Consider the following 288,358-nt stretch of genomic DNA (forward strand, 5'->3'; position numbering starts at 1 on the left):
ATTTCATTTCTTCTTATTGCTAGGTAGTGTTCCATTGTATTGAAAGACCACATTTTATTTGTCTATTCACCAGCTGATGGACATTTGGGTTGTTTCCAATTTTTTGCTATTATGAATAAGGCTGCTATGAATATTCGCATGAAAGTCATCTTTTTAAGCAAGAAACTCATTACTAAACAGGGCGGTGAATAAAATGCGTAGAAGAAGAACGATTATATACATTTTGTGTATTGGGGAGAAAAATTAGGACAAACAATCTGGAGATGCCTAAAGGGAAGGCTTCTGAGTCCTGGGTTCAATATGTATACCCAAGAACCGAGGGGGCTCTTGGAACGACATTCTTGCAGAAACACAGAAGAAATACGGGGAAATAATTCAAGATTTGCTTTGACGGATTAGAAGGAATTAAATATAGTTCTTAAAGAATCTCTTCTTCTTGGGTCAGTACAATATGTAGCAGATGTAGATTTTGGTAACACATCTGAGGTTGTGGGTCCCATTATAATCCCTCCTCATCGTGAAGACAGTAGCAAAGGAGCCCTTTTAAAAGTTAAAGATAAGCTATGGAGGCAGATGCATCTGGGTCCAAATACAGGCTCTGTCAACATATACAAGGACTTGGCTGGTCAACTTGCTCATCAGTATGCTGAGAGGCAATGGCACCTACCTTACACGGCTGTCGTGAGGACTCACTAGTGTGGTATATGCAAAGCACTTAGCATAGGGCCTGGCACACAGTGAGTTCTGATTCTATTTTTATAGGATTGGATCGTGCCCTAGATACCCAGAAACAGTGACATTGACCTCTGTTGATTCCTGAGACCCTCTTACATTTTTTCATTGGATGTTACTGGCTCGAGATCCTGGCAAACAGAGGTAGAAATTTCCTTCCAAGGTGATTTCCTTCCACAGTTTGTGGAAGTGGAACCTCATAAAAAAATATACTGCTTATCACCCAGAATGCCATAGGCTGGTAGGAAGATTTAGTGCAAATTTGAAGGGAGCAGTTAGGACTTCGGGGGGGATAGCCATCGGAACAATTAGCATGATAACTTAGCACTCATTTTGCATATAAAAACGTTGCCTAGGACTCTAGAGTTTTCCCTATTTATGGAAGACAGTCAGAGGTCCTTGGGTTTAATCAAAATTTAATACCCTGTGAGGGGAAACATGAAGAATACAAATTATCAATAATAGGCAATATATCAAATGCAGTAACTGCTAGCTTTAAACAGTCCTTCCTGTTGTCCCTCTCCTTGTCAGCCTGTGCACCTGATTTGTAGTCAGGAAAACATGGCCAGAACCATATTAAGTCTCTGGGAAAACAAAGGAATGAAATACATATCCTGACGCAGGAAAATACATCAAAAACTCAACAAAACCACAATCTTTAAAGTGACAAAACAACATATTCAGAAGTATTTAAATCAGGAAATTTTCCCCCAAGAAAAGTTGGAAGCTCTTATTTTATTTGGGGCCGGGCAGATGAGTCTTCCATGAGCGGTACCCACCTTCATACTCACCCAAGTGATACATTTAAGAGTTGGAAGTGACTGAGTTCCAGAAATCTTACTGTTGAGGAAAGCCAGAATCTGAGGAGCAAAAGACTCCTCAGACTGCAGTTTGCAAGACTGCACTTTGTCAGGCGAAGAAAGAAATTCAAATGTGTTCAGAGTGCTATTGGTATTCTTAGGGGAAAACCAGATGGGATTGACTTGGTGAGAGATACTGTAAGCATAGGAAATAGCGTCCTGTTAGATGTTCTGGTGCATTCATTGACTTATTGGCTCTGATTTTTGTGGCCTTGTAGCCACACCTCTTGCCCTGTGACTTTACAGTTGCTCCCACTAGAAGTGTGGGTGTTGTTTGAGCATGTGACTTGCTGTGGCCAATGGAATGTGGGCAAAGTGACCACGTGCCAGTTCCAGGTTAATCCTTAGTAGGCATTTGTGTTTTCAGTTGTGCTTTCGTCATGTGCTTCTGCCATTGTCACGAGAGGAAAATGGCCAACCCAGTGGTCTGTGGAGGAGGACAGATCCACGAAGCAGATGTGGATGTATGCTCAACCTAGACCAGCCCACCCTCAGCCAGCCCACAGGTGCGCAAACAAGAGTAAGTGTTCGCTGTTTAAAGCTCCTGGATTCTGAAGCTGTCGTGCAGCATTATTGTGACAATAGGTTACTGATATAGATGACTATTTTATAGGTTTAGTTGAAAGAGAGACTGAGAAAACATTCATCTACAGACTGTCAGATCTTCATCTTCACAACTACTCTTGTAAGGATAACAAAAAGTTAAATTTTCTACAGAAACCTGAACACGTCCTATATCTAAAATTGATGGACCATTTGAGAACAAACAAAACAATTTCTGTGTAGATTTATATAGGATGGGGATTGGGGAAGAAGTGCGCTCATATTTTTTTTAGATAATTAATTCTACTTCATGCAGCCCACTCTGAAGGGAGCTTCTTATCTTTTCACACCCTCCCTCTCCAGAGAAATGGGGATAAGAACCCTGGTCAGTTTCCTGTTTTTCCACTGGAAGTCCTCTCTTTATGAATCTAGCTGGATTTTGTGCAGCATGAATTCTTATTTGTCAGCCTTGTAGAAGAACCCTGGCGTACCCCCAAGAGCTGTCAGAGGCTTTGGCTTAATGTGAAATGGGAGAGGGTGTCGGAGCCATACGGGCAGCCCAGGAAATCCCCAATTTAGCTGATTGGACACAGAAATTGAGACAAAGCTTGGGGCCAGGTCTAGCTTGGAGCTTCAAACATTCCTAATTGCTTGTGAGGCCAGCATTATGCTATCCCATATGTCTTAACACTCCATCTTGGATAAATGGTGGGTGTAGGGCTCAGAGTCCAGGCTGGCGTTCTGGAAGCCAGGGTTGGGTATGAGGTTCGGGTTGGCTGGTGGACAGCAGAGGAATTAGTAAGGACCAATCCTAAGCACCTATGCAAAAGGACTGGACAGAAAGGCGCTAAAACAAATGGGAGGCAATATTGTCAGAACAAGAGTGCAATGGACAGCAGGGAGGACCAGAGCCTGAAGAGATGCTCGGGACCCTTCTGCAAGGCTGGAGGGGTTTTGGTAAGTTCTGCTAGCTTTGCCCAGCTAGGGCTCCAAGCTAGTTTGGAGCCAAGCTCAATGAGAATCAGAAGAGAGAAGCTGCCTGGTCTCAGCCTGCCAATCATGAGTAGCAACGAGAGCCCATCTCAGTTCACACTGGCTTTCTTACTCAAATTCTTATTCTGTTTGAACAAGATGAGTTATGAAGAAAGAAATGGAAAAAAAAATTACCTAGTTCCAGCTTTTTAGCTGCTTTCAACTTGCTAGATAAATTTCTTTCTTCCACTCCCAACCAGGAATTTTTGTGCTTCAAAATGCCTGAGCTCAGGCTTCTCTGGTGGCCCAGTGGTTGAGAATCTGCCTGCTAATGCAGGGGACACGGGTTCGATCCCTTGTCTGGGAGGATCCCACATGCTGCGGAGCAACTGGGCCCGTGAGCCACAATTACTGAGCCTGCGGAAAAAAAATGCCTGAGCTCCTTACATATAACTCTATTTACGCCACTTCCCACCTCTGTGGGAATAACAGCTTTCTGGCTCAATAAAGGGGATTAAGTCCATGGCTCGCCAAGAGTTGAAGATGGAAGCTAAAAAGGAGGTGGGCCACAATCCCTATAGAAAGAGCTATATCTTCCCTTGAGAGGAAAGACATGGGTGGCCAGTCTACATGGGATGGTGACCTACCATGTATTGGGGTGTCTAACCATCCTGGTTTGCTTTGGACTGAGGGGTTTCCTGGGACCCAGGACTTCCAGCACTAATACTGGGGCAGTCATTGGATTTATGCACTAGAAGGTGACAGAACTTTCAAAGGGTCAACCTATGGGTACAAAGGGACTGAATACCTGGTAATGAGGCTGTGTAGGTTCTACATTGCTGAGTAACAAGCTGTATTAGTTTTCTATTGCTACGTAACAAGATTACCACAAATTTAGCAGCTTAAAGCAACACACATTTATTACCTCACAATTTCTTTGGGTCAGCAGTCTGGGTACGGCTCAGCTGGTCCTCTGCTCACGGTAGTACAAGGCTGTAATCAAGGTGTCAGCCGGGCTGTATTTTTACATGGAGGTTTGAATGGGGAAAAGCCTGCTTCCAAATTCATCCAGGTTGTGGCAGAATTCATTGCCTTGCATCTATAGGAATCATGATGACTTGCTTTTTTAAAGCCAACAGAGAAAGAGTCTCTGGCCTCGAGAGGACTCAGTCCCTCTCTTAAGGACTTTCACTTAATTAAGTCAGGGTCACCCAGGATAACCTCCCTTTTGATTAACTCAAAATCAACTGACCTTAATTACATCTGCAAAATCCCCTCCCCTTTGCCATATTCTACTGGCTAGAAGCAAGTCGAGGGTCCCCTCCACACACAAGGTGGGGGGATTATGCAGGATATAAATGCCGGAGATTGGAATCAGAGGGCCATCTGATAAACCACCTGCCGTATAGACCATCTCAAAAAATAGTGGCTTTAATAGAAACAGTTTTTAAATTTAATTTCCTCATGAATAATCTAGGGGTCAGGAATTTGGGCTGGGTTCAGTCGGGCAGTTCTGTTGGTCGCACCTGAGGTCACTCACGTGACTGCAGACAACTGGCAGGTTGACTGGGAGTACACGAGTCTAGGAGGTGTCGTCTGGGACAGCTTGACTTGGTTCCAGGTAGTCTCACCCTCCAGCAGAATGACCTGCACTTCTTCACATGGTGGTCCCACAGTAGCAAGAGAGCATGAGCCCCAGGGTGCAAGCGCTCTTCAAGCTTACATCATGTTCCAATGGCCAAAGCAAGTCATATGGCAAAAGCTTGAGTCAACATGGGAGGGAACTCAAGGGCATAGATACAGGGAGATGTGATTCATTAGGGGTCATTACTGTAACAATCCACTGCCATGGCATTGGGAGACACATCAAAAATTCTCTTGCCCAGGTTTGGAAGAAAGGCCAATAGTCACCCATCTCTAGTGGAACAGAAAGGCTGTAAAATGCACATAACATTAGTGGCTACAGAGTCCTTAAGACTAAGGGCCTGTCCCCAAGTTTTCTGGACTGTCTGAGCTTCTTGAGTTTCTTAAGTGACCTTAGATGCAGGGAGGGAATCTTCTTACTAATGACTAATATAGGACCTCTCAGCACATTGGCGAGTCAAGATTTGGAAATGGTTTTAGTTTGATTTAGAAAAATAAAACACAAGAAGGCTGAGCAGTAACTTTATGCCAGTTATGTATTTTTACTGGGATCTCAGAATCTGAATTCATAACACCTTGTTGTTCACATCTTCACATCATCGCCACCCCTGGAAAAGCCCACTTTAGCCTATTCCTCAATAATAGGTTAGAGGAAAACATATTTTTAAAATCAATGTCGTGTATAACCTTAAGTCAATTTGTCCTTTCATGTACATTAGATTCTATGGTCGTGGGTATTGGTAGCCTCCCATGATTGGAGGTTTGTGAGAGCTATAGGTCTCCTTTACAACATTCCTACTGGGTAGTATGTTTCAGCTAAAGGAATGTCAGATGGGATTCTCCCACACATAGAAGCATGTGTTAGCAAACAGGCACATAAGAAGTCATGCCTGTTCTTTAAGCTCAGAAAAAAGACCATGGGCTCTTGCATGGTTGATGGCTCCAATGTTCTGACAGTAAGATTTTACTCTTTGTAGCCTGAAGCACACCAGGACAGGGCTTAACCTGGCTAAGATGTCAGCCTGCAAAATGTCTGGAGTCTCATGGAAAAGAAACTGCTACCTGTCTAGTGTTTCCTGATGTGGCCCCAACCAGGTATCCATCTCTTGTTCTTGGACATGCCCTTCCATACATGTAAGCTGAATATATGAATAAGTAAATTCCTCTGTAAAGTCAACACAGGCTCAATTATGTGTGAGTATGTATATGACACATAGGGAGCTTATACCATATGCAATGTTCCTTTTCTAAAGATCTAGTAAGAATCTTAAGTAAATGTGACTTAGAAAAGCATCTCTGTTGAGGGACCAGTTTATTCCTTGTTAAAGAACATTGTCTAGTATACAGATTTATTTCTGTGAGTCTCATGATATCCTTGGCCCAGGCTAATCTGCCTGGGATGTTGTATCTTTGTATCAGGGCCCTTATTAATCATAGACTTTGTATCTCCAGATAGTTCAGGTTTTTTTTTTTTTGATATCTTAAATTTATTTATTTATTATTTGGTTGTGCCAGGTCTTAGTTGTGGCAGGCAGGCTCCTTAGTCGTGGCACATGAGCTCCTTAGTTGTGGCACGCAAACTCTTAGTTGTGGCATGCATGTGGGATCTAGTTCCCTGACCTGGGATCGAACCCAGGCCCCCGGCACTGGGAGCATGGAGTCGACCAATGAGCCACCAGGGAAGTCCCTCAAGTTTTCTTTAGATAGTGTTTTTATAATTTGATTCTAGAGTGGTTTTACTTTCTCCAATCTACTCTGTAAAAGTTACTGCTGTTAAACCACTTGTTACTCCAAAAATGCATTCTCTCTCCTATAAGTACTCTTTGAATATTTTCTTTCTCTGACCATCACTATTCCATGTTTGCTGGCTGTTGTCTCTTCCACTGTCATGCTAATTTTGGTAAAGCTCAGATCAGAATTCTGACATAAAGAGTTATTTCTTTAGGTATCAGGCTGAAAAAATAATTTCTCAAACATGAAACAATTCCAGTAAGAGCTCAAGGGTGTAACTATATCGCTACATCACACCCATATCACATAGGCTTCATGGGCATTGAAAGTTTCTGCTCTTGGGAGAATAGAGATGACTTTGCTGAGAGTAACAGACATAGCTCAGGGTTTACTATCTTGAAGCTTGATACTAAAATATTTTTTTAAGGTCAGGTTAATGGCACTTATTTTCAAAATGTTTACTTTCTTCTTCAAAGCAACATGATATTTCAGAGCAAAGTTTAAAGCAGAACAACTTCTAGGGACAAAATAGATTATGCTAATTAACTGTTATAACCTCCTATGAGCTAAATATTTGCTTTTATATAGACCTAATTCTCTTTGTTTCTCTTCTAGTCTCTGGATACTCAGATGTCCTTCACAGCTGTAGGCTCATATGCTTCACTCTATGTTTTGGTCACTTTTAAGGTAGGATTGCCAAATAAAAGACAGAATTACCAGTTAAATTTGAATTTCATATAAACAAGGTATAATTTTTTAGTGTAAGTATGTCCATACTTGAGAATAAATATGCATGAGAAATACTTATTCTAAAGAAGTATTCATTGTTAAATTTAACCAAAGAAGTACAAAACTGAAGCTCTGAAAACTACAACCCTGCTGAAAGAAATTAAAGATCATCTAAATAAACAGATTTAGAAGTCCCTTGTTCATGGATCGAAGACATAATATTGTTAAGATGGCAATACTCTCCAAATTGATCGATAGATTCAGTGCAATCTGTATCAGAATACCAGCTGGTTCTTTGCAAGAAATTGACAAGCTGATACTAAAATCCGTATGGAAACATAAGGGACCCTGAATAGCCAATACAATCTTGGAAAACCAGAACAAATTGGAGAACGCACACTTCGCAATTTCAAAACTTACTACAAAGCAACCGTAATCAAGACTGTGGTATTGGCATAAGGATAGACATATATTAACAAAATAAAATTGAAAGTCCATAAATAGACCCATGTATCTACGGTAACTAATTTTCAACATGGGTGTGAAAACCATTCAATGGGGAAAGAATAGTCTTTTCAATAAATGCTGCTGAAACAACAGGATAGTCACATACAAAAGAATGAAGCTGAACTCTTACTTCATACCATATACAAAAATTAACTCTAAATTGATCAAAGACCTAAATGTAAAAGTCAAAATCATAAAACTCTTAGAAAAAACATCAGGGTAAATCTTTGTGACCTTGGATTTAGCAATAGATTCTAAGATATGTCACCAAAACACAAGCAACAAAAGATAAATTGGACTTCATCAAAATTAAATGTTCTGGGGGCGGAGTCAAGATGGCATACTAGGAGGATGTGGAATTCGCGTCTCCTCACAACTAGGGCACCTACCAGGCACTGGTGGGGGACCACGGACACCTAAGGGGACGGGAGGAACCCCCAGCGACCAGGTAGGACGTGGGGCATGGGGGGAGTGAACGGGGAGGAGAACTGGAGGCGGGACGGGACTGGTGCCCCTGAGGGGCGGCTGGGGGAGGGGAAGGAGTAGTAGTAGCAGGATACAAAATTAATGCACAGAAATCTCTTGCATTCCTATACACTAATGATGAAAAATCTGAAAGAGAAATTAAGGAAACACTCCCATTTACCATTGCAACAAAAAGAATAAAATACCTATGAATAAACCTACCTAAGGAGACAAAAGACCTGTATGTAGAAAACTATAAGACACTGATGAAAGAAATTAAAGATGATACAAACAGATGGAAAGACATACTATGTTCTTGGATTGGAAGAATCAACATTGTGAAAATGACTATACTACCCAAAGCAATCTACAGATTCAGTGCAATCCTTATCAAATTGCCAATGGCATTTTTCACAGAACTAGAACAAAAAATTTCAAAATTTATATGGAAACACAAAAGACCCCGAATAGCCAAAGCAATCTTGAGAAAGAAAAACGGAACTGGAGGAATCAGGCTCCCAGACTTCAGACTGTACTACAAAGCTACAGTAATCAAGACAGTATGGTACTGACACAAAAACAGAAATATAGATCAGTGGAACAGGATAGATAGCCCAGAGATAAACCCACGCAGATATGGTCACCTTTTCTTTGATAAAGGAGGCAAGAGTGTACAGTGGAGAAAAGACAGCCTCTCCAATAATTGATGCTGGGAAAACTGGACAGCTACATGTTAAAGGATGAAATTAGAACACTTCCTAACACCATACACAAAAAAATAAACTCAAAATGGATTAAAGACCTAAATGTAAGGCCAGACACTATAAAACTCTTAGAGGAAAACATAGGCAGAACACTCTATGACATAAATCACAGCAAGATCTTTTTTTGACCCACCTCCTAGAGAAATGGAAATAAAACAAAAATAAACAAATGGGACCTAATGAAACTTAAAAGCTTTTGCACAGAAAAGGAAACCATAAACAAGACGAAAAGACAACCCTCAGAATGGGAGAAAATATTTGCAAACAAAGCAACTGACAAAGGATTAATTGCCAAAATATACAAGCAGCTCATGCAGCTCAATATCAAAAAAACAAACAACCCAATCCAAAAATGGGCAGAAGACCTAAACAGACATTTCTCCAAAGAAGATATACAGATTGCCAACAAACACATGAAAAGATGCTCAACATCACTAATCATTAGAGAAATGCAAATCAGAACTACAATGAGGTAACACCTCACATCAGTCAGAATGGCCATCATCAAAAAATCTACAAACAATAAATGCTGGAGAGGGTGTGAAGAAAAGGGAACCCTCTTGCACTGTTGGTGTGAATGTACATTGATACAGCCACTATGGAGAACAGTATGGAGGTTCCTTAAAAAACTAAAAATAGGGCTTCCCTGGTGGCACAGTGGTTGAGAATCTGCCTGCCAATGCAGGGGACATGGGTTCAAGCCCTGGTCTGGGAAGATCCCACATGCCGTGGAGCAACTAGCTCCGTGAGCCACAATTACTGAGCCTGCGCGTCTGGAGCCTGTGCTCTGCAGCAAGAGAGGCCGCAATAGTGAGAGGCCCGCGCACCGCGATGAGGAGTGGCCCCCACTTGCCGCAACTAGAGAAAGCCCTCGCACAGAAACGAGGACCCAACACAGCCATAAATAAATAAAAATTTAAAAAAAAAAAAAAAAAAAAAACTAAAAATAGAACTACCATATGACCCAGCTATCCCAATACTGGGCATATACCCTGAGAAAAGCATAATTCAAAAGGAGTCATGTACCATAATGTTCATTGCAGCACTATTTACAATAGCCAGGACATGGAAGCAACCTAAGTGTCCATCAACAGATGAATGGATAAAGAAGATGTGGCAGATATATACAATGGAATATTACTCAGTCATAAAAAGAAATAAAATTGAATTATTTGTAGTGAGGTGGATGGACCTAGAGACTGTCATACAGAGTGAAGTAAGTCAGAAAAAGGAATACAAATACCGTATGCTAACACATATATATGGAATCTAAAAAAAAATGGTTATGATGAAACTAGGGACAGGACAGGAGTAAAGACACAGACATAGAGAATGGACTTGAGGACACAGGGAGGGGGAAGGGTAAGTTGGGATGAAGTGAGAAAGTAGCATTGACATATATACACTTCCAAATGTAAAATAGCTAGTGGGAAGCAGCTGCATGGCACAGGGAGATCAGCTTGGTGCTTTGTGACCACCTACAGAGGTGGGATAAGGAGGGGGGGAGGGAGATGCAAGAGGGAGGGGTTATGGGGATATACGTATATGTATAGCTGATTCACTTTGTTATACAGCAGAAACTAACACAACACTGTGAAGCAATTATACTCCAATAAAGATGTTAAAAAAAAGAAAGTTCTGTACTACAAAGGACACTGTGAAGAAAATGAAAAGACAAGCCACAGAATAAGAGAAAATACTTGCAAATGATATATCTAACAAGAACTTCTGTATAAAATATGTAACGAGTTCTTATAACTCAGTAACAAAAAGACAAACCAATAAAAAATGGGCAAAGGATCTGAGTAGACATTTCTCCAAAGAAGATATGCAAATGGCCAAAGAGCATGTGAAAATATTCTTTACATCATTAGCCATCAGAACAATGTAAATGAAAACTCCAATGAGATGCTACTTCATACCCACTAGGATGACTATAATAAAAATATCAGATAATAACAAATGTTGGTGAGGATATTGAACCCTCATACATAGTGATGGGAATGTGAAACGGTGCAGCAACTTTGAAAAACAGCCTGGAAGTTCCCCCAAAAGTGAAAGAGTTACCATATGACCCAGCAATTTCACTTCTAGGTATGAACCTAAGAGAAATGAAAACATATGTCCACATCAAAACTTCTAGACAGATGTTTATAGTAGCCTTATTAATAATAACTAAAAGATGTAAACAACCCAAATGTCCCTCAACTGATGAATGGATGAACAAAATTTGGTATTTCCATCCAAAGGAATATTATTCAGCCATAAAAATGAATTAAGTTCTGATACATGCTACAACATAAGGAACCTTGAAAACATTATGCTAAAAAGGGTCAGTTATAAAAATCACATATTATATGATTCCCTTTATATGAAATATCCAGAAAAGGCACATCTATCGATATAGAAAATAAACTAGCGGTGCCTACGAGTGAGGTGGGGGTGGGCATGTTTGAGAGGTGATAGCTGAAAGATACAGGTTTTTGTTTGAGGTGATGGATGTATTCTAAAACTGACCATGATGATATGCCTTAATTTATTTTTTAACATCTTTATTGGAGTATAATTGCTTTACAATGGTGTGTTAGTTTCTGCTTTATAACAAAGTGAATCAGCTATATATATATACATATATCCCCATATATCCTCTCTCTTGTGTCTCCCTCCCACCCTCCCTATCTCACCCCTCTAGGTGGTCACAAAGCACCAAGCTGATCTCCCTGTGCTATGTGGCTGCTTCCCACTAGCTATATTTCATCACTCTCTACCTGTCATCAATCAATCCTTTAGTCATTCCCACTCAAACAACCTAGATGAGATTTTTCATGTTTTTTACTGTTAACTAAGGTGATCTCATTGTCCAGCTGGGTAGCTCTTCTAACACCTTGACCTCTCAGTATCTAGACCTCTATTCCAATGCTTGTGAAATTCATGTTCACTCCACCTTAGTCACCCCTACTATGACTCATAGATATGGCCTGAGTGATTTTCAGTTGTTTAAACTAAAAAGAAAAAAAGGGTCAAGAATCAAAATAATCATTAAGATTTTTGGAAATGGAATGGAGAAGGTCAGGAAAGGTCAATGAAGCATTTTATCCTGGGCTGCAGTTAATGTTATTAGTAGCCTGATAGCGTGGGAGGGTGAGAGGAAGCACAGAACAGGTATGGGCTGCTTCAGCTGGCTCATTCCCTCAAACTTGTGGGGAGGTGGGGCTTAACTCAGTCAGCTCTAAACACCTTGGGCTGGGGAGAGAGTCTGTTCCTTTCTCTCTACCCATTATTTAGATCTAATCCAGATCACTTAATCTCTCAGTTCTCTGCTCCATAAAATGTGAAAAAATAACAGCTGCTCTGATCTGCCATGAGCAACTATTCTGAGATCCTACTTTGAAATGTTTGAAGCTCTTTGGAGAAGGATGGACCTTTTAGTGGTCTTATATGGCCCTCTTGAAGGCTTACCTGGTCAATATAACTGGCATGCTCTGATGAAGAAAGGCCCTGAAGCGGTGAATGAAACAGCAGCAGTCAATGGAGACAATACCCACACATACACCCCATGTCATCTGAGGGTCAAATTTTTTCCTGGCCCTGACTCCTTGCTATCAAGTACAGGAGATACATTTATCAGAAAAAATTTAGGTTACTTGAGTCTGGTGCATGCTCTCTGGAATTTCCAAGCCCAAAGCACTCATCCTGAAGTAATCCTGAATGTATTTCTGGTCCTAGGTACCTGTTTTATATTTATACAGCCCTTTACAAGTTTCAGGCCACTTTCACTGATTGCCTTATGTATTCTTTACTACAAGTCCTACCTTCAACAGTAAAATTGGAAGCCTGGCCTATGATGGATGTTCAATTGTTATTATCTGTCTTTTATTCCTCTAAATTTCTATCCCTAACTGTACAAATAAATCTCCAGAGAGATGACGCAAGGCAAAAAAAAATTGATTGGTCTTGTTTGATGTTTACTGGTTTGGGTGCCATTGGGGAAGGGGATAAACTGGTGGTCCCTTGGCTTGTGTCTGTCTCAGGTTAGACACAGGTTGAGCACCCACTGGGGATTTTTGCAAGCACAGCAAGCTAATGTACATCTTCTAAGTAGCAGAGTTATCACACAAATAATCTCCACCAGAGACGGGTGTCCCATAGGAGGCTGTTAATGGTCCATAACTTGCTTATCATAGCACAGGAATGAAGGGCCAAAAATTACAATAAATTGAAGTAGTTTGCTTCTGTGCTGAGGCTCTCAATCATGGTAACCATATAAACTCAGATACCGTTCAATAATTTATTTCTCTGGTCTATGTGATGGGAAAACTCTCAAGGCTGAGAGACTTCGTTTTCCCCTCAGACTCTCAATGCTCATCTGTATTGCACTTTGGATGGTAATAGCTGCATTTGTGCCGAACAGTATTTTTTCTTCAATAAATAAAAAATGGCAGGGATAAATTTCTCTCTTTCTATTTTTGCTAATGAAACATGAACATTTGGTTCCCCATTGTATTGCTGTTATCCATGATCCATAATCTTTTATTTCATGTGTATCCATGTCTTCATGTGTGAAAAACTCGAGGGTCATAGACTAGCAGAAACAGAGAGAATATTTAACATTTAAACGTTTCATGCAGTATAATGTCAGAGTTGTTATAATAGCCATTTTCTGTTTTCAACAAACATTGCATTTGTTATAGCTCTCTCTGACCTATAAAAGCATCAGAGAGGATGCTTCTCCCTCCTATACCTCTTTTGACTTCTATAAAAGGTTAGATATCTTACTAATATACATGTTATTTGCAAATACATTTTAAAAACTTGTATCAGGTGAAACAGATCCTACTACTTACAGCAATAGAAAGAAGAGTTGAGGTTGGCTTAAGTGAACAAAATAATACCATGGCTTATTTGAGATTCAGAATCCTGAATATCATGGGCTCCTTTTTCGGGTGTTGTAAATCAAGCGGGGGCCACTCTTCATCGCGGTGCGCGGGCCTCTCAATATCGCGGCCTCTCTTGTTGCGGAGCCCAGGCTCCGGATGCGCAGGCTCAGTAATTGTGGCTCACGGGCCTAGTTGCTCCGCGGCATGTGGGATCTTCCCAGACCAGGGCTCGAACCCGTGTCCCCTGCATTGGCAGGCAGATTCTCAACCACTGCGCCCCCAGGGAAGCCCTATGGTTTTCCTTTTTATGAACGGCATTTGACAACCATTTGACGATTCTTATAATAGAACCCAGTGTGAATATGAACACAAAAGTCTTTGGGATTCTTGCAAATGCAGGAAAGTAATGTACATTTTCTAGGTAGCAGAGTTACCACACAAATAATCAACTCATGAAAAGAACAGAGCAAAACGAAATATCTACCTGGGAGAACAAGAAGTCTGAAAAAAAAGTATAATGGCCAATGTCTGTGGTAGGGAGCTTCCATGATGACCCCAATGATCCCCACCTCCTGGTATGTGTGCTGTGTATATAGATGGTTCCTGACTTATTTATGATGGTTTGACTTGAAATTTTTTGACTTTACGATGGTGTGAAGGGATAAACATTTGGTAGAAACCGTACTTCGAATTTCAAATTTTGATCTTTTCCCAGGCTAGGAATATGCAGTATGATACTCTCTGGTGATGCTGGGTAGTGGTGGCATGCCCATAATTCCCAGTCTGCCCTGTGAGCACGAAGGTAAACAACTGGTACAATTATAACCATCGTGTACCCATACAACCATACAAAAGTTTTTCACTTTTGGTACAGTATTCAATAAATTACATGAGATATTCAACACTTTATTATAAAATGCTCTGTGTTAGTTGATTTTGCCCAACTATAGGCTAATGTAAGTGTTCTGAGCACATTTAAGGAAAGCTAGGCTAAGCTATGATGTTTGGTAGGTGAGATGTATTAAATACATTTTCAACTTAACAATATTTTCAACTTACAATGGGTTGATCGGGGCATAACCCCATCGTAAGTCGAAAAGATCTGTAGTCTTCATCCACACTGAATAGGGCTGACTCGTGTAAGCAATAGGATAGTGGTGTAATGATGGTTTGTGACTTCCAAGGCGAGGTCATAAGAGACATGTTTTTGGGACTTAGGGAAGCAGCCTAAGTGTCCATTGACAGACGAATGGATAAAGATGTGGCACATATATACAATGGAATATTACTCAGTCATGAAAAGGAACAAAACTGAGTTATTTGTAGTGAGGTGGATGGACCCAGAGACTGTCATACAGAGTGAAGTAAGTCAAAAAGAGAAAAACAAATACCATATGCTATGCATATATATGGAATTTTATATGCATAGCATATATGCTATGCATATATATGGAATTTTAAAAAGCGGTACTGATGAACCTAGTGGCAGGGCAGGAATAAAGACACAGACGTAGAGAACGGACTTGAAGGCATAGGGGGAAGGGGAAGCTGGGATGAAGTGAGAGAGTGGCATGGACATATATACACTACCAAATGTAAAATAGATAGCTAGTGGGAAGCAGCTGCATAGCACGGGGAGATCAGCTCGGTGCTTTGTGACCACCTAGAGGAGTGGGATAGGGAGGGTGGGAGGGAGACGCAAGAGGGAGGGGATATGGGGATACATGTATATGTATAGCTGATTCACTTTGTTGTACAGCAGAAACTAACACAACATTGTAAAGCATTTATACTCCAATAAAAATGTAAAAAAAACACAAAAAGCAAATTATATGCTTCTAGAATAAGAATTACTACATCATGAAAAAGAAATATCACAGGCCCATTCTAGGGGGTGTTGTTGCCGCCCCATCACACAGGCTGTCCACCCACCTCTGAGCTCAACTGTAGCTGCAGAGGGCGGTTCCCCAAGATGCAGCTTTGCCCCTGATGGGCTTCTCTCTGTCTCTCCACCGGCTCTCTCAGACCCACAGCAGCTTGCTGAGTCCTTGTGTAGGGAAGTTCCAGAAGTGCTGGGGATTTGACTCCCCCAGGGCCAATATTTAGCCAAAGAGAAATGGAAATTTGTGGATAAAGATACTTTATTGCTGAAAAGAAGGGTGGCAAACTGGGAGTGATTCAGCTGGATAGTTAAGGAGGGGTGGGTCCATAAAGAGCTTATAAAACCTTATGAGGACTTTACCCTGAAAACAAAAGCTCTTAAAGGGATTTAAGCTAGAAGAGACATGATCAGATCGGCGCTTAAAAATTATCTCTAATTGTAGTGAATGGATTTGGGAGGGACCAGACCTGACAGTGAGACTAGTTGATCCAGATGAGGTGATGGTGAACAAGGTCAAGTAGGAAGTAGCATTAGGAGGAGAAATAAGTGACAGGACCTGGGAGACATTTAGTTGTGGAACTAGCAGACTTGGTGGCTGATTGGAAGTGGGGGAGGTGAGAGAAAGGGAGGAATCGAGGATGATGATTATTTCTCCAATTTGGAGAGTATTTGGTGCATAGTGGGGCTGTTCTCTAATATGGGGAAAAAACGAAGGAGCATTGGGGGAGCATTTGAGAGTGCTGGTGATGGCTGCCATTCTGGACAGGATGTATTGTTGACTTTGAGGCGCATGTGGGAAAAGCAAGTAGAGGTATCTATTGCTCAGACATCTAATGTGTCTGGAGCTTAGGAGAGAGACCTGGGCTGCAGGTGAGCACAGAGATGGCAGTGAAGCCATGGGAGTCGATGGGATCACCTGAGCATTGAGTAGAATGAGAAGAACAAGCCAGATCTTGAAGAAGTGAAATGGAGAGCCCACCAACGATTCTACAAATGTAAGCAGCCACCTGGAAGACAAAGAAAGCTTCAGAGATGCCTAGCTGAGATAAAGGCTCAGGGTGACCTTGTTGAAAAAGCCAGTGGGGTACAAAAATAGGCAAAACTAATCTGTTTCAAGACCTGGGGAAAGTGATCACCTTTCAGGGAATAGGGAGTGACTGGTGGAGGAGGTGGCAAAAGGGGACTTCTGTCTCTTTCTCTCTCTGGGTGCTGCTGAGATGTGTGCATGAAGTTTGTAAGAAGACTGGGGGCAGCAGGGGACGCTGGGGCTCTGACATCTGCTCCAAAGGCACAGGTTACCATCTCGAGCTCAGACCTACAGTGCGCTGGCTGTAAAAACCCCATGCGCAGAATGAGGAATCTCCTTTCCAAGTAGACGGACGCGGCCAATTGCACACTTTTAATTTTTTAATTAATGAATATTTACATTAAAAAAAGCAGTTAAGGGACTTGGCATCAAAAGCATTGACTGTGAGGCAGAGAATGGATACACGTATCATTTCCAAGGCTTCCCAGAAGGAAAATCCAGGGAGACTGAGTTTCTTGAGTTCACAATTGTCATTCTGAATACGAATCGTTAGGCCTATCTGTCCTCATTTAACACTTTAGTTACAAACATTATCAACCACGCTTCCATATGAGTGCTCAGCTGGGAGAAGATTGCTTTAGTTGACAAAAACTCTTTCAGAACAAAAAAACGTGATTTTTCATTCCTGAAAGGACTTGACCTTGTTAGAATAAATCTATTGTAGAATGCTGGGCTCTGGGATATGGAGAATTGAAAACCTTGCTTATGGAAGAGATTAGAACTCACCCAAATCTGTTTGGTTGAGGCACCGTAATTGGACATCCTTTGCTCTCTCTAGAGGAAGGATCAGTAAACGTTTCTTAAGGACGGCAAGTATTCTCAGATTTGCAGCTCATTTGGTCGTGAGGCATGTAAACAAATGGACATGGCTACATTCAAATAAAACTTTATTTACAAAAACAGGAGGCCCAGCCTCAGTTTGCCAAAGCCTGCCATAAGGGTGAGGCTAGGGCCTGAGCTCTGTCCAGAATATCTGAATATTCTGAATGGATGGATGTTCACCAGCAAGTATCTGGTTTTTGCATCAGAGACATGTGCTCCAACTGCAATACTTTGGTATGAATTTTTAGAACGGTTGAGGAGAATATCAGTACCTTTGACTCAGACAATCTTATGTGAAGAATCCAAGTGGAATATACATTAGGAGAGCATGATGTTACATTTCCAAGTGCTGAGCAGAGCTAGTAGAACATTCACTTCGGTGCATTTATCTAGAATAAAGCAAACAATTATAGCTGCTAGGGAATAGGAAAGAGTAATTAAGTCTGCCTTTTGGTTGGATTGCAATCCCAGTCTCTGATTTTAAAACTTAAAAGTTTAAAATGATTGGTGTGACAGATTTCCATTTATCTTACATAGATTACTTTTTGTTTTTAAGTTAAAATTTAATAGTGGTACAAAGGAAAAAAGAAAATAACCTATAATAAATTAAGCCAAAGAATTTTTGTTTCCTCTAATGAATCCTTCCACTCTGCAGTCAAAGCCAATAATATATCACATGTGAATTAAATGCCACTAGGAATCATATTGTGGCATCTGCCTCCCCCTAAACATAATGCGAATCCATCGATTCTTCACCTGCAACTTTTGGATAGAGGGCGATGAATTCCTTTTCCAGTGAATTTCTAGATTCAAGAATTTCTCAAGGCCTATGCCTGGTAAAACCCATTTTAAACCTCCAAGTTGCCAGTAGTAATTGACTTCAGAGGATCTTCTAAGGAAATAAAATTGTATTCCTAAGCACACTGAAAATCCTTTAGCGTTTGCTCGCTTTTCATACATGGGAGAATTGAGAGGGATGAGAAGACATGAAGGGCCCTCTTTAGCCCCTCTCCAGAGGGTGACCGGCATCTGAAAATGCTCAAGTGCCACATCAGATCAGAGATGCTAAAAGGAACCACCACCTCTGTTAAAAAATGACAATATTTTGTCAATCACTTAAAAGTGTGAGTTAAACTGAAGATTTATTTTAGATGCCTAATGTTGTTTTTTCCCAGAACTTTTTCTTGTCCTCTAAAATGGTTTCCATAATATGGAAGGGCTCTGGTTGGGGAAAGAGGTTAAAGGAATAAGGAATGAGGAGGGGCAGAAAGACGTGCAGGATCTCCATGATGTATATAAAATCTGTCCTGCCTGTCGTCTTATATCTGCAAAAAGACTTCCTGGCTTACTGCCTTCACCTGGAAGACTGTTAATTCACGATATGTTACAATTTCCCAAGTTATTACATAAGAGATTAACTGCTTCTGGTTTTGACTACCTAGAGACAAAATTTTCTTCCAAACATGCTATTAAAATATAACCAATATTTTGTTTTACAATATGTCACTCAGTTATCTAATGACCAGCTCTCTGTGATGCATTACAGCTGAGAATGAAGGCCATCCCACTGGAGGGTGAGTCCCTGAGTGGACACTTGCTCCAGAGCAAATGCCTGAACCCGACATGCTGTGTTTAGTATCCTCCAACCACTAAGCTTGGCCAATCTGAATAGCTTTAAAAGGCCATGGCCACCTTCTACCCTTCACTTCTTATAATCATAGAATTTTTCCTTCTAGAAAGCAAAAATTATTACAGAGATTATCAGAGTGTCAGGTACAGCACTTATAGGCATTTCAAAAGATTAGAGTCAATTTAAAATGCTGAACAGATTCAAAATAGCTTTTCAAGGCTGAATCTCTTGCATTTTAATGTTTATATCAGACATTGCGATGTTAAAGATAAATTATCTGAACTTCTATTAGGTAGTAATGGCGCCAGAGAATGACGGGTAATTAGGCCATATGGTATATCCTGTGTCCACGGCCCGTGCAATTTTTGCAGAATGCTGCACTATGTAAACTGCTACTGCAAAGCAGGCAATTATGGCACTGTATTTCCCATAAAATCCACCCAAATAAATCTTGCAGCCCCTCTCTTTGCAGATGAGCATCTTGCCTTTAAGAGGATGCAGTAGAAAAGAAACTCGCTAACAGTTTCTTTAGCAACAGCAGGAAGATTTCTTGTCTGAGACTCCATACGTTTTTCATTTCATTAGCTGTCTCCTCCACCTCCTTTATTCATCCGACAAACACGTACTGAGCACCTCCTATGAGCCAGGCACCGTTTCAGGCTTGGGGGATACACTAAGAACAAAACACAGGAAAGTCCCTGCCCCATGGAGCTTACATTCTAGTAGGGGGAGACAGACAAGCACATAAATACATAATATCACAGGGTTCAAAATAGCTTAGAGACATCCTGTCTGAAATCTCTTTACTGCATCTCCTCTTTTTGGGGCTGTGATGAGTGAAAGGAGAGGCCAGTAATGGACCAATGATGTCACTGGTCCTAATGGGTAAACTTCAGTGAGTCCTTCAACTAACCTGGGTCTCAGTTTCCTCAGCTATAAAATGGGCAGAGGTTGGATTAAGTGCTTTTTTCTTTAAGAGAAAGGGTCCTTTCAAGAGCCAGTTTGTTGACTGTTCTACATTTTTTAAAAATTTAAAAAGAAAACATGAAAATTCCTTAGGTATTCCACATACACTCAACATTTTAAATGCCAATCTAAACTTCATAAATAGCAAATGTCTTATTTACAACTGCTATAGAATGAAGTTATTTTACTATCTTCAGCCACCATAAAAGCATATTCATTTCCATTGTTGGTTACATAGTTCCACCTCATTTGTAAAACCCTCCTGGGTATGACACTGTCTCTCTCCTACTAACCTAGTTCACAGACTTTGTGCTCCTGTTTAACCTTTTCCACTGGACTATCAGTTCTAGGAAAATAGGGATTGGGTCCTTACTCCTTTGGATGAGAGTCTGTCCAGGTAATCCATAGAGGTGTAATCATTGCACCTACACCATGTTTTATGGCCTCAGGCCCGTTGGGAACCCACATTAGTTCTTTAGGTTGTAAGAATAATTCTGCTTAATAAAATCAGAGCTATGGGTGGGGGCCTCCCTGGTGGCGCAGTGGTTGAGAGTCTGCCTGCCGATGCAGGGGACGCGGGTTCGTACCCCGGTCCGGGAAGATCCCACATGCTGCGGAGTGGCTGGGCCCGTGAGCCATGGCCGCTGAGCCTGCGCGTCCAGAGCCTGTGCTCCGCAACGGGAGAGGCCACAACAGTGAGAGGCCCGCGTAGCGCAAAAAAAAAAAAAAAAAAAATTAGAGCTATGGGGTACCAAAGGGTATGTACACTAACATCCAAAGAGGAGAAATGGGTTTCCAGAACAATTCACAGACTAGGATAATGTGAATTAAAAAATAATCCTAACCTCTTTGGAACCCTGGTGGAATGTTAATGTATATTTAATAACGCAAGTGAAATTGTATGCATTTTGCAAACAATTTTTCTTAAAGAATGTAACACAGCTGGCGAGCTGAATGTCAAATAAGGCTCATACTCATTAACTTGGCATGAGTTATGAAGCCCGTGATTCTCTTGAAAGACAAGTTGTATTCATTGGTTTGACTTTGAAATGTAGAAACTCAAATTTCAATCAATCCAGCAGCTAAGGATGACAGGAAATTTTACAGGACTATAAGAAATCTTCTTTTCTTATCTGGATCAGATTCCCACCAAAACATTGAAGACTGCTGAAGGCTGCATGCTGTGTCTTTGAGTTTTATTGGTTGCTGTGTAATCAAATATCCTACACGTTTTCAAATCTGATAGGGTGGGCCCTATCAAAAGGACACATCTTGTCAATGCCTTTGGAGGCAAAGTGAAATCTCTGCCTTAATAACCGAATTTAATTCCTTCCTGTTGATCTGTGGTGTCAACATACATGCTGTCAACATTGTCAGAAGTGCCTAACGTGGGCTGCTGTGTAGACTAAGGTCTGTCCTGTCCTTTCAGTCACTGGAAAGGAATAAGGACCACATCCTTGGTTGGGTGCACACGACTACTCCGGGGCCAGAAGGGCAGGGGCAGGAGCAACCCATGTAACCTTAAATAACCTTGAAGCAGCATCACATCTTCTAGCAACAGACAATACCTCAAACAGAGCCTGTATGGACTACGAGAGGAAGGCAGGTCCAGCAGACATCAATTGCATACGTGAGGGTCAGAGAAAAATAAGGAGGTTCAGACAACTTTTGGCAAAGTAGATCACAGTGACAGGTAAATTCTTGTTAGCAAAGAAAATGCAGTTTGGTATACATCATGGAATTTTAGTATGTGTTTAAGCTGTTGGGTATATGCTACCTAAGAATACAGTCCTTTTTTCACAGGGACAGGCAGGAGGAATTATAAAGCCCTGCTGATTTACACTGTCCTTCTATCAGTATGACTACAGCCCTTCCCAGCCAACCCAAAGGGTCCAAGGGTTGGACACAAGAGTGCACTGGGTCCGGCTATGGCTGTTAGGTCTCCAGAAGGTCACTGTGTGACATGTACTCTTCAGGGTGGAAGTCTTTGAGTTGCAAACAAGTATGACTCTTAAGTCCAAACCTCGGTGGGCACCATGGCTTCTTTGGTTCCAACAGAAGGCAGTAGGTTTTCTTCAGACAGGAAATAAAAGGGGAATTGTACCAAGAACCCACGGATCTTTTTCAGTTCTTCCTCAGCTCTAATGGGATCTTCCTTTGCTAAGATGGGCTTGCTTATAAAGTCTCTCAGCTGAATTAAATTGTGTACTTCATCATTGGGAAGGCACCGGAACACCTGATTAAATAGGAAACTGAGTGATAGGTTTGAAGGAAAGCGTATCCCCTTTACTGAAAATACTCATTCCGACGGACAAAACGTTTGTTTTATGAAACACATATTAATTAGTTTTATGTTACAGCGCAGACCTGATTGAAGGGTTGCTTCTTTTATTTGCTACAAAGAGAGTGCTAGATTTGCTTCCATCAAAACAACAACAACAACAACACAGATCCTATATCTGATCTACATAAGTGACTGACCTCAGGATAAGGTCAAGATAGTGGTAAGGAGTTTCATGGGTGATACCTTACTTTTTGGATAATAATCACCACTGAATTTCACTGGAGGCTCTGGTCTAAGAGGAAAATTGTGTATTATATTTTCTCTAACTTTTTAATTTTGAAAAATGTTCTTATCTGTACCTGTACTTAAAGTTATCAATTGTGCATGTATATTGCTAACTGAAAATAAGTCTCACACATCATAACACTTCACACCTCAATATTTCAGCATGTATTTCTTAAGAATAAGGACATGTGCCTATACAACCACAGTACAATTCTCACACCTCAGAAAATCAATTCTATGTTATTTAAGATATGGTCCATTTTCAGATTTATCTGATTATTCCCAAAATGTCTTCTATAGCTGTTATTCCTCCCAATCCAGGATCCAAACTAGGCTGTGCCCTGCATTTTAAAAATTACATTTGAAAAGACTCCATGCACACAACCTATTTGATCATGGCCTTGAGGCCTCAGTATGAAATAAGGCTATGTAGATAGTTGTCATGTTTCATTAGAAATGATGAATTTTCTGTGCTGAGGTGACTCTGGAAGTCAGAAGAAGAATGCACTCTCACCCAGTTTATAATAGATGGTCAGTGGAACTCAGCTTGAATATTTTCTATGATGGAATGCTGGCTACTTCATGATGTAACCTGTTTCAGTGTCGCGTGACTCAACTCTTGTACACTCTATCATCATCAGAAGATGCATTTAGCCTCCCTAACAAATGAAGCTGGTTTTAAAACACCTTTCCAAAATTAGAGCTGTCCAAAGGAGGAAGTTTTGTCATTATTAATAAGCTTCATCATTAGGATGGACACCATTTACTCTATGTACTATGTGCTAAATACATTTAATAGACTGTTCTTTATCCTCACGACCACCTAGTGAATGTTCCTCCCAATTTATAGGACAGGAAAGAAAGGAAGGCTCAGAACATCAAATTACTATACACATAGTTATATCACCAGCAACTGTGTGAGCTGGGCTGAACCCAAGTCTGACTCATTTTTTGATCCCATCTGCCTCTTTTCTCTTTGTCACTAGACGTGTATAAAGGCTGGGTGCTAAGGATGCTTATGATGGGATTCTAGAATCTGCGACCAGAATGCCACTAAAGTCTCTTCTAAAAATAATCCATGGCTCTTTTTGACTCTGTTTGTTTAATGTCTACCAAGAAGTATTTTATTACACCTTGGAGGTGTATTGGTTTTTTACACTCATTAAGAATACTCTGTGCCAATAATGTACAGAAATAATTATGTGCTTTTGTGACGTGATTCAATTAAAAAAGGAGCAGGACATGTGAGTCTCACCTTGTCATAAATTGTAGCATTTCGAGCTGCCGTTGAAACCCACACCTCCTTGAAGAATTTGTCACTCACTGGATCCTGAATGTCTTCACTAGGGCCAGAAAGATAGCCGAGGACAACCCTGAAATACAAGTGTCCTCCAAAATGAGTAAATGAAACAAAGCAGTTTGCTGCAGGCACCGTTTCTAATGGTACAGCAATTCAGACACTCAACCACAGAAGTCCTCTTTTTTTAAGGAAATCAAAGGAAGCCATTAAGACTAAGTGTGTGTCTGTGTGTCTATATATAAAAAAGCCCAGCTGCAAAACAAAACAAAACAAAACAAAACAGGAAAGCCTAAGTTGTGATGATGTTTGAGACAGAGAAACACCTTCATTTTGCTCTAAGAGAGTTCTTGTAATTTGGCCTAAGAGGGCGAGAACCTTGGAAGACAGAATTAGTATTCAAAGCATGTGCCTTTCATCGTGCTGAGCCTTTCCAAAAACGATCTCAGTAAATCCTCAACAGCCTTATGAAGAAGCAGCTATTAAAAAAAAAAAAAAGGAAAAGAATAGTAAAAACAAAAGAAGCAAGTATTATTATTTTCCTTTAACTGAAAAGGGAACAAAGGGGACATCCCTGGTGGCACAGTGGTTAAGACTCTGAGCTTCCAATGCAGGGGGCCCAGGTTTGATCCCTGGTCCGGGAACTAGATCCCATATGCATGCTGCAACTAAGAGTCCACATGCCACAACTAAGGAGTCCACGAGCCGCAACTAAGGAGCCCACCTGCTGCAACAAGACCCAGTGCAACCAAATGAATAAATAAATAAATAGATCAACCGGTTAAAAAGAAAAAGAAAAGGGAACTAAGACACAGAGAGGTCAAGTAACTCTTTCAAGGTCATACAGCTAGCAAATTGTATATGTGGGACTCCAACCAGGACCACCTGACTCCCAAACCTGTCCTCTTAACCAAGACTTGACTTTCCTTCCTCCCTCCCCACGCCTTCCTCCCTTCCTCCCTTCCTTCCTTCCTTCTTCCCTCCCTTGGGCCAAGAACTATGCTGAACTCTAGGGTACAGAAATGAATATGAAAGACACGGAGCCTCTCTGGGTGCAGTTATACTTGGTGGGTGAGATCAACAATGACTAGAGAATCACCCTCAAAAGGAATTAATTAAAATGTGGTAAATACCAGGTGTGCTTTAAGAGTGTGAGATGGGAGTAGTCGGGGAGGCTTTTCCCTCCCCTACCTGTTTGCCTAACATTACCTACCATCTTTCAGGATTCAGTACAAGGTCACCTCTATAAAAGTTTTTACGGCTCCCTTTCTCCCTTCTCCCATTTCTCCCCGTCAATCCTGAGAGATCTGAACTTTCTTCCTTTGTCGCCCTCACTGTGCTTCATCTGTGCTTCGTTTTTATCAGAGCACCTGCAATACTTCATGCACTTTTTGCTTTTAATAGGCCCATCTCCCACTTCTAGCATGTAAATTCTTTAAGAGAACATGACCTGGCTATTCTCATATCCCCAGAGTACCTGGCATAAAAGAAGCCATACAGTAGATTGTTTGAATTGATCAAATATAAACAGAGGACTAGAAATAATAAGAAATTCTCAAGCAAAGCAAGACAAGTTTTAGAGGTCATATGTGAAAATTATAAAAGTGCTGGTACCTACATAAAGCCTGAATGTTAAAAAGCACTGCCATCTTAATCCTGGAAGGTAGATGGTACAGGATTCCCATTTTGCAAATGGGAAACAAAAGGTTGGAGGCATTCTATTAATAGAGCTAGAATTGAAACTGAGTCCAAAGCTCTTTGCTCACATGCCTGGTAGGTTCAAGGAATACCAAAAAGGCTTGTGCTACATTGGAAATAAAAGTGAGGAGAATTCCCTGGTGGCACAGTGGTTAAGAATCCGCCTGCCAATGCAGGGGACACGGGTTCCATCCCTGGTCTGCAAAGATCCTACATGCCGCGGAACAACTAAGCCCGTGCGCCACAAATACTGAGCCTGCTCTCTAGAGCCTGTGAGCCACGACTACTGAGCCTGTGTGCCGCAACTACCGAAGCCCGCACGCCTAGAGCCAGCGCTCTGCAACAAGAGAAGCCACTGCAATGAGGAGCCTGTGCACCACAACGGAGAGTAGCCCCTGCTCGTTGCAACTAGAGAAAGCCTGCACACAGCAGCCAAGACCCAATGCAGCCAAAAATAACTAACTAAATTTATTTAAAGAAAGAAAGAAAGAAAAGTGGGGAAATGGGTCTCAGAAGGACTTTGGCTTTTACATTGCATGAAAGTGGGACATACTGCTGACACTGGAGCAAGGAGTGACAGGATCTGACTTAAATATTAACAAATGGCTGCTGGATTGAGAATAGACCGTGCAGGGCAAGGATTGAAACAGGGAGGTCAGTTAGGAGTCACTGCAGTGATCTCGGTGGGAGATGATGGTGGCTCGGGTGGTGGAGAGGAAGGTGGAGAGATCAGATTTCACTGATCCAGTGGACACAGGGTGTGAGAAAAAGTGAGGCATCAGGATGACTAAAAGAGCTTTGCCTTGAGCAAACAGAAGACTGTAGTTGCCATTAGCTGAGATGGGGAATTCTGTGGGTAGAGCCAGTTAGTGGGAGAAGACCAGGAATTCAGTTTTGAACCTGTTGGGACATCTATTAAATATACAAGTGGTGATGCTAAGTAGGCAGCTGGATAAAAGAATCTGGAGTTTGGGAGAGAAGGTCTGGCTGGAGATACACACTTGAGAATTGTCCACATATGTATACTCATAAAGCCATGTGACTTTAACTGACTTTACCAAAGTAGTGAGTATAGAGAGAGAAGAGGACCAGTGCACCTCAACAGTAGGGGAGAGAAGGAGCAGCCAGTGAGGCTGCAGAGAAGCCAGAGGATGGGTATCCTGGAGCCACATGGAGTCAAATTCAGATGAGAATTGACCATTGGATTTAACAGGGTGGAGGTCATAATATTGTTACCCTCTTTGTATTTAAACGTGTAGATTTACATCATCGTTTTTAATGGCTGCAGAATTTCCCATTATGTGAAATTTTATTTAACCAGCTATTTTATTATGACCTTTTGGGTTGTTTCCAGTTTTCCATTATTATAAACAATGCTATAATGAACATAATTTATTCATCATATATAATACTTTGTGAACTTCTATGATTATTTCACTAGGAGAAATTTAAGAATTAAAATCCTGGATCAAACAATTTGCAAAGGGCTTCCCTGGTGGTGCAGTGGTTGAGAGTCCGCCTGCCGATGCAGGGGACATGGGTTCGTGCCCCGGTCCGGGAAGATACCACATGCCACGGAGCGGCTGGGCCCGTGAGCCATGGCCGCTGAGCCTGCGCGTCCGAAGCCTGTGCTCCGCAAGGAGAGAGGCCACAACAGTGAGAGGTCCGCGTACCGCAAAAAAAAAAAAAAAAAAAAAAACAATTTGCAAAATCTACTTCAAGAAAGGCTGTTCCAACATACATGCTATTAACCATGTGTGTTCTCCCCAGTCAACTCCAATATTATCAACTCCTGAAAAGGCTCAGCCAGGCTTATAGGGATAAAAAGGCATCACATTTTAGTTTTAGTCTTCACTTTTTCTACTATATAAAAATTTTCTAAAATAAATGGATCTGGCATCTGGGCTCACTAGGATTCCTAGAGTTTTATAACCTCAAAATTCTATTTCCACTTCAAATAATGTCTCCCTCAGACTATATAGGAATAACTTTCAAAAAGGTTCTAAAGGATGATGTTTGCACCTAGATGCTGCCGTTCCTTAAGAACCAAAGCAAAATTTAACCATGCCAAATTTGAAGGACAGTGCAAGTTATAACAATAAGTCAATTACAGTAATGCCTTTGATTTGGGTGGCATCTAACCAACTGAAAACAGAGCTGAAAGAGTATTTCTATGACTTTGCTTTTAAATGAGAACAGGAGGTGAGGCAATGTGTCTATCAAGTTATCAGTTAAGAGCCTGTGTAGAGAAAAAAGTATTTAAATAAGTCTATAACAGACAGTGTTCAGTAATAAATTATTTTCCCTGTCAGATTTTTTTTTTTTTTTTTTTGCGGTACGCGGACCTCTCAGTGTTGTGGCCTCTCCCGTTGTGGAGCACAGGCTCTGGACGCGCAGGCTCAGAGGCCATGGCTCACGGGCCCAGCCGCTCTGCGGCATGTGGGAATCCTCCCGGACCGGGGCACGAACCCGTGTCGCCTGAATCGGTAGGCGGACTCTCAACCACTGCGCCACCAGGGAAGCCCCCCTGTCAGCTTTTTAATTATAAAAATGTATACAGTAAAAATAATACAAAGTACTCTAGATGTTCTTTAGAGGAGTAAGGTTTCAGAGAAAACAAATTTGATTTTATGTTGACGTGAATAATGTCAATTATTTAATGTTTAATTGTTTATGCATCAGTGGGATAGTAGGAAAACTGCAGAAAATTGTTTCTGTTCTTTCCATTCCTCATGTCTATCACTGTAAATGATTCTGAGCTCTACTTGTGTGGATAATGGTTTCTGTTGAGTGATGGTTACATCTGTAAAGTTTGGATAATTTTCTAGGACTTAATGAACTGTTTGGCATGCAGTTGTGACATTTAGTGCAGTACCCTGCTGGTTGATTCTATTTAGAATTGATTTCACATCGAAATGTGCCTCTCTATTTCTATTCAAAAATACCCCAGATGGAAAATGGATTGAAGTTGCATTTTTTTAAGGGAGAAAATGGTTCTGCTCTAGGTCACATTTATCTTTGAGAATATTTCCTAATAAAAAGAGCTAAAATCAACACAAGGTTTTCATGGTGCTTTTTAATGTATTATCTGTGTCTGCCATTGTGGCAAAGTGAAAATGCTTGTTCAAGAACTGCCTCTTCAAGACAGTTTGAAAATTGCCAGGAAAAATAAAGCATCTTGGAATAAACTTAGCATGAAATGCATAGGATCAGCATAAAACCAAAAGAACAACAACAAAAAACTTCAATGACCACTGAAGAACAACTTCTGCTTCCAATAATGAAAACCCTAGAGCTTTACTGAAGAACAAAAAAATGTGCATAACTTGAAGTCCACACCTTGTTCCTCAATAGGATGGCTCAATATTATAAAGACATCAACTCTTTTTTATATTAATCTATAAATATACTGTAGTCCTGATCAAAAAACTAGTGAGAGAACTTGAATAAACAATTTTAAAGTTCGTGTGGAAGAATGAATAAGAGTAGCCAAGATTATTCTGGAAAAGAATACTAATTTGGGGAAGTGGTATGGTAGAAGTAGTATTAAAGTGCACACCTACGATAATTAAACTGGTACCATAATGGCATGCAAGTCAACAGACTTTCAACAGGAAGTAGCAGAGAGTACAGATAGGTCAGGATATGCGGCAATTCGGTGCACCATCAAGAGGCACTACAGGTCAGAGAGGCAATGAGTACTGCAGTCATGCAGTTCTGGATCAGTTGGTTTGCCTGGGAAAAAGAGTTAGAGTCCCTACCTCATTTCTTACATTAAAATAAATTGCAGGTGTTGGCTTCCCTGGTGGCGCAGTGGTTAAGAATCTGCCTGCCAATGCAGGGCACATGGGTTCGAGCCCTGGTCCGAGAAGATCCCACATACCGTGGAGCCCATGTGCCACAACTACTGAGCCTGTGCTCTAGAGCCCGCAAGCCACAACTACTGAAGCCCACGTGCCTAGAGCCCGTGCTCTGCAACAAGAGAAGCCACCGCAATGAGAAGCCCACGCACTGCAACGAAGAGTGGCCCCGCTCGCTGCAACTAGAGATAGCCCATGCGCAGCAACGAAGACCCAGCACAGCCAAAATAAATAAATAGATAAATTTATTAAAATTTTTTAAAAAATAAATTGCAGATGTTAAATGTAAAAGTGATATCAAATGAGCACTAGAAGAAAATATAAGTAAATATTTTATCTTGGGGAAGCTATTCTAAGCATATTTTTAAAAAGGGGGGAAAAGAAAAAAACTGATAGATTTCATTAATAAGAATTGACGTTTCGGGCTTCCCTGGTGGGGCAGTGGTTGAGAGTCTGCCTGCCGATGCAAGGGACACGGGTTCGTGCCCCGGTCCGGGAAGATCCCACATGCCGCGGAGCGGCTAGTGCCGTGAGCCATGGTCACTGAGCCTGCGCGTCCAGAGCCTGTGCTCTGCAACGGGAGAGGCCACAACAGTGAGAGGCCCGCGTGCCGCAAAAAAAAAAAAAAAAAAAAAAGAATTGATGGTTCCCCCAAATACTCTAAATATGATTAAAAGGCAATTGGCAAATCAGCTTTGCAACAAATGGGAGAAAGAAATTAGGCTCTTATGTACTTAAATTACTGATAAATCATTAAAAGAAAGTGAAACATTCCAACAAAATGGGCAAAGGACGTAAATAGTCTAGACAATTTGCAAAAGAACAATTACAAATGGCTAATGGATACATTTTTAAACCCTCAAATTGCAAATTAAAATAATGAAATTCCATTTGAAACTCAACAAATCGGCAAAGATAATAATAGAACTCAGAGGGCAAAGGAAATTGCACACTTCCTTTGGCTAGAAATCCTATAGATAGAATTTAGTTAAGGAAACAACTAAGAAGGTAAACAAGATACTATCTACAACCATACCCACTTTTTTATATCAGCGAAAAATCTGCCCATCAATGAGGTTTTGGTTAAAGGAATTATGGCAGGCTCAAACAATGTAATACAATGCAGCCATTAAATGTTATAGAAGAACGCAATGATATGGAAAAGTGTGTGTAACATTATTTAAATAATAAAGGACTTTGTAGAACTGCAAGATCCTAATTATGTATAAAAAAAGAAGTACAGTAGTGAATATTTATATATAGAAAAAAGTGGAATGATATACATCAAATGTTAAAATTGTTAGCACTGGGTGGTGGGATTACAGATAAATATAATTTCCTTATTGCTTTTCTGTTTGCCAAATTTTCTACAATGAAAAATATGTTGTAATCAGAACCCTCTCCCTCTATAATTATTATACATTTAGAAAGTTATAAAGGAGGCTACGCCTTTAAAGAGAATACTTAAGTTCTCATGGAACTGAAAAGGTGTGACATTTATTTCTAGCTTACAGGAGGAAATATTTGTTTCCTTATATGAGCTGCAGTAGGCAATCAATGGGTTGATTAAAAGTGGGCTGCTAATCTTAAACTCTCCCCTGCTAAACAAAACAAGTTAACATTAGAAGTCAATTAAAATATCAATGGTCTAAAAAAAACAAAACCAAAAACCTTACTGACAAAACAATTAGTAACAAAGGCGATAAATACAGCAATAAAAACTGTGAGAAGGTCTGACAGTCAAATTTTGAGGGATGGATTTGCTGAGCTCCTGGGGCAGAGGGAGCAGAAAGAACGTCTCCGGAACTGAAGCTTGGTCCTCAAAAGTCAGAGTCTGGAGTGAGGTAGGAGGTAAGGGCCGCCAGCATTTGCAGGAGGGAAGTGCTGGTTTTGTGCCCATTTGCAAGTGAGCCAGTTTTCAGAAGCGACCATTAACACTGGAAGGGTTAAAACAACAGCACCACAACAGTATCTGTGCAGTGCCTTTCATCAAATAGCTTAAAATATCACCCTTAATCGGGGACACTTGGCTCTATCTCACCATAGAGGCCACACTAAAATCCCATCCTGGCCAATATAGTTCTAGAATCTTATAATTGTGGACTTCCTGCAAATGCCTACAGGTGGGAGAGTGGACAGGGTGTGTTCCACAGACAGTGGGGAGCTTAATGTGTCTTCAGTGGGCTGGGGGAGAGGGACAGGAGATAGATAAGAAGCCATTTGAAAAAAAAAGATAAGAAGGCATTGAGGATTGGTTGAATAGCGGAGTGACAGGACCTGAGTTAGGTTCTCGAAGGATCACTCTGACAACTGAGACTGGACTACAGGGGCTGGGATGGGGCCAGTTATAGCCCCGCCCAGGAAAGTTCTCAGTAACACTTAACTGAATGAAGCACTTATTTAGGGATACACACCCCCTACTACTTAGCCCAGTGCTCTCTCTGTTGGACCACAGGTTTGTTTAAAATTCACATCTTCTTGCAGAAGATCAGGAATCTTCCATGTCTGGAGTCATCTTAAATCTGAGAAATGAAGTTTCCACATTTACTTTAACACCAGTAGTCACTAGCTTTCTCCTTTAGTAATTTTTATCATATCCTTGTATCGCTGGAATGATTTCAATTTCTAAAAATGGACTCACTATAAAATACTTAAATAGACACTAGATGGTTTGACCTGGTCCTAAATCAATTAATAGATTTAAAATGCTAGTTTTCTCCATTACACATAAAAATAATAAAAGCTGTTCAAACAGGAAATTTTTATGCCCCACACAGAGCCATTTTGTATACGACTGGTGTGGTTCACGCTGTTTTGGACAAAGAAGAACCTGGAGATGGCATGTGTGCTAAGGGCCAGAGGCTAGGCTGGGTTCCATTGCCCACTGCAGTGGGATTATGTGAGGGAGACCCAGCTTCCGAGACCCACCGAAAGCACTGCAGCCGAAGTCCTAGGGCGAAGTGGCCAGCTTGGTACTCTTTTCCATCCATTACTGAAGGAACCGTCTCCGTGTCCTGCACAATGACAGCCATTTCACTGTCCCGTTTTCCCAGCATGCTTCGGTCGTTTATGTTGGCAGAGCCTATAAAGAGAAACAGTGAAACTGAACCATTTTCTTATTCCGGCAGACACTCATTTGCCCTCCAGACTCAATTCTTCCTTGCTAAAAAACCCCTAATTTTGTTCAGGTATCAAGAGATGCTGTGCTCTAGGAAGGCAGGGTGCTCCCTAACCCAGGGGTAAATCTTGATCAGTCTAAGGCCAGTCATGGTCATTTCATTGTTTTTTGCCAGTGATTGGCTTAGAAATGGGCACTTGTCATGACTCTAGTCAATGCAACGTAAGGCAAATCTGCCAGGGGCTTCTGAGAAAGTTTTTCTCTTTCTTATAAATAGACAGAAGAAGAAGATGGTGTCACTGCCAGTCTTTGGATACTCTGGCTTGAAGGGCTGCATGAGGACATGATTGTGGGAGCTGCTGCAGCCACTTTGTAACCAAGGGACAAACAGACAAGTTGAACATGGCAGAGCAGAAAGAAGACTCTGGGTCTTTAAGTCACTGAGCTGGCCAACCCTAGAACCTTCTTATTTTCTGTTATGTGAAGTAATACATTTCCCTTATTGTTTCACATACTTCTAGCTGAATTTTCTATCTTGTGGCTCAAAGGATTCTAACTGATATAGTCATTAAGCACACAAAGAAACAAGAACACTTACCAGCTCAGTGCAGTAAGGTTTCATGCTTAAGAATCACACTCTGTAGACTTTAACTCATGGTCACATAATCATAAATGTCAGAACACAAGAGGACCTTCACAAGCAATATAGTTCACTCCCAAATACAGATTATCATTAGTGGCTTTGGGTTTTCATTCTCTTGCCTCACTTGTGTGGCATGCCAACAGCTTCTGTATCAACTTCCCTCCATTCTATTTTTAAATCCAAACGAGCTGAGAATGCTGACTTTCACATGTGAAGGGCAAGTATTTGAATATTAGTTCAACCTGCACTTCCTGAGCTCCTCTGCTGTGTATTCAAAAACCTTGCAACATTTTCTGCATTTATCATTGTGGATCCACAGGTTTTTTTTTTTCTTTCCGGTACACGGGCCTCTCACTGTTGTGGCCTCTCCCGTTGCGGAGCACAGGCTCCGGACGCGCAGGCTCAGCGGCCGTGGCTCACGGGCCCAGCCACTCCGCAGCATGTGGGATCTTCCCGGACCGGGGCACGAACCCGTGTCCCCCGCATCGGCAGGCGGACTCTCAACCACTGCGCCACCAGGGAAGCCCCAGGATCCACACTTTTGAATCCTTGAGGTGTCCTACAAACTAAAAAAGGGGCCTGACTCTTTTTTCTTCTTGGTCCTCTTGCCCTAGTCCCACACTCCACTGCTTCTGCAGACAGGGTGCGGAAGAGTTAGGTTGAACACAAGCTCGGGCTACTGTCTGTGATGGGGACCATCAGGGTGTAAGGTGTTAGCAGTGCTACCCAGAGCCCAGACGGTGGGATGTTGGACATGAGAGGAAGCTGGCTCCTCCTGAAGCATCTATACCGCCATTTGCTACAATATGGTCACATAGTTAATACACAACTCTATGATAACTGTGGATGGGAACGGTGTCCCATAGGGACTCTGGGTGACAGAAAGGATGGAGCACCTCACAGAAAGTTGGGAGCACCATTAGAGCGCTGTAAGGTGGGCCCCACCTTTGAAACACTTTGTTTTGTTAGCAACAAAACAACCTTTATACATACACTTACATTTTAATTACACTATAAAATTTGTAGCCATGTCTTTGGGCTTAACATGGGGCCCAGCATTAATCTGGGCAAAGTCATTTAATCTCTCTCAGCTTTAATTTGATCTTTTATAAATCGAGATAATAATACAGGCCTTGTAGGGTTGTTGTAAAAATTAAGTAAGACCATGTGAAAGCACTTACTGATCTATAAACTGTCCCACAAATGCTAATTATTACTGGCATTATTATCAGATACTCGTTACCTTGAGAATATCTGCACTAGAGAACATTACCATAGGAAGGGAAGACTTGCTGGCATGTAGCGTTTGTATCAAAGAAGCCTCCTCTCTGGGTGAATCACCTGTCAGGGGCAAGGAATAAGGACTCCATAGTGCTGCTTTGGGACATCACTACCACAGGGCCCCAGCAGAGGCCACTCTTGGGCTGGGGCTGCCAAATTGGGAGGACACAGCTGCTCTTCACCGTCAGGGAGACTGGGGATGTGAGCCCCCTGGAAAGCCACACACACACACACACACACACACACACACACACACTTTCACACCAGTCCTCTCAGACTCCTTCCCATCACCAGGGGAGGAATGCATTCCTGGCATTCTGAGCTGGAATTTTTAGAGGGTGTGGTTCTTGTACTTCCAGGGCCCATCTGGAGTTTCTCAGAGCACTGACTCTCAACCACACTGGATAAGTGAGTTGGCTACTACTTAATAGGAATGTGAAGAAAGGGAAGAGAAAATTTCAGGTGTGAATTTAATAAATGAGATACCAAAAATGAGATATTGATGGATGTAAATGTTACCCTCCCTTCTTGTTGTTAAACATTCCCATATTCTGAAAATCAAATTCAGAACAGCAGGTATAGTATTAACCCATTTCTATAGAACATACTAGGAAGAAGAGAGGGCAAGTGACCTCTAGAAAGATGCACACTGAAGGGTAAGAGTGATGAGTACCTTCCGGCAAAGAGAGGGAGACAATAAGGGGAACTTTGACCTTTTACTCTCTATGAGTCCTTAGAGTTTCAATTGTTTACAAGAAATATGCTCTGTTTTCATGTACTATGTTTTATGGTAACTGCAATCCCTTGGTTTATTAGGACATTGCCTTGATAATTTTTGGAAAATGACCTTTTCTAAGTTTGCTCTTAGGAACTTTTTAAACAGTATGTAATATAGCAAAATAGAAAACAGTATATGAAAACGTAAGTCCAACTTAGGTAATAATTTTAGAAAATCATTGAATTTATCACCCAAGCTGAAAAATAGAACATTACCACATCCCAGAAGCCCTCAGCTGTCTTCCCATTAAAGACCTTCCCTTCCTAAGAGAGAATCTGTATAGAATTTTGTGTTCATCATGCTCTGATGATGTTTTCCTAAACAAAAAAAGTTTACTTTTAGCTTATTTTTAATTTGTATAAGTGGAATCATATAGAAGATAAACTTTGGAGATTTGCTTCTTTCATTCAAAATCATGTCTTTGGGATTTATCTATGCATAATTGTAATGCATTATTTTCCTTGAATGAACACCCCCAAACATTTTATTTTATTTTTTTATTTTAATTTTTTCCTCACTCCTGGGCAGCCTAAATAGCACAGGTGGGAACCCAGGTGGAAGCATATCCCGCCCCCCCCCCCCCCTTTATCACCTAACCTAACACAATGATAAAGAAAAGAGGACAAGAACAAAGTACCCTATGAGGTGAGGAATGCAAGATAAGCAGTCTGGCAGAGGCTAAAAATCCCCTTTTTACATGGGCTGCTTGCAATCTTGGAATCTCAGTTACCTTCACCACCCAGTGCCTATTTCAGCCTTACTCACCTTTCAGGTCTCAGTTTAGACATCACTTCCCACCTCTCCTCTCTCCCTGTCTCCCTCTCCCTCCCTCCACCCCATTTCTCCCTCCCCCCTCCCTCTCCTTCTCTCTCTCTATATGTATATATACATATATACTTAGAGAGAGAGAGAAACAGTATATATTCTCATAGCGCCTCATTTGTCTGTAGCTTACCTGATTTTCCCCACTAGATGGTAAACTCCCAAAAGGGAGAAGTCATTCACTCTTGGGGTTTAAAACACAGAGGGGACGTGTTTAACATGTTTTATTATTAGTGGATGCCTTTAGATGGGGCTTGCCTCTCATGTGCCATAGTTCCCCCAGCCCCGCCCCCGACTGCATCTTTTTGTCATAAGAATGGATCATTCGTTGACCTGCCTGACCCCCCCAGCCCCTCACCTCCTGCATCCCAGACCAGAGTAGGCCCTCAATAAGCATTTATCAGAGGGATGATTTTTTTCTTTTCAGGTTGGGTAAAGCACAGAACAAGATGGGAGTCAGTATTTCTTTAACGACCCCTGCCCCTCACTAGCCATGGCCCTCAAGACTAGACTGTCTTTACCTGCAGGAGTCCCCATGCCAAAAGCTCAGCCTCTCTGTACACCTGTGCCAAACTGAATTCAAGAGACAGAGTTTTGGGCGAAGTAGAAAAGGATAGCTTTCCTGCTTTGTCAGGCAAAGGGGAACACAGCGGGATCCTGCCTTGAAAACCTGTGTCCCACCCAAACTTAATTTTTCATTCTACTGTTGATGGATGTTTGGGTCGTTTCCAGAGTTTTGCTATAATACACAATTATGTTCTGCATAGTTGTGTATGTTTCCTGGTGTACACATGTGGGAGTTTACCTGGGCTCTGTATGCAAGAGTGGAGTACCTGGTGTTCCTCAGTGTCGTCAATACTTGGATTGTCCATTTTTTTTTGGTGGTACGCGGGCCTCTCACTGCTGTGGCTTCTCCTGCTGCGGAGCACAGGCTCTGGACGCGCAGGCTCGGCGGCCATGGCTCATGGGCCCAGTCGCTCTGCAGCATGTGGGATCCTCCCGGACCGGGGCACGAACCCGTGTCCCCTGCACCGGCAGGTGGACTCTCAACCACTGCGCCACCAGGGAAGCCCATGGATTGCCCAATTTAAAATTTTTGCCAATTGGTATTTTGAAAACCTGTTCTTTGTCTCATTATTATATTAATGAGGATGAACATGTTTCATATACTTATGGGCTTCAGGTATGTCCTCTTTGGGGACATTCCTATACAGTTCCTTTGCCCATCTTTCTTCGGATACTGTCTTTCCTTATTGATTTAAGGAGTTCTTCATATGTTTTGAATATTAACTGTATTGCAAATACCTTTTTTCAGTTTGTGGTTTATCTTTTTATTCTATTTATAGCATCTTTTAATGAATAAAGTTCTGAATTTTAATATAGTTGGATTTATCTGTCATTTCCTTTGTGGTTTTACTTTTTTAAAATGTCCTGTTTGAGAAATTGTGAATTCTTCTGTGGTAGGCAGAATAATGGCTCCCAAAGATGACTATGTCCTAATTCCCAAAGCCTGTGAATATGTTATATTACATGGCAAAGGGGAATTAAGGCTGCAGGTGGAGGTGGAATTAAGGGTGCTAATCAGCTGACCTTAAAAATAAGGGGATTATCCTGGATTATTCAGGTGGGCCCAGGATAATCACAAGAGTCTTTAAAAGTAAAGGGGATTCAGAGAGAGATGCGCTTACAGAAGAATGGGTTGACACTTTGAGAACTTTCAGAGAGATCTAACATTGCTGCCTTCAAAGATGGAAGAAGGGAGGCATGAACCAAGGAATGTGGGCAGCCCGGAGAAGCTGGAAAAGGCAGGGAAATGGATTCATCTTTAGAGCCTCCAGAAGGGAACACAGCCCTGCTGATACCCTGATTTTAGCCCAGTGAGACCCATGTTGAACTTCTAACCTATAGAATGGTTAGATAATACATTTGTGCTGATTTGAACCAGTAAGTTTGTGGTCATTTGTTACAGCAGTAATAGACAACTAACACACAAACTCTACCCTGTTCTAGCTTACTTGTTTTAAAGGAAAACTGATTCTTCAATTGAGCGTCAGTGGGCTACTCAGTACTTTCTACCCACTTGTGTTCCCTGTGCCTCCAGTTTGGGAGTTCTCAGCTTGACTCCACAGCGGCATCACCTAGGAAGCTTTCAAAAGATATTGGTGCCAAAACAAAAACAAAAAAACCTTGATGCCTGGGTCTCAAACCAGACCAATGAGTCAGAATTTCTGGAAGTAGGAACCAGGCATTAATATTTTCCCCTAATACCACTCCATCCCTTCACCTATCAATTAATCCCTCTTCGGCTGGGGAGGGGGGGGAATCTATTTGAAAGTAAATTGCAGACATGAATAATCTTCCCCCTAAATGATAGTTTCATTTACCTGAACTGAAACTCATCTGTGTTCAAAATTGTTCTGTGGTGACAGTGAAAACATTTTAGGGGCTGATTGACTGAGTGGAGACAGGAAGACACCTGTCAGAGTGATGGAAATATTCTGTATCTTGTTCTGGGTGGTGGTTACATGAATGTAAACATATGTGAATATTCATTAAGCTGTACACTTATGCAATTTACTATATATAATAGCTTAATTAAAAAAGGATAGTCCACCAAAAAAAAGCCAACAGGCAAACCTAATGCAGCCAGGGTTGAGACCCACGGGACTCACTCTTTACTGGGGTGGCCTTTCAACTACAGACTCTCAACAGCTGCTCTCAAGCCTGCCCCTTAAGTACTGATATCCATTCTCTCTCCATAGTTTCCCACATACCCACCTTCGCTGACAGTCTCTGGACCTTCTCGCACCAGGTCATCAATATCCATCCCGATGTTTCTGGTGTTTAGTGGAAAGAATACCTGCCTCCCCTGTAGCCCATGAGCTGTGTAGGGCAGTGGCACTGTGTGATCATGTTTTGTATCTCCCTATTGTGTTGTGCAATGGATTAGTGAATACTAAAAAACATCATTTCACTTAGTCAACAGGATAGACTTAAATTCTATTTAAGGATAGCCTTGTTTTGTTTAGGAAAGCAAATAAATGTTAGTTCTGTTAAGTGCCAGTAAGATGAATTAGAAAATTGGACTTGGTCACAGATTTTGGGACCAACAGGGCCACCGGGGGTAAGAGATAATTAAAGGTACACACAAAAGAGATCCCAATGTGAGAAACCAAGTATTTCCTTGTGAGGAAAAAAAATGAGGATAAACCATTAGTCATTTTTCTTACGTCAATTATTCAATAATTCTGGCATAAGTCTGCCATGTTAGAAAATCTAATCACAGGTTACTTTAATTCCTTGTAAGCTCTCAACTACTTGCTTAACACCTGTAAAATACTGTCAACCTAACTTCTCAAGTTCCTCTTTGAGAACTTTAAACATTGTTCTCTGTCTGTGTTATGAAAACAGGCCAGATATCTGAGAGCAGCAATAACAAGCCTGCTTCTCCTAGAGTTTCCACTGAGATACAAAGAACAAAAGTACCTGTGGATTTTCCACGGGGGAAATGTGTTCTGCCCTTGGGGAAGGAGAAAAAGAAGTGCAGCCTCTAAAGACTAACAAGTGAGACCTCGTCATACGCCCAAGGCCACATCTTCAGTTTCAAGAAAGTCGGTAAGAACGATGTGCAAAATGGATCAGTTATTGCTAGCCTAAAGAAACTGTAGCCTTTGAGGGGTCAGAGAACTTTCCAGAAAATAAGTCAACTAAAAACCTCTACAAATCTGTAACTGTTAGCTCAGATACTGAAAACTACCTTGCATTTATACTTGATGGAAAGTAAAGCAGGCTGAAGGTCAAAATGACCTTTAAAAGGAAAATATTTACATCTCTCAATTTTTACTTCAAGAGTTCTGAAATCTTGCTGAAGAGATCAACTGAATTTTATCTGGCTTTATTTGTTTTTTCATTTCAGCAAAATCAATATTTTTCCTTTCCTTACTGTCATTGCCAAATTTAATATAAAAATATCCTGAGATTGGCTTCTGAAAAGCAAGACCAGAATAGCTTGTGGGAAATGAGAGAAAACTTGTATATTGGGGGAAGTAAGGGAGGAAATAAATCCTTAAAGAGCTTTGATCCCTATTGAGCAAGAACTTGAAGACACAAGATATTTTTCTTAAATGCCCGATAAGTATTAAAAGAATGTCTGGGGCTTCCCTGGTGGCGCGGTGGTTGAAAGTCCGCCTGCCGATGCAGGGCACACGGGTTCGTGCCCCGGTCCGGGAAGATCCCACGTGCCGCGGAGCGGCTGGGCCCGTGAGCCATGGCCGCTGAGGCTGCGCGTCTGGAGCCTGTGCTCCGCAATGGGAGAGGCCACAGCAGTGAGAGGCCCGCGTACCGCAAAAAAAAAAAAAGAATGTCTGTGTGTGTACACATATACATATATATGTATCACCACACTGTGGTCTATATATTTTATGGCTTCTGAACTACTTTTTCTTTTCAAATCATCTTCCAGACAAGACAGTCTCATTACTCCTAGGTATGAAAATTTTTTTTCTTTTCTCAGTGGAGGATAGACCTGGAAAAGGCATATTTACTGCCAAAATTTTTCGAAACACCCCATGACACTTAATTTCTTAAAGAATAGTTAAGTGTCTTATTATAGCTGAGAAACTACATTTTATTTAAAATGGATGAGTGGAATTCCCAATAGTGGGACACAGCATATCTCTAAGTAACATCCCCCCACCCTTGTCAATTAATTTATCCGGCTGGTTATTTATACTCTATTTCTCCTCCTGGCCTTTCAGTGTTTGTGTAACATGATATTAGAAGGCAAACCAATTCAATGATGGGAAAATGAAGCTTGTATTCTTGTATTCAGGTGTATACAAGAATGAAGCTGCAAACCCACCCCTCTGGTCAAGATCTAATCTGGGTAGAATGTACAACCAGTAACTCTCCCGAATCTGTCAGTGGGGCGAGGACTGCAGGAACAGACTGCAGACCTTAGTCTAGGACTACATCATATCATTACTACACAATGTCCACCTCACCCCCGCCCCCAACAAAGCTGGTCTGCTCTGCACTCTGATTAATAACGTCCAAAACATTGACTCCGGGGAAAAAATGGTAAGCACAGAGGCAGCAATATTTTAATATCCTTCCGATCCTAACTCTCGCAAAACTTCAGATCTGTGGTAATGCTTAGGTGGGTGTGATGCGTGCACGTACAAATTACCACGACGTACTCATTTGTGACACATTTCCCTCCCCACATCTCCTCCTTCCAAGCCCAGAAATCTAGGTACTTGGCTTCAAAATAAAAATAAGGAAATAATAAAGAATTAATGAGCGCAGGCTGATTATTGCACTGCTGGGTTAAATTGCTGTCTCTGGACTCTGTAATTTACACGATGGCCATTTGATTGTTCTGTGCCTCTGTTACTTCATAGATAAAAGCAGGGATTAGACAGGACATAAGCAAAAAAGATTGCTTCAGAAATGTTTTAGATAACTGTGTGACTGTCCCTTTCAACTGCAAAGGAAGCTTTAGAGGAATAAAAAGAAAGATTGTTGCATGAGGTAAGTCAACTAACAAGGAATACAATTAGAGACCAAGTACTTACCAATAATAACAGTGTTGTCATCAGCAATTAGCAACTTGCTGTGGACATAGACAAGCTCAGTGACTAGGTTTCCTTCAAGCTCTGCGTGTGTTCTAAGACCACAGAAGGATATGTAATTTATCCACTGATTGCCGACTGTAAATTAAATAAGAAATCACTAAAATTAATATGACCAAGCTCAATAATGGCACGTTAAATTTTACTGTCTTTCAAAACAAATATACCATATAATAGGTTAAGAATAGATTGTAAAATATATGTGTGTATGTGTGTGTGTATAATTTCAGAATACATCTAGGATCTATATTTGCTTTCTGAAGAGTTTTATATTGTTAATATGAATGGAGATGCAATTTTAAAATATCATACTGAAGTGATTTCTAGAATTCCTTATGTCGAGGTAGTCCAAAGATAAATTCAAATATGAACATTTTATTTTAATGATTTGGTGAGCAACTACTGAAGAGTGAAAAAGTATAGCTGCAGTAGATAACCCAAGACTTCAGTGTGACATTTGCCTCTGTCTTGGTTGACACCTGCCGCTGTTTAAACCAGATGCAAGATGTGAGCCCAAACTACCTGATGTACACATACTTTGCAGCATATCCAGCGCAAAGCAACAGATAAATTTTGCACACTTTGGGTAAGTAAGAGTGTTGGCAATTAAATGACACTCCTCCTTCTAAATCACTAAAATTAGGAAAGAATCCTAAGTACATTTGAGTTCGGAGAATTTTCTTCAGAGCAAGCAGTACTAGGTTTGTACTTTAAAATGTTGTCCTCTCATCACGTGAGGGTCATTTATGTGATAAGAAGAAATGCATTCCATATCAAACCAACCCATATTCATTACCCTGGCATGAGTGTTAGTCATGAGATTTTATGGTCCCTCTCCCACATAGCAATCGCCCTGGATAAGCAAAGTCTGATACTAAGAATAAATGGAGTGGAATCAAACCATCTTAGATTCTTATAGAAAGAGAACAAAAATTTTTAAAAGAATCTGAAGCATACTAATAGAACCAATGGTAGTTCATGTTTCATTTACTGAAGTTTCCATGTATCACTGATGCTTTCTATTTTACTGCTGACGTTAGTGTATCTATTAAATTTAGGTATACTGGAAAGAAGTCTGTTCATAGGTAATATACAGAGGTTCCTCCAATTACAAATAAACCTTCCCATATTTTATATTAACACAAAGTATAAAGTCTGTATAATTAAAACAGTGTAGAACTGGTACCTAAATAGACAGCCAAACCACTGAATGGAATAGGAAGTCCAGAAACAGACCCAAGTAGGTATGGAAATTTTGCATATGATAAAGGCTGCATCTCTAGGAAAAGGGCTTTTTACATAAAGGACTAGAATTTTTAAATGAAAGGTGCTAGTACAACTGCACAGTTATTTGAAAAAGATAAAAATTATATACATTTCTCCCAGCAATCATAAGAACTCCAAATAAATCAGAGATGAAAATGTAAGCATATGAAACCATACAAGTGTTAGAAGAAAACAGGGTGAATTCCTGGTAACCTGAGTGCAGGGAAGGCTTATAAGTATCTAGAGCCAATAAAAGATCAATAATGTTGGCTAAATTAAAAAAAACATATTTGCATGACACAAAACACGAGCAAAGACAAATGACAAACAGGAAGAACATATTTGCAGTATACATTACAGACAAAGAACTGATTCTGAACATATAAAGAACTCAAAAACTGAAGGGAGAAAAAGATCAAAGTCTTGACAGAAAAATAGGCAAAAGACATGAACAGACAATTCACACACACGAAAAGATACATTTGAAAAGACATACATTCTCACTCATAATAACAGAAATGCAAATTAAAACCACAGTGAGAAACCGTTTTTTAACCTATGAGATTGGGCAAAAAAAAAAGTAAGATAACACATTCTATTGATGAGACTGGGTTGAAGCAAGCTCTCTCTTACACTGGTGGTAAGAATGCAAATTGGTACAAACTTGGAGGGTAATTGGCAATATCTAACAAAACCACCTATGTGTTTACCTACTGACCTAGCATTCCCACTCTAGAAACTTATCCTAAATATACACTTCCAACAAATAAGAACATATATGCACAAAGTTATCAACTGCATAATTGTAATTGAAAAATATTGAAAACAACCTAAATGTTCATACAGAGGAGAATGATTGAATCAACTATGGCAAATCTATACATGGGAGACTATGCAGAGCTAAAAAGGAATGAAAATCGCTATGGACTGATACGGAGTGATTTCCAGGATGTAGTGTTAAATGAAAAAACAAATGCACAAGAAAATATGTGGTATGCTATTCTTATGAAAGAGATTGGGAGAAATAAGAAAATATACATGTATCTGCCCATTTGTACAAAAAGAAACACAGCAAGAATAACTTAGAAACTGACAAAATTGGTTACCAATAGAGGATGAGTGGAATAGGGTGGAAAAGATGGATGGGGAAGAAACTGAAAGGAAGTATAGCGGAGTGGCACTTGTCTAAGCATGCCTTTTGTATAGTTCTGACTATTGGAAGTCTGTTACACACACTTAATCAAGAAAGACAGAGAAAAAAAGAAAAGCCTAAAATGAAATACAAATTAAAGCAATGAACCTAACTGTATTTCAAGTTAATAACATAATCCAAGTAAATTTTCAACCCTAGTTTTTGAGCATATACTCTTAGGCTAAAGACAAAAAGAACTGTAAACAAATATTGAATTCTAGTGAGATTTATTTTTCATAGTAGTATGGGCTACAGATTTTTGTGTATTCTAAGATTGAGGAAGTATATATATCAGAGATAACAGAAGGAATCCTGTGGCATGGGACTGGAATTATAAGTATCAGTATGGAGATAGATAGATAATAGGTAGATAGATGGATAGGTAGATAGATAGACAGATAGATAGACATATAATAGATAATGTGTATACAAAAGGCCTAAAGCAGTAATATCCCAGTAGTAATGATCATATCTAGCACCCAGAATTTGGTTTCTAAATGCCAATTTCCACTAAAAGAACCTAGGTTTCTTGGAGAAATGGTTGACTGCAGGGCTAGTTCTGGGAATATACAAGATGGGTCTGGAACTCTTGTGCCAGTAAGAAAAAAAGGCTGATGGGAACATGTCCAAAGCACATAGGAGCAAGCTTAAAAAGGCCCTCACTGGTCAAATCTGTGCAAGCTGATCATCAAAATTATTACCCACTGAATAACATAAGAATCCATAGGTCCACACATGAATAAATGCTTAAGTGGGGAAGAAGGGAAAACTTTCTTATAGTAGAATTGCAACTAAGAAATTTAGAAGAAAGTAATAAATATAGAAGAAGCAATGGAACTAAAAAAATCAACATTTAGAAATATAGTAATAATAACTGAATCATAGTGTAATAATGGATCCAGGAAGAATCATTAATATATGCTAAAACCAGTGGGTGAATGTTTGATAAGAAGCAGAATATTTACTATATAGACTCAAAGTGTTTTCCCACGAAATATTTAATTACAAAGGGAAAAATGGTAATTTTACAGCGGAGAAACCTGGCAGATCTCACCTTCCCTAAATGATCAAAGTTAATATAACCAGTAATTGGGTAAATCAACACCATGTTCCTCCTGACATGGTATATGAAGGGCACATCACTTCTGTGATATTCCTGCTGAAAACGCATAACCTGAATCTAATCACAAGGAAACAATGGATATACCGAAACGGAGGGCTATTCTACAAAATATAACTGTACTCTTCAAACATACCAAGGTCATGAAAGTCCCCCCATTCTCCAAAAAAAAAAAAGATTGAGGGATTATTTCAGATTACAGGAAAATAAAGATACCTACAACACATGTTGCTGACTGAAGCCTGGGACACACACAAAAAAACCATTTCCCCCCCTTTTGCTATAAAGGACCTTAATTAGTAAGACAATTGGAAAAATTTCAATAAGGTCTGCAAACAAGATAATAGTATTATATCAATGTTAATTTCATTAATTTCTATATTGAACTATAGCTGCTTTAAAAATGTCCTGCTTTTTCACAGAAACACACATTTATTTAGGAGTAAATGAGCATCATGGTTGCAACTTATTGTCAAACGGTTCAGAGGGAAAAAACCCATCCACCTGTCTGTCTGTCTATCTGTCTATCTACCTATCTGGAAAGAATGATAAAGCAAAGAAGGCAAATTTATTAACATTTGCGAAATCAGGATGAAGGGTACATGGCAGTTCTGGAAATTCTTCCGTAAGTTTGAAATTATTTAAAAATATTTTTTAAAGATTAACGATACTGACTGGCTGTTAGCAGCCTGAAAAGCTTAAGACATAATAACTTGTAATTTCCTAAGGCACAGATTTGTGCCATTCCACAGCAGGTCTGGAGAGTCTCAGCAACACTCCAACTAGTGGGCGAGCCTCACAGCCCACAGTCCATACATACTCCTTCATCCTTGCTACAAAATAACTTTTTCTTTTAAGGATTTTTTGTTTTGTTTTGTTTTGTTTTAGATTTAATTTTATTTATTTTTGGCTGCGTTGGGTCTTCACTGCGGTGCGTGGGCTTCTCATTGGGGTGGTTTCTCTTGTTGTGGAGCACGGGCTCTAGGTATGTGGGTGTCAGCAGTTGTGGCGCCCAGGCTCAGTAGTTGTGGCTCGCGGGCTCTAGAGCTCAGGCTCAGTAGTTGTGGCACACAGGTTTAGTTGCTCCGCAGCATGTGGGATCTTCCCGGACCAGGGATCAAACCCGCATCCCCTGCACTGGCAGGCGGATTTCTGTCCACTGCACCAGCAGGGAAGTCCCCAAAATAGCTCTTGTGAAGTGGTAAAAAATCTTTATTTCTTTATGAAAAATACCTTTAAGAAGAAAGCTAAGGGTGAGTGCCAGTCACAGGGACCAGAAGAAAAACAAAGGTTCCAAGCCAGAAAGCAGACATTTTGATGAATTAACGTGTGGCCTGTCAAATGAGGTGAATGGATCCACCACACACTCTAGTGAGAAGAAGACAAATCAAATTGAGAAATTACTTTGGCCAGTACAGTCGTCCCTCAGTACCCGCGGGGTACTGCTTCCAGGACCCCCAAGGATAACAAAATCTGCCCTACTCAAGTCCATTATATAAAATGGTATAGCATTTGTGTATGATCTACACACATCCTCCCGTACACTTTAAATCATCTCTCGATTACTTATAATACCTAATACCATGTAAATGCTATGCAAATAGTTGCTTGCACATGGCAAATTCAAGTTTTGCCTTTTGGAACTTTCTGGGTTTTTTTTTTTTTTCCTTTTTAAATATTTTCTATCTGTGGTTGGTTGAATGTGTGGATGGGGAACCTGCAGATACAGAGGTCTGACTGTACTTTATTCTGTGAAGGAAACTGGCTCAACGAGTAACAGGTACAAAGTTGGTGATGTTAACTTGTGGTGTGAGGATATACTCAAACAGTGCCTTCTGAGGAAAATATAAGAAAGCCAGGAGCATGACAGGTATTAATAAGAAGCAACAGATAGAAAAGAATCATGAGGGGTTCCAACTTACATGTTATGGAGGTATGTGAGAATCTGGAGATTTATCTGGGCTCCTAGGACATATCTGTTGTGAACGTTGGTGCATATATATCGATAGCTCGAAAGATGAGAAGTCTGATACAATAGACTCTATGTTTATAAGGACACTTTGTGAAAGGACTTGAAGAGTTGTTACAGGCTTTTGCTGCTTAAACAAGCACTTCCTATATGTACGTTTCTAATCCTGATTGAATACCTCTAGACCTTGTGTTAAATTAAACGAAATTGACTGCTAAAATGCCATAATTCACAACAATTATAAAAATAGTAAAGAAATGCTTTAAATTAAACACTAAATCCCTGAAGATTAGTGTATCAGAAAATCATACACTAATTGCAGCTGGTTTTCTTTTCAGGAATTTTAACATATTCGTAGCAGCAGTTTTGTTATTTCTAAAAACTACAGCTCTCTATCCAATTAGAGATTAGTTAGTTCATGTATTTAAAACCCACTATACATTTACAAAAACAAAACCAATAATACAACATTGTACCTCAAAAAGGGGCATTATGTAATTAATCTGTTCTTCCATGTTCAATGAACATTTTCCCCACTGAGATGTGTGATTTTGACTTGTTCCCAGGGTACTTGGAACTCTTTTCATAAGAGGGCTTAACATTGAAATGACTTATGTTAAAATCCAATTTTTCCCCAGAAGAGGCAGAGGCAGGAAAAGGGTCCAGAGCCAAAGAAAATGCTTTATAATAAGTTCAGGACACTTTTATGGTTGAGAAACTAAATAATAGGCGTGTTCTGACTTCTTATTCTCCTATAACCTCACCTTTGCATTTTTACTAGCCACTGTTGTTACCGAATGGCTTTCCTGATTTTGTTTTTAATCAATATATCTTTTAGAACCTTACTCATTCAATATCAGTTTAATTTTCAACTGTTAGAAAATAGAGATAGGGTAATACTCTGGTAAATCTATGTCCTGGATAAAATTAGATACACCTTTTGAAAGTATTTATTATTTTTTTAAAAAATTTATTTATTTTCCTTAATTTTTTAGCTGCATTGGCTCTTAGTTGCGGCACATGGAATCTTTGTTGAGGCATGCAGGATCTTTTCGTTAAGGCGCGGTCTCTTCGTTGCAGCGCTTGGGCTTCTCTCTAGTTGTGGCATGTGGGTTTTCTCTCTCTAGTTGTGGTGCACGAGTTCCAGAAGACGTTGGGCTCTGTAGTTTGTGGCACGCGGGCTCTCTCTTTGAGGCGCGTGAGCTCAATAGTTGTGGCGTGTGGGCTTAGTTGCCCTGCGGCATGTGAGATCTTAGTTCCCAGACTAGGGATCGAACCGGTGTCCCCTGCATTGGAAGGTGGACTCTTTACCACTGGACCACAAGGTAAGTCCCTGAAATTATTTATTATTGGTGATGTACATGTCTTATGTCCAAAGTTCTTTCTAAGATTTTTTAGATTGAGGAGACCATTAGTGAAAAATTATTGAATACCACACACCAATAGATAAGTTTAAAATTATGTAGTCCTAAAAGCTTAATTCATTTTTTTTAAACTTCCAAGTCATTTAAAAATCCATATGCCATAAAATTCACCTCTTTAAAGTATTCAATTCAGTGTTTTTTTTAAAGTATATTCACAAAGCTGTACAATCATCACCACTATCCAATTTTAAGATATTTTAATTACTCCGAAAAGAAATGTCATACCCATTAGAAGTCACTCCCCATTCCACTCTCTCCCCAGACCCTGGCAATGACTAATCTATTGTCCTGCCTCCAGGGATTTGCCTATTAAAAACATTGAATAAAAATGGAATTATACAATATGTGGCCTTTTGTGTCTTGCTTCTTTTCACATAGCATAATATTTTCAAGGTTCATCCACGTTGTAACATGGATCAGTACATTCCTTTTTAGATTTAAATAATATTCCACTGTATGGATATACACATTTTGTTTCTTCATTCACCCATTAATGGATACTTGAGTTGTTTACACCTTTTGGCTATAGTGAATAATGCTGCCAGAAATATTCATGTGCAAGTTTTTGTGTGAACATATGTTCTCAGTTCTCTTGGGTATATTCTATGGAGAATTGCTGAGTCATATGGTAACTCTATGTTTAACTTTTAGGGAATTACCAAACTGCTTTCCAAAGAACCCACACCATTTTGAATGACCAGCAGCAACATATGAGGGTTCCAATATCTTCATATTCTCATCATTATCTTTGTTATGTTTTAAATTATAGCCATCTTAGTGGATATGAAGTTGTATCTTGTGACTTTTATTTGAATTTCCCTAATGATTAATTATGTTGAGCATCTTTTTATAAGCTTATTAGCCATTTGTGTATCTTCTTTGGAGAAATGTCTCTTTAGATCTTTGGCCCATTTTTAAATTGGATTATTTTTTTACTGTTGACTTGTAAATGTTCTTTTGTATATTCAGGATATGAATCCCTTACCAGAGATATGATTTGCAAACATTTTCTCCCATTCTGTCATTTTTTTCTAGTTCCTTGATAGTATCCATCGGAGCACAAAAGCTTTTATGTCTGATGAAATCCAATTTATCCATTTTTATATTTTTGTTATAAACCCAAGAAACGTGTGCTTAATCCAAGGTCATAATGCTTTGTGCCCATGTTTTCTTCTAAGAGTTTTATAGTTTCAGTTTTTACATTTTAGGTCTTGATCCATTTTGACTTATTTTTTGTATGTGGTGTGAGGTAGAGGTCCATCTTCATTGTTTTGCATGTGAATATACAGTTGTTCCATCATCATTTGCTGAAAAGAATATTCTTCCTCCATTGAATTGTCCTGGAACCCTTGTTGAAATTCAAGTGACCATAATCGTAAGAGTTTATTTCTGGATTCTCAGTTCTATTCCTGTGATCTATATGTCTATCCTTACATCAGCACCACACTGGTTTTATTCCTGTAGGTTTATAGTAAGTTCTGAAATTGGGAGCATGAGTCCTCCAATTTGTTCTTTTTCAAGATTATTTTGGCTGTTCTAAATGCCCTATTCATTTTTCTGCATTCTTTTTTCTTTCTGGTCCTCTGATTGGATAATCTCAATTGACCTATCTTCAAGTTTGTTGATTCATCTGCCTACTCCAATCTGCTACTGAGTCTTCCAATGCACATTTCATTTCAGTTGTTATACTTTTCAACTACAGAATTCGTATTTGGTTCTTTTTATGTAAAAAAATTAATAAAAATATTAAATTTAAAAATTCTATTTTTTTATACTATTTGGGGAGAGATTGTTTTTAGACTTCTCTTTAGTCTTTAGACTTGTTGCTTTTAGTTTTTTGAACATAGTTAAACTAGCCATTTTAAAGTCTTTTAAACTGTCAGATAGGTGAAATTAGGACAATTCTCTGAGAATTGTTGGGGGATGGGAGCTTCAAACCCATTTGGCTCCTTCCAGTGGCTGCTAGGCTGTTGGTTTTCTTTCACAGCGATGGGGAGTTGGTTTTCAAGGCCACTGTGAAATGAGGAGAGGGGGATGGGCATATGGCAAATTAAAAAGCTTGCTGCTTTTACCAAGATACTGCTGTCTTTTTTTTTTTTTTTTTTTGCGGTACGTGGGCCTCTCACTGTTGTGGCCTCTCCCGTTGCGGAGCACAGGCTCCGGACGCGCAGGCTCAGTGGCCATGGCTCACGGGCCCAGCCGCTCCGCGGCATGTGGGATCTTCCCGGACCGGGGCACGAACCCGTGTCCCCTGCATCGGCAGGCAGACTCTCAACCACTGCGCCACCAGGGAAGCTCTCTGCTGTCTTTCTTGAATGAACAGATTGTTACATGCCCTTGGTTAATTTCCAGAGTGCTGAAAAAGTTGATTTTTGACAATTTTTGTTAGTGTTTTTGTTGCTTTTATGTAGGAGTGGATTTGGGGGGATCCTTACTATACCATTCCTGCTAATGTCCTAATTCTTTATTTTTGAGGAAAGATATACATACATGGAAGGCCTAATTTTTTTCTCCCCACATTCTGATACATCACCCAGGGCACCACGTTTAGGAGGCTCCCAGTGTAAAATAAAAATTTCAAAAACCTCAGTTGAGGTGTATAGCATATGTGAACGCCATACCACATAGCATCATATGATTGCGGGGGCTCCTGACTTTCCAGACCTTCGTGTGGCAGCCCCATCCTCCTGTTGAGCTGGGTTGAAACTCTTAGGATTATCTGACCCTTCCCTTACTCTTCTGCTCCCACATCCCCTCAAATGCTCCTTCACAGTTTTATCCATACATAACCTTTCTATCCATTCCCAAGGCACCATTTTCTCTCACCTGCCATCAGTCAGTGACCTTTGATATAAAGACCACTTTGATGAGTTCAATCAGTGATCAGAGGCATCCAACACCATACCTTGTCTTTTTCTGGATAAAAATCTAGTCTTTTTAATGTGACCTACAAATTTTCACAATCTTAATCCAATATGAACTAGAGGTCAGACAATTTGGGTTCTTTCTTCAGCTTAGTTCTTGTGGAATTTTCTGTACCTACTGTTCAGGGTATAAAAGATGATTGAGTACCTACTATGTGCTAAACTTAGAGTCAGTTCACAGAGATATAGGTAAGTAAACCCACAGTTACAATGTACTGTAGCTAAGAACTATGTGGAAGGATCAATTAAGATATCTGAGAAAGTGCCTTTGAAAATGTGAAGAATTTCAGGAGTAAAAGGTATTACTGTGGGTTTTTTTCTTATTTACTTACCTCCAGTATAATACCCTCCAAGATTTAGTCAAGTGTTATGGTGTTAAAATGGTTATATAATTAGTTTTCCTCCCTAAATACGACAGTGTGTGAGAACCCTGGGACTTCTACATCTGTAGGAGGCCACGTATATACATGCTGACTGTGTCCTCATCTTTAAAGCAGGGATGACACCTTCCTGCTTACTTCCCAGGACCGTGGCGAAGGATCGCAGGAGAAGATACATGTGGGGTCATTCTGAAGTGCCTTACAAATCCCACTTCTTATCAAAACAATTATTATAAATAAATAAAAATAAATTATAAAAAATTGTAAACATACTCTCATTTTTATCACCTATGCAGCTCATGCTGTGATGTCTTCATCTGAACATCTGTTTGGACAGTTTAATGACAATAAGTAATTTATTTCTGTTAAGCATTTTGTGGGCTACCTTTTGTGAAGAGTCCTATAACCACACTGTGAAAACATTAATAATCACTGATATGTCACCAAAAACAACCATGGAGGAAAAGAAAAGCAGTTACTTACGCTCTGCTTTTAATTGTCCAAGGATGGAATTTTCTCCTCTGCACATGGTTCTGAACATATGTAAAGGAAAGAAATAATTATAGAGGTTTCAAAGGTTTCAATTTCAATATCTGTGGGGTAGAGTCCTAATCCAAGTAAAAATAGAGCAAGTGCTTTTATGAGAAGATGCTACATAGATTTTTTAAAAGCCAAAAAAACATATGAATGTCACTTCTGTAATGTTATTGATGGGACAAGTTATTTTGAAGTGCGTAAATGGAAAAGTTATAAAATTGATCTTAGAGTTCAGAAAGAGATGCTATTTTTAAAAGATGGGTTATGAATGAGCTTTCCCACTTAGAAAATGTGGTGACTGCAAAGATAAACTTAGAATGCCACAACAGATAAGAATACTTACAGAATCATATTACTTTCAGAGGTGAAAAGGGCAAACTTAGCAGAGTAATTCTGGAATTAAGGAAACTATTATACCTGAGCTGTCTCTGTAAAGTCAGAAAACCCCTTAAAAGTGAAAAATATAGTCTCAAAGAGCTGCCTCTACTAATGATTTTGCTTCTCAAGACTCCGATAATAGTCGATGAATTATAAAGACCGACAAGACAAAAAATTCTATGTTCCATCTACTTTGCTCTGTGAAAGTAATTATAAGTACAGTTATGCCTGGGAAATGCTGATATTATTAAAGATGATGCCAGAAAATAGAGATTTTTTTGCATAATAAAAGGTTATAGTTTTGGTTGCTGAACAAAAGCGAAGCATGTTATTTCATTCAGTTGGTTCACACCCAAGAAAATAGTTACAGAAAATAATTACAATCGATAATCTTCCAAAAATAATGTTAGCATGGCAAATGAAGTGGATAAAATCCAATTAAACATTATTGCCTTAAATACTTAAAACATTAAGTGCCTTAAATACTTGAAAAGCTTTGTTTGCCATGTTATAAATCAGATAATATTAGAAATGGGCAAATCTTCAATCCAAGTGTATAGACCAAAGCACAGTTAAAGTTTTCTCATACTGTAATGAGGCAAAATTACCCCAGATGAAACAAAACGCCTTACGTGAAACCCTGGCAGACAGAAAGATACAAGCTTAAAAAGTCGGAAAGAAGCAAGAGGATTAAAAAAAAAAAGATTTCCACCACAGTGGTGCGCTCAAACTGTGCCTGGAGGACCTTGGATCTTGAGGAGGTGCCTCTAGGGAGGGGGACTCAAGCAAGAGGGCGTCTAAGTCCCCGGCCCCAATTTGACCAAGGCCCTGAACCCTTATCTGCTTTACACACTGGGGGTTTGGGGCAAGACTTCATTTGTCCCTCCCCCACAAAAGAATTTGATTAGAAAGGTGGGAAACTACAGGTGGTTCTGACGAACAGGGGATATTAAAAGAAAATATCCAGGCGCTAGTCCTTGCTTTGACTTATTAAGTGTGATTCTGAGTAGGGCTCTTTTGTGCTTCAGGTCACAGAGCTTATAATTGGGAGCTGGATTCATGCCAGGCCTGTCCATTGACCTCTTCTCAGCTAAGCGACCCAAAAAGAACGTCAGGGGGGCCTTTCCATCACTTTCTACAGCACCTCTCTACACCCGCCCACCAGCTAGCACCTCTCAACCCCCCCTCATAATCTTCCACTGGCCAAGTCTGAAGTCTCATGTGCCTTTTTGCGTGAATATGGAAACTCTGCTTTTTAGAATATTGAGAACAGGACTTACCACGTTCCCTAAAATTTTAACAAAGTGATGGTAGGGAAAACAATTAAAATTCCAGGAGACAGGAAAGGACCTTCACGCTTCACTTACTGGCAGAGACTATTATTACCAACCTTGTTGAAGGATTGCTGCCTAGAAAAATCATAAACCAATATGTGCAGATCATACCATTTTAAGCATTTAATTTTTTTCATCTACTTACTGCAAAGAATATGGAAAGCTCAAAACGATTTGGTGGCTTAAAGATAATTTTAAAATGATCTTTAAAAATTAATTATGTATAAAGGACGTCATATCTGTATCTATATAAAGTCCTTGTCTTCATTTATAATATATTAATATATATTAAAAGAACAAAAATATTAGTCTTTTTTATATTCATATATATTGTGTGTATATATACACCTCATAAATGGAGACAAGCACTCTATATATGTGATAGGCAATGAGTATAAAAGAGACACTAATATTTTAGTTCTTTTATATGTGTCATGTGTCCTAGGCCTACCACTTATGATTTTAGGCTCTATTTGAATTTTATCAACTAGTAAACAGGCCAAGATTCAAAAGTAAAATAAAGCAAAGTGTCCATCTGTTCAATGCTCCACTGAATAGATGAGGAGAAACATTTCCATTGCTTTCGCCAGCTTACATGCATAACTGATTGAAAGCTGTAAACAGAGGATTTTAGAACTTTGGCACCTGTAGTTGAAGTGCATTATTGCCTGTAGAGCATTTCCTCCACCGGTTGAAATGTCTCCTTCAAAACCTGGCAGAAGTGGTATCACAACATAAACCCGGTATCTCTGGCTTTCCCTGCAAAAGTCAGATGGAAAGAGTTGCACATACACACAGAAAAAGACACAGTAACAGTTAAAAATGACAGTCAAGCAGTTCACATGGTTTTGGAGATTGAGTGAATGGCTTCCTACAATACATTCTCTCACGTTCCAGGCTTTGGCAGGGAAGGGGATGCTGTTGGATTAAAGGCCAGAAACTGTTACCCAGGCTAACCATTCATAACAACCTGAAAAGTAAGCTGAACTTGGCAGTAAAGCGGGAATTGTACCCACTATCTCTCTATAGCACAATCCTTCCTAGGACAAAATTCACTGTAAAAAAGCCTTGCTTGGATCCCATGGGAGGTGGAGGAGTTATAATAAAGTTTCGAAAAAGACGTTATCCTAACTGTATTATGTATAACAAGTTATACATAATAACAGTACCGAGCAGTACCGAGCTCAGAGTCCAGCAAACAGTAGGCATTCAGTTAGTAACTACTGAGTAAATGAGCTCCCACAGCCTAAATCTCAGGGGCAAAAAAAGATATTGAACCCAGTATATTTACCAATGCAGAAATCCACATTGTTTAGAAACTCTGATTCATCTCTGAAAACTCTGCTTCAGATGCAAAATGTTACCCTGGGCCTGTCAAGAATTTTGAATGACTGATGTTGAGTTTTAAATCTCCTGTAGACGTAACACAATATTTCTTGGTCTGCTGTCCCAACTGATTAACAACAGCTTTTGAAAGAAAAGAAACAGAAGCAGAAGGTGTGGCTCCTAACTTTGATCTGCATTCAGAAAGTCAGAAATTTGGAGAATTATGTTCAAATAGGTATCGCCTCTTTGGAGGCTAGACTGTTAATATCCTTATCCCTAGAAAACACTCAGGAAGAAGAGAAAGTCTGGAGATGACTGTGGTATCCCTTATGGTCAGAATCTCGCCAGTTTATGTGAGAAGTCTGCATTCACACGAAGATGCTCCTACGGGTTAATTTTCAAATCGGAACCTACTTAAACTTTTCATAATACTTAATTTCTAAGGTGCATTGTCTTCTAAACAGCTACATTTTTCTTTCAGGTGAATATTATTACTACTCTCAGAGGGATGAGATTTCATTCCTGAGGTCTCTGATGCCAACATACTGTACATATCAGGGCACGGGGAAAGTGCAGTTTGAGACAGAGGCCACGGCCAACAGAACGGAGTCTGGAGGCCTATGAGCTTTAACCGCAGTGCTGAGAAATGAGGAATCTGAACCAGGGTGTTGTAATGGCATGGATTAATCGCTAGATGGCAAACACAGTTTGAGTTGGAAAAAAAACATTTTAAAAAAATACATAAATGGTTAAAGTTCTCTGTCAAATAAGGGTACGAAGCTCACATTCCTAGATAGTAAACAGGATAGTGGGAAGAACAGAAAGAATGCCTAAGCTATTTCCTCACAGCCGGTATTTAAAAGTCCAAACGAATTTTACAGTTGAAAATTGACATCATCTGGCTTCAACTGCCTTTACAGAATCACCTTTGGTCTGGTCCTCCCAGGCCCACACTCCAGTGACTGGACACCACTGCCCTGCGCTCAGAGGTGCACCCCCAGTAAGGCAGGTTAGTCAACCTAACTCATCTGCCCCCTGAGCCTGGATGCCCTTCTCTGCCTCGCAGAGAGGAGCTGATAACCAGCTCCTTCCATCAAGCCATCCTGGATGTGCCAGTGAAAATTGGTTTGCTCCTGCCTCCGCACTCCCGCTACACATGGTTGGGACGCCTACTCAGCATCTTTTTTGCTTTACACAACAGTGACAGGTACCTCCGCTAGGCTAGGCTATGTGATAAGCCCTTTTGAACATGCGTCCACATATCTTTCTGTTTTGGGCGGTGCCCAACAGAGGACCTTTGCACTCAGTATGCACTTGGTACTATTTGCTTTGGGAGGATGGGGTCAGGTTGGAAGAATGTTTGTTTCTGGGAAGCCTCTGGTAGACAAGAGGTTAAACAGGATGTTTTTCTTTAAATTAGATTACATCTTATTTGAATTTTTTTTACTGTGGTAAAATATATGAAACATAAAATTTACCATTTTCACCATTTTTAAGCGTACTGTTCAGTGTTAACAATTACCTTCACATGTTGTGAACCATCATGATCTCTATTTCCAAAACGTTTTCATGAGCCCAAACAAACTGTGATAATTAAGCAGTAACTTCCCATTTCCCCTCCCTGCAACCTCTGGTAACCTCGAATCTACTTTCTGTCTCTAGGAATTTGCCTGGTCTAGATATTTCAGCTAAGTGGAATCAAACAATATTTGTCTTTTTGCGGCTGACTTATTTCACTTAACATAATATCCTTAAGATTCATCCATGGTGTAGGATGGGTCAGAATCTCCTTCCTTCCTATGGCTGAATAATATTCTGTTATATATATAGACCACATTTGGTTTACCCAGTCATCTGTTGGTGGACACTTGCAATGTTTCCACTTTTAGCTATTGTGAATAATGCTGCAGTGGGCACGGGCATATAGTATCTGAGTCCCTGTTTTCAGTTATTTTGGGTATATACCCAGGAATGGTGTTGCTGGGTCATACAGTTATTCTATGTTTAGCTTTTTCAGGAACCACCAAAAAAAATTACATTTTCAAATGGATAATATATGTTCTCAGTGCAAACCTTCAGAGGTGGAAGACTATATGATGAAAAAACTTCTTTTTCACTCCTTTGTCCCCAGCCTTTGTTTCCCCTCCCTAAGGGCAATTTGTATTACCTTTCATGTTCTTTCAGAAGTAGTCTATGAATTTATAAGCATATATATGTATTCTCTCCTTCTACACAAATGTTAGAATACTGTAAACACTTTAATGAATGTTATTTTTTTTTTTTTGTAATTTATCAGTGCATCCTGGAAATTCTTTGATAACTGTACTTAGAGAGGTGCCCATTTTTTAATTAATAGCGACAGTATTCCAAATCCATGCCATAATATTTTAACCAGTTCTCTATTGCTGGGCATTCAACTGTTTCTAATTTTTTGCTACCCCAAAATGCCTATTTTGCTATGTGTGCCAACCCACATAAGTCATCTCTCACATTTATTAGAAGCAGTATTGCTGGTCTTGAACACCAAGTGTTTGTAATTCTGTTTGGAAAAGATGGTTACCTTTTGCCCATGTGTTTTATAAAAGCAAAAATGACTTCAAAATGTAGACATTGGGAAATGTTCTATAAAAATCTTGTATCTTTAGATAAAGCATATTTGCAAATTTAGTTTGTAGAAATCAGAATATTCACATTTTCTTGTTCTTGGTTAGCTCTATATCAAAATCCTTGCTTTTTTATTTTTTAAAAAATTTTTTTATTTTTTGCAGTACGCGGGCCTCTCACTGTTGTGGCCTCTCCCATTGCGGAGCACAGGCTCTGAATGCGCAGGCTCAGCGGCCATGGCTCACGGGCCCAGCCGCTCCACGGCATGTGGGATTTTCCCGGACCGGGGCATGAACCCGTGCCCCCTGCATCGGCAGGTGGAGTCTCAACCACTGCGCCACCAGGGAAGCCCTATTTTTATTTTTTTAATACAATGCAGTTCTTGAATTTCCTAAATGATGAAATTTTTAAACTGTGTTCAGCAAATTAGCATAAATGACTTAGATTTTCACTGCTATAGAAAAAAAAAAGGGCTCTGGAATTTCAAACCATAAAGTTGTAGCTAAGTTTAAGCCAATGAAGAGAAAATTCTATGTGCTAACCTGTCCAGTCTCCTTCCTTGATCCGGTCCCCAGAAAATAACAGTTCTTGGCCACCGAGGATTCTAACCTCTTCCAAAACACTGCATCCTCACAATGCTGAGGTGGTGCAAATGACAGCAGTCAGCATAGGGCAAGAACCTGAGCCCCTAATGTGCAGAATTATTTATGATCTTAAAAGCAAGAGAAGAGCTAGTGGGCACCAGGCCATCATGCAGGCAACTGCTCCATCCACTTTAGTTCAGAACAATTTTATAAAATTGCATGCTCAGGCTTTTTGTTAAAATAAGTTTTTCTTTCAAAATCCACTAATTCTTACAGCGGTGTTACGTATAATAGATAAAAATTGGAAATGTTCAATAATGGGGGGATGATTAACTAAATTATGTTATAGTCACTCAATGGATGTAACTTCTTACTAAAATGACCACTATGACTTACTAGCAAAGTACTTCTGGTAGTGTGTTAAAATGGCCCTAATGCAAAGTTACAATTACAAGACAATTATAGATGTGGCAGGCTGATACTATGAAATATTAAATAATTTTTCCCCTTAAATATGTTAAATTCCCCCTCTCTGTGACTGGAGATATGAAGCAGGCGTTGCTCCTAGGACGGCGCTCTCACTGAGGAACCAGGGCACAAAGATGTCAGCTTCTTAGATTTGGGGAACTGAGGAGAGATCCTTTGAGCTGAGATGGGAGTATAGAGAAATAAGAGGAACTCCCCTGGTGGTCCGGTGGTTAAGAATCCGCGCTTCCACTGCAGCGGGCATGGGTTCGATCCCTGGTCAGGGAACTAAGATCCCACAGGCTGCGCAGCGTGCCCCAAAAAATAAATTAAAAAAAAAAGAAGAAGAAGAAATAAGAGTCAGACTCAGTGCAGGGACCCTCTACTGCCAGCAGTAGAGAAGGGACAGAAAGGCAGGTTTTAAAGGAGAAGGCTGAGGACCCCAGGTTACAGGAAGCAGATGCCAGAACAGGCTTGACAGATCGACACTGAGCGCTAGAAGCCCCTTCCCAAAGATCCAGGGCCCCTTAGCGTCTATACCAAGGGTGGGGGAGGGGAGGAAAGACCAGGGAGCACCCAGACGGACTGAATACAGAGCAGAAATGAGAAACCACTGGATTTGGCCACATTTATCAGGAAGTGACTAAACTAAATTTCCTTCTATTGTGTGGAAAAGGGACTTGAGACAGAAATCCAAGTGAGTTACAGGAAAAGGAAATAAATTACAACTCAGAAAATATGTCTGCATATTAATATGGACCAAAAAGAAAACAGGAAAACAAAAAGTAAATTGTTTAGGTGATGAGAATGTGGGATCTTTAATATTTTCAATTTTTGTGATTTGCTGAACTGCTGCTTTGTCCCTTTAAAAACAAGTCCTAGGGGCTTCCCTGGTGGCACAGTGGTTGAGAGTCCGCCTGCCGATGCAGGGGACATGGGTTCGTGCCCCGGTACGGGAGGATCCCACGTGCCGCGGAGCGGCTGGGCCCATGAGCCACGGCAGCTGAGCCTGCGCGTCCAGAGCCTGTGCTCCGCAACGGGAGAGGCCACAACAGTGAGAGGCTCGCGTACCGCAAAAAAACGAAAAACAACAAACAAGTCCTAGTTCACCAACATAAGTGGGTCTTAGCAGTGGTTTTCCTCTAACTTCCCACCTTGTTCTCTCCAGAAGAACCCCTCCTCCTTCACCTCCTCCTTCCCCAGCATGGTGGGTAGTCAGGGGTCTTCTGCTCAGAGTGGGGTCTCAGGATCTATAAGAAGGCCCCAAAGGAGCTCATTGTGTTTCTCCAGTGACAAGATGCTTTATTTTTTGAGAATTTGAGATTTATAGATCATGTTTCATTGCCATAAACTTCAGGAGCTGGTATAAATCTTCTCGTTGTAGATTTTGCAGCAGTGAACGCTGCCAGAAGTAAGAAGAATTGTGGTTGGGGATTAGTGGTTGGTTTTTTTTTTTGTGGAGAGAATTTTATTCTATAGTGGTATCAGTTATGGGAGAATTGGATCTGTATCTTCTCAGTGGTTTGGGACACAGCCCATTTTATTTTGTGTTTGGCAAATCTTTTAAAAGCAGTAAACTTTTCTGGGCTTCAGTTTTCTCATCTGTAAAGGAAGGAGTTGGTGAAAATCATTGTTGGCCCACTAGAAATGCTGGTTCTATTTAGCACTGACTTTGCATATCATACGTGAGATTTTTATAGATTATGACCTTACATATTGTGTGAGCACACAAAAACACACACACATAATTTTTTTCATTGGTTATCTATTGAAAACGGCAAGCTTTTAAATGGAAGAATGTTCAGGGTCAGCCCAGCATGTGTGACTTAGACTTCACTCTGGACTTGATAACCTTTGGCAGGCATGTCCCTCAGTGTCCCTTAAATAAGATTCTACAGAACCTCTTATTAAACTGTTCCCACAATAGCCCAGCCGTTTTCATTTTCGTTTTTAAAAGAGTCTCTCCCTTCCTTCATCTCTCTGCCAGGGTACATGCTCAGGCTCAAAATGATTTGTGGCCTCGGACCAGTACTAATCTTTACTCTCTCTATCTGCTGAGATTATCATTTATATAATTTTTGGAATCAAATAAAAGCAATTAAATGATCTAAATCAAAAGTTCTCCTGCCATGATCTGTCATCTCTGCCCTAATGTAACCTCTTCTCCATGAATTTCATAGAGCTTGGGAGATTATCCCACAAGATAAAATGTGAAACCAGCCATTGGCATACTTAATTTTCATATTTTTCTTCTTTTATTATAACTGCAGCTTAAATTTCATTAAGACAGTGATCCTGAAATATACCCAACATGTCCTTTCAACTTGGTACACAAGTTATAGGATGTGGTAATTACAGGATGTAGATTTTTCTTTAAACCTAAGAAATTTTTTTTTTTTTTGCGGTATGCGGGCCTCTCACTGTTGTGGCCTCTCCCGTTGCGGAGCACAGGCTCTGGACGCGCAGGCTCAGCTGCCGTGGCTCACGGGCCCAGCCGCTCCGCGGCATGTGGGCTCCTCCCGGACTGGGGCACAAACCCGTGTCCCCTGCATCGGCAGGCGGACTCTCAACCACTGCACCACCAGGGAAGCCCTAAACCTAAGAAATTTTTATCAAGCAATTACTTTAAAAAAAGAAAATATTTATTTGATTTAAAAAAATTTTTAAATAAAGTACCTCTTCTAGATTTCTTGCAGGCTTAACATTAGAACATTTCTACTTCCCTTGAAATGAGGGAAGCTTTGTAGCTGAGCTACAAAGGTAGCACAAGGTAAAGAGCACAAGTTTAAGTCCTGAAGATGTGGTCTGAGTCACAGTTCTACTCATCAATAGCTGCATGATGTGGGCAAGTTACCATAACTGCACTTGGCCTCAGCTGCCTCATCTGTAGAATGGAAATCATTATGCATCCACTTCATAAGGCTGATGTGAGAATTAAATGAAGGCATGCATAAAAAGCACCTTGGATGTGGAATGCCTCAAAAACGATTTGATAACATTATTAATCAATTAACAACCAGTGATTTCAATTGGAAAGCTTCAAAGAATCATCAACAGTACCTAAAATTAAAACAAAGCAAAGCAAAACTGAACACACATTATGTTTCAGAATACATTTTATTTTATATTTTGGGGGAAGATGTAATCCAATCAAAAATGGGGAATCCAGAAATGGATTCCCATGAGGAGTCGGCTACAGCTTTCTGGCAGGACACCTCTAGACAGTGTTTTAATCGTGTGCCTCTACTTGGCACAGGACGAGAAGTGCCAGCAATAGGGAACCAAAGCAAGTTGCCCTTATCCAGCAATAGTCATCTAACAATTTACAATGAGGCACATTAAACACCTCTTTAATTAAAACATTTGTTTCTAACATAAATATTAATTTCTAAATAGTTGATTTGATATTGTGGTTCTTTGTCCCTGCTAGAATTTACCATGAGCTAGCATATTTCCAGATGATGAATTTCCTGGACATAACATAATTTCTTACGTGAACTGGTGCTTTACGGTTTTCAAATTGCTTTCACATCTATTCATATGAGATAGGTAGGGCAGATATTATTATTCTCTTTGTTGGTGAAAAAACAGAGTGACAGAAAGGCAGAAATGATAGATTCAAAAGGTCACATACCTGTAGACACAGAGTTGGGAAGAACTCAGATCTCCAGACATCTGGTTCCCAATTAATTTCAGATTCCCCAGAGGAGGTCCCTCATACCATCACGCATGCGCAAACTGCAAGCACTACCTGGCACTGTTCTACGGTCATAGGAAGCATGAAGAGTTTGAGCGATTTTCAAAACTGTGTATTTTCCAAGGCAGTGGAATGGTGTGTTTTCCAGTGCAGTTTAATATTAAAATACAGAAGCATTAAATCAACTGCCTAATTTCATTGCATGTGTCAAGCCTGTGGTGATAACAGTGCAAAATGCACTCTCTCCCTCCAAACTTTTTAGCAGGGCAGCAAAATTATGCATGTCAAGTTTCCATAAGCAAAAATGGTTTCACCCTCAGAAACCGTACAATCATGGCACACAGTGTTTTAAAATGTTTTCTACTTGGACCATCTGGTTACACTCTACATTTTGGCTTATTCAAACATGGTATAAGGCAGTCAATTCTAGACTGTGGATTATGATTTCTTCACCCTGATCTCTAGTCCTATTTGAGTTGTCAAAGATAGGCTTCCAGTGGGTTGGGGGCTGGGCTCAACTCGAAGACAGTTCTACTTTTTTAGAGCAGACCTTTTGTTTTCTGCAGAGATTCCCACAGTTATTTTTAGTTCAGCTTGGGGTGAACAGTGTTCTGAGGCTCTAGGTCATCAATCAGATCATGGAGGCTTGGCCTGTTTCTGTAAAGAATTATGGATGCTGGAGAGGGTGTGGAGAAAAGGGAAGCCTCCTACACTGCCAGTGAGAATGTAAATTGGTGCAGCCACTATGGAGAACAGTATGGAGGTGCCTTAAAAAACTAAAAATAGAGCTACCATATGATCCAGCAATCCCACTCCTGGGCATATACCCTGAGAAAACCATAATTCAAAAAGATACATGTACCCCAATGTTCACTGCAGCACTATTTACAATAGCCAGGAAGCAACCTAAATGTCCATTGATGGAAGAATGGATAAAGAAGATGTGGTACATATATACAATGGAATATTACTCAGCCATAAAAAAGAATGAAATAATGCCATTTGCAGCAACATGGATGGACCTCGAGATTGGCATACTGAGTAAAGTAAGTCAAAGACAATATCTTACGATATTGCTTATGTGTGGAATCTAAAAAAATGGTACAAAAGAACCTATTTGCAAAATAGAAATAGAGTCACAGATGTAGAAAACAAACTTATGATTACCAAGGGGCAAAGTGGGGGAAAGATAAAGTGGGAAACTGGGATTGACATATACACACTACTATATACAAAATAGATAACTAATAAGAACCTACTGTACAGCACAGGGAACTCTACTCAGTACTCTGTAATGACCTATATGGGAACAGAATCTAAAAAAGAGTGGATATATGTATATGTATAACTGACTCACTTTGCTGTGCAGCAGGAACTAACACAACACTGTAAATCAGTTATACTCCAATAAAATTTAATTTAAAAAAATTACAGCTGCTGAGAAAGAATGAGGAGAAAGTGAGGGAAGCAGAGAACTCACTTTAGGGAACTGAGGTGGGACCAGATTCCAGCACTGGCATAAAAGTAAAGGCTCAGCCCAGTCGAGAGAAGTTGGCAATTTAAAGACGCCAATCTCTCTAGGGTAGGAGGGTCCTGGAAGAGTCTGTGTTCCTTGGTCAGGCTGGCCGAATGCTGACTGTCATTTCCCTCCATCTGCTTTGTGCTCTATTCTATTCTTTTTCCAACAGCCAAAGTTATACTTGTTGCTAGGCACATGACTCTGGCAGGGAAGTTCTGAGTTTCAGAAGAGTAGAGAGCAGAAGAGTGAAAGGAAGAGAGAGGGGTAAGCTTGAGGATGGCACACGACAGCCCTCAGTGAGAAGAAGGGGAGCCACTGTAGGCAGCCTGCAAGATGAGCTTTTTAATTCTACCTTTACCTTTTTCCTAAGAATACAAGCTCACAGATTTGAAATTATTCAATGAAAATATATTTTACAGTTTGGAATTAACACAGGAGATAAACGATAATGTGGAGATACAGAGGAGGGGGAAAATGTAAAATAGGTTTCCAGGATATGTGTGTGTATCCACTAAGTTTGAATGTGTAATATACATACCACTTTAAAATGTGACTATCAAAGCAAGTGAGATTATTGAGAGATCAAAGCTAAATGACACACAGTTAATTTGAAATTTGACGAACTCATTTCCCAGTTTTGACAAAGTGAGCTTGAAATTGCCACCCTTTAAGGTGCTCTGTGAACTTCTAAGCATGAGATAAAATCTGCAACAGATGCTACCTTACCATGCTCTCTTACTGTGGATCCCAAGGTCACTGGGAAATGTTCAATCAGAAAATATCTTAACATTCCTTCCAGCCTTAAAGTGCTATGATTTTAGAAGAAGTCCAGATACTAAAAGACAAATTAATATGCTAAAGAAAAATATTCGTTCAGGCTCCTGAACACTTAAAAACAAATCTTACAGATACTTACTAAACCACGTACTAATAAGTCAATAACTGGAATGAGTGAAGTTGAGATTCATCCTACTCTCCTAATCAGCTGTCAAAGTTCCAAAATTCATGATTCACTGCTCAGCCCAATGAGCTCATTTGTCAATTTAATGTATTTTTGTGACATTTCAATTTCATGAAAAAATTATTTTTCTTTTTTGTCAAATGTGCTTTATAAAGGGGACGCTCCTACATCAATAAAATGCAAGAGTTGTCAGAAATATAATGCAATTTTGTAAATGAGACATAAATTGACCCAGAAAATTGGGAGACTGGAGACTGGAAAGGATGCAAGGAATCTCTGTGTGTACATATGTGTTTAACTGGAAACAAGACTGCTTTTAAGTCATCTCAGAAACAGTCCTTGGTGACTTTCTTAAAAAAAGCATATGAGAAGGCAAAGAATAAAGGTCACTTGTAAAAACACAGACCACCATTCATATTTATGGCCATATATGCTGTTCTAGATGAGTACTATATAATCCTGGCAGTGCCTGTGGAATATTATAAAATACAGGTACTTGGGCCCTCCTCCAGAAAATTCTGATCCAGCAAGCCTGGAGTTGAGTCCAGCCCTCTGTGTGTTTGTAAAGTGGTGATTTTGATGCATGGGAAGGGGTGAGAAACACTGTACAGCCCGCAGGATGGGTGAGTATTGTGCCTTGCTGCCCAAAGGCCCTCACTGTGGGATCAAGACAGCCATTCCCCCAGCTGCTGAGAGAGCTGGCCACTGGCTACTCACTCACAGTGAAGCCTTTCTCCAGGAACTGCCCTCCAGAGGCCAAAGGGGCCTGCCTCACCCAAGGCCATGCCCATTTCCTGAAGTCAGCCTACATCCAAAGACCAGTCAATGGGAGGAGGAGATTATAAAGGCCCAACCTACTTGCTTCAATTTGGGGCAACCCTGAAGTGGTCTCTAATCCTAACTGTCAATGCATTGGAGTTACATGGTGTGGGAGGCATTGGGTCCGAAGTCCAAAGACTTGGCTTCAAAGCTGTTTTTGCCTTTTGCTGTTAGTGGCCCAGACAAGTCACACTAACTCTTTCAACTCAGTTTAACTTTAAAAATGGGGACAAAAAAAAAAAAAGATGCATATTGTAATCCCCAGACCAACCACTAAAAAATGCAGAGGTATCTCGCTTAAATGCTGATAAAGGAATTAAGCAGAAAAAAATAAAAATGTACAGAAACAACAATAATAATAAGAACAAAACTATATGATCTACTTTCAAGAGTAGTTGTGAAAATTCAGTAAGAGTCTGTAGATATAAACTGTGAATCATATAAAGTGCTGGTAGTTGTTGTTATAAAATGTTCTTAGTCTAAAACTCCCCACATATTTTGTGAAAAAAAGATATTAAAGTACCACAGGACACTGGAAGTCAAAATATGTTTTAAGCCCCAAATGCTTATGTACTTAACATTCTCCACTGCATATGTTCAATGAATTAAGATAATAAAATGTAATGATTTTGTTTGTTTGTTTATTTTGCTGTTTTTACACAGAGCTAAAATCAGCCATAAAAAGAAATAGTCCCAGGTGTCAAGACAATTCATTAGGGACAGAATAGACTTTTCAACAAATGGTGCTGGAACAACTGTATATTCACATGCAAAAGAATGAAGTTGGACCTCTACCTCACACCACATACAAAAAGTAACTAAAAATGAATCAAGACCTAAATGTAAGAGCTAAAACTATAACATTCTTAGAAGAGAACAGGCATAAATCTTCATGACTTTGGATCAGGCAGTGGTTTCTCTGCTATGAAACCAAAGCACAGCAATAAAGGAAAAAAAAAAGATAAATGGAACTTTATCAGAATTTAAAACTTCTGAGTTTCAAAGGACACTACCAAGAAAGTAAAAAAGAAAACAGACTGAATGGGAGCAAATATTTGCAAATCATAAATCTGATATGACTTGTATCCAGAATACCTAAAGAACTCTTACAACTCAGTAATAAAAAGACAACCTAGGGCCTCCCTGGTGGCGCGGTGGTTGAGAGTCCGCCTGCCGATGCAGGGGACACGGGTTCGTGCCCCGGTCCGGGAAGATCCCCCATGCCGCGGAGCGGCTGGGCCCGTGAGCCATGGCCGCTGAGCCTGCGCGTCCAGAGCCTGTGCTCCGCAACAGGAGAGGCCACAACAGTGAGAGGCCCGCGTACCGCAAAAATAATAAAAATAAAAAAAGACAACCTAATTAAACAATGGACAATGATAATACATGAATGTCCAATAAACAAAAAAATACTCAACATTATTAGTCATTAGGGAAATTCAAATCAAAACCACATGAGATACCATTTCACACCTACTAGGATCGCTATAATCAAAAAGAGAGATAATAATAAGTTATTAGTGATGATACAGAGAAATTGGAACCCTCATACACTATGGGAATGTAAAATGGTGTTGCCACTTTTGAAAACATTCTGACAGTTTCTCAAACTGTTAAACATAGAGTTACCATATGATCCAGTAATTCCAACCCTAGAGTAATGAAAACATGTCTCACATAAAAACTAGTACAGAATGTTTATAGCATCTTTATTCATAATAGCCAAAAAGTAGAAACAACCCAAATATATACCAACTGATGAATGGATAAATCCATTTATATGAAGTATATCCAGATAATGAAATATTACCTGACAATAAAAATAAATGAAATACTGGTACATTCTATAACATTAAGCTAAGTGAAAGAAGCAAGTCACAAAAGATCACATATTGTATGATTTCATTTATATGAAACGACCAGACCAGGCAAATCTACAGAGAAAGAAAGTAGATTAGTGGTTGCCAGGGGCTAAGAATAGGGGGAATGGGTAGTGACTGCTAATAAGTGTGCAGTTCCTTTCTGGGGTGATGAAAACGTTCTAAAATTGATTCAGCGATGGTTGCACACAACTCTGTGAATATACTACAAATGACTAAATTGTCCACTTTGGGTGGATTGTATGGTATGTGAATTATATCTTAATAGAAGTGTTATTAAAGAAAATAATCCCATGAGCTGAAAAAATACGACAGAAGGTAAAAAGAATTTAAATATAACCCATGGAAAAACGTTATGACTATTTTGCTTTGAGTTTTAAGTGAACACAGCTCACTGTCTGCCTTTAAATAAATCAAATCACAAATCTAATGCGTGGGAAAGAGACTGGCCAGGAAAAAATGACTGTGCTCTGGAAGCATTCAGAGCCCCTCAAAAATGGACTCAAAAATTTTTAGCAACTGACTCAGATTTAAGGAATCAGTAACCTACTGGTAGTTGAACCAAAGTCATGCCTGTTAGAAAAAGACAGTATTTTAAAAATGGGCTTTCAAAAGTCATTTTAGCAGTAAATGCAAGAACATCTGCAGTAACAACTCCTACCAAAATGGCAAAAACTTTACCTGTGAGCTTTCAGTATCCTCTGAGCAATGGCATCGCCAACCTTGTTGAACACAACTTTGTCATCAGCGCAGCTTATGAAAAACTGGTTCTACACAAAATAAATGAGATTTATAACAAGTTTTTCTTATCTTAGTAGCATGCATATAAGGAAAATGTGGTATATAACAAAAAACTACTTTGATATTGTTTTTAAAAATGTTTCACCTAGCAGACATGTTCTGATTCCTAAAATCACCTCGGGAAAGTAAATGACACTGGGAATAAAAGAAGTCTCATGTCACTCTGGGTCTCATGCATTTCTAAGCAATATTACCTATATCATCTTAGTAAAGTGGAAAGCTAAATTATTATTTAACCATGCAAATTCCTTGTAAGCTACATTCTTAGAATGGTAGGAACATTTTGAACTTAATAGAGAAATCAGGTTTTTCAGATTCACATATTGTATAAATGCTTCTGATTAAAAATTCCATATTGGTAAACATTCTATCTCATGCTAAGTTTATTTCTGAACAGGGTAGATGGCAGAATTCTGGCCTAATTTTCTCCACTATTTCCTAGTATCTGCCTTGATCTTATCTCATTTGTTTAGGTCTCTTATTATTCCCGAACTTCTATTTTAAGTAGTTACAAATCTCTTTTGTAAGTATGTTGCATTATACAAATAAACCAATAAGATGGAAAGAGAAATATTTTTATTTTTTTTCTTTAAGTACTTCTGCTTATAGATTCATGCAACATTCTTTAAAACTGTTACTTAGGAACCAGGGTACAACATTATTATTATAATGGTATGGAAGATTCAGCTGCTACATTATGGATTGTTGAAAGTTAGGTACAAATATTATGAGTATCACATGCTCTGTTTACTATACAAATAGTTATAACACACCTGTAACTTATAAGTATAATCATCACAGAGTAATCTTTGCTGATCATCTTAGGTAAAGTGATATATAGGCAATGACTCGAAATAGGATTATCATCCTTTTGCCACATTATCATTTTTACTATTGTACACGCTTTTAAACTTAAGTGCATAAAGCTGTAAACAGCTTCCAGAAGACAAACTTTGAGGAAGACAAGAACTCATTTGAGAATATGTTTCCCTTTAGGGCATCAAACAATCAAAATCTCAGTGGCAACCAAACCGTGTTTGTTCTGAATTCATATCACAGAGAAGCTTAGCATTCCTCAGCAGCTGTAGCACAGACTCACATCCTTCACTTCTCCTTTTTTGGAGGGAGCAGGGTGAATGCCAACTGCTTACCTCGGCTACAGGCATTTCAACCAAGTTTCTGTCCACAGCCATGTGTGTTAATGTGGCATTCCTGACCTCATTTAGTACTGTGGTAGCGTTACAAAGAAAGGCTGATTTAATACTACTAAAAAGAGACAAAGCAAAAGGATGCTGGGTAACAGATGAACCAGCCATTAACATCTTACATTATTATGGTATAATTGTTGAAATTAATAACACTAATAGTATTAGTTTTATTAAACTCTAGACTTCGTTCAGAATTCACTAATTTTTCCACTAATGTCCTTTTTCTGTTGCATGATCCCATCCAGGATACCACATTGCATTTAGTCTGCTAATAGTTTTAATCAGCCTTCTCTTTCTCCAGGCCTGTAAAATAAATTAAGCTCCAATTCTTTCCCACTTTCCTTTAATTAATTGTCACTTCATGGAAGGGGATAGGGCCAGGACTCAAGGGGAAGGAAAGTAGGGCTAGAATGGTTTTCTCCAGTGACCCCATCTCTCTCCATATATATTTTTAAATTCAGTGGGAAAGAAAATACTAAAATAAAGAAGAGAGATGTGCTCTGAGTTATCTTTCCATTGTCACGGCTTTTTATTTTTTAAGGATTTTCCAAGTGCTCTGAACTAGCTCCAGATCTACTTTGAAGCACAATTAAGGTTCCCAAACTAAATCCAGTACCCACGGGTTTTCTCCTAGTCTTTACACACAAACTCTGAGAACTGAAAAAGCTTTATAATGAATGGCAGTTGACACAGAATTGAAGAAGTTGGTACTTGCCCTCGCTATTCTTACATCTCCCTTTTCCATGTTCCTTTTCCTGCCCTCTCCCCACTCCAACATCCCCAAACCAGAGGCATCCAGTGGTCTCTAGGTTAACAGCTTACCCCTGCGTGTGCTCTCCTGAAGCGGCACATGCCTCACATTTACACCTTCCAACTCAAGCCAAATCAAAACCTACGTCTCCACGGTGTGATATTTCTGGCTGATAATATTACGAATTGATACATTTTAATAATAAGGATTTGGGGGATTCCTGTTAGAGTCCCGAGTTAATTAAAATGCAAAGCGAATGTCAGGTATGCTGGGGGAATCAAAATTCAGGTGACCTCTTCACATCTCAACATACACTTATTAATGTAGCAGGTCCTGGGTTCGGGGACCCTGCAGTCTCTGTGGTATTTACAGGAAGGCAGGTTGTCATACCAATTGACACGAGCAAGACTTACTTCTATATAGATATAGTGTTTGCTGTTCTCTATCACATAGACGTAAGCAGCATGGATGGACTCTTCATGGTACTTTATACCAGCAGACCAGTCAGCAGCAGAACGGAGCAACTATAAGGCAGCAATCAGAAATGAGCGAACATGAGACAATGGAGGTGACACCAGAGGTATTAATAAATGAAGCCCATCTTTTTCTTCCAAACAACTAATTGATTACAGTGGCTTGTGTGTCATGTGTGGGCCAAGGCAGAGTAGGTAGGTAGGGAACTGGTCCTTAAACATCATCCATAATGAAGGGGCCCAGCTGGAAATTAAATCCTGAATATATATTCTTCCCCCCAGGATTATTTTCATTCAAGACTGGAAACCAGGAGGTGTGGTTTCTACAAAGAGCGTTTCAGAAGGACCTCTTTTGGTGGCTATGAGTAGGGTGACCATCTGTACTCTTTTTCTGTTATAGCCCCACAATCACACGAGAATGCCTCATGTATTAATAACACCACTTTTACTCTCAGAAGTGTCCCGGTTTGAATCATATGATAGATACAGTCACCCTAGCTCTGACTTGACAATGTGATTACTCTTTTTCCCTCAAGTAGATACTGTTCAGAACAATACATTCTAAAAGACAAATAGATTCATTTAGACATTTAATCTTGATTCTGGCTTTAATTAGCTGTCTGATCTTTGGTGTGTCACTTCAACTCTCAACTTTCTCATTCATACCACCTCCCTCTATTCAGACACTCACCTGCTTCCTCCTGGATTACAACAAGAGCATCCAGCTCAGACACCTGAATATACGTTAAATACACAGATGCGCAGTGGGACTGCCTAGGTTCAAAGTTTAGCTCAACCACCTGGTGGCTTTGATCTTGGTCAAGTTTCTCAATCTCTTTGTGCCTCAGATTTCTGTTCTATAAAACTGAGTATCCACTTTATAGGGTTGTAGAGAGGATTAAATTAATTACTGTGCAGTGAGCTGAAGAAGACCAAGCACCTAGTAAGTGGTACATAAGTGTTTGCTGTTATTAATGAGAACTTAGAGGATGTATTTGAGCTGTGGTGGATCATGCCATAGACGCTTCAGAGTAGACTGCAGTCCGGCCAGGCTACAGTCTGGCCACATGGAAGGCTTTTTCAACACTAAGAATCCATTGGTTGTAATTTTTTTTCAGCACTCTAACTAGGGTTCCAGTATAATGTTAGTCATATAGTAGGTGGTCAATAAATGCTTATTACTTGACTTTCCTTAAGCAATAGAGTTTCATCACAGAAGAATCACTATAAAAATATATTCACTAATCCTGGTTTGAAATATATATTGAAACTGTTCCTCATGAGGTCAACTGAAATTGAAAATAAAAGAATAGCCCATACTTAGAAATTCATAAAGTGATCTAATACATAATCAGTTTTATATCTGTTATATATAAAAGGTCTGGTAAAATTCTTGCTTTAATCAATAACTTTAAAAATTGTACATATAAGGCTACTGAAATTCAAACCTGATACTTGCTAAAACTGATTGTGCCATCCTCAAAATGTTATTTCTTTATTCATTATGAGGTATTTATTACAATATAGTTCCCTCAAAGCATTTTATTTAATTTTATCAGATGCATCTGTAAAATGAAATTGGAAAACTTAACTGTGAATAAGAATAGTCAAATATCTCAGAAGAAAAATTTAGGTAAATATAATGCACCCTTGGAAAATAGCTTGATTCACATAATCTTCAAGGAACTGCATTATTGTTCATCAGCAGAAATAACAAAGGTTGAACGAATAGAGGTTTCCATTCTTTGTCCACCCAAATTTATATTGAATTTTGTTGCTAAGGAGCATAGCCCTAAAATGCAGGCAACCTTGAGAAGATTCTTTTGCCACCCATCCTGATCCAATTCTATATTACTCTGGAAACAGTGTATAAAACTGCAGAGTATACTGGAATGATAGGAACTCTTGAGATATGCACTATTGCTCTGCACTTACTAGCTTTTTCACCTTGAACAAGTCATTTTAACATCACGGAGGCTCAGTTTCCTCCTCTGAACACTTGAGACTGCTCTCTCTGTCTCTGTCTCTCTCTCACACACACATCTGCCCACCCACACACTCCCACATAGAGCTGTTGTAAAGAAAAAAAAATGGCATAACAAACACAAAGCACTATGTTACACAGCACATAGTAGATATTTGATATATGGTTGATCTACTGCTCTAAAAAGCTATGAGCAAAGTTTATATACCACCTTGGCGGTAATGTCCTAGTCTTGCCCTCAAATCCCAAAACCTTATACTTTCTTTCCTTTCACACTCTCAAAAATTTGCTGCTTCAAAGGCTTAATAAGCTCATTTGCATAATACATAAATCAGGAGTGTCAAGCAAGTTTCAACTCAAAGGTCAAGACTAACTGATTCCAAGTCTTCCTGAACAGCTATGTTGAAGAATGGATTCTTGGGACTAGACACACTGGGGAAGAAATCTAAGGTTGAAGGCCAATGGTGGCCATGAAGGGAAAGCAGGAAGGTCACATATCTGCCGTCTTTCTTGTGAAGGATAATGGTAAAAGTTTTCCTTTCTAAAGGCAGTTGAATGTTTATATTAAGTACACTTGTAAGCCAAAAGAAGACCATTTTGGCATCCGCCTGTGGGAAAGCATAAGCAAAGTAGAGGGGAGCCCCCCGAGGCCTATAAAACCATAGAAGTGGGGGGTTGCCTACATCCTAAGGGGGCTCAGCATTACCTGTCTTATTGTCTGGATCCAAATCTACATCATTTTCTCAAAATGAAAAGTCATTTAACTTTAAAAAGTCATCATTTTTGGTTAAACTTGAACATGTCTTTCAAGTAATACAGAAAAAAATTACTTGGAATTATGATGCATTTACTAGGATTCTGATTAGTTAAAATCTGTTTATCACCACAAGATAAATTGAAAATATGAATTTCTCTTTTACCCCTGAACCAGGGACCAACTCCACTGCTTTAAATGCTTGATGTTCTAGGAAATCTGTAAACTAATCTACTGAGTCAAAGACATCTTGATTGACTTACTTTTGTTTCAAATTTAAGATTTACTCATTTCTTTTTCTTAACTGACCTAACTTGTCTTGCATTTCTGTTTCAATCCAATGTAACTGAGACGAGCCTCAAACTCCTCCTTACACACACAGAAATGTGGCTTATCTTACTGGCCCAAGTAGATTGAGAATCAAATCTAACCCACGCTTTTCAAACCTCAAGTTTGAAAACACAATTTTAAAGTATATTTATGCCCTTTATAAAGGGCATATTTCTGATTTTATGTTTTCGCCTCAAGATTGTAACTAAAACCAGTCATTTTCCTTTGTACTGTGTCCTATTTTTTGACTTCTTAAAAGATAACCTTCTCTTTATCTACAAGCTCTAATCCCCTTACATACAGTGGGCCCAAGCTGAATATGTGGCTTAAAATACAGAAATCTCTTCCTGAAGGAAAACTTTCAAAACTTTCTTAGTATTTGTCCCAAGTTCCCGTTCTCTTACTGCAACGCTTTTACTCCCTACAAATTCAGTACATATCTTAATTCTTTTCTGTTTCTCTGAGCTCCCAAGTCAATCATGGAACAAAAGCACTATTTTTTTTGTCTCTCATGTAGAAGTTGGCCTCCATGTTGCAGCTCACAAGTGGCATGGGCTGGGGAGAGAAAAGAAGTGCTCAAATTATTGGGCCTCATTCTTCCAGTCTGTATTGAGAAGCACTGCAGGCAAGGAGAAGCAGAAATGGACTTTGTTCAAGAATCTGCCTCAGATTACCAAGCTCTTTCTTCCATATTTTTCTTTTTTTGGCTGTGCCACGTGGCTTGTGGGATCTCAGTTCCCCTGACCAGGGATCGAACATAGGCCCCCTGCTGTGGAAGCGCAGACTCTTAACCGCTGGACCACCAGGGAATTCCAAGCTCTTCCTTCTAAGAACCATTTTTCTACAGCTGAGCGTCATCCATTCACATCACAGTGTGTCATTATTCGAATAGGATGTTCCTTTGGCCTGAGCAATAGTGAAAAGTTAAACTTGAGGCTGAAGGAAAAGAAGAGAATATGCTTTTTGAAGAATAAGACTTAAGGGGAGAGAAGTCCTAGGAAAAAAATGCAGATTTGAGGGCTCTTTGGAGCCAGAAAACAAAAGGAGAGTTGGGGCTGGATTGGGCTGGATTTGGGTCTGCGGCAACAGAGGATAATATCAAAAGGCAAGCATGACATGCAGCTTTGCCTTGCTGGGGCCCTTGGTGGTTACAACCATCCTGGGACTTACTGGAAACAGTCTCTCTGCTGAGCAGTTATGACCTCAGCCTCTGGAAGCAGGCTGCTTAGAATCCAGTCTCATCCCGTCCAACACTCACTGTGTAATAACCTCTCAAAGTCTTAGTTTCCTCATCTGTAAAATATGGGGTCAAAGAGAACCGTAATTTATAGACTGGTGAATATTAAATGAGATACTCCATAAAAAACTTAGTGCAATGCTGGGCACTGAGTGAACACTCCCTGTTCACGTGGCTTCAGCCAGTCAAGACCCACAGCAAGATGCCTTACTGTACGAAGCCCTGGTCCATAAACAGAAAGCAGCTTCTATGTTAAGGAACTTCCTTAGAAATAAATCAAGTGGCTTTCTTTCACCCTTCCCTACCTACTTTGTTCTATCACTATACAAAACGCTTTGCTGTCCTTTGAAATCTACATTGATTCCTACATTGACATCCTTTGGAGTGTCTTTTGGACACTTTCCCCAAGTGTAGGAACAAATTTTTCCACTAGTATAATTTGAATGTCATTTACATTTGCCTTTATATATTTTTCTTTTCTTTTAATAGACAAAGAGATTGAAGACATGACTCCACTGGAATTACTTCCTTCAGTTCGGTAGAACTTCTTGGCAATGACCGTCTAAGAAATGACTTTTCTGCTATAAGCTGCCCAATTTAATAAAAAGGATTGTTCCACGTATCGATTCCGTGTTAACGCTAATTTGGCATCAAGAACTTTCTTTTACCTTAATAGAAATGTCAGATGTCCTCTGTCTTGGTCATTTATCGTAAGTGGCAACAAAAGCATTCAGGAACATAGTTTGTTCTTTTTAGGGAGAAAACAAGTTCTTTTATAAACTCTGTGCCTAAGCAGTTTCAGAATCATCTTTCTTCCAACCCCCTCCCCACGCCTGTCTCCTGCTATGCCTTCTCTGAGTGTTCTTGCCAGGCTTCTGAGAATACCCAGCACTGAGGGGAAACACCCAAGATTATTTTAAAGTGTCAGTGGAAGTTGCTGAAGTCAGCTGTCAGGTCTGGATGACATTTTTAGAAGCAGAAATTCATGTTGGTGAGGACAGGTCTCCATTCTGGCTGCTGTAGCTCTAGTCTCCTTGGCCGGCCCTGTCGGCCATAGCTTCTGTGACAGCTATGCACGTAGCTGGTGTGGAATCACCAGTAGTACATGCCTAAGGGTGATCAGGCCCAGTGCTTTTGTATTAAAAAATTAAATAACTGGGTTCCCTTCTGCAGATGAAAGAACAACATGAATTTTTTTTCTTTAAATCTTTTGTTTTTTTGGCTGCATTGGGTCTTCGTTGCTGCACGCGGACTTTCTCTAGTTGCGGCGAGCAGGGGCTACTCTTTGTTGCGGTGCGCAGGCTTCTCATTGCAGTGGCTTCTCTTGTTGTGCAGCACGGGCTCTAGGCACACGGATTTCAGTAGTTGTGGCTCACAGGCTCAGTAGTTGTGGCTCGCGGGCTCTAGAGCGCAGGCTCAGTAGTTGTGGCGCACGGGCTTAGTTGCTCCATGGCATGTGGGATGTTCCCAGATCAGGGCTCGAACCTGTGTCCTCTGCATTGGCAGGCAGATTCTTAACCACTACGCCACCAGGGAAGCCCAAGAACAACATGAATTTTATCTAGTATTTACTTTATTGTGTCCAATGCTCTTTCTCTCTCCATTTCAATATATATGGTATAAATAGTATAAAGATTTTTGTATCCAGAACTAGCCTGTGACCCATCCAGAGAAATGTCAGCTTCTTTGTTGCAAACTTTTGAAAACACTAGGGAATACCTGAAGGTTGCAGCTAATATTGATAGAATTCAAACTAGTATACTCTTCTAGGTGATTTGCATGGATTAATTTATTTAACTATCACCACAACCCTATGAGACAGGTACTATTGTGTTTCCTGTTTTAAAGATGAAGGAAACACATTCAGAGAGGTGAAATAATTTTCCCAAGGTTATACAGCTCGTATGTAGTGAGACAGGAATTTTTTTTTTGCGGTACACGGGCCTCTCACTGTTGTGGCCTCTCCCGTTGCGGAGCACAGGCTCTGGACGTGCAGGCTCAGCGGCCATGGCTCATGGGCCTAGCCGCTCCATGCATGTGGGATCTTCCCGGACCAGGGCACGAACCTGTGTTCCCTGCATCGGCAGGCGGACTCTCAACCACAGCGCCACCACGGAAGCCCAGAGACAGGAATTTGAATACAGTCTGCCCCTTCCCCTGGCTACATTACATCGCTCCTTTCCAGTTAATTAAGCCTGTGGTCTCTAAGTTATGTTATGAACAATAAACTATGTTAAAAACTATGTTAAAATCAATGTTAAAAAGACTAAGAAGACTTTTATTACGTTTTATTAAATTTCTCAACCAAGAGTATTTAACAGTCATTTGGCTATTGCCACACTGTAACTGAGAAAGTGAAAGACTTGAAAATACGACTATAAACTTTTTAAATCTTAAGTAGCCTCCTGCACAGCCAGGTCCCTATCTCCCTGATGTCTTCTGGATTCTCTGGAAAACCAGGGATTGGACTAGATTATTGCTTTTACCCGCTAAGCACTATACATTCATAACTTGACAACAACAATGCCTAGAACAAGGTGAATAATGTTTAGAGCCAGTAAGTAATGTGAAGTGAAACAATACTGTGGTCAGAATTTTACAGAAAAGGAGAAATGGAGCAGAGTAATTTCTTTACTTTTCTTCAGCGTCTGGTCATCTCAGATTTTCCTGTCTTCAAAAAGATGCACTGCCTGGTGGTGCCCCCTGTTTTCACAACTGGGGTTATTTTGGCAGTTCTGCAAAACATCTACTGGCAACCAGTAGGTGCTTTGTGAGGTCTAAAACTTTTTAAACTATGGGGGAGTCTTCTTTAAGAAAAAGAATACTAATTTATAAACACAAAATTAGTGTATTCTAGAATTACTATAGCAGTCTCTTTACTTGTCTCCTGTGTTCATTCTCCTTCTAGTCTTATAAGTTTTGCACATGTATAAACTTTAGGTCCCAAAGTGTGTTTGTTTGGAAAAACGGAAATAGGTGACACATTGAGAGATCCTACATCAATTAAGCTTGGGAAATGCTCATAGAATATTCAGTCTTAGTAATTTCATTATGCACACTGACATAACGAAGGCACTAAGAAATCCTATATTTTAAAAATCTGCAAAAACTTATCTGTCCATGGAAACCGTTTTTTGTGGAATAGCTATTAGCATTTCACAGACAAAACCCAATTAGGGAAACTCTGATCTAGATTAATCTTCATAAAACATTCATGTATCATGCTTCCTCTCAGATGACAAAAAAACATTCCAAAGTTCACTAATGCCTCCAGGATCAGGTCGAAATGAACCAGGCCAGCACTTCAGGGCAACCCCAATCTGGCCTTATGCTGTCTGAACCTCATCTACTACCTCTTCAAGAGCAAATGGTTTGCTGCAGTGGGTTTTACCATCTTCTGAGCAGCAGACTTATTCCTTAAAGGGGGTACCCAGCTCTGTCCCTCTCATTTGCCAACCTCTCATGGCATGCTGGTCCATACTCTCAAGACTGGCATTTGGTCCTAGACCACACCTTGCGTTGTTAACTGAATTCTTTAACATCACATCTTCCTCTCCCCCATCTAACTCCTTTTCCAGAGGCAGAGAACTCCTTTTGTCTGTCTCCTCAGTATCCAGGTGTGCACTGATGATTTGACTGTGCAAACAGATGGCACTTAGTAGACATAAACTGACTGAATAAATGAACTAATGAGTCTTGGTAAACTTCGTTTCAAATCAATTGGCTTTGTAGAGTGCAGGCAGCCTGGGCATGTCAGGGATGAACATGTGAGCATGTTGAGAAGTCACTGATCTAGCACCATTTCTACCACAACATCCACTAATAGGGAGAAGGTGAACCAAGGGAGGCGTTTTGTAGGGCGGATATGCGGAGCATCTATCTGCCTCATCAGGGTGGCAGGAAGAGATTACATAAACCAGGGCTTTACCAAAAAACATTAGAAGATGTCTGTATATGCAACACTGGGATAAACCATCTTTTGCTAATCATAAAAATACACAATTCTCAGAAATAACTTTTCAACAGATGCTTAATTAGCATCGGCTAACTTGGATAAGTTGATCACTGAGTCAATTTTAATGCCATCTCAAATATTAAATTAAATTCTCTTATTTTCTTAATATCAAGGCTCCTATTTTATCTTACAGCACAGGTTATTTTTCCCTCTAAGTAGAATAAAATTAAACAGGTTCATAAAATATTCATTAACTTACATATGAATGCATATCTATCTGTGCCTCTAAGTTTAAATTAGTTATCTCCTTTAGCCTGGGATGACGAAGTATTTGCTGTAGGTAATTCTCTTAAGTGATTTATCTTTTTGATTGTTCTATTATTTGATCTACGGTCTGAAATGTCTTTTTATTTCTTAGATACACACACCTCTCCTTGCACGTAGTACAAAGTAACTGATTCAGGCGTTTCATTTATATAATCATATTCACCAGAATCCATATCCAAATTAAATGAATCCATAATAGTGATGTCAGCAGCAGACTACTGGATCTTCACTTAAGAAATACTTTTAGCACAATAAGTTTAGTTAACATCCATCACTTCACATACTTACAAATTTTTTTTCTTGTGATGAGAACTTTTAAGATCTACTCCCTTAGCAACGTTCAAATATACAACACAGTACTGTTAACCACAGTCACCATGCTCTACATTACATCCCAGGACTTATTAAGAGTAAAATGGGAAGCTGTACCTTTTGACCCCTGTCACCCATTTCTGCACCCCTTCCATCCCACCCTTTGCCTTTGAAAAACACCAATCTGTTCTGTACTTAAACAATACATTTGACGCCGACAGTGATGACTTTGAACAAAAGGCAATGCAATCCTAGTTCTGTCCCTGCATGATCTCAAGACACTTGAGCTGGAGTTGGTACAGGGAGCAGATTGGGTAACTGTGGACTAGACTAGGATTTCAAGCTCCACCTCTGTTGATAACCAGCTCGATGACCCTGGGCAAGTCTCAAAGTTTCACTGGGTCTTAATTTTCTTATTTGTAATTTGAGAATGTTGTACTGGATGTGGTTAAATTTTGTTACTTTAATAAGCAAATTTCTCATTCTTTTAAAAGTGTCTCTAAAAGGCATTTGGTTAATTAGGAACTCAAATTAGATTGAACTATAACTAGCTTCCTAGATGCTAAGTTTCAGCCATATTCCTGGTGCTTCACTGGTATCAGCTCCAGGTTTACTGGGTATCATGTTGCTAGAGTCACTTCAGAAGGAATTACAGGACAAGCCTCTTCTTGAGTGGCCTTTTCTAAAGATATGCATTTATTGTACCTATATGAGAGTTTTAACAAGAGGATAAATTGAGTACATTTAAAATAGAAAATACAATACTAAGTTTTAAAAGGTCTATTTAGATTTGCTTTGGAGTTGTCCTTATTGTTGAAGCCAATAGGCATTTAGTCCCGTAAGAGTGACTCTACCCAGTAGTACTTCATGAAAAGAAAAGCCAGACTTACCTGTACATTAGCATGGACAGACCCAGGCACTTGGTGTTTCAACTCATGGGCTGTTGTTTGAGATTTTGGAAGCAGAAAAGGATATGAAAGGGACCGATATTTTGGTTTCATAATCTAAAATAAAGAAAAATCAGGTAAAAAAGATTCAAATGAAAAAACAGTTCCAGTCTTCCTTACTTTGTGATTATAAAAAAAAATTCAGGTTCATTTGAAAAAGAAAAAGGGAAAGAAATATTAACAATGGGTGTTTCTAGGTGAAGAGGCAATAGATTATTTATTTTTGTTTTCTGTCTATTTCCCAGGGACAGAAAACTCCCTTTTTCCTTCTTTTACCTTTTCAAGTGAGCATTATTGCTTTGTATTTTTAAAGAAAACTTAAATACAACCTGGAGTTATAGAAGTACACAATTGCAAAAATGGTATTATTTTATAAACTGATTTTTTTACTACATTGTAGATATCTTGCAACAGCAGTAAAGCACTATATATCATTTAAAAATAATTTCATAGTAAAATGGCATGGAACAATCATAATTTGTTTAACGATTTCTATCAATGAGGATGTCAGCTGTTTCTCATTTTATATGAATTATTAGATGCAATGTCAAGATAAATGACTTATTGAGTAATTTCTTTAGCTTAAATACCTGAAATAGATTTTGAGTCAAAGGTTACATACCTTTAAAAAGTTTTCTGCAGTTGTACCAATTTATCCTCCCAGGAGCAAGGTATAAGACCATCATAGATCCCAAACCCAATTGTAGGTAACTGCAGCGTTTTTATCTTTGTCAGTCCAATAAGTTAAAAATATTATCCTTTTATTTATTCATTCATTTGCCTCTAAATTCTTGTTAAAAATATTTCCACTATTTCTAAGAGCTCCCACTAACTGTCTATAATGTTATTTAAATGAAAATAAGGGGACACTTTAAGTTGTTAATAAAACTAAATCTTTTTCCAAATTGTAGGGACAAAAATGCCTATAAAACCATTTTATTTATTTTATTTATTAAGATTCTATAAATAAAATGGAATCTTAATAACACCTAGACGATAGGTACTTAACTTAGGAATGTTAGGTCAAATTCTTACAAGTAATGAAGACATCATACTAAAGAAGACACAGACTGGAGAAAAGAAAAATGTCTCCATTTTCTCATACTACTCACTTTGCTCAGAACCGCCTCTCAGAAGGCTGTACCAATATGGGCCCAGGGCAGTGCCAGGATTGGAAGGCCTTGCAAGCTCCAGCTCTCTTACCTGAACGAGGCTCCCATCCCCCTACAGTAGGCCGACAGCCCTCCACGTGACTATCAGCCCCGGCCAGGTGCTTAAACGACACGGAGTGTCCCAAGTGTTCAAAGGGTTAAACCATAGGCTGTGATAGCAGCATCATCCCTCCACCCTCTGAATTGTCTGTGGTGTGAAAGTTCAGGAACATTTTCTTTTTCTTTTGCTCTTGCTCAGAGACCCAGGCACTCTGACAACCGGGCACCCAAGAGTGGATGGGTAGCACAGCTGCGGCTACCACAGCCCCTTCTCGCCTCCTTTTCCTGGCCTGTCTCTCTTCATGTGGACTGAATCATGATAAGACCACCTATGTACCTTCGTGAAGTTCCAGCGCTGGATGAAGTGACGGGCCACGTCGCGAGCCGCCTTCCCGTGGACTACAGAGGCGATGTCGTGCCATGGCATCCGGGGGGTGGAGTGCCTGTCAATGAAATCTGCCCGGGTGCACCAGGCAAGGTCCTCGCTAACTTCTGTGCCCAGAGGCACACAAGCCATCTGACCCCATCTCTGACCCTGACCACGATACATATAAGAAAATGTGGTAATGCCCACCGTGTGTATATTACTTGGCTTGGATAGAACAATACCTTTATAGCCAAGAGAAACATAGATCTCACAGTGAGGAACACAGTCTCCTACGCACCTCTCCCAAATATGTTTCCACTTCACTTATTAGATAATCACTAGGCAAGGCAGATGTGAGTTGGTACAAATTATTTAAAGCTGTGTACTTGACATTACATTTTTCTTTTTTATCCTGTTGAAATAATGTTAAGCTACGTTCTTATTTCCTGTTAGATATACAAGCACAGTGATAATCTGAAATGTGTTGTTTTAATGCTGGAAGATGAAGATGATATGCAGAAAAAAGGAGATGATCAAAGGAAGGGAACCATCTCCTGGAGAATTAGAGACTATTACCCCCTTAAAATATGCCTATATGGAAGCTGGAGATTTCCAACAAGTAAGCTCTATTTCATTTTCTTTTCTTACTATAAGGAAAAGCCCTTAAGTACATGACTGAATCATAGCTTCCAGTGTTTTACCAAATATTCAAAACAAAACAAAACAAAAGATGCACATGCATACTTGTTGAGATGCTGACAAGGAAAAGACAAAATATAAGCAGCCACCCACTACCATGGTACTTACCTGCAAAAGGTTTATCAAGTTGAACCCAATCTTTGAAGACAAAATTGCAGTAGTCCTTTCCATGCCAGAATCTGGTTTCCCCATGTAGCTCTCCCACACCTGTCTGCAAACTTTGGATGGAGCCCGTGTCTGTAAATGCAGCAAGACTCTCACTCAGAGACTGGTTCAGGCGGACCCCAGAGAGGGAGGCTCATCTCTTATTTATTAAACACCTAAAGACTTCTTAACTTTTCTTCTTAAGCCTCATAACTAGGACAGCATGTGTTCATAAGGCTGTGGACTGAAAAGGTTTTAAAACCCTCATGAATTTACTATTAGTGGGTAGTTGGGACTACAATCAGGTTCATCATTTGGCAGTGAAATTTAATATTCTTATTCTCACCATCTACCAGATCACTGGAGGAATGGATCACAGGGTTAACTGTGAATAAAGAACTTGCTAGGAGAGCCTATGAGAGAGCAGTAAAGTCAGGTCAGGTGGAGGAACATGAGATGCAGAGGCCATAAAGAAGTCATGTCCTTCTTTTTCCTCAACCAAAATGGTGCACATCTAATGTATCATTCTTGTCTTTTGCATCTCAAAATGCAAGAACCTCAAATTTGCAGACAGCCTGTGTTCCAGCCCTGGAACTGACTAGCTAAGTGACACTGAGCTTCATCTTTTTGGGTCAGAAATCCTTTATGTGTGAAAGGAAACATTTGGCCCAGATGACATCTAAGATCTTTTGGGCTTTAACATTCTATTTTTCTAAAATTATAAATGACATCCATAAGTAGTGTAACAATAGACAGAAGCTCATGACCACACAGGCGCAAAAGCAGCAATCCACTGCAATATTTCACAAAGAACTTTGTCGGCAACATTTTACTTAAGGGTAAATATGTTGACTTAAATAGTTTGTATGTTTATGGAATATGCTGATCACAAAGACAACTAAGCAGGAAAACCAGCAAAACTACAAATCACAAAATGCAGCGCTTGGCACAAAAGAGACACTTAACAGATAGACACTGGATGCAAAAATGCTTGTTGAATGAATAAATGGTACCGTGTGCAGGAGCCAGTAAGAGTACCGGACTGGTCTCCCTACCAACATACTGCCCCAGAGCTGTCCTTCTAAAAATGCAGACTCCGTGCTTAAAAGCCTTCTAGGATGACCTACTGCCTAGAGGGGGTCAAATCCTAAGGGTTTAGTATGCACAGAGAGCTCTTCTCAAGCTGTTGACAATCTCTCTTTCTGGTCCTTGTTTTCCTCACACAGCCCAGACCCCAGGCACACCGTACTTCTCACTGCTTTTGACAGGCCTGGTTCATCATGCAGCTGGTACATTATTCCTTCTGCCTAGAAGGTTCTTCCCTCCCTCTTGGTCTGAACTCCTCATCCTCCTTCAAGAGCCACATTAGCTGTCATCTGTCCTAGAGACACCTCCCAGATCCCAGCAGGGAGAGGCAGTCCCTAGCACTGCTGTAGAACCATTAACAGTTGCACACCTCAGGGCCTCTGACTCTGTGACCCAATTGTGTAAGGATGCTCCTCCCTGCTCCCCACTCACTCATCTATGAACTTTGGGGCGGGGAGTATGTCTCCTCAGTGCCTGGTATAGCTACTGGCAGTCAGTAGGCAATCAGTAAGTATTTGCAGAGCAAAAGTTTTTAAACAATCACCACACATACTGCTAGTATTCTATCTCAGACTGAATAATTAACCTCCAAACGGTATTGGAATTTTCTGTAAAAGGAAAATGTCTTAAAATGTTAACAATGAACAAAACTCAATAATGTTAAAAATAAAATTCTGTTGATTTCTCCCAGTGATTTATATTCCTGCTCTCTAAGACTGAAAGGCCAAAGTACTGGTAGGTCTATTTGCTCACCTGTAGGCTCTTTATAGTAAGCATGGCACTTTGTTTATTAAAAAAACAGGAAAAGAAAAAAAAAATAAAAAAAAATAAAAAAAAACAGGAAAAGAAAAAAAGGAGACAGAGAACGAGATAAATAGTGGGTCAATTCTGAAATATATATATATATATATATATTATATATAAAATTTGTTTTCATCAATTGAGAAACTCCAGGCTAAATCTTTATATGTATACACATATACTTGTTTAAAAATCTCACCTAATAATCAGTTTTGATAAGAAAAACAAAGCAAATTCTCAGTCTCAGATAATGATCTTGGTGCTAATTGAATTCAACCTGCTCACAGTTCAAATTTGGTTTTGGTTTTAGTCATGGCCAAAACTAGTCCAAATAAATCAGGGTCCTCCTCAGAACAAATGAAATAATATTAAGGCTAAACAGAACAAAATACTCCTACTTACTGCGATTACTGCTCAGAATTGCATGAACACGTACGAGCAGGAAGGGAGGACTTTTTACATCAGCAATGCCGACCTGAGGTGGTTCTTATTAGTCTATATCTGGCTCCAGTTGATTTCATAATCGCATCTGCCTTGTCTTTTGGCACCGGTTTTTCATGCCAGTTTACTGTAAGCCTCATCCATCGGTGGCCCAGACTCTGGCTGCTGAAGTTCATGAAGAACTTTTTTTTTTTTTTGTGGCATGCAGGCCTCTCACTGTTGTGGCCTCTCCCGTTGCGGAGCACAGGCTCCGGACGTGCAGGCTCAGCGGCCATGGATCACGGGCCCAGCCACTCCATGGCAGGTGGGATCATCCCAGACCGGGGCACGAACCCGTGTCCCCTGCATCGGCAGGCAGACTCTCAACCACTGCGCCACCAGGGAAGAGGGTATCTTCCTGCCCCTCATCCGGTGTCTTCTGACTTTGCCACATCCTCCTGTTTTTTCTCTCGTCTCTTGGCTTCCAAGGCTGCACTCCTCTACCATTACTCCGACTCACCCTTCTTGATCTTCTTTCCTAGCTCCTCCCTCACAAGGTTTTCCCCAGCTTTCCCCTAAATGTACCCCTGTAGCCCTGGCTTCTCACTGGGGCTCTAGATCTACAGCCACGTCCAATGCCTCACTTGACCTCATCTACCTAGTTGTCCCACCAAACTATAAACTCATGTGTAACACTAGAATCACCATCATTCCTACAAAATCAAGTCTTCCCTTGAGATTTCTGCTTTCTGTTCATGGTTTCTCAAGCAAAACCTCAGAATCACCTCTGGCTCCCCTCTTTTCTTCACTGTCTTCTCCACCCACCTCCCCATCACCACTTCTCAAATCCTACTGAAATTTGCGGATTCTTTCTTCTGAAAAAAGATTCTCTTATTCACTGGAACAAGCTAGTCAGACTCCCCATGTCTCTAGTATGACCTTCGTAAAATACCACCCTTATTCCCCTACCCTTCCCCTCCACCCCCCACCCCCTCCAAATTCCACCTTCCCAGGGATTCTCCAGCATTTAAGGAATGAGGGTCAATGACCCAGCCTGACTTTCAAGACTCTCCAGATATTGGTACAATTATATCCCACCAGCCCAATCCATACAAATTAACTACCTATCAACAGCAATTCCAAAACCCCAAAGCTCTGAAAATCCAAATGTTTCTTCACAGCTCATTGGTTAGCAAAACCTGACGTGAACTTGAGGTTATTATCTTTATTTATCCCACTTGATGTTGCACGAATGTAAATGATTTGCTTATAGGGTATTTCCTGGACTTTGCCAGGAGTGTAACATAATATAGAGTATAGGTATTGTATTACCTTTCTAAAATCCAGAATCTTCTAATTTCTTTTTTTTAATTGAGGTAACATTGGTTTATAACATTATGTAAGTTTCATGTGTATGACCTTATATTTCTACTTCTATATACACTACAGCATGCTCCCCACCAAAAATTTATTCTCCATCCATCACCATACAGTTGATCCCCTTTACCCATTTCACCTCCCTCAATCCCTTCCCTTTTGGTAACCACTACTCTGTTCTCTGTATCTCCATAATTATTTCTGTTTAGTTTGCTTGTTTATTTTGTTTCTGTGTTTGTTTCCTTGTCTTTTACATTCCACATATCAGTGAAATCACATAGTATTTGTCTTTCTCCATCGGACTTATTTCACTTAATATAATAATCTCAAGGTCCATTTATGTTGTTGAAAATGGCAAGATTTCATCTTGTTTTATGGCTAAGCAGTATTCTATTGTATATATTTACCACATCTTTACCTATTCATTCACTGATGGGCACTTAGGTTGTTTCCATATCTTGGCTATTGTAAATAATGCTGCAATGAACATAAAGGTGTATATATCTTTTTGAATTAGGTTTTTATTTTTGTATTTTTTAGGTAAATACCCAGAAATGGGATAGCTGGATCATACAGTAGTTCTATTCTTAATTTTTTGAGGAATCTCCATACTGCTTTCCAAAGTGGCTGCACCAATTTACCTTCCCATCAACAGTGCATGAAAGTTCCCTTTTCTCCTCATGGTCGCCAACATTTTTTATTTTTTCCCTTTTCGATAACAGGCATTCTAACAGGTGTGAAGTGATATGTCATTCTGGTTTTGGTTTGCATTTCCCTAACGATTAGTGATGTTGACTATATTTTCGTGTGTCTGTTGTTCATCTGTATGTCTTCTTTGGAAAAATGTCTCTTTAGCTTTTCTACCCATTTTTAGTTGGATTGTTTTTGAGTTATACTAATTCTTTATATATTTTGGATATTATTTGCTTATTGTATATATCATTTACAAATATCGTCTCCCATTCAGTAGGTTGTCTTTTCATTTTGCTGTTGGTTTCCCCCTTTGTTGTTGGCATTTCTCATATGTGTGTTAAGATATAACATCTACCTGGAGTGCCTGTTTCTCTCCCTTCTTAGTCTCTACCTACTGAATTTCTGCCTATATTCACAGCCAGTTCTGAAACAGGTCCCCAGTGAGTTATATACATATATTTTTCAATCTCTTGGTTCTTGAAACTTGTTGGATTTTGGCATTGTGGATCAGGTTTACACTTGTGGAGAAGGCTTCGCTGACAACTCTTGCCAGAGGATATTTCCCCCTGATGAATTACTAAGGCACTAGGTTAGTAATACCATCACTTACCTATTAGACAATAAGCTCTTTGAGAGTGAAAATAAGTGTTATACATTCTACACCACTGAAAACAGAGTTTAGAAATGACTTAACCTACTCTTCATTACCCCTTATAATTAGATATCTGAGTTTGAAACACTTGTCTCAACTAAATGGCAAGAATTATTTTCCCCATCAGCCATATATTAAATCTTGCTTAAAAGGAAAAGATTAGCAAACAATTACTGAATATAAGAAGAATAAAATTCAACTCTTTTGGGCTTCCCTGGTGGCGCAGTGGTTGAGAGTCCGCCTGCCGATGCAGGGGACACGGGTTCGTGCCCTGGTCCGGGAAGATCCCACATGCCATGGAGCAGCTGGGCCTGTGAGCCATGGCCGCTGAGCCTGCGCGTCCGGAGCCTGTGCTCCGCAATGGGAGAGGCCACAACAGTGAGAGGCCCACGTACCGAAAAAAAAAAAAAAAAATTCAACCCTTTAAAAATAACTGTATCAAGGAAACGTGCTTGAAATTCTCCCTCTTGCAACATAATTTTAAGAGAAAAAAAATCTTGAAGATGGCTGAGTGATTTTGAATTAAAATATATACTATAGAAATCTACCATAGTTACTAATCACGTTTAAGATGAGCTGATTTTAGTGCAGTTTTTTTCTACTTAAAAACCCACAGTGATCTTGCGTGTACACTCTGTGTGCAGGAAGAAGACCCAATGCAGCCGAAAATAAAAATAAATAAATAAATAAATTTATAAAAAGAAAACACAGACCATAAAAAAAAAAAAAAAGTATGGAAAACAAAGGAAACCATGATGAAGCATAAAAAACAAAACAAAAACAAAAAACAACCCGGGCTTCGCTAGGAGCCCCGTTCAGCCATGGCCTTTTCCATTCAAGTGAAACATTGCAGAGAAGCTGATCCAGTTCATATCTTCAGGAAAGGAAGTTATTAACTCAAGTAAACATTCAGTTTCAAATTTATAATGAAGAGTCACTCTGTGCTTAATTTGGGTTTCAAGTCCTATAAGACAATATACGTTTAGGTCATTACATGATTTAAATGTAGAGATGTGCTCTTTAAACTTCCTTCATTATTAATAGTAGAACTTCCCTTTTTTTTTCCCAATACAAATTCACATGGCAGTCCAATATATAAAATAATATATGTGGGATTTTTCTGGTTGACACAGGTACCAATAGAGGTAGGAGGGTCCGGGGCCTTCAGGTACCAATAGAGGTAGGAGGGTCCGGGGCCCTCAGTATAATCCTCAGAGCCCCCCTGAGAAACACCAGGATGCAAGGAATAGACTTTGCAAAGCACTGCGCCAGAAGGACTCAACTATCCTTTGGCTTTCCTATTTAAGTAAATTAACTTTTTTCCTATTAAAAAATTAAATTTGTAACTTAATGTAGTTAATGGAAAGAGTCCTCTCCATCCCCCACATCCCATATGCAGTGCATCAGCAAATGCTGTCAGCTCCACCTCAAGATGTATTCAGTACCTGCCTGGTCACTACTTGCCACCCCTGTCTGCTCTGAGGAAAACGTTTGTAAAAATGCAAATCAGACCTTGTCTGGCCTTTGCTCAAGAAAGACCATCTGATGGCTTCCTTTTTCACTCAACGTATAAACCAAAATTCTATAATCTACCCAACCCTCTCCGACTTTGCTCCTATCATTCTCCCCTAGCCCACCTGACTTCAGCCACTCCTGGAACATACCAATCCCCTCCTGCCTCATAGTCTGCACTTGCTACTCCTCCTGGCTGGACTCCCTCCCCACAGACATTATCTTATCCTGATTCTTCTCTCCCTTTTGATCTTTCTCGAAAACTCACTTCATTGGAAAAGCATTCTCTGACCCCCTCCCCACATAAAATAGTAACTCCTCCCCTCTGCCCTTCCCCCCTTCCCCTGCTGTACTGTTTTCCATGATAATTCTTACCGCCTGACACGTTGTGTTTGATGATCTATTTGTATATACAATTCCCATCCTTACTCTCCTACTAGTTAACAGAATTTTGTCTGTGTTGTTCATTCCATCCCTAGTATCTAGAACAGTGATTGACATAGGAGCTCAGTAAGTACTTATTTAAAGAACAAATGAGTCATATACATTTATTTTTGTATCCCCACTTACAGTTTTTTTTTTTTTTTCTTTTGCGGTACGTGGGCCTCTCACGGTTGTGGCCTCTCCCGTTGCGGAGCACAGGCTCCAGACGCGCAGGCTCAGCGGCCATGGCCCACGGGCCCAGCCGCTCCGCGGCATGTGGGATCTTCCCGGACCGGGGCACGAACCCGCGTCCCCCGCATCGGCAGGCGGACTCTCAACCACTGCGCCACCAGGGAAGCCCTACAGATTTTAATGATTGTGCAATTCCATCAAGGGAATGAACTGCTCATTATGTTCTCAACCATCCTCCATCCTCTACTCTTGGATTTTAGGTTGTTTACTTTCTCTCTTCTCTCTCTCAATAAAAAACACTGCATTGGACGTGTATCCAGTTTATTAGGGAGAGGATTTCCATCAACACCTGAAAACCACCCACATTGCTGTCCCTAGTTCTCCACTATGGTGATCACCCCCTCAGCCTACCATCAGCCTGAATTACTTAACGTAGTCTGCACCCAGCTTGCATCTTCTTTTCCACTTGCCCCCAATCCTGTTATCAGCAACGCTAGCATTCAGTCCCCTTGACTTCATGTTTCACAACTTCATTCCTCCATCTCATCATCAGTCCTAACGCAGCAAAGCCACACTCTGGAATTACAAAGCAATACCTGGACCTGTTTGCAACCTTTTATCTTTAATGTCTGCCCCGGCATGCACCCCTGACCTGGCTCTCTGGACTCCCCAGTGCCCTGTCTCAGGGCTAGGACGCTCTACGGAGCGCAGGAATTACTGTGAGCTATCACTGAATCCACACAGGCATCAAGGACTAGCTGTATGTTAAATAAAGAAAATGTCTCCCCACATATGCTCTTCTCCATATTTTAGTATATATCAATGTTGTTTACGTATTTTATATCAATGTGATTTAAGACGAACAAATGTACTTAACAGTCACATGGGAGCTTTAGTTCACTATATACGGTTAATCAGTTTAAAAGTTGCAGGGTCTCCAGACTACAGAATGCTGGAACCACTGCTCAAGGTCCAGCTTAACGTTCAGGGTCATCAGCTCTTGACAGCCACAAGTGACTCACAGCCAGCCATGCTAGCTGGGCTCTATCTCAGCCATCTCCTAAATAGTACACAGAACTGTGGCCTTAAGAATTTAGCCAAAAGGTCCTGATGTAGTCATCTGCATATCTGCTAAATCACAAGTCTGAAGCATGACTTCTGGGAGACTGATAAACTAGAACTTCTCTGGGCACATCACTTATCATCTCCTAACCCTGCCTGGTTCGTCTGTAAAAAGGAGATAACACTGTTATTACCAAGCCCCACAAGCGCTCGGGGCAGTGAGCGGCAGAGCCTGCACACAGTAAACGCTAGCTCACAATTTTACTATGGTTGTTATTTATTATGATGATCACTTGTTACTAAATCTGATCCATTGCCAAGTTCCTCTTCATTCCACCATATTTTAGGCCCTGATTAATTTATTCGAGAACCTAGTTCTTAGAGAAACTTATCAGATTATCAATTCTAAAAGTATACGTGGGGTGAAAACTGTGAGAATGGAAAGCCAATCCAGAGACACAGTCACTCTGCTCATGCAGCAAAAGCTGAAGCCTACAGAGATTGTGGCGCTTCACACATCACTTACCAATGTTAGGTCTAGTGAGCCCCTGCTCAGACTCACCGGAAGAGCGAAAGAGTTTCAAGTGGGGCTTTAGACCATGGATTAAATTCTGACGACTCCTACAGTGATTACAATCACCTGGAGAAAGTTGAGAGTTCTTTCTTTACAAAGAGATATAGATATAGATATAAATATACCAAGTTTTCTAAACTCAGAAGCAGCTGCAATCATTTTAAAAACAAGGCGAGGCTATAAAATCAGTCACAAATTCTGTGCAACAGAAAACTGTAGAGCTTTAAGACAAATCTTAAAGAATGGTAAATTTATAAGATGTAGAAAATCTGATGTTTGAGGATAAAAGCTGGGTGTATTTCTGGATAGAAAGAGACATGAAATCTCTTATATGAAAAGTTTATAAAGTACACCTAATACTTTTCTTTTTCCTTTATAACGGCGTTATTTCAGAAATGCTTAGTCATTCTACAACCATTAGAAGCATGAATTGTGGCTGTAATGACTAGTGATGTGAATAAAACAATAAATCTGTTCTAAAATGGGTCGAACAGAGCCGTGAAATGGCATGAGACTGAATAGGATGATATAATGACTTCTCAGCATTGTTCACTTTACTCCATTATAGAAGGACAAGTTCTGCAAACAGGTATATACAGTGTCTGGCTATGGAGGAACAGAGCATTGTTGAGATAAATTCCAGTGCAGATGATGACTTACTGGAGGCGCTGTCAATGCTGCTGATGCTGTCCGTGTTGCGTAGGTGGTGTCTGTGCAGCTGCCTGTAGAGGCTGAATTTGGAAAACTTTCTGGGCTTTCCTATTCCTTTCAGTTTTGAATCTGCATCATCAACAGTCTTCAGGACGGGCAGATTTTTGTTAGATTCGTTTTCATCTTTGAGGCATAAGGATTCCATAGACTCTGTTGTTTCAGCCTGAGAAAATTATTTAAAAAACAAGAAAAAGAAAGAGAAGAAAAGAAACTGCATAAGATAAGCTGCACTGTGGCCTTTGAATTCCAGTTTAAAGTTTACACATGATGGAGGCTCCCTAAGAGACACACAATAATATGTGTGAGGTCAGCCACAGGGCAGTGGGCGATTCTTGTGAGCTGTTTAAATACTTCCAAAGGGATACCAGGAAGTCCATTATAGTTCCTCTTTCACTGGGCCAGAAATTTCATGCCAATTAACCTTTTGGTTTCAAATACAATTACATGAGTTATACTCACTGTTGAGCTACTGAACTTCTTCCTCTGATAAATATTAAGTAAGCGATGCTTTTTCTGTCAGTTATTTTCCCCGTTACCTTTTCACTAAATCTCTGTTTTCCCAGAAAAGTCACCAACATGTACAGCAGTAAAATAAGATGGAGCCCGTCAAACTTTTTAATAAGCATACTGATATTTGGCAACCATTCGAGTTGAAGTAACAAGTTACAAATACAGGCATTTAGAGATTTTGGCAGCTCTTGATTTGGCAGCTCTTGATTTGATACTTTGAGAAGTTATTAACCTCCTGCTTTCAAATAGAATTCCCTAAATGACTCCAGACTGACCTATCCTATTTTTGTATGTTTGTAAGAAGGAAGATTTCAAAAACCTTGGCAGCTAATTGTAATAAGGTTGCTTATTTAACTTAAAGTCCAATTTTGCCGCACATTTTTGTTTATGAACTTTTTTCCCAAATAGGAACTAAATCTTGAATTTAAATGGAAAGCAAAGGAACTGACTATGAGATAGCAAATGCTCTATCAGATCTGTTTTCTCTTCTTACAAGAGAAGAAACTGAGATTAACAGATGCATAGTTACAGACTCACTAAGTGGTATTTGAAACCAGGTCTGTGTTGGACTCAATGTTCTTTACCTCTCCAGGGATATGCCACCTCTCATTCAATCCATCAGTCAACCAATCACACTATTAATACACACTTATACAAACTGTGTCCCTTATATGCAGGTCCATAAAGGTGAAATTTACTAACTGTGAGGGAAACCAGAGAAGGTCCCCCGATGACGCGCTTCACGCTGCCCACGTCCGTGAGTCTGTGTTCATTGTCATCCCACCTTCCATAGGCCAGGTCAATCCCACCCACAAAGGCAACCGACTGGTCGATGATGATGAGTTTCTCGTGATGAGCCCACAGATATACACTGGATGACACATGATCTGGGTGCCTCATCACCTTGAGAGGAAAAAAAAACACACACGTAATATGCTTTCTAAAATGTCTTTCATATTATAATAAAATAGGTCTGTTTACTCCCCTGAACAACATTTCCTACAATTCAAATGCTAAAATGTGCTATCTATACATCAAAGAAAATCCCCAAACTTCTAATTTTATCCTCAGTATTTAGCAGAGTATTTATTTATTTTATCCTCAGTGTTTACCCCTGGATACTTTTCAAAACTCCCCTGACCACCCTGGACCCCTCACATATGGGGGAAGCTGCCCTTTAGCTTGAAATTTGGCCACATATTTCAATAAAAGTCAGTTCAATGGAATAGCAGATTCCCTTTTCCCCCTAAAGGGTTATGTTATATGTTATATAGAAAACACAGAAACGTTTTAGCCTACACCTATCTCTGACAAAATTTTTTAATGCGTATATTGATATTTGGGCAGTTATCACGTTGAACTAGTAATCATACTGATATAGGGATACAGATGCTTTGGCAGCTCTTGACTTTAAAGGTAATTTAAGAAGTTATTAACCTCCCGGTTTCAAACGGAATTCTCTCTTAAATAACCCCAGACTGACCTCCTTTTGTATGTCTTTAAGTAGAAATATTCCAAAAACTTTGGACGCAACTTTATTTTTTAGTAACATGTTTTTATTGTGGTAAAATACACATAACATAAAATTTACCATATTAACCTTTTTAAGTGTACAGTTCAGTGGTATTAAGCATGTTCATATAGTGCAACCATCACCACTATCCATCACCAGAACTTTTTAGTTTGCAAAACTGGAACTCCGTACCTATTAAACAGAAACTCCTTGTTCCCTCCTCCTCACAAAATCTGGCAACTACCATCTACTTTCTGTCTCTATGAATTTGACCACTCTAGGTATCTCATGTAAATGGAATCACACAATATCTGTCTTTATGTCTGGCTTATTTTACTTAGAATAATGTCTTCAAGGTTCATCCATGTTTTAACACATGTCAGAATTTCCTTCCTTTTTAAGACTGAAAAATATTCCATTGTATGTATATACCAATCCATTATCGAGAGTGTGATATTAAAGTGTCCAACTGTTATTATAGAACTGCTTTATTTCACCCTTCAATTCTTTCAATGTTTGCTTTATATATTTTGATGGTCAGTATTAGGTATGTAAATGTTTATAATTATTACATTTTCTTGCTGCATTGAACCTTTTATTAATATATAATGTCCTTTATCTATTGTAAACTTTATTGATTTAAAGTCTATTTTGTCCAATATTAGTATAGCCACTCCTGCTCTCTTTTGGTTATTATTTACATGGAATATCTTTTTTTAATCAAGTGAAATATATAATCATTATATACTTTAAGCCTGCTGAAGATTAATTCATTGTCTTGATGTAGCTCAGTGACTGGGCAACAATATTTACTGATAGGCTTCAGGTCTTTGGTAAAATATCAAAAGGCGTTTTTCAAATTGCTTATCATGTTTATTCACTTTACTAGTACTGTATACAAAGTGCTTTTAAGGAGAGCACTCTAAATCCTAAAGGAGTTCTCTTTGTTGCTATCAGTGTTCAAGGGATATCCCAGGGAGATCACATTTAAGAGGTTGCAGGATAACCTTAATGAGGAGTATAGAAACTTGACAGGGCTCTTAAAACAACTCTAGGAAGAATGTTCTTGGCTAAATTATCAGGGTAAGAGAAGCAGAAATGAGAACTCTGCTGACTCCATCAAGATCAGAAGCATAAGAAAGTATAATTATTTTATTTCTGAGAAGTTCACAATATTATTGATTCAAAATATACATTAGGGAATTCTAAAGATTACCACTGCTCAAAGTAAAATGTATCTGAAAAACTACAGAATAATAAAGGAGGAACATTGTTAAGCAAGATGACCTGAATACCTTTATGTTGGGGTGTAGATGCATCAAAGTCCTCTTGCTGTATTCACTATTGATTCCAAGAGCAAGTTCCACCTCTTTGTAGAGCATAATGAAGATACGCACCCCCTGTTGCTGTCACAAGAGAAAAACACAAGGAGGAGTAAGAATTTCTGGAGGTAGGTTATGATTTTCTTTTTCTTCTTCATTTCTGGGGCATTGTACTTTTTAAAAATTTTTTCTATAGACAAGTATAATAAAATATTTAATGAAAAGTGCAATACAAGAAGGTGAAACATAAGTGTATATTAAGACACAAATATAAAAAATAAAAATTTATCTCCCTTCCGTTCTATGACTTGTCATACTGAGACAGTCAGTATTTGACTAATTATAGCCAGAAAGTTGAAATTGCAACTTGAAATACTAAAAGTATCTGATAGTCTTACAACTTTGAACATCTCACAACACTTGACCTTGAGGAAAGTTTTGACCTGATTCATGTTACAGGATTAGGATCTTCTGTTTGTCTTTATTATACCACAAAGAACTGAAATAACAGTGTTTTTAAAACTCTGATGCAATAAATTATGCTAAACATGCCTTAAATGTTTCTAGGGGTATTTTCATAGAGTTTTTCTTTATTAAAAATTATTTCAGTGGCAAAAACATGTCTCAGGCTTCAGAGGTGAATGTATTGGTTCATACTCTTAACCCATAATTAAATCATTAATGTCTATTTCACCACTGAAATGACTTCTTCAGAAGTCAGCTTCTCTAACATTCAAAAATCCCCGAGTTTTAGCAGCAGCACAGAAATTAACATTGATCCATCCTAAGACCTTGGACCTAAAAGAAAGTAGACAAGGCCGTTGTGAAGGTCAAATTAAATCAAAATTGCCTCATAAACTTTAATATGCTATACAAATAATATTTATTCTTAATATTAACCATCAAAGAAATGCCCGACAGCTAGTAGTATAGAAAAGTACTAGTAATTTCTCTCCTAGCTTTGGGCGGTGACAAGGTTTTAGCTTATGATAAATTGCCTGACACCTGAATGTCCTCCCCCATCCCTGTCTGCTTACACAGTTCCGCCACCAACATACAGTTCCTCCAGGAAACCCTATCTTATTTACCCTCACTTCTTATATCACTTTTTTACTTTTTAGGTTTGCATCCTCAGTGTTGCTGTGCAGTTTGCAACATTTTAATTTGCATTTACTGTACCCAGCAGCTCTGAAAGCATCCTGCAACATATTACGTGCATATTGAGTACTGTAGCTACACCTAGGCATTTAATATCCTACAGATTTAAGGCAAGAAGTTTTCCATAATCCTTTCTAGAGTATTTGAGATGCAGGCATATCTAATAAACTAGAGTGAATAATTCAGTTACACTTTAAATGTAATCCATGGTAATTAGGTATTGTTCATAATGGACATTTGAGTCACAAATTTAAGAAGCCTTACTGGTTGAACACATCTAATTTATAACAACTGGATATTTTTACAATGCTATAAAAATGTGAAATAACATAAGAGTTAATATTTTTAGGCTGCAAGATGTAAAATCTTGGAGTAAATCAAACATATATACAGTTCCCCAATGTTGCTCTGCCAATAAAAAGCATATTTTGGCCCCTAAATCCTTATAATAACACATCACTTCAAAATACTAACTGTATCTTACTTGGTGTTAGTAGTATCTGAAAAGTGTGCATATTTTTGAAGGGATACACTAGATTTACATTCTGGGCTACATTAAAGAAATCTGAGTACTAAGAGAAGACCCATTCTTGCTCTGAAAAAAAACAGGATTAAAAATACATATGTCGGGGGCTTCCCTGGTGGCACAGTGCTTGAGAGTCCGCCTGCCGATACAGGGGACCCGGGTTCGTGCCCCAGTCTGGGAAGATCCCACATGCCGTGGAGCGCCTGGGCCCATGAGCCATGGCCACTGAGCCTGCGCGTCCGAAGCCTGTGCTCCACAACGGGAGAGGCCACAGCAGTGAAAGGCCTGCGTACCGCAAAAAAAAAAAAAAAAAAAAACATATGTCATTTTATTTCTCTGGTTAACAGCTGACTTTTGGAACTTGCTTGTTATTTATTGTATTATGCAACTATTGTTGTAATCAAGTACATAAGTACAGACTTGAGTAAAGAAATAAGGAAGTGAAAGTGCAGGCAGGAAGCGAACAGATTAATTTCCAACGATCTGGTCAGTGAGCACTCTAAATGAAAACTAGAACGTTATTTTATTTTTCTCCTCTACTATTCAGATTTACTTTGCTATTTGAATATTTTAGGATTCAGCACTGAATAGCAGTTTAAAAAAACAGCCTCCCATTGAATGACATAATATAAAGTTTAAGACCCCCAATTTCAACCTAAAGAACGTTACACCTGACATCTTTCATCACAGTTCATTTGTTTTAAATGGATGAAATTCTGCTTCTCAGGCTTATGAGATTATTACCCATGAAGTACAGTAATTGAAAATTAGGAACTGGCCTGAATCTTACAATTTTCCATTTATCTGCATAACTAATGGATTTTTTAAATAACAGAGATTTTTAATGCTAATGGATTATAGCATTATCCTCCATCTATTAATACCTGACATTTTCTTCTATACTGTGTCTTTTCACATTGAAATAAATAACTCTGTAGGAAATAGGATAGAGACTTTTAAGTCATTTTAGCTTAAATAGAAATGACTAATAAGGAAGTAATTAAATATAAAAAGTTCATTTTTCTGTAGTCTGGTTTACAATTATTTACCTATGTCCATGCCCACAATAAACAGTTAATTAGTGACAAGATTCCTGTGATAATAAAGCAATAAATTCCTCTTCTTTTGGTCAAGGCATTACAACACTGCCATAAACTCTAAACTATAAAGGGCAAAGCAAAATACTTCCTTTGGGAATGAAGGCATTTGTTGGGCCATAATAGTGCAGACTTATACAAAATATGGGAACTATTTGTGCAAAATGAAAGCCCAATTACAAAAAAAAGGACTGATGTTAATTCTGTAATTTCAAAAATACACTTTTGAAGTATCCAGTGTTTTACCAATGCCTTTTAGTGACCCCAGGGGAAATTACTTTTTGCTCAGAAGAAAAGTATTAATAGGGGAAGTAGGAAAACAAATAGCCTGGACTTGACTGTGCTTCTTACGTTTCTATGCCATGTTTCTTATCTCTGCTGCAGTCAACTAACCCAAGGATTCCACAGAATAAACTTTATGACACCTGAGTTTAAAAAGATAAAAGTTCTATACTCTTTTCTAATTAGTTTTTAAGCAAGTAGAACAGATATAATACTATTAACAGTAGGAATTTTTAGGTGCTTTACACATACAAATGCATGTGAAGAAAATGAAAAATAAACATCTTTTATAGTTGAAATCAAGAGACTTTGCTTCTGAGCCAGCTTTTTTCTCTGATTGTTCAAGCACTGTGGTCAAATATTTTCTAAATGTAGCTAAGTTTGTCCATTGCCTAAAGATAGCTTAGCTAACACATCTCCAGGATCATCACTTGTCAAGAGCTTCCCCAGTGGAGGGGGGGATGGGAGGTGGAGGAGGTGTGCGATATTTTAGGAACATGCAAAGTAAAGGATAAAAAAAAAATCGTATCCTCACCATTTAAATGCAAGCAGCACTGGGATGTAAGAGCACATGTGCTCATGCGCCTTTTTTTAAAACCAGTTTTGTTCAAAGCACAGTCCTTAAGGTTGAAGATCCCTTCCCTCCTTCCCTGCCATGCCCTTCTAGCCCACCATTTTGGTAAGATTCCCTTTGATTTTTCTCTGCAGTGATGTGATTATTCATCTCGTTTGACAAACCTGGACATCTTTCCCTCCTGTTGGTCACGGACTGCAACTCTAGAATGTGTCTTGTGGCCCAGGACAGAAAGAAATTAACCTGACGACAAAATCCTCCCTGAGAACCTAGGTTCTGTTAAGTCTCCAGGTGGCCGCACTTGAAGAATCTTTTGGTGCAAGTCTCATCAGAAATATCACATATTTCTAAGGTTAAAATATACAAACTGGATACAGGGACGCAGTTACAATAACTATGATGCAACTTACCTCACCTCTTAGTGCAATAAATGCAGAACTGTGAAAACCCTGGGATGCTGCTTTGAGTTAAAGCAGTCTGCCTCTCAACATTGGCTTACACTATTTTAAATGATGACATTGCATATCAGAAGGCCAAAGAAACAGGAAAATATCAACTTGGCTATTACCAGAGAAACAAAATATTGTATTTTCCCCCTAAGAAACATCCATTAAAAGAAATGTTTGCCTATATGTTGGCTATAAAGCAGAGACACTAAATTTCTCCCCAAAGACCTGCACAACCAGTTAGAAGAAAAAAATAATTCATTTCAATCAACCTTGCGGACCTCTGGGACCCATTAATGCAAGAATAAATGCTATTTTAAACCCAGTACTTTGTGAAGCTAGTGGCTTTCAGAAACTATTTATGTGAAGCAGTGTTTATGAGCATATGAAATGTCAATCTGGAATGATCTGAATGTTAAAAATTTAATAATATTTTGTAACTGGATTAAGGAAGAGCAATTCTCTTAAATGTACCACTGAGAAATTAATATTTAATAGTATTACTATTTCCTTAGGAAATTAAAAAACTCATTTCAGGCAAGTTAAAAATTACAAGTTTCAAAAAGCAGATGAAATTGGAGCAAACAAAGCACGGTTATCAGGCAGCACTATTTACCTGGTCATGGTATTCACCTGGTACCTCACAGGATTCATGGGCCGTAAAAGCAAAGAGAAGCCACGATAGTGACAGAAAAGGGACCTGGACAGATACGCTGAGGGGAATAAACAAACACACGCCAGCTACCATGAAGTGGAGGACCAGGTTTGCAGGACCTGCCTCCTGAGCCCTGATCTGGCAACTCGCTTTCTGGAGTACACTTAGATGTCCTGTAGGCACCTCACATGCACATGATCTAAAATGTAGCTCTCTGACTCTGGGTTCTTCCCACTTCCTCCTACTACCAGATTCACCGTCCCAACACACCATATTTATCAGCTCACCCTTCTTCCATCATACCCCCGCCCCCGACAGTGGTTCCCCACTGTCGTCCGTAAAGTGCAAACCACTGGCTTGACTCACAAAGCCTCCACATCCCAACGGCCTTTCCAGCTCGATCTCCCATCCTACCTATGCTAACACTCAGGTGTCATCAACTTTGTCACCTTGCTGTGACTGATAAGGCCTTATGAATTCCTGCATCCAGAATGTTTCCTCATCACACTTCCTATACCTAGAAAGCGCTTCTTTTAAAATTTCTGGCCCATACTAAATGCCCTAAAGTCCTCATATTGTGAGGGGCTTCCACATCAGACCTACCCAATGCTCTCCCTCCTGCTTTGAATCTTGGCACTGTCTCTGTACCCAGCTGACTCTTGTGTAGATTTTTAAGCTCCTTCAGCTCAAGAATCGTGTCTTTTATTTTTGTACATTCTCATGTGATTAGCCAAGTGCCCTGCACGTAAGAGGCATTCAACAAAAACATGTTAATTGAAACCTAAAAGAGTAAAGCATCGGATAAGTTCTATGAGGAGAGGATTTTCTGTTATGATTGATGATCGCTAGGCAAGGCTGGAAAAACTTATTAGAATGGAGTTTCAGGAGTTTACTTTTAGAGGAGAAATGGGAAAGCTGCCATTTCGCAGAGAGAAACATGGAGAAAGTTACAGCCCATTCAATATGTAGAAAGATGTTTGGTAAGGCTAGGACTAGCCCAGGACATGAGTCCTTCAGCAAGCAAGGCAGGGATGGAATCCTATTCACACACATGGCATCCTTAGTAATTAGTGTAGTACGAGGCTCAGAGAAGACACCGTAACTGTATGATGGATTATTTAATGAATATGCAAATAATGCTTTTCAAGACCAGAATTTCAAATTTTGTGAATGGAAGTCTGTTGAGACAACAGATTAGACTAGCCTTGAAAATGATGCTGTTTGGCAGAACATGTGTCTGAAATAAAGACAATCAACTTCTTTTGCCTTTAATATCAACAGTGAGGTCTGCCTACACTATCCCCAGATATCCTAAACTAAAGGCATGGGGAAAAGACATTGAAGGAAGGGGGAAAGGTGAGTGGGAAAGGGGTAGTGGAATGTAGAGAATGGAAAAAAAGAAATAAGTGATGGCTGTGATAAATAGAAAATATTGATACTAACCCCAATTACTTAGGACCTACAAATCTGCTAGAATGTTTAATGACAGAATTCTAAAAGTTAAGACAGTTTCAAATAATAGTAAAAAGGCTACTAGCACTCCCTAATTTGGACATGATTAATAATAAATTGAACTTAATTCAACTATTCTAATTCAACTTAATTTAACTCGGTTGAGGGCCAACCACATAAAATATTTCATTAGAAATATGAATGTAAAGTAGTCATTGGTGAGCTTATACTGCTTCAGTTGTTTACTTTTTATAACAAAAAAAGCACACTCAATGCTCACCCAGGATCTACAGGGTCACACTATTACCATGAACTGTCCCACAACTGGAACCACCAATTCTTTATGTCCTTCCATTTGACATGCTTCAACATCAGCTTGACCCCATCTGACTGAAATCATTCTCAGATGACTTCGAATTTTGCTCAAATGACAAAGTAATGAAAAATAAATAAAATTCTATGTTTCATTTCATCATTTATTACTCAATGATGAAATTTTATTACAATTTTTTGCCTAACAAATCAGCTGCCTACAACTGATTAAAAAACAAAAAAATTAGACTTGGTCATATAATCCATGCTGTGAATTAGGTGAAAATATTTATGATTCACAAGTAATGGGAAAAAAATCAGAACCAAATGAACTTGAAAACAGTAAGTATTCTACTTTTTGTCAAGCTCTAAAGAAAAAAGTTATAAGTGTACACGAAGGGCTTTGGGGAAAAAAAGGCATTTCAGAGGCAATAAACTTTTAAAAAATTACATCAGCATTTGTTAGGAAAGTACATACTGCTTTTCGCTTAAGAATGCAGTCCAACCTCCAACGATTTCCTTCAACCACCGGACGTTTCAGGAAGATTTCTGGACTCAACCTGAAATCACGAAACCAAGATTTCAAAAAACTAAAACAAATATAAAGTTCTGGTTGTGTCATAGGAAGCAGAGGCAATTTTAGCTCAAATGTCATCACCATCCTCCACTGTGGCAGGCCATCCAAAGTTCCACTATGAGTCCACGTACAACTTCATATGGGAACAGCAGCCTCTACCCCAAAAAGGTCAATTTCAATTTCTCTATCTTACTCACACATCATACATAGACACACCTGCAGATACTATTGACTGTCCACCTTCTCCTTCCTTGCTGTCAGAGCCCACCTCCCATGACTGAATGTGAATATTCTAAATAATTGCTTTCCCAGACTCCTGTGCAGCTCCAGCACAGGAAAATAACACAATCCTGTACAATGAGATATATGAGGAGGTACACGAGGGGTTAATGGAAAAGTTGTTTCTCTTATGAGAGGAAGAGACACATGCACACACAAAAAAAACCCCAGGAAAAGCGGCTCTAGGATGGATGTTGTATGGGGGTGTGATGCTTAGACGGGTGCAGCCAAATGGAAATTTAAGGGCAAAGCCAGAACCCCGAAATCACTGGATGACTTCACCAACTTCAGTACTGCCTAACTTTAGATTTCTCACTCAATGAGACAAATCCTCATTGTTTAAGCCACCTTTAGTTGAGCATTCTAGCAACCTAGGCCAAAAGTGTTCTAATAGATAAACATGAACACTGACTTCCTATACCAAGCAGTGTCCATGGGAACCTGGGGCTTTCTGAGCAGGGAAGAAGGCAGGCTTGCTGATAGATGAACTTTTCCCAGTGTGAGAATGGACCCCTGGGTTCTTCTCCTTAGTAGTGCCACAAGCAGCACAGTACAGGAGTCACTTTTTCCCTTGGGCGTGTGTTCAAAATTACTGCCTGAGTTAAACTGGTAAGTAGTGTACCTCCTCTATAATGGGAAAAACAAACAAACAAACAAAAACAACAAAGAAAATTTCATCCACTGAAATGCTAGACCTGGAGGAGTGGGGTAGACTGTGTAAGGATCAAAGCCTTACAGAATACTAGCGTGGAATATTGGCTTAGCCAGGGAGTCTTCTAAGCATGTGAAAACAACAGGGTTTTAAGGAGCTAAAGAGATTAAAAGAAATAATTTTATGCTCTGTGTCATTCAGTTAAAGAAAATAAAAACCCAGAGAAAAAAGTATCTAAAGAAACTCATATTGGGTAAGATAAATAAGAAAACAGACAAATAGAAGGCTGTGTACAGTAAAAATCTTAACATATTTAGTTTAGAATAGGAAACAACTCAAACAAACAAACAAAAATGCAGCAACTGGTAGGAAAAGATCTAAGATGAATTAAAAACAGATCTGTTTTAAATAGAAAAGTGTGTCATTGGGCACTGCTAGTTCACTGAAAGTAGGACATACCCAACAACATATATACACTTGCAATTTTTGATGTACACATTAATTATGGGATCAGAGGGCTTCAGTTTTGGGGCCATTTTCAGGTCTATACTCTGCAATTAAGCCTTCATCATCTTTTTTTTTAAATCTAAAAGCATTGTGTACCCTGTATGCAGAGTGTTCTATTAGATGCGTTGGAGGATCTTAAGCAGGCTCTCAAGGAGACCTGGATTTTGAGGATAATACATGAAAAGATAAAAATAGTCATGCTATAAAAACTGAAAGTATAAACAAAGGCAAGGAGAGAATAGCTATGACCCACAAGCATCATTATGTCAAGATCTTTACTAAGTAATTATTAGCTAAGCAAAATTCAAAAGAATTGTGTAATACTACATATCATTGAGTTTAGGACACCAATGACTGTAAGATGTGTGTATCACTAAGAAAGAAAAAATAATGACAGCTATAACTGTAAGATACTATTGAGTGTATGATGTATTACGACTTCAGAGATGTTGAAATGTGCTTCTAAGTAAATGCTCCTTTTAGAAGGTTTTATAGCTGCAAATGCTTGTATGGGAAAAATAGCTTAAAATCGATGATCAGAGCTTCCATCTTAAGAAGACAGAATAAAAGAATAAATTAAGAAAAAGTAAGAAGGATGGGAATAATAGATAAGAATGGAACTCAACGCAATATGAAACAGAACAACAGTAGACAAAACTCAATGAAACCAAAATCTAGCTCTTTGAAAAGATTAATAAAATTGACAAACTAGCTAGATTGAAACAGAAAAGAGGAGTTTGACTATTTTAGATTTCTTACTTAAGTGGGAAGAAATAATACCAATCCTACCCAAACTCTTTCAGGAAACAAAGGCAGGGGAAATACCATCTCATACAATGAGGCTAGCATTATCCTAATACCAAAACCAAACAAAGACAATCCAAGAAAAGAAAAAAATTAAGTACAATATTCCTTACGATCATAGAGGTAAAAATCTTTACCAAAACATCACAACTTATAAAAAGGATAACAAATCATGACAAAGTGGGGTTATTCCTAAGAATGCAAGGTTAGTTTAAAAGTTGAAAATCAATCAATGCAATTCAGCACATTAACAGAAAAAAATGGTCATTTCAATGCATGCAGAAAAGTCTTGACAAAATTCAATACCCATTCAGAATAAAAACTCTCAATACATTATAAATAGGAAGGAATTTCCTCAAAGTAATAAAAGGCACCTATTAAAAAAAATCTACCTAAAGCATATAATAAAAGACTGAAAGCTTTTCTTCTAAGACTGAGAACAAGAAAGATGTCCGTTCTCATCACTCCTTTTCAACATTTTACTGATGACGCTAGCCAGTGCAATAAGGAAAAAAAAGAAAGAAAAAGAAAATAAGAAATAGAAGGCATGCAGATTATGAAGGAAAAAGGAAAACTGTCATTATTCACACATCACATGATCATCTATGGGAAAAATCCTAGGGCATCTACAAAAAAGCTATTCATACTAGTAAGTGAACTAAGCAAGATTGCAGTAAATAAGATAAATATAAAAAATCAACTGCATTTCCATATGCTGGCAGTAAACAATTGGAACATGAATTTTTTAAAATAACATTTACAATAACATAAAAAAACATGAACTACTTAGTGATAAGTGCAAGACCTGTATATGGAAAGTACAGAACACTAATGAGAAAATTTAAATAAGATCTAAAAAACTGGAGAGATACACAGTATTTATGAATTGGAAGACTCAATAATGAGAAAGAAGAAAAAATTTGACATACTGTCTAACCAGAGGTGATTTTACCATTCTTTTCCCTCTGATTTCTCAGTTGGGAGGGAGAACCTGGAAATGGGCACTGGCACTGGTAGAGAGAGCCTCAGAAGTCCTCTAGCTCAGGCTTGAGGAGGAAGAGTGGGATTTCCTGACAGTGATAGTGGTGGCAGGGAGGGACCCACAGGCATCAAAAATGAGGAAATGGAACTTTTCTCTCCAATGGAAGAGCTGTGGTTCCAAGAGGAAAATATAAATATCCACTGCTTGGCTCTGGACACAAAGTGTCACTGAAGGAAGTGTGTGGCAGAGCAGGGTAAATAAAGCCTCCTTCTAGCAAGAGGACTAAAAAGGGAAGCCGCAGGCAACCCATAAGGAGTGGGTATACCATGGAGAGAGAGGAGCTCAGAAAAGCAATGCTATAAAGTTGTTTATGAATTTCTAGCTCACTCCTAAGCTGCCCATGCATGGGTTTGGTCCTAATATGCCGCCAAAGAATTTGAAAACTGAAATAAGAAATAGACCACTGACCAAATTGGCCACTAGGTGGAGCACATGGGGGGGCAGATCTAAAGAGCACTGCAAAGGCTTTGAAAACAAAATTGACATTAAAAACACACAGGTAGAAGACTGGTTGCAACATTCTGCATGAACCCAAATGGGCCAATTTCCTGCTAAAACAAAAATATCTCTATAACATTCTCTATAAGATTTAAACAAGACCCAGAGTCATAATATTCAAAACTTCCAGAATACAGTAAAAAATTACTTGGCATACAAAAAAAATCAGAAAAATCTCAACTTGCAGGAAAGACATTCAACAAATGCCAATGCCAAAATGATGGAATTATTTAATGTAATTCTCTGCCAGATATTATAAAAATGTTTCAACAAGGGTGAACACTCTTAAAATGAATGGATAGTCAGAAAGTCTCAGCAAAGAAATAAAGATATAAATAAAAACCAATGAGAAATTTTCAAACTGAAAAATACAATTACAAAAAACCAAACTCTCACTGGATAGGTTCAGTACCAGAACAGAGATGACAAAGGAAATAATCAGTGAACTTAAAGACAGATAAATAGAAATTATCCAATTTGAATAACAAAGAAAAGATTGAAAAAAATGAACAGAGCCTCAGAGACTTGTGGGACAATACTAAAAGACACAATTTATGTCATCAGAGACTCAGAAAAAGAGGAGAAAGAGGGAAATACAGGAAAAAATTTGAAGAAAAATGGCTGAAAATTTCTCAAATTTGATGAATGATATAAACCTACAGATTCAAGAAGCTCAGTGAACTCCAAACAGGATAAATTCAAATATCATAATCAAACTGCTGAAAACAAAAGGCAGGAAGAAAATGTTGAAAGCACTCAGAACAATGCATTATTATTTTTTGTGTGGTATGCGGGCCTCTCACTGTTGTGGCCTCTCCCATTGCGGAGCACAGGCTCCGGATGCACAGGCTCAGCAGCCATGGCTCATGGGCCCAGCTGCTCCACTGCATGTGGGATCTTCCCGGACTGGGGCACGAACCCGCGTCCCCTGTATCAGCAGGTGGACTCTCAACCACTGCACCACCAGGGAAGCCCAACAATGCATTATTTAAGAGGGGAGCAATGATTCAAAATGACTGCAAATTTCTCATCAGAAAACATGGAGGCCAGAATGAAGTGGAGCAAATTGTAGCTAGACTGTATAAAGTTCTTCTACAGTTTAGTAATAAGAAAACAATCCAATAAAAAAAGAAGAAAGGTAAGATTTTAATATGTTTCCAAAAAAGCTAAACAAATGTCCAAAAGTCACAGGAAGATATGCTTAACGTGAAAAGACATTGCTAATGCAAACTGAAACCACAGTGAGAGACTACTCCATACCCTTTGGAATGACTAACATTAAAAAAGACTAACAGTACCAAGTGCTTGCAATGATGAGGAGGAATGAAACTCTCATACATTAGTAGTACAAGCACTTTGGAAAACAGATTGACAGTTTCTCATGTTAACCATATATTTAACTCCTAGTATTGATATAATACAGTAACTTGAATCTACTTTCTAAGACAAGGGTTACCTAACTGTGCTCCATGAGCCAAATCTGGTCCATCGCCTGTTTTAGTATGGCTTATGAGCTAAGAATGGTTGTTACATTTTTAAAGGGTTATTAAACACACACACACACACACACACACACACACACACACCCCACACACACACACAAAGAAGAATATACATCAGAGACTGTATGTATGTGAACTGAAAAGCCTAAAATATTTACTGTCTGGCCCTTTACAGAAAAAGTTTGCCAACCCTGTTGAAAGTCAGAGGCTTTTGAACTTTTTGGGTCATAATCCACAAGAATACATTATGAATCCACCCCAATATTTTCATCTATCTACCTACCTATCAGTCAGTCTTCTACTGACTACTGAAATAAAAATTTCACAAAATAACCCTTACTGCCACTTAAGTTGCAACTTTCCGTTCTCTTATTTCCTTCCTTTTCTTATCCTATTTCATTATTTAAATAAAATTCTGAACATAACCCACTGAATTCTTTTTTTTTTAATAAATTTATTTTATTTATTATTTTTGGCTGCGTTGGGTCTTTGTTGCTGAGCACTGGCTTTCTCTAGTTGCAGCGAGCGGGAGCTACTCTTTGTTGCGCTGCATGGGCTTCACATTGCGGTGGCTTCTCTTGTTGCAGAGCACGGGCTCTAGAGCACAGGCTCAGTAGTTGTGGTGCACTGGCTTAGCTGCTCTGCGGCATGTGGGATATTCCCGGACCAGGGCTCGAACCCATGTCCCCTGCATTGGCAGGAGGATTCTTAACCACTGCGCCACCAGGGAAGCCCAATTCTTTTAATAAATAATTACTAAAGGGCTTCCCTGGTGGCGCAGTGGTTGAGAGTCCGCCTGCCCATGCAGGGGACACGGGTTCGCGCCCCGGTCTGGGAAGATCCCACATGCCGCGGAGCAGCTGGGCCTGTGAGCCATGGCCACTGAGCCTGAGCACCCAGAGCCTGTGCTCCGCGACGGGAGAGGCCACACAGTGAGAAGCCCGCGTACCACACACACACAAAAATAATAATTATAATAATAATTACTAAAGAGTCGCAACCCACCATTTGAAAAACATAACATTAAAATCAACTTAAATGTGTCTCCTACTTAGAACAGTCTTAGCTTGTGAGCCAGTCCAAATGAAATGTTGACTTTGTTTTTCACTTTAGAGCCTTTGTCTCCAGCTCAAAGGAGACCTTGTTTCTGTTCCCGTTCCTCTGATAACTCCCCCTTTAAATATCTTTGTTTATTGTTTTTCTTCTTTTTCTCCAGTTTTACTAATCCAGTCTGTCTCTGGCCTGTTTAATGCACGGACTCAGTACAGACACTGTGGCAGACCCCACCTGCACCCTCACGACAGGCCAGGCAGAGAACCAGTCTAGGCAAAGACTCAACACACGTGCTCCAAACATCCCTGCTGACCAGTGGGAATGAGAATCACCATCATCCAGAGGAAAGGTGATCTAAGCCACGCTTTATACATCCATCCTAAGTTAAAGCAATGGACTGGAAGCCACATCTTGGCACCCAGCCTCATTCTAGGACTCACTCCAGTGAACACTGGGTAGTTCACAGGTGACGTGAAGTAGCACCAAGCACAGAAAAGACATATAAGACATGTTCTCCTGGTAGATACAGATAAACAAGTGAGGAATGTTCACTAATCCTTACACAGAAACTACCTCTTTTGATACCTTCAACTTCTAGCTAGGATTTACTCTTCACCTTAATTTTCAGATAGTCTGGGCTGTTTAACGAATCATTCTCTCTTCTAACCTGACAGCCTACCTTAGAATTTACCTCTTCAGAAAATGTCTTCTGACTAAATCTACCCAAATCTGATTATTACTTTATCCAGCACCTTAAAAAAATCCAATCTGCACTTAAAAAATGTCAGAGCTAAAAGGGATCTCGCACACCAGGCGGTGCATTCAGCTCCTGGGAGAGGCAGCTCCATGACATGTGGGCACTAGAGCAGACACACTGGATCCAAGCCAGCACCAGCACGTACAGACTGTGTTGCTACGGGCAGTTTCCTAATTGGCCCCACTGAGCCTCACTTTTCTCATCTGTAACACAGTCCCTGGCGTTTAGTAAGAATTCAACTAATAGTAGCTACTTACTGTTAATGTTATTCAACTATGCCTTAGAAATGACCCCTTATAAAGGTGAATATGACTTGCCCCAAGTTAGTAATAGTGAGGCCCCTAAGGCGGTCTGAGCAGAGACTCTCACCATTCCTCTCCTGGACCACAACAATAACTCGCTAGATGGTCTCTATAACCGCTGTTCAATTCATCTTCTACACTATAACCAAAATGGTCCCTTTTAGAAAACAAATTTGATTAAAATTCCCATGCTTAAAAATGTTCACTGATTCCCAGTGTTCAAGGGACTGCACTGGAGTTCAAAGGACTCCAGTGTTCAAACAATGCAAACTCTTCAGCAGCTTATCAAGGGCCCTTCACAATTTGGCCCTAACCCGTCTTTTGAATGCTATCTCCACCCACCATCCCAAAGAATGCTATGCTTAAGCTGTTTATGACCTCTACCTTCCTCCAAAATTGCTGTGCTCTCTCACTCCTCTATGCCTTGGTCCTGGTTATCCCTCTGTCAAAAACATTCACTGTCTTCAACTGGACAGCTCCATCACCCAGGACTCAGGCCAGCATTCTGTCCATTGAAGCTTCCACAGCTCCTGCAGGCTCAGTCACTGCCCTAATCCATTGTTCTACACATGACTTCCTGACTCTCTACTGCTGCAGGGTAGGGGCTGCTTATCTTTCATCTTTCTGTACACGTGGCCTCGTTCAGTACCCGTCATAGAGGCTGCTCACTAAATAGCTCTGGAATGAATGAGTGAATAAATTAACAAATGAAAAGATGGATGGTTAAATGAATTAACAAATAAAGAAACTAAGAGCTTCTAGGTCCCAGGTTGCTTCTCATTTCACTAAATCTGCCTTTGCTTGCATACTAATTGTTTTAGAAACAGATTAACACAGTTTTCACTCATGTATATGATGTCTCTTGAATTAGACTGGAAACTTCTAAAGGTCATGTGCACCTTCTCACTATGCTTTTCATTCTCTCAGACCCAGATATATCAGGGTTTGATAAAGTTTCTGAATGCTCTCTTTTGCAACGTACTTGCACAACAAGTATTTTCTTCCTTGTTATGAGGGAAGTTCCTGCAAAGGTTTTATTTCAAAGAGTGTTGTAATAAGATGTTATCCTAGTGCAGTCACGAAAAAGCAATAACCTCCTGATTTATTTTCTTGCTGACAGCAGAAGAAAAAACATTCAAGGTTCCATCTCTTTAGATGTTTAAATGAGTCTGTATTTTAGTGTTCAGAACCTTCAAAATATATATTATTTGCTTGTGTAAAACATGAAAATACGGGCTCAGTGGAAATGCTATTTTCAGTCTCTTTCATGTCCCTGTCAAACTTTCAGAAATACTTTTTAAAGGGACATACCTACTACATTAAGCTTGAATCTACTCTCATAAGTGTTTAGAAAGTATTCAACCAAAGAGGTAGCTTCTAAGTATGAAACTTTCTTTTATTCCTTGTAACTGACAGAAGAGACAAAATTTGGCAAGAATACAAAGGGCAAGATTAAGGTCCTCCATAAACATGAGAATAAGCAGGTTCTCAGACATGCTGACTATCACACACCCTATCTATTGAATCTAGATCAATCGTTCTCAACCAAGAGGGACTGTGCCCTGCCAGGGGACATGTGATGACAGCTGAAGACATTTTGGTTATCACAACTGGGAGCTTGCTACTGGCATCTAGTGGATAAAAGACAGGGATACTGATGGTTTTAAACATCCCACAACGCACAGAACAACACCCCCATAATAAAGAATTATCTGGCCCCAAAGGTCAATAGTGCCGATTGGGAAAGCATGCCCTAGAATTATAGATTTCCTCATCACTGAGGCAAAACAGTAGAAGAAGATGCGTTCATATTCCTAATTACTCTCCCCTCCCTGAAAAACCTAGAATTAGGAGGAAATGAATTATGAAGGTATTTTCATAGTTCAGTACAAGAGAGCATTTGGAAGGAAACAGGATAGGGAAAAACAGGGGGCATTTCAAGCAACTAAGTTCTTAGAAGGAAAACATATTTAAGACATTTTCATTTCCTTTGTAGCAAATGTTAGCATCTGCAATGGGTTTTAACTATCCAGGCAGATGGATAATTGGAACTAAAGTCAGACTACAAAGCCTACACCCACTCCAGGAGGAAAATTTCCCAAGAGCTAAATGAGTTTTAGGTACAAGACTTTCAGTGGCCTTAATAAACATAATAACTCTCATGGATGATTTTAAAGGGGATTAGAAAGTTGAGACATGACGCATCTCCAAAAAAGCTAACCATTACAATGGATATTTTCATAGAATAGGCAAATGGGAATATTCTAATTTCAAAGGGACAATTCAGAGGAAGCATATTCATTGGACCTCATGACAGACATAACCAGATGAGGAAAGATACCCAGGGAAGATTATTTTCCATTACCTCTACACCTATATTTGCATTGCAAAATAATCTTTACTAAAATGAATACGGGTTATCTGCTTCCAAATGGAAAGACAAAAACAAAACTGTTCAAACTAAATATTTTAAGAATATATATGGGTGCCAGGTTTTTTGAAAAGACCTTTTAGTGGAGGCTACTACAATTCATTAGTTGAGACTTTGGCCAAACCATCTGTGAGTACTGCTGTCTTTCCTAATGTACAATTCTACAACAGCACAACACTGTTCTATATTCCTAAACATAGAGACCTCCAAACAAACTCCCCAGGGACAAATACTAACCACCAATCTGTGATAAAAATCTCTTCTTTTGCCTCTTCCATTGCATTCGCCACATCTTCAAAATATCCTTTGGCATTAACATACCTGAAAAGACAAGTTTTCTGTTTCATTTTTTTAACAAAACAAACAAAGAAAAAGGCATCTATCGTATGGCAAAAGAGAAGATGGAAGCCACTGCCTAGAGTTTCTACAAAACCACCGGTTTACTTTGTATAACTGGAAACAAGGATTGAAAACACCTTCTGTCTGCTATGTAGGAAGTACAGTAAGTAGACAGAAGTAGGCAACCTGATTCCTTTCTGCTGAGAGAATAACGAATTGATTGGCCTTATCATCGTATGGGGTCAGATGAATTCTCCCATCCTGTTGAACTCACACACGGTTGTTCTTCTGAGACCGAAAGCAGACCAGCTTCTAATCCATGGGTAGAAAAGCATGCTAAGCAGGGTTTCATTTAAAAGAATTACGTGGCAAGTAAAGTCTCTTTCTTAAATTATGGCTAATGACTTAAATAAACTTTCCATTTGCATCATTAAGAAAATGTATGAAATTAACTTTTAAAATCAAACTTCAAAATCTAAAGCTAGCTATCTAAAGCTCTCTGTAAAAAATCATAAAATGGAAAACTAAGTGCTGCTCAGGTAGTCCTATAAAGAAAGTCCCTTGTTAAGTATAATGCATAATATCTTTTCACAGCTTCAGAAATTGATTCCAGGTGAATTTAGACCACTACAATATTAAATGCTATGACTACTGTGATAGTCTTAGAGCAAAAAAGATCTTACCATTTAGCTAAAGTGTTCTCTTGGATTGCAGCATAAGACCCAAATCGATGATCTTTGAGAAAGTTGGGGCCATGTTTATGGATGAATTCTTCTATAGCCCCTCCCCACCACCGAGCATGTCTATAGCTGTTGCATTTTAAAATCAGTGTCCTTCAAAGAAAAGCAAAATGTGGAAAAGAATGGTCACTCTGTGTTCTGTCTCTTTAAACAATTTAAGAATTAAACATGTCCCATTTTGTTTTGTTACTGCAGCAAACATAAGTGGAAAATTTTAGGCAAAGAGCACCTTACCTATATCAGAAAAGTAGATTTTTAAACGTTTTTGGCAGGATTTTAAACTATATTCAACGTAGCAAAAACAAACCTTCAGGTTACTTATTCCCTCATTCACTTATGCAAACTTGTGTAAAGGCACTTATTACAGGCCTCGAGCTCACTGTGCTGGACTGTGAGGTGGACAACGGAAGAGACATAAGGTGAAGGTCCTACATCGAAGTGTTAGAGAGTTGTTGGCTCCTGTAGAGGACATTTCCCTTGGGACTGCCTGGTGTCCATTCCCTCAGCCTCCCTTCCCTACTCTGCATCCACCAAAGCCAACAAAATGGCATCTTCCAGCCCCTGATCTCAAAGATTGGTTCAGGGATGAGGATATTAGCCAATTCCACCCAACAAGTGAGAATAAATGCAAGGACTTGCTCAGAAATGCCAAGAAGAGATTCCTTCCCTTCCACTGAACTTGGTTTGAGTGTAAGAGGCAGCCATCTTGCTACCACCAGGGGACCAGCCTGAGGATGGTGCAGATCCCAGGAGACAGAGCTGAGAAAGGCCAGGAAAACGCATCTCAATGACATAGTTGGAAGCTTGGAATCAGCCATGGTTAACGTGGCTTATTAGTTACTTCTGATGTAACCCAGAATGCACTGGATTTTTCTACTGCCAATGACTAAACTATCCTAAATGGTTACAGATTTATAAGTGCTGAAAAAAAATTCAGAGTAGGAGATCATAAAAAGTTATTACATGACAAATGCCAGAAACGGTGATTACCACCAAGAGGTGGAAATAAGTTATCCAAATTTGAAGTTCAGAGAAAACAAGGTGTTGGAGCCAGCGGTCTCCCTGCCATTTAGGGAGAAACCCACCTCAGTATAAAAGCCCTGTGAGTGAGGAGGGAGAGTTTGCCTTTGGGGGGAAATGCAATGATCCTGATGAGAAGCAGGGGAGGGGCTATATTCACAGACCCCAAAATAATTATTTATAAAGATTAGGGATGTCCAAACATCCTAACATTGATGCTTGGCTTTTGTCTGGGGGGTGGCGAGGGGCGAGGTGAGACGTGGTGGTGCTGGGAGCAGTGAGGCACTCTCCATTGGCCGCCGCAGGGCTGACACCAGACTCTGCGGGCAGGTCAGGAGGCCATGGAACGTGCCTGGGCTTGAGCCAACATGCTAGTACTACTCCAACTGAGTTGAAATGCCTCTGAAAACTAGTTATGAGAAACAGATATTGTAGAAGAGATAGTGACAAACAGCGGTCTTATCACAGGATGTGAGCCAGAGTTAAGGAAAAAAAAAAAAAAAAAAACCATTCCAAACATGGAGATAGGAAGAAGAAAGGTGAAGAGGAATCTAGAAATGTGTGAGACGGGATGGTGAAGAGAACCGTCTCCATAGAACTGAAAGGCTGTATTAGGGAGGGGTTGCTAATAAAGGCAGAGAGACAGAAGGCCTCCGACTGCAAATGGAGGAACTTAGGCTTGTTTGATACAATGAGGAGGACCACTTACACCAGGGAGGAAGCAGATGAAACCTGGATCTGTATGGATTCATTTGGCAAGGGTGTGCAAGTGAGTGAGGATAGGAGATGGAGGTAAGACGGCCAGTAAGTAACTGTTATAGCGACCAATGACAATTGTGGCCTGATTTCTACAGTCCCCCAGAAAACAGGAAAGTACAGTACCAGGAGAGAGGTTGGGTTTTTTTTTGTTTGATTGACTGTTTGTTTGTTGGCCGTGCCACGCGGCTTGTGGGATTTTAGTTCCCTGACCAGGTATTGAACCTGGGCCCTGGGCAGTGAGAGCTGAGAGCACAGAGTCCTAACCCCTGGACCACCAGGGATTCCCAGGAGGGAGGTTTATTGGCAGCACCACTACATTTCCAATAACCAATCCTGAACCTTCTATTGTCGGAGATCAGGAAGTTCAGCACATATTTTCACACACACAAACACACATGCAAACATATTACTAAGAGTAGCATATTTATATAATATATATATATTTAATGTCAGTGTGTATAAAGAGAGAAATGTATATCTATAAGTATTTATATACATGAGGCTGAACTTTATAGAGACAGATGTATATATAAAGACACGTATATCGTATAACTACAGTCTTCCAGAAACAAACATTTATCAACACACACACACACACACACACACACACACACACACTCGCTAATAAAATCTACAGTAAATGTACAGTTGAGTATCCTTCAAGGTATCTTTCTTAAAATCTGTATGTAAACAGAATTTTTCTAATCAAGTCACTTTTTACATGTTTTGTTAATAAAAGGATATCAATTTATAAAGTAAAATTTTACTTTTTAAAAATATGCATTATTACTCCTTATCTGCTTGGTAAATTGGTATTATTGGGTAGTCAATTTTGTTAAAATGGGCATATATTTTATTAAAACAGGCACGCAGCAACACATGGGGTCATTTATTCTGACTCGTGTACATATGTAATTCACATCTTAAAAATATACAAAAGAAAAGTCGTTTCATCACTTTTGATTGAGAATGAGCTCTAAATAATAATTTCCTAACATCTAAATTATTTTACCATCTTCTTCACTTAAGGTTGGGAGAAAAAACTCTGTTTTTTAGAGAAATCTTTTAAAAATATTTCCAATTTGTACCTTGAAAGATTATCAATTCGGAGTCCATATTTTGTCTCCGTCTCCTTCTTTCCCACCGTAACTCTGAATTCTTTATCTACCAGCAAGACGAAGGCAATAGCACCACTGTCTGGTTTCATATATAGTAAAAAGGAATCTTTTACTATCAACCACCTGTAAGAAGGAAATAAGTATTTTTAAAGTACTGAATTACTGAAACAAAAAGAACGAATTATTATGACACATCTGAAGTAAACACTCTAGCAGACGGTACGCATAATTTTATTTTTTACACAAGGGATCTATTTTTTAAAAAATATGAAAACACTATAAAACAAAAAAACAATAAAAAAATCTTCCTATTATGTTTTTTTGAGAAGTACTGGCACCAAGCAATTCAAAACAATTCATTAGCTCTTTAAACACTAATGGCAAATCCTGGAAGAATGCCCCTGATACGGGCAGGCAGCGCTAATAGGATGCAAAGCAGGCGCCATAGTTGTTCGGAAAGTGGAATGGGTTGGTGTTTGCTAAAATAAACCACCATAAAAGAGGCCAATGAGGGGCTTCCCTGGTGGCGCAGTGGTTGAGAGTCCGTCTGCAGATGCAGGGGACACGGATTCGTGCCCCGGTCCGGGAGGATCCCACATGCCGCGGAGCGGCTGGGCCCGTGAGCCATGGCCGCTGAGCCTGCGCATCCAGAGCCTGTGCTCCGCAACGGGAGAGGCCACAGCAGTGAGAGGCCCGCGTACAGCAAAAAAAAAAAAAAAAAGAGGCCAATGAGTCTCTGAGTAAGTAAAACCCCCCTTTCAAAAAATCCAGTAAGCATCCAATAATCTACATATTGTTGTTCATTTCAAATTATTGGTGGCTTTAAGGACCATTAATAAATGATGCTCAGTGGAACATGGTCTCTCAAAAGTATATCTGCATTCAATCCAATATCTATTTAAGAGCCTCGTGATGCAAAAGTACAGTGATAAACTGGGAGTTCGGGCAGAGGTAGAAACAACACAAAGATAAATCAGACATGTTCTCAAAGGAGCTTATTAGGCTAGTGGGGCACGATAATTCTAGGCTGAATGGATAGGTACTAGAGGAAAGAAGCAAAAAGTGATGTGTGTAAGGAGGGGGGAGCCCTTAGTTCTCACTAAGAGAATGAGCTAGTGGCGTTCTCCCAAAGAGCTGGTGTCTGAGGGAGGCCAGGACGAAGCCCATCACGTAGAGCCTAAAGGGTTCAAGGTGTACATCCCGTATGGAGGGAAGTTAGCAAAGGCTCTAACGTGTGGGAATGCTGCCTGTATTGGAAGAAAGTCTGGAGAGGCCGGGGTTTCAGGAGGTGTAGTATGAGAAAATGGACAGTGAAGTTAGGTGGGGTGGGTGTGGGGAACAGGCAAAGGCCACATTGAGGAGGGTCTGAAGGCCATGTGAAGGAGGAGGACTTTACATCATGGAACCAGTTTTTTCTAAACTTGCCTGATCATCAGAATCTCGAGATGCTTGTTAAAAAAACAGTAGATTCCTAGGCCCTACCGCAGACCCATTAAAAAGGCCGGACAATCTGTGTTTCTAAAACAACACCCAGATGCCTTTTAAATAAAGCAATCCTCCTGCCCTGGCAAGGCAATGGGACAATAAACCATGGGAACTATATTTTAGAAAGAAAGGTCTGAAGGATCAAGAAGGATGTCTTGTAGCAGGTTGGCAAGCTGCTGTAGTAATAGAAAACAGTGCTTCTCACCACTTCACCGTGAATATGCATCACCAAGGGATCCTGTTAAATAAAATGCAGATTCTGATTCGGTAGGCCTGGGGCGGGGCCTGAGATTCTGCATTCTAACAGGACTCGGAGGGGATGCTGAGGTTAGGACCTCACCCTGCAGAGTCAGGACGCAGATGATAGGGCGTGACACTGACAGTGGCAAGAGCCAGAGAGAAAGGGTGGGATTGATTTGAAGTGAAAACAAATGGCAACTTTGTCAAGCTGCATCTAACATCATATTCACCTGAGATTGTATAGTGATCGAATGAATCGGTCGATAACTAAATAAAGTAACAGTGGGAGTATTATATCACACACTAGGCAACGTAAAGCACATTACGAAATAGGTAAGGCCAGAACACCTGAACATAAATTGACTAATACTGTAAACGTAACATGTGAACTCAGCATTTAAAAGAAATGTATAACAAATCATTACTGAAATTGCTAACCACGTTACATTTTAGTGGCTCTCTGATTTGGGATTTAATGTAGACAAATCTACATTGATTTCCACATGGTTTCATTTAATTCATTTGTTTTTTAATATATAGGCTGTCTCCTTTCCAATAAAAGAGCGTGGGATGGATTTAGGATAACATAATAAAGGACGTACATGTGCTATGGTTAATAAAAAGGAAAAATATCAATGTCACAGAAAGCAAATACCTAACCACAACACTAATATAATTATGGTGATGGCATGCCAACGTGGGTTTGAGCTTCCAGGCTTTTCCTTCTTTTTTTGTAAATTTATTTATTTATTTTTGGCTGCGTTGGGTCTTTGTTGCTGCGCACAGGCTTTCTCTAGTCACGGCGAGCAGGGGTCATTCTTCGTTGCGGTGCATGGGCTTCTCATTGCGGTGGCTTCTCTTGTTGCAGAGCATGGGCTCTAGGTGCGCGGACTTCGGTAGTTGTGGCTCGCGGGCTCTAGAGTGCAGGCTCAGTAGTTGTGGCGCACGGGCTTAGTTGCTCCGCGGCATGTGGGATCTTCCCGGACCAGGGCTCGAACCCATGTCCCTGCACTGGTAGGTGGATTCTCAACCATTGAGCCACCAGGGAAGTCCCTTCCTGGTTTTTCTTATCAAATGAATAAATTAAGGAAATAAAGAGGTCACCCACCAAAAAACTAAATTCCAAAGGAAGTTTCTCACTTGGAACCTAATAAGGCAATTGAACAATATTAATGGATAACATTCTCAATAATTTTCAGCAAATGCAGAAATTTATGTTTTACAAGAATTCTCATAACTCTGCTCAATATAAATGCCAAGGCCATGATATCACATGGTAACTCGGGCATTCTGATGGGGCTGAGTTATGAGTCCAGACATGTAGCTGCCTGTTGATAAAGAGATGGTCAAGGTTAAAAGAGAGTAGATGGATCACATATCTGGTAAAGGTCCTTCTTTAGCTACAGTCCCTTGTCCCAGCTTGACTTTCAATGCAAGCTAGAGAGCAGACAGCAGGGCACAGGCCCAGAGCTCCGGTGCGCTATACTGCTGATGGGGAAGGAGCCACAGGCTTTGAAAACCACAGCTGGCAGGTTTGTCACACTGAGAAAGAAAGTCCAAGATGTGGCAGCCTGGAAATACAGAACAGTTTAGTAGTGACTGCTGGAGTTTGAAAGTTGAATGCCAAAGATACTGGTTTCCGTTTTGACAATGATGAGTTGTTCTCTACAACAGTCATTAGATGTAAGATGAATGGATGCCTGGCCTTTATTTCAAGCTCTTCTTAATTATGCCATTCCTTAAACCTCTTCTGGTTTCTCCCCTTTCTCTCTTTTGTCAACAGATGTTTTTCTTTAACAGGAGAATATGCATCAAGAAAGGAATCCATCAAGCAGCCTTCAGGGGGTCAGTCCCTGCTGCTCAGGGACTAAGCGTCTGCCTTGAAGTCAGCCTCCCTGGGCTCCAATTCCGGTTTTGCCACTTGTGCACTTCTGTGAACTTGGGTAACTGAGCCTGAGGTCTAAATCCATAAAATGAGGATAACAATAATGCCCAGCTCATAAGTGTTTGTGAGGAATCACTGAGATGATTCATGGACATTGCTTAACACAATGCCTGGCACCAATATACGTGAGCTTTTATGAGTACTCTTGCTCTAAACAAGGTGAGATTATGGTCTGTTCTAACAAGATGCGACCGCCTGTGCTACTACTTGCCGTGTCATTAAGATACAGAGAGACCCACATGAGCCAGACATCACCTTCTCAGCCTCGTCTCCTCCCCTTCACTCCCACCACGGTGGTCGCACTGGTCCTGAGACTTGCTAAACTTGTTCTTTGGGCTTCCACGTTTGCTATTCCTCACCCAGAAATTATTTCTTCCAGATCCTCCCATGGGCAGTCCCTTCCTATCTATCAACCTTTGGTTTAAACATTCCTCCACAGGGAGGCTTTCCCGGGCTCCCATCCCACCCACTACTCCATCCTGTTTAGCTTCTTCATAGCACTTATCACTATCTGGAACTATTTATGTCTGCTTGTTTATTGTCTCTCCTCCACTAGAAAATGAGAGCCTTGAGAGCAGGGAATGTGTGTCACATCCACTGGTATCTTCCCAGGGCCGAGAGCAAGTCCTCAGGCAAAGCAATCCTTTTGCCTAAATAATGGTTGTACAACATGGGCCCCAGAGAGTAAATGAAATCATTTAGACACTGTCACTGTCTAAAAATTGTAATTCTTGGTATAGCTCACAGTTCAGTAAAGTAAATGCTAAATGTGTTAAAAACTATCTCTTTCTTTTAAGACATTATTTGAGATAAGAAATATCATCTAGTCCATCAATAGGATGTGCTGTTTAAGTAGATGTTTTAAATTGTGGGAAGAAATGTTTGCTGTGTTTGCCATTTTTTTTTTCTTTCTACTTGTGCCTGAGACAAGGTCATTATGAGACTTGACTGAAAGTTTGATTGCCTTGTTTGCCTTACGGCAATTTGTCAATATAGAATATATAAGGCAATCAGAATGGTTTTTTATGGATACAAAAATAACAAAAAGAGTTATGACCGAGTGTTGCCCTTAAAAGTAAACTCCCGGGGGCTTCCCTGGTGGCGCAGTGGTTGAGAGTCCGCCTGCCGATGCAGGGGACACGGGTTCGTGTCCCAGTCCGGGAAGATCCCACGTGCCGCGGCGGGGCTGGGCCCGTGAGCCATGGCCGCTGGGCCTGCGCGTCCGGAGCCTGTGCTCCGCGGCGGGAGAGGCCGCAACGGTGAGAGGCCCGCGTACCGCAAAAATAAATAAATAAATAAATAAATAAATAAATAAAAGTAAACTCCCGTTTAGACACCAATAGCCTTCTAGTGTGGGAAATTTTCGAAACAAATTTTGTCAGCTATATCTTATCATCTTTATTTGGTACTGACATTTTATACCCCACGAATGTGACTCAGGAAATACTTATTCATATGGAACCAAGGCTTCAAGCTTCATGGAAAGATTTATACAATTTAAAATGATGACATATTTCATTCCTGGGAGGATCATATCTTTTTAGATTGTCCTGGTTGAAGTCTGATATAAACCAGACTTTAAAAGTCGGGGAGGTGTATTTCCTTTATATAACAAAGTCTTCTCCCCCATCTTTTCGGGCTGCCCCTTCTCATAGAGGTTAAACTCAAACATCAGTTCCTTGGCTCCCAGAGCTAAAGTCGCCATCTGCAGTCCTCAAGTCCTTCATTATCCCATTGCCTTCTTTTTCCTTCAAAGCTCTGATCACCACTTGCGTTGATGTCATTCACATTGCTTGTCAGCTTCTCCACTGCCTGCGTTCCCCTCCAATAGAGCTCTGTGAGGGCAGGGACCTCGTCTTGTTCACCACTGTTCTCACAGCGGCTAGAATACAGCCTGGCAAACGTTAGGCACTCAATAAATGACAAAACGGACCAGATCAAGGCTTCCTTTTCTTTTTTTTTTTTTTTTTTGCGGTACGCGGGCCTCTCACTGTTGTGGCCTCTCCCGTTGTAGAGCACAGGCTCCGGACGCACAGGTTCAGCGGCCATGGCTCACGGGCCCAGCCGCTCCGCGGCATGTGGGATCCTCCCAGAGCGGGACACGAACCTGTGTCCCCTGCATCGGCAGGCAGACTCTCAACCACTGCGCTGCCAGGGAAGCCCAGGCAGAGCAATTTTTGAATCCTATGGCCCACCAGGTCTTTACGTATACAATTGGCACACTCTGCTTACAAGTCCAAGTTTGAGTAGAATGTTTAAATAGAGCTGAAACCTAGAACTTAATTTAAAATTTGCTCTGCCATGACTTTCAAAGATTTACCACTGAAAACTAGTATATAAAAACTCCCCAAATACTCAGTTTATTAAAACAAACACACAAAACTCTCAAGTCCTACCTTTTGGACCACCGGTAGCAGGCCCTTCCCTGACCACAGCAGTTCAAGCCTGGTATTCTGTGTCCACCGGATCTTTTCATTATCATACCTTCTCTGAAAGAGACATCAAGTTAACCCATCATCTTCAAGCTTCCAGCTAACACTTAGCTGATACAGCCTCACAACTTAGGACTAAATATACCGTTTCATTCTCCCGTGTCTTTCCTCCCCACTTTTTCCTCTTTCACAGTCAAATAGCTCAATGCTATGTTTACTAGGCTGAGTACTCCAGCAGCTAATCTTTTAAAGTACTCCGGTCAGATGCAGGCCTGTTGGCACTGGGGGCAGCATAATTCTGTTACACACACTGCAGGACCGTAAGCATTCCAGCTTCTGGCTCTAAATGCTGAGCGTTCCCTCCAGTCACTGTGACAGCCTGAAAAAGACCCCACACGTTGCTAAATGCCTGCACGGGGAAGGTTCAGCTGCTGTTCAGACCACTGGAGGTGCTCACCCACAGATTCCACAGATAGATTTCTGCGTCCCTTCACCTACAGTTCTGGTACAAAGCCATGCCAAAGAAGCAGAGCAAAGCTTTGGAAGAAAAAAATATCCTGGTTTTGAAAGATGTGAAAAGAAAGAATAATAATGGCTAAACAAACAAAAGTTAAAACAGCTGCTATCAATGCTCTTTACTACAAAAGTGAAGCTCTTTGTAATGTCAGGCTCTCATATTATGAAGGAAAATAATCATTAAGTAAATTTCAATCCTGTTACTTGGCATACATTTTATACAGTATTATTTTTAGTATAAGTGATTAAAAGAAGGGATCTTGTATATTTGATTTTTAAGGCATTCTCCCACACATCATATTTGCTACCTCTGTTAAACACCCCTACTGTGGGGTTAGAGGAGGAGAGTGGAGCAGTTGACACCCTTGTTTAAAGTAGCAAGATACGCTGTTTTGTATAAATAGGCCCCTCAGTCGCTCTAACTCTGTTGGGAAGAAAAGCAGCTATCAGTGAAGCCGGGTGAGCTCTATCACCTTGGCAAATGTTAAAAAATCAAGTGTTAATGCTCATCAACTTTTCACACTTCTCCTTAGAGATCCGACACTGGAACTTACATGCCCTTTGGTCCCAAATCATGGATGAAGGACAGCTGGCTTATATCAAGGAATTCTGTCTGAAAAGAGGCCAAAAATCCAAACTTTAGAAAGCAAAAAAAAGAGGGGGGAAATTTATGCATTCAGAAAGATATTATTAGGTACCTTCATGTATAAACACGTCTGGGGTACTCTACAGATGACACAGACCAACAACAATGGTATTGCCCTGAAAGAGTATATTTTAGAAGCATATACACAATTAATACAATCAAGAAAGTGACGTGTGCTCTAAGATGAAGAGACAAATGCTCAAGAAGGTCATGGAGAGATCTGCCAATGGCAGTAGACCATGGCAGTAACAGCCTTAACAGAAAATCAAAGACGAAAAAGATACACTCCTGGCATTAGGAGGCAAAGGGGAGACCAGACATGGAAAATACTCCACATCAACCAAGTTCTATGGGAAGAACCGTAACAGTTACATGGAAAAGTAGTTATAAAGTTATAGAGTTATAGGGAGAGGGTGACCACTTCCTAGCTATTGTGACATCACAGAGGAAACGGCACTTGATCTGGGCTTGTAAATGGGATTAATAAAATGAAACATAACAATTTTCCTTTGAAGTTTTGTATACGTGATTGGGACTCTCTAATATTAACCTTGTAAGAAAAATTACACACCTCTCAAAGCTGTCAGTACGTGTGAAGTCCAATTAAATGCTTAGTTTTCTTTCTTAGGGTTATTTGAAGAAGTCTTTGAAATTCAAAAGGATTTCAATATCTTTAAAAACCCCAAATCAAACATATCCTCACATAGTACTTTTTATAAGGATTTTGAAAAAGTCAAGGTCTTTACATTTTATTTCTTATATAAAACGTGGTAATTCGGTACCACACATTTTCAAAATCTGATTTGTGGAACTGCTTTCTAATCAGAAAATATAGAAATACATAGGTTATTAGAAGTGATACCACAGACTTTAAGCCACAGAATCCAAAATGTCTCAAGATCCTAAGCCATAAGTTCTCATTTTATCTCTAAGGAGCAGAGAGAAAAATACTAGCCCTAGTTTACACTGGAAGAAACTACTACAGAGGTGTAACTAAATTATGCAAAGTCAGAGACTAGTTGAATGGAAGAATAGGAAATGAAAAGCAAACATCAGGGAAACCACTCATCTATTACCTGGATGTTTTCTTACGCACATAGCTCTTATCAAACAGTTGACAACAGAAATATTCCTTGAACTAATTCAGAAACGATAACTTCAGAATATCATACCAAAATTGCTAAATGTAAAGAATTTCATCTAAATAAAAAGGTACACATTAGCAATGCAGAAAATTTTAAGTTGTGTATTAAGATAAAATTTAAATTTATCCTAATGGTTTACTAAAGAGAAATTTGGAGGAAGAACTAGTCCTATTACAGAGAAAAAAAATATTTGGCAATAAATGTTCTAATACAGATTTATGGATTTGAAAAAAAATGTGGCAAAGCCAATTTAGAAGCAATCCTAAATAATACAATTTGAAATATAATATTGTATTGTCCAAACTTCTCCATGCATCTTCAGGGATAAGAATTCCATTCTCCATTTGGGCAGGTGATTCTCAGGAATAAGAATTTAAAGATCAATTTAGCCTGACAATAATCCATAGGGCTTATTGATCTCTGAATAATGTACTAATCAATATCTTTTTTCTCTCCAATGGAACTGGTGAAAAGCACATTTAAATGTTAGGGAAACAGGGAAGCAAAGGGTTCCCATGCCAAAGGGACAAGCAACAAACCTGAGGGGTAATAACGGACCCTAGAAATTACTAGGGGCTCGTTTTACACTTATAAAAATATAAGTTAATTATATGTAATTATATTAAAATAACTTTTAATATGTTTTTTGCAGACAGAAGTTTTAATATGTCTCACAATTATCAAAGGAGACACACAGATGCCAATCTAATTTCTCAAATATGAGACAGAGGCCTGCAAATCTAGTCTCTGGGACAAATTATAATTAGTGTGAGAGGAAAATAACATTAGAAAATTAAGACAGATCAAATTGTATCCCATGCTTGAAGTATTTTGGAGAATTCCACTGTTAGGGAGAATAATCTAAGTAGCCACCAAAAAAGAGGGATTCCCTGGCAGTACAGTGGTTAGGACTCAGTGCTTTCACTACCGTGGCCCCGGGTTCAATCCCTGGTCAGGGAATTAAGATCCTGCAAGCTGCCCAGTGCAGCAAAAAATAAAATAAAATAAAAAATAAGAAGTAACATATATATTCAGTCAGTTTAAAGCAGGTTTTCCCTCCCAAAGGAAATGTTTAGAAGACACTCTGGAATATCTAAATACAATATGGCTCAACTTTTAAAAGATTTTTATAATTGGAAAAGAAATTAAAATGAACATTTTGAAAAAATGTAAACATTCAAAAATCAACATTAGACGCCAAAATATAGAAAGGCACGCAGAAAAAGAGACTAAACTCAGCAAGTACTGTTCAAGGGCCAAAAGAAATATTAAAGCCAAGTCACAGGCAGGCAGGAAAGTAAAACAAATGGAAAATTATTGCATGCTGGTACTAGCGTGCATTTAAATAATTCTCTATCACAGAAAACAGCATGTCTGATTTCAGAGAATACGACAGGAAGCAGCATTTTCAGTAATAATAGAAGTAATATCCTTATTCGTTATGTTCTTTCAAAGATGCACATTCCTGAGTCCTGGAAAGGAAGAAATCCTTCCCATCAGCCTTCTCTTGAGGTTCTCTGGTTGGATCCTAATTGCTGGTTTCCCTGGGAAAACGCTTCTCCAGGATTATGAAACCACAGAAGGTCCTTTAAGTCAATGGAACATCACAGTGCAAGTTGCTGCAGAAGGTGGGCTGTGGCCCGGCCCCAGGTCATTTGTGTGTAAAGGGGACCAGCTAGGTGCATGCCCAGCATCCATTAACACATAGGCAGGCAGCAATAGGGCAGCGAGGCACCAAAAAGCTCCCAAGAGTCAAGGCACTCTTGCTTCCTCTCCTAAATACTGTAGGCTTCCCTCTTTCTGTTCATGTGTGCCTGCCATTCTCTAAACTAGAGGCCGAATCATAACTGCAGCTACTCTGAAGTTCTGCACACATACCATACACACATATTCAACCTCCACAGCAATACGGTTGATACATACACAGGCACAGAATATAATAATGCAGTGCCCTCTCAGTTATCTGAACCTTTGGATAATTGAAGGCTAACCCTTTAACACCACCACCACCACACCCCTACCCCTGCCCCAGGCCTCAAGGGCCTCTAAGAAGGCAGAGCTCATTGTTTTCTGATGCCTTCTGTGAAGCCCACTTCCTCCTGCTTGGCAGCCACGTGCCTCCCAAACTTAAGTCTGTGCAGCTGCTTCCAAGCCTCACCACCTCTCCTCTCTTTTCTCTGAATTCTCTAGAGCTTTATCTCTCCTTAGCTTTTCCCATGCTTCTCACTTACTCGTGAAAAGACAAGCCTTTTACGGGCATCACAGGCCAATCAGATGGCAATCACAGTATGCTCTGTATAATCTTTGGGTATTCCACTCTGCTCAACTGTTTTCATCACCTACTACTCAATGTTTTTTCTTCAGCATTAGAAACGCTTTTCGGCATTATTCTGGAAGCCTGAGGAGAGAAGGAGGTTGATTTCTAGATAATCTAGCCTGTAGTAGCATTTCAAGTTCATTTAAATCTGTTGTTATAGACATATTAATTAAGTTATATTTGATATTTTAAAAACAGCATCCTCATATACTGGATCCTTGCTGACAAATCAATTCTGGATTCATTTCATTTAGTTTAACCCAAGGAATAATGCAGAAGTGAAAACAAGCACTTGTGTTAATAAAATGATCCAAAATTTAGCTTTACAGTTTTATAAATTATTTCAAAATTTAAATCACTGAATAGTACTTACTGTTGCATGATAGTTTCTATACATGGGCATTTTTAGTAATTTTGTCAAGTAATCCTCTAGTTGTTTCTGTAATGCAAATATTTTACATTAGAGATATCAGCATACTTAGGGGAAAATGTAAACAGTGACAAATGACATGACTGTTCCATCTTAACTTCTGTAGGTTATTTAACTATTTATTAATGTTTTCATTGGACAAGGAACCCTGAATACATCCCTCTCAGAATATAAAAGTTTCAGATTACAAAACAGAACTGACATTTATGTGTTGATTTTCTGGTAAAAAGTGAATTAATCTTCTGCCCTATGCAGCACCATATCACTGAATCAGTGTGGGCAGAAGTGTCCCCCGTCTTGAGGTTTCTGTTCTACTGTTGTACGTGTCTGTACTTTGTCCTACTCTTCTGAGACTCTAACTGTCCCATCTATAGTTTGGGAATGATATTTACATATATTTAGAACAAGCCACTGCAAATTCTTTTTAAGTTTTTACTTATTTATTTTAATTGAAGTATAGCCGATTCACAATGCTGTGTTAGTTTCAGGTGTACAGCAAAGTGATTCAGTTATCCATACACACATACATATCTATTTTTCTCAGATTCTTTTCCCTGATAGGTTATTATAAAATATTGAGTATAGTTCCCTGTGCTATACAGTAGGTTTTTGTTGGTTATCTATTTTATATATCGTAGTGTATATATGTTAATATACAAACTCTTAATTTATCCCTCCCCCCCACTTTTCCCCTTGGTAACCATAAATCTGTTTTCTATGTCTGTGAGTCTATTTCTGTTTTGTATATAAGTTCATCTGTATCTATTTTTTAGATTCCACATATAAGCAATATTATATGATATTTTTCTTTCTCTGGCTTACTTTGCTTAATATGATATCTCTAAGTCCATCCATGTTGTTTCAAATGGCATTATTTCATTCTTTTTTTAAGGCTGAATAATATTCCATAGTATGTATATAACACATCTTTATCCATTCATCTGTCGATGGACATTTAGGGTGCTTCCATGTCTTAGCTACTATAAATAATGCTACAATGAACACTGGGGTGCATGTATCTTTTCTAATTATGGTTTTCTCTTGTTATATGCCCAGGAGTGGGATTGCAGGGTCATATGGTAGCTCTATTTTTAGATTTTTTTAAGGAACCGCCATATTGTCCATAGTGCCCATAGAAGCCACTACAAATTCTGAAGCAAATATATGGAAATAGATTATTTTAAAAGAGTAGATCTCAGGGCTTCCCTGGTGGCGCAGTGGTTGAGAGTCCGCCTGCCGATGCAGGGGATGCGGGTTCGTGCCCTGGTCCAGGAAGATCCCACATGCCGCGGAGCGGCTGGGCCCGTGAGCCATGGCCGCTGAGCCTGCGCGTCCGGAGTCTGTGCTCGGCAACGGGAGAAGCCACAACAGTGAGAGGCCCGTGTACCGCAAAAAAAAAAAAAAGAGTAGCTCTCAAAGCCCTCAATGATGAGCTCAATCTTGCCTCACAATGAACCCCAAAAGGTTTCTGAGGGGCAGGAAGCTTCCACATAAAGTCACTCCTGACATAGAACATTCTTCCTCTTCTGGGAAAATGCAACCTCCCCAGGGCCAGAGTGGCTTGGGGAAGAAGGGTTACCTAACTAGTTCCAGAAATGCTAAACCAGCCTGGGTGATGGATCAGCAGGTGAGAGAAGTTGCATCCAGGCCCACCTCACCCCTCAGTAGATGCCATGTTTCTACAGCACTGCAGAAGTATGTTCAGAACAACAGAAAAGCGAAAGGACTCACCCTTCTACCAAAGAACTGTTCTTCTTGGATCATGTTTTCAGATGAACGGGGCAAACTTGGCATCTCTCGAGGCTCTTCTTTGACATTCTGTCTTCTAAATGTGTGTCTAAAACACAGAGACACACACACACACAATGCAAACATTTATCAGATTATTCTTTAAACCATGACTGTCACAGCATCTTTCAGGAGATAACTTATTTTTAGAAGAGCCTATTTGATAAAAAAATATCCACCAGCAATGGACCAATTAACCAATAACATGAATAAAATATTCTTTCAATCCAACTTGTATACTGGGACAACTTTATAATTAATTCTGGGACAGTTACCTTCTGGTGGGAATGGGGATTCGGATAAAGGCTTTGTACTTGAGCAGCTCTCTGTGAAATTCTTGGAAGTGCTTGAACTTCCTCTTAACTTGCCATTTAAATTCCCCATGTGTTAATTCAATAGTGTAAAGATTGATGCTTGGTACCTATAGCGATAAATAAAAATGGTTGATAGTTTAGATAACAACAAAAATTCCAAAATCTCTCAATGAACAATAGCTAAGTAATAAGTAACATGGATGTATCTTTAAATACAGCCTACTTATTCTGTGTAAGCACTGAAGCAAAAAGTTTTCCAAAACGACTGATGACAGAAGTAATATGCTCTTAAATATTCATCTTATGATATACATAAGACAAACTCTGAGTCACACCAAAGGCAAACCCCCATCAGTCCTATTGTTTCATATACACAGACACACACATCCACCCTTGAAACAAGAAACCAGGTAAAAGAGACAATGAGTGAAAGCCCTAATCAGCCATCAGGGGATTGTCCAAAAGTACAAGCAGTGAACAGACAGTGGAGGGGGTGAGAGGGAAGCTGGAGGAAATGACTTCCATTGTCATCCTTAGCCCACTTCAGCTCTTCACAAAAGACACTAATGCCCTCTCCTTCTGAAATGCCTTGCAAGGTCCATCCTCGTCTATAACGTCTCCCTGTCCTAAAGCAACACCAGTGACTAGGAAGGTACAGGATGATTAGAGGGAAAAAAGCAAAAGATCTTCCTACACACAAAATATTTCCCCAACTACTTAACTAGAATGAATTTCCACTTAAAATTTTTTAAATATTTCTTACTAAAATGCAAATATATCTTCGTGACTAGTGAATTATTTCAATCAGAAGAGCTAACAGACCTGGGGGATACAAGTTTTGATTTTGTGGAAGGTGTCAGGAGATGGAGGGATATTTATAAAGCACAGGAGATTGTGGAGAAATTCCCATGGTGTGTGGAGGATAGGGGAGGGTAGTGGACACTGGACCACCTAGAGGGCACTGGCCCCTGCTGGGAGATTGAGGTGCCACAGGTATTGATAAGTGTTGGGGGTGAAAGAAAGTAAATGTCTCCTACTTTACTAGCTTATCCAGGCTTTGGTGTCAGCAACCCCACGGGTGATTCCCGGGCTGCTGCCAATCATTATTGATGTTTGTTATATTTTGCAAACTTCTAAAGCATGGACCACGCTGTGTAGATGTAGTATATAAAAATGAGCACGAGAATCAATGTAACTTGTACTCTTAAGCCTGGAATCCAAACATATCGCTGGTAAATATTCAAATTCAGCTCTTGCTTTGCCTCTAGTTGGGATCCATGACAGTTACTATAACCAGAAGTCGAAAAAACCCAGTTCTGGGGTCTACTATTATATGCTGTCTTTCACCTTGGCCAACATTACAGGCATCACCCTGCATCATGTTTCAGAGAGAAGGTTGCTGAACTCAGAGTGGTCAGAAACTCTGCATTCAAGTGAAAAATGCTCAGTTTAAGACAAGCCAAATAAATAAGAAAAATTATACAAGTTAAACAAGCTGCCCCATATCCTAGGATTATATTCCCAATCTAAGAAAACGGAATACTTAAAAAACATTGCAAGTGCCAAGTTTTATCCTTCACACATAAACCCAGAATTTTGGACACTAAACTTCTTAGCAATTCTAAGGCAGTGTGGGGCAATGGAAACAGCCTGTCCCATCCTTTTTGAAGATTTTAAAGGCTTGAAACACTGTAGTGCAGCCTACCAGCTATGAAGCCTTAGCCAAGCATCACTTCTGTCAGATAATATCCCAGCAGAATTATTGGAATTTTTTGGAACTGGAATAGTGTGAGAAGTTTTAATAAAGGGACTGCCCATGAAGGTGTGATAAGAGTAAGGAAACCACAACGTGAGGACAGTTACCTGGGACTCAGGAAGGCATCTCCAGTTCCAAAGGGACAAGAGGCAAGACCAGGTGCTGGAGTAGGAAGGAGAGAGCCATGTAAAGAGGCTGCCTTGCGGGGAGGATGCCTTTGGTCAAGGGACACAGCCAGGCCAGGGTGGCCCCAGTCTGGGCTCTCCGCTGCCTGAACCCTGCCAGAAGACAAAGGCAAGGAAGCCTTGGCGGGGCAGAGCACAGGGTGGAGAAGGGTGGGAGGAGGAGTGGAAGGGGCAAGTGGGAGATCTCCTGCTGGGGAGGCGGGGCAACGTATGTCCCTCAGGGTTGTCATGAGAGTGAAAAGAGAAATGCCTAACCATGAGCCGGCACACAGAATGCATTCAGTCATTAGAAAAGTGTCATTTTTATTTACCTGGAATCACATTCAAACTGCATGAATTTAGTTCATATTTCTCAGTAAACTAAACACTAAGTAGGATAAGGAAGCTCCTTAGCTTTCCTACACAGACTAAGATTTAAAACAGAACTTGAAATTAATATAATATTGTAAATCAACTATACTTTAAAAATTAGGATCCAAAGGAAAAATTTTAATATATATAAAAAAAGAACAGAACTAAACTCACTTGACCAACAGAAGAGTATGAGCAAAGAGAAGTCCCTGGTTTGGTGGCTTAAATATTTATCTTCATAAATAACATTAGCAGATACCTAGTAATAATACTAATACATAGTATTATACGGTATATACTTGTATAATACAATATATAATATTCTTATATTATACTATGTATTATTATTATTAAATCCTCATAACAAACCTAAAAGGTGTGTCCTATGATACGTATTATTCAGATGAGGAAACTGAGAAACAGAGAGTTTAAGTAAATGGCTGAGGGTCACAATGCCAAGACAGGAATTAAACCATGTGGTCTGGCTCTGGAGTCTGTGCGTTTAACCTCCACATGTTATCACCTCTCAATCTAAATGCTGGTAGGTGAAATAAGAAGGCAAAGGTCATTTTAGAGACATTTCTTGGTAGGTTGTGTTCAGTGGTGTATCAGGGAGATATGGACCCAACTCACAGGAAGAGCCTGAAGGAAAGCTGAATACCGAGGTGGCCGTAAACTAGGAGTCGGGACATGCACAGGTAGGTCAGGACAGAGCGCGAGGCAAAATCATTAGGAAGCAGGCAGCACGTGCCATCCTCCAGAGCCTGCCCCTGGCGGAAAGATTATTCTACACCTCCCCGGAAGCAGGAGCCAATGGCTGCCTTACTCTGCCAGGACCAGAGCTTAACTCGAACGGACAAAGGCCACCAGCCTGCATCAATGTTCTCTACCCTCAGACTTGACAAGTGTGAAATCCAGTCAGTAACAGAGCAAACGCAGCTACCCTAACAGCTTCTCCTAGTCTCATCCCCTTCAAAAGAATGCAGGTTTGCTTGATGAAAACTCTACTCCCAATGCCTTTCCAGAGCTTAAAGAGAAAACGTGAGCGAAGCTTAAGGGATGGTGTTAGGAACAAGTCAGAAGGGCAGGGTATGCCAGCAGAATTCTCTCAGCAGCACTTCTGGGCAATGGCACTGGCCAGTGCAGCCTCCTGGCTTTGTTTCTTTCAAGAGCCAGGTAGTATCATTATTTTCTTGCTGAACAAGCATTAGGAAAGCTAAACTTTTCCTTGGCTTATATCTGGCATTCTAGGTGTTAGAGCCATGCCTCACGAGTCCACATGGAACAGAAAACTGGGGAGAGGCCTTTCGCAAGTTATTAAACTTATAATCTGCCTTAAGTGCCTTTTTAAAAAAGCATTTTCCAGAATGGGGAAACAGATGAATAAGAATAAAGACTAAATGAGAAGGATGCAAAAACTTGAGAGGTGATGAGCACTCAGAAGTGATAAACAAAAACACAAACCGAAAGTTAAAAGCATAGTCATAGCTAGGAGGAAGGACACTGCAAGGCAATGTGTTACATCGTATATATTGACGGATACAAGTTGAGTCTATAAATGCTCTGACCCTTTTTGTAGATGTTAAGCGCTCCACTTCCAGAACTTGAACTTTTATTGGACAGCCGGAGAGATACGTCTGTGTATTAGGCTCCTTAAATCCTTGAGTCTTATAAATAGCAGAGAAAGGGATATACACTAAAAAATAAATAAGTAAACAAAGTTATTGCAAGAATACAATGATATTAGCATAACTTGCTTTTTACAGGCATCCTTTTCTTTTTTTTTTGTTTTTGTTTTTGTTTTTGCGGTACACGGGCCTCTCACTGTTGTGGCCTCTCCCGTTGCGGACCACAGGCTCCGGACGCGCAGGCTCAGCGGCCATGGCTCACGGGCCCAGCCGCTCCGCGGCATGTGGGATCTTCCCGGATCGGGGCACGGACCCGCGTCCCCTGCATCGGCAGGTGGACTCCCAACCACTGTGCCACCAGGGAAGCCCCAGCAGGCATCTTTTTTAAGAATCATAACGTGCTACAACAAGAAAACAGCTAATGAAAATGAGCTCAGTGTTGTGACATCAGCAAGGATGACCAATCATCTGCCGGCTATTTCATTGAATCTGTGCTCTGCCAAGCAACCCTGATACACTCTCTTCTCCTCGCTCAGACCATCAGTCTTTACCTTCCTGTATCCTGGGATCGCTGGGAGACACTTCGTAGTCCACCTCCTCTCCCTCAAAGTGGAGCTCCCGCGTGTCCAGATTTTCTATCAAATTACTCATGTCAGCAGCAATTTTCTGCAGTGCAGAGGTATTTACTCTGGGCTCATCTTTCAGTGACATGTTGGCTTGAGACAGGGTAAAAGCAAAGGAAAGAAGAAAAGGGTTACTAGACTTATTGTTTTGGTCAAATAGAAAAAAGAATGCAATAATGCCATTTGCAGCGACATGGATGGACCCAGAGACTGTCATACTGAGTGAAGTTAAGTCAGACGGAGAAAGACAAACACATGATATTGCTTATATGTGGAATCTAAAAAATCGGTACAAATGAACTTATTTACAAAACAGAAATAGAGTCACAGGTGTAGGAAACAAACTTACCGCTACCAAGGGGGAAAAGGGGAGGGAAGGGATAAATTGGGAGATTGGGATTGACGTATACACACTACTATGTATAAAATAGATAACTAATAAGGACCTGCTGTATAGCACAGGGAACTCTACTCAATACTCTGTAATGACCTATATGGGAACAGAATCTAAAAAAGAGTGGCTATATGTATATGTATAACTGATTCACTTTGCTAAACACCTGAAACTAACACAGCATTGTATATCAACTATACTCCAATAAAGATTAATTTTTTAAAAACCCAAAAACCCAATTTTACTATTTAAATCCAGGCTTAGGTATAGCATAAGGAAACAAGTCAACTAGCTCTATGTGAGCCCCAGTTACCTCAAACAACCTTTTAATTTATTTTGAGTTTAACATTTAAAGGATTCCTAGCTTGTAAATTAAATTGGAATGAGATACTTACTTGTATCTCAAGTAAGAAAACAAGAAAAAGATACACCACATTGACTAAATGCCAATATTATCTTTCATCCGATTTTATTAACTTGGGTAAGTGAGGAGAGACTCAAGGTAGATGGGTTTGGGAATCATTATCCAGAGAAAAGGAATTGATTCTTGACTCTAACAAATACATGGGAAGAAAGAATACCAGCTAAAATAAGCAACTTTGAATATTTTCTACAGAAAATTTAGGGTATTTTACAATAATTTCAACATGCAGATTTAAAAAGTATTTTTATGTAGCATAACCTTTCTACATTTCCCCTATAGGTGATATCCCCAGCAAACCATATACTATCTTTTTGAGATATGAGATTTGGCCATGACTTTACGTGAGTTATAGTGACGTACCTGTCCTGGAAGGTAACCAATTAGTATACCTATTCTGAAAGATACCAGAAGTGCAAGAACTGCACTTCTCTCCTTTTTTAGGAAAACTGGTTCTATTTCATTCCGACATTTAATAACACAGGTCATTGCACATCAGAACCCAGGAGAGAAGAGTCCACAGAGATTTTGTTTTTCATTTAAAATACCAAGATTTAAGCCTTGAATGCTGTCACTGGAGTTGGCTAAAAAATCGGTACAGGCTGAAATAATCTCTCCATTACAACCAGACCCAAAAATGCGAGGGCTTCCATACCAGTAACTCCTCCACATACGTTCGTTTATTACTGCAAATCACAAACATTTACAGGGCATCCACCACCTACTCACTGTGAGATGGAATGAGTGAATATGTAAAGACACTGGTTCCCACAATTAAGGAGTGCCTGATGTAGGTGATGGAGATATGCTACACGACCCCAAATTCATCCCTGGCCTCCTCCACGGTCTTGGCCTTCCTGAGAATGGCATGTGCTGAGCGGAAAACACTTAGCTGGGTTCTCTCCTACAGGTGCTATCAAGAAGCAGGGGTGGGCTGGTCTCTGTGAGAAATGCTAGGACAGAGTCTTGGGCAGACTTGGGGAGCCCTATTGTAACTCAACAAGTCTCTCAAACCTATACTAACATGTGTGGTAGAAAGAGAAATTGTATGGAAATACAAAGATGGGAGTAGAGGAGGGAGGTTCTGGTTTGGCCAGGCATGTAAAATCAATATGTCTAACCTCTCTGTGAACTGTGTAGCCAATCACGTTTCCTCCCCCATGTTGGCTATAAGGAAGCTTGGAGCCAAGTTTGTGGCCTCCTATTAGCAAAATATAGGACTAGCCTCGCCTATATCACTTCCCTTCAACTTTCTCTCCCACTTCTAATTCATTTTATAATAACAATGTGTACTGATTGCTTACTATCACCTGGCTTGGTGATAAACCTTTATATACCTTATGACATTTATTATCAATAAGAAATCTATGAAGGTTTGTTATTTCCATTTTGAAGAAGACAGGATTTGTCATCGCCTCTTTATAGATAAGGAAACTGAAGCATGGAGAGATCAGGTAATTTGATGAATACTTTGGACAATCTGTCCAAGGTCACATAACTAGTAAGTGGAGAAGGGATTTGAAACCAGGTCTCTCTGACCCAAAAGCTGATGTTCTTAATCATGGTCTTTAACTTCTGTATATTTTTTGTAGATATGTAAGTGCCCCTAGAATAGATGGAAGTTTTAGTAAAACCAGTGCCCTTGAGCAAGTCCCTTTAGAAGCTGACTCAAATGCAAAGAAAAAGAAATGAATTCTTCTTGCAGCTCAGCCGTTTAAACTCAGGGCTCTGGTTTCCTCCTCTATAAATTAAGGAGGCTGAACCATTTCATCTCTAGGGTCCCTTTAACACTAAAACACTAAATGTAAATAAAAGATGCTATAAATTGTTCAGCTTCCCCTTATAATGTAATCAAGTTAACCCTTCTCCTATCCCAAGAAATTAACTGAGGTAGTTTTTCATATGGATTCATTCTCATGGAGCCATGGCCATAATTAAAACATTTATTTCCTTCCCTCTCAGTTCAACAAATACTTATTAGATGCCAACTATGAGCCAGGGTTTACTTTATTTAAAATACAAGGTAATGAAAAACTTAGAGGAAACGAAACAAGGAAAAACAAGTAAGAAATTACATCATATCATTGCTGCTTGTGAATTTGTCAAGACGTTAGGTATTTTCCATTGATTAAACAGTCTAATGGCTAACTCAGTTAACTTTCTCAGCATAGCAAAGGAAAACAAGGGTTACTCCGAATGACTTTCCTTTTGGACTGTTAATGTTAAAAATGCATGTTGAATTTAAGATATACAGAGAACAGAGTAATTTATACACTGCAAGCTAATTGGAATAGTCATTGGATCAAGCTAAAAAAAAATCCTATTTCAGATCAGGAGAACAGAAGGATATAAATTTGTGAAAAGCTTAAGGAAGAGTGAGAAAAGAAACAGAAAGGAATCCTCTTATCATTTATCCTCAAGTGTTTACTATGTGCTAAGCACCATTTGAGCTCAGTTATGGTATTTAGTACCCATAATGATCCTACTTGGTACTTATGATCCTGAATTATCTGCATTCAAAACTTTGATTATTTAGTTAAATAACTTGTCCAAGGTCACTCCAGTTGTGTCAGTGTTGAATTTATAAAGCAGATTTGTCTGGCTCTGAAATCTCATGGACTTGGTTATAGAGGTTCGTAATTATTGATTTTATTTTGTGGGCTTGAATGTCTATAAATTGATTGTTTCTATGAAGTTGAAGTTCCATAACAATAGATACTCTTTAATCATCACCCTTTGAAGGGATCCTACTGGTTCCACTGTCATTACAATTAAGGAAACAACACATCCTGACAGCATCCTAAACTTTATCTTAGCCTTTTATTTTTATGGTTCATAATATTTTATAAGGTTACATGGAATTTCAGTTGACTCAAAGGCTTTGCAGATTTGTTTATGCTTTTGTGAAGACCTTGCCATTTTTATTAATGGGAAATGAACCAAATTATTTGCCCATCACTGCCTTCACTTGAGTGCGGGGTTGCCTTGCGTTGACTTTTCATCCAACAAGTGTATTGCTGGTTCATTCTTGAATATGAAGCTGTAAGGCCACCAACACTCTTATGTTGTCAAATCATAATTTATTAGTCCATGTTTTCTTTCATCTAAAATAATATATAATGGTCGGTGAGCAGCTGTCACAGTTACAGCCTATCTTAACCAGCAACGCGATAAGGTCTTGCAGTGTTTACACTTGAGATAGTGTCATTGATTTTGTTACCTCCTTATAAAATTATACTGCAAGATCATTATCTCTTTTGGTACCAAGTAGAGACGGGGTGACCATGGAGCAATAACAGCAGCTGTGTTTTATTTCTATTTGCATCTGTATCCGGGAAGTAAATACGCTTTGTTTTTTTTCTGGGGTTAAATACTAGAATTAAAATTCTTTGCAGGGAATATTTAATTACCTCCAGTTATTTACTGGTGAAATCAGAGAAATTTAGAATTTCCTTCTGATCTTAAGTTTTCAACATGATTGGGAAGCAGAACATCAAAGGGAGCAGATATTTTCCTTCCCAGATACATGCATAAACATTGCCTTAGCCAAAATACAAGAATAATAATATCAACTATAACTATTAACATTAAAATATTAACATTAGCTAATATTTGCTGAATATGTACTACCTGCCACGCACTATACAAAGAGATTAATCGCATGATCTCATTGACTCCTCACAACAACCTTAGGAGCTGGGTCTTATTGTTACCTCCATTTTCAAGATGAGAGGTTTAGAGAGCGTGGGCAACTTGTCCAGGGCCACACGGCTGGAAGTGATAGAGTTGGACCTGGCCCTGCTTGATCTGACTCCAAAGTCCAGCTCTTTAAGCAGCCGGAGGTGGAACTGGGGGTGGCAGGACGGAAGGACACTTCTACTTCTTCACGTAGTCTTAGAATAAAACAATTCAAAAAGGAACCACCCCTCAACTTTCATTTTGTGAAGATGACTGTGATTCACTTCTTGCTTCCCTTTCTAACGTAAGTTAGAAAGTTTCCCCCATATTTTTTTCAATATGCGATGTTTGTTTACCAAGGGAAATCAGTGCAATGGATTTCTAAACCAAAAATCACACTGTATGAATATGAAATGAATTATACTTAGATCATTTAAAACCAAACTGAGTCATGGGAATTTCTCGTCTTCCCATTTCTCATTTTGATGAAATTAATTGGCAGATCCATACTACGTAACCTCCCCTAAACATATTATACAGCCGTGATTTGTACAGAACTGATTTGATGCTCCCTGAAATGCGAAAAATCATAAATGTGTTTTCAAGTACTAAACTCAATCTCCAGTGACATAGTAAGCCTTGGATAATTATTTTTGGAGTTTAGCTGACTCTGAATAAAGTAAATGATATTATCATATTTTACATTCCAGTTTATATATTTTGAGAAAGTAACATATCAAAAAAAAAAAAACAACAACGACTCAATGTTTACTTGGATCTTTGAATTTTTTAAAGAGAACATCGGTTCCACAAATATCGCTGGAGGGCTTATCACGAGCCTTGAATAGATAATTAAATGTCATCGGTGTAGAGGACAGGTCAGATGACCTAAGTTCATTCTTTCCTTATTATCAGCGTAACCTGGGCAACTAACAGCCTCCAGGGTTTCTCCTCTGTAAAATGCAAACAGGACAGACTTGCTATTACTTACATGGTTCCAAGAGATAGACGTTTAATTCACAAACTCTACCCTCCTTTGGAGCTTCATATCTAATTTGGTCTTGAAGCCTCCAGAGCCCAGCAATCTCCCACTTTCTCATCCTTCTTTCTTGGTTTCATCCCAAAGCCCCCATTTGGCCTAGCACTGACTCTGCTTTTTTTCCCTGGGGTGTCGAGACTGGAGACGATGTGCTAAATAATCTGGACTCCCTGTGTCCACAGAAGAGAAGTTGGAAATCATGCTCTCTTTTTTCCCCTAGCTAAAAATAAAGCCGAATCTACAATTACAAAAGCAATTTTTAGCATGAAAATCATTTCTCAGTTCTCATGATTTTCTCTAAATCCTTTGACCTCCTTGGATGGCCTCTGTTCTCTGCCATAAGCTTTCTTAGTCATTTCCCTTGACGTGTTCTAGGGTTAAATATTACCCTCTTTGCAATAGTATCAGCTTCTTCCAGTTCATCTCAGTCATATCTTCGAATTCAAACAGATATTTCATTTCCAGAGGCAAATACAAGTGTTAAGAGAAACTGATGTCTGTTTCAAATATGAGTGGATAGGAAAATATTAGGTCATTTATTGAGTACCCACTCTGAGTCAAGCACTAAAGGCACATTACATGTATCACTTCTAACCCTCAGGACAATCTCATTGAGAATCCAAGACACGGAGCCACAGCACCTCACTGAGGCTACAGAGTTGTGAGCGGTGGGGCTGGTCCCAGTGCATGGGCTGCCCCCGGATGGCTCCCTGGCCTCTGCCGCTGGCTCAGCGGAGACCCCCATCACCGCCACTCTCACCTCTTCTCCTAATGCCACCAAACCATCTTGGCTTCTTCCTGGCTGAGGGCAGGGCTTCAGCACAGTGTCCAGGGTGCAACCCAGCAGGAGCTCTCACGGCTCCAGCAACCCAGCCCCACCCACCTCTGGCCAGACTGACAGAAGGACTGGCTCGTCCTGAGGCTTCTGAGGAAGTTCAGCACCAGGGGCTGGAACCTGGCTTCCTCAGGAGTTGTGTGTGTGTGTTGAGGGGTGGGGGGAGAAAGAGGGGGGCGAGGGGAGCGTGGGGAATCAAGCCACACAACCTGTGAGCATGGAAGACGTACCCCTCTCCCCTCTCCTCGCCTGCCTGTGCGGAGCACACTGGTCCCACACAGCCAATCTGGAAGCTGTCCTATGTGACCAAGCCACTGTCTGATTTTGGGCCGGCCAGGTAATGCACCACCTCCCATGCTTTCCTGCCTCTCTTCTCTTCTCCCCTTCCTCTTGCTGCTCTCAGTAAAGCCTACCTTAGCTCAGGTTCTATGATCCAGGAAACGTGCGCTCGGACAGTGTTAGAACCAGCATGAACCACTGAGCCATCTCCCCTCTTGCAGAAGTCCATTTTGTGCTGAAGTTAACAGTAATGATAAAAAGCAATAGTAATGGTAATAATACAAAGTAAACTCGAATAGTGCTTACCATATTCCAGGCAGTGATACAGGTGCTTTGCATGCATTAACTCAATCTGCCCTCACAAAGGCCCTATGGAGCGGGTGCTATTCTTATCTCCTTTTTCATAGACAAGGACACTGAGGACACAGACAGCTTAAGTGACTTGCTCAAGGCCACACAGCAATCTGATGGCAGTCAGCCTGGTTTGCTCCTATTTTTGCCTTACTAACCTGGACTTTAGTACTCAGTTTCCTCATTTAAAACTGAAATTAGGGGCTTCCCTGGTGGTGCAGTGGTTGAGAGTCTGCCTGCCGATGCAGGGGACACGGGTTCGTGCCCCGGTCCGGGAAGATCCCACATGCCTCTGAGCGGCTGGGCCCGTGGGCCATGGCGCTGAGCCTGCACGTCCGGAGCCTGTGCTCCGCAGCGGGAGAGGCCACAACAGTGAGAGGCCCGTGTACCGAAAAAAAAAAAAGAGGGGCCCTCTTGACCTCAAAGTTTGTTAATAAGTTTATTAGATATGATGAGTGAGAGACTTTGTACAGCCACTAAATTGACTTAAATCCAATAAGGATCCCAAAGGAAAAATTCTTCTTTATGAAAAGAAAGATAGGGTAGGGGGAAGGGTAAGCTGAGACGAAGTGAGAGAGTGGCATGGACTTATGTATACTACCAAATGTAAAATAGATAGCTAGAGGGATAGCAGCCACATAGCACAGGGAGATCAGCTCGGTGCTCTGTGACCACCTAGAGGGGTGGGATAGGGAGGGCGGGAGGGAGACGCAAGACGGAGGGGATATGGGGATATATGTACACATATAGCTGATTCACTCTGTTATACAGCAGAAACTAACACACCATTCTAAAGCAATTATACTCCAATACAGATGTTAAAAAAATAAAAATAGAAGAAAGATAACTAACATTGCTATACACTGCAGTCAAACTTCTAAAAATAATATCCTTCAGTGTTAACTGAGTACTCAATTTTTTATGGCCAAGAATAGAATATGCATGCATTGTGATGGGTCTTTAGAAGAAGAAGCTAACTGCACTTAAATTTATAGAAAACACCCTTTATTCTGGCTAACAAATTATGTTAAGTGATATAAATTTTTTTCTTACTAAGGGAGATTTAGAACACCAATGATTCAGTAGGTGAGAAATATATGAACAGGATAAATATTTTTCCAGGATAATCTCTATTAAAATGACTTTAAGAAAAAAATTCTTTCACTGGCTCAGAATAGTAAATAAAGATTTTTTTATTGCTTTATTGCTTTTGATTGCTTTTTTATTGCTTTAGATAAGAACACATGTTGATCAAGAATCTATAGATAGGATTTCCCTGGTGGCGCAGTGGTTAAGAATCTGCCTGCCAAAGCAGGGGACAGGGTTCGAGCCCTGGTCCGGGAAGATCCCATGTGCTGCGGAGCAACTAAGCCCGTGCGCCACAACTACCGAGCCTGCGCTCTAGAGCCCGCCAGCCACAACTACTGAGTCTGTGTGTCACAACTACTGAAGCCTGCACGCCTAGAGCCTGTGCTCCACAAGAGAAGCCACCGCAATGAGAAGCCCACGCACCGCAACAAAGAGTAGCCCCCGCTCGCCGCAACTAGAGAAAGCCCGTGTGCAGCAATGAAGACCCAACGCAGCCAAAAATAAATAAATTTATAAAGAAAAAGAATTTACAGATATTAATTCAAGGGTTTTAATATAATCATTTCTACTCTTGCTTCTTTCTTTCTTAAAACTGTTCTTCGCATCTTATGATGGCCATCCCATTTAACTAGAAGAAACTGTGTTCTCACATACAGACTTTATCATTAAAATTCTGTCCAGCTGTGTAAAATTCTATGATTCCTTTTTTTCACTGTCCTCCAAAGGAATTGGCAAACAACCTCCATTAGTGTGAGTTTAGGCAGCACGGAAAGTATTTTCACTGATAACCCATGAATTTCACCAATGAAAAGAATGAAACTGGCAAACATACATGTATAAACTCCAGACATTTCTCCAGTGCCAAAGAGCTCTCAAATTTTGCCTTAACTTCTGGGAAACACAGCAAAATCTGAATTTTTTACTCATCTATATAATTACCGAAAAAATTTGTTGAGACAGAAGAGTACCATGGAAGGTATGTGATTTGTGAGTCAAACAGCTTGAATTCTGATGCTTCTTATGCTGAAACAAGTTACTTATAGCTCTTTAAAGTCTCTGTTCTAATGTGTAAAGTGGAGGTAATACTATTAAAGTAAGGAATTGTAAGAATTTAAGTGATATAAAGTGAGTAGCTTAGAGCTTGGGCTATAGTAGATATTGAAATCATGTCAGTTCCGGCTATGCTGTTAGCTATTCTAAGAGCTACAAGTCCTCTGTCCAAAGTCCATGTATCAGTATCAGAACTCAGTCCCCTCTCGAGTACAGCAATTAGCAGCCAGAGTAGTATTCTGGGGGTGGTCTATTTGTTTCCCACTATAGAAAACACTGCTGCAAATGTCTGAAAACAAAATGGATTAAGCTAATGCAGGTGCCCATTTCCCACTACAAACATGGAACTGCTTAATAAATTGTAATCATTTTTTGAAAATACTTAGTCAAGGATAAAAACAGAGGCAGCAGCAACAAAAACAATAATGAGGAAAGGCTTCCAGCTTCCAAGAATAAAGAAAGAAAGTCAGGTGGGGGTATACTAGAACTAAAGCTAAAGGGACCCAAAGGGCTTTTTTTTTTTAAATTTTTACTGAAGTACGGTTGCTTTACAATGTTGTGTTAGTTTCTGCTGTACAGCAAAGTGAATCAGCTATACATATACACATATTCCCTCTTTTTGGGATTTCCTTCCCATGTAGGTCACCACAGAGCACTGAGTAGAGTTCCCTGTGCTCTACAGTAGGTTCTCATTAGTTATCTATTTTATACATAGTGTCAATATCAGCTTTGCCCAAAGGGTTTTGATCGTGGATAAAGGGTCTGGGATTACTTTTCTGTCCCCAGGTGACTGTTAGGAGACACGATCCCAGGACTATGGGAGGCAGGGGCCTAAAGGTGGGACTTCTACAAAAACACGGAGCCTCAAAGAGCAGCACTGGAAAGAAACTGCATAAACTATGGAAACCACAAAATAAGAAACTTTATATGAAAATTATCTGGGGGTTTCCCTGGTGGCGCAGTGGTTGAGAGTCCGCCTGCCGATGCAGGGGACATGGGTTCGTACCCTGGTCCGGGAAGATCCCACATGCTGCGGAGCGGCTGGGCCCGTGAGCCATGGCCGCTGAGAGAGGCCGCAACAGTGAGAGGCCCGCGTACTGCAGAAAAAAAAAAAAAAAAAGAAAAGAAAAAATTATCTGGGATCACAACTTCCAGCTTTCAGTAATAGAGGTGTAGCTCCTATTAGGTCAGCCATCCCACAGATGATGACTATAAATTCTGGACAAAATGTATAAAATAGCTGACTGAAGAACAATCAGAAAAGCAAGCAGAAACCGGAAAGGAATCAACATTTGGAAGAAAGTAATGGCACTGTTTTTGTCTCAGGGCACACCTAGTCCATGCCAAGTGGGGTGCCTAAAACTCAGAAAGAAAATCCATAATTGTACTGGCTTGAAGACCCAGGAAACAGTTTCAGTGGCAATTACAACAGCTTAAAAGTAAATTGGGAAATCCTGGAAAGGAGAGAGCCACACAAAGGGAGCACCAAGTTGTGCTTAGGCTGATCCTTGAACCATGTAGGAATGGGATACACTCCAAAGCACTCAGATAGTACTAAAATGACTTCAGCAGAGATTTTTGCTACTGCCCACCACAGGAAATATAGAATTTGAAGTATGAGTCCAACCAAGTTAAGTGCCTCCTAAAACAAACAAATAAATGAACTCTTGAATAGAACATAACTGAATCCAAAGTCTCTAGACTATATGTTACAATATCATCTAAACTTATTTGACATAGAAGAAACAGGAAAATGTGATCCATTTTGAGGAGGAAAGTGCATCAGTGGAGGCCCATCCTGAGTTGTAGAAATTAACTGACAAAGATTTTAAGGCAAATATTATAACGTGCTCAAGTATGTAAAGGAAAATATGTTTCTGATGAATGAGCAAGTAGAAAATCTCAGCAGAAAAAAGGAAAATCCACTGGATGGGCTTAACATCAAAATGGCAATGACAGAGTCAGTGAACTTGAAGACAGATCCATAGAAATTATCCAAAGTGAAGAACAAATAAAGGGGTAGAAAGATTTCTAAAAGACGAACAGAGCCTCAGTGACCTATGTGATGATATCAAAAGATCTAACATTCACATAATTTGAGTTCAAGAGAGAAAATGAGGGAAAAAAAGGTTGAAATAATGGCTAAAAAAGTTATGAAGTTTGGTGAAAGACAGACATAGAGATCAAACTTGTAGTTGCCAATGCGGAGAGCAGGAGGGAGAGGGATGGACTGGGAATTTGGGGTTGGTAGATGCAAACTACTACGTTTAGAATGGATGAACAGCAAGGTCCTACTGTAGAGCACAGGGAACTATATCCAGTCTCCTGGGATAAACCATAATGGAAAAGGATATTAAAAAAAGAATGTGTATGTGTGTAAAACTGAGTCACTTCGCTGTACAGCAGAGATTGGCACATCATTGTAAACCAACTATACTTCAATAAAAAAAATTTGCTGAAAGAAATATATTTACAGACAGAAGAAGTTTGGTGAATCTCAAGCAGGAATAAATGCAATGAAAAGCACACCTAGGGATATTAAAGTCAAGCTGCTGAAGTATAAAGAAAGAAAATCTTAAAAGCGGCCTGAGAAAAATGTCCTGTTAATATTCAGAAAAACCAAATTAATGACATTAAACTATCATTAGAAAGAGAGTCCCTAAGACAGTGAAACAGCATCCTGAAATTCAATAAATATGGAACTGAATAAATGAGTATATGTTGCTTTCCCCAAGCTAATCTACTAATTCAAATTCCAAAGAATTTCTCACAGAACTTGACAATATGATCCTAACTTCATAACAGAAAATAACTAAGAATAAGCAGAAAAGTCTTATCCAACCAGATCAAGAATATTATAAGATAGAGAAATTAAAATAGTACAGTACTGGCACAGAAACAGACAACTAGAACCAAACAGAGAACCCAAAACAAACCTATGTATACATGGGTTCTTGGTGTATGATAAAACTGGCATGAAAAAAAGTTAGTGAAGAAAGAATGAACTCTTCAATAAACAATGTTGAGACCACTGGAAATTCATAAAGAAATATAATTGGAAAGTTATGAAGAAATAGAAAATAAAATTAGTTCCCTAGCTCACAGTTTCTATAAGAACTTCCATGTGGATTAAAGTCATAAAAAGTATTATAAAGATGTAAACCTTTGCAATAAAATACAGAAGAATGTCTTTATGACTTCAGGGTCAGGGATGAATCTTAAGACATGAAAAGCACAAACCTTAAAGGAAAAGGTAATAAATTCAACTACACTAAAATTTAAAATTGCTAGGCAAATGGCAAAATTAAAAGACAAGCCCAGATTTGGAGAACACACACATAGAATATATAAAGAATTATAATTATAGAAGAAGATCCAAAACAATAGAAAATAGGCCTGGCGATACATAGGCAATTCACAAAAGATAAATTCTGAATTTCCAGTAAACCTTTAACATTCTCAACCTTTCCAGTAATCAGGGAAGTAATATTAAAACAACAATAAGATACTTTTTCAAATCCAATGGACTAGTAAAATTTTTGCAAGTCTAAAATTAAAATGTATTGGTAAGGTACTAGGCCTCTCATTCCCTCCTTGGTAGAAGTATGAATTGAAATAACCTTTTGGAAAGCAATTCGGTAGTATCTAATAAACTTGAAGATGGTATAACCTACCACCCAGCAATTCTTCCTCTAAGTATATTCACAAAGAACTCATCCATGGGAGTATAAGAAAACATATATGAATGGGCACTGAGGCAGTGTTCATAGTAAAGGAAACTCCACAATCAAAATGTTCATTCATCAGAGAATGGATAATTGGATTATATTTTTAATAAGATACTATACAGCAGAGAAAATAAGTGGATCAGAACTACATGTATCAACATGAATAAATCTCAACACAAAGTTTGGTGAAACAGAAGTCAGCTTACAGTTTGTATTTAGAATTAAAAAAACAAACAAAACAATCCTGTATGTTGTCTATTAACATAAACATATGTAGAAGTATGACAGAAAAAGTAATCAAGGAAATAATATACGACAACTTCAGAAGCGTGGTTACCTCTACGGAAAGAGGGTGGGTACCCTCTAATTATGCAATTAGGATGGGGTACAAAGAGGACTTAATATATCAGTAACATTTTCTTTCAATCTGGGTGGTATAGGTACATAGGGTTTTTTCCCCTAAATATTCCTCTCTATTTTTGAAATATTTCATTTAAAACAATCGAAGAAAAAAAAAAAGTTGCCAAATGTGACACTTTGCTAATATCCTTAAATCCAGTCGTGGTTAATGACTTTTGCATTCCTTGCAAACAAATAAAATTCACTATTCTTTCTCAATTCAGCCAATACTTGTGACCCACTAACAGGGCAATATGCAAGATACTTTGAACTGTTTTGTCCCCCACTGTCCCTTGCCCACCCATGGAAAGCATATTTGTAGACTTCAACCTGATTCCCCTTACAGTCAACAGTTATCATCCCCAATTGCTGGCATGCTTAGGAATTAGTTCAACATTCAGTAGAAACATGAAGTTAAACAGACCCATACTGGAACTGAAAGTAAACTTGACCTCTTTTGAGACAACGAAATTAACCTTCCAAATAGGGCCTTGATGCTCCATGGCTCTTGTCTATAAAGTTGGGGTGTCCACTATTAATGGTAGTGATGCTCAGGTAAGGGGAAAACAGTCATCAAAACTGAAGTTCTGTTTGAGTTTTCCTTCCTGGAGGAGCTATTAAAATTGCTTCAATTAAACTTAAAACAAGGAAGTCTTAATAAATTCATTTGAAAATCTCCCCTCCTTAGCACCGGGTATCTAACTCTCCAAATTAGGTAGTCCCTTTCTTTATTCTAAGAATCTAAGCATTTAAAATATAGTGAAACTCATTTCACAAGTACTTCAAAAATAAATAAGTACAGATGATAATAATTATTAAAATTATAACCAACATATAGCCTTTTCCTTCTTTTAACACATTCTCCTAGACTTGATCTCATTTGAGCTTCAGAATACCCTAGACAGGAGGCATTCTTTCCTTTTCTTTTTTTTTTTTGCAATTAAAAAAAATTATTTATTTATTTGGCTGCACCAAGTCTTAGTTGCAGCATGCAGGTATCTAGTTCCCTGACCAGGGATAGAACACGGGCCCCCTGCATTGGGTGTGCGGAGTCTTAACTGCTGGACCACCAGGGAAGTCCCCAGGAGGCATTACTTTCATCTCCACAGCACAGGTGAGTGAACTGCGACTCAAGAGAACACAGGCGCTGTGCCCGGTCATTCAGCGACAGTGTGCAGTGGGCCAGGGCTCAAACATGAGTCCCAGCGAAATGACAAGAGAACAGGTATTTCAGACTGAAAACAGATATGGAGGAGCCTTCCTATTAGGAAAACACCTGAGTCACTGGCCCAGCTACCACCTGGATTCTAGCTGAGACAGTGTCGTGGACTCATATGACTACCTGAGTTTGAATCTCCATTCTACCACTTACCAGCTGTGTAACCCTACATGAGTAACTTACCCTCTCAGTGCTTCACTTTTCCAGTCTAGAAAATGGGGAGAGTAGTAATGCCTACCACACTGGATTGTTCTGAGGATTAAATCAGTCAACATATAAAATGCTAAAAATAACATCTGGCCCAAAGTCGTGCTATGTACATGTGAGTTGCTATTATAAACTGGCCTTCTTACTTTTAAAAAGTAAAACAAGGTGAATAATGAGGTTAAGAAGTTCCTCGAGACTCTAAGAAATAATACTTGTGAGTCCATTGCCCTGTTTAAATTCTACTGGTGGTAGCAGTTTTTGATAAGCCATTTGGAAAAAGAGTATTTCTTTTAGAAATACTTAAGAATCTTAAGAAATTAAGATTTCTTAAGCAGAATAGGTAATATCTCCCTCTCTTTCAACAACTTTCTTAGATTTGTTCATTTTACACTTCTTGACTTAAGATGCATGTTTCTCCCTAGACCTAGTCTTATAATATTTATGATGCTCCTCGAAAAAGTATGTATATTATGAACTTACTATTCCCTATTACATAGTTTCACTCACAAAGCATTTATAGGAAATTCTTAGCGACCTTATATCATAGTATTACAGAAAGTGATAACCAACCATCTGCATATTATTTCAAGATTTCACACTCATTAGTTCACCCTTCTAACGTCATGACCAACAGTCATTCCTATACAGATATGTGGCTGGAAAGGGTACTTGTGAAGATGTTGTTCCTTGACTCAAAAACCTACAAAGTTGGCCTCCTCGAGTCTCCTCACTCCCTGCCACCTAAACAAACACACACCACAGCTCAAGCTCACTATTACAGCATTCAAGGCACTTTGTGAACTGACCTCAAAATGCCTTTACAGCCCAACCTCCTACTCCAGTTCCATTCATTCACTCCTGCCTAGTCTAACAGGTCCTAGGGATTGAGGCCTCATCTGATCAGAAGACCTCTGGACCCAACTTATTTACCTCTGATCAGAAGACCTCTGGACCCAACCCAATTTACAGGACACGCAGAAGGCAGAGGGACACACTGAACTGTACCATGAGGTTACAATCAGCAAAATCCAGATTGTGGGCAACTCTCCAAGTCAAAAGCCCTGGGGTCTTCAACAAAAAAATTATAAGGAAAAGGATGCAAGAGAATCTGTAGATTAAAGGTGGCTCAAAATACATATCAAATAGAAAAACAATAAAATAGGCACGATTAAACTTTACTGTCTAGGGATGACACTCAGGTGATAAAACTATGAAGAAACACAAAGATAGTGATTGCTCTGGGAATCAGGGGGTTGGCACTGAGACGGGGCATGTGGAAGCAGCTTCTGGCGTGGCCGGCACGGGTCTGTTTCTTGACCTGAGTAGTGGTCATATGGGTGTCTGATTTACAATTATGCACCAACCTGTACATGTGGCCTTGCACGCATCTTCTCCTGTCATTTAAATACCCACCTGCCCCACTTCTCTGCCTGAGAAGACCTTCCACATTGCCTTTTCCTAAAACTCTCCTGGCTCCCCCACCCATCCCCAGAAGACAGCGGTAGCCACCTCTCTTGACTCAGCTTCCCAGTACCTGGTTTCTAAGTGTTTGGTGGCACTTGCATCTCAGAGGTTTAGGAGCATGCCTCATTTCTTCTGTGATACTGGGGACAGGAAGCCGGATCATTCCCGCAGATTTACACCGTAAGCACCCTGAACTCTTTGCTGAGTGAAAAATGCTAGTCAATTAAAAGTTAGGTGAGAACTTTGAATCCATTGGGTTCACCCTGTCACAAGATCCCCATCTTCAGCCTCCAATCTATCCTCACTCACTCCTTTGGCTTACCTGCAACCAAGGTACAGACCCTGAGTGCCCACCTGGGTTAAGAACATGGGCCCTTGATCCTGGTTCTGCTCTTTATTAGTCTTTCTTTTTTAAAAAAATATTTACTTATTTGGCCACGCTGGGTCGCAGTTGTGGCATGCTGAGACACGTGGGATCTTTAGTTGCGGCATGCAGGCTCTTAGTTGCGGCATGTGGGATCTAGTTCCCCGAGCAGGGATTGAACCCGGGCCTCCTGCATTGGAAGCGTGGAGTCTTAACCACTGAACCATCAGGGAAGTCCCCCTTATTAGTCTTGTAACTACATTGCTTTACTTACATTGCTTGAGTCTCTCTGAGCCTCAGCTTTTTCATCTGTAAAACAGGGCTAACCTTACTTAATAGGATGGTAGAATAGTGCATGTAATTAACCCAGTATCTGACACAAAGTAAGATACTTAATACAGTCAATATTATAAATATTACTGTTACTATTAGCATCATTAATAAGAAAGGCATGTCAATCACCAAACACTGGCACTCTAGCCAAGTGAAGTAAAAATGTAAAACCTAGTAACAGACATGTTTATGCAATGCCAGACAAACTGTGGGAGTAGAAAACTCTGTGTATTTGTCATTCCTTTGGTCTCCATCATACAAACCTAGCATTTTTTTGCTAAAGTGAAGTTATCTGTTTGCGTTTCTTTCACTCTTACTGAGCTGTGAGCTCCTTGGGAACCCAGGCTGACAGTGTGTTACACTTGTGTCCAGCCTCTCCAATCACAACCCCATGGCTAGTTTCACTACGTGATCACAGCCCTTTTCCTTCCCTGGGCCTGGATACAGCCTCCTAATTCTTCTGACTTCTCTATTTCAGTGGCTTTAAACTCCTTGCCATCTCTGAAAGAAGTCAAGTCTGATCTGTCTCATATCTTTAGCATTTGTTGAGAAGAAATGAATTAAATGAACACAGTGAGCTGCACCATCAGTGGGCACTATTTTACTCTGGGTGTGCATAAGTGAGTGTGTGTGCGTGTATGTGTGTCTGAGAAAAAACAGAAGCTAATGCAATCCAATTCAATAAACCTGTATGCCGCATGTATTTGATAACAGACACTGGGTAAGAAATGAGGATACAATCTTTAGACTGATGAAACTGATGGATACAAAACCTGGTCAGTGACATCTAGTACACTTGAGGATCTAGGTAATCATTTGGTTCCACCTCCTTTGATGCACTGAGAAGAAGAGGCCTGGGATCCCACAGAGGAAGCAGAGATGAGACTAGAACTCAGGCCTCCTTCATGCCCTGCATGCTCACACAAGTCTGTTTCCAGGGCAGATTCGTTCCTTACAATACAGCTCTGAACCACGTCGAAGTGTGTAAGGAGTACGACCTGACAGGCAGGATAAACCACTATTGTCTCAGCTGCAGGCGGACTCTGCTCAGTAGGTGTGGACCGGCTGCCGGCCTCACAGGGAATGAACTAGTTTGGTCCTCACTCAAGGAACTGCCACTCCCATGAATGTCACTAAGGGACAGAGCTGTTCTACTGACACCTGACTCTGTGACACCCCTGATGGTCAGAAGCACATGGATTACATCAATGCTAACAAGAAATGGCAGACTGAAAGACAGGCCGCCACATTTCAGTGAACTGGAGAGAGGCAGCGTGTGCCAGCCGGACTGGCCAGCCATCCTGCCTTCCAGGCGTGCTGCTCTGCGGGTTTCTCAAGCGGCTCGGGATGATGTAATTCACTCAGTGGGTATTTACGGAGCAACTGCAGTGTGCTGAGCACCAAAACAGCTGCTGGGGAAACAAAAGGACCTCACGTATTCTACTTCACTGTGAAAAGAACACTCTCGTTCCGCCCCGCCTCACCCTGTGTGCTTACCTCCTTCCCCACCAAAACCCTAGAAGAGCGCCCCTCCTCCCACCTCTCCTGTCTCCCACCTGTGCTTCTTTCCAACCCTCCTCTCCCTCCATTAATCAACTCCCTTATCAACCTCTCCTGCTTCCGTGGTTTTTCCCTATTGCCACTTAAAATACTCTCAAGCATCTCAGTTACATGTATGTTCCACTCAACTTCTCACTTCTGTCTCCCTGTGACTTGAGTCAAGCTTTTGAAGGATTTATATTGCCCTGCTCAGCTAGACTGAACCAAACATGCTTCATGCTCTCGGACGTCTCAGCCTTCCAACAGGCTGCTCCCTCTGGAGTTTGCCTTCCTCCAATTTCTTTCTAGGCCTGATTAACTCTTTGTCATTCATTCTTTGTCCCAGGTGCCACCTCCTCCAGGAAGCCTCCTTGACCTTGCAGGCTGGTTCAGATGCCTCTCCTGAGTGCTTCTACAGCATCTAGGTGAGTCCATTGAGAACATTCTTTTCCACTTGGCCTCTGTCTCCTCTAGAAGACTCTCAATTCCCTGAAGGGAGAGGCCATCTCAAGATCCACAGTTCCTAGCGTCTACTGGGCTCTCAGTAACTGTCTGTGGACCAAATGAGCAATGAATGAATATAAGACTTGGAACAGCTCATGGTATGGGCAAAACAGATAATAACATGTGCATAAAGCTTTCCAGGTTACAAAGTATTTTCCACATATATATCTTATTTGATATTCCTAATCTTGCAGGGCAAACGGTATTATTTTTAACCCTCTTTTCAGCTGAAGAAGCAATGATCCAAAATGAGTAAGAGGTCTGATGAGGGTCATACTGTGTAAGTGGTAGATCTGAGATTCAAATTATGATCCTTGAACTTCACATTCCCGGCTTTCTCCATTCCCTGTGAGCTACCGTCTTCATAGTCAGATGTACACAAGACTATATAAACGTTCCTCATTGAAACCTGATATCTGGAAACTAGTCTGCTTGCCTTGCGCTTAGCCAAACTGCTTACTAGAAGGAACAGAAATGAATTCTGACCAATTTTAACAAAAGAAGTAAATCTAGAAAAGGAAGTAATATAGCCAGAACAACACAGATACCACTTTCATCTTCCCTTGGTGGGATGAATCAACATAAATGATTTAGGCACCATATCCTCCTGCCAAACCAGCAGAACATCTCAGATTTAGGGTTCGTGTTGAAATGGCTACAGACCTGTCCTGTGATCCACTTGTTATTAAAGCCAGGAAATCACCATCCTATCTGGTGGGACAGCAGTGAAGGCAATTTTTATCCAAGAACACCTTTGATACCCAGCAACTACTGCATCTCCCACAGGCTGTTAGCACCCCCTCAGCCCCTCCCAGGCCTCACACCCATTCATCCAGCTGAGGGCACATGATCTATCACCCTAACTTCCCTCTCACTGAAAAGCTCTACTCACTTACCCCACTGTCCTGTTGTAGTCACCTGGCAAGGCCCAGTCCAGGTCAATCCATCTATCTGCTTTCTTGGCCCCTACCCCAAGTTTTCTAAACATGGGTGTGGAAAAAGCATCCAAAAGCATGGACTAGTGTTTATGGACCCCAACCTCAGCTGGGCTACCCCGCCATCTCTCACTCCCTTTTCAAGGCCAACTTCTTAAGAAAGTTGTCTACTTGCTTCTTATATTTCTTCACTCTTCACTCATTCTTCAACCCATTACAACTGGCTTCCACCGCTACATTCTACTAGCCTTCACCAAAGTTCTTAATCGCCTGCATTTTGTGCAACCCAAAGGGCCCCTCCCCACTCTTATGTCACTTAACCTTTCATTGCTTGACTCCCTTCTTCTTAATAGTCTCTTCTCTTGGCTTTCATGTTCCCACACTCCTCTAGATTTCCTCCTCTCTCTCTCACCACTGAGATGGAATCATCTTTCAGGCTGTTCTTCTTCTGCTCAGCATTTACATGCTAGTATTTTTCAGGATCCTAGGATCTTCCTTTCTGACTCTACTCACCTCTCAGGGTAATCTGTGTCATTCTAATGGTTATAATACATGCTGCTGTTTCCTTTCCTTGGTGTTGCTATGGCTCCCAGCTGATCCCACCATTGAGTACATTCCTTTCTACTTGCCCTCTGTCTCCCCTGGAAGACTGAGAGCTCCTTGAAGGCAGGGGCCATCTCTGGATTCCCAGTCACTAGTATCTACTGGGCTCTCAGTAACTCTTTCCAGCCTTATTCTTCTTACTAAGCTTCAGATCTATATACCCAGCTCCCTATGAACTTCCCTTTTCGGTGAACTTAATATTCTCGAAATAGAACTCATCATCTTCCAAATCCCAAAACATCTCCTTGTCCTGTGTTTCCTTCCTGCGTGAATTGGGAACATCATCTACCCAGCTGCAGAAACTGAATCCTGGAACTCATCCTCAGCAATTCTCTTTCCCTAACTCTCTGTAGCCAAGCAATTAATAAGTCCTGTCAAATTCTAAATATCTCTTCAGTCTAGCCACTATATTTTATCTCCATAACCATGGCAGGTTTGAGGAAATGAAAAAAGGTGCAGTGTAGCTGGGCATAGGGTTAAGGGCAGGTGATGTTAAGGCATTTAGACTTTATCTCCAAGTCCTCATCCACGACCTCTCACTCCCCACTCTCGATGCTGGAGGCCTGCAGCTAAAAAGTATTCAATGACAATAATTTGGGGCTGCCCAAAATGGGATTTTGTAGGATAAGTGACATCACTTTCGATGGTTATTTCTTTTATTACCCAGATAACCAATGGTGGTTTCGGAAATAAAAAAGATACCGGGGCTAAATGGAATACTGGCTCTGCTCTCTTTATAAAGTTACTGCAGACAACAATGATTTCCAGATGAGTCTCAGGTACATAGGTAATGCCTTCGTGGAACCATGAGAGTTCAGTTTTGCCACATTTGAGAAACAACGTAATATTTAAGGTAAACAAGCTAAACTGGATGTGCGTGGAGGGTGAGGGTTAGAGGAAGGAAGGATAGGAGGGATGAGAAACAGGCCATGCCTAATGACACATTGGCATAGTTCACAGATGATCAATTCATCGTTAAAACAGCACTCATATAAAGTTAATAAAAAGCCACAAAGTAATCAGGAAGTACCTTAAGTTAGTAGTTTCTAAAAGTTCCTCGTTACTGTACATATATCTGCCCCAAACTGTCAGTACTAACCAAATTCATTAGAAGTATGGTAATATGGAGGGGGGTTGACACACACAGTAGAAAGAGAAAAGAAAAATATACTGGTAAGAATCTACAAAAACAACACTGTGAATATTAAAAACTTTTAAATTGTACACTTTAAATGGGTGAAAATTATGGTTTGTAAATTATATCCCAAGGAAGCTACTTTTTTTTTTTTTTTTTTTTTTTTTAAACATCTTTATTGGGGTATAATTGCTTTACAATGGTGTGTTAGTTTCTGCTTTATAACAAAGTGAATCAGCTATACATATACATATGTTCCCATATGTCTTCCCTCTTGCGTCTCCCTCCCTCCCACTCTCCCCATCCCACCCTTCCAGGCTGTCACAAAGCACCGAGCTAATATCCCTGTGCCTTGCGGCTGCTTCCCCCCAGCTATCTACCTTACTACGTTTGTTAGTGTGTATATGTCCATGACTCTCTCTCGCCCTGTCAAAACTCACCCCTCCCCCTCCCCATACCCTCAAGTCCGTTCTCCAGTAGGTCTGCGTCTTTATTCCTATCTTACCCCTAGGTTCTTCATGACATTTTTTTCCCTTAAATTCCATATATATGTGTTAGCATACGGTATTTGTCTTTTTCTTTCTGACTTACTTCACTCTGTATGACAGACTCTAGGTCTATCCATCTCATTACAAATAGCTCAATTTCATTTCTTTTTAAGGCTGAGTAATATTCCATTGTGTATATGTGCCACATCTTCTTTATCCATTCATCCGATGATGGGCGCTTAGGTTGTTTCCATGTCCTGGCTATTGTAAATAGAGCTGCAATGAACATTTTGGTACATGACTCTTTTTGAATTTTGGTTTTCTCAGGGTATATGCCAAGTAGTGGGATTGCTGGGTCATATGGTAATTCTATTTGTAGTTTTTTAAGGAACCTCCATACTGTTCTCCACAGTGGCTGAACCAATTCACATTCCCACCAGCAGTGCAAGAGTGTCCCCTTTTCTCCACACCCTCTCCAGCATTTATTGTTTCTAGATTTTTTGATGATGGCCATTCTGACTGGTGTGAGATGATATCTCACTGTAGTTTTGATTTGCATTTCTCTAATGATTAATGATGTTGAGCATTCTTTCATGTGTTTGTTGGCATTCTGTATATCTTCTTTGGAGAAATGTCTATTTAGGTCTTCTGCCCATTTTTGGATGGGGTTGTTTGTTTTTTTGTTATTGAGCTGCATGAGCTGCTTGTAAATTTTGGAGATTAATCCTTTGTCAGTTGCTTCATTTGCAAATGTTTTCTCCCATTCTGAGGGTTGTCTTTTGGTCTTGGTTATGGTTTCCTTTGCTGTGCAAAAGCTTTGAAGTTTCATTAGGTCCCATTTGTTTATTTTTGTTTTTATTTCCATTACTCTAGGAGGTGGGTCAGAAAGGATCTTGCTGTGATTTATGTCATAGAGTGTTCTTCCTATGTTTTCTTCTAAGAGTTTGATAGTTTCTGGCCTTACATTTAGGTCTTTAATCCATTTTGAGCTTATTTTTGTGTATGGTGTTAGGGAGTGATCTAATCTCATACTTTTACATGTACCTGTCCAGTTTTCCCAGCACCATTTATTGAAGAGGCTGTCCTTTCTCCACTGTACATTCCTGCCTCCTTTATCAAAGATAAGGTGTCCATATGTGCGTGGGTTTATCTCTGGGCTTTCTATCCTGTTCCACTGATCTATCTTTCTGTTTTTGTGCCAGTACCATACTGTCTTGATTACTGTTGCTTTGTAATATAGTCTAAAGTCAGGGAGCCTTATTCCTCCAGCTCCTTTTTTCGTTCTCAAGATTGCTTTGGCTATTCGGGGTCTTTTGTGTTTCCATACAAATTGCGAAATTTTTTGTTCTAGTTCTGTGAAAAATGCCAGTGGTAGTTTGATAGGGATTGCATTGAATCTGTAGATTGCTTTGGGTAGTAGAGTCATTTTCACAATGTTGATTAGGAAGCTACTTTTTAAAAAATCTGCCAAGACACAGGAATAGTAAGCAGAGTGGCTTACTATTGATATAGTTGCTTACTATATCAATCAACATATATCAATAATCAAAAAAAATATATTGATACTCAAAGGAAGAGCAGGTAATTTTTCTTGATCCTATAGAGGAATAACAAGCAGCAATGTCATTTTTACATTTATTTCTGTTACATATAACAAAAATAGACAAACTACTACTTACAACCAAAAAGACCAGGGGAAGAAAAGACATCGTCAAAACACTTAGAGAAAGCGATCTGTCAATTCCCACCTTGAATATTGCTTTAATTCCACTGTTTTCACTACCAGAAGACTCTGCTCAGTGAGACTGTTATGTTTTCACAAACACAACAGTCTCATTGGGAAGTTTCTGCCAAACGAGTATCTTGCTAAGAAATTACAAAAGTATGTATCACAAAGAGAACTATTATAAGCTCAGAAAAAGCATGCAAGTCTCAACATCTAGAGAAACAATTAGATAAAGAAAAGACAAATTCTGGGTCAGTGATGATTTCCTTTTCAAGACAGGGTTCGAAAGAAAGGTACAAAAGATAGACGAAAAGTGGCAATACTCAGCACGTCATAAGCACACATGCGTTTGTGCTGGGTGCTTGTTGGGAAAGAAGCAGGGTGTAATTTTTTGAGTCTCTTAGAGAAACAAGTTAGTTCGTGCAAAGACAGAATCCTTTTGAAATCACTTCAAAAGGTAGATACCAAAGTGGAAGGCAGGTGTATGCTCAGAATATGATCCACCGGAATAGAAATTAACTATGCCCAGTCTCTGATCTCAGTTTCATCTAACCAAGCAAAACAATCCGGCTGATACAAAACAAAACAAAAACCTATCCTTCAGTTTTTATCCTCAGAGATAACTCGCTCAAACCCAAGGAACCAAACGTAACTCACTTCTGGTTTTAAGTTAAAACATGTTGAATTCACTGTGACTCAGCACACGGGTTTCACTTACTTAAAGTTGTCTGAAACCAGGTTAGCTTTAATATGGTTATCCAACATGAGAAACAGCCAATGAATTAGGCACAGAATTAGGGAGGAAGAGTACTGGCCTCAGAGCCAGTTTTAGATCTAATCTCAACTTTGGGGACTCCCAAAACACCCAATTCAATCTCTGTTGAAATTAAAGAGTTGTCTTTGAATTTTTACAATACCTACATGCCAGGCATATGGTAGATGTTCAAGAAATGCTTTCTGAATTATCACTACGGATAGCTAACATTTAGCAAGCACTTATTAAGGAAGTACTTCATATGCATTATATCATTTAATGATTACAATAACCCTATGAAGTAGATTTTCATATTATCTGCATGTCACGAATTCAGAAACTGAGGTTTAGAGAGGCTAGTAATGTGCCCATGTGACTCAAGTGCTGAGTGGCAGACAGAGGACTGCAGGGCTCAGAGTTCTTAATCAATGTGCACTTACGCGCTACTGTCCCTCTGAACTCAACGGGGCACCGGCCAAGGTAATCGCAGTCATTAATGAACATATGAGGCTCCTCCAATTTAATGTTTGTTTGATTGCTTGCTTTTTCCCACCACCTGTCTTCCTGGGAGTATTGACTGTAAAAACCTTGGGATCCTTGTTACTCAAAACGTGGTCCGTTGAGCATAGCCATCACCCTGAAACTTTCTGGGAATGCAGAATCTTAGCCATATCCCAGAAACAGAATCTGTGTTTTAACAAGATGCCTGGGTGATTCAGAGACATCTCAGTTTGAAAGGCACTGGTTTAGACTAGCTCCAGCATGACACACATTATATGACAGGAGGAAAGAAGCTCTGAGAAGGAAAATACAACAGAAATGTTATAGTCGGGGAGAACAAAACCAGCTTGCTATGGCCGTGTTAGGACCTTAATTCACCTAGATATATGCACACAGATATTTATAAAGGACCTATAAAGATGCCTAGGGAGTTGATGATAGAGACAATGGCTGAATCTATAGGGAGTATAACTATAGTTCCACGCCTTCTAAAATCTCCAAACCTGTGTCTTTAGAAGCACGTATCATGTAGCAAATAAAAATACATTAAGTCTTTGGCAAATACTGAATCTCTCATGATGTGAAGGGTAGAGCTGTGTTATGGACTGATAAGCTCAAGACTTGTATGATATCACCACCTTCGTTCACAATCCAGGAGTCACTTCTTAACAAGGCAACTTTATCCTTTTGAACGTTAACACGTTTTTTGAGCCCAACACCGAAGTCAACTTAAATTTGAGTTTAAACTTGATTTAACTTTGAGCTATTTCAATATGGTTTATGGTTTTCTTTTTAAATCACATACCTACATTTCTAGTCAGAAAGTGGCCTACATTTTTAGCCAAGAAGTGCAGGACAGCAACTGTCCTCTCACAAAAGATATGAGTTATGTTGTGCTATGAATCAGAATCTAAAGAAGCATCTGAAGGACTTAATTTTTGCTATTTCTTACCCATTTAAACGGAGTTATAAAACCCCAATAACTCCACATATAAAAGCTATGCATATAAGTAAAAGTTATCTTAGTGGGAAGTGAGACGTACAGTTGACCTTTTTCTTTATTCCCACTTTTAAAATAAAAAATAAATTACATTCTTTTCCAGTCGCAATTCTGTGCTTCCCAGAGCTAAGAGACTGCCCTGCACACAGGTGGAAATCCATTCTCTTCTTCATTTCTATCCTTTTAGCCATTTGAAATCTACTAGGCAGGTTCTTCTCCTTAAAGCCTTCAACTATATATTCTTGACACTTTCTACATCCTCCCTGTCTTCATCTAGGGAGAACTAGAACAATTAGAATGGATTACTTGCTAATTAATCATCCAGATATCTCCTAGAAGGCTTGCTTTCACCACAATGCATCAAAAACAAGAACTGCTTTTAATTCTCAACCCATTAATTCTGTTACCATCATAAATTGTCCTTGGGATTCAGAGATTTTCTACAGGCTGCATCAAATAACGCAGGGTATTACAATAAAGGCAAGGGGAGGACTTGGGTATGCTCAGAGCCAGAGGGCAAGCAGAAAGACAGCAAAGTCTAGGGCTGTGCAGCCCCCAAGGATTCTGACTCAGAGTTGAGTCCAGAGGCCATGGAAACAGGAAGGCACATATTAACTACAAAGAAGCACTGAAGGGGCCTGAGTCAGCCTACCATGGGGGCTCAGGGGCCTGAGGAGTCCCACGAGAGAATCAAATATACACATAAGTTTCCCACAACAGACCCAAATTCCCATTCTCAATGAGGCCAGTGATGGACTATATTGAAAACCAGCTACAACTGTGCTGAACCAACCTCATAGCTGGTGGCATTGTTAATGAATACACCAGTTTGGGGCATAATTTAGTAATATGTTTGTAGAGTCACAAAATACTTATAGTCTTTGATCTGGTAACCACACTCTAAAAATGCGGACGTATGGAAAGCTGTTCACTGCCAAGGACAAGTGCAGCCATCTGCATTTAGGTTTAAACACTCACAAGTGCAGGCTGGGATTACCCGGATTGGCAGCCATTTTGTGAAAAAGCCCCAGGGATTTAGGATGAACCAACTTCACTTTAGGGCTCCTTAGGAGGGAGTAGCAAGAATGGTGGGAGCGTACACCGAAGTCAGCAGAGCTGGGTCTGAATCGGTTCTCCCTTCTACAGACCGTAGCAAGTCACTCAAATCCTTAAGCTTGGGCTCCGCATCTGCAGAATGAAGATATATTTCCTTGATTCTAAGATGTGCTTTCTGTCCCCCTTCCCCCAACACGCATTTTAACTTTTCTGAAACGGGCAGGACTATTGCATTTTATGTCTCTGTTTAATATGATGGCATTTTCCTTCCTCTACTTCTCCCTGAAAAGCTGAAATTTAATTGATGGTATATCTTGCCATTAACAGTGTCTTAGAATCAAGGAAATACAGTAGTAATACTGACCCCAGTACTGCTGTGAAGATTAAATAACATCACATATATAAGGCACTTTGGCACGTTGCCTTGAAAATAGTGACTGTCCCCCCAAAATGGCACGTGTTAACATCATTTTTTAAGAACCGATGCATCGGTTAGGTTAGGATACATCATCAGAAGAGCAGTACCCAGGAAAGCAGCCAATAATCCCAGCTGCTGGTCAGACTACACTTGGAGAACTGTATTCAGACTGAGGGCCACAGAAAAACAAAGGCAAACCAGGGATACTCAGAGAATAGGGACCAGGCTGGAGAAGTCTGAAAACCATGATATTATGAGGAATGGTTGAAATAAGCTGGAATTTTTAGGCTGCACAAAAACGAGAAGCCTTTTGAACATATCAAGACCTGTGGGTATAAGTAGATGTTTCCTCTGTGGTTCCAGCGGAAAAGAGCTGCAACACAGGGATGGATATTCTAGACAGGCCCATGTCACATCAGCATAAAGGAGAACTTTCTAACACTTTGAGCTCTCTAGGAGTGAAAGAGCCCTGGTGAATGGAGAGCTTCCTAAAACAGGAAGTGCTCCGTCAGCGCCTGGATGGCGCCGCATCAGCACTTGCCAGAAGAGCCTCCTTTTTGGTCTCAGAGGCTGCACCCTGTGTCCACTTCAGCTTTAGAATACCACGCCTGCGTCTTCCTCCTCCAAACCCAGGCCAGACCTCAGGGGACCACTCTGAGCAGAGGTGGCACCCTTGGCCTCCACGAGCTAGGACTCTACCGTCTAGGGAAAAGCTAGCACAAAACCATGAAACTGGCAGAAAGTGAAGGGAGGAGGGGACGGATTCACTGGGGTGTCTAATATTGTAGCAATTCACATGGGAGGTAAAGATGAGGTTTGGATGAAGACTGCCAGATTCGAACTGAGGCGGCAAGAGGAAGTACCAGCGCCTGACCTACTCCACGTAGAATGTTTTTGTTCGGCCCCAAATGATTCCATGGGGCAGACCAGTTTTACAAATGACAGCAAGGCCTTGCTGAGATCCACATTCTTTCCTTCAGATGTAGGCCAGCTCCCTTCTTGCGCCAGTTACATACTCCTTCTTAAATTAACCCTCTATCCATGCTTTAGGAAATAACCTTTATCCGTACTCTATGAAAACCTGCTAAGATGCCAGATTAAAACAGAAGCATAACTTTGGACTGTGTCTTATCAACATTTATGAACACTGGTATTACGTTTACTATGAACTTTGTGATTCAACTACATTGTCAATGTTGCAAATGTTATCTAAATCTCTCTGAGTAGAAGGTACTATGTGAATGGGAAAGGGGGGTACCTACGAGAGTGTACACTTCAGTTTAATGTATATAAGCCCATTCTTTAAAAAAGAACTATTTATAAAGAAACTGGTTGCCTGGAGTAAACAAGTTTACTTCATAATTATATAGTTTTGGATTCACTTTGGGTTCTAATTCTAGCTTAGCTCATGGTAAGTGCTTAATAAATAGTGACTATCCATATTGTAAGATGGTGAACTCACCTTCACACTGTGAGTTCCAACACCAAGCTGTCACCTCCGGCTCTGTCTCATGCGTGGGGTATGAAGGTAGACCAGAGACCACCAAGATCCCTCCCAGGTCCCAGCCTGGGGCTTCATTTCAGTGTCTCTGCCCATTTCTGATCTGGCAATATTCCCTCAGCTCACTAGGAAGGACACTGAAGAAATATCCATTCATAACCCGCTATATAAATGTTAGCTCTCATTACTACTGTTATTATTTCCTCTGATACTGTCCTTCTACTAACTTTATCATCCCTGCTTTTGTTTTATTCCTGTGTGTGTGTGTGTTTAATGGTATGTAAATATTCTTGCAAGCCAACTCAAATCCTCAGTAGTAGATAGATGAAGTCAGAAAGAATGAAATAAAATAACTCCTACAGTTTATTATAAATGACACTAATAACAATAGGTAACATTCACTTAACACTCATGCATCAGGCACTGTGGGAGGTGTTATATATACATTATTTCATTTAATAATCATTAGAACCCTAAAAGGTAAGTACTAGTATTATGATCCTCATTTTACAGATAAGGAAATTGAGTCTTAGAAAAGTCAAGTAAGTCACTCAAGGTCCCATCTAATAAGCTGTGGTCTAACCTAACAATTTTGCAGCACAGCCTACAACAATCTCATATTAATGGATATGTACTCCCATATATTTTTAAAATTTGAATACTGAATATTTTTCATTTGCATCTTGAATACAGGGACTCCAGAAAACAAAAATAAGCCACTTAATCTAGTAAATAGGTGACAACACTGAGTTCATTTGGTCTTAATCTCACAGTGCAAGACACTGTTGAGAAGAAAGGGCCCACAGAGTAACCAGGTCATGTTCGCCTAAGTGGTCTTTGAGCATCAAATTAAAATTTCTAGCTTTCTCATCCAGTGTATGATTTCACTCAATGTTCAGAATGGGCAAATCTAGAGGCAGGAAGTTAGAACAGTGGTTGCCTAAGGCTGGGTAAGGAAGAGAGGGGAGTAGGGAGAGTGGGTACAAGGTCTCCTTTAGGGGGTACCAAAAATGTTCTAAAATTAGATTATGGTGATGGTTACACAACTCTGTAAATATGCTAAAGAATACAGAATTGTACGCTTTGAAGGGGTTAACTTTGTGACGTGTAAATTATACAATAACAATAAAGTTGTTAAAAAATAATTCCCTTGCCTGCGCTTCTAGAGCTTGTGCTCTGCAACGGGAGAGGCCACGACAGTGAGAGGCCCGTGTACCGCAAAACAATAAAAAATTTAAAAAATAAAAAATAATTCCCAGGGTTCAGTATCCAGTGATCTCTAGTCACTCCTTGTGGCTGCTGTCTTTCAGAACAAACATGGAAACCAGATGTGCATTAAGTAAGCCTTTACCCAAGAACAAAATGTTCGAACAACAATGATGAGAATAAAGACCACGCCTGTGAAGCTGGTAAGTTTTCCTTGGAAGCCATAATGAGCCGTCAGCTTCTTTCTCCAATGTCATCAGGTAAGTGCTGAATGGTATTAGCTTCTGATTTTTACCAACCCAGGAAAAATGGAAAAATAATTTCATTCCTTATTACTAAAACGTTTGTAAGTGGACAGAATGAAATATTAAAACCAGCAGCAATAGGGGAATCAAAAGACCTCAAAAGGCCCCAAAAGACTCCAGTCAAGTCGACTAGAACCTTGTGACCTTGGGGACTCAATCATTCTGGGCTTTGGGGACCTCATCTGTAAAAGAAGGAGGAGGAAGAAGGAAGTCAACTACTCCAAGGTTCTCTTCCACCTTCATTATTCCAGTCAAATCATATCTTCTAAGGACTGTCTCACTATGTTGACTTGTCCCATTCTAAACATCAGCAACTGACCTTGGACCAATGAAGAGTTATCAAAACATCTGGACACACTGGAAATCCATGAAAGTGTCTTTCCTGGATTGTTGTTTCAAGTATTTCAGTGAGCATCTTCCCACATCCCTTATTAAATAAACTATATATCTTATAATTTAATCAGCTATAATGTCTGATTAAGATTTTAAACGTGGTGCCTAAAAATCAAAAGGCACTTTCCTAAAATAATGCGAAAATGCAGCAAAATAATTGCTCTCCAAAGTAAAAATATCCTCTCCTTTATAAAGACTGATCTTCCTCAACGCTAACCTGTCACTCCGAACCTATTTTAATTTTTATTATAAAAATAATAAATTCTTCTTAAAGGAAACCTTAAGTTTACAAACTATCTGAGGAAATTAAAAGCATTCTTAGAGTTACCACCTTAAATAGATTATGGGTGATGTTAACTTACTATTAAATTTTTGTATATCTTGCTTTTATTTTTCTCTCTCCATGAATAGTTTTTATGTTTTCAAATATAAGAGAATCATATTTTTAAATATTAATATGCAGAAAAGTATAAGGAGAAAATTAAAACTGCCAGAAATTCCCACCTTTAAAATAATCCCTAAACCCCAATTAACTTAAGGTGATCATCCATTCTGTCCTCTCCCTAAGCATAACACATACAGAGACAGGTATATTTTATTTTATTTTTATTTATTTATTTATTTTTGGCTACGTTGGGTCTTTGTTGCTATGCACGGGCTTTCTCCAGTTGCGGCGAGTGGGGGCTACTCTTCTTCACCGTGCGCGGGCTTCTCATTGCAGTGGCTTCTCTTGTTGCGGAGCACGGGCTCTAGGCACGTGGGCTCAGTAGTTGTGGCTCTCAGGCTCAGTAGTTGTGGCACACGGGCTTTGTTGCTCCGTGGCATGTGGGATCTTCCCGGACCAAGGTCTGAACCCGTGTCCCCTGCATTGGCAGGCAGATTTTTAACCACTGCACCACCAGGGAAGCCCCAGGACAGGTATATTTTAAACATAACCAAGTACGTGATGCACAAACAGTTTACTATCCAGTGTTTTATCTTAAATATCTATCATCACCATTTCCTCCAATTACAGTTTTTCTTAAGTAAAACTGTAGTAGTTGCATAATGATCCATTATGCAGTTTTCTTTTATTGTATATTTTGATTATTTCCAACTTTTCATGACAATAAATAACACTTCAATGAGTATTTCTGTAGTTAAAGCTTTTGCACTCCTACCTGGAAAATTCCAATCTATTGCCCTATTCCTTTTGTGATTTCCTCTATTGGTTTTAGGAAGAGAAAGTGCTTCCCCATCCAAATAATAAAACCGTTTGATTTCTTTCTTTCTTTCTTTTTTTAAAATATAACTCCTTAACCTATGGACTGTATTTTTACATATTTTTAAAGATTCCAACCTAATTTGTCACATGTTTAAGTTTTGGCCCAATCTAGAGTAAGTTATTTGCCCCACATTTTCAAATGCACATTTATGTTTTTAAAGGAAATACATGTCTCATATTCCTGGTTCTCCACCAAGCCTCAGAAAGCTTTCAGGACTGACAAAATAATCAGAGCTTTGATTACCAGCAGGAAATCATACTGGGCAGGAAGGAAGAGGACACTCATACAGGCCAAATTAAAGCTAAACAATCAAAAGGTCCAACTTCGAGCCTTAGTGGTTTTATCATTTTAGCCTTAAAAAGTCTCAAAAGTTCCAAGATTAGCTTGTGTAGTTAAAAGACAGTTTTCAACTGTGGGCTTATTCGCCACGCGGACTGGTCACCACTGATCTCAGTTACTGATCACGAGTAAGCTCTACATCCTGCCACTGGTCACTGGTTCTTGCCACTGGTCCCCAGCAGAACATGTGAGAAAGCAGAGTACAAGCTCACCCACACAAACACCCAGTAGGAAAAGGACACAAAGGACATGCCTTACTGGTTGACAGTGGGTCAACAGAAGCATCTTTGAGTAGGAAGCGCAGCACAGATATCAGTATTTACATGGTTGCTTCTCATTAATAATAAAGACTGGATTATATTTCCCAAAGACATCAACTCCTCGTACCATTTTTCCCCACCACAGCCCCCCTCTGAGGCACAATAGTACTACTGCTGACTAGCTGCTATGACTTGGGACAAATTATGTAACTTCCCTGGGACAGTTTCATCAACTGTAAAATGGGGATAATAAAGACAATTGACCCCTTAGGGTTGTTGTGAGGATTACATGAGAGGCTTAGAACAGAGACTGCCTTTAGGAAATGCTTTTTGCGTGTTAGTTTTTATTATTACTATTACCACTCCCTCTACTACTCCTGCCACAGGTACTAGTATCTTCAACCCCAGAAATGCCAGAAGGGCAAACTTAAATTGGCTTCTTCAGAAGGAACCAAGGAACTGGGGAAGTCTATGGTCAGATCAGCCCTGGGAGAAGAATCTGTCCTCAGCCTTTGCAATCCCTCTGGGAAGTTAGTATGCACTGTCATTGTTAAAATAGTTCATTGCTGCAGTGGGCGGCATCACAGTCTCCCTTGCTTTCTGCCCCACTTTCTGATACGTAAACACAAGACCCTTGCACATCGGCACCTTCAGTGAGCAGGGTTAGGAGCAAGAACTCAGCGGGTTAGGCATGAAAAAGGCAGGGGGTGGCTGTACAAGATGACTCTGACAAGGCCAGAACCTGCAAATCAAGAACCGACAGCTCCCCAAACAGGCACCTCGAAGATGAAGACTGTGGGCAGGAAATGAGAGTGATCTGGGGTGTGAATGGAACCAGACAACAGGTGAACATTTATCATAAAGGTTCAGCAGTCAGAAAACCCACTCCTGATATCATGATTCCTCCTGGTTATTCATTTCTTTCCTCTAAGTCCTTACCTTCTACTGACATTTAACCTTCCTGATGTTTCGAGTGGGGGCCAATTCATGTTGAAATAATGGATCCATCAACTATGTTCATAACCGTCTGAGATTTATGAGGCATCAAGGGTACTTTTGACTGTTAACAAGAAAGCATGTTGGATAAAAATTAATCGGCTCAAAGCTTAACCTGATATGGAATGGGAAAAATGTCTGTCCCTACTTGATTTTAGCCAAAAAGCAGAGATGTCACAAAACTAAACCAGTCTGGCAAGATGAGAACAAAACTGCAATGTGTGTGCCAAGCCTGGAATCAGGAATAAGATCTGCCTCCATCCTAAATTACAGATTTTGAGCACTCTATTGTACAGTCTTTTTTTTTCCCCTCATGTTTGGAGGAAGCTTATTGTAATGAATATCCTTTGGGAAAACCCTAAAATCTGGTTTTTAAGGAGTTTCCCCCCTTACTCTATCCTTTGCCACATTGTTTATTTCTGTTTCTAATCAGTACTGTTCTGTTATCATCTGTAGAAGAAAAGGCTGCGAAGCACTTGGGAACACAGAAACTGAGACCTACCAGACCTAAATGAGCTTTAGGTGAGCTTTTTAAGACTTATCCATGCCAGCTAAGAGCAAACAGGTAATCAACAAGTAAAATGTCTTAACACAGTCCTTTAAATCATTGAGGAGCTACAATTAGATTTACAGAAGTCTTCTTTAAAATTTTAAGTTAATAGCATTTAATAATTAATAATACCACATATGCAGTACTAGCATATATTAAGCAAGTCATAGCAATCTTTGCTCTTTTTTTTTGGATTTACTGTTGAAGAAAATATCTGCAGAGGCAGGGGTAATAATACAGCTGTACAATTGTGTCTTGAGGGGGATAAAGTACAGTCAATTTTGCAATCCTGAGATAGCATGCAGCCATAACTTTGCAACTTCAGCCTCAGCGGAGATAGGACTGGGATCTGTAAACTTTAGCAAATCACCTCAAAGATTTCTTTAAGTACCTACTTCTGTCTCCCTTCTCCCTCAATTTTATATTTTTAAACACAGGAGAACCTGAGAGAACAGACCCTTTCTGAAACACTGTATTCCCCAGCGGGGGAAAAAAGAGGAGACTCAAATGGCAATAACAGAAGCATATTAGCATATTTTAAAACACCCATACTGGGACTCCCCTGGTGGCACAGTGGTTAAGAATCTGCCTGCCAGTGCAGGGGACACAGGTTCGAGCCCTGGTCTGGGAAGATCCCACATGCCGCGGAGCAACTAAGCCCATGCGTCACAAATACTGAGCCTGCGCTCTACAGCCCATGAACCACGACTACTGAGCCCGCGAGCCACAACTACTGAAGCCCACACGCCTAGAGCCCGTGATCCACAACAAGAGAAGCCACCGCAATGAGAAGCCCATGCACCGCAACTAGAGAAGGCCCACGCACAGCAACAAAGACCCCAATGCAGCCAAAAACAAACAAATAAATTTATTAAAACAAAACCACCAGCGCTTACCTCAAACTAAAGCATACATAAAGTAACATAAAAGCCAATATATTTCATAAAGTGTTGCAAACTTGAAAACACCATCAAATCGAACTACGTACTCTTGTGAAACAACTTCATGCTGGATTGCTTTGGTGACAAGTAAACAAAGGTAATATCGCTCTCTAGATGTCTAAGTTAATGAAGTTAAGGAAGATATTCTCTTGATACTTCGCTCTATTGACTTAATTTCATTTCAATACTGTTAGCGATCCTTTCATTGTCTTACAAGGCACACTCCGTTTTGACAGTCATATTTATTCCTAGAGGAATCACTTAAGAATAAAAACAGTGATGACTAAGGAAGGGATTCAGTCCAGCTTGATCCACCTACACTCTGCCCACGTCAACTGCTATGCAGGTATTTTCTGAGGCATTCTAGGAAAATGTCAGACTTTTCAAAAAGAAAATTAAAATCATATTCTGGTTCCTTGTAACTATAAGCAGTAGGCCCCAGAGAAAACAATGCATCAGGCAAGCACGCACAGAGTGTGAAGGACGACACCACTGGCTGGGGCACTACACACTGCTGTCTCGTGTTCCATAAAGTAAAATCAACCATGTATAAAATCATAGTTATTCCTAGAAAATATAATGGGAAGACACAAAGAAAGGAATTCTGAAAAAGGAATTGAAAATGCATATGAACAGGTACAAATCTCTAGACTGCACATCCAACACATAAATGTCATTTCTTCTTGGCTTCTACCTGCATTTAATATTGTCCAACAATGCATACATTACAAGGAGAACCATAACCCCCAGACCTCCATAGGATCGACGAACTCACGTTATTTTCTAAAAGAATGCAGCAACAGCACAAATGCTATGCTGACTGTCATGTCATCGCCCCGTGAGGACAGAAAGAAAATCTGACACATGCAGCAGAAAGTTCAAAACCTTATTTACTAACCTGGTGCCCCTGTGAAAGTAGTCGCTTCATATTGCTTTAAAGAAAGAATCCTTACTATGAAAATAATCTCCAAAGCAGCTGATAGCCGACAGGGGGAAAAACAACTGACTACCCGAGAATCCACAGACACGGGGAAAGCAGTCTGTTCCCAAGCCCCGTTTTTGGCCAACTCCCCAAAGGCCACTTAAGTCATAGCCAAGCCCACAAAGCACTTTAGCCTATAAGCTTTAGTAATGAACTTGAAACCACTCCCATATGTTAAATAGACACTGGGCTGCTGTGAGAAATAAAACTCACATACAGAATGAGCTAAGGCTTCAGGCTTCATTTTTGTACTTGCTACCCAAGAAAACTGTAACACACCAGCTGAAACAAAGAGCACTCTCATTCCCTTCTTGCCCCTCAGATGCTGTATTAAAGTGACTCATTCATTTTAAACAAGAGGAATACAGTCTGCCCTCCACTAGTGCCATGAAATGAGTTTTATATTGTTGCCTAAATTGGTGGTGGTGGTGATGGAACATATGACACTATAATTTCACATTGCCTAAGAGGGACCACATGAAGTTATTGCTTCTGAGAACCAAAGGCACATACTACCACTATTTCTAGATTTTTAAAATACATTAAATAAGCATAAAACCTCATTAATCACTAAAGTCTAAAAATTAGGTTCAAGAGGAAAACTTATGAAAGCATTTTCTAACTTCTGATTCTAACTTAGTGTCTGTAACTGTGAAAATCACTCATAATTCAATTTCACCATCTACAGTTAGGTTATATTATAAAATTAAAAAGTTTTTTGGTGGTTTTGTAGTTTTTTATAGTTTAAACTGGGACTTATGACTCACAATGGTTTCAAAGTAAGAAATTTATTTTTCATTCTAGAAAAACGTAATTGATAATTTAAAGCATTTATATCTTAAAAAAATAATGTTCCAGTACATCGCTTAAGAATAAAAATCCGGGCTTCCCTGGTGGCGCAGTGGTTGAGAGTCCGCCTGCCGATGCACGGGAGGCGGGTTCGTGTCCCGGTCCGGGAGGATCCCACATGCCGCGGAGCGGCTGGGCCCGTGAGCCATGGCCGCTGAGCCTGCGCGTCTGGAGCCTGTGCTCCGCAACGGGAGAGGCCACAACAGTGAGAGGCCCCCGTACCGCAAAAAACAAACAAACAAAAAATATTCCGAGGACAACTTGATTCACTTGTTGCCAAGTAGATTTACATGTATTTCCGGTAAAATTCAAGTTACTCAAAACCTATGAAACAGAAGTCATTAGCATATTAGCTCAACAAGATCAGGCACGAAAAGCCCTCAAACTCCCTCAGATCTAACACTCACCCTGCTGGCCTCTTCTACGCACTCCCAGGGTCAGGGCTGAACAGTTTCTCCAGGGGTCACTTCAGAATGACGGGGCAAGGCAGCCACCTCAGTGAGAAAACCAGCCTCAAGCCCTGGCCCATGCCTTATAAAGGAGCCAGTGCCCCACCTGGTGGCAAAACGTAGAAAAGGCTGAAACAGTTAAACCTCAGGGGAAATACTGCTTCAATGTTCAAAGAAAAAGGGAAGAAAAGGATCAGTTATAAGAGCACATTAATGTCACAAACAATGTGTGGTAGGAACCATGAAAAGTTTCTTCCCTCAGAGCACAATATTTATAGAGGATATGAAAACACTCATGCAAAAAAAAAAGTAATTACATTCAAAACCATCTTTTTATGTGGATTGGTTTGCAAGCATATATGATGATATGTATTCCCAGAGAAATTCTCTGATAAATAATATTGATCTCTCTTCTACCCAAAGGGCTGCAAGAAAAATTCCTGTGAGATCAACATAATCTCTGAAATGGAAGAACCATGGATAAATCCTCAACTCAACTAGCTAACTGCTGGTGGGACCGTGTCTCCATCATTCTGTTAAGAGGCTGTACCCCCAGGAGTCCTCCTACCTTTCTTTCAAAAAGTATTTCCTTTTGTCTCACATAAATTATTTCTGCTAAAATCAACGTTCTGATATCAACCTCAATGGAGATGAAGAAGAGTTAAATACTGGGTTTCGAATTACACAACAGTCTTTAATAAAACTCCAGCAAAAATAAAATTATAGTAGGATGTGACTTTTAAACGAGCCCAAGCCACATTACTGAAACTAAAACTAATAACAATAGCTGATATTTAAGCTCTCAGTATAAGCCAGGCATGGTTCTAAAGGGCTTCAGGAGATTAATTCATTTATATCACACAAATCCATAATTATGCCAGTTTCACAGATGAGAAAACTGAGGCATCTAAAGGGTATCTTGACAACAGCTAGTGGCGGAGCTGGGATTAGAACCCAGGTTATTTGGCTCTGAAGTCAGCGCCGTTAACCACATACTTTGATAATGCTGTCCTCCCGAGTGCACACCACTGGTGAAACCCTGCCAGACTCTGCTCAAATGCAAGGGAGCAGGAGTTGGTTGGACAAGAACTGCTCTATGGACAGTCCTCATAATGACACAGGCTGGGAAAGGCTGTCCAGCCAAGCAGCCGCAGAACTGAGACCTGGAGGCCATGAGGCAGGTAAGGAATCCCCACGCAGAAGGCACTCACTCTGTCTGCCAAGGAAAAGGGGGAAGTGGGGAGTGGGCCACTGGAGGGACCATAGGGAGCTTGGTGAGGCTGGGGGACCAACAGAAGAAAACTTTGCGAGGGAGGTGGGAGTCCTCCGATGTCACATCACGGAGGTAAAGGGACATGACCAAGACATTTTAAACCACAGTGTGGACATGTTGGAAAGAGAAATAAGAAGGAACTAAGCCCTGTAGGGTACACAGGAATTTAGAAGACATTGCAGGTAAAGAAAAGGGCAGACCAATGCTTTAAAATGTACAAGTCTACACTTCCATAAACATTATCAAGGAGGCTAGGGCGGTAACCCTGGCCACAGCAGCGCTCACTTACTTGCTCAAGCTAGGTCTAGGGCCTGAGCCACGTGGAGGTTGTTATGCTACCAACAGAACAGGGAACACAGAAGGAAGAGCAGGCTGGCGGGAGGAGCAGGGGTGGGATAGACAAGCCGAGGAGTTGGCTTTTGGAGACCAAGGCTGAGTGCGAAGTCCTGTGGGTCGTCCAGGGTGGATGTGCAGTGGGCTGCAGGAGATACAGGTCTGGTGCTCCTGTCCCCTGCATGGACGGGAGGCACACATCTAGGGTGACAGCAGCTGGAGGGCAGCAGCGGGGCACACAGCGTAAGAGGAAAGGGTGAAGTTTCAAGGCAAGAGGTATCTGAGGGTTTCAGAGAGAATTCAGGACATGGGTAGGGAAATTTTTTTTTTTTTTTTTTTTTTGTGGTACGCGGGCCTCTCACCGTTGTGGCCTCTCCCGTTGCGGAGCACAGGCTCCGGATGCACAGGCTCAGCGGCCATGGCTCACGGGCCCAGCCGCTCCGCGGCATGTGGGATCTTCCCGGACCGGGGCACGAACCCGTGTCCCCTGCATCGGCAGGTGGACTCTCAACCACTGCGCCACCAGGGAAGCCCGGGAAATTTTTTGTTTTAATTTTTACTCACCTTTAACTGAAATTTAGCATTCCCTTCAATTACAAATGTAGGCAATAATTCACGGTAAAATTAGGTGTAACTGTGACTTGTCACAAGTAGAAATCAAAGATATCTTCATATCACAGTACAGTATTGCAAGTATCTCAAAGTATCGTTTCCGCTCATTACTACCCCAAAATTACAGTAGTTATTAAATCTGCCACTAGCTCTTGGTAGGTAGTGTGTTAATAAGGGGTGGATATTATTATATTATTACTTTTTTGGTATAACTGTATATCAGTCTAGTCGGTTTCCTTGGTAACCCTATGCATACTAATTTTCATGTCTGATATTTTCGCTGTAAGAATCTTTACTGCAAGCAGTTCTGCTGCACAGCTAATTGGCCATAAGGCAATTTTGCCGTGAAAGATAAAATAATGAAACTAAAATAGGGACATTAAAAAGGACATAACGAAACATGAAAAGCTAATAACAAAATTTTTAAAATATCTTCTTAGTGAAAGCAATGATACGTCCTTTCTCAAAGTCAGTCATTAAGGATTCAGGATCTCGTGTTGAACATAAGTTCTTCATGGTATAAAAAAAAGTCTGCTGTAAGGCTCTTCAGATTTCCCTGGAAGTAAACCGAACAGACAAGGGATGCTGCTATTTATCTGTCACGTATATAAACGTATATGTAAAGTAGTACATATCTGGACTGCATTTATATGTTCCATGACAGTCCTTATATTTCACCAAATCATCTAAGCCAGTTTCTATGCCAAATACGAAAATTTTGTCTACATCATGTTCTCCACTATCAAAGAGCAAAAAAAGTTCACCATTTTCATAAAACTTATTAAGAATCATGTAACCAATTTCTTTCTAGGAGAAAGATTCTTCCTTTGCCTCCAACTTCTAATACTGCGTGACAAACTTGGTAAAGATGGCATTACAAAACAAGCTGTTGTATCTAAATGAGCTAAAGAACTGATAATTAATGCTTAGACTGTCATGTATTACTAGCTGCCTCTTTTATATTTGTCATAGTTTGGTAAACTTGCTCTGACGGGATAGAGGGATGACCGTACTCATCGAAGGATTTGCAAGCTGTTATGCTATTTTCTGGTATAGTACGCAGTCTGGCTTTACACTCTCTTATTTCACACTTCAGAAAGTTTTCTTTTCACCGTATTTTCTATCAAGTTGCTATAACGTAGTCGAAACCAAACTGTCGCCTAGTTATTTTATCTTTGACGGCAAAATTGCCTTACGACCAATTAGTTGTGCAATGAGACTGCTTTACGGCAAAGATGTTTACGGCAAAAATAGCTAGAACCTCTAATTTTGTTCGTTTAAATTTATGCATTTAACTTAATGCATTAAACATTATTCTGAAAAGGGATTCATTAGCGTCACTAGAATGCCAAAGGGGGGTCCATGCACACACACAAAAAAACAAAGAACATCTGATTTAAGGGGGGGGGGAGAAAAACACAGGAAGACACTTACATAAAGGAATACAGAAAAGGGGAGACCGAGTGTGAGATGACCTGGATTCAAACTGATTTGTGTTCTTTCCTCCACCAACCACAGAACCCCTTCATTTGTGTCAACAAAGTGCTTTCATAGGTATCAGCTCACTAGCTCATCACAAAGACCCAGAGTAGGAAAAGGCAGGTGACGCCAACCTGCCTGAAACCTCAGAGAAGCCGTTGCCCGAGAAGACACCACTCCCCGGGGCCAGTCCCAGGCGTGGAACCTGGCATCTGCCACCACCCCCCCAACCCCCTATGGAGCCGAGCCGTAGTCCTGAGCACAGAAGAGGCGACGACGACGACCAGCCGAGCCCACATATCACATTAGCTAGAACCTGATCAGGAGAGGACAGAAGAGTGAGTGCAGAACCTGACGAGTAGCTCCTTCTTCTCTTCAGGCTTCCGTTTGCAGGGAGGACTAACAATTTATTTGGATGCTTTGCTCAAAATTCTCTTATTTAGTTCTGATTCTTAAACGGGGTGAATTATAGGACTTACAGTATTCCAACTGTTTGATTTTCCTTTGGCTATAATCAGAACAGAAGCCTATAGTTAAGCAATTAGTTTGAAATTAGATAAACAGGCTGAAACAATGCGCTCTCTGTTCTCTCCTGGCTGTGCCCACCAACGGGCGTTCATTATTTAATGTGTCAGAGCCGTGTTGCCAGGGCTCTGTTAACGACAACGTGGTTTATTGTCTTCACATCCATTCCCTGTTCTGCCACATCTGTCATGGCTCATATCTATATTTTATCTTTTTTGTTTTATTTTGATTCTCTTTACAGGGTCATTTTCTTAACTACTACAAATTGCTCTGACATCTATTCTAACGCAGCAAAAGGTAACATTTATCTTTTAACTTCTTGATAACAAAAAACTTAAGGGACACAAGGACACTCTTTTAGATTGCTTCAAATTTACACAAAATTATATCATTAAAGCAAGTTTTATCTCGTGGTTGGCTAGATTTTTTTTTCAAAAATCTGATCTGTTCACAGGTTACTGTGGCCTCTTCTCATATAATGTGTGTTTCCTTTTACATGATAATGACAATGTGGCTATACATGACTCGCCTAATATCCTTGTGGGGGAAGAAAACTTTTCCCTTCTTCCCTTTAGGTTCTTTGGCTGGTCTAATAATTACATTGACATAGACAGATTAACAGGAGAAATATACATTTAATTTTGTACATACGAGAGCCGGTAAAAATATGAGATTCAAAGAAGTGACCGAAGCAGGCAGCTTTTATGCCTTTTAGACAAAAGAAACAATAAGTTTGTGAAAAATTGACAAAACATACGGGTTTGGGCTTGGGGTAGCAAATTAATGAAGAAGTAACAAGATTTGTTTATATAGCCTTCTTGGCCCTGAATTCCCTGTCTCTGGCAATAAGGATGCCTTCTACCCTCCTGGTATAGGGAGGATCCCTTTCACATGGGAGAGTTATTTCCTGCTCTCAAAGAGACAAAGGAGATGAGAGTATCCTTCTTGCACTGGCTGTTTCTTAAGTAACTTTAATTCACAATAATCAATATGCCAAAGTAGCATATTTTAGGGTGACATATTCTGCTTTCTTTCATGTTCTTCCGAAAAAAAGTTGAGTATTTCTTAATATGCATATTAAAATGTAAATTATTATGTTTATTGGTTGGCCTTTAATTTCTAAGTTTCTCTATTCTCTTCCTTCTTTTTTTTAAAGTAAGAAGCCATAGTGAAAATTGTCCCTTGCCTTCTCGTCACAGCCACCTAGAGTGAGAACTCCTGTGGATGAAAAGAGTTCAAAATTGGCTTCCAGGCCCAGGGGACAGAAGAGCAGTGCCCTCCTGTGTCTGCTTCTCCTTGGACACATGGACACATGGACTCAGCATGCCTGTCCACTATCTGTGCATCAGAGAGTAATGCCCTGAGCCACCTGCACTGTGCGGGAGAAGGGAGTGAACCTGGCAGCAGGAGAAGGGAGTGAACCTGGCAGCAGTGTTACCTTCTTTCCTAATTACCCATAAGCACTTCCTTCTTGCTTGCCCATTCCTAGTAAGGAAGGGCTTCTTGTCACCTGAAGCCACTTGCTTTCGTTCTTACCTTGTTTTCTTTGCATTGCTCTCAAACTTCCTCACAAGACCTCTCCCTCCAGCCAAACTGATTCATTCCATTTTTCAACTCCCCTAGTTCTTCCCCCACTTTGTCTTTATGCCACTGTCCCACCTTTGATGCCCTTCCACCTCATGGCCAATAAAGGATTAAAATTGTGCCCAGTGTTTCAAGGCGTAGCCTAAATCCATGTGCTCCACAAGGCCTCCTCATACTACCCTGGTTTAAAAAAAAAAACGCTTTTATTTCTCATACCTAGAGCAATCATCATCAGCAATGCATTAGGCAACTATTTAAGCCTGATAACATTTCTACTGTTGTCTCGATTGGTTATTTAAATAGTCTATGGCATTTAACTTTTCATGTACTTATATGTTTCCTCCAACTAAGTTACCAATAACTGGATCACAAGTTATACCTCTGAAATCAACCACTGTAAAAAGCATACAACAGGCAAAACCCACCTTAATTAGCTATTTGTTGGTTGATTATAAGAGGTTTAAATTATTTGTATTATTGAACAGTAATTACAATAACAGCCAACACTATTGCCACAAATGTCTTATTATACCCAGTATCTTATTTGACATTCACATCTGCCCTATGAGGTAGATACCATGATTTCCCCCACTTCTCAGATGAAGAAAATAAAGCCTGCAAGGTTCACTTGCCCATAGTCATTCATTCAACATATATTTTTCGAGCACCTACTATGTGATAAGCATTGTTAACAGCATTAATGATTCAAAGCAGAAAGTTCCTGTCCTCAGGGAGCTTGTACGTATTCTACTAGGGGAAACAGACTATCAACAAATAAATATCAAACCAAATAATGCTAAAGGCTAAGAAGAAAACCAAAGCAGAGTAAGGGAATGGAGAGAAATGGGGTGGGGGGCACCCTCCTTACATAGGGTGGTCAGAAAAGGCCTCTCTGAGGAGATGACACTTAAGCAGAGACCTGAATGAAGTAAGGTAACAAGCCATGTAACTATCTGGGGAAAAGGTTCCAGGCAGAAGAAACAGAAATGGCAAAGGCCCTGCGGCCAATGTAGTCAGAGTATTGTGAAAGAAGGAGCAATAGAAGGGGATGAAGTCAGAGAGTGAACAGGGAAGTCTGATCATGTGAGGCTTTGTAAACCATTGCACAGGTTTTCTTCCCCCTAAATATAATGGAAAGGCTCTAGAAGGTTTTAATCAGGGAAGTGAAATGCTGTAATATTTTAAAAGGTGACTCAAGTTGTATAAAGAATAGACTGAGAGAAAGCAGATTACTTAGAAGAATATTGCAGTAAACTGGAGATGACGGTGTCTTGGAATAGAGTGATAGCTAAGAAGTAGATAGATCTAAGATAGAGCCAAGAGGGTTTTCTAATGTAGGGAAATGCAGAGTGTAAAAGAAAGAAAGGTGCCAGGGAAGACTCTAAGACTGATATATAAGCAAAAAGGAAAAAAGTCCAATTGCTGATCTGGGGAACATGGTGGGTGGTGGGGAGTGAGAAGGTGCAAAACACTTCAGAGGCAAATCAAGAGTTCCATTCTGGAAGGGTTAAGTTTGAGATACGTTTTAGATATCCAAATGAAGATTGGTAGGAAGTTGAATATATAAGTCTGGGGTTTGGATATATAAGTCAGGACTGAGATATGAAATTGGGAGTCTGATGGCTTTAGACATTGTGGTTGGCTTTAAGTAACATATTTCACACCATGAGACTGACGGAGAATGGATAAAGGACAGAAGTCTGAGGACTGAGGCTCGGGGTCCTCTCACATCTAAACGTTAGGAAGAGAAGGATCCAGCAAAGGAGGCCAAAAAAAGAGCTGCCAGTGAGATGGGAGGAAAACCAGGAGAGCACGGTGAGACAGAGCCAGGTGAACAAAATGCTTCAAGGATAGAGTGATCAATTATGTTAAGGCAGTTGAAAGATGAAGAAAGAGGAAGACTGAACTGACCATTGGATACAGCAGCGTGGAGGTCACTGGTGACCTAGAAAAGAGTGGTTTCAGGGAAATTTGGGCACAAAACCTAAATGGAGTGGGTTCAAATGAGACAGTGACTACAAGACATTGCTGAGAGAAATTAAAGATCTAATAAGTGGACATACCATGTTCATGGATTAAAATACTAAATATTAAGATGTAGTTCTCCACAAACTGATCTATAAGTTCAATAAACCCAATCACAATTTCACTGGGCTTTTTGTAGAAATTGACAAGCTAATTCTAAAATGTGTATAGAAATGCAAATGACCTAGAATAGCCAAACCAATTATAAAAAATAAGACCAAAGTTGGAGGACTTACACCATCTGATTTTAAGCCTTTGACTAGTAAGTCTACCGTAATGAAACAGTCTGATACTGGCATGGGATCCACAAAGAGATCAATGAGACAGAACAGAGAGCTTAGAAACAGACACACACTTATACGATCATTTGAATTTTCACAAGTCGACAGCGAAATCCAATAGAGAAAGACAAGGCTTTATAACAAATGGTGCTAAGACAACTAAATATCTCTACGGCAAAATAAATAAATCTTGACCCAAATCACATCACACACAAAAATTAATTTGAAATGGATCATAGACCTAAATGTAAAAGCTAAAACTATAAAGCTTTTAGATGTGACACAGAAAGCAATAAACTTAAAAGGAAACAAATTAGACTTAATCAAAGTTAAAATTTTCTGCTCATCAAAATACACCATTAAGAAAATGAAGGGAGTTCCCTGGTGATCCAATGGTTAGGACTCCACATTCTCACTGCCGAGGGCCTGGGCTTGATCCCTGGTCAGGGGACTAAAATCCCACAAGCCGTGCAGTGTGGCCAAGAAAAAAAAAAAAAAAATGAAAATGCATAGGTAAATCACAGTCTGGGAGAAAATGTATGCAAACCATATATCTGACAAAGAACTGATATCTAGGACATGTCATGAAGGCTTACAATTCCATAAAAAGAGAGCAAAAGATTTGACAAGAACTTCACAGAAGATAAACTAATGATCAATAAACACATGAAAAGTACTGAATGTTAATATTCATCAAAGAAATTTATATAAAAAGCACAATGAGATATCACTACATACCCACCAGAATGGATAAACATGAAAAAGACTGACAAAACCAAATGCTGACAAGGACACAGAGCAATCCGAACTCTCATATACCGTTGGTCAGAGTGTAAAACAATACTACCATTTTTTTTTTAAGTTCTAGCAGTTCCTTATAGAACTAAATATACACCTACCCTATGACATGATAATTTCACTCCTAAGTATTTAGACAAAAGAAAACCTATATCCACAAAGAGACTTTTGTGTGTGTTTGTGGCAAGTTTATTCATAATAGCCCCAAACTGAAAACATCCTAGGTATCCATCAATAGGATAATGAATAAACAAACTATTGTATAGTCAAACAATGGAATAATACTTAGCAGTAGAAAGGCACGAATAACTAATACACGTTACGGATGAATCTCAAAAACACTTTGCTGAGTGAAAGAACATACACAAAAGAGTACATACTGTATAATTCAAATTATTACATATGGTGGGGGAAAATCAAAACAGAGGTTGCCTCTGGCAGGAGATGGGAGGGTGGACTGGAGATTGATTGGGAAGGAGCAGGAGGGAACTTTCTGTGGTGATGGTCGTGTTCCACACTTTGTAAGGGTTTGGACTGCAGAGGCCGTGTACATATTTGTCAGAACCCTGATGATTCACTTAAGATTTGTGCGTTTCAGCGTATGTAAATTTCACCTCCAAAGACAGCAGCACTATGAACAAATACTGAACTCTAATTAATAACATGCACAGTGAAGTGTTTAAGAGAGCCTGTGCTAATGCCTGCAACTTGGTTTAAAATGCATCCCAAACCTAAGATGGATTGATGAAAGGATCACGGGATGAAGAGATGACAAGATATGTGTTAGCAAATAAAACAAAACGTTAAAGCAAATAAAACAAAACATTAATTGTAGAGTCTAGGTGGTGGTTATATGGGTGTTCACTTTAAAATTCTTTCAACTTTTCTGTATGTTTGAAAGTGTTCATAGTAACATGTTAGGCAGGGTGGGGTGGAAAGTATGAGGTATGTTATTGGAGATAGAGAACAGACAACTTATTCAAAGAGTTTTGCTTTAAAGAGGAACAGTGAGGTGCGGCAAAGCAGCTAGGAGACAAAGGATTACGGAGGGTATTTTAAAAGAATGGAGATGTTATAGAATGTCTGAATAATGAGAATGATCCAGTAAAAAGAGGAACTTTGATGAAGTTAGTGGGAGGATACTGTAGAAGCAAAGTTCCAAATAGGCAAGTGCAGAGGATCTGGTGGGCTGGGAGTGAGATGGACCTCAGCCAGGAGCACACACAGCTCATCCACAGCAAAGACCGGGTGTTGGGGGAGTAGAATTACGGGCCAACGCAGGAGGATTTGGTGGTAGGGGAATGAGAGGCTTCTGTTCCAACTACTTGTAGTTTCCTACTGAAATAAGCAGCAAGATCACTGGCTGAGAGAGAGAGACAGGAGGGGACTTTGGAGGTTTGAGCAAAGAGCCAAAGGTGTGAAATAATCACCCGGGAAAGTGAGAGAACAAATTTACTAGGGAACATGGTAGGCTTGCCAGAGAGTGCTGAGTGTCCGTGCAACGGCTCGATCAATCAGTTTAGTATCATCAGAACTCTGTGTGTGTGTGTGGGACTGGGGGCGGTGTGTGCGGTTTTTCCTGGACAAACCTGATTTTAACCAGGGTTGGGTTTTTCAGGAGAGTGAGAAAGAGGGAGGAGGGAGGTCAGCAGACCAGGGGATGTAAGGTGCGTAGAGGGGGAATACACAGGTCATTGATGGAAAACAAAAGTGGCAGAGTCAAAGGATCAGTGATAAAATTATTGATCTGGGATATTAGAAGTGAGCAGAGAAACTGGTGGGTGGTGGAGCTGGGGTTTGAACTCATATGTCTGATTCCGAAGTCCACTCTCCTAACTGTAACACTGCTTAGCGATTTCAGCACTCCTGGCCTCTATCATTCTCTGTGTTGGGGCAATCTGTGTACCGATTTGATCTTTCCAAGACTCAAGGACACTATTTGCTCTCATGTCCTTAAAAATAATTTTTATAGAAGATGTTTTTATTTTCATGAAATTGGGACATATAAGACAAAGAGTTGGTGTGATTTTTCATCTCAACAAATTGGCTACAAGGGAAAAAATTATTCTCTTGTCTCTCAGCACATCCCTTTATGCCATGTATTTCCCACTCCTAAAAAGAACATGTTGCTACTTGGAACAAAACAAATACCACATTAGGAGAATCTGAAAAAAACTAGACTCATAGTAATTATTTCAAGAGAATTTATTTTTAAAACATTGAACCATTAAGTCACCTCACTGTCAAAAAAAAAGAAAAAAAGATGCTAGCGCTCTTTCAGGCATTCAGAATTTGAGAAAGACTGATAATTGTGTATTTAAGAAACCATTTTAAGGCACCACACTCTCACCGGCATTTAAGTACTACAGGAAAAAGTCCAGATTCCCCAGGCTGGCCTTCCACTATTAAAGCCCAATTCCTTCCTACTCCCCTGCACACACATCATGTCCCAGGCAAGTGAACTCCCCTTCCTCCTACAAGACCCCTCCTGCTTCACCTCTGAGCCTTTGCTCTCGCTGTTCCCTTCACCTGGACATCCCTTCCACCTGCCCAATCTCTGGGCACACACATCCTATTATCCTTCAGGCTCCAGCCCAAGCACACACTTCAAGCCAAACAGGGACCACACTCTTCTGGAACCACCAAAGCTCTGCATCTACATCTCTTAAAATATCTATCAAGTTGTGTCTGGTATCATAGCTATTGGGGACCTATAGAACCTGCCCCCTTAGAGAGGATCATTCTAGTCTGGAACTCTCCATGCTTTACCTTTGTATTGAACTCAGAATGCCTCACATGGTGCCTGGCATAATAGCTAATCAACAAATAGCTGTTGCCAGTACAAAGATATACTTTCGAGACACTCATAAGGGAAAGTTAAACACAATGGTAAGTGTGTCTACTTTAAGCTCGGCATTCTGTGTTTAATACTAAAGTAACTAGCATAGACATCCAGACTTTTAATCTCATGGGATATTGCCAAATTACCCTTCAAATAGTTTATCCCAATTTAAATGCCCATGATGAGGCTGGAAGAGAGCCTTTATTCTGCTCTGTTCTCTCCAAGGAGCCTTGTGAACTTACTGTGGTTTCATGGCAGATTTTCCTGATAGGAGAATATTTTACCCACCAATGAATAACATATCCTGGACTATCTGGAAATAATAATTTCTCAGAACAAATAAAAGAGTATCCTGTCTTCTTCAGTCCCTAGTGAGTTTGATTCCTAGCAAATGTGAAGGGTTCATTCACCCCTAGCTGACTTTCTGAAGTGAAATTTCTGAAGCTACAAAGCTGAGGAAAAGACTCAGGAAGCTAGAACCAAGGAGCGGCCAGCCCTGAACCCATCTGAAAATAGCTGGTCAGATGGATGCTCCAACCCAGAGTCCTATCTACTGAGTCAGGGTTAACAAAGCAACTGAGTTGCCTACGTGGTTGCTTGGGTCTCCAGTTCTCAAGGAACTAGAAAAGGATAAAAAAATGAAGAACACTAAAAATACATTTTAACATAATTGAATATTATCTGAGGATTCAAAAGGCATTTCAGAATCTCTTATGCATCAAACAACAACATTATAGTCATAAATTTGCACTGGATGGTATCATAAAAATTGTAATTTGAGCATCCGTGTCATTTGAGCTTCTGTGTTGTTTGATTACATACTCAAAATGCAAATGAACAAGTCTATTATACATATTATATATATAACGTATATAACACAATATCTCAACTTGACAAAATTTCAACTAGAATAGGCCATGTGGGATTTTCCCTACATGTGCAAATGTTCGAGCCAAGCAAATATTTCTAACAATACCTGCAATGCCTTGTAGTTATATTTCATGCTAACTAGCTCCCTTCATTACTAGGTCATCACTGTTTCAAACCTTCCAGGCTTTGTCCACCCATTCTTTGTTAGATTCCTTGTACATTCACTCAATTCATCCATGACGTCATGCAGTAAACAAATATCTATTGGATACGCATCTCCAGCAGAGTGCTGGGCACCCAGCACACAACAACAGAGAACGAGAAAGCTTAGTCTTGGTCCTGGGGAAGCTTACCGTTGAATTCTCTCTACAATCACTGTTCATTCTGTGTTTCCACTACCAGCCTCCCTCTGAGATCCCCAAGGCTACGTGCCTATGCGGAAGTCCCCTTAAGAAACAGGAACCTCTCTGGGGTTTTATTGACTCTGTACAGTAAATTAGGCTGTCTGGTAAATTTCCTTCCTTAGGATATGGTCATCAGTGTTCAACACAGACCTACTTTCTGGATTAGTTATTTTGAAATGGTCTATCTGCACTGAGTATTTTTCCCCTTCTTTCTTAGGATCAAATTACTTTTCCTTGGCAATTCCTTCAGTTTCTTCATTAAATAAATACCTGGGTGCCCCCAAGTGGCTGATGTTTCTCTCACACTGCAAGAGCTGGCTGTACAAAATGCAGCACCCAAGAGAAACCTCATGACCGTAACATTAACCCTAGAGAAAACCTTATGCATTTATGCACCAGGAAAAGAATCGAAAGTATATTTGCATATGTAACAACTCAGATATCAACAGGTCCAGAAAATAAAATTAAGGACATTTTCCCCCCTTTTAATGTTCTTGGTGTGGTGTTCATGTCCATGGTGTTTAACGTGCATGGTGCAGTGTGTACTGGGGACTGGGGAGCAGGTATATACAAGGCAGGTTGATGCAAGTTAAGGGCGATGCCTCCTCGTATGAAGCAGCAAGTCCATAGTACCTGCATTCTCATTAGGGAAAAGGAAATCTCTTTTCTCTAATAATCTAATGAAATTCAGATAATACGAGAACTTGGTTTTTTATAAAAGGAAGAAAAGTATTCTTTTTAAAAAGTATTATGGTTGTCAGCCTCCAGGACAAAATGCACCTTTGTGTTTGTGAGTGCACTTGCATTTTCACTTTGTAAGAACTGAACAGAGGATATGTTGACCTGGAAACTGATGAGATGGTTGACAGAGAGAGAGAAACAGGATGATCAGTTTACCAACTGCAGAGAAAACCAGGCCAAGTTCACAAGCTACCAACACCAGGGAGGTCGTAGAGATGAGCTTTTCCTTAATGCACAGATGCCTGGATCACCCATACAACTGACTTCAGTCAGCTAGTATGTCAATAAGCCAAACAGCTTGCCTCAGGTTTTCTAACAGGCTGTCTCTCATTAGTTGCCCACATAAAAACCAGAATGCACAGACAAAAACAATACAGCAACAAAGGAAACAAAATAACAAAACTTTACTACACATTCCTTGAATTGTTCTAAAAACTTTTCACACCTCCTGAACATTGATCCAGGAAAGTACTGTTAAGATGACAATGAAACTCAGTTCTGTCCTGGACAGAAGAGCTTTGACACATATGCTGATCTGTGCTTCTCCACATTTATAAAAACACATCAATGCTGAAGATAGCTTCAGAAGGCAAAGAAGAGCCCTCGTTACAGTTCAGATATACTTCAACTGCCAAGTCCAATCATCCGTTTGCACTTATATTCTCTGCTGCCATTACAGAGGCTGGTTTGCATCTGTTACTGAGGCGTCTTAATTGAATTTTATTCCTTCATTCCAATATCTTCAGAATACCTTCAATCTGCTGAGCACTCCACTAGGCACTGAGGATTCAAGGATGACTAAGACAGACAGGGTCTCAGAAAGCTGGCAAACTCATGGAGAAGGCAGCCTACGTGGCCCAGTAGACGTGTACAGAGCTGTGCCTGAAAATGCCGTGCAAACACAGAAGGGGGCAGATGGGAGTCAGCATGCAGGGAAAGTGGGTGGCCAAGGAAGGGTTAGGATGTTTCTATCTAGAAGTGGACAAGAGAGGAAAGGCATCTGACTCAAAGAGCCCAAAGGCCGGAGAGCACAAAGCATGCTCTGACACTGAGAATCCCTGCAGAGAGAGACAGACACAGAGACAGCCAGGGAGAGACGGAGGGAGAGGGAGAGAGGATGCACATATATATATTGGGGAAGGTGGAAAGGAAGCTGAAAAGCCACGTGACAGTCACATTGAGAAGAGTCTTGCCCGGAGTCTGAGTGTTTGTGCCCCCCTACCCCTGCCAAATTCACATGTTGAAATCTGAACCCCCAAAGGTGATGGTATTAGGATGTGAGGGCTTTGGGAGGTCCTCAAATCGTGAGGGTAGAGTCCTAATGAACAGGATTAGTCATGTAAGAAAGAGATTCAGAGAGATCCCTAGCCCCCTTCCACAACGTGAGGACACAGTAAGAAGGCGCTAGCTATGAAGCAGGAAGAGAGCTCTCACCAGAAAGCGACCATGCTGGCACCTTGATCTTGGACTTCCAGCTTCCAGAAACATAAGCAATAAATGTCTGTTGGTTATAAGCTACTCAGTCGGTGATATTTTGTTACAGCAGCGTGAATGGATATTTTGTTACAGCAGCAGACAGGTCTTGAATGCCATGCTAAGGAGTTTTAGATCCAGTCTTTGGAGATGGGGAGCATAGAAGGCTTTAAGCCATCTGTGTTTTAGAAAGAGCACTCTGTAAAGCTGGAGGCAGAGAATTAGCAGTATTCCAATAGATTCCAGGCACCAAGAGCCCACTTGGGCAGTGGCCACAGTGGGGATGGAAAGGAGGCATCAGGGAAGAATTCGGTAATGAGCTGAGTTGGGTGGCAGGGAGGCAGGAGGTCAAAGATGACCCACATTTCTTACTTAAACGAGGAGGTGTGGGTAACGCCATTGCCAGAGGTGTGCAAAGCCAAAAGAGAGGGTGGAGGGAAAGCGGAGCGTCATGGCGCCAACTTGAAGAGGACTGGGGAGTAAGTCAGCAGGCTCAAACAGGCGCCAATTATGGACCAGCCGAGGCCACTGGGTTAGGCGGTTCAGCATCGTGGTAACCTTCCTGGGCAGTTTCAGTGGGCAGTTTCAGGAGACTGAAACTGCCCAGGGAAGAGGAAAGGGAAGAGAAGCAAGAGAGAAGGAGGGCCCAGACAAGGTCCGGACATATGGGGCAGACTCGGGCACTCCGTAAGTTAAAGAGAAAGATTTAGTAGTGTTAAATGGTTTCATATCTGAGAGGGGGCGTGTCCCACAGGAAGTCTCCTAAAGGAACAAAAAACACACAGAGAAGAACTTCGGAGCAGTTTGACACAGATAAGAAAGAGGGAAGGGAGGATGGAAATGTTTGGAGCCTAAGGGCATTCTGAGGGAGTTCATTCCTATGGCCTGTTTTCTTGGAGAAGAAAGACACAAGGTCAGTTACTGAGGGGTAGAAGTTTATTTTTTGTTGCCTAATGTTTGCCAGGCATTGTTCTAGGCTCTGTGAATACAAAAGAGAACAGATAAACCTGCTCCCAGTAAGCTTACATTCCAAGAGAGGACCTAACCGAGGTTGGAAAGCGTACTTCTTTAAATTGGACCAATAGCGAAGTCGCAGCTGAAGTCGCAGCTGTTTTCACCTTCATACTGAGGTCTAGGAACAGAAAAGGTAAGATGGATTGAAATTTCAGACTGTTATTTTGCAATGAGAAATAGCCTCATCCATTTATCACCCACAAATAAACACACACCCAAAGATCTGGCATATTTATTAAGAAAATTAATTTCTAAAAGGAATATATATATATATAACTGAATCCCTTTGCTGTACACCAGAAACTTACATTGTAAACAACTATACTTCAGTTAAAAAAAGAACTTTGAATTCTGAAAGACCAAAAAAGGAAAAGAAAATTAATTTCTGCTTGCATGAGGAACCATATAAGCAGAATTTTATAATCTGCATCCTTTTCAAGATCCTTCATGCACACCACAAATCCTTATTAGCACTATGAACTGGACACAGCACCAGACATTGTACTGGAGAGAGTGCTGCAAAGAAAACACATTATCTGCTCTCCTGGGGCCAGGGGCAGGGCGGGGGGTGGTGTGCAATAAAAAAGAAATGGGTCTTCCCTGGTGGCGCAGTGGTTGAGAGTCCACCTGCCAATGCAGGGGACACGGGTTCGTGCCCCAGTCCGGGAAGATCCCACATGCCGCGGAGCAGCTGGGCCCGTGAGCCATGGCCGCTGAGCCTGCGCATCCAGAGCCTGTGCTCCGCAACGGGAGAGGCCACAGCAGTGAGAGGCCCGCATACCTCAAAAAAAAAAATGTATCAGATATGAAAGCTCAGAAGAGGTAGAAAGCAGAGCAAAGTGGTAGAGCTGGAGAGAGCTCTGTTTTAGAGAGACGGTGAGAGAAGACATCTCTGATAGGTGCTATGTAAGCAGAGCTCTGGAGGGAGTGAGGATGCAAAGCCCACTGCAGTGGGAACCCTTCATTTCTCACTAACTGCAGCGACATTCACTGCACTTCTCAGAATCTGTGTCTACTTCTTAGAAGAGCTTAGCAATTTCCCCCGTAGCTGCCGTGAAACCAGCCACTAAGAAGACCTAGGTCTCTCAAGGAATGTTCAGATATGTTCTCAAAGCCTTCTTTACAGACACAGTCACCTCCAATTGGTCACGGTCCGATAACTGTGGATGCCCGCACACGTATACGTTAGCACAGGTGGCTTCGTGCCTTTGGAGCTCACAGTCAAGGTGACATCAGAAAGGCCAAAAGAATGACTTTACCAACCTCTCCACCCACCTGACCACAAGCTTTCTAAGCAAGTCTCATTTAACTTGGGACTGTCAGTGCCTAGCACCGAGCTTGGCATGAAGTAAAGGTTCCATAAACACCGGCTAAACAAATGAATGAAAGCCCCAATTCTGAACTACATCTGAGGGAATAATATACATAAATTGGTAAAAAAAATCCCATAATGAAGGCCTCATGTGTATTCTTCTCACAAAATTAAGACCAAATGTTTGCAGCTCTGCCCTGAGCAGAAGTCACCAATTTGTTTTCACATGAATTTAAATCAGACAATAGAACTGAGTTTTTCAAATTCTTCATTTGTCTTAAAACATTCACATCTATATTTAATATGAAAGAATACAGAGGTTCTGGAATTAGTGATGATCAACGCACAACTTTGTGGATATACTAAAATTCACTGAATTGTACACTCTAAAAGGGTGAACTTCATGGTATGTGAATTATGTCTCAATAAAGCTGTTATTTGAAAAAAAAAAGAATACAGGACTCTTTCAACAAAAGAATAATGAGCATCAGTAAAAACAGATTAGCATTTAGTGTAATTTAGTGCTACTTAAATTACAAAAGCTATTATTGGTTTGAATAAAGAATGAAAGGGTCCATTAGTATCTCTGTATAAAGAAGACCCCAAAAAAGGCGTAAGTGAAAAAAATATTTGTGCTATTAGAAAATTGGACATCTTAGGGGTATAATGTACTACGTGAAAAGTATAATGAACACCGCTGTGTGTTATATATGAAAGTTAAGAGAGTAAATCCTAAGAGTTCTTATCACAAATTTTTTTCTATTTCTTTAATTGTGTATCTATATGAGATGATGGATGTTCATTAAACTTATTGTGATAATCCCTTCATGACGTATGTAAGCCAAATCATCACGCTGTACACCTTGAACTCATACAGTGCTGTATGTCAATTATATCTCAATAAAACTGCAAGGAAAAAACTGGACCTCTTACCATTAGTTTTAAAAGCAGATCTTAAGTTCTGTTAACTTTGATGAGTTCACAATGACTGATGAGACTAAAAGCTCTTTACTTGCCTAACGAAAACACCAACAATAAAGTCTTAACTAGCTATGAGAAACAGAGGAGGAAAACAAAGCAGAAATATAATTAAGATGCACAGTTAATGCCAAGCCCTGGTTTTAACGACCAATCAGAGCATCAGTCCACCTTCTGCCAGAATACCAGAAACGAAGAAACACTGATTTGTTTTTGCCCCGCCCCTCTGACTCTAGTTGACAACTAATAGGATACGATGGCTTTGTGATGTGTCAACTTGGCTGAGCCGCGCTACATTCCCCAGAGTTCCCTTTCCTACATGTCCCTGGTTAGGGTTAACTGCGAGGGGTATGGACTCCTGAGAGCTGCAGTAAATGGAGGCAGCAGCCAGGCTGCAGGTACATACACCTGTCCCCAGGTAGTCAATCAAAGACTAATCTAGCACTGCTGTGGAGGGATTTTGCAGATGTGATTAAGAGAGCGAATCCGCTGACTTTAGTTAGTCAAAAGTGTGATTTTACTAGACCGAACTGATGTAATTAGTTAAAAGCCCTTAAAAAGAGGGGTTAGGCCCTCCCTGAATTCAGAGACTCCAAGAGCTGCTCCAGCCCTCCAATAATATTTTCTTTTTTTTTTTGCGGTACGCGGGCCTCTCACTGCTGTGGCCTCTCCCGTTGCGGAGCACAGGCTCCAGATGCGCAGGCTCAGCAGCCATGGCTCACGGGCCCAGCCACTCCGCGGCATGTGGGATCCTCCCAGACCGGGGAACGAACCCGTGTCCCCTGCATCGGCAGGCGGACTCTCAACCACTGCACCACCAGGGAAGCCCATAGTCTCTTCTTGACTGCTTGCCCTTTCAAGCATTCTAAACCAGGCCCCTCAGCTGAGTAAGCCAACTCCTTAATATATTAATCCCTTAATCTATATAATCTACCAGCTCTGCCTTTAGGGTAAATGCTGGCTGATTCATGATGTTACAGTCATTACTCTTGGTATGGAGTCATCCAGAAAGACCCTAAAGAATCTCACTCTTGCACAAGCTCTCTCCCAATCTCTTGCAATAACGGCCAGGAGAACAGAAGGTTATGGGTTAATTAATTCTTCAAAAATGAGACTTATAATAATTTAGAGATATGGAGTGAATTAAACACAATGCTGGCAGCTAGTCAGGGCTATGAGCCTAAGCTCTGGCCAATGAGAGGTAAGTTAGGAATATTGGAAATCTGAGACGGATCTTTGAAAAGGGAGATGGCATGCCCTTCTTCCCTCTTCATTCTCTGCCTGTAATGTAAATACAGTCACCCCTGGTATCTTTGGGGGACTGATTGCAGAACCACCCCTCACCTGTGGGTATCTGCCAAAGCTGAATTCCCTTATATAAAATGGCACAGTATTTGCATATAAGCTATGCCCATCCTCCCATTTATTTAAGTCATCTCTAGATTACTCACAATACCTAATACAGTGTAAGGGAGTGCTATCCAAATAATTGTAATACAATGTGAATGCCATGCAAATAGTTGCCAGTGTGTGACAGATTCATGTTTTGCTTTTTGGAAAACGTTGCCTTTTTTTTTCCGAATATTTTCAATCCAGCTTGGACGCGGAACCCGCAGGTCATGGAGGACAGCCTGTATGATGGTTGGAGCTCCAACAGCCCTCTTGGACATGGGCCACATCCTGGAGATGGGAGATTGGAGAGCTAAAGAGAGCCTAATGATTCCTGCTATCGTGCCAGCTCTCAACTGCCTGCTTGCAGACTGCTTTTACTCGGGAAATACAGCCACTATCTGGGGTCTCTGATACTTGTAGCTAAACACCTAATACCTAACCGATAATAAGGACTGTTTTCTCTAGTTCTCCTACTCCCTTAGCCGTAAACTAACACATCTAAGTTGCTATGTTATAAGAAATAGCTATATTTACTTTCACTGCTGTGTGCATGGGGACACATTAAGTGTTTAAGAGGATTAGAGCAGATAAACAATCACAGTAAAAGCCCACCTTTATTTCTCCACTCTTCTATGCTTTGGCAAAAGAAAACAAGAAAAGTTTACACAGTCTGCGATAAATGCCTTCAAAAAGCCACTAACTTTAATTCCCATGGAATAGAATTTCATATGGCAGGCCTGCGGTCACATCCAAATCCACTTATTTGATAGATTTGTGCTGTAGAAAACTCACACTCCTGTCTCTTTAGATAGGGTCTGTCTTTTCATGTCAGAGTCATCTAATTTCTCCCAAACCAGCAACCCTTGAACACGTCTGGGGTACATTTTTTTTTTTGCTAAATGCAAACCACCTGGTCATTTCAAAGCCTATAATTCACTTCAGTAGCACTGGGCTTTCGGGATGTTCGTGAACATAACCACTGAGAGTGGCAACACACTTTGGGCGGTAGCCTTGCCAGCTCAAGCTCTTAATGTGTCCCTATATCATGGTGAGAAACTGTCTGACACACCAGGCAGCTGACAACTGTGAGAGAAAAAAAACCCCAAAACATCAGGTCAGTGACCAAGGGAAAAATGAAGTGATTAATGTGCAAAACACAGCAAGAAACATCAAACAGGAAACAGTTGACATTTCCTTTAGCTTCAAAACCTTTAGCAAATTTGTTTTCTTCTCACCCTGACTATCAAAGCCTGGATCAAAGTATTAACATGGTACAAAAGTGTCAGACGTCTTCCTATCCCTGGGTCATTAATGATACTGCAGAGTCTTTGACTTCTTTTTTTAGAGGGAGGAAAGGAGGCAAGGTTAACACCATCATAACTCTGAATAGATAAACGTATAGGAAACTATAAGCAGAAACACAATGGCCCAAACTGTTCCCTGGAGAAGCCACAATCCTGCCTCTGCTCCTTTGTTCCTGCCATTTCCTTCCTTTCAGAGTTCCCTGGACATTCCTCTCTGTGTGGCTCTTGGGCTCCTAACCCCACACCATCCCTTAACCACTAGTGTTCCTTGAGGTTCTGAGCCCTTGCTGGTCTACCTGCCAACTCTCTCATTCTGTGCCCTCATGGGGAGGGGGTCTCATAGTCATCCACGGTTTCACCAGCTTTACTACTCTCAACACCACCATTCCTTTCCTCTCTTTCTCCTGAACGCCCAGTACCCACTGAGCTGTCCCACAGGCACCTATTTTATCAAATTCAAAACCGAGCATGATTAAACTTCTCTACTTCAAACCCCAGTTCCATCCTCTTCCCCTTCCCACAGCCCAGCCACACATGCACCACCCTCCATATTCCATGCCTCAGTTACCAGCCCCACCATGCGCCCAGGGGCCACTTCCACCCTTTTATCTACTCCACCTCATTTTTCTACTAAGAGCAGTGGTGGCTACACAACCCCCAGATGAAAGTCATATGCTCTGGGAGTTTGGATGGGTCAGAGGGGCTCCTGGTCATCAGGAACTCATCAGCACCAGCTGCTCTGCAAGGGGAGAGGGACCCCTCAGACAGAGACACCTCTGTGACTTCCAGGGGCCAAACCAGGAGAGGAAAGAGGGGCTGTTTCCCTGCCCAGCTCCAGACTGGCCGGGGCTGCCGCAGTGAGCAGTTACAGGAAGAAATGGAGGAGGCTGTCTTCCCCCTGCGTCTGTGAGTCACGGAAAAACAAACCCAGCAACTTCATGTTCCTGGAGATAAATTTCTGTGGGGTACACGCCAGGTACCAGCGTCCTTCGAAAGCCCCCTCCCCCAGATTTGCAAACTTGGAAAAGCAAGGCCTGACAGATGGCTTCCTTGGCATGGATCCCATTCTCAGCTATGGTAGGGGTGGGGCCTCACCCTCAAATCCCTTTAGCCCATAGTTATCAACAAGAAACCCGAAGAGCAAGGGCCTCTGCAAACACACGTAAGATATCTCAGAGACTCCAGGAACATCTGGAGGAGACTTTTATTAAAGGCCCTACATAACCACGTCTGGACAGGAACCAGTGAAACCTGCACTGCCTCTACTAACCTGACCTCGTTTGAAGACTCATGCTAGTGGGATCTGAGACATTTCCTAAGTCTGTCTCCTACTTTCCACCCCTAACGTAGCTCAGGTATGTTTTTCAGTGGTGACTCCGGACCACTCCCCTTCAAATCGTTTCTACAGATTTTTACCAAAGTGATCTTCTGAAAATATAACTCCAGGAGTGTGCTGGGCTGGTCATCCCAGATCCTGAGAACTGACTGGTAAATTTTCAGAAATTTTATGAATCAGTTGTTAAATGTTAACAATTATTAACAATTAAATTATATAAATTTACAATGAAATAAATTATATTAACCCCAAAGGTAATAAACACTTGAAATTCATCACTTCTCTATTGCTTTAGTACATGTCAGTAATATCTATGCTCCTGGGTTCCTTAGGTCTGTCTTACTGTCTGTGGAAATGCTGTATAATGTTGTCTACTGTATGTCTCTTCCCGGTTGCCTGTAACCTGAAATCGGCCAGAATGGGAATATTTTTATATGGAAATTGACAAACCCTATGAATCATAGCTTGATTTTTGTTTTGTTGATTGTCTAGGCTTCAAAAAGTGATGGAGAAAAAGTTAATGTGTGGTGCCTGTTGTAGTTCTATTATGAATAAAACAAAAAGTTGAGGTAATATTCTTCTAGTACTATCCAATTCATAAAGAAGATGCTTAATGAGCAAGGGAAGTTCTGGGATATGCCTTCATTGTTTTACTTTCATCTTACTTCATACTGTAATAGGAAAGCATCAACTGTCGTCTCTCATCAGTTGTAACCATAGATTGGCTACGGGTACAAGAGATCAGTGAAAACTGCCAACAGAAAACTGTCAGAATCAATTAGCCATATGGACTTTACAATTAAAAGTACTGTCTATTTTATCATTATTTGTAAATTGGGTACTACACATCTTTTATATCAGTAAAATTTATTACTGCTACAAACGCACACACACACACACACACATTTTTCTGGAGAGCTGGTTCAACATTTGTTAACCATTTACAAGCACACCACTGTATAAATCCGATCAGCTGGTTCCTTTGTTAAAAATCCCTCAGTAGCTCCATCGGCCACCTTTCATACATAACTTCAAATCCTCTCAAACACACCTTGTATTCCTGCCATTGCAATGGCAGCCAGTTCCATGAAGAATCCCACCAGCTTCACACAAGTGTAGCCTGGCAGGGCCTCTCCATCCCAAGCTCCTTTGATGCTGTTTCATGAGGTGCCCATGGGAACCCACCTGGCAGTCAGACATGCCCAGTCTGAAAAATCGGGGCTGCCTTTAATCAATGGGAGACGAGAAAGATGAATAAAAGGTACTCCTTTTTTTTTTCTCTAGCTGAACTATGTTGAAACACATTTCGTAAGACTTCTCCTAAGAAGATCTCTTGGGAACAAGCAACCAATTGCTTATAGCAATAGCCAACTCAGTAAACTCCTCCTTGTATTGGCTTTGTCTCCTTCCCTGTGTGACTCCTTCTGTTCCTTCACTCCTGCTCCCCAGATGGCATTCCCAGGTAAACTACCTGGCACAAGACTCTCCCATTGGATAGAGTTCAAGATCCTTATCTTAGCAGTAATGGCTCTCTGAACCCGGGCCTCTCCCTCCCTCTCCTGCTTCATTTCCTAGCGTGTCACACCGGCTCACAAAGAATACACATACTCTTTCCCATCTCTGATGCTTTGCTCATGCTGTTCCCACTGCTTAGAATTCTCCCCAAAGGATATGCAGAGAGGTATAAAAGTCTGTAATTTACTACAATCACAACCTTACAAATGAAAAAGACTGAGGTCCAGAGTAGAATGTCTGGCACAACGGTTTCAAGGGCTAATTTAAGACAGAGCTGAAAATTCTCCTCGTTTTTACGGGCTTCTGCTTCTGGTTCTGAAAATGTCCATGAATATCTCTATTCTAGTCCTGAAAGTCTACTGAATTAAATGTTTCCTCTTTCAGCCTCCCAAGATACATGGATTTCCATTTCCCTTTAAACTACTACTTTTTATTGCCTGAACCATTTTGTCTCTTGCTAAAGAAGCAGATAGTAATTGACTTTTACTCAATGATTCAATCCAATCCCTCAAACTTTTGCTGGCCACTTTATACAAGCACTTATGAGGAGTGCAGTGGGGAAGATAAAAATGAATAAGACGTGTTCTTACTCAAAGGAGTTTGTAATCCAGTGGGAAAGACAGGGTTGTGCTCAAACATACCAATACATGGTGTGATTATTATAATGGAAGAATGAGTCCAGAAGGTTTAAAATATTTGCTATACTCATTTAAAATATATATAGGCAGAGGTTGAGAGTCCGCCTGCCGATGCAGGGGGCGCGGGTTCGTGTCCCAGTCCGGGAAGATCCCACACGCCGCGGAGCAGCTGGGCCCGTGAGCCGTGGCCGCCGAGCCTGCACGTCCGGAGCCTGTGCTCCGCGACGGGAGAGGCCACAACAGTGAGAGGCCCGCGTACCGCCATAAAAAAAAAAAAAAAAAAAAATTTTTTTAAAATTAAAAAAAATAGAAAATAAAATAAAAACAAAATAAAATATATATAGGGCTTCCCTGGTGGCGCAGTGGTTGAGAGTCCGCCTGCCGATGCCGGGGACACGGGTTCGTGCCCCGGTCCGGGAAGATCCCGCATGCCGCTGAGCGGCTGGGCCTGCGAGCCATGGCTGCTCAGCCTGCGCGTCCGGAGCCTGTGCTCCACAATGGTAGAGGCCACAACAGTGAGAGGCCCGCGTACCGCAAAAAATAATAATAATAAAAAAATAAAATAAAATAAAATATATATATGTGTGTAGAACACATATCCAAAAGATGTTTACAGGTACAGTACATAAAATGGAGGAAGAAAACTATAAGCAAAATGAAGAAAAGCTCAAAAAGAAGTCTATTTACAGATGTAAATATTTTAGAGCTAATGATGAACCCAGACAAACCGGTCAACAAATGTATGAGTACCTGTTATATATAAGCCATTTATTTTTTGTACAAATATCTTCTGTAATATTTCAGCCAATCAACAACCCTCAAAACATCGATTACAGTCATACTAAAAGAGACCTTTAAGGACATCTGATCCAGTCCCCTCCTAAAGAAACCAAGGTCCCACTAGGTTCATTTTCTTATCCAACCTACCTCCCCCGAGAGATCCAGCCACCCTCCTTCCTCCCCAACAACTCAGACTTGAATCCTCAATCTCTCTTGACCTTTCCATCTCCTTCATCCCCAGGAACCAATCAACTACCAAATCTGTGGCTTCTGCACAAATCCATCCCACAACGACACGCTTCCCACCTTCACGCTCTTCTTGCTTGGAATTCCTAAGTGGCCTAAACCCCAGTCATTCCTGAAATCACAATGCCGGAGCTGCCCTTTTTAAGCATGGCTCTGATCATGCTGTTCCCTTGCCGCCCAAATTCAAAAACCAAAAGCATGTTTAGTCTACATTTCCAACTCTCTCATTCTCAATTCCATCTGTTTCCGGTTGTTCCTTGCCCCACACCAACCCTCCAGCCCACCTAAGCTGGATGCTACCCCTACTTGCACATACACTCTGCACTCTCCCTCCCATCAGGAGCTTCGTGTGGTGCCAGCCCCCAAAATGCCCTACCTGTTCAGGCTTTATCCACCTGTCAAGATCCTGCCTAACCTCTCCCTCTTCCATTAGGGCTTCTCAGATCTCCAGCTGGTCATTAATCTTTTGACCCCCCTCTCCATACTCCATTTCCCACTGCACATTACTTGTACTTATTTCACAGTATTTAATCTTTGAATTGTGGTTACAGATGTGTCAGCTAAACCATCAGATCAGGGGTTCTCAAATCGTGGGCCCCAAACCAGCAGCATCAGCAGCATCTGGGAACTTGTTAGAAATGCAAATTCTCCGCTCAGTCAACCTACTGAATCAGAAACTCTAGGGTGAAGCCCAGTACTCTGTTTTGATGAGCCCTCCAGGGGATTCTGAGGCACAGTGGAGTCTGAGAACCACTGCACTAGACGGTAAATCCCTCGAGGGTAGTGGCGAGGATTAAGATTAATTCATCCCAGCTCCAGAGGCCTGGCCTGAAACAGACAAGAGTACCAGTGGAATTTCCCGAAATAAATTTCCCAGGGTCATACTAAGTTAGCAGCTGAGACCAAACCCAAACTCAGGTTATCCTAAATAGCAGCCCAGAGTTCTTTGCAGCACGTCCACAGTTTGTGATAGGGAGTTTAGACTGCTTAAATCCGTGCATAAAAAGCTACATGGAATAGGAAATGCACTTACATTACCTAATAATGACAGATTGTACAATAAACAAATCAGGTCATTTTCAATCTGTCATCTTCAAAATGATGAATTAGTTGATCTGGCCAAGGTTTACTTAGAGACGCCCTGTCTGCATGAAGTGAGAAATCCTACAGGAACTGAAGAATAAGCAGTCACTGAATGCGTGTTCTTCAAACTTCTCGCGGGACTCACTATTAACAAGGAAATTATGCACACAGAATGATTTTTAGAGGCAAACTCAGAAGCTTGTCTTTCTAAAAACACATTATACTATATTGTGGATATCTTCCTCTTGAATGCGTATTTTTTAAGTAAGCAGCTTTTGACCAAAACATATGCAAATATCCTAATAATATGAAAAAACTGACATGTACCGATGTGAATGTTTTTAAGTTTCTCATTTATTTTGAGCCTCCTATTGACTAAAGTTGGCTAAATTTTGGAGAGTTCATTCCTTTTCTCTCAATCTTTGGAGTTTTTAGAGGCTTATTAGTCCTTAAGTGCTGTCCTTTCTTGTGAGTTTTGTGATGGCTGTCACGTAAGAATAGTAAAACCCGTTCTCCATTTTTTCATGACTTATTTGTAAAATGAGAAATAACAGATAAATGTAAATATCACTGACTCTTAAAATGTGAAACCTAAAGAAACTTCACAGGGAAGGAAAAAGCACTCAGGCCACTGAATCCAGGTAATACCCACGCTTGCGTAGTAAGATTGTCCTACTGTTGTATAATCATGTGGATGAAAAATACTGCCTGCCATATCAGTAAACAAAGGATGTGGCAACCATCGAACCAGCAGGGACTGCAGCTGCCCCCAACCGTGCACCCTGCGGGGATTCAGGATGGAGAAAAGCAGGATACTGGCCCTAGAGAGTGAAGGTGTATATCAAAGGAATAATATCAATGAGCCCAGACTTTTGCATCTTCCCATACATAGAAAAGCGCTAATTCATTAACTTGAGCTGTCTGGTTTTCTTTAATTAACAGTAATCTTTTGATGTTCCGTTTGATGTTCCGACTATCCGGTTTTTGTTGCAAAAACTCCTATCTATCCTGGCTCCTCCCTTACCTCTTCAGAGTAGTCCCTCAGAGCTAGCTGAGAGGCTGTCTTTGGGGCATAAGTCCTCAGTTTTGTCCGCCAAATAAAACAGAATGCTCAACTTTTAGGTTGTGTATTTTTTCCAGTCGACAATCAGCAATAGTAGGAAAATGAGTTGGACTGAGATCAAAGTGGACTGATTACAATGCTGAGGGGTGTGATGCAGAACTAAACGATGAGGGTGTTTTCAATGAATCACGATCACTTAAACATCCTTTACTAATATAACTCTAAAGCCATTTTTTGCAGCATTAAGCAATGGATCTACACTTCGAAGAAAATCAATACCCTATTTTGGGCAACAATGTCCTCCAGGCCTACGCTCTGAGGAGAAGAGGCTCCAGGGTGGCTGGTGAGCCCAGAGACCAATTCAGGACCTACTTCCAGCTAAGGGAGTCACCATCCTCTCTGCCCCAGAGCTGTGCTATCTCTCTTGCCCTGCATCAGCTCTGGGGGCTATGGTGAAGAGGACCCCAAAGGCAAAGAAGCCCAGGCCTTATCTGAAGCCATGCCCCTCCCTCCCTGCCCCAGACCCAGAGTGGTTGTGAGCCACAACAAAGAAGAGAAATTACACTCATCATTTCTAGTCATTCCTGCTCAAGGAACATATGGTCATTTTAAGTTATGGATAAATTTCATAGCCTTCCTGAGCCAGTGGCCCTAGGAAATCAAGGGGTAAGAAAACTTTTACTGTATAGAAGTCATCAGATTAAAGGTCTATGACTCAGTGAATCAACAAATAAATTGAGAAAAAAATCCTGGATGGGATCAGGAGTAGGTGTCCGTCAACACAGGCACTGGTTTGATGGGAAAGGATGAAAGTGAAATGTGTGCTCTGGCTGTGTTAAAATAATTCTAATTACAGTCAATTAAGTGAGGTGCTTATCCTTTATGCTTAACTTGTGCTTAATTACCATGCAGTATAATAATGACTTCTCAACATGTTCTAAATTAATACTGTATCCTTTATTTGATTGTAACAGAAAATTCTTCACACCTATCTGGCCAGATCTCAAGGTCCAGCTTTAGGCATATTACCTGATCTTCTTGGGAACTGACCCATAGGCTAGAGTTTACTTTGCCATTGACGGAGTCAGTCATGCTGGTGATAGAGACAGAGTAAAGGGACAAAGTAGGGGATTAAGTAGTTAATCCCATTAGGGGATTGTAAGTAGAGAAATAAGTATGGGAGACCCCTGTAAGTTAATGATCACTCAAGAAAGCAGGTTTGCTTAACCACAAAACCAAGCAGACTTACTTAGCAACAAAACCATGCAACAGAAGTATGAGACATGCCCCAAAACAAAAAAACAATGGTGGAAAGAGACCCATATCCTGCCCAGTGAGGTCAGTAAGTTAATGATTCCTAGGACATGCTCCTCTGCACGCACTAAAAACAAAAATATAAGGAAAAGGTGACATTATACTAAAACCTGAAATGATTTACCATATTTTAGTATATGTTACCGCCTTTTGGCTCATTTCCACTGTGCCATGACGGTCCCAGTTTGACCATGCAGGGACAAGAAAACTCCCCTGCCCGAAGCGGAGAAGGAGCTGATGATAGAAGCCTGATGTCTACTCAAGAAAGAGGAAGAAGGTGGTCTTCTCCCCCTCCCCACTTTTCCTTTGATTATAAAACTGTAGCCCACTAAGATCTGGGCCTCGGCATTCCCTTGCCCGCCTGCTCTCACAAGCGTCTTATTCTAATAAATCACTTCTTATCTATCACTTTGCCTCTCGCTGAACTCTTTCTGCCCTGAGACATAAAGAACTGGAGCTCCTCCTAGCCCCCCACCCTCTGAGATGCATTTCTGCAGTTTCACTGAGATGGGTCTCACACTCCTTATAGGAGCACTGAGTCCTCCGTGGGGCATCAGAACAGTAGGACTGCTTGGGGAATCCACCACACACTAAGCCACCAGCCAACACCTGACTCAGAAGCATCTTCCTGGCCCAAATGGTCTCCAAGTATAATTATCTACCCACAACTTCAATAAAAAAAAAAAAAAAGAGGCACTTCCCTGTGACTAAAACCACTCCCTAAAGTATTTCTGTGTGTATGAACTGGCACAGAAACAAGAACACTGAAAAGCACTGCACTTTAGAACAAAATTGACTAATGAAATACAAGAGAAAATCTAAAACACTAAGAGAAGTAAAGGGAATGAAATATTTTTAGGATCTTTCTCTCCTCTACTTTAAGTCAGTTCAATGAGCATGTTGGGGTCAGCTATACATTAGACTTTTAAGTGCTTTAAAAAGAGGTGATACTCCCTCTTGTGAGAGCACCAGAATTACAACTAACTGCTAAACAATCATCGACAGGAAGACACTGGAACTCACCAAAAAAGATACCCCACACCAAAAGACAAAGGAGAAGCCACAATGAGACGGTAGAAGGTGTGCAATCACAATAAAATCAAATCCCATAACTGCTGGGTGGGTGACTCACAAGCTGGAGAACACTTCTACCACAGGAGTCCACCCACTGGAGTGAGGGTTCTGAGCCCCACGTCAGGCTTCCCAAGCTGAGGGTCCGGCAATGGGAGGAGGAATTCCTAGAGAATCAGACTTTGAAGGCTAGCAGGATTTGATTGCAGGACTTTGACAGGACTGGGGGAAACAGAGGCTCCACCCTTGGAGGGCACACACAAAGTAGTGTGCGCATCGGGACCCAGGGGAAGTAGCAGTAACCCCATAGGGGACTGAACCAGACCTACCTGCTAGTGTTGGAGGGTCTCTTGCAGAGTTGAGGTTGGCTGTGTCTCACCGTGAGGACAAGGAAGCTGGCAGCAGAAGCTCTCGAAAGCACTCCTTGAGGTGAGCCCTCCCAGAGTCTATGATTAGCCTCACGAGAAACAGCTGGGGTAGGCTCCAGGGTTGGGTCGCCTCAGGCCAAACAACCAACAGGGAGGGAACCCAGCCCCACCCATCAGCAGGCAAGTGGATTAAAGTTTTACTGAGCTCTGCCCACCAGAGCAACAACCAGCTCTGCCCACCACCAGTACCCCCCATCAGGAAGCTTGCACAAGCCTCTTAGATAGCCTCATCCACCAGAGGGCAGACAGCAGAAGCAAGAAGAACTACAGTTCTGCAGCCTGTGGAAGTAAAAACCACATTCACAGGAAGATAGACAAGATGAAAAGGCAGAGCGCTGTGTACTAGATGAAGGAACAAGATAAAACCCCAGAAAAACAACTAAGTGAAGTGGAGATAGGAAACCTTCCAGAAAAAGAATTCAGAATAATGATAGTAAAGATGATCCAGGACCTCAGAAAAAGAACGGAGGCAAAGATCGAGAAGATGCAAGAAATGTTTAACAAAGACCCAGAAGAATTATAGAACAAACAAACAGAGATGAACAATATAATAACTGAAATGAAAAATACACTAGAAGGCATCAGTAGCATAATAACTGAGGCAGAAGAACAGATAAGTGACCTGGAAGACAGAAAGGTGGAATTCACTGCCACGGAACAGAATAAAGAAAAAGGAATGAAAAGAAATGAAGACAGCCTAAGAGACTTCTGGGACAACATTAAATGCAACAACATTCCCATTATAGGGGTCCCAGAAGGAGAAGAGAGAGAGAAAGGATCCGAGAAAACATGTGAAGAGATTATGGTCGAAAACCACATATTTAGAGTGACGAAAGGGAAGAATCTACAACCAAGATTACTCTACCTGGCAAGGATCTCATTCAGAATTGATGGAGAAATCAAAAGCTTTACAGACAAGCAAAAGCTAAGAGAATTCAGCACCACCAAACCAGCTCTACAACAAATGCTAAAGGAACTTCTCTAAGTAGGAAACACAAGAGAAGCAAAGGACCTACAAAAACAAACCCAAAACAATTAAGAAAATGGTAATACATTTTTTTTATATATTTATTTGGTTGCACCAGGTCTTAGTTGTGGCAAGTGGGCTCCTTCAGTTGCGGCTCAAGAGCTCCTTAGTTGCGGCTCACCAGCTCCTTAGTTGCGGCATGCGAATGCTTAGTTGCAGCATGCATGTGGGATCTAGTTCCCTGACCAGGGATTGAACCGGGGCCCCGTGCATTAGGAGCGCAGAGTCCTAATCACTGCGCCACCAGGGAAGTCCCAGTAATATTGATAATTACATTAAACGTGAATGGATTAAATGCTCCAACCAAAAGACACAGGTTCACTGAATGGATACAAAAACAAGACCCATATATATGCTGTCTGCAAGAGACCCACTTCAGACCTAGGGACACATACAGACTGAAAGTGAGGGGATGGAAAAAGATATTCCATGCAAATAGAAATCAAAAGAAAGCTGGAATACCAATTCTCATATCAGACAAAATAGACTTTAAAATAAAGACTATTACAAGAGACAAAGAAGGACACTACATAATGATCAAGGGATCGATCCAAGAAGAAGATACAACAATTGTAAATATTTATGCACCCAACACAGGAGCACCTCAATACATAAGGCAAATGTTAACAGCTATTAAAAGAGGAAATTGACAGTAACACAATAATAGTGGGGAACTTTAAGACCTCACTTACACCAATGGACAGATCATCCAAACAGAAAATTAATAAGGAAACACAAGCTTTAAATGACACAATAGACCGGATAGATTTAATTGATATTTATAGGACATTCCATCCAAAAACAGCAGATTACACTTTCTTCTCAAGTGCACACAGAACATTCTCCAGGATAGATCACATCTTGGGTCACAAATCAAGCCTCAGTAAATGTAAGAAAATTGAAATCATATCAAATGTCTTTTCTGACCACAATGCTATGAGATTAGAAATGAATTACAGGGAAAAAAAACGTAAAAAATGCAAACACATGGAGGCTAAACAATACGTTACTAAATAACCAAGAGATCACTGAAGAAATCAAAGAGGAACTCAAAAAATACCTAGACACAAATGACAATGAAAACGCGACGATCCAAAACCTATGGGATGCAGCAAAAACAGTTCCAAGAGGGAAGTTTATAGTGATACACTCCTACCTCAAGAAACAACAAACATCTCAAATAAACAATCTAACATTACACCTAAAGGAACTAGAGAAAGAAGAACAAACAAAACCCAAAGTTAGTAGCAGGAAAGAAATCATAAAGATCAGAGCAGAAATAAATGAAATAGAAACAAAGAAAACAATAGCAAAGATCAATAAAACTAAAAGTTGGTTCTTTGAGAAGATATACAAAATTGATAAACCATTAGTCATACTCATCAAGAAAATGAGGGAGGGGACTCAAATCAATAAAATTAGAAATGAAAAAGAAGAAGTTACAACAGACTCTGCAGAAATACAAAGCATCCTAAGAGACTACTACAAGCAACTCTATGCCAATAAAATGGACAACCTGGAAGAAATGGACAAATTCTTAGAAAGGTATGACCTTCCAAGACTGAGCCAGGAAGAAATAAAAATATGAACAGACCAATCACAAGTAATGAAATTGAAACTGACTAAAAATCTTCCAACAAACAAAAGTCCAGGACCAGATGGCTTCACAGGTGAATTCTATCAAACATTTAGAGAAGAGCTAACACCTATCCTTCTCAAACTCTTCCAAAAAATTGCAGAGGAAGAAACACTCCCAAACTCATTCTATGAGGCCACCACCACGCTGACACCAAAACCAGACAAAGATACTACAAAAAAAGAAAATTACCGACCAATATCACTGATGAAAAAATGAAAAAATGAAAAACAAAATACTAGCAAACAGAATCCAACAACACATTAAAAGGACCATATACCATGATCAAGTGGGATTTATCCCAGGGATGCGAGGATTCTTCAATATATGCAAATCAATCAATGTGATACACCATATTAACAAATTGAAGAAGAAAAACTGTATGATCATCTCAATAGATGCGGAGAAAGCTTTCGACAAAATTCAACACCCATTTATGATAAAAAATCTCCAGAAAGTGGGCATAGAGGGAACCTACCTCAACATAATAAAGGCCATATACGACAAACCCACAGCCAACATCATTCTCAATGGTGAAAAAGTGAAAGCATTTCCTCTGAGATCAGGAACAAGGCAAGGATGTCCACTCTGAGCACTATCATTCAGCATAGCTTTGGAAGTCCTAACCATGGCAATCAGAGAAGAAAAAGAAATAAAAGGAATCCAAGTTGGAAAAGAGGAAGTAAAAGTGTCACTGTTTGCAGATGACATGATACTATACATAGAGAATCGTAAAGATGCCACCAGAAAACTACTAGAGCTAATCAATGAATTTGGTAAAGTTGCAGGATACAAAATTAATGCACAGAAACCTCTTGCATTCCTATACACTAATGATGAAAAATCTAAAAGAGAAATTAAGGAAACACTCCCATTTACCATTGCAACAAAAAGAATAAAATACCCAGGAATAAACCTACCTAGGGAGACAAAAGACCTGCATGCAGAAAACTATAAGACACTGATGAAAGAAATTAAAGATGATACCAACAGACGGAGTGATATAACATGTTCCTGGATTGGAAGAATCAATATTGTGAAAATGACTATACTACCCAAAGCAATCTACAGATTCAATGCAATCCCTATCAAATTACTAATGGCATTTTTTATGGAACTAGAACAAAAAATCTTTAAATTTGTATGGAGACACAAAAGACCCCGAATAACCAAAGCAGTCTTGAGGAAAAAAACGGAGCTAGAGGGATCGGACTCCCTGACTTCAGACTATACTACAAAGCTACAGTAATCAAGACGATATGGTACTGGCACAAAAAAAGAAATATAGATCAATGGAACAGGATAGAATGCCCAGAGATAAACCCACACACCAATGGTCAACTAATCCATGACAAAGGAGGCAAGGATACACAATGGAGAAAAGAGTCTCTTCAATAAGTGGTGCTGGGAAAACTGGACAGCTACATGTAAAAGAATGAAGTGAGAACACTCCCTAACACCATACACAAAAATAAACTCAAAATGGATTCGAGACCTAAATGTAAGACTGGACACTACAAAACTCTTAGAGGAAAACATAGGAAGAACACTCTCTGGCATAAATCACAGCAAGATCTTTTTTGATCCACCTCCTAGAGTAATGGAAATAAAAACAAAAATAAACAAATGGGACCTAATGAAACTGAAAAGTTTTTGCAAAGCAAAAGAAACTACAAACAAGATGAAAACATAACCCTCAGAATGGGAGAAAATATTTGCAAACGAATCGACGGACAAAAGATTAATCTCCAAAATATATAAACAGCTCATGCAGCTCAATATTAAAAAAACAAACAGGGCTTCCCTGGTGGCACAGTGGTTGAGAGTCCGCCTGCCGATGCAGGGGACGTGGGTTCGTGCCCCGGTCCAGGAAGATCCCACATGCCACAGAGCAGCTAGGCCTGTGAGCCATGGCCACTGGGCCTGCGCGTCTGGAGCCTGTGCTCCGCAACAGGAGAGGCCACAACAGTGAGAGGCCCACGTACTGCAAAAAAAAAAAAAAAAAAAAAAACAGACACATGCGCCCCAAAGTTCATTGCAGCACTATTTACAATAGTCAGGACGTGGAAGCAACCTAAATGCCCATCGACAGACGAATGGATAGAGAAGATGTGGTACATACATACAATGGAATATTAGCCATAAAAAGGAACAAAATTGGGTCATTAGTAGAGACGTGGATGGATCTAGAGACTGGCATACAGAGTGAAGTTAAGTCAGAAAGAGAAAAACAAATATCATATATTAACACATATATGTGGAATGTAGAAAAATGGTAAAGAGGAACCGGTTTGCAGGGCAGAAATTGAGACACAGATGTAGAGAACAAACGTATGGACACCAAGGTGGGGAAAGTGGCAGGGGGGTGGTGGTGGTGGGATGAATTGGGAGATTGGGATTGACATGTATACACTAATATGTATAGAATGGATAACTAATAAGAACGTGCTGTATAAAAAAATAAATAAAATAAAATTCAAAAATTCCAAAAAATAAAAGGTGAGATACAAGTTTACATACAGTTTATTAAATTATATGCTTCACTAGAGAAAAAAACTGCACATAGGAGATTGGTTGTAGAAAACAGAAGGCGTAGAAGACTGATGGGGGGATTCCTGTAACAAATCTACCATTTTTCCAGCAGTGAGAAGAATAGTACCTTGAGTAGCATTTTCAAAGTTTCTATTTAAGAAAAATCTGAAGACAAAAAGGACAAAAATTATTCCTAAATCCCTGTATGTTATTATACTTCCTAAGGAGTTTTAGGAAGACAGATGAGTGTAAATCGCCATATAGGTGATCTCAGCAATAATTCAAAGAACTGAGTGCAAACTCAGTACACAATGGGTGGAAGAAATGCCTTTGACCTCTACCACTCCCCAAAAAACATAAATATTTATATCTTAATTTCACTCCTGCAAAAAATAATGGAAACAAAATGATTAAATCCTAAGTGGTAATTTGCTTTTTACTGCCCCAAATAAATAAATGCATAAATAGGATATCTAAAGGAAAAATAGAGGGAAAGATAAATATATGTATATTTATTTTTATATAAATAATTATTACATATCATAACATTATATAGAAAACTATATATATAACTATATATATATGAACAATATTTTTTAACATTTTAAAACAGCAGAATGTTTTTGTTTGAATACAATCTTTAAAAAGCCAAATATAAGTAAATAACATGGTACTGGGTTATAACCCACAGTTTAAGATAAATATCCACGAGTCCATACTGATATATATAAATAATTGAATAAATAAACAAGTGGGGATGAAAAGACAAATCTGCCATGCGGAAGAATTCCAAATCATTTATGCAGCTGCTTGTCCCTACCGAAAAAGTGGAGTATAACTCGCCATCTCAATAGCGTGGGCTGTGCGGAGTGACCTCGCTCCAAAGAGTACAGTATTGGGAGGGGGGGAAAGAGTAACTTCACAGTGGAGGAACCTTCCAAACACTCCCTCAGGCAGGTGATCAAAGTCAACATCACTAGTGGTAAGTCATGTTGTTGGTGTGTACTCTTGACATGTGATGAGACCACCTCTGTGGTCTTCCTCTCAAAACTCATAACCCCAGTCTATTCATGAGAAAAACATCACGAAAATTCTAATTGATGGACATTCTACATGATACCTATGGGGTACCTAACCAGTACCCCTTTAAACAGTCAAGGTCATCAAAAACATGGAAAATCTGAGCAAGTGTCATAGCCCAGAGGAGCCTAAGGAGACATGATAACTAAATGTAACATGGTATCCTGGATGGGATCCTGGAACAGAAAAAGGACATTAGAGAAAACTGAGGAAATCTGAATAAAGTATGGACTTTAATAATAATGCATTAGTATTGGTTCTTTATAACAAAGGTGCCATCCCAGTGTAAGTTGTTAGTAAGATAGGAAACCATAGTTTACCCTGTGTACCATATTTGCAACTTTTCTATAAACCTTAAACAAAAAGTTTATTTTTAAAAAGGTAAATATACAAAATCATGTTTTTTTAATGAGATACTTTTATTAAAAGTAGAGTTCAGAGAAGCTCCAAAGCCCTGCTCTCTATATCTCTGACCCTAGGGACTTCCCTGGTGGTCCAGTGGTTAAGACTCCACACTCCCAATGCAGCCGGTCCGGGTTCAATCCCTAGTCAGGGAACTAGAGCCCACATGCATACCGCAACTAAAAGATCCCTCACGCTGCAACTGGAGATCTCGAGTGCCACAACTGAGACCCGGCGCAGCCAAATAAATAAATATTTTTTCAAAAATCTTAAAAAAATATATATCTCTGACCCCACCCGCTGCTCCGATCCTAGCTTGCCCCTCTGAAACCCAGAGCAGTTTGAAATCACTATCATGAAAAACTGGGACAAGTTACCATTACAAAACACCAGCCCATTTCAGGCAGCCTAGCGGCACTGAGCTGCACGACTTCGGCTGACTGTATTAGACCACAAGCTCTATGTGGGAACCAACATCTTAGCCACACAAGCGCATGCTGAGCGCTCTGTTGACAAAACACTCTGCTGACAAATCCACCAGCACCAGCATGAGCAGCACCACTGCAAACACAAGGTGACGGCTTTCACCACCAGCCCTACTGGCCTTTCTTGGCCACAGATCTGCAAAAATTACTTCCCCATTCGTCAAGTCTGTTCCCTGTGAGATCAGACAGGACAAACCTCTCCAACATGCCCTTCTGGCCTCCTGGTGTCTTACAGAGTGATGCACACTCCCCCTCACCCCCATAACCCCACCCAAACACCACCTCCGGCAGAACTCAAAAAAGGAGGGAAACAGGAGATTCCGAAAATCAATCAGGTTTATGTTATACTACTTTCATGTTTAACTGATCCATTTTATCACAGATTAATCACCCACAGGACAAATGGGTACAGCTGAATCAAGCCCTTACACTCTCTCTGCAAATGAAAGTTAACATTCACACAGAGAGCTACAGATTTTGTTTCCCATCAGTTGAGAGTGGCCATTGTTCCAAATGGCAGTTATATCTCAGCAGTGAAGCTCTGTCATGAAAGTAACATCTGTGGAGTCAGGAAAGAACTATTGAGAAAACAGATGAATCACTTGGGAACCCAGGGTTCACACTAACATCACATACTTATGTAGCAGTTTGGAGAGGCATTCATTTTACAAGTAATTAGTGAGCACCCGCTACATGCCAGGCAAATCCCAGCTCTCATGGAGCTTATGTTCTTATGTAGGAAACTCAATATTTAAGAAAACAAGACATGAAGGAAAAATTCATAGTGATAAGCGCTGGGGTGAAAATCCCCCATGGTAAAATGCTAGGATGATGAGGCTGTGGGCGAGGTAATACGGACAGATCGGGGAGGCAGATTTTATGGTCGGGAAAGACTTGCCAGACAGGTAATATTTGAACTTTTTGTCACTGACCCAAATGTCAAAGAGATGCAAGCCATGCAAAGACTTGGGAGAAGGGTATTCCTAGCAGAGGGAACGGCACAATGCAAAGGCCCTAAAATGGAACCAGGTTGGTGTGTTCCGGAAACAAAAACCCCCTGACAATCCCCAGAGATGGGCAACTGTAGTTCAGAAAGGTGAAATCTGAGGCCAATGTGGAAATAAACCCAGCACAGCCAACTGCCCTGCTAGTCTCCAAGCACCATGCAGAGCTGCGTCCTTAGCTGGGAAGCTAGGCCCCAAAAGAACTGAGTGCGGGGATCAGGCCCTCATCTGAGAAACACGTGCATGGGGCAAAGAGGCAGCCTCTGAAAGCTGTTTCACAGGAAGAGAATTTGAGGCCAAACATAAAAATCAAGACTCCTGTGCAATGTGGCCAGGGCCCAGCAGCCCAAATGACTTGATACTATACAGAGCACATGAGGCCCCAGGGCTGGGCAGCAAGGGCCCACAAGGGCCAAGCAGGTACACGGGAGGATCGTCAAAATCCAAAGGGAACTTACTATATACTGCACTGAGTCTCCCCCACCCCAAGAATCCCAATTTAGTAGGTATGTGACAGACCTGGGAATCTGAATTTAAATAAGTTCCCAGGTGATTCTGTTTAGCCAGATCTTAGAATGACTGTGATTGGGAGTGAGGAGAGGGCAAGCTTGTCCTGGAGGGGAAAGTTGAGTCTGAAGAATCCTATCTCTACAAACGAACAGAATCAAGGACTGAAGTGAATGCAGTAAAAGCATTTGGTATAACTCAGTGTCCATTCATAATTTTAAAAATTATTTAAAAAGAAAAAGGGAAGTAAAATTTTATAGCCTAATAAAGATTATCTAAAAAATGTATAGCTTATATCATTTATGGAGAATTTGAGAGTATTCTCCTAGGAATAGGAATGAAACAAGATTGTCAGCTACTACCACTTATATTCAATGCCATTATAGATGTCATATTTAATGCAATTAAACAAGAAAAAGAAAAAAATCGTATACAAGTTGGGAAGAAAAAAAATAAAGTGAATGCAGTTGAAATAAAAAATATATATATATGAAACCAAAACTGTACCAGCTAATAGGAAAATACAGTTAAGAACATTGTATAACTAGGTGTATTCCTTTCCCTCCAACGACATCTCCAAATTCAGGAGACATTACCTTTGTTTTCAATATAATGTACTCAGTGTAAGTTTAAAATCTAAACTTAGGCTATATGATGTTTCATAATGTCATGTTTAACATTGGCTCGTGAAATTCCTGAAAATTTAAAACCAGCTCTCAGCATGAGCCAGTTCCAGCGTACCACTGGCAAAAGCTTTTAAAAAAAACAGTCCACTGCCTTTCCTTTCCTTTCCCTCTTCAGGTCTTAGTTTTCTCTTCCCTACAATAAATGTACAGACTTCACATCTGCTCCTAGGACCCCCACGGTTCCAGCTGCTGAGGGGCAGCTGGTGCCAGAAGGTGGGCAGGGAGGGGGATGGGAGGAAGCAGCTGGCTCACTGGCCCTATCTAGGACTCATCAAGAATGCCTGTGCTTGGGGTGTTTTACATACTGGGATTTCACACAAGAGCTCATTCAGAAAAGCAGTTCTTGGGGGCAGGGCGGGGAACAGTAACGACAATGTTTTTCTTCAAGTGTGAAAAGTGCTGGTCTAGGTTACTGACACACAGTCTACACGTCCATCCATGATGGTGCAGATATGTGTTACCCACACCCTAATAAAGCTGGTGGTGCCAACGATGCCCTCCTCCAATCTAATGTAAAGCTAAAGAACATGATGGGAGGGATATTTTTCCAACACAGCACGAGTTAGTTCACTCTCACCTTGAGAGTGCACTCTATTCTTAATTCTAAATACATTTTAAAAATACACCTCTAGGGCTTCCCTGCTGGCGCAGTGGTTGAGAGTCCGCCTGCCGATGCAGGGGACACGGGTTCGTGCCCCGGTGTGGGAAGATCCCACATGCCGCGGAGCGGCTGGGCCCGTGAGCCACGGCCGCTGAGCCTGCGCGTCTGGAGCCTGTGCTCCGCAACAGGAGAGGCCACAACGGTGAGAGGCCCGCGTACTGCAAAAAAAAAAAAAAAAAAATACACCTCTATACAGACGCTCCTTGGTAAAGAGCAATGAATCCTGTTTCTCCTACTAAATGCCATCCTATGCTTATAAATTAAGAAAAATCAAATTTTCTACCTAATGTCAAAACACATACCCAAAAAGTATGATTGTCAACGGCATACAGTCCATTCTCCCTAGCTGTAACCAGCTCTGCTGCCAGAAGTCTTCCTACTGCTTCTCATCACTGGGGTCTCATGGAATGTCATTCTCACTTAAGAATTCCTCCTGGGCAAAATTAATTTCTCCCTCGTCCACATTCCCATAAGGCCCCACCTCCGTGTCTCCTCCAGCAGTGATTCCAGTTTGCTTGGTTACTTATGGATGTCACTCCTGCTGGATTTGGGGTGGAGCAGGGAGGGCGATGTGAAAGAGGGGATTCTAACATTTATTGTGTCATTTCTATGTTCCAGGCTCTACGCTAAATGCTTTACAGTCATCGTTTCCTGTAGTCCTCACAATAATCCTATGAGATAGGTACTATTTTTATCCCAATTCTACGGATAGGTATAGGGGATTTTTTTTTTTTTTTTTTTGCGGTACGCGGGCCTCTCACTGTTGTGGCCTCTCCCGTTGCGGAGCACAGGCTCCGGACGCGCAGGCTCAGCGGCCATGGCTCACGGGCCCAGCCGCTCCGCGGCAGGCGGGATCTTCCCGGACCGGGGCACGAACCCGTGTCCCCTGCATCGGCAGGCGGACTCTCAACCACTGCGCCACCAGAGAAGCCCGGTATAGGGGATTTTTAAGTTACTTGGCTCAGGCTACATGGTGCTAAGAGTCCTCAGGACCTGAATCCTAGCTCTCTGGCTCCTAGGACAAGGCCTGTGGTCATTATTCCTCCTAGTGAGGAACCTGTGCGGCTCAACTGTGTCTTACTGTTATTTACCTTACTTGCTTTACAAGACCCGCTTTGCTTTGTCACTGTCTCATCACCCTGCATTTCCAGCCAAAACACTGGCAGCTTGGGGTTGGGACTGCGGTGAGGTGAGGGTTAGGGTTAAAAATCTTTGCTCCGTGTTCCTAGCTTTGAAATATTTAGCATCTACAATATCCTATCAGGTGATTTTTTTTTTTCCTTAGGATAATAGGATTCTGGAACCTGCATCTCAGTCCACTGCTACCTCCCCAATATCCTTACTTCAAAGGACTCTTTCATCAGAATTTAGGTAGAAAACACTGCAGGAAAAGGACAATAAAATGAGTACAGCTGCTAACTCAAAATGCCACAGACTCTCCACTCCACATTTATAAATTTATTTCGAAAAATAGTTAAATGGCACAGCAGAACAAATAAATAAGTAAAACTTTCACTATAAAAACCTTCTTTTTGGGAAATATTTACATATTTTGAATAATGAATCACACCATCTTGCTTTATCCTTTAAATGCACCCTTTGATTCTACTCATGCTTATTGAACACTACAATGGACAGTGGCAAAAACACAGTCTGTGACCTCTCACAAGGAAGATGGGTGATAAAATAATTGCAAACCCAGTGATTCTAATATCATGCTATATGTAAAATTCATTCATATAAAACTAGTGTAAACAAACTAGGTTGGTATGAAGATCCTAAGCAGGGACTAAAAGTTCCCTGGTATCTCTCTGTCCACATGCTTTGTTGATTAGCAATAGTTTTAAGCAACAGTAAGATCCCTTCAAGATAAAGACCTGAATGTAAGACCTGAAACTATAAAACTCCTAGAAAAAAACCATAGGAAATATGCTTTTTTTTTTTTTTTTTTGCAGTACGCGGGCCTCTCACTGTTGTGGCCTCTCCCCTTGCGGAGCACAGGCTCCGGACGCGCAGGCTCAGTGGCCATGGCTCACGGGACCAGCCGCTCTGCGGCATGTGGAATCTTCCTGGACCGGGGCACGAACCCGTGTCCCCTGCATCGGGAGGTGGACTCTCAACCACTGCGCCACCAGGGAAGCCCAGACAGTACGCTCTTTGACAATGGTCTTAGCAATATCTTTCGGGATACGTCTCCTCAGGCAAGGGAAACGAAAGCAAAAATAAACAAGTGAGACTACATCAAACCAAAAAGCTTCTGAACAGCAAAGGAAGCCATCAACAAAACGAAAAGACAACCTACTAAATGGGAGAAGATATTTGCAAATCATATATTCAATAAGGGGTTAATCATTCAAAATATATAAAGAACACATATAATTCAACAACAAAAAAACAAATGACCCAGTTTAAAAATGAGCAGAGGAGATGAATAAACATTTTTCCAAGAAGACATACAGATGGCCAACAGGCACATGAAAAGATGTTCAACATCACTAATTATTAGGGAATTCAAATCAAAACCACAATGAGATATCACCTCATGCCTGTTAGAATGGCTATTATCAAAAAGGCAAGCAATAACAAGTGTTGGTGAAGATATGGAGAAAAGGGAACCCTCAGTGTACTTTTGGTGGGACTGTAAATTGGTGCAGCCACTTTGGAAAACAGTGTGGAGGTTCCTCAAAAAATTAAGACTAGAACTAACTACCATATGATCCAGCTATCCCATTTATGGGTATTTATCCAAAGAATACAAAACACTAATTTAAAAAGGTATATGCACCCTATGTTCATTGCAGCATTATTTATAATAGCCAAGATATGAAAACAACCAAAGTGCCCATCAATGAATGAATGGATAAAAAAGATGTGGTATATACAATGGAATATAACTCAGCCATAAAAAAGATGAAATCTCGCCATTTGCACAATATGAATGGACCTTGAGGGTATTATTCTAAGTGAAATAAGTCAGAGAAAAACAAATACTATATGATTTCACTCATTTGTGGAATATTAAAAAAAAACAAAAGAGCAAAAAAAAGAACAAACCTACCAAAGCAAACCAAACACGCAGATACAGAGAAGAGAGCAGTGGTTGCCAGAGGGGAAGGGCCAGGCTGTGGTGGGGGAGGGTGAAATGGGTAAAGGGGGTCAACTCTATGGAGACAGATGGAAACAAAATTTTGGTGGCTGTAGTGTATACAGAAGTAGAAATATACTGTTGTACACATGAAACTTACATAACGTTATAAATCTATGTAACCTCAATAAAAAATAATAAATAATCACTTCAAGATAAACCAAAGAAAAGATAATTCTCAACTACATTTGACATTTCAAAGGGCACTGTTAAGAGGAACCACACGGAAGCCTGGGCTTGCGTAAAGAGCTGACGAAGGTTTCAGCACCCTGTCTTCCCCTGTGCTGGCTCCTCTCTCCCTCTCCACCACCTTCCCTTTTCCATGTTTATTCCTTATTCCCCTTCATCCAAATGTACTTACTCTCTGTAAAAGACGACTTTGAAAAAAATCACTGTTGAATATTGAACTTTGATTTTCCTGTCCTTAATATAAAGTTTGGCAGTTTATGCCCTTAGAAGTTTCTCCCTCTCTCAACAAAAGAGCCACAACCAAAGTTATTTTTATTTCCATGTTGCTCTTGGCTCATTTTCTTTTGTGCGTCAGAGACTTTCAAAAGGTTCCCGACTCTAGATCCAAAAAGCTCAAAAAATGATTGAGTACATGATAAAATATTCCTCTCATCCAGAGGGGAGCCTGAGGTCATAGGTAGGCATTACCAGCAGCTGGGGAAAGAATCCGGGGTTCTGAAGCCCTGAGCAGCAAGACTTTCCAGGACCCACAGTCGCCCACAAGCTTCTGCTCCATCTGCCCGGAACATAACCCAGGACTTTATTTAGCAGATTGGCTCTGGAATGGTCATAATGATTATTAAAAGTTGAAGAGTTTCCCCACGACTGGCAAATACTGCCCCCCACCAAAATACACACCTTGGCCTCCCCAGGTCCTCTCAGGATCCCTGTCCCAAACTCCTTACAATCAAGAGGCAAGGAGACCAGTAGAAAGTCTCCAGGACTCTCCCCCAGTGCTCACAGAGCTGGACATAACCACACTCCACTTTAATTTCCTCTACTGAAAAATAAGGGCATTGAACTGATTCTCTGAGTTGTACTTTGATTGCAATTATGTCAAATTATTTATCCCTGAGGACAAGGACAAGATAGGAATATAACAGTATGAAAAAAGTTCATCTGTTAGGAGGGTGGAATCTGGGGTTATATTTTTCTGATGAGACAGCAGTGCCAAAACCCTGGGTTCAGGATGCCTGGGATGGAACCCCAGGTCTGCCATGGGCTAGTTGTATAATCTCGCTGTGCCTCAAATTATCTCATCTATAAAATGGGGATGGTAGGACTATTACCTACTTCACAGGGTTGTTTTGAGAATAAAATGTACTCATGTTTGTAAAACGCTTAGAATAGTACCTAGCGCACAGTAAGTACCTTTAAGTGTTGATTAAATAAGCAAATCATGTTATTCTGTCCCAGAATGTTTGTTCAATAAATTCAAAAATTAAGCAACTTTCACAACACAAAGGAAAAAAATAACTGTGACAGTATGAAACACTTACATATCCATATACTGTTGTTTAATAACCCAGCACTAAAACATCTGAGATCCAGATTTTACACCGCACTGTGCACTTAGGGAAACTAACACATTGGAAGGCATTTCCACTGCAGCATGAGATATGATTTGTACCACTCCTTTTCTAATCAGAAGTGTCACAGGCTTGTGGGAAATTTAGGTTACAAGTTTCTCATTTTAACCCTGCAAAAACATTCACCCATACCCTGGTGGGAGAATACATTTTATTTTGTGGTGCTAAGACTTAAGGGATTATAAACATAAAACCAGGCCTCGCACAGCTACAGCTTCTCTCGCGGACACAATGACTCAAACTAAGAGTTTAAAGGGCCATATCTTATGTGCTGGGTCCTCTGGCATCAATCTTTAAAAACACCTAGAGTGGAAAAGAAACTGCTACACCTAGCAGCTAGCTTGATCAAAACTCCTTTTAGAGGACTTCCCTGGTGGCGCAGTGGTTAAGAATCTGCCTGCCAATGCAGGGGACACAGGTTTGATCCCTGGTCTGGGAAGATCCCACATGCCGCAGAGCAATTAAGCCCATGCCCCACATCTACTGAGCCTGCGCTCTAGAGCCCATGAGTCACAACTACTGAGCCTGCATGCCACAACTACTGAGCCTGCATGCCACAACTACTGAATCAAGCATGCTTAGAGCCCGAGCTCCAAAACAAGAGAAGCCACAGCAATGAGAAGCCCTAGCACCTCAACGAAGAGTAGCCCCCACTCGCCACAACTAGAGAAAGCCCAAGTGCAGCAACGAAGACCCAATGCAGCCAAGATTAAATAAATAAATAAATTTATATAAAAAAAGAACATTAAAAAAAAAAGCAAGCTCCTTTTAGTTACTAAAAGGCTGCCACAACCTGAGCTCAAGCATAATTTAGAAACATGCTACTGCACTGCTAAGGAGACAAAAGTATTTCATTTTTCTGTTAGAGATTAAGGAGAGGAAACTATCAACAATAACTCCAGGGAATTCCCTGGTGGTCCAGTGGTTACGACTTAGAGCTCTCACTGCCCAGGGTGCGGGTTCAACCCCTGGTCTGGAAACTAAGATCCCACAAGCTGCCCAGTGTGGCCCAAAAAAACCAAAATCAAAACAAAACCCAAAAAACTCCCTTACCTGTTTCTCCCACTTAATAGCTAAACCTCACAGTACCTTTACACACAAATTTAAATAGCTCACGAGTTTATCCTCATAGAGTAATGTATTAGACCTTTCCTGATGGAGGTAAGATTTACTAAACACAGTCTGGCTACAGCTTTTCAATTTTCTTCTTTAAAAGTGAATTTCTCTAAAGTTATGAGAAGGAACTCAAACTTTGCTTAGTGAGAAAACCAAAGCTTGAATTACAATCATTATCATTAAAATGTTATTAAAACCCTAAAACAAATGAAAAGAGTTTTGTGGAGGGATAGTGGCAATGGTAACACAATAATATGAAAGTACTTAATGACACTGAACATTATACCAAAAAATAGTTAAAATGAGGACTTCCCTGGTGGCGCAGTGGTTAGGAATCCGCCTGCCAATGCAGTGGACATGGGTTTGAGCCCTGGTCTGGGAAGATCCCACATGTCATGGAGCAGCTGGGCCCCTGCGTCACAACTGCTGAGACTGCGCTCTGGTGCCCGCGAGCCACAACTGCTGAGCCCGTGTGTCTAGAGCCCGTGCTCTGCAACAGAAGCAGCCACCACAGCGAAGAGTGGACCCCACTCTCCACAACTGAGAGGGCCCATGAGCAGCAATGAAGACCCAAGGCAACCAAGAGTAAATAAATAAATTTATTTTTAAAAAAAAAAGTTAAAATGACAAATTTTATGTTATGTGTATCTTAGCACAATAAAAATAAAGTGAAATAAAATAACTAAAATACCCTGTAAGGGCTTCCCTGGTGGCGCAGTGGTTGAGAGTCCGCCTGGCGATGCAGGGGAAAACGGGTTCGTACCCCGGTCCGGGAAGATCCCACATGCCACGGAGTGGCTGGGCCCGTGAGCCATGGCCGCTGAGCCTGTGCATCTGGAGCCTGTGCTCCACAAAGGGAGAGGCCACAACAGTGAGAGGCCCGCGTACCGCAAAAAAGAAAAAAAACAAAGAAAAAACAAAAAAAAACAACAACCCTGTAAGACTTAAAGGTAAATGAAATTTATAACAAATGATTTTCAATTAAGAAACACATATTTAGTAATCAGACAACTTCTAAGGAGCAGGGTCCCCCACGACCTAGTTGTAAGTGCATCAACAAGCCTAAATGAGTGTTAGACAGCACTTCTCGCCATGGTTCACAAATATTCTGACATCAGGAACAAACATGGTGAAGACACACTTTCCTCAAAGCCATAACTACTCACACTTTTTATATGGATTGTGAATTACACTAGATCCTGAGAAGACAGGCTGGGAGCTCAGACAATTAGTGAAAAGATCCTCAAACAACATTTAAAGGCTGTGTACAAATTCAAGCTAAAAGCCTGTGTACAATTCACTTGTATGTATGTTATCACAAAACATTTAATACGATTAAAAATTTAATAAGAATTTAAGAAATTCTTATTCAAATAGGCAGTGTGTAATTGTGGAGCCTGTTAATAGTTCAAGCTGTAGATTCTTTCCATTCTTTACACTTTCACTGCACCACCATTAACTGGCCATTTAACACAGCACAGAGGACTCTGGACACCTGGTCTCCCCAAAGCCCTGAGAAAGCACTCAAAGGGCGATCTAAACTGTAACAGGCAGGCCTGGCAGATAAAGTTAAGGGAACTCCTCATTCTGGGGAAAAACCTAGCGATAATCAAATGCAGAAACCCTTATGGTCAGTAAGAATCTACTTGCGTTTAGTACTTCACAGAGGAAGTAAAGAAGGCAATAATCGGAGACTAGGAGAGGGAGCAAATATAGGCGTGGCGGTAGCTCTGGACTGATTCTACAAGGGTAGTTCTGAAGGGCTTAACAAAATCCTATTCAAGGCTTGGAGCACCACGCTCTTGGATCTGAGACCTAAGTCCCACATACCTGGAGCTGGAGCGAGAAAAACAAGTCCCTTCACACACGCCCAGCTCCTTGCTCCGCACCTTGCCCTGCCCGACCCCGGCGTCATCACTTCGTGGGCCCCGCATTGGGCAGCTGTGTGGCCACACGCCCGGGACCGTTCATCTGGCGGTCTGGGCTCCAAGCCTCGGAACGCAGCACTTCCTGGTTGGTCCGGGATGCTGGTCCCATCGCGCCCGCCATCCCGGTCATCCCATAGCGCACGCGAGCCCTCGGGCGCGCGAGATGACCTGGGGTCACCGGACACACTGTACTGGGGGCCCCTGCGGCGAGGGAGATGGGCACATCCTGCAGAGGACGCCCCCAACTTCGGCCCGGAGCCAGCGCGGCTCTGCGCGCCACACAGCCGCCCGCCCCGGCAAGAGTGAGCGCCGAAGTTGTCAGCGTCGACTCTGCAGGAACCTGGGACGAAGGCGTGCACAGGAGGACCCCGGAGGCTGCCAGGGAGGCCGCTCCCGCGAGGCCGCACGAAGCTGGCGCCCGCCGCCGACGCCACTGCCAACGTTCCGTCCAAGTTGGGCGGGGAGCGGCCAGCTGCCCGAGGCTGGCGGGAGGAGGGACGGAGAGCGAGCGCAGCGGAAACCGGCTCCCGCGGGAGCTCTGCGCGCCCCAGCCGCGGCGCGGCTCCTACCTGTGGGGCGAGGGCGGCCGGCCGCGGGAACCTGCGCGGTGGCGGCGGATTCTCGGGGCTCGGGCGCAGCTGGCACCACTGGAGGCAGGGGAGGAGGGAAGGAAGGAGGGCCTGAGTGAGGACCGCGCCGTCTCCCGGAACTCGGCGCCGGGATTCGCGCTGGCCCGTCAGGGGTGGGGCGAGGCGGTGTCGGTCCGGATGCGTCGCGGCGCAAGCGGGCCGCCATCGCTGGGCAGGAGGTCTCCGGCCGCTGGGCCTCTCTCCTGGTCCATATTTCTGATTCTCTCTTCTCCCAGAGTTTCAGAACTCAACTGCGTTAACCTAGGGAACGTTCACTAGCATTTTTATTATTATTTTCAGGTACTCTTGAGCCGCCAAGGGCCCAGACACTGTTATAGGAGCTTTGCCTAGATTATCTTATCCTCGTCTATCTTAGCTGGTAGCCAGAATTGGTCTATTTTACAAGTAGGGGAGAAGAGCCAAAAAGTGTAGTAACTTGCCTGAGGTGACGCAATTAAGAAGTAGGAGTTTCGTTGATGTCATCCATAAGGTTTCTTCCAACTCCCTGGCGGTAGGTGTTATCACTAATTTACAAGCAAAGGAAACTGGAAACTGAGACTCAGAAAAGTGACGTGACCAGCCTAAGGTCACCCAGTCAAGAACGTAGGAGACTAGAATTTGTGTCTTGATGTCTGAAACTCAAGCCGGGTATAATTCAGAAATCTTAGTATAAAATAATAAACCAGGAGTAAAACATGGAAAATTTCCCATTCCACCCACGGAACTGTCCAAATACAGCGATTTTGATGTCCACTTTGAACAAAGTCTTAAGAAAAAAAAGAACCAGTTGTCATGTGGCTTGACTAGCAGCCATTTTGGAATATAGCTTTGAATATATGCCACTCTAACCTCATTACATAGTGTTGCTTTCTGCCAAAGCCAAAGGAAGCTATTGCCTCCATATACCCCAAACTGTTAATAATGATGGCTTCTTTGAAGCACTTAGTGGATACTGCGCGGCCGAGACTGGCTGAGTTACATAATGTCTTACTGCACACGTGGAACTACATGAAGTGAAAAATATAATATTCCAGTCCAAAGTAGGGTAGGAGAAGTGAAATTATACTGTAGTCTGGAACTCTGTTTTCCTGTAACCTATAGTTGCTCAGCTCTCCCTGGACTACATTTTTCCCTCTTGAGCACATCTTTTCCTAATGATAGAAGAGTCACACTGCCTTCACTCTTTCCTTGTTGACAGAAATGATTGATGTCTTTTGAATCCTATGATACTGACAGAATTTTACAGTTAAACACATGGCCCTCTGAGCAAGCAGGGTATTGCCTAAGAGGACTTTGGCAAGTGTAAGACAAGCATGTTACCAAAAGGCTGAATACCCTTTCCTCCCCTTATTTCTCAAGTTTTATTAGTCACAGATGATTTGATAAGTATTATACGCACAAGTAATGCACTCTTATAAGCTTGTCTTTAGAAATTATAACACTTTTGATTGGGAACCAGCAGGCTATAAAATTGCATCCCAAATTCGAAGTGTCATCATTAAAACATTTGGCAATAGGTTTTTCTATTAACTATAATAAATAAAATTATTTAAGTGCCCTCACAGTAATTGAATTTCTGCTTCCCTGAGCTAGAGGAATAAAATAGAAAAAGGCCATATGTTGTTTAGAGATAAACTTAAGCTATGGACTGTCAGATATAAGTTTTATATATAGTATGATTCTTTATGTGATTATTTCTATTGTCCTGAGAGATTTGCTGACAGTTGGTTGTTGTTTTTCCAAATCTTGCATATCTTCAGAGATGTCAAGAAAGAAATGACTATGGAATCCTGTTATAAATCCATCTGGATACATATTTGACATTTTTATCACACAAGTGGTATTCTAAATCCTCTTCAATTTTTCTCTTTTCTTCTCAGTATAAAAGTAATATATGCCCATTTTATAATTTTTACATTTATATTTTACAAAAATACAAGGTTTTGGAGACTACAGAAAATAATTTTTTTAAATAAAATCACCTATATTCTCCCCTCCACACATACCCATTATTAACATTTTGTTATATTTCCTTTTTGTTTTCTATACATAAAGATTTGTTACAAAATTAAATTAACACCACCTGTACAAACAATGTTGAATCCTGTTTATCTCACTGAATATTTATAAATTGAGTATTTTTTTACCATCACTAAATTAAAAAAAAATTTAGTGGTTGAAGAATATTCTAATTATTTACTTATCTGCTCATCTGTTGGTGGCTTTTAGAATGTTTCCAGACTTTCTAGAAGTTTTAAGTCATTCAGGAGTGAACACTGTGAATACCCATCTTTGTTGAGAATAGGGACCTAAGAATGGAACTACTGGATCAATATTTATAAACATTTTTGAAACTCTGTGAGATGCTGCAAAAATACCTTCCAATATTAAGTATAATCTTGCTTATAATTTGGAAATGTGATGGACCAAAATCATATCTTGTTTTAATCAGCATTTCTTCAATAATCAATAACGATGAAAACTTTTTTCATGTTTATTATTTGTACAATTTACTGAGAATGATCTATTCGTGTCTATTGCCTGTTTTTTCCTATGTGATATTATTGCTGCTCTTGTTAATTTACACTAATGCTTTTAATAGAAACATTATTTATATATGTATTATCTATAGAATAAATAAAATTTACATACCAGTGTGCTCCCCCAGATTTTATCTTGTGGTATATTTTATATGTACGCTGCTGTCCAGATCATCTAGGTCATTTTTGGATACCCAGCATCCGTCATCTCTTCTAATAATTCCATTTTCTTATAGAGAATTATCTCTACCCAAATGTGTATAGTCTCAGCAAAAGGATAATTTGAGGCAGCAATCTCCAAGACAAAAGGCAGATCCTTCCTCTCTATTCCCACCACCAGTTCATTTATCCTGTAGGTCAGGTGGACTGAATCCCAAGGAATGAGAGAGTGGGTAGTGTCTGGGGTCGGGCTCACTGAACAGAGGCAGTAGCAGCTTCAGCAGCAGCTTTACCCTGACCAGGGTGGCCCAGTCAGAGACAATTCCCCACTTTCTGATTTGTTTGTTTTTAACCTTATGGCACTTCCTTTGTAACTATTGGTTCCAGTCTTGTCTCCCAGCCTTGCCTTGAGTCTTTGAGCCCCTGGGGCCCTTTTCCTTCAGATAGCAAGAGTCTGCATCCATTGCTTGTCTCTTGATAACCCTCACTAACATAACTTGTGTGACTTCTATATCATTCCATCCACCTAACAGTCCCCTGATTAGCACTTCATTTATTCATTATGAATCCTAATTAACTAATCACAGTACACATGCTACTCTGGAAACTCAAGAGTATGAAGCAGGATATTTTATCCTCGGTCACCTGCTGACATAAATCATTTTAGCCATCATAACAGTGATGGAATGAAAGACGAGAATAATGTGATTATCAAGGCTTAAAAAAAAAAATGACAGTGGTTAGGACCAGCACTCTCAAGAGAGAACGAGGAACAGAGTGGATATTGCTAAGGTGTACGGAAGCATTGTAACTCTCGATCTTCATTTTAGCTTCCTGCAGACCATTCATCCATTTCATGATTTCTCCCAACAACACTCAGTTTGTGGGCTGTCTACCATGTGACTCTTTAAAAAGGGGCCGCACTGATGCCTACAACCGGAGCTGAAACATCAGAGGTAATCTTCTCAGTTACCCTTAGCCAGTCCCTTTGAAGTGTTTTCATATCCAAAGACCCAAAAGGATCCAACTGCCCTAACTGTCAGTAGGTAAGTCTAAAACCTTGTTTAAAATATCTTTATATCTTCAATGTTTATGTATCTTTTAAAATTGTATTCATTATCATGGATTTGTACATTTATAAAAGTAGCATGATTATTAAGTGAGAAAACGTGCAAAATCATTTAAAAGAGTGAATATTTGTTTAGCGTGATACAATTGTATGTCAGTTGGTTGCTACAATTGTATTCAAGTAACTATAAAAGCAACTGTAATCGGTTCCCCCCAAATCCATAAATTGCACAGTAAAAAAATGATGTCAAGGAAGTATTGCTTTGTGACTCCATAATAAAGAAAAACATGTTTTTCAAAGCTAACATGTTTTATACAAACACATCTATGTATTTTTAACTTTTAAACTTAACATCAAGTATAAAGTTTCATTCATTCATACATTATAAAAACCCACTATGTTGCAGGTACTGTTTTAGTAGCTGCAACATAGTGGGTTTTTATAATGTTAAGTTTAAAAGAAGGTACTACATGAATAAGACAAATGAAGCGTCTGCTTTTCTGTAGGAGGACAGACTGAAATATGTAGGAGATGAAAGGTACTATGAAGAAATATAAACCAGGGTAAAGGAAAAGACAAGGGCTTCCAGAATGAGGTTGAGGGAAGCTGACAGAGAAAAGCATTATCAGGCTTCTCTGATAAGGTGACACCAGAGCAGAAGAAAAGAAGCAAGTCTTGCAGATGTCTGGAGGAAGAGCATCAACCTCATGGTTGTACAAAGGCCATGAAGTAGAAATATATTTGATATTTTCCAGGGAAGAGTAAGGAGGGAAAGGTGAATTGAGTGGCGTGAGCAGGGAGAAAAATGATAGAAAATGGAGTCAGAGGGGTGGCAGGGTGCAGGTTCCTAAGAGGAAGGGGTTTGAATTGAATGTTTTGTTTTACTTTATTGAAGTATAGTTGATTTACAATGTCATGTTAGTTTCAGGTGTACAGCATAGTGATTCATATATATATATATATATTCCACGTATGTTCAGATATATATATATATATATATATATTCTTTTTCAGATTCTTTTCTCATATAGGCCATTACAGAGTACTAAGTAGAGTTCCCTGTGCTATACAGTAGGTCCTTGTTGCTTATCTATTTTATATATAGTAGTGTGTATATGTGGAATTTAATGTTGATTGATACGAAAATCTTGAGGCGGAAGAGGGACACAGTGCGACTTTTGTTTTAGAAGGAGCACACCTACTGCCATCTGGAGACTAGACTGCGTGGGGGTGAGGATAGAAGCATGAAGACCAAGGAGCAGTCCAAGGAAGGATGGACTGGAGTGAGAGTCGTGGAGGTGTTGGAAGGGATCAGATTCTGCATCTTGGTGTAGATAGGAAAGAAACCAATATTCAGGAAAACCAAGGAAGGAAAACCAAATATTAAGGAGGAGCCTTACTCGACAAGGGCATTAGTTATTCCCTGACCATACAAAATTCCTGGGGAGATGAATTAGTGAAGGCATCAGTGGCATCCAATTAGTAGCATTATTGCTACATTTTTTTCAGTTTATTTTATTTTTTACAAAATTTTATTATAGTTGATTTCCAATGTTGTGTTAGTGTCAGGTGTACAGAAAAGTGATTCAGTTATTAATATATTCGTTCTTTTTCATATTATTTATCCATACAGGTTATTACAGAATATTGAGTAGAGTTCTCTGTACTGTTGCATTTTTTATCTTCACTTGGGCAAATGCCCTATTTGTTTATGAAATGTAAGTTTGATTTATTGCAGTTTTGCCCTGTGGAACTCAGTTCTACCACCCTTTAGACCAGTTCCTACACCATACATATTCCCATTTCAAAATTAAACACAGATTTCTTTCCCATCAAGTTTTGACTCAGCCTTTGCCCAAATAAACATGCAACAAATCCAGCTTTTCACATCATAAGTGCAGTGCTGGTTGAAATCAGTTATTATACCTATAGTCTCAAAAGCATCTGGCTTCAGACTCTATTACACATTAGCATTCTTTGCATTTTCCAATTTAAATGTTTCCACAAACATTTGTTTGGTTTTACACTTTCTTAGTTCAGTTTAGATTTAGAAATTTATGTTTGTTATACCAGCAAATGTTTTTACTTAGAATAAAAGAATAGAAATAGAAGGACATATTATAAAAGGTTTCTTTAATGATAATAGAGTGGCAAAACTTCCCAGGATGAGAGCCACTTGGGTCCCTGCCTGTGTGCCTTCTAATCTTTTGGAACCTCCAGAGAATTATGGAAGTGTTTTCTTGGCAAACATTTGCTAACAGCTAAGGGGTTTGGAAAACATTATCATTTGCCTGCATCACTTTTTATTTTCCAGTAGAAATGTAATCATATGGACATTCACACTAAATTTCACACTTGTATAATCTGTCGCACTAAAGGTGCACTTTCAAATTCATGCCTTAGGGCTTCCCTGGTGGCACAGTGGTTGAGAGTCCGCCTGCTGATGCGGGGGATGCGGGTTCGTGCCCCGGTCTGGGAGGATCCCACCTGCCACGGGGCGGCTGGGCCCGTGAGCCATGGCCGCTGAGCCTGCGCGTCCGGAGCCTGTGCTCCGCAGTAGGAGGGGCCAAGGCAGTGAGAGGCCCGCGTACGGCAAAAAAAAAAATAATAATAATTCATGCCTTAGTCTAGTTTGTAAGCCTGTAGAGACTGTCCTACCCTCACACCCAGATACAGCAAAAGCGTCTCTCAGAAACCTCTCAGCTTCAGTTGAGCTCTGGGTGTTTCCAGGATGCAGAACCCTCTGCAAGAACAAAGTGGAAAAAAAAGAAAAAATATATATTTTACACACACACACATATATACATACATATATTATTTCTTTAGTGGGACAGTCTATTTGACTTACATGCTCACTTTGAATTATAGACCCTCTGCCCAAAGATGTGACTTCATTATCCTTTTAACAACAAAAATTCAGGGAACAAATTTCAGAATTATCAGTCCTTAACCCCAACATATCATCAAAAATACTTTTCAATTCTTTACTCATCTGATATTCACCACCGCACACGCACATGTCCACAAGTTCCAAAACCCTTAGGACCAGATGAATTTAGGATATTCAGAATTTTATGAATTTTGGAAAATTATATATTATATAATTATGTTATATTATAATCATATATAATACCCCCAGTGAGGCTTGGGGCAGCACCCCATAATTAAATACCCTCATATTTCTGCAGCAAAAGACATGAACAGACACACTGTATGGAAAAATAAAAACTGTAAATAGCCTCGAATCAATTCAGGTCCGATTTTCCTGTGCAGTGAGTTCGGAAGAAAACTTGGTTTTCAGAACTTTTTGGATTTTAGAATTTTGGATAGGGCATCACAGACCTGAATTAAAACAGAATGGAGTAGACCCTGGAGACAAGGAAGAACACTTTAAAACCCTTTTCCCTACCTCCTCCCAATTCATTCAATATCTTAGAGCACAATATTTTTGCCAGCTAATCAGATTCATTGTATTTTTTTTTAAATGACTGTATTTAGCAAATAGATTCAAAACCCATTTGAAAGTAATTTTGGGGAAGATTTTTTAATTGAATAAAAAATCTCTATTTCCAAGCTTTTTAAGGTGGACAGATACGAGAATTTTTATAGATGACACATATTTTCCAAAGTCAATCAGTTACGAAGGAAGCACTTCCAAAGGTCTGCTGTCATTATGCCCTTCGCCATGGCCCAAGTTTCCTTCAAAAGCAGAAACTCTCTCATTTGTTATTAAAGTGACACTCCTATTATGAAGACAATATTAATTTTAAATTCTGTTTTACTGTCACAGAATTGATAGACACTTGTTATCATAGAAGAGACAGAGTGTGGAACACTAATGTTTTTGGAAAATAAAGTGTGTCATTCCTTTAACATACTCAGCCATGATAAAACCAGTAACCTTGTCTGCGATACAGAATGTTTGCATCATTACTCATCATCTCTGCCAAGAACAGTGAATAGTTTGCTATAGTCTAAAGGTCTTATTTTTATACCATTATCTATGTCAGTAGATATAGTATCTATATCTATAGCAATTTGCACACTTTTAGCTTCACCTTATTTGCTGCAAGAACTTCTTGCCTCTGAATGATGCAATGAATAAATTTATTTTAAAGCTGTCTGCATTTTTATCCCAGAATCCAAATTTTATTCCAGCCAAAGCAACTCTTCCATCAGTGGTGACATTGTCACAATTTTTCCATGAAACATTGTTTTTGTTATGAAATTCATATATGCTGATAATATATTTTGTCCTTCAGTACATCTTTGCTTTATTCAGTAGCTTTCAGCCCTATAAGAGCAACACATCCTTTTTATTGTTGTAACATCCTCTTTATTATCTTGAAGTGGAATTAATTCATAATTTCACAAAATACAAATATGTATTGAAAATAAAGGAGAAATGAGAGAAAGTAAATTATAAAAGAGTAGAGTATCTCTCAACATGTAAAATTCTCAAACAAACCACACTGGAAGACATAATAAGAGGGATAGATGTTTTTATTCCCTATAATGAATATAGATCTTTTAAAAGACAAATTTCCACCTAATTATTGTCTACATCATTGTTTCTCAAATTTCAATGTGCATACAAATCACCTGTGGCTTGTGTTAAAATGTGGATTCTGATTTCACATGTCTGGAGTGGGCATTTCTAGCAAGCTTGTGATTCTGAAGCTGCTGGTCTACCTAAAGCTGGACACTTTGAGTAGAGAGGGTCAACACATTTCTTTATATTGATATTTGAATGTGACAGTTAAATTGTCAGCTGATAAAGGTGTTGCCACCAGTGACTTAATCTTCCAAATGCCTTCAAATCAATTCAGGTCAGGTTTTGCTGCCAAGTGAGTTATGAACAATCCGTTCGTGATTGTTGAATGAACAAGAATTGTTTGTGAACAACTCTTAGCAAAGTTCCAAAGAACAATTTTCCCTCAATGTACACTAGTTACATTCTCCAAAAATGCAGTCTATATGAAAAGTATACAAACAATATTATGAACTTCTACGTAAAACAGAGTTGGTTCTAGGCTCAGATACTCAGCAGAGATTTTTACTTACTTGAGTGTCCAATAAGACCTTTGGAGGTTGTGTGGGATCAGGGACAATTGTTCAGTGTACAAGACCATTCCATGAATAACAGATCTCTAGCATCGCTGGCCTCCACTCACTAAATGCCCGTAAGTGGCCCCCAGTCACTGTGTTGGTCAAGAATACACCCCATTTCCAAAATGTTCCAGTGGGACAGTATAACCTCTGCTGATTGCCACTGCTTAAGTGAAACAGGAAAATTACTTCTAGTATTTAATTAAAGCAGAATCCAACATAAGCCCAGACACTGTAGAAATATTCATTCTTTCCTCCAACTGTATAGAAAGGCTCCCATGCTGAAAAACTTGTTCTAACACTTGTTTCTTAAATTCTTCCAAAATATGATTTATGCATCTTCCACAATTATTTGCTGACATTTGGTTGCCATATTTTTTTCCTCACATTATTTTAATTATTTTTACTTGAAGAAAAACTTGAGGAAGGATGCCTGTGTCTACCAAAATATTTTGTTAAGACTTAACTCCCTTCTTATTTTTAAAAATAAAAATAAATAAAAATGTAACATTTTCTCCCTGCTCTGCAGGGAATTGTAAGAGTAGTTGTTTCCTCTGAGTTGTACAGTTTAATATTTGCTCTTAAAGTAAATCAATTAGATTTCAATAAAAAAATTTTTAATTAAATTAAAAATATAAATATATTTAGCCCCAAACAATTTGCTCTTAGAAATTCTGATTTGCAGGCACTAAACAGAAATAAATCGTAATCAGAGTGTGTCTTACATTATTCTTTTGGTTGGTCACTATAAAATGATTTCTACAGACTTGAACCCTATGAAAATATATTGATTAATATATAACATATACAGGAACTTCCCTGGTGGTCCGGTGGTTAAGAATCCACCTTCCAATGCAGGGGACACGGGTTCGATCCCTGGTTAGGGAGCTAAGATCCCACATGCAGGATGGGGGGTGACAACCAGGCCCGTGGGTTCTGGACCCCGTGCACCACAACTAGAGAGAAGCCCACACGCTGCTAGGAAAGATCCTGCGTGCCACAGCTAAGACCCAACGCAGCCAAATAAATAAATAAATATTTAAATATACATATATATATGACATACACAAACTAAGGAATCTTGTCTCATAACTTTATTTACAAATCCAGAACTTAACAAATCTGTTAGGCTAGCACCTATGAAAGATTGACTTTTTTTTGTTTTTTTAATATTTATTTATTTTGGCTGCTTCGGGTCTTAGTTGTGGCATGCGGGATCTTCGTTGCAGCATGTGGGATCTTTTTCTTGCGGACTTCTTAGTTGCAGCATGCAGACTCTTAGTTGCGGCATGCATGCAGGGTCTAGTTCCCTGACCATGGATCGAACCCAGGCCACCTGCATTGGGAGTGTGGAGTCTCACCCACTGGACCACCAGGGAAGCCCCAAGAAAGATTAACTTTTGTAATGAATATTGAAACGCAGTTGAGGTTCAATAGCTGTAAATGAGGAATATGTTACTTTCTTTTTTATCCCTTTTGGGTATTGTTTTCATGCAATTTAGCTCTGTAGACCAATTACTGCATATGAATAGTAAGCAATGTAATTTTACATTTTACACAAATTACATGTGTATCACCAAAATTTTGTATATACACAATGAAGACAAAATGAACGAGTTAAAATATGTTCAAAGAAATAGAGGAATAGAAAGGCTAAATCTTCAGTTTTCTAAATTGAGAAATCATACACTTGTAGGAAGTAGATGAGCCAAAAGGAGGGGATGAGGAAAAAAGAAGACAAAGATTTAAAAAGTGACAATTGTTTTAGGAATAAAGCATATAGATGGCGTAGGGTTTTCCTGTCACAGATGATGGATCTGTGGCCCACAGGCAAGACAGAATGGCGACATCACTGCAGTTCTTGTTCTGGTAAAAGGATGTCGCCATTCTGCCTTGCCTTGTGGGCCACAGTTCCGTCAGCTGTGACAGGAAAACAAACTTTCACAATTTCTTTGCAATAAAAGAGATCTGCTATTCAGGATTTAATTTTGACCCACAGGAACTAGTTGGTAACATAGTAATGAGGAAAATCTTGACAGAAAATGTCTAGTGTCTATTTTTTTCAATTTTTAAAATTATGAAATACATGTAACATCAAATTTACCATCTTAACTATTTTTAAGTGTACAGTTCAGTGGCATTAAATACATTCACGTGGTTGTGCAACCACCACCCCCATCCATACAAATAACTCTTTTCATCTTGCAAACCTGAAAATCTACACCTATTAAACAGTAACTCTCCTTTCTTTCCTTCCCCCAGCCTCTGGCAACCACCATTTCATTTTCTGACTTTATGATTTTTGACTGCTCTACGTACTTTATATAAGTGGAATCACACAGCATTTTGTCTTTTTGTGTTTGGCTTATTTCACTTAGCATAATGTTCTTTAGGTTCATCCATATTGTAGCATATTGCAGAATTTCCTTCCTATTTAAGACGGAATAGTATTCCACTATATGTATATGCCACATTTTGTTTATCCATTCATCAGTCAATGGACCCTTGGATTGCTCCACGTTTTAGCCATTGTGAATAATGCTGCTATGAACATGGCTGTACAAATATCTCTTTGAGACCCTTTTTCCAGTTCTCTTGGGTATATACTCAGAAGTGGAATTTCTAGATCGTATGATAATTCTGTTTTTAATTTTTTGAGGAAATCATAATGTTTTCCACAGTGGCTATTCTATTTTACATTCCCACCAGCAGTGCACAGGGTTTCAGTCTCTCCACATCCTCACCAACACTTGTTATTTTCTGTTTTTTCGAAAGTAGCCATCCTAATGGTTGTGGGTTGCTATCTGGTTGTAGCTTTGTTTTGCATTTTCCTAATGATTAGTGATGTTGAGCATCTTTCCATGTGCTTATTGTCCATTTGCATATCTTCTTTGGAGAAATGTTTGTTGAAGTTCTTTGTTTATGTTTGAATTGGGTTTGTTGGTTTTTTTTTGTTGTTGTTGTTGTTGTGGAGTTTTAGAAGTCCTCTCTATAGTCTGGATATTATTCCCTGATTAAATATATAGTTTGCAAATAATTTCTCCCATTCTGTGGGTTGCCTTTTTACTCTATAGATAGTGTCTTTCAACGCATAATTTTTTTTTTAATTTGCAGGAAGTCCAATTTGTCTACTTTGTCATTTGTTACCTGTGCCTTTAGTGTTATATCTAAGAAATCATTGCCAAATCCTATATTATGAAGATTTTGTCTTATTTATTCTCCCAAGACTTTCTTTTTTTTTAAAGATTCTATAATTTATTTTTTATTTATTTACTTATTTTTGGCTGCATTGGTTCTTCGTTGGTACACGCGAGCTTTCTCTAGTTGCAGCTAGCGGGGGCTACTCTTCATTGCGGTGCGCAGGCCTCTCACTGCGGTGGCCTCTCTTGTTGCGGAGCATGGGCCTTAAGCACACAGGCTTCAATAGTTGTGGCGCATGGGCTCAGTAGTTGTGGCTCGCAGGCTCTAGAGTGCAGGCTCAGTAGTTGTGGCGCACGGGCTTACTTGCTCCGCGGCATGTGGGACCTTCCTGGACCAGGACTCGAACCCGTGTCCCCTGCATTGGCAGGTGGATTCTTAACCACGGCGGCACCAGGGGAGGGCTCCCAAGAATTTCATTGTTTTAGGTCTTAACTTAGGTCCTTGATCCACTTTGAATTCATTTTTGTTTATGGTGTTACATAAGGGTCCAGCTTCATTCTTTAGCATGTGGATATCCAGTTGTCCCAGCACCATTTTTTGAAGAGATTGTCCTTTCCCCATTAAATGGTCTTGGCATCCTTTTCAAAAATCATTTGACCATATACGTAAGGGTTTATTTCTGGACTCTCCATTCCATTCCATTGGTGCATATGTCTATCTGTGTGCCAATACCACGCTTGATTTTGGTTATTGTAGTTCTTAATAGTAAGCTTTGAAATCAGGAAACGTGAGTCCTCCAGTTTTGTTCTTCTCTTTCAGTATTGTTTTGGCTATTCAGGGTCCCTTGAGATTCCATATGAATTTTAGGATTGGTTCTTCTATTTCTGGAAAAAAAATCATTATTGGGATTTTTTTTTTTTTTTTTTTTTTTTTTTTTTTTGTGGTACGTGGGCCTCTCACTGCCATGGCCTCTGAGCACAGGCTCTGGACGTGCAGGCCCAGTGGCCATGGCCCATGGGCCCAGCCGCTCCATGACACGTGGGACCCTCTCGGACCGGGGCACGAACACGCGTCCCCTGCATCGGCAGGCGGACTCCCAACCAGAGCGCCACCAGGGAAGCCCCATTATTGGGATTTTGATAGAGATTGCATTGAATCACATTGGGTAGTATTGACATTTTAATGTTAATTCTTCTAATCCATGAACATGGGATGTCTTTCCATTTATTTATGTCTTCTTTAATTTTTTTCAGTAACATTTTTTAATAATTTTTTTTTGACCATGCTTTGTAGCTCATGGGATCTTTAGTTCCCTGAACAGGGATTGAACCTGGGCCGCAGCAGTGAGAGTGCTGAGTCTTAACCACTGGACCACCAGGGAATTCCCATCAGCAACGTTTAATAGTTTTCACTGTACATATCTTTCACCTCCTTGGTTAAGCGAATTACTAAGTATTTTATTATTTTTGATGTTATTATATGTGGAGTTATTTTCTTAATTTTCTTTTGACATTGTTCATGTATAGAAATGCAGCTTATTTTTTATGATAAAAAGGTACACTTTATTTTTTTTAATTTTTATTTTATATTGGGCTATAGTTGATTTAAAATGTGTTAGTTTCACGTGTACAGCAAAGTGATTCAATTATACATACACATATGTCTATTCTTTTTCAAACTCTTTTCCCATTGTTATTACAAAATATCGAGCAAAAGGACCTATACAGCAGGTCCTTGTTGGTTATCTATTTTAAATATAGTAGTACGTATATGTCAATCTCAAATTCCCAATTTATCCCTCCTCCCACCCCACCTTTCCCCTTTGGGAACCATAAGTTTGTTTTCTATGTCTGTGAGTCTGTTTCTGTTTTGTAAATAAGTTCATTTGTATCATTTTTTTAGATTCGTCATATAAGTGATATCATATGATATTTTCTTTCTCTCTCTGACTTACTTCTTAGTATGATAATCTCCAGGTCAATCCATGTTGCTGCAGATGGGAAATGCAATTTATTTTTGTGTGTTGACTTTGTACCCTATAACTTTGGTAAATACACTTATTAGTTCTAACGACTATTTTGTGGAGTCCTTAGGGTTTTCTACACATAAGATTATATCATCTGCAAACAGAGATAATTTTTTACTTCTTCCTTTCCAACTTGTATACCTTTTATTTCTTTTTCTTACCCAATTGCTCTGGCTAAAATTTCCAGTACTATGTTAAATAGAAGTGGTGAAAGTGGGCATCCTTGCCTTGTTCCTAATCTTAGAGGAAAAGCTTTCAGTCTTTCACCATTGTGTATGATGTTTGCTGTTTCATATATGAAACATATCTTTTCATATACAGCTGACACTTGAACAACATGGGTTTGAACTGTGTGGGTCCACTTATACACACATTGTTTTCCAATAAGTACATACTATGATACTACACGGTTCACAGTTGGTTGAATCCATGTGTACAGAACTGTGGATGCCGAGGGTTGACTGTAAAGTTATGCACAGATTTTCAACTGTGCAGGGGGTTGGTGCCCCTAACCCCCTTGCTGTTCAAGAGTCAAGTGTATAATTTTTCTTTTGTTGAGGTAGTTTCCTTCTATTCCTATGTTGTTGTGCTTTTATGATAAAAGGGTGTCGAATTATGTCAAATGTTTTTCTGCATCAGTTGAGATGATTAAGTTGGGTTTTTCCCTTATTTTATTGATGTAGTGTATTACATTGATCGATTTTCATATGTTGAACAATCCTTGCATTCCAGGAATAAATCCCACTTGGTCATAGTGTATAATCCTTTTAATATGCTGTTGAATTCTGTTTGCTAGTATTTTGTTAAAGATTTTTGCATAAATGTTCATATGGGATATTGGTCTGTAGTTTCCTTTTCTTGTAATGCCTTTGTCTGGCTTTGGTATCAGATTTATGCTGGCCTCATAGAATGAGTTAGGAAGTGTTTCTTCTTCTTCAGTTTTTTGGAAAAGTTTGGGAAGGATTGGTATTAACTCTTCTTTAAATGTTTGGTAGCATTCACCAGTGAAGCCATCAGGTCCAGGACTTTTCTTTTTGGGGAGATTTTTGATTACTGATTCAATCTCCTTATTAGTCTTGGGTCTATTCAGATTTTCTGTTTCTTTGTGATTTAGTCTTGGTAGGTTTTGTGTTTCTAGGAATTTGTCCACTTCATCTAGGTTATCCAATTTTTTGACATGCAATTGTTCTTAGTGCTCTCTTATCTCTGTAGAATCAATAGTAATGTCCCCACTTGCATCTCTAATTAGGTAATTTGAGTCTTCCTCTTTTTTTCTTAATCCAGCTAAAGTTTTGTCAATTTTGTTGATCTTTTCAAAGAAGCAACAATTAGTTTCATTGATTTTATCTATTGTTCTTTTATTCTCTATTCCACTTATCTCTGCTCTAATCTTCATTTCTCTCCTTCTGCTGGCTTTGGGTTTATTTTGTTATTTACTATTTCCTTAGATTTTAAAGTTATGTTGTTGATTTGAGATCAGAAATTGTCTACTTTTTTCTTAGCATTTACAGTAGCCAAAAATGAGAACCCTGAGCCTACTCACACACAAACTCTAAACATTAGAAAAGCAGATTTCAAAAAATATTTAGAGAAATCTTGACATGATTGCATAGCAAGAGACTCTTCAAGGAATGTTCCTGGAGTTTCCTAGCCCTCTAAAGTACAGATAGAAAAGATAGAAAGAGGGAACCAAAATCAAAAGGGTAAGAATTTTATTAAAAGGACTCAAGCTCTGATTAAGTGGAGAATCATGACAAATACTAAGTTCAACTTTAAAAGACTATTTTATAGGGACTTTCCTGGTGATGAAGTGGTTAAGAATCCTCCTGCCAATGCAGGGGACACATGTTCGATCCCTCGTCTGGGAAGATCCCACATGCCACAGAGCAACTAAGCCCGTGTGCCACAACAACTGAGCCTGCACTCTAGAGCCCGCAAGCCACAACCACTGACCCCATGCGCCGCAACTACTGAGCCTGCATGCTGCAACTACTGAAGCCCACGTGCCTAGAGCTTATGCTCCACAACAAGAGAAGCCACCGCAATGAGAAGCCCGCGCACACTGCAACAAAGGGTAGCCCCTGCTCGCCGCAACTAGAGAAAGCCTGTGTACAGCAACGAAGACCCAACGCAGCCAAAAAGAAAGACTATTTTATAAAGCAATGGTTGGAACAAGAAATAGGAGGAAGAAGAGATGAAGCCAGTAGAGATGCAAAAAGAAAGAAGAAGTATTTAATTTCCATTTTAGCCTGTCTTTATCAAAGGGAGTAACTTTCAAGCTAAAAAATTGAGAACAACCACAAGGGTTAAGGCTAAGATAAGTGAAGGATCAGATAGGAAGAGAACTCTTAGCTCTTAAGTTTTGGATTCTAAACACAGATGCTTGACATTCCAGTTCACTAAAAACATTGTAGATGCAATTGCAGAATCTGTGCTTGGTAACATTTGCAGAGTCATGGAGAAGATGAAAATCACCAGAACACTGGAAAACAAAAACTGATATCCAAGTTTTCAGCAAGAAAGAAAATGTAACTCAACAAAGAAAGTGTGCTTTGGCATACTGATTGTACTTGATATTATAGATGTGGGTCCCATCTAAGTCCACTAATTCCTCTTAACCATTTTAGAATATCTGCAACTGGCCCATACAGATAATATTTCTACTAGTTTAACAAATATTTATTAAGGGCTGCCTTTTATTTTTAACCTTGTAACTTTTGCATGTAATCCATACTCATAAACAGGAGGGCCACAAACATTTTTAAACTGCGGATTAAATCATTTCAAAGGGTTGTTGTCAAAAAGAGGAATAAGTTTTTATTATGTGAACATGGTTCCCCAATGCCACAGTGACCTCCTTCCAGCGGGCTGCACTGAATAGGGTAGCATTACAGGAGTGCAAGACACGTGATATTGTTCTGTGAGTATTTCAGGATGAGAAGTTTGTTCAGAGGACAACAGAGCACCATAAGAAGGCCCCAGAGGTAGGTTTAGTGTTGGAGCTAATGAGGCAAAAAAAAATAAAACCACACCAGAGTATGAATAACCAGTACATTTGCAGTTGGGGAGCTGGCCAAGGGTACAGGAAAGGTTGGCAGGGTTGGAGTTAATTGGCTTGAAGTGTTAATAGCTCTCTTGTGTAGAGTTATTTCCATGCAGGTGCAAACTGTTGCTCCTGATGGTATCTTAGGCCTGTGGTTGCTAGCAGATGGTAGTGGACTTTGTCAAATGTTTCAAATGTTACAAGAACAAAATTGATCAAGGTGTGGATGTGCCTAGTCAACTTCCTTACCTTTGTGACTTGTAATTAGGAGAATGAGTAGGAAGGAACTAGGCAGGAGAGGTAGATATAAAGGAAGAGAGGACTCAGGCAGAGAGGCTAAGCTATCTACAAAATGAAGATCTAGGAGACAGTGGGGAAGAGAGAGGAAGAAAATTTGTGTGGGAAATGGAGTAGAGGGAAAGTGTCAGAGCACAGAGCCAAGAGGAGGATCTGGTGCGGCTGCACGAAAGGGCCTGAGCTCTGTGTTGCTGGGGGTATGAATTGGAACCCTTTTTATGGTCTTTGTGATATATAAATATCAGAAATCTTCTAAAATTACTCTTTGTTGTTGTTGGACTGTAATTCTTTTTTTTTTTTTTTTTTTTTTTTGCGGTACGCGGGCCTCTCACTGTTGTGGCCTCTCCTGTTGCGGAGCACAGGCTCCGGACGCGCAGGCTCAGCGGCCATGGCTCACAGGCCCAGCCGCTCCGCGGCATGTGGGATCTTCCCGGACCGGGGCACGAACCCATGTCCCCTGCATCGGCAGGCGGACTCTCAACCACTGCGCCACCAGGGAAGCCCTGGACTGCAATTCTTTAACAATGACTGTGTGAACTGAACTACATAGAACCCTAAGATTTATTAGGGTTTCATAATTTTGATGAAAAGGTTACTGAAGTGGGAATTCCAGAGGTAGTGAAGGGAAGACATAGTTAGACCTATATATATTTTTTTACTCCATGCAGGAATTAATAAGACTCTTCAGTGACCTCAGGGCAATGGACCTCTAAAGAGATGATTTCCCAATATTTGAGAAAAGGGTTTGCTTGTAATTGGGGGGCACATAAAAGAAGACAAACAGAAAAATGAGCTACACACTCAGTTTGCAAAAGAAACATGAAGATGGCAAATAAATAAACGAAAAAGTATTTAACCTCGCTGGACGTTTTAAAATATAAAAATAAAGCACAGTAAGATATCGGAGCTTGTGTGCACCCGAGGAGGAAAAACTGTATGGAACAAAACAGCGCTCTAACTCAGTGCTGTCTGGGCAGATGTTGAGCTGCCAAATGATGGGAGGGCTGAGGGCACCAGGACTCAGAACAGTGGGGAGGTTGGCCTTCAGTGGTGGGGCCTTGGAACGGTGGGTGAGAAGGGCTTCAGTAGATTTCTAGCTGTGGGGATGGTAGCAGCACCTCAGTTTGGCAGAGACCAGGCAGCTGCAATGGCAGAGCCTTGGGTTGACAAGTACCCAGAGGTATAGAGGTGTAAGTGTATAGTACAGCTATAGATAAATACACATGTATATGATGATACATGTATACATGTTGAAGGGGGTTTTTTGGAGGGCAGTTGGCAACAGTTTTACTTGGGCCTCAAATTCATTCAACACAGATAGGGCTTTGAGCTGATGAAATCTGAGTTACCTGTTCCTCCAATATCATTTGGGCCATTGAAGAGAGGGCTGTGTCACGTGTGAAAAAGCCTTGGCCACAGAGGGGTATAACTTGCAAGACAATTGGCCACTACTGACTGGTGGCTTCCACTGGGCATCAGCGAGAACACCTGGGCACTGACTTGGCACCCAGGTGGCTCCCTGGTGCAGATGAGCGGCTGGGGCCATGTCCTCTTGAACTCTGGCTGCTCCTGACTACGATAAGTCCAAGTCTACACCTCAGTCGTCCTTGACTTACTCTGACCTGTTTCAAGAATAATCACTCTACAAGTATGCATGCAGACATTTCTGTTTTAGAGTTAGTCTTGCAGTGTTTGATCTTAAAGGTCAAAATTCTCTTACCCTTTTTTTCCCAGGTTTTGTTGTACCCATATACTCTTAAAGTGCCAGGTGACTATTATCCAGTTGCTTAATCTGGGGGATGGGAAGGCACAGAGCGAATGTCAGAGGGGATTGAATAAGGTGTGTGCATGGAGAGGAGGGAGAGAGAGGAGTGGACACAGAAGGAGCAAGCTGAAAGAAGTTACCAAACTGTTTACAGTGGTAGATGGTGAGATTTCATATGGCTTTGTTTTCTTCTTTATGCATTTATTTTAAAACCCTGTTTACAGGGGGCTTCCCTGGTGGCGCAGTGGTTGAGAGTCCGCCTGCCGATGCAGGGGACGCGGGTTCGTGCCCCGGTCCGGGAAGATCCCACATGCCGCGGAGCGGCTGGGCCCGTGAGCCATGGCCGCTGAGCCTGTGCTCCGCAACAGGAGAGGCCGTGACAGTGAGAGGCCCGCGTACTGCAAAACAAACAAACAAACAAAAACAAAAAAACCCTGTTTACAAAGAGCCTCTTATTACTTTTATAAGCAGAAAACTACTCATGAATATTATTTTGCTCAGATGAGGAAGCTCAGATGAGCCAGCAAGGGTTTCCTCGGAATTAGTTATCATAAGCAAGCCTGATGTAATATTTGGCTAGAGCTACTGGTAAATTAGGAGAATACATATACATGGTATTTCTGATTATTTTATTATGTGGAACCAAAACTGATTGAATAATCACTCCCCAAAAGTGTTTCTAGTAATGTGTGATTATCAGCCTGGAACAAGGCCTTTAGCAGATTGCCACAGGATTCCAGGTAGCTTCATCTAAATAAAGTAGATGGCAGTAAAAAATTTGTCTTTATTAAGTTTGCAGATGGAAACTGAGGGAAAATATCAGAATCAAGATTCACACTGATTTCAGTAGAATAGGAGAGTGGGTGAACATTACCAAGAAATTAAGGAGCGGTAAGTGTCCAGTTCGACAAATCAGTGCTGTATATACGGCATGGGAGATGCCTGAAGAGCTGGTACAGTAACATACCTGAGAGCTTCAGCTGACTGCAAGCTCAGTAAGACCTAAGAGTGCTGCCTGCCTGGCCCAAAGCTACCATGATGTTAGGCAGTGTTAATAAAAATGTCACATGTGGAACAGGTAGACAGTATTCCCTCATTCTCTAATTAGATGACAACCCTTTTTACTTGTATATTTGTGCCCTAATTGGCCCAGTTCCATTGAATGGGGGAGGGTGGGGGAAGAAGAGATGTTCCTCATCCCAGAGAATTTGGGAGACATTCTTCAGTGCCAGGTGAGCAATGCTATGACTGCTGGTGTCTTTGAAGTTCACACACTTCTTCAGACCCAATACTTAGATCAGCTAAAGACTAAATACTTTACGCAATTTCCCTAACTTGCAATTTCCTCCTCTGTGAGAGTATTGGTGAAAAAATATTGCATAAGGACTTTCAAAAATCGTTAGCACTAAACTTATTTCTGAAGTCCAGGCCACAGCTGAATTTAAGATTGATGGATAGGGACTTCCCTGGCAGTCCATTGGTTAAGACTTCACCTTCCAATGCAGGGCGTGCAGGTTCAATTCCTGGTCAGGAAGCTAAGATCCCACATGCCTCGGGGCTGAAAAACCAAAACATAAAACAGAAGCAATATTGTAACAAATTCAATAAAGTGTTTAAAAATGGTCCACATTTTAAAAAATCTTAAAAAAAAAAAGACTGATGGATAGAAAAAGTTTTTCTCCTTTCATTTACTAAAACCATAAACTTAGATTTGGTCCTAGGCAGAGAAGATGTTTTTTGCAATGACATCTCTTATAAGAGGAGCTTATTGGCTGGCTTGATTGATATCGATTGTCTGTTTGCAAATAGTCTTTAAGCTGGCATCCAGATATGCCCTGATTTAGTCATCTTGTTTAGCTATGAATAATTATAACCAAGTAGATAATAAACTTCTTACAGACAGGAAACATGTACCTTTTAGAATTTTCATTTCCAGTCCTTTTCTTTCATCCTTTTAAAATTTCTTTCTTTCTTTCCTCCTCCCTCCCTCCGCCCACTTCCTTCCTTCCTCTTCCCACCCTCCCGCCATCCCTTTCCTCCTATCTTTCTGTAGTGTCAAACAGTGCTAAATACCAAGCAGTTGGTGACTGACAGTGAGAGCCCCAATCTTTATATAACTGAGGGCCCCCAGGCCAGCCTAAACTGTTGCAAATTCAGACAAACCTAGGGAGGTTCCAGGGCCAGCTGTATGTGTATGAGGCTGTGGACTCCCCTGGGAAAGAAGACTCACAAGGAAGGAGAGTCAAGGCCAGAGGCCTGGTCCAAAGATAATGGACTAGATCATACTGCAGCTATCTGCCAAGAACATGCAGCAGCTGGAGCATCACCTCCGCTGCTGGATGAAGGCACAGGGCACAGGGCCGCCTAGAGGCAGCTGGAGGAAATGAATGGAGGAGCCTCTGCTGCAAGAATAGCAGACTCCCAGAGGGAGACAGGAAACATTCTCCTGCAGAATTGGGGCAGAGTCCTACAATTCTACGGGCAGGAGTAAATTCACAGGAAAATAGTGTTGCCCAGCGATTCAGTGTTTTGAAGTTTTTGAAAAAAATCTGAAGAGGAAACTGATGCACTTCAAAGAGCATCTTTCTTTATCATTCATCATGAGGAAGTGCCGATAAAAGGTAACTCACCTGTGCTATAGAGTGTCCTCTGTTTAAAAACACCACATTTACCACGTTAGGGAGAAACTACTGATTGCTCATTCCAAAGTTACTCTGATGTGGGTATTCAAAAGGAAGGTTTTTGCTCACTGAAAGTGCACCCCCAAAATGTTGCAAACCTCTCCTTTAAGGAAATAGAGCACAAGGTTTGTCTAACTGAAATAATTACATTTTAAAAAGCATAATTAAATCTATGTTGTGAATACTTCTTTTATTTGACGCAAGTGTACGTGCTGTTTGAAATGTCTTTCTTATAATTACTGTCTAACCAAGAATTAACAAGAAATAAGTAAGCAGATTGGGGGGGAAATTTTTATTTCTATTATTATTATTAAAACACATAAAATGAATTATTCAAGTGTGTGTGAGCTTAGCTGGTATTAAGCAAACATCTCTAGACTTTAATAAGCTTTTTAGTAGCACCTTGTAATAATGTGGTCCCCACATTTTCTGATTTGTGAATATCACAGCTGTACGTCAGCTTACACATCCCCAGGCTGCAGCTCAGCCCAGCTCTGTCCCTACTGTGAGCATTAAAAGCCTATGCTTTATCATTGGCCTAAAAATGCATATAGTTGGATGCTATAATGTTTTCTAGATTTTTTTTCTTTTCCCTATATCAAGAAGGAGGAAAAAATGCAAATTGCATGTGGCCTGAAATGGACCTCTTCTGAGGATCGCGACTTGCGTTAACTGTGCATAGCCTTGCCTCTGGTACACAGAACGTGTGCCCATTTCAATATTTACAAAATGTATTATTAGGAAACATAGAATAATAAAACATGAAATGAGGCCAAAAGGTAGGAATTTAACATAGAATAATAAAACATGAAATGAGGCCAAAAGGTTGGAATTTAGCTTTTATTTTGCTTTAGATAGAGAGATTTTGTCTCAATCTTGGAATGAACTTGGACATTAGAGGTGGTTAAGCTAGGCTGGAAACAAATTTTAAGCAAGAACAGGACCCATGTTCACCTCTTTGGAATCACGCAGATGGAGCCTGCTTGGAGGTTTGAAAGGGATGGAAGAGATTAGTAGGTGACATTAGAAGATCTCATACAGCAGAATTTTTTTTTAAGCTTTGGTTAATTTAGCCTTAAGAAAAATGAAGGGTAAGCATTTTGCAGTTTGTGTGTGTGTGTAAATGGTAAGCGTATTTTCATAGCTCTTACTGTTCTTATCCACTACGCACACACCCATAGACTTACCTATAAATGGTCCATGTAGACGTGGGTCTGACTAGAGATGGCAGAAATTTCCTCGGCACCTACTGCCCTCTCCGTCCTGCCATTCACTAAACATTGATTTCCAAAATGGATTCTTTCAAAAATTCTTCCCGCTCTCGCCTTTGGAGAAAATAGACAGTTCTCTTAATACGTAAACATCTTCCTACCCCAAGTTTACAAGAACGTGGATCAGGAGTTTGACCTATCACTTTTGAAAAATTGCCCATCTTTAATATGGAGCCTGACAGAAGAAGTACAAAAATAATAGTGGAAACTATTTTACATTATCACTGAGGCTGTAAGGGGTGGGGAAAGGAGAACCTCTGTGAAGAGAGAATTGGGAGAAAAAGTAGAGTTTACTCTGTTTTTAAATATCCTAAGTGAATATGGTATAAAAACCACAAAGTAGGGCTTCCCTGGTGGTGCAGGGGTTGAGAGTCCGCCTGCCGATGCAGGGGACACAGGTTCGTGCCCCGGTCCGGGAAGATCCCACATGCTACGGAGCGGCTGGGCCCGTGAGCCATGGCAGCTGCGCCTGCGCGTCCGGAGCCTGTGCTCTGCAAAGGGAGAGGCCACGGCAGTGAGAGGCCCGCGTACTGCAAAAAAAAAAAAAAAAACCACAAAGTATAGTTTTATCCTCAAAGGATGTAAAGAAAACAGAATCCTCAGAAAAGAAGAGCTGCGTTTGTGCTAGGGAGAGAGCTGAAAAGTATATTTTGTAAGAAAGTCAAATTTCAACCAAGGACTCAGTTTTTTCAGCCTGAAGCCCAAACTATAAAAATTAGAAGAAACCCTCTCTTTAGGACTAGATTGAAGGATTTATATTATGGATCCCAGCAGCTAGCTTTGCATGAACTGTTTCTCTCTCTTTGCTCTAAGCTCTGATTAGAGCGTGATTATGACTCTCCCACTCTGGGCTTCAGGCTGCCACTTTCCTTTTTGATAAAAACCTAGGGCTGTTATTAACATCGTTGCCTGATTATTGGTCTTACAAATAGTTATTGGTAAATATCAAAACTGAGAAATAACATTTAGCAACAATATACTAGACATTGTTTTGTTACATATATCCCGAAGATTTAAAATTCAGATTAGATAAGTATAGCATATGTAACTTGTAGAACTTGGAACATTTATGCTGAGGTTTATACCAAATTGACCCAAGTTGAAAGAACCAAGTAATGATGTTGAAGAGTCACACTTAACAGCTGATTTTTTTTTTTTTTTTTTTTGCTGTACACGGGCCTCTCACTGTTGTGGCCTCTCCCGTTGTGGAGCACAGGCTCCAGACGCGCAGGCTCAGCGGCCATGGCTCACGGGCCCAGCCGCTCTGCGGCATGTGGGATCTTCCCAGACTGGGGCACGAACCCATGTCCCCTGCATCGTTAGGCGGACTCTCAACCACTGCGCTACCAGGGAAGCCCAACAGCTGAATTTTATACCCTTTAAAACTTACAGGTGAATTGAGAATTTGCTCTCTTCCTAAACTATAAACTTCTTGAAGCATGACCTGTCTTTCCTTGTGGTTTTATCATTCAACTCTGAACAACTGAACTAATCTATGTAATGATTCATCTGTCACTAGAGGGGGTTAAAGTATTTCTGTCCTCTGTTGTCACAGAGAAAGAAATATTCTAGAAAGTTGTCCTTTCTCCCACTTAGTATGTGTGGGAGTATTAAACCTCAAATAGAACAGTGGTAAACTTTTTTTTTCATATTTTGTTTTTCTATAAACAAACTTTATCTGTGGCCTTGTAGCAGATGGTCAGTTCCAGGAAACACACAGCTAACAATGTCATTCCCCTTGTATTACACACAATATAAAAACAGAGTTTAAGTAAATATTTGAATTAGGACAATTTGAAAAAGTTAGCTTTGGAATAGCCTTTCCCTGGCATGTATTGATCACTTTTTTCCAGAGTGGCTATTTCAGTAGATTCAGTATGCTATACCTACGTCATTTAAATGAAGCTTGTTCAACATAACATATAATATAGTAGCAGAGCATAATCTTAGAAACAGCATTTGCAGAATGGAACTCAAATTAGGAGGTTCAATTCCTGCTGCGTATCAAAGAAAAGCTGATCTATAAATAGCAGTAGAGCAACACCTAGTGCTAAACGCAGATATAGCAGAAAGATCATCGGTCACAACTGGCTTTTTAAATTTAAGGTTAATGTTGCAATTGGATGGCTCTTCTTCTTGGTATTTTAACCATGGAATTATTCTGTGAAATGACAGGCACAGACCAGCGGATCTCTAAGGTTCTTTTAGCCTCTGTCTGTGATCCTCCAGTTGGGTTATTACCGTGTACTTTTCATTCTCATTGCCCCACATTCTTCTTCGTGAACTTGTCCATTAGATAAAGGAGGCTTGCTTAAGCCTAGCTTTTATCTTTTATGTCTATTAGCTTTCTGTGGATAATGAGGAAGAACTAGAAGGGTTTATGTACTGGGACAATGCTATACGGAAGTTCCAAGAAATTACCTTTCTCCTCTTTAAAAAAAATAAATAAATAAAAAACTAGGGCAGGATATCTGTATTGTTGAAAAAGGAAAGTGTGGGCCTTTGTATACAAAAATGATACCATCATCTGCTAATAGTAGGCGATGTTTCTACTATGCTACCCAACTCCTTATGTCATAAGGATGCACTTAGTTTATTAGCTATCCTATCTCAGAAAAGATCACAGTATCATCTGTATGAAAATACAACAGAAAAAAAAATACAATAGAAGCATAAGTTTGCGTAGTCAGATTCTCCCAAGTGAAAGTTTGATATGTCTTTGTTGTTTCATTTTTCTACAGATTAGGAGAAAATACTTTTTATCTATGGAGAGTGGTCAGATAAAGAAATAGATAAAGCCTTTGAATATGCAGAGATCCATAAAAACACTAGATTAGATAGATCACCGTGAACATGAACCAATTTAAAAGTTGGCATCATCAGTGGATTAAAAAAGTACACACAAGAGCTTTCCCTCAGAGGCGGAAGTTCTTGCTGGACTCAGGCCGTTAGTCTGTGACCTTGTGTCTTCCTCTGTTTAACACAGGGTCATGGGCAGTATGTCACGTGCTGGTTCAGCCAGGCCAAAAGAATCCCAGGGTGGGTGACTTCAGGGTGCCTCTCCCATATACCTACATACAATGCAGAAGTGTCACAGTGCAGTCTCACAGCGGGGTGAACTAACCCAGAAGATTTTCCTTGTGTTTCTGTGTGGATTTTCATGGAGAACAGGAGAGATTTAAGGTACCAAGAAATTAAATCTTTTTACGTGAAGGCCTCAGGAGCTAGCTTTCACAGCAAAATGGTCTGGATAAACTAGCGATTGTGATAAGCAGTGACTTCATAAATTCATTCATTAATTAATTCATCAGTACTTTCTAAACATCTACTGTGGGCCAGGCATTGCTCATGGCTCTGGGATGTAGCAGTGAACAAAACAAAGTACTGGCTTCACGGAGCTTTCATTCTAGCTGGGAAGATACATAGTAAACAAGTAAGCCAGGAAGCTAGGGAGAATAAATCAGGTAGTCATAAGTTAAGCTCAGAAAAGAGATGGAGAAACAGATTGGTGAGGGATGGCCTGTGATGAGGGGCCCTTTGAGCAGAGAGCTTGATGAAGTGAAGGAGTGAATCCGTTGTTTGTACCATGCTTAGCTCGTGTTGCTTTCCTATATTTTAAAATACATAGAAAATTGAGGCTGCTGATATTTTAACTGTTGCTTGGAAAACAGAGTAGGGACTTTGTTCCCTGACCAATCAGAAACTAGTTGAGAGAGGCTCACCCTATCTAGTGACTCTTGGCCAGCGAATGGGGATTTGCCTTTGAGTTTTCTGCCACATCCGGATCCTCGTTAAATTCTCATCTCTTCCGCCAGGAACTCCATGCCTGAGATGTTTGTTACCAGTTCCCTCCCAGCTTTTCATCCCTTTTCAAGAAGCTGGGAAAGAAGAGTGATTAGGTTTTATGTTCCTTCAATCCTTGCCCTCCTTAGCCTCTGCTGTGTTTGTTGACAAGTTTTCATTATTTTATGACACAGTCACCAGAGCTGGGCTGAGATCACCGGTTTGTTACTTGGAGTCTTTTAATCATCCAGCTGGTGGATGTTGGCTCCCAGTTACTGGTTATTTGTGTGCCACGAGGGTCAAAGTGAGGCCTCCTTGGAGGAATTCTGGGGGAAATCTGTCCAGCAAGAATCCAATTAGCCAGTACACAGCATGCAGTGTTTATTACATGCCCATTGTTTGTACCAGATAGAGGGGGATCTAGTTGGAAGTTTCCAGTCCTCAAGGAGATAACATTCTTAGTGATACAGACTTCTTAAGGACAGGCATTTTGGCCACTTAGGTACTTTTGCTTCTTTGGGATTTATTTTAAGCCATGGAATCTTAGCTATGGAAGGAGTCTTAGAAATTATCTTGTCTAACCTCCACATGTTACTGAGAAGGACACCAAGATTATGAGGTTTTGATTTACTCAAGGTCACACAGCCCTGGTCTCTGTCTACTACACCAGGCTGCTCCTCATAATATTCATTTGTTTTAGCCCACACCCCCTCAAGCAGATGTTCAGGAACATTCCATACAGCAACCATCCCAGTCTATCTCCACATCAAGGGCAAGAGCCCCGACATGAAGCACTGCAGAATGGAAAACTAGCCACAGCAATGCTCTAGATAGGAATTCTGGGAGTTTTACATCAATACACAGAAATGAAACTTTGGTTTTAGTTCCCTCTTTGTTCTAATTTTTAAAAAAGAAATAGCAAGGAATCTCTTTGTTCAGTTTTTTTGTCTTGTTTTTGTTTTTTGTAACTGAGAGTAGAATCAGCAGTTCTAATAACGTCTCCTTTGTGCATATGCAGCATCATCTCCATTCCTATTATGTCCTTGGCTTGAGTACAGCCCTATACGCTTTGGTACTTCATGGTTCAATTTTCAGATGTACGTATGTGCTTTAAAAGATGGAGTACACCTGTATACCGATCTACTAGAGAAAAGCAAAAATTACAAACGTCAGAGTCAAGTATTCCTAAGTTCCAACCAGGATTTGACACTAATTAGCTGGGTCACATTTGTTGTTTAACACCCAAGAACCTCAGTTTTGCCATCTGTAAAATGGGAATAATAATGAAGACAACCATAGAGGGCTCTAGTGAACTCATCCTCACTGTTCCTCCCTCCCTTTTGCCTTTCACATGGGTATAATTGGATCAAAAAGTGTGTTCCGTTTCTCACAGAACAATTTGGTCCTTTCCTCTTTCAAAAATGCTAAGACAAGGATCTAAATGAATATACATTTTCCATTTAAGAGGACTTAAAACTTTGTCCCTAAAAGCAACTTTAAAAACAAGCATAATCTGAGAATACTTCCGGATACTTAGAGCAGCTTCTTTCTCCTTCTGCTTTTTTTGCCCTTTCCCTCTATTTATTTCCCTTTTGTCCTCCCTACAAACAACTTTTGTAAAATGTACACGGACGGCCCATGGCTCCCATCACTCCTCTGTCCTGAAGTCAACTCTGTCCAAACCCAGGCTTTGGATCTGAGAGTGACGCAAGAAGCTGGTTTTGGCCTCGGGAATGTTTTCCTCTGTGTTCTGACTTCTCTCTTGTTGTCCTTCTCTCCTCTCCGTCTTTTCCCCATCTCTCTTCCCCAGACACCCCCACTGTTTTCTCTCTTCCTGTTTTCTTAGTTTCTTCCCCTCTCCTTGGTGGCCAAAGCACCAATCAATCACTGCCGCTGTCACAATCGATTCTATCTGTGGCTCCTCTATCTCCATGATAAAACAAGATAGGAGCAGCCTTTCTAAAAGACAGACATCTCCACAGTAGCCTGTGGGAGGCTGCCTGGCTCGTCAAGTCTGCCAGTAAGACCACTTCCTTCCAGCTGCAGGGCTTGGGAGAGCCAACTGACAGCAAGCTGCACAAGTTTGCCGGTGACACACTTGAGTTGTTTTTCTTTGCGAAAACAGAAGAAAATTCTGATAAATTCCAGATGATTTCAAAACACATCTGAGGGTCAGATATACAAAAAGGCAGATAAAATCTGAATTAGGTAAGTACACGTTGAGGCACAAATCTCTATTTAGATCCAAACATCTTGCAGATTGAAAGCCTTTAAATTTGACAATTCCCAGTTAGGGATGATAAAAATTGAACTTTGCTCTCCTTAAACCCCAAGCCATTATGAGCAGGGAGGGTTCACTCAAAGTTGAAGCCGAACAGCTAGTCAAAAGCAGAGGGTAGTGTGCATTATGAATGAGCATTGGAAATGTTTTTAATCCAGTTAAGAACCTGGAATATTTGGAAAGACAGAAAAGTATATGAAAGATACCCATTAGTGTGTCTGCATGAGTGCTGTGTCTTCACGGTATAATCAAACACATCTGTCCATCGTTCCTATGCTAGGAAGACAGGTTCGTCTTGGTGTTGAAGGGGCATTCCTTACACTGTGATCTACATTCGCCAATATTCTCCAGGATTATTGAGCCGCATGGCTGGATGTCTGAGTAAAAGTTAGGCCTTTCATTTTTTTTGCACATTACTAAAGCCATAGATCTTTTCTTTTTTCCCTTTTGTTCTCCCACCTTTTAATTTGAAATTTTCGAACCTATGGAAAGGCTGGAAGAAAGCATAAAGAACACTAACGTACCTAGTCAGCAACTGGACATTCTCTTATGTAACTGTAATGCCATTCATACTCCCAAGACACTTAACGTTGATGCACTAGTGTTTTCTAATAGAAACTCCAGGTTTATATTTCCCCAATTGTCCCAGTAACTTTTTTATTATCTTTCATGACATGGACAGTTTTGAAGAGTCCAGGCTAGTGCTTTGTAAAATGTCCCAGTAATCTGAGTTTGACTGTAACTTTGTGATTAGATTCAAGCTATACATTTTTTACCAGAAGTGCTACACAGGTAATGGTGTCATATCAGGAGACAATGCATCATATCAGGAGGCAGTGAGGTCGGTTTGCCCTGTTGTTGGTGATTTAAAGTTTGATCACTTGGTTAAGATGGTGACTTAACCTTTATCCTGGTTAAGATATTTTCCGTTGTAAAGGTATTCATTGTGCTTGAATCAGTTGCTGCACTGAGGTTAGCAGGGTATTAATTTTCTAATTTTTTCATTCTTTTTGTATATATCAGATGGAATCCTCAGTACAGAACCCAGGTCTTTTTTTTTTAAATTGAAATATAGTTGATTTACAGTGTTGTGTTAACTTCTGCTGTACAGCAAAGTGATTCAGATAGATAGATAGATAGATAGATAGATAGATATTCTTTTCTGTTATGGTTTATCACCGGATATTGAATATAGTTCCCTGTGCTGTATAGTAGGACCTTGTTGTTTATCCATCCTATATATAATAGTTTGCATCTGCTAATCCCAAACTCCCAGTCCATCCCTCCCCCACCTCCTCTCCCCCTTGGCAACCACAAGTCTGTTCTCTATGTCTGTGTGTCTGTTTCTGTTTCATCCATATATTCATTTGTGTTGTATTTTAGATTCCACATATAAGTGATATCATATGGTATTTGTCTTTCTCTTTCTGGCTTACTTCGCTTAGTATGATAATCTCTAGGTCCATCTATGTTGCTGCAAATGGCATTATTTTATTCTTTTTTTTTATAGCTGAGTAATATTTCATTGTATATATGTACCACATCTTCTTTATCCATTCCTCTGTCGATGGACACTTAGGTTGTTTCCGAGTCTTGGCTATTGTAAATAGTGCTGCTATGAACATAGGGGTGCATGTATCTTTTCAAATTATAGCTTTGCCTGGGTATATGTCCAGGAGTGGGATTGCTGGATCATATGGCAACTCTATTTTTAGTTTTTTGAGGAACCTCCACGCTGTTTTCCAAAGTGGCTGCACCAGTTTACATTCCCACTAACAGTGTAAGAGGCTGGAACCCAGGTCTCTCTGATGCCAAAGCCCATGCTCTTTCTGCTAGAGGAGCTACCTCTCTAATGTGTAAACAAATGAGGGTAGTCACCTGAAGCTCCTGGGGAAATAAAGCATTTTCTTTCAATCTCTTGTTTAGAGCTCCATTTTCTTTTATCTTGGCAAAATGGACCCCTTCTGTGGCTTCGAAACTTACTTTAAAAAAACCCTAAGGGGCTTCCCTGGTGGCGCAGAGGTTGAGAGTCCGCCTGCCGATGCAGGGGACATGGGTTCGTGCCCCGGTCCGGGAAGATCCCACATGCCACGGAGCGGCTGGGCCTGTGAGCCATGGCCGCTGAGCCTGCGCGTCCAGAGCCTGTGCTCCCCAACGGGAGAGGCCACAACAGTGAGAGGCCCGCGTAACGCAAAAAAAAAAAAAAAAAAAAAAAAAAAAACCCTAAGACTTGAGCACACACAGAGCTGTTATTTCTAGGGCTCACGTGTGAAGGAGTATATCTAGAGAGGTGGAAAATGTCCAAATCAGCTTCTCCCTCTCAGCATCACTGACGTTATCCCATCTATCTGGGGGTCCAGGTTACATTTCCTTTTCTTTCTTTTTTTGCAGGGGGTGGGTGGGTGAGTGTTGGAATCAAAATGTCAGTTTGTTGGGGACTTTGGGGGTTTTTTTCCAGTGGCAAAGCTGGATTGAAGAGTTTGGTAGAACTTCTACCATTCTTCCCTGTGCCAAGATGGCGAGGGGGAAGGAAGGATCTGCAAAGCAGCCTGCAAAGACCTTGACAAACACCACCTCCACCAGGGATTACAGACTGGCCTTCCAGTAAGTTAGTGCCAAGTGGGAGGGAGGGGCCCTGGAGGGGCAGGGACCCTGTGAGCCTCCCTGGCTGCCAGACACTGGGAACGGGAGATGCGGCCGAGCTGAGAGGAAGCCCGGGCCAGGGGCAGAATTACATTTTCTCTTCTTTGCCGGTAGCTGCCCTTCCTGAAAGTCTTCTTGCGTTAATGAAATCAGTGTGGAAAGATTTCCTACAGCAGGGAAAACACACAGAGAAATCCCTAGTTCTCCCTCTGTCCCTTCTTTTGTTATAATAATTGTTATAATAAGTGGCGACGACTTTCCTAATCACTAATAAATTCAGGTTTACAGGTCACAGTGACAGAGTCAGGGTTAGAGTTACAGGGCCACAAACACCAAAAAATCCCCCCCAGATTAAAACAAAACATATTCCCTTTGTTTGACATCTTTGTACTGTTTAACATGAGTATTTCAACAGTCTTTATTTTCCAAACATGCAAACGGGAGAGAGTGATCTGACCCGCAGTATATTGACATACCATGTAGCTGTAACCTTGAGATAAAAAGTAAAGGAAAAAGTCAAAACAGCTCAAACCAAATACTAACACAAACACGTCTTTCTTCAGTCCAGAAGGCTTGCCTCTGTAACAAGGGAACACACTGACGTTAGTACACACTGACCGTGGTGCCCACGCACAGATCCAGATGGCTAACCCATGGGGCCCCAAATGCGAAGCTGGGAAGTTGAATGTATTCGTTAATTAATTTGACAAGTGTGTCCTAAGTATCTACTTTGGGCTAGACATGTTTCTAGGTGTTGGACATGTCATACATCAAGGGGATTTATAAGACGTACAAGCCCTCTGCTCTTGTGGAACTTACCTAGTGGCATTGGGGGAAAAAAAATATCAGAGACTACACTCCCACAATGTTAAGAGGAGATGGAAAATAACAACTATAGCAGAAAGCCTGAGCTGGTTTCCTGAATTCTGTATATCCAGGAATGCAACTTCTTCAAAATCTGGGTCACGCTGTGGAAAGGTGATTAAAGACAGTAAGACAGAGAAAATGGCGGAGAGTCAGAGGGAAGCTTCGCTCCTCACCGTACATGGGAGGGTCCTTTGGGAGCTTTTACCAGCTTTTACCAAACCTAATGTCTATAAGACGACAGATAAGAGAAACAGTGAAGACTGTGCCTTTGTCCCATACTGAAAGAACTCCAAAGATGCAATGTCCCAACGAAATAACAGGTAGCTCCCCAAGCATCTTTGCTATTCGGAGCCCAGCACTAAGGATTTTACATGTATTGGCTCATTTAATGCTAGCAATCACCACCTGGTGACATAAACACTAACTTTATTCCCATCTCCCATATGAAGAAACAGCCCTACAAAAGCTAAGCAACTTGCCTTTGCCCAAGGACACATACCTGGTAGAGAGTGGAACCAGAACAGGATCCTAGCTGTGTCTGACTCCAAAATCCATGTTCTAAACCACTACCTTTCCATCCATAAAATTATTTTTCTTAATTTTATTTAAGGGGGAAAAAAAGGTGTTAATATTGCATAGAAATTTAATCAGATCGCTTCAGAAAGTTGTCTGTGTTTTCCAGATATTATCTTGGAAGGACAGTCAAACATGTCCTCTGAGTCAAAAGCAAATACACACCACTTTCTCAAATGCGTGAGAAACTAAGAGATGAACTTTTGCGATTGCTTCAGTGTACATGAGCCCACCATCTAAATTTTGAATTACGATTCTAGAATGGAGATCAGTATTTTAGTCAACAAATGAATTATTCCTCCAAGTTTATTTTACAACTGCATACATTTCCATGTTTGCCCTTTACTCGATAATTGAATTAATAATAAATTAACTGAGCTGAAGCTGGTTTAGTGAAAACAATGCAGAAGTCCATAATGAAGCTTGTGCCTATTTGGGGATAAATCTGTATCAAAAATTTAAAAATAATTGTAGTAGAATTGAACTTTGAAGCGGGGGAGAGGTCTTGTTTTTGCTTTAAATCATTGAAATTAAATGTAATGAAAAGTGATCAGAGTGCTTATTTTTACTTTGTTTTGTGGGAAATTGTGCTGGGAATGTAGGTCTATTGTGCACAAAGGATGTTGGCTTTATGCTGGAACCACCAGGCAGGTTGAGTTGAGAAACAATTAGCTCAGTCAGCAAGGCTTTGAATCTGATTAAGCCAGGAAGTGGTCACTCCCCAAGACAGAGCAGAATGAAGGGAATGAAGGCGGTAGCCCAACACGAGGAATGATTTCTCTCTCTGAGAAAAACTAGTATTATAATTTATTATGTCAAATTTATGTCAAGGATTATATCACTACATTTTATTATTATTTCACTGAAAACAAATATAATCTTGTTTCCAAGTAGATCAACAGTCCACATGTGTCATGGCTACTGTCTCTAAGAAACTTTTGTTTATTGAGGCTTGACATACTCTCATGTTTTGGTAACAAAACATCTTTGAGACCTAGGACCCAAGTCACAGAAGAAAATGCAAGGCTTATACAAGACTGCTGGCCAGATTCTCATTACTCTGGGGGCTCTCAGTGTATTCTCTGGAGTTATTGCTTTCTTCCCAGTCTTTTCCTACAAGCTTTGGTTCACAGGATGGAGTGTCTGGATTGCTTGTCCCATCTGGAATGGAGCTTTGGTAAGAAAATATTTTTATTACATATGCTGAGAGAATAAAGGAAAGAGGGAGGGAAGGAGGGACCAGAATAACATGTCCCTTTAAAGTTTTCCAACAATATGAAGACATCAAAATTCTACAGAAAATCAGATTTTACCTTAGAACATTGATTTCTATTAGTTATCTTTTAAATATAAGGTTTTCTTAATATCATTTAATCATATCTACAGCATATTAGGTATACTATAGTGAAAATGCTGTTCAAGAAATTCTTCAAAAATTATTTTATTTTAATCTTCTTTACCTGGACATTCTGAGAACTCGGAATCTATTTTTCGAAATTTGAATGTAGAAAAAAATATGAACCATGAAAAATAATTTTTAAATGAAGAAAAAAGTAAAATAATTTTGAGACTAATGCTTTTATTAGAAACACCAAGGTGTGTTTATGTGACCGAAAGGTTTACAAGCCCCAAATCTTAGTTCTCCCATCTTTTTCTTTGAACATAACTGCTTAAACTGAAAATAATTGAAGAAGTTGTGATGGGCTTTACTAACTTCACATGTTGCCAAATTTGCATGTGTCAAATACACGCGTGTACTAAGTAACTGCTCAATGTCTGCCCGTTGAATGGTCACCACAAGTGAATGATGACACTGGTACCTCAGCTCCCTGGGTCAAAGAAACCAACACGTGTAGTCTTGGGAGTAGGTGGCTGCCATGGAGGCATGATCGAAGAGGGGTTACAAAGGCCCAAACAGCCAACAAATCCTTCTCTCGTTGTTTCCTAGGATGCCTGACGTTCACTATTGGAGACTAGACAATTTGATTTTGAAGCTTTTTGATCGTATGGAGTTTTCTCTTAAAATGTAGCCACTCTCAGGAGGGACAATATTTTACGTTTTTAAAAAAATCAAACTTAACAGAGATGTCATCTAAAAGCAAGACCCTAGGAAATATAATTTTAATTTACTTAATAAATAAATATGTATTGGTAGCCTACTACATGCTTGAGTTACAATGGAGAATAAAACAAGATCTCGATGTTAAAGGAATTTGGTCTAGTGGGGTTTAATGATGGTGTGCAGATGGAGGAAAGTGGGATGGTGGGAGCATGGAACTGAACACAGAAACGATTTGATGGTATTTTTCTTTTTTTTATTTATGTTTTCTTTTACACCACCACCCAAGCCTTGAACCTTTCCTCTTTCCCCCACAACTACCCCAAACCACACATTCAAGGAAATGTTTATTAAACATCTACTAGAATGCAGTGATGGCATTTATATTAATGACTACCAAACTTTTTTGTTAGTGACCCAGAGTAAGAAAAATATTTTACATCAGGACCTGGAATGTACATAAATACATCTATATATTTTTCTCGAGGTAAAAGAGAGATACTGAAATATACATGTAACTAGATTTATATAACATATGTTTCACAAAACAATACTTAACCTTCTATGTGAAGTGAATTCTGATATTTTCTATTCTAGTTAACTTTGTAAAAATTCTGACTTTACAACTGGCCCAAACTTTAACAAAACCATGGTTATAGCTCAATCCTGTGTCCCTTTCTTATAATTCTTTGCCTATCCCTGCAGGGTCTATCATAATGTAGTCAACAGATACTGGTGATTTGATTAGGTTCACAGATTACTGAGTATATGCTTATTCTACACCAAACACCTGCTTGACCAGTCAGACCCAGAGAAGTGACATGACAAATCTCTAGCACATAGCTAATTGGTGGCTTTTTGATTTGAGTGACAGCATGGGGAAGTAGAGTCAGAGAGTTAGGATTTGGAGAGGTGAGCCTCTGTTCAAATCCTGACTTTAACATACTTGGTATGTAGTCAAGAGCAGGGCCCTCATTCAACCAATTCCTCATTGCCTTTACCTGTAGAATGGGGAATTTCACAGGTAAAGAGAGCCCACGTGAAACTCTCTAACCATAAGAGGCTCAAAGAGAATGAACACAATTTGCTCAGAGACGGCATAATAAAGAGCTTTGCCAATTTTAAAGCCCTACACAAATGCTAGTTAATACGATGCCTTTCATTTATGCCGTACTCTCTGTCCAAACCCTTTGTTCCTAATCCCTTGCTACCTGCCTCACTCTCCCATTCTGTTCCCTGACGACCTGCTGAGTTCCGTATCATGTTACATCCTGACCTCATCTCCAGCCACTCTTCCCTTAGCTCTTTTCTTTCCCATCACACTGGCTCCTTGTTTTCAAACACGGCCAGGTATGTCTCTGTCTCAGGGCCTTTGCACTGCCAGTTCTCTGCCTGAAGCCTTTTCTCACATACAGCTTGTTCCCTAACTTTCTTCAATTCTTGGATCAAATGTCACTTTGTCACTGATGCCTTCCCTCATTACCCTATTTAAAATTGCAGACCTCCCCCGCAAATGGCATTCTCAATCTCTCATCCCCTACTCTACTTTTCCCCCCATAACACCATCTAATATACAACATAATTGACTGACTTATTATCTGTTTGTTTGTCCTTTCCCCCCAAATGTAGATTGTACAAAGGCAGGATTTTTTTTTTTTTTCTATTTTGTTCATTGCTATATCTCCAGCACTTGAAAGGGAGTAAGTGATATGCTAGGTATTCGTGCTAAATATTGCTTGATACATATTGTCGAATGAGTGGTGAATGCCATGCTCTCCATTCTGACAGTACAGAATTCCTTATACAGCTGAGCTCTAATTAGGTGGCAAAGAATAAAAGTCAAGCTGGTATTTACACTAAAGCAGGAAAAAATCCTCACCAGAAGGAAAGCAATAAGAATGCTCCCTCTTTCAATAATGTCTAAATTTGGAACAACATGATTTTTTTCCTAGTGAGTTTGGTAGTGAACCACAGCTCTGTCTGATTAGGGTCAACTTCAAAGGTCTCTGACCCATCCCACAACCTTCCCTGCCAATCACTTCTCAACTTGCCTGCAAAGTGTATCTTCCTCTGGTAGAAAGATAATATGTACATTTCAAACATATTTCCTTTTGAAAATGACTCCGTATCTCTTTTGAGATTGGAAGAGATAGATTTTAGAAGTGACCCATACTTTGTGTTTGTCCGGTGCCTTTCTTTCAAAGCTTTTTCTAAATTCTTCACAAATATTCCTCCTCGGACTCTCCTAGCTCAATTCTTACAGACACATGATAAGCTGTTTTCCTAGAAATCTGAACCAGGTTATTGAAAGTCATCAGCTGCTAGAAAGTATGTAGCAAGGAGATCATTGAGCCTTAAGGACTGAGCTCTACTTTAATCCTGGAAAACCTGGCCTGTAGATCAAGCTCTGATGAACAGACTGAAGTGAACTGAGTTTAAAAACAGGACCTAAAGTCTGTAGGGTCCAGGGACTTGGCCAACGGTGAGCAGCAGCGCTGCACCCAGAACCCTGCTTGGAGACAGGAACTTCGGAGAAAGGTAGGGCTGGACTCACCCATGCAAGCTCCAGTTTCCTCGTTCATTAGAGAAGGGACTTGATTGCACCAATGCTCAAGTCTCTTACAGCATCAACAGTCCTGCGATTTCCAATCAGCTGATGGTCCATTTTCCACTTAGATATCCTAAGCTTCTTGAAGCTTAACTGATCCAGAAATGTAATCATCTTACCACCAAAAGCAATTATGCCTTCTCCTGACTTCCCAGTCTTTGAACCCAATTTCAAACCCTGGAGTGACTTTTGACTCAATCCTTTCCTCTAAACTAGTGTTTCTCGAACTGAAATGTGCATGTAAATCACCTGGAGATCTTAAAATGCAGGCCATGTCTGACAGGTTCCCAAGGGAGGAGATGCTACTGGTCCTTAGGACGGTGCTTAGGGCAGCAATGCCCGAAACCAGCCCATTTCAGCCCCACTCCCGCCCCACCACATCCAATCCATTGCCAACTTTTATTTTTCTTACGAGGCAAATCCCTATGCATTTTTTCTTCTTCGTTCTCACTATGCAACCCCTGCCCACCTCCTTACCACTTCCTGCCCCACTCAGGTTTTATGCCTTGAAACTTTTAGAACCAACCTGTGGGGATCTATACATTAATGGGTTATAAAATCAACCTGTTGGGTAGCTAGCATTTAAACATATAGAATATGAATAGAATAGAACAGAATAGGATGGGACAGAATGGAATGGAATATAATAGAGAATTCTACAGTGTATCACACATAATAAAGTTATTGTTATTTTGGTTAGATGTAAAAATATTTGTAACTTGGCCGTGTTACAAAATATATTTCTTACTATGGGTTAAAGTTAAAAAAAAAAAAAAGCTTGAAGACCAAGGTTCTACAGAGACCTCTAGGCCAATGCAGCAAGCATGCAATAACAGGCCCATCTTTCTAAACCTCTGCTGTACCGGTCTAGCCCCGTCTTCAAAAATCTTTAGTGTTGCTTCATTGTCCAAACCAAGTTCAGATATATTAGCCTGGATTTTGATGCCCTCCACACCCTGACCTCACGTGGCTTTCAAGCCTGATTTCCTACTCCTCTCTGCCAGGAACTAATTCTCCCATGGCTGCCCAGACTGCCCTTCCCTCTGCATCTCTCACTGACGTCACATCCATCCTTCAAACCTGCTTTGAGCCATATTTCCCCCACAGTGCCTTCAGTCCTTTCACACCTGGACTATAGATTCCGTTGAGAGTTGGAGCCATTATTTGTATAATTATTGCTTGGTGAGCTTGCTTACCTTATTCGGCTTCTCTGTGCCTCATTTTAAAAACAGGAGACTCTCTACATCCTAGGGCCATTCATTATGAAGATTAAATGAATTAACACATGTAAAGCATTTGGTAGAGTGCCCGGCATAGAATAAGTGCTCAATAAATGTTAAACGTTATTATCATTATTCCATCGGCATCGTGCCTATCACATCCCTTGTTCCCAGTAGACCCAAAATAGATGTCCGTAAGTGAATAAATTAGCCCATGTTATAATGATTTCTCTAAAAGTTTCTATTTCTGTTGTGAAGCTCTCTGCTTCCTTCAATTCATCTGCTTCTGGGAACTGCATCCTTACTGGGGCCATTTAAAGATTTAGTGGGAGGGGTCACAATTAGCATGCAGAATGTTAGCAGCAACTTTTGCAAAACCCAAGTAATGTCCTTGGAACTGTCCCCACAGAGCAAGTCCACAGCCTGTCAAGAAGAGCTGAGGGTGGAGAGGGCAGGGCTGGGCCTCCAGCTGCACTCCCACCCTCCCCAGGCATGGCCTCCTTTCCGTCCTTCCTCACAACCTGACCTCCCCTCTCTACCCAACTCTTCACCTCTCAGACCCTCTCACATTTCCTTTTCCCACTTGACTTCTCTTCCCTCAGATCTCTTCCTTTTTTTAAACATCTTTTGGCTGCGTGGCACAGCATGTGGGATCTTAGTTCCCTGACCAGGGATCAAACCCATGCCCCCTGCACTGGAAGCGCAGAGCCTTAACCACTGGACCACCAGACAAGTCCCAAATCTCTTCCTTTTTTATTCTATTCCCCTTCCCTGTCTAAAAATAAATTTTTTAAAACAATGAAAAGAAGAAAAAGGAAAGCCTGTGACTCTTAGGGGAATACCCGCACTCCAACTCCCACGCACGGCCGGGCACCAGGAAAGATGGGTGTGCTTGGCTCCTGAGCCACAGTCCTCAGGGTGGATTTAACAAGTTACTGAACGGCATGCATACACCAGCTTCCCCCATGAAAGATCTTTTTCAAAGTTTTGTGTAAACAAAGCAAAATTGAAGCTGGCAGCTACAACAGAAATAAGAGGCAACTGCAATTCTGCAGGATTTTTCAGCTTTTGAAAGGAAAGAAACAGTTTGTGCCAAAGTAGTTAAGGCAACCTGGACTCTAAGCATCTGATAATGTCAGCTATCTACTTGGACTTCAACCAGCAGAGACATCTCCTTTGCTTTTTATCTCGTTTGCTTTAGTGTTTCTCTCACACAGAGGAGTGACGTGTCAATTGAGCGCTTTGCCTCTGAAAGCAGAGACTAGCCCCAGGCTTAGCATCCGTGCTACAGTTGCTGTTAATAATTTTCCTGTTTTGTTGTACTGTTTATGCTGGCTCAACCTCCATAGGGTCCCTTGGAAACTTTCCTCTTGCAGAATCAAGCCAACCTCTTTCGATTGCAGATGGTTCTGTTTTTATCCATGGGAGTTTTATGGTATGGCGATGCCAAAGTCTGGAACGTCAGGCTTAGCTACATGAGTTTTGTGTGCGTGTACATGTGCGTGCTTTTCTCCCCTCGCTCTCAGATTCTCTAAATCCAATATTCAAAATAGAATATGCCAGGAAAATGAAAAGCTAGGTCTCAAAACAATAAATATGCCAGACCTGGAGCTACAAAAAGCAACATCCCACAAAACCATATTGGTAAAACCTCCGATTTTTTCCCCCTGTTGATACTATACAGACAGTCATGTTTATTTCTCTGTCAAAACCCTAAATTGTAACTCTTTTTAAACCTGTCCTCATTCTATATCTTACTTCAGGCACATCTCTTCCTGGTTTTCTCTCCCAACCTCAAAACATTCCTTGACCAGGAACAAATGATTTATGGGCTGGGAATAAGCAATTTCCAGACGCCGATTATATAGGTCTCTATCAGACCCGGTGCCCAAGCGAAGATGAGCCCAGAATTTTTTTTTCATTATCTGTTGCTCAGTTCTGGTGACACCATTCCCTCCTTTGTGGAACTATTTTCATTCTGCATTTGGGGGCTTTTTCTTCAACGGAGACTATGAAGAACTCTCTTTTGAAAAGCTGGACACCACTGCCCCCAGAACAATAAATGCCCCATCATGCATTCATTCTAACGATAATCTTTGTTATTTGAGAGACAGGGATCACCGGCAGGCTGAGGCCACAGAATCTCAAGAAAAGCAGAGTAAAAGATATACCGCTGCTGGGAGGGTTTGAGGGTGGGTGCGGTTCTGTGACACGTTTCCTTTTCAGTTCCTCCCATTTGTAAATTTAGCAGTTTGGAAAAAGATGAACAATAGACAATTAATCAAAATAAAACATACGGCAAGGGTTTTAAAGCCAAGCTTTCATTGCAGTGACATCTTAACAGTAGTAAAGGTTATAATTGTGATGGCAACGGCAACATAGAAAATCAAGAAAATGAGCCTGTGTGAATCATGTCTCTGTGACACTGATGGCTTCTTTTCCTCATTGTCATCACGGATGAGGAGGTGATCAGAGCCATAAATCCATTTAGCCATTTGCCATTCCTTCTGGTTTATGATAAAGTTGTCAAACCGTGAAGCAAACTGAACTCTTTCCAGAGGTACCTTCTCTCACGGGATGTTGTTTTTCCATTTTCCTTTCACAGGCCATCATGACTGGTATACTCCTACTGTTGGCTCACAAAGAGTGGACCGAGAGACACCTGGTAAATGTATAGACATCGAGTAGGTTGGCAGAGAAAGTTTCAAGGTCAAATCTCTACTAGTTCAGGATGGAACACAGAGAATGATTTCTGATTATAATTGAATCCTATCTAATAGATGCCTTACTATGATGGATTTCAGTCGTAAACGTTGTTTTAAATGCATAACTTTTATCCGATATCTGCTCCAAACATTTTCTACCAGTTCCTGTGATTATTGTATTTAAGTAGTGTAGTTTGGGGAGGACAGAATCAGTGTTAGTCTTCCTGAATTTCATTCTGAAAAAGTGGAGCGATAGGATCCTCTGTTTTTAATCATGTATTTTCAAGTCTCAATTCCTCAATTTGGTATCTCCTTCCAATCTCCCTGTTACCTCTTCCCCTAAAAAAGGATGAAAAGGGGCTTCCCTGGTGGCGCAGTAGTTGAGAGTTCGCCTGCCGATACAGGGGACACGGTTTTGTGCCCTGATCTGGGAAGATCCCACATGCCGCGGAGCAGCTGGGCCCATGAGCCATGGCCGCTGAGCCTGTGCTCCTCAACGGGAGAGGCCACAGCAGTGAGAGGCCCGCGTACCGCAAAAAAAAAGAATGAAAAGTCTGTGATATCTTGCATTTCAACAGTGTAGAGCCAAGTAAATCCCAAGGTACAGAAAGACTACCTTGATTTGATTATAGCTCCTCTTCCCATGGCTACAGCAGGGCTTCTCAAACTTTAATATATGTGTGAATCACATGGGGATCTGGTTAAAATGAAGATTTTGATTCAGTGGATCTGAGTGAAGCCTGAGATTCTACATCTCTAATAAGTTCCCAGGGGATATTTAGTGCTCCTGGACCATAGACCACACTCTGAATAACAAGGTCCTAGGGTAAGGCAGGGATTCTGTTCACTCATCTTTGTTTTCCCACCCAGACTGGTTCTCAACACATGATAGGAGGTAAGTAGATAAATGTGTTGAGTGGAGTTGATTTCATTTTTGCTCCAGTGGGTTGATACGTTATTCTCACGTAGTGAAAGTTCAAGAGGAAGGCAAAAGGGCCTAAAGAGACGGTTGTAACCCACTTCTCCTTCATTTCCCAGTAGGAAAGATTAATAGCCAGCATCTCTTTCTTTCCACATAATTGCTAAGAAGCTTCTGAAAAATCTAGCTCCCAAAGTAACAATTTGTTTCTACTTTATTTTCAGTGGGAAGCTAGTTTCACCTTTGTGATTCTGAGCATCCTGGGATGTCCACTTCATTTTACTGTAGCCTTGGCATCTGCTCTCCTTGGTCCGTATTGCTTCTACTCATTTTGGGGGATTGCAGGGACCAATTACCTTGGTTATGCAGTTGCATTTCCTTTTCCATATGCAAAATTCCCATCAGTTTGTGTAGACCCACCACACTATGAAGAGTACCACCTGACACTTCAAGCCTTAGACCTGTGCCTGAGCTTTGCCATGCTCTGTGTGTCCCTGACAGCGTTCATCACACTTTCTGCAAGACTTATCCGGAATGGACATATAAATGTAAGTTTCCAGAAAGGGGGAGCCAGTTCCTGTTCCATCCTAAATGCTAAAATGGAAAGTTTGGTACATTAATACTTAATCTGTCTCTCTTTTTTACCCCTGTATCTTGTATAACCAAAATTCTCCCACTCTTTCTACTTCTACTGCAGCTAAGAGGCTGATATATAATACATCAACATCAGATTTAGCTTTCTAACATTTTCCGAAAGGGCTGATAATAATTTTAATATGATAATAATAGAATTATGAACTGAATATTTAGTATGTGTCAGTGTACTTCCCATTTCACAGATAGTAAACAGAGGCTAAAGAGTTTGTATAACTTGCCCAAGGTCACACAGCTTAATGACTAGTAGGACCAGATTCAGAACCCAGAGCTATTTCTCTTCATCAGGCCAGATTTGTCCTGGGCTCCCTCATCCCCCTCCTTGCATCCTCTGCTCCTCTGCCAGACCATTAAGATGCAAGGCTCTGGCCTCCAGGAGGGTTAGAGCGGGGTCACTGGGAAAACAGCACAAGTGATTTCTGATTCCAAATTCCTACAGTTGATACTGGGTCCCTCCTCTGTGGGTTGAACAACCTCCCTCTGAAAAGAGGTACTTCTCACTGCAAACTCTTATACTGGCTTTATGATTCAAGTTAGGATTATATCAGGGTCAAGTGAATTTGGGTTATGTTAGCCAATTTTTTTCCAGTTTCATCCTATCAGCACCAACCAGTAAAGCTGGAAGACAAGAATTTGGCACTCTCAATGCTTTTTGTGGTCAGTCTTGTCCTCTTCAACTTCTTCATAAATCTGCAAAGGAAATCCTGTACATTCTTAGGAACGGAGTTGATTTTAAATGGAACTTGCCGAGAAACAAGGCAAGCAGACCAAAATCACTGCCCCCGCTGTACTGCCAGGGCATGTAGAAGTTTAGTATTTGAGAATTCTCCCTTGTGGCAAATATCCTAACTTTCTAGACTATTTACTAAGGAACATATGCATAGGAGAACCACACATTAAAAGTTGACAGTCATAACCCCTTAGCATGCATAGCTAATCAGACATCTGGCTGTCATTTTAAGCATGACCCTCACAACATTGAGGTTTAACGTAGGGTGGAGAATAGGGAGAAAAGAATGAAAAAAATATACGCCGAGCTTGGTAAGCCAACAGCGCCTTACCATGGAAACCCAACAGTGAGACCACCTAAAGTGCCTGGAGAGAGAGGAAATTAATTGAAAGCAGAGCAAAGTTCTGTGACTTCAGGGTTTTGCCTTTGCCCATCTTGCTCAGAACAGTTTCTTGCTGTGTGGTTTCTGAGCTACGTATGGGACCCAATGCAACTACAACACGTTCCTCAAAGGGAATCAATGACATCCGAAGCGCCCAGGGTTTTTGTGAAACTAGATTTCTGCATCCCTTCCAGGTGCATTCCCACTATGTCAGAAATTCTGGGGTTGGAGGCAGGAAACATGCGTTTTTAACACATGCCCCCAAGAGATCCTGATGAAAATTCTCTTCCTAGCACACAATGCACTAAATATCAATTCAGGACAGAATCTCAGTTTTCCCATTTGCATAAAATGCAGCACTGGTTTGGGTGAGAGTTCTAGATAAATTTAATAAGCATGTCTTTGGTGAACATTCTTGGATGACTTGACACCACTTAATCCATGGGGGTGGCAGATCACGTTTCGTTAGCGAGGATGAATGGCTGACATAATGGGGTATGATGTCCTGTATTAATAAATATACCACTGTTGCCCCAAGACCAAAAGGAGCTCATGAAGCCTGAACAAACCTTTGTTACCATGCAGAAATCTCAGCTACATTAGGCACAATTTCTAGCAGTGAAATAAATGCATTGTTTATCAAAATTCTAGAAAACACATAACTTTCTTAGAAAGAAAGGTGGATCGTTTGCTGGGATACAGAATTCTACATAGTGATTCTGCTTTTAATGAACCTCTGTGTAGTTATGTTGTTAGATTCCCTACAGTGCTGAAAGAGATAAGTAATATTTTTAAATTTTTATTTAAAACTATTAATAAACACTGTGAAATATGCTGCTGTTTCACACTTTTTTCATATAAACAGAACACTGAAAATGTTTTTAAAACCTGCCCACTTTCAAGTGTCTGCCTGAAAAGTAAAATTCTTTTATGTAAATATAGTACATAGCAGGAAGCTCAAGAGCTATGAAAATTTGTAAAGAAAGAAAAAAGCAATGGTCTGAAGGAGGATTTGGGGAAAATTGCGGTTGTACTGTAAAACAAAATCAATTTTTTCAGATGTATATGTAACAGTCAATATTATGATGAAAAATATTCCCTCGTAAGGGTTTGTTTGTGCAAGTTTAAAAACATGTTTTCAAAAATGAATCAAGCACCCCTTTAGGAATCACCACATTCATTATTTCTTCCTTCCTGTGCCTTTTCAGTTTAGTAGAATTGAAGTCATCTTGTGTCCCAGTCAGCTCAAGCTGCTATTAAAAAATGCCGTAGACTGGGTGGCTCAACCAACACACATTTATTTCTCACAGTCCCAGAGACTGGAAGTCCAAGATCAAAGTGCCACCATGGTTGGTTTTTGGTGAGGTCTATCTTCCTGGCTTGTGGATGGCTGCCTGCTCACTGTGTGCTCTCAAGGCCTTTCCTGGGCTTGCTCCTAGAGAGAGGAGCAATCTCTCTGTCTCCTATATTTTACAGACGCTAATCTCATCATGGGGACCCCACACTTATGACCTCATCTAAACTTAATTACCTCCCAAATGACTTACTTCCAAATACCATCACAGTGGGGATTGGGATTTCAACATATGGGTTTAGGAGGGGACATAAACAGTTGATTGCATCTTACTGAAGGTAACACAGTGACAGTGTATGAGCATATGCAGTCAACTTGTACCCAACTAAAACCAGAGGTCTAATGCTTGAAAGAGGCATGAAGGGTTTGATGATTTTGACAAACACTCACAAAATCATGGTGTGAGTGCTACAGACTGAATGTTTGTGTCACCCCCAAAATCTACATTGAAGCACTAACCCCCACTGTGATGGTGGTAATTAGATTTGGATGAGGTCATGAGGGTAGAGCCCCCATGATGGGGTTAGTGCCCTTATAAGAAAATGAAGAGACCAGCGTGCTCTGTCTCTCTCCACCGTGATAGTATACAGCAAGAAGGGGACCGTTTACAAACTAGGAAGTGGGCTTCCACCAGACGCTGAATCTTCTGACACCTTGATCTTGGACTTCCAGCCTCCAGAACTGTGAGAAATGTCTGTTGTTTAAGCCATCCAGTCTATGGTAGTGTGCTATAGCAGCCCAGGCTGACTGAGACAGTGAGTCCTTCCAAATTTCAAGGGCCTCGTGGGAAGGGGTGGAGCTGGGAGAGGACTAAGAGACCCCTGTTTGTGTTGTTCCATGCAACACACTGAAGTGACCCTGTGGGCTTAGGACTCAGTGCAGAAGGCAAAGGAGCACCACACAGAATTAAGTTGAGAAACTAAAATGCATAACAACCGTAGCTGAAATTGTCTACATTCTTGGTCCGGGTCAGTAATAAAGTGATGAGAAAGGAAAGAATTGGGACTCCAGAGGCGCTGCAGCTGTCCCCTGCAGCTACTCTGCCCCTCCTCCATAGAATGGAATGGCTTCGTTTGTTTTCCTTTCATTATTCATTGTTATGTTTGGGGTTGGTTTTTTTTTAATGAAAGGGGGAAAGAAAATATTTTCTCCTTCTCATGTGATACAATGGTTTTATTTTTTTTTTCAATGAACTGAGAAATATTTGCCATAAAAGATGTAGGTGAACCCTCTAAATGCAGTTTAAAACATGGGGACAGATTATTTATCAGTGGAGGACAAACAAAAGGCAAACTAACAGCAATATACTGGTTCCAAATCTTTCAGCAGACGTACTCTGCATCATTAGCAATAGAAATGTGTTTTGAAAGAAATTCTTCCATGACTCTTATCCTAAAATTCTGAGGTCCCACACTGGGCTATAGCAAGGTGTTTCTGGTGCTTCTGGGAAATAATCCCCTCGGGTAGATCCAGTAAAACTCAAGCAGTACCGTGCAACTGTAAGAATCCACTGTATTTCTTCCTCACAAATTCTATTATGTGGTCACCTCAAAGTGATCAGTCGAAAAATCAGAATCTAGAAAAATAATTGCAATTCAGGGCATTACTATTCCTTCTATCTCATAATTTTCTCTGGAATAATAATAATGGTGACATAAAACTGGGTGATAGGGCTTCCCTGGTGGCGCAGTGGTTGAGAGTCCGCCTGCCGCTGCAGCGGACGCGGGTTCGTGCGCGGGTCCGGGAAGATCCCACATGCCGCGGAGCGGCTGGGCCCGTGAGCCATGGCCGCTGAGCCTGCGCGTCCGGAGCCTGTGCTCTGCAACGGGAGAGGCTACAACAGTGAGAGGCCCGCGTATCGCAAAAAAAAAAAGACAAATATGAGATCACTTATATGTGGGATCTAAACAATAATACAAATGAATCTATACACAAAACAGAAACAGACTCACAGACATAGAAAACAAACTTATGGTTACCTAAGAGGAAAGGTGAGGGAGGGGTAAATTAGGAGTATGGGATTAATAGATACAAACTACTACACATAAAATAGATAAGCAACAAGGATTTACTGTCTAACACAGGGAACATTATTGCATACCTCGTAATAACCTATAATGGAAAATAATCTGAAAAAATATATATACATATAACTGAATCACTTTTCTGTACACCTAAAACTAACACAATATTGTAAGTCAAGTACACTTAAATTTAAAAAAAAAAAACAAAAAACTTAGCATTATGTAATTGAATAAGTAAGAAGCTTATGACTCCACTTTATTTTATTTGCAAAAAGATTGTTCTTAAATTTTATTTATACTCTTATATCATATGATTAACTTAGAGTCCTGGATGAAACAGAAAGCTCCTTGTTAAAGCAATAGAATTACTAGGTTCTGGACAGTAATTAGTACCTATTGGACAAGAAGAGTATCTTCTGTTCACCAGAAATGACTTCTCTCTTGTCACATATCAAGAATTATGAACCTAAAGCCCTATATATAATATTCATTATTTATCCTTGCTCCTCAACATTTATTGAGCATGTACTATGAGCCAGATATCATGCTAAAGTACAGAAAAATGAGCAAAACACATTCTGGTGCTCCATTGACTTATAAGGACTGAGGGGAAATGAGACTTGGGCCAGGAGGATCAAGAGCCCAGATGAGGAATAACAAGACCTGAGTTAGGTAGTGATAGTGGGCATGAGAAGAGGTGGTACCTTTGAGAGATATTTAGGAAGTAGAATCAATGGACTTCATAACAAGTAGCATGTGGGACAAAGGAGGAGTCCAGGAAGAGGCAAACTGGTTCTGGACCATGAGAGACAAGACAGAGTGGATTGGATTTAATGTGTGAGTCCCACTCTTGTCACTTAAGGTAAATATTCAGTTTCACATCTCATCATTAAAAAAAAATTATTGTAAGAACTTAATAGACGAAATCAGAGGACTTCTACCTGGGATTCTAGCCAATGAAGTACTAAAATTTGCCATTGGACACTCCATCAAGTTGTTTGCATACCAAAAATCAATTATGCTTTGCTTTGAGTTTATAATAAGCCTAGTGCAGAAGGGCATGGGCTATAAGACAGTTTCAATCTAGGCTGAATTAATTTAACAATGTATCTCTTCTTTTCTTCTACTGAATCTCCCATGGCAAAGATTGGCCGTGAATGACCTATAGATAGCCAAGCCCAATTGTCTCTTTTCAATCCACATCCTCCTTGACTGCTTTCTTCATGAAATTATCTCCCTTGACTTCCACGCACCATTCTCTTTGGTTCTCTTCCTTCTCCATAGCTTCTTCTCCTCAGTCTCCTCCGAAAGATCCTCTGCTCTGCTCACCGCTTAAAGACTGGTACCCTCACTTACCACTTTGGGGCTGGCGCCTCACACATCCACATCTGTAGCCCAGTCCCCTCTCCTGCTCTAATAAGCTCTACATCTGACTGTTTTCTAGACACTCTTTTGGTATCCCTCAGATACATCAAACTCCAGGTGTTCATCGTGGAGTGCATCATCTCTTTGTCCTCAATACCTGCTCCTCTTCCTGTATCTGCAGCTCAGCTGCCAACATTCATGTTACTCAGGACGAGCCTGAGACCTGGAGTCATCCTTGACTCCTTACACCTGAGTCCATCACCGTATCCTGACAACTGTACCTCTCAAGTATTTCTCTGATGTGTCCTCCGTTCTCTGTACCAACGGTGACAAACCTGGTTTGGCTCCCATATTCTCTCACTCAGACTGCTTTGCTTCCAGTCTGTCTTTCTCAAAAAGTATCCTCCAAACAGGCTCTAGAAGGAGCTCTCTGGTTCAAATTTGTGCTTATCATTCCCCTGCTTTAAATCCTTCTGCGGCTCCCCTTCACTCTCAGGATACAGCCAAGCTCCTTTGCATGACATCATGTGTACTCAGCTCCTCTCTGAGCACGTGAGTTCCTCGAGGACAGGGACTGTCTAAGGTGAGCAAGAAAGGTGGGACTGGGAGTGTGAGAATCAAAAAAGGAAAAGAGAAGCAGGTTGTGATACTAGTTGTCATTTTTATGTCTTCCTAGCCATAGCTAAAATCTTACCTAAACCTACAGCAGGAATATTTTAAATTTAAAGACAATTCACATGTCATGGGGAAATTTACTATGGTCGTGGAATCCAAAAAGAATCTCCAGAAAGGGATACATAGAAAAAGTAGATTTGAATTTCCATACCAAGGAACAGTGGTTTAATGAAGAATTGCTTTCAGCATTATGAAACATAGAGAACCTGATATGGTACTTTTGAAATCAGACAGTTTGAGGGGTAATTGCTTCTTCTGTCGCTTACTATCTGAGCAGCCTTGAGCAAATGAATACTGAATCTCTCCAAGCCTAAGGTCCTTGTTGGTAAAATGGAGATAACACCTACCTCACATGTTGCAAAATGAAATGATATAATTACTATTAAGAGCCTTTACACTGAGCATGGCACTTGATAGGCCTCAAGAAATGTTTGCTATCTTCCCCTCACTGCTAATCAAATTTAAATTCTTGACTCAGTCAAAGATTTCAGAAAGTGCCCTTTAGCCTCCTGTAAGTTTTGAAAAACCCCAAACCAGTCCAAACCAGACAAAACAAACAGCAAACCACCAAAAGAGATAGTCAACAGCGAGACTCCCTACTCTTTAGGCAGCCCCTGTCCACAAAAGTAATGGTTCTTCTGGACCGTTTCATGCTTATGCCAGATATTTTATTACACATATATTTCTTTTTTTATATCTCTCTGCTATGCCCCTCCACCAGTATCACCAATTTTGTTCTCTCTGGTGATTCCTCTTAAATCCTTAAGAGGTACCATGATGCTGTTTCTTGAGCCATTCTTCATCGGGCTCCTGTGACACAAAAAAGGCTAAATTAAATGTCAGAAATGACACTCTATTTTCTTTGATAAATTGTAGAAATAAACACTATTGTATTTTTTTCCTTCCTAGGGCCAAAAGAATGGACAGTAAGTTTGAAGCAATGCTCCTCTTAAATGTGTCATCTTTGTGACCATTATTTTGAAATATTTCTAAAATAATTTTGATCTTTAAACATTTTTCCTCTATGTTCTTATAAAATAAAAAATTGCAGTAAAAAAATTGAAGTAGTTGTACACTTTAGCCCTTTTTGATGGTTACCTTGTTTTTTCTGATTTACATGCTATGATACAAAACTTGAAATTATGTCATTGTTGTCATAGAATTTTAAAATCTGAAATATAAATTGGAAGTGAATGAATGTTTCCTTTAAATTCCTCTTGTTTCCTGTGTGATGTTTCACTGAACTATAACTTCATATTACCCAAATTAAGGAAACGCTTTCACACCCTTTCTTCATTGCCATTACCAAAGTGACTCTAAATCTTCAAAACACAATTAAAACTTTGAATTGTGGGGATAATGAGAAGGCTGTCCTGCAGGGGGACTGTGGTCCTCCCTCCTGACCTCTCTATAGCTTGTCTTTGGCACTTAAGACAAACTACTTAATTAATTGGAAGAGACCTTATTAGAGGCACTTTAGACTAATTTTTCATCAAATGTCCCAAGATTCACATGCCCCTGACAGCTCAGCCATTCCTAAGTGGCAACTCCAGTCAGCTGCTGAGTGGTTCTAAATGTAAAATGTCTTTCTCGTCTTGGCTAGAGACCTGCTTCTTATAACCTCTGTGTCTTGGCCCTGCATCTGTAGTCCCTGAGAACACAGTACAGTGGTTCTCCAATGTGGTTCCAAGGTCAGAAGCATCAGCATCATCTGGGAACTTGTAAGGACTAGACACTCTGGGGTTGGGTCCACCGATCTGCTTTCGGAAGCCCTCCTCCAGGTGAGGGCTAAAGTTTGAGACGCACTGGTGTAGTGTAGCGGAAAGTGGGTGCAATTTTGGAATGAAAAATACCTGGATTCAGAACCTGGCCCTCTGTCATTTTAGGCAATAGCCTCTGTTTCCTCTCTGATCAAGTGGAGCTGATGGGCATAGCTAATTCCCGGACTTGCTGAGAGAATTCACTGATACTATATGGGTCAAGCACACAGCAGAAAGTCTAACACACCCTTAGCGCTCAAAGTTACTGTCTAGTGATATTGGCTCATTCAACACATTTATTAGATACCTTTGATATGAGTCTATATAAAGCCCTTTCTTTTGAAAATGGAGAAGTACAGAAAATTTTAGACATGACACCTTAGACGTAATAGTATTTAATACCTTCATTTTACAAATGGAAAGTATAACATTCAGAGAGGCGAAGTGACATGTTCAAGGCCACACAGCTCAATTGCTGGTGTACGGAAGCCCTTTAGGTGCCTCCCAGCGCTCAGCTCTTCAATCAACACATGTTTATCTGTCACTTAATACAGCAATAAGATATGTATTCCCGGGCCTGGTGATTACACAGGTAGGAACTTCAAGTTTATCAGTATACTTTCTGAATTAATTTTAATATTAATTGAGCATTCCCAGCTAGAATTGGGCACCATGGTTACTTATTTACTTACATTTTGCTTTCTTATTTATATCTTATTCTGTTCCGAAAGGATTTAAGGTGACTCTTGGCTATTTTATCAACCGTTGGAGTTCCAGCCACTACAGCACTAACTGTTGAACCAGTGAATTCCAATAGTTGCTTCCTGGAGCTTTTGCAAGAGGTTGTCAGCAAAATGTGCACAATTCTGAGGATCCCAAATGGATACATAAGAGAAGTAGACCAATACCAAGTGCTTTAGGTTAACTGGAATCCCTTGTATAAATTGTTAATCAGATATCAAGGAATATGTGTGGTTATGTCTTGGTCTCGCATGTACAAAGACAGGGGCAGACATTTTGCTACGCCCTTGCCTGGGGAAACTAAATGGTTAATACTCAACATCACACGCCCAGAAAAAGTCTGTTTTACCGACTGGAAGGAATAAGGCACTTTGACTTTATACAGCCTGTTCTCAGTTTTGTGGGGCTGTTGATATTACTGGGCTAATGACAGACGCCAAGGCGGCAAAATAGGCTGGGTTACTTGTAATTCTTTGAATGTGGACACATCAGCTTGTGGGAAGGAAACTATTTAAAATGGGGCTTAGGGAAAGCAAAAAAATCCCCTTTCCCCATATGAGATTCTTCCACAGTGTTGTCATGGAATCTTGAAAACCTCTATACAGCGGATCACTCTCGTTGGATATATGCAAATTTTCTGAGATCCAGCGGTTTCCTGCCAGGGAAAAACTTATAATAACAGAGCAAGAATGCAATCCGAGCCCTTGCTCTCTGAAACCCTGAAAGAACAGAGTCGTTCTTGACAGGGCAATTTCAACCCTTGACATTCCAGGAAATAGCTTAATAATGTCATTTAGTCTGGGGTTGTAACCAGTCCTAAGACATGGAGACACAAATGCAGTGTAAAATTTTAAATATCAGTTCGGGGACCATTACTCATTTTCACACAGAGCTTAACAGCAAAGACCACCACCACAAAGCAAAAACTAAGCAAGCCTTCCTAATTAAATTTAACATTGTCCCCACTAATTAAACACAATATAGGAAAGGTTTCTGCCAAGAAATTACAGACACATCCTAAGACTATTTACTTTCCTGGGTCCTGGGCCCGTGCCATATCCAGGACGTGACCCCCAAACAAAACTGTACTTTGATCATTAATATATATGCAGAAGTTACCCCCATCCTGGAGCCTCAGAGGCCTTAATGAGACACACTGGCCTTTACATTCAATGTGTTTCATTTTTTCTGGGTACGGTGCAGCTGAAAAAGGTTACAAGACTCAGGTTAAAAGTCAGGAAATGGATCAGGACCCCACGCTATGACATCATTTTCTTGCAATGCAATGAAGCAATGACATTTCCTGCAGGAAAACTGATTAGAGCTGACAAGCTGCCTTAGTTAGCTGCAGTGTTTGCCATGGAAGGTGTCAGGCCTGCCTCGTTCCAGCTCCTGCCACCCTCCCTCCTGTTCCTTGGCTGGGGCTTCCCAGGGGTCGGTGAGAGAGAGTGAAAGAGACCCAGGCCACTTCTATTTAATGACAGTCCTGATATATTTAAGATAAAGATGTGCTAAAACATTGTTACAAAACTTGTGGAATTTTTTAGTTATCAGAGCATTTAGTACTTTAGACAAAAAAATATATATATATAATTTTGCCACTTGCAGAGTGATTTCCAGATTATTTTTAAAACTGACATATAGGCAGAGCCACCAGGGGTGATTGTGCAGGTTGGCCAAAGGCAGAGCGGGATTCAAAGGTAGCTCACTCCGATTATCAAACCATGGTTGCTGGTTCAGGACTAGATCTGCCTTTTTCGGATTCACACAGATGTCTCACAACCAGTGACAGATGGTCTTGCAATGGGACACAGTCTGAAGGTGAATGATGAACGAGTCTTCTCCTTTCAATCCTGGGTGTCTCTGTAACTGTAGGCATAACATCTTGGGGCGTATCTCTAGAAGTGTGAATTCGAGGACCGGCCTAACTGTGAGTTCTGGGCCAAATCTGCCTCCTGGCTGGGTCACCTCAGCAATAGGGAGTCCTTTGGGGATTTATGAACAGGTGCTTCCAATATGCCAACACAGGGGGTGTGAGGCACCTAGCTTGGCGAGTACGAGCTCTGGGCTAGGTTTCAGCCTGGCTGGCCAGGTGCTCTCGTACACAAATCGCATAACTATAGTGGCCCTACTCTTCCCCAGATGGTAGACCCTGCTCTGGACTCCACATGCAGACAGACCTGCTCCAGTCCTTCAGACCAATTTAGAGACACGACCGAGGCAAGAATTATTTAAGAGCTGGGGCCAACCCCCTGGGACACCACACCAAATCGCCCTTGCTTGTCCATGTGTGGCCTTGTGACTTGGTTCAATAACTGGGTTTCTGCCTTGGACACGGGATCCAGTGGCTGAGTAGCTGGTGAGTACTGCCTGGGAACAAGTGTCTATTCCCTCGACTTATCGTTACCATGCCCCTTCTGGAAACCACAGGTGTGCTCGTAAACAGCGAAGGGAGGGCTCCAGCCTTATCCTCTTCTGTCATTTTTCTTCTCTTTATCGTCCTTCTGGATCCTCCTGGGAGGTAGTGGAATCTACCAAGCAAAGACTGCAGATATGGCAGAAAAAAACAGCTTCCTGATGCTTCTTTGGCCATTTCAAAACAGAATTTATACTAACTCACTTGTATGTCAGTGGAGGAGAGTGGTCAGGAGTGACAAGTTTCTACTACAAAAAATCAAACACTTATCATCTCAGAAACGAAAAGTCCTAGAACCAGGATGGATTTCTACATTAGAAGCAATGTTTCTAGGTACTATGCTAGGTTTGCCAAACAGATTTAAGCTCTCTACAGCAGTTGAGTGGGTAGATGTCAGAGATGCTCTGAGACACAGTTTACACAGCATTTACATCTATAAATCATTACATAGTAACTGGATGGAACTCGTAGTGACAAATATGCTATCTCTGGAAAAATGTGCCGATATCTGAAGGGCTTATACATTTCCCCAGGATGAGTCAAAAGAAGCATAGCTGTCACACCTTTCTTTCATTATCCTGTGGGTGTTCTCTCAAATGTGTGGGTCTTCATAAATGAGTCACTGTTTCCAAGGTCTGTCAAAAGTATCAGTGGTCACAAGCCTAGGAAGCATACCAAGCCTAAAAAAAGGAAAGAACTTTAAATCATGGGCAATAATGTAAAATGTCTGAAATTACTGGGGTTTTATTACTCTGCCAAATTTGCAGTCTTATACTATCTAAGTATATCTAAGTCCCCTTTTGAGGACTCACTATTTCCTATAGTTAAACCTATGAGGAATAAAAAGGAATTTATTTTACATTTGGTGTGTTTGTATAGTCACCAGGTCTAGAGCCGGTACTTTTTGCCATTTGAGTAACCCTTCTGCTTGCTTGCCCATACATGTTGAAACTGCCATTTAACTTAAATACACAGATCAGACTTGTTTAAGACTCTACCCTTTCACCTTGCTCTAGGCAGGGAAAAAGATCAAAGCTTCCTGTGTTTTTTAAGGATGACTCCTTCTTTGTTCTGAACACGTCTCACATCTCCTATTTGTAGAAGCTTATGCACAGGCTGAATTGTTTTTCTTTTCTCTAAATCTACTTATCATAAACAAGACCCTCATTGCCCATTTGGCACCCTCAAAAAGGGAATTTACCCATCCGATAGGTTGTTTACCTAATAATGATGGCTTTTTAAATTCCTAGTATTAACACAGATATTTTTAGTACAAAGTGTTGTCAGAATTGATAAGTGAAAAAAGGTGTTTGTAATTAATATGCTATAATGATGAGACTGATGTAGAAGAGTGAAAACACTCACCTGTTATCAGTTCTGCCTTGAAATAACCAAATGACAAAGCTTTTACGTATTTTATTTTTACTTTAATGTGACCCTAATTTATTTATTAATGCATTAGTTCTTTTCAAGTTGAAGTAAAATATAAATAAGTGATGATGATATCATTTCACTTAGTTCATGAATTTATTATCGATTAAGAATATGCAGGGTACTGGCCAGAGGACAAGGTGCAAAGAATTGGAAAATGAAATCTCCTAGTCCACAAAACAGAGAGGATACAGAAAATAAACACCACAAAGAAGTTTTCATGGGTTCAATACTTACCAGGCTAAGGACTGAAAAGAAAATCATTTCATCTTTTGGGGTCTCCTAAGTTTTCTCATCTATAAGACCAAGGAGGCAAAACTAATTGTTGGGTCCATTTAGCCCCTAAATTCTGGGACTAAAAGAAATATGTGTCGGGGCTAAAAATGAATTTAAAGTTGCAAACCCTCACATGCTTTGTTTGGCAAATATCATAAAGAAGATAAGCTCAAAGGTGAATTATGACTGCAGATAGCGAGATGGACGCTATTATGGAGATAGTGAACAACACGAGGCAAAATATGGAGCTTGGCTGTACACAGGAGAAAATATCTAAGTGGAATGGACAGACTGAGTGGGAGGGAGCAGAGAGCTGTAAAGCAAAACTGGGCTGAGTGCACTGCAAGTCTCAGCTCCATCAATCAACGAGGATTTTATTCTGCTCAGGTTACTTTATTTGTTAAGGGATTCTTAAGGGGGCGCCTGAGATAACATGGTCAAGGATTATAAGCTGTACTAAGTATAGTACTGTGAAAATACCCTAGCATCCAGGTCCACAAGACTAGTGTAAGAAGGGCATCTGTAAGCAGAGAGGGCTTAGAAAGTATTTTAAGAATGCTCTGAGGTTCAGCTTCAAACAGTAGGTCCTGGCTGAGTATTGTGAAGAACAAGCAGTTACAGGCAGCCAGGGGATGGTAACCAAAATGGAGTTACTCTCTCTTTTTTTTTTTTTTCTATTTTTATTTATTTATTATTATTATTTTCTTTTGCGGTACGCGGGCCTCTCACTGCTGTGGCCTCTCCCGTTGCGGAACACAGGCTCCCGACGCGCAGGCTCAGCGGCCATGGCTCACGGGCCCAGCCGCTCCGCGGCATGTGGGATCTTCCTGGACCGGGGCACGAATCCGCATCCCCCACATCGGCAGGCGGACTCTCAACCACTGCGCCACCAGGGAAGCCCTGGAGTTACTCTCTTTAAGCAGAGACTTTGGACGACCACCACGTGGGAGGAGAATTACCAAACTGTCGCCAAAAAAATCACTTTGGCTGCAAACCAAAGAAGGATTTTCACATTTCCTCAAGACATAAATGACACTTCGGTGGAGTAGAAAGATTTCTCACACGACATTTTTCCCAAGAGATAGGGAAGTGAGGAAAACTTGTTGCTCTGGGGTGACTTATTCTTTTCCACGATAAGAACTAGGTGAAGCCCACTGCATTGCCATTTTGCCTTGATTGTCAGTCAACTGGAAACAAAATTTAGATTTAATTTCAGGACTTACACTTAAATATCTGACCCCCTATTGAAAAAATTTTAACTTCTCACTTGATCTTTTGCTCATAATTTTGCCAAATTCATTTCTTTCATTACATGCCACCTCATTCATTCACTCATTTATTTTAGATATTTATTAAGCATTTACTATGTGCTGGGCACATCAAGTTCTTTTGGAGGCAGGTGGAATGTGGCTCTGGCCTGGCAGGCAGAGCCTGTCTCTGGCTTGTGTTGTGTTTAGGTCTTAGGGCTTGATGTTTATATATGGGTTACAGTTCAGGCATTTTCCAGATGAACAAGGGTTCCGGGGTATATAGCTGGTTTTCCTAATAACTCATCCCATCTCCATCTCGGTTAGAGTGGATTTTTCCCTTGAGGGTCTTTGATCCTACAGCCGCAGACATTCTGGCACCAGGGAGGCTTAAAGGTCAAGGCTCCGAGACACACAGAGGTCGATGAAATCAGGGGACATCTTAGCAACTGCTGAGAAGCCGTGGGGGTGAGCACTATGGCTTCCAGGATGGATGGATGATGTCATTTGTGGTATAAATAAGTGTGTGCTTCCTAAGCTCTGACTGGGATCCAACAGGTGTGTTCTGGAACAGTGCTGTTTGGATGAGACCATCGAGAAAAAGCAGTCAGTAAACTTTTTGCTTCCTTTAATCTGTGAAGTCCCCTTTTTTAACTCCTGACTCCCCAAAGTTGAGCATCGTGGGATACAAAAGCAAGAGTGTGAACTTGAACCTCAGTTGCTTCTCCCATAGAATAAAGGAGCTGGACCCACTAGTCTTCTAGCCCCTTCTAGGTCTAATCATCTGTCACTTTATGACCATCAATTCTACTTCCAGCTTTCTGGCTTCACAACTCCACACAGATAGTTATCATTTTCATCCTTTTCAAATACAATGAAAAACAATATGTGAGCAAGTACAGAGGCAACATGTGTATAATGGCAATACTGAAGCACAAGATTGAGACCTAGTTAAGGATTATTGAGTTATCATAGCAAAGACTTACTAGAAGTGGTTATAACTTTTCAGGATAGATTACTTCCTTCATAGCATATCCAAATCCATGGCAAACTGTGTTTACCCAGAGTTCTAATATCTATGTATATATACACCCATATTCGCACATTGCTAAGCAGAGTGATGTGTATACAATAAACATGAAAACTATCTGAATAACTTTTGAACTTAAGAAATTGTTTATAAACTCTTATATTTCATATCAGTGATTTGTATATAAAACAATATCTTAGAGTATAAAATACACAGATATAGAGAAGACACAACTCCTGTCTCAAAGAATTTATAATTTAGTGTTAAGTGCTTAAAGATGTATTCAGGTTTGTGTGCAAAACATTTTAATAGATTCAGTGGTTTTTAAAATATGTACATATGAAAGCTCTAAGTTTATTTACAGTGAAATATCAATATTGGGTACCACCTACTATGCTAAATTCTGAATGTACAAAAAGGTAGCAAAAGTCCCTGCACATTGTATCCCTATAAGCTGATCAAAATGATGCATATTCATTCATTCATTCTGCAATTATTGAATGCTTGCCTTGGGGAAAGTACTGTGATAGGCTTTTTCGAGGGCAGAGGCATGATTTCTTAATGGTTCCTGTCTTTAAGGATCTTAAAATTTAATGGAGTCAGAAAAGAGCTAATAAAGCAGAATGGAAAAGAAGTATTAGTAAAGAGCTATAGAGAACACTTAGAGGATAGAGTAACTATGCCCAGAGGTTAGGAAAGTCTTCATAATGGAGATGGCCCTAGAGCAAGACATGGCAAGATGAATAGTAGTTTAATGGTGGAGACAAGGGGGGAAGTTCACCTCAGAAAGAGACCAGTGAGAACAAAAGCACAGAGGCATGGAAATTAATGCATGCTCTGGGAAGAGCAAGTAGGCTGGTATGGCTGGAGCACAGGATACAAAAACAGCAGGGGGAGATGAGGCCAGGAAGTGAGGTTGGAGCCAGCACGTGGAGGGCCTCCAATGCCATATTAAATCTACTAATTCTATCCAGCTAATAGTAGGGAGCCAGGAGAGGTTCTGGGGACAAGAACAAATAAGACGTTGGGTACATATTCAATTTCAAACAAGTAACTTCTGAAATAAACTACTGCCAAGAAGCAATCAAGTAGGGTAGAAAGAAAGGGTCTTCTGAGTTAGGAGACCAAGATTTAGGGGCAACATGGCAACAAGAGGAGGTCTTGTGTGATGATGTATTTATACCCGTCACATAGCCAACTCCAACACATTCTTTAGATCTCAAAGTGAACATTCTTTCCTCAGGGGAGCCTTCCAGCACCTTGACTGTACCAGTCTCTCTGTTGTGGAACCACAGAGATCCTTGTATCTTACCTTTGCAGCACGTAGCAGAGTTTGTAATTATGTACTTACCTGCATTCTATTAATGTGTGTGCCCCTCATTGGACTGTAAGCTCCATAAGGGCAGAAATCACCTTTTTGTTTTGCTCTTCAGTTTTACTGTAGCCTACCCAATATGTCTGACCCAGAGTAGGGACTAATATATGTGATGAATGAATTTTTAAAATATGGGAATGGAGACACTGTTGGAGAAGAATAATGAAAAATAATATTTGGGACTGTACAAGTAGGTGTGGTGGTTTTAAAATATAGCTGCCATATTCTTTGACCTTGCTCTCATCAAAAGGTAGGATCTATATCCTTTGCTCTTAAATCTGGGCAGCCTTGTGATAATTAGGATGCAGTGAAGATGATGGTGTGTCATTTCCATGGCTAGTTGGAACTACATGGTTCTCTTATTAAGCTCATTCTGGGAGAAGCCAGCTACCATGTAAGAAGTTTGACCACCCTGAGACCACCAGGCCAGAGAAGTTACCATGCTGGACAAGCCATGTGCAGCTGTTCCAGTCTACAGATTGAGCTCATCTCTACCAAGAAATGTGAGTGAGGTTGTCTTGAGTCTTCAAGACTATCTCATCTACCAGCTGAGCACCTTTGAGTGACCTCAGTAATTGCCTTGAAAAGCAAAAGAATTGCCCACCTGAGCATTGCCTGAATATCTGGCCCAAACAGTCTGTTTGTACAATAAAATGGTTGTTGATTTAGGCCAGTCAATTTGGGATAATTTGTTACATAGCAATAGTAACTAAGACATCAACCAATGTCTCAATAAAATACTCCCCAATAACCCCTTGTTAACAGCTGGGAAAACTGAGATCCAGAGAGATTAATGGATTTGTGCATGGTTCCAAATTGGTAACAGTAAAGCAGGGCCTAGGAGTCAGTCTTCTGACCCACAGCCATTGTCATTTCTTTCTCATATATAATAATGCATTAAGAAAATTTCTGTATAATTATATGCAGGGTTCAAACAACCACTCTTTGTCATGCCATAGTTTTATCCTCACTGATGCTTTATTCCCACTGATAATTAAATGGATTAGTCAAACTCCTTGACATATAAACAAAAAGAAAACTGTGGTCTTCAGTGTGTGGAGCTTACAAGTGCTGTAGATGATTTGGACATTTGAATGCAACTACCTCCCAATTAGAGGAAGAAGCATGTTCAAATATATAAAACACAATAACATTTCTCCCTAAATTTATGGCATTCAAAATCTCAGCTGACTAGGTCTTCAATGCTGTCAGTTCCAAATTCACTGAAAGATCGTTTCTGCTGAAAGAAAAATGCCACCTCTATTAATATCAACATTTTCCTCCTCAGAACACTTTCTTGCTGGTGATTTATTGTGGACAAGCTGCTTCCTGCTCCTTTTGAAAGTTAGATTTTTTTTTTTTTTTTAATTCTGCAGGTGGAGGAGGAATTCCTCATCTCTTGTCCCCAGGGCAATTTAGTTTAGGCTAATCTTCAGGAGAGAGTGTGGGTATTTGCAACTCACAAACTGATGCTGCCTGATGCCACACAAAAGAGAAAAGGGTCTTGCAGCTGTGTCTGACGTCACTTGGGAACTAATCCAAAAACAAATAAGGAAGACCAGCTCATGCAGCGTGTGTAGGGAAAGAGTCCTTTTAGATTTTTGAACCTTGAGGTTGCATCATAGAGATGGAAAGTTTTTCCTTAAAAAAGATCAAAGATATTACCTTTTTGTTACTGGCAATGCCATTTTTTTTTAAGATTTCATTTGAGGAAAACAACAACTTAGTGATCTAATGCATATGCATTCCATAACTATATCTCAAAGAAAACTATGTACACTGATGACTCAAAAGTTAATGTTTACATTACATTCTTCCTATTCCTACGGTGAAACTCATCAACAATCTAAGGAAAGACAAATGTTAAATTCAGTTCTATTCAGAAGTTCTCATAATCACAGCTGCACAGACTTTAACAGATGTTAATCTCTGTAATGTAGAAGTTACCTGTGGAGAGTGTGTGTACCTAGCTTTTGGTGATGTTGTACTATATTAGGACTTTCTCAGTTGCAATAGCAGAATACCCAATACAAATTAGTTTTAACAAAAAGTGAGGTTGAGTGGCTTACATACCAGAAAAGTACAGACATGGAACAGGCACAGCTAAAAGGGGGGCACACTGGGGCCAGGCTTCTATCTCTGACTCTATCCCTCTGTCTTTCTCACTCTGTTTTCCTCAGTGCTGGCACTTTCTCAGGCAGGCTCAACCCATGTAATGGAAAAGATGGCCATTGGCCGTGCTCAGCTTACATTCGGCCAGCTTCCAAACCCAGCAGAAGAATTTCTGGATCACTCCAGACACAGTCCTTGGGTTCATTCTGTCTGGTCCCTCTTGAGTCACATGCCCACCCTTGTGGAATTCTCCTTGGCCACACCTATAAAGTACTGATGATGTATTTTAGAATTTACCAAGAATTATAGTTAGATTTTTAGCATAACTTATTTTTAACTAAAACCTTTGCCCTAAAGAAAGTATATAGGATGGCATGCCAAGATATACAGTTAAGCTTTCCAGAAACTCTGCCTTTCTCCTAAGCTTTCCCACACATAACTCACCTTCTTTTTAATTCCAAAGTTACACAAAGTATAATCTATATTTGCTTATTCCCCCTTCTTGCTCTAACCCTCCTGACATCTAATCCCACTTCTCTATAAAATGGCTTTCCCAGTGTCACTCATCACCTCTCAACAGCCACATCCAATGGCATCTTTGTTGGTGCTCCTCTTGTGTGTCCAGACACTGTGAGTCATTCCCCTTTTGCTCAGCTCTCTCTATTCCTGCAGCTTGTGCTCCTTCTTTGTGTGATAGGTTCTTCTTGGCTTTCTTTACTAACGTCTGTTATATTCATCATACTCCCTAAATGTAGATGTGCCTCAAAGTTCAGTCTTCTCTTCTGACTTCACAGTCTCTCTTTGAGCAACCTCTTCCAGTTCCCTGGCCTCAACATCTCCTATCTGATGTTGACTTTAGAATTTATAAGTCCCATCTTCTTTCTTTTTTTTATGTGCTAGACAATAGTTTTTGAGTGTTTCTCTACATTTGGATGTCTGTCTTAATCCATTCAGGCCGCTATAACAGAATACCATAGATTTGGTGGCTTAGAAACAACAGTTCTGGACGATGGACTGGTACATGGTACCGAAAAACCCAAACGAACTTTGTAGCCCACCCAATATTAGGTATGTACCTAGGAGTGAAATAATTTGGCATAGGATATACATACTTTCTACTTTAGGAGGTACTGCCAAGCTGTGGTCTAGAGTGATTGTACCAATTTACATTCTCATCAGCAGTGTGTGTTACTCTATGTCTTTGCCAGCTCTTAGTATTTTCAGTCCTTCTAATTTTAGTCATTCTGGTAAATGCATAGTGGAATTACATTTGTAGTTCCCTGAAGGTTAATAATATTTATAGGCCATTTGAGTATCTTCTTTTGTGACATCTCTGTTTCAGACTTTTGCACATTTTTCTACTTGATTGTCTGGTTTACTTCTTATTGATTAATAGTTGTTCTTTAAATATTTTGGCTATGAGTCATTTGTGAGTTCTATGCATTGCAGATATATTCTTCTATTTTGTGGTGTGCCTTTTTGTTCACTTAATGGTGTCTTTTGATAACAGAAGCTCTTAATTTTATCCACGTCCAATATGCCAATCTTTTCTTTTATTGTATTTTCTGTCTTGTTTAAGAAATATTTTTCTACTCCAAAGTCACAAAGGTATTTTCCTATGTTATTTCCTAGAATCTTTACTGTTTTTCCTTTCACATTTAGTTCTATAATCCATCTGGAATTTCTTTTTTAGTATGGTGTGAGGTAAGGGGGTTAAGATTCCTTTTTCACACGTATATATCCAATATATGTATGTCCATTGATTCTCAGGGTAATTTGATCCATTAAGCACATTAATTATTTCTCCAATCCCAACTTCCCTAAGATTATTATATTATTCTTGAGGTTCCTAAGTCACTGACTATCAGATGGCAGGCTTTGTTAAAAACTCTTCCTGGTTTCCTGAAATCATTTTACTGGCAGTGGGTGGGGAGAGACCATTTCACCTCCTTACCACTAATCCTAGAGATTGGCAGGCTGGCACTTCCTCCCTAACCAGCAATTTCAAGGCTTTGAGGAAATAACAATAATTTTTGTCCACCAAAATAAAGTACCTCTGTCCTTCTCTTTTGGTCCTTTCAGCCCATCAGCATACATATATTCTTTATCATAAATTAAGTTTCATTCTCTTCCACAGTATCGTGTGGACATAAGTTTATGTGTTTTGGTACTCAACATAGAGCAACAGAGAGCCTATTAGCTATGGGAAGATGTTCCTCTACTTCTCCAGGTGCCGACCCACAAAAAGCAGCTAGATGCAGCTCTTGGAAGGGCCAAGGACATGGCTGTGAATAAAACTGCCCCGATTCTTGTTCCATTTTTATTTCCCATGAGCAGTGTGACCACATGCAATTCCCTTAACCATCCTAAGCTCAGTCTCATCCACCTTCTCACTCAGGATAATAATACCCTAGTATTACTTTGTATTAGTATTATCATAGGATTGTTGTGTAGAGTGTTACACGCAAAGTGGTTGTCTCACTGCCTCTCACATAGCACCTAATAAATGTCATCTATTATTATTTTCTGCTATTAATGCAGAAGTTCAACTAAGGCTTATCCTAAGGGTTCTCCATAAAAAGGGAGTTTTAAAAAACTGATACAAGGAGGTGAAAATGCTGACTTTATTACGGTACACATACCCAAATACTCCACCATAAGTTCCCATGTTTCTTCTTCACAGTCCAAAGACATACTTAGAAAAAAGGAAAAATATCTTTAATGTCAAGCTTTTTTCCAGAGATAGAGTGAAATAAGTTGGTAATAAACATGCCAACAGTGAAATGGAAAAGATATATATTCTATGGTTAAATTCTCCTTGGATTATCATAGTGACATTGCTTCAGAGTGTTTACTGCCAAAATGACTTATTCATTTAACTCCAAATCTCCTGGGGCAGGAAAGCCCTGCCCTTAATGATATGTAGGGTGGTGGGGGGCGGGGGAGGAAAGAATAATTATGGTCATCAAAAAATAAGTCAATATTAACACTATAAAGACTTTCAGACTTTAACTGATATATTAACAGGGGCTGAAGGCCATATTTCTAAAGACTTGGCTTTATGTAGGCATAAGACGATTGTAGCTATCAGAGGGGCCGAAGATGACTCCTTTTACTTCTCCTTCCATGAAAATTCTAAGAATTACTGTGAACTAAGGTAGCCAAGAAGTTTTCTCTCAGAGTATGAAGGAGATTGGCTACTTCAAATAAGAACACTTTTCTCTTCCTTAGAAGTAACTTTTGAATGACTTTGTGGTTTGCTTGCTTTGATCTTTTTTTTCTCCGAATATATCAGGGTTCCTCACCTCTATTTGATAAGCCGTTTCAAAGATGAGGCCAAGTCGGCTTCCCTGGTGGCGCAGTGGTTGGGAGTCCGCCTGCCAATGCAGGGGACACGCGTTTGTGCCACGGTCCAGGAGGATCCTGCATGCCGCGGACCGGCTAGGCCCATGAGCCATGGCTGCTGAGCCTGCGCGTCCGGAGCCTGTGCTCCGCAACGGGAGAGGCCACAGCAGTGAGAGGCCCGCGTACTGAAAAAAAAAAAAAAAAGGTGAGGCCAAGAATATCTGAGCTGTGGAGACCTTCCTAGGTATGCAAATCTCTCTTCCTTCTAAAGCATTTCTTGAGACACAGAGAAGCAGAGGGAGGATACGAGTTACTCTCCATTGAGATTTTTCAGAGCCCCACCAAAAAGGGCATTCTTTTGAAGCCTGGTCAAGGTGATTCCTGGCTAGTGGGCCTAAAAACAGGTGGATTCCTTAGCTCTGTACTTAAATACTGACAGAAGCTTGATATATCGCTTCATCAATGATGTTTGAGTTAGAAGCATATAGCTCTGCTCCACATGCAGGTGAGCAACAAACTGAAAAACATGCATATATGAGCAGACGTAGCAATTAACTCAGGTAAAAATATATATTATTAACAGTTGCACCTCTGCATTTGCAGTCCATCTCCCAAGAGGAAAACTAATCACAACCCAAGAGGCCTACTCAGAACAAAACAGCATCCCCAA

The 288,358-nt window shown here is 40.4% G+C and overlaps 2 protein-coding genes and 1 non-coding gene across 12 annotated transcripts; 1 reads left to right on the forward strand and 2 right to left on the reverse strand.

The window, feature by feature from the left end:
- Positions 1-17,090: 17,090 nt before the first annotated feature.
- On the reverse strand, positions 17,091-223,931 carry PLD1 (phospholipase D1). Of its 10 annotated transcripts, XM_032631640.1 has the most exons (28): positions 221,953-222,051; positions 172,821-172,968; positions 135,246-135,410; positions 134,635-134,762; positions 130,736-130,881; positions 130,404-130,509; positions 128,616-128,681; positions 124,689-124,747; positions 123,583-123,675; positions 117,487-117,639; positions 114,563-114,712; positions 113,778-113,861; positions 103,615-103,696; positions 96,608-96,718; positions 94,502-94,702; positions 93,239-93,452; positions 92,531-92,644; positions 83,751-83,879; positions 82,914-83,032; positions 81,309-81,422; positions 71,460-71,570; positions 68,968-69,056; positions 55,080-55,193; positions 52,669-52,718; positions 41,854-41,988; positions 32,564-32,717; positions 24,036-24,153; positions 17,091-22,447 (listed from the first exon to the last, which is right to left on the reverse strand). In XM_032631640.1, exons 3-28 carry the CDS (start codon positions 135,403-135,405, stop codon positions 22,223-22,225), a joined length of 3,225 nt encoding a protein of 1,074 aa, XP_032487531.1. In that variant the 5' UTR covers positions 135,406-135,410; positions 172,821-172,968; positions 221,953-222,051; the 3' UTR covers positions 17,091-22,222. The 10 variants fall into 10 exon arrangements, 8 of the variants coding, with proteins under 8 accessions (XP_032487531.1, XP_032487527.1, XP_032487525.1 ...); XM_032631636.1 differs by lacking the exon at positions 172,821-172,968 and having other exon boundaries at positions 92,567-92,644; positions 221,953-223,927; XM_032631634.1 differs by lacking the exon at positions 172,821-172,968 and having other exon boundaries at positions 221,953-223,926.
- Positions 223,932-235,339: 11,408 nt separating this feature from the next.
- On the reverse strand, positions 235,340-235,411 carry TRNAE-CUC. The gene has a single exon. It is a non-coding gene; the product is annotated as a tRNA-Glu (tRNA).
- A 20,867-nt stretch (positions 235,412-256,278) lies between these two features.
- TMEM212 (transmembrane protein 212) lies at positions 256,279-271,519 on the forward strand. The gene is made up of 4 exons (XM_032629391.1): positions 256,279-256,437; positions 263,753-263,812; positions 264,996-265,319; positions 271,382-271,519. The coding sequence occupies exons 1-4, from the start codon at positions 256,279-256,281 to the stop codon at positions 271,517-271,519; spliced, it is 681 nt and encodes a 226-aa protein (XP_032485282.1).
- Positions 271,520-288,358: the final 16,839 nt, after the last annotated feature.

The sequence above is a fragment of the Phocoena sinus genome, chromosome 4 (assembly GCF_008692025.1).
Source record: "Phocoena sinus isolate mPhoSin1 chromosome 4, mPhoSin1.pri, whole genome shotgun sequence".
NCBI lineage: Eukaryota > Metazoa > Chordata > Mammalia > Artiodactyla > Phocoenidae > Phocoena > Phocoena sinus.

What these genes read in the sequence shown, in the direction of transcription:
- PLD1 (XM_032631634.1), bottom strand. Translation starts at nt 222,178, where the DNA reads ATGGCGGCCCGCTTGCGCCGCGACGCATCCGGACCGACACCGCCTCGC. An exon ending in AACAGTTCTTTGGTAGAAGG is followed by an intron (nt 128,682 to 130,403) that starts GTGAGTCCTTTC and finishes TTTGCATTACAG; the next exon opens with AAACAACTAGAGGATTACTT. An exon ending in GCTCACTAGACCTAACATTG is followed by an intron (nt 83,880 to 92,530) that starts GTAAGTGATGTG and finishes CTGCATTTACAG; the next exon opens with ACACGGGCTCCATCCAAAGT.
- TMEM212 (XM_032629391.1), top strand. Translation starts at nt 256,279, where the DNA reads ATGCAAGGCTTATACAAGACTGCTGGCCAGATTCTCATTACTCTGGGG. An exon ending in AGTGGACCGAGAGACACCTG is followed by an intron (nt 263,813 to 264,995) that starts GTAAATGTATAG and finishes CTTTATTTTCAG; the next exon opens with TGGGAAGCTAGTTTCACCTT. An exon ending in TCCGGAATGGACATATAAAT is followed by an intron (nt 265,320 to 271,381) that starts GTAAGTTTCCAG and finishes GGTATCCCTCAG; the next exon opens with ATACATCAAACTCCAGGTGT.